General features: G+C 39.1%; 8 protein-coding genes, 2 long non-coding RNA genes and 1 pseudogene across 17 annotated transcripts; 6 read left to right on the top strand and 5 right to left on the bottom strand.

Moving 5' to 3' along the window:
• Positions 1 to 3,755: 3,755 nt before the first annotated feature.
• pax7b (paired box 7b) lies at positions 3,756 to 69,734 on the bottom strand. Of its 3 annotated transcripts, XM_063015956.1 has the most exons (10): positions 69,653 to 69,734; positions 67,783 to 68,018; positions 67,212 to 67,356; positions 65,855 to 65,983; positions 39,212 to 39,411; positions 32,143 to 32,308; positions 31,059 to 31,255; positions 9,736 to 9,985; positions 9,157 to 9,202; positions 3,756 to 3,960 (listed from the first exon to the last, which is right to left on the bottom strand). In XM_063015956.1, the coding sequence occupies exons 1-10, from the start codon at positions 69,732 to 69,734 to the stop codon at positions 3,837 to 3,839; spliced, it is 1,575 nt and encodes a 524-aa protein (XP_062872026.1). In that variant the 3' UTR covers positions 3,756 to 3,836. The 3 variants fall into 3 exon arrangements, with proteins under 3 accessions (XP_062872026.1, XP_062872027.1, XP_062872028.1); XM_063015957.1 differs by lacking the exon at positions 9,157 to 9,202; XM_063015958.1 differs by lacking the exon at positions 9,157 to 9,202 and having other exon boundaries at positions 67,227 to 67,356.
• Positions 69,735 to 91,930: 22,196 nt separating this feature from the next.
• LOC134333701 (ERBB receptor feedback inhibitor 1) lies at positions 91,931 to 96,842 on the bottom strand. The gene is made up of 3 exons (XM_063015828.1): positions 96,471 to 96,842; positions 95,057 to 95,139; positions 91,931 to 93,130 (listed from the first exon to the last, which is right to left on the bottom strand). Exons 1-3 carry the CDS (start codon positions 96,515 to 96,517, stop codon positions 92,229 to 92,231), a joined length of 1,032 nt encoding a protein of 343 aa, XP_062871898.1. The 5' UTR covers positions 96,518 to 96,842; the 3' UTR covers positions 91,931 to 92,228.
• Positions 96,843 to 118,576: 21,734 nt separating this feature from the next.
• zgc:154075 (uncharacterized protein LOC556929 homolog) lies at positions 118,577 to 123,839 on the bottom strand. The gene is made up of 13 exons (XM_063015730.1): positions 123,747 to 123,839; positions 123,265 to 123,349; positions 123,108 to 123,181; positions 122,895 to 122,954; positions 121,758 to 121,865; positions 121,619 to 121,675; positions 121,411 to 121,538; positions 121,230 to 121,284; positions 120,093 to 120,185; positions 119,699 to 119,833; positions 119,448 to 119,549; positions 119,200 to 119,361; positions 118,577 to 118,888 (listed from the first exon to the last, which is right to left on the bottom strand). Exons 1-13 carry the CDS (start codon positions 123,837 to 123,839, stop codon positions 118,769 to 118,771), a joined length of 1,272 nt encoding a protein of 423 aa, XP_062871800.1. The 3' UTR covers positions 118,577 to 118,768.
• A 6,284-nt stretch (positions 123,840 to 130,123) lies between these two features.
• Positions 130,124 to 146,703, top strand: emc1 (ER membrane protein complex subunit 1). Its single transcript, XM_063016031.1, has 21 exons — positions 130,124 to 130,134; positions 130,297 to 130,424; positions 130,893 to 130,958; positions 131,053 to 131,146; positions 131,232 to 131,360; positions 131,488 to 131,614; positions 132,283 to 132,438; positions 132,543 to 132,710; positions 133,589 to 133,660; positions 133,738 to 133,836; positions 134,219 to 134,315; positions 134,886 to 135,002; positions 136,737 to 136,936; positions 137,426 to 137,575; positions 137,959 to 138,120; positions 138,212 to 138,469; positions 139,467 to 139,640; positions 139,971 to 140,181; positions 141,073 to 141,157; positions 142,953 to 143,082; positions 145,019 to 146,703. The coding sequence occupies exons 1-21, from the start codon at positions 130,124 to 130,126 to the stop codon at positions 145,196 to 145,198; spliced, it is 2,814 nt and encodes a 937-aa protein (XP_062872101.1). The 3' UTR covers positions 145,199 to 146,703.
• A 4,651-nt stretch (positions 146,704 to 151,354) lies between these two features.
• Positions 151,355 to 210,530, top strand: ubr4 (ubiquitin protein ligase E3 component n-recognin 4). 6 transcript variants are annotated; one of them, XM_063015581.1, is made up of 105 exons: positions 151,355 to 151,479; positions 155,012 to 155,109; positions 155,203 to 155,306; positions 155,426 to 155,555; positions 155,803 to 155,942; positions 157,132 to 157,234; positions 157,338 to 157,479; positions 157,571 to 157,695; positions 158,514 to 158,641; positions 158,741 to 158,800; positions 158,885 to 159,075; positions 159,847 to 159,946; positions 160,053 to 160,190; positions 160,304 to 160,421; positions 161,731 to 161,772; positions 161,947 to 162,134; positions 162,307 to 162,463; positions 163,342 to 163,427; positions 163,513 to 163,682; positions 163,816 to 164,095; positions 164,189 to 164,327; positions 164,477 to 164,556; positions 165,577 to 165,705; positions 165,869 to 166,051; positions 166,149 to 166,271; positions 166,372 to 166,601; positions 166,982 to 167,100; positions 167,830 to 167,927; positions 168,013 to 168,170; positions 168,317 to 168,523; positions 169,428 to 169,529; positions 169,615 to 169,715; positions 169,800 to 170,187; positions 170,279 to 170,342; positions 170,425 to 170,616; positions 171,098 to 171,168; positions 171,263 to 171,410; positions 172,710 to 172,943; positions 173,590 to 173,760; positions 174,206 to 174,388; positions 174,600 to 174,758; positions 174,847 to 174,999; positions 175,085 to 175,312; positions 175,426 to 175,583; positions 176,543 to 176,714; positions 176,793 to 176,994; positions 177,101 to 177,264; positions 177,348 to 177,564; positions 178,700 to 178,916; positions 180,599 to 180,662; positions 180,752 to 180,886; positions 180,971 to 181,145; positions 181,229 to 181,360; positions 181,448 to 181,569; positions 182,309 to 182,420; positions 182,521 to 182,651; positions 182,767 to 182,944; positions 183,758 to 183,862; positions 184,233 to 184,370; positions 184,466 to 184,634; positions 184,717 to 184,921; positions 185,005 to 185,118; positions 185,893 to 186,102; positions 186,192 to 186,341; positions 186,461 to 186,688; positions 186,792 to 186,870; positions 188,077 to 188,292; positions 188,400 to 188,568; positions 188,659 to 188,803; positions 189,725 to 189,810; positions 189,898 to 189,985; positions 190,079 to 190,272; positions 190,364 to 190,603; positions 190,697 to 190,835; positions 192,196 to 192,321; positions 192,541 to 192,669; positions 192,817 to 193,160; positions 193,260 to 193,350; positions 193,601 to 193,685; positions 193,802 to 193,929; positions 194,011 to 194,140; positions 194,242 to 194,399; positions 194,802 to 194,911; positions 195,025 to 195,166; positions 195,555 to 195,636; positions 196,217 to 196,390; positions 196,471 to 196,592; positions 196,689 to 196,886; positions 198,247 to 198,327; positions 198,424 to 198,511; positions 198,789 to 198,916; positions 199,027 to 199,134; positions 199,228 to 199,347; positions 202,068 to 202,258; positions 202,341 to 202,514; positions 202,600 to 202,699; positions 203,201 to 203,419; positions 204,161 to 204,274; positions 204,361 to 204,503; positions 204,591 to 204,716; positions 205,607 to 205,801; positions 205,880 to 206,104; positions 207,297 to 207,387; positions 207,984 to 208,146; positions 209,288 to 210,530. In XM_063015581.1, exons 1-105 carry the CDS (start codon positions 151,355 to 151,357, stop codon positions 209,350 to 209,352), a joined length of 15,489 nt encoding a protein of 5,162 aa, XP_062871651.1. In that variant the 3' UTR covers positions 209,353 to 210,530. The 6 variants fall into 6 exon arrangements, with proteins under 6 accessions (XP_062871651.1, XP_062871647.1, XP_062871648.1 ...); XM_063015577.1 differs by having other exon boundaries at positions 171,263 to 171,455; positions 182,521 to 182,648; XM_063015578.1 differs by having other exon boundaries at positions 171,263 to 171,455; positions 184,239 to 184,370.
• Positions 210,531 to 217,633: 7,103 nt separating this feature from the next.
• LOC134333467 (uncharacterized) lies at positions 217,634 to 218,055 on the top strand. Its single transcript, XR_010015386.1, has 3 exons — positions 217,634 to 217,684; positions 217,786 to 217,874; positions 217,976 to 218,055. It is a non-coding gene; the product is annotated as an uncharacterized LOC134333467 (long non-coding RNA).
• Positions 218,056 to 218,408: 353 nt separating this feature from the next.
• LOC134334007 (uncharacterized) lies at positions 218,409 to 219,450 on the top strand. The gene is made up of 6 exons (XR_010015437.1): positions 218,409 to 218,444; positions 218,546 to 218,634; positions 218,736 to 218,824; positions 218,926 to 219,014; positions 219,116 to 219,204; positions 219,306 to 219,450. It is a non-coding gene; the product is annotated as an uncharacterized LOC134334007 (long non-coding RNA).
• Positions 219,451 to 219,779: 329 nt separating this feature from the next.
• iffo2a (intermediate filament family orphan 2a) lies at positions 219,780 to 256,282 on the top strand. The gene is made up of 10 exons (XM_063015763.1): positions 219,780 to 220,327; positions 242,374 to 242,434; positions 243,311 to 243,406; positions 245,638 to 245,808; positions 246,223 to 246,371; positions 249,166 to 249,170; positions 250,577 to 250,791; positions 250,929 to 251,018; positions 253,001 to 253,137; positions 253,224 to 256,282. Exons 1-10 carry the CDS (start codon positions 219,780 to 219,782, stop codon positions 253,381 to 253,383), a joined length of 1,632 nt encoding a protein of 543 aa, XP_062871833.1. The 3' UTR covers positions 253,384 to 256,282.
• A 3,770-nt stretch (positions 256,283 to 260,052) lies between these two features.
• Positions 260,053 to 266,626, top strand: LOC134333861 (taste receptor type 1 member 1). The gene is made up of 7 exons (XM_063016030.1): positions 260,053 to 260,078; positions 260,198 to 260,477; positions 261,432 to 262,181; positions 262,293 to 262,520; positions 263,284 to 263,404; positions 264,465 to 264,835; positions 265,727 to 266,626. The coding sequence occupies exons 1-7, from the start codon at positions 260,053 to 260,055 to the stop codon at positions 266,273 to 266,275; spliced, it is 2,325 nt and encodes a 774-aa protein (XP_062872100.1). The 3' UTR covers positions 266,276 to 266,626.
• Positions 266,627 to 269,205: 2,579 nt separating this feature from the next.
• Positions 269,206 to 269,789, bottom strand: her12 (hairy-related 12). The gene is made up of 2 exons (XM_063015891.1): positions 269,721 to 269,789; positions 269,206 to 269,610 (listed from the first exon to the last, which is right to left on the bottom strand). Exons 1-2 carry the CDS (start codon positions 269,787 to 269,789, stop codon positions 269,206 to 269,208), a joined length of 474 nt encoding a protein of 157 aa, XP_062871961.1.
• Positions 269,790 to 282,143: 12,354 nt separating this feature from the next.
• LOC134333860 (transcription factor HES-5-like) lies at positions 282,144 to 286,370 on the bottom strand (annotated as a pseudogene).
• Positions 286,371 to 288,358: the final 1,988 nt, after the last annotated feature.

The raw sequence follows: 288,358 nt of genomic DNA, 5'->3' as shown, positions 1-288,358 counted from the left end.
GTTAGGACCATTTTCCTTTCTAGCTACTGTGGCTAATACACATAATTGTTAGAAAGCTCACTGGCCACAGTCATAGATGAGACTGTTGACTTTTGTTCAGATTTTAAAGCTTTAATCAATAACAGTGCTACAGTAAAGACACCAATAGGCTGAACGCAGGAAAACCGATACAAGTTCCCACTATGCTATAGTTTTATACAGCAGAATAAATTATGCCATGATAATATACATACATGCTTAATAAAAAAGAAAGCAAATTACAAATGTTTAGAAAAAAAGATAGGAATGTGGTGGAACAACTACATTTACAAGGGCATCTTGGAAGGTGTTGTGTCAAATAGTGCTTTAAATATTCCAAAAGTTGATCAAAGCATGTTAGAAATGAGTGCTAGACACTAAAAACTTTGTACATTTCTTGTTTTTGTCTTTTTGTTTTATTACAAAATAGTCGCAGTGATAAAATGAAATGGTTTGAGTCTGTACTGGCACACGGTCAAGTGCCTAATATTTTTGTTGTTTTTTTATGGGGGAGGGGACTGATAGGGTGCATCCTGGATTCACTGTTTACATTTTTTGCAAACTTATATAGATGTTCACTTCCAGCTGTGTAATCTAGGAATGTAATGTATAGAACTTAGTTTTGGTCAATCAGGGAAATGGAGGTACATTTGTGATGGAATGGTTTGTAAGCAGAATGAAACTGATCAAGTCATTTACACCGACCACGCATAACATTATGACCTCTGACAAGTGAAGTGAATAACACTGATTATCCTTCATCACGACACCTGTTAGTGGGTGGGATATATGAGGCAGCAAGTGAACATTTTAAAAATGGGCGAGCGTAAGGATTTGAGTGAGTTTGACGAGGGCCAAATTGTGATTGCTAGAAGACTGGGTCAGAGCATCTCCAAAACTGCAGCTCTTGTGGGATGTTCCCGGTCTGCAGTGGTCAGTATCTATTAAAAGTGGTCCGAGGAAGGAACAATGGTAAACCGGAGACAGGGTCATGGCCGGCCAGGGCTCATTGATGCACGTGAAGAGCGAAGGCTGGCTCATGTGGTCCGATTCAACAGACCAGTCAGTTAGGAAGGTGGTCATGATGTTATGCCTGATCGGTGTATATTTCACCAAAAAAACATTTATTTTTTTAATTGGGATGACATGATTACACTGCAAAATCAGTTTTTACCAAGTGAAAGCATATTATATTTAAGCAGAGGTGCTGATATTAGTTTTTGGCTCCCTGTCAATTGATCACTTTGATCTCATCTTAAAATAAATGAACCACTGCCTTACATTTTTTGTTTTGGAATCGTTTCGTTTTTCATTTTGTCTACCAGGGGCATTTCGGGTTATTTTTGGAACCACTGCCTTAATGTTTTATGTTTTGGAATTGTTTTTGTTTTTTGTTTTGTCTATCAGGTGCATTTCAGGTCAGTCTGACTTTTCTCTTTTGATATCACCCCTGAACATAGGCAAATGTATCTTATATTTAAGTTAATTACATTTTAAATGTAATTTATTCAAATTATCAAAAGGTAAAGTCAGTGTATGAATTGATCCAGCTTCATTGGCAGATCATTTAGTTATTTTAAGCATTTATTTCTTGAGAGTGGCAGAATTATTTGCTAAAATAGTGCCCAAAATATCCGAATTAGGTAAAACCATATAATAATCATATTAATTAATTAAGAATGAAATATTAAATATAAGATACATTTGTGCTATTCATTCAGTTGGCCCAAAAACCAACAACAAATACAATATCATATATTTTTCATTATTATTTCTGGTCAGGTTATCATTACACATGAATAGATTTTTATATCATAGCCAATCCACACCGTACAATACATTTTGTACCTCACTGAGACCAGTTAAGTGCTAAGCATGTGAATCATTAAAGAGGAACAGTCACATTTGACGCGTCGATACCAGAAAAGCTGTGTAATGTAAGAGCTTTAAGAACACTGCTATATTAATAATGAAACTGAGTCTGTACCTAGTCTGCAGAGAAGAACTTCCAAGAATCAGTGTGGTAACCTAAACTGTAAGGTGCATGGTTTATTCATGAAAAAGCAGGTCTGGAGTTTCTCCTGCATCATAATATATAAACATTATGATTACTCTGGGTTTAATTAATATAATAAAAGAATAGAAGAATAGTTTTGAGGCAAATCTATGCATTGTTTTGGAGTTCTGGCATTACACAGACTGGACTGGTCTTTAACCCCCCAAAACCAGAAATGTGTTTGTACAGTGAACATGAACCACTTTTAAAAGCTGAATTCCCAAAAGTGGTGGAATGTTGAATTATAGACTGTATAAGTCCAATAAGATATTTTGAAGTTGATTACCATTTAATAATAGGGACAATATACATACTAATAAGGTAAACATACTGTCTTGATACTCTACATGACCAAAGTTTGTGTTCACCGTTTTAACCAAATGCAAAAGTAATACATTAATAAAATCAGACCATGTAATCCCACAGAAAAACATTGACAGTACTGTAGAATGAGCCATACTGAACAGTGACTGTCAAATCAGTCAATCAAATAGTCATTTTCAAGCTGCCTCTGAAAGCAACATCAGCTCAGGAATCTCCCTAGAATGGCTTTCCACAAAGCCCAAGGTCAAGAGCAAAACTGAGCGATGATGAATGGTATAAAGCACACCACCACTGGGTGGTACAATTCTCTGATAGATAAATATTGGTTTGGTGGATTCCAGAAGAATACTTAAGTTGCCCGGTTAAAATTAATAAAGAAATAATGGTCTGATGTTGTTTTTCATGGTCTTTGCAGAGCCTAGTTCACATCAACTGCAATCGTAATGTTGCAGCATTTTGAAATTGGTAGCAATAGTTTGGGGTAGGTTATTATCTGTTTGAACACTTGATAGATCTTTACAGACACCAAACATCCACAACTTTTGAAAAGAATGGCCATACCATCTAACATTATAATATAAAAGCCCATATGTATTAATTCCTTGGTTTTTTAACAGCATTATTGAGTCTTTGGTTTCCACAAACTTTTGTCCATGTAGTATTTTTGAAAGTAACAGGGTAATTCTTAATACTATGGATTTAATGCATTTAATAAATCAGTAATGTCATTGCTGTCCTGTTATATAGATTAATGATGATGATAATGATAGTGGTGATGATGCTACATTGTCTTCCATTAAACTTGGTTCTGGTGTCTCAGTAGGTAATGTAGAGACAAACAAGAAAGAACTGGAAATTCTTGGCATCCTTTTAGAACACTCACTGAGGACTTAGCTGAGCCAGACACCCCTCTGATAACCCAGAATTCCTGGAATGTTAGACTTGGGATTAAAATGGGAAGTTTGAAGAATGTGCATTATGGGCAATCTGAAACCTTTATATGTGTTTAAACGTCAAATTCAGATAAACAATGTAAACATAATGTTACCACTGCAACAGTTACAGAATCAACCACAATTAGTATGTCAAATATAACTGTAATCCCATCAGTTTCACTCATATAGACAACAAGGTCCAATGATTTAGAATGTGTAATGGCTGTAGTTGTGGATTTATCCAAGCGATACTTGTTTTCTCTTCTAAAATCCAGCAAGAGTTTGAAGAATTTAAGACTGAAGGAAAAGTGAAGATAGGAAATATTACAATGTCCATATTTTAAATGGCTTTTAAATTCAGCCATAGGTAAATAAAGGCTATGATCTTCACTACTTCTCATTTTCTTTCCTACAGCAAAAAAAAAAAAAAAAAAAAAAAAAAAAAACGCATGATGAATGAAGGAAAGCTGGTGAAATAGTGAAACTGTCTTCCAAGCCTAAGATTAGTCCATCAATAAGCTTGGCCCGTCTCCACCTGAAGCAGTCCCAGCACGGCAGAGTGATCGCCCAGCTTCATCCTTCTTTGTGTGGACAAGCTCACGTTCTTTGCCAGGTAGTCCACAGCAGCTGCACACAAATAACACAATACAAATCAATATTTCTGAGGCCTTTACCCCACTAACCATGGGTAATTCCATATTCACTCAAATCTTTTTGTTTTTCTTTTTTCATGTGGATTAAATTAAATACTTATTTTTTATTTTTTATTGTGGACAAGGGAACATTTTGCCCTTTCAAAAGTACAGATTTCATCTAGTTGTATTTTACATTAGGACACTGGGAAATATAGACACAATGTCTACTCATTGAACACTGCTGTAGTGGTATGGGTGCATCAGGGAAGAAAATAGTACTCCAACCAGATGTATGAAACCAATAGCATCCAATAATCACAATGTGTCCACTGATATAAGTAAGATAAAAAAGAAAATAGCCCTAGTCTAACTGTACACCAACACTCAGTGCTGACAGGGTTTGTGTTTCTAATAATAAGGCCAGTGAGTTTAAAAGTATTTAAATATGCAATAACACTACTGCATGTGATACACATACCAGAACATACACTGCCATGTTATTACTATGTTAGTGCCATGTTATTACCATGCTTTGGTTGAAAAATGGGGAACATGAGTGTGAATAAAGTGTACAGAACAACAAATAGGATACAGTCTGTAGGTGTATACACACAGTTCATCTGTAAGGTAGGTGTTGCTTATAAAATAATCAATAGTTGTATGTACCAGATAAGTGTACTTAATAAAGTGCTCCCTAAGTGTACATTATAGCACTCTTGAAACAAATATATAAAGAAGTTATTGTGGTTAATAAGCTTAATTGTAAACCAAAAGTAGAAGTGAAATCTTTAACTGATGGGAACAAAATGTTAAAATAATTTTTAAACAAAACATGTGACAGTTGCTGCCACCATTTAAAATTCCCATTAACTAAATATTACTATTATTGATTCGATTACTATTTTATTACTATTATATTACTATATTATTTTCTTTAAAGCAAGCTATTATGCATTTGTCCATGACGTTTTTCACTAGAATACTATTATTCATTAATAAAGACAGATACTACTGAAACTACTAAAAACTACAAAAAAAATCTCTTGATGCTCAATAATCAAGGTACACAAATCCACAAAGTTGAATCAGTTTGTCTAGACACAAAGTTTGGTATGGAGATACGTTTCATCACTCATCCAAGTGACTTCTTCAGTCTTACTCTGTAAAAACATCTACATGCATAATATGTGATGTTTAAAAGAAAAACAAAAAAAGAAAATGCAAGTGTATCTTGTGCCTATACATAGTAAAGAGGATGGTTAGAAAGGCAATCAAATCTCTTGGTAAAGGAATCTAGGGTCAATATTTAGAAAGTGTGTCTTCTTTTGTGGTGTTTTCTGATTACAAAGCTCCTGATGTATTCTAAACACTAGTAAAAAAGTGATGAAAGATCTATGAACCAAGGAACCTTGTTTAAAATCTATGGCATTATGGTGTCCCCAAAATATTAGAATATGTTCAATAAAGATTTGACTCCCTCTGAAAAAAGACTGAACTGATTATTTAGCTATGTTTAAACTAACAAACACTATTATTCTACCATTCTGGTAACTTTTTAGCTCTCTATATAACAAACCAAACCTTGCTGGTGGGGTGAATCCTAAAAATGTCATATTGTCCAAATTATTTACTAAATAGGGTCTAAATAGTTTAGTTTCATGGGTAAATATACATGCAGAAACTTAATTTCCTATTTCTCTGGTGTAAATTGATATATAATGTCATTTAACTTTTGTAGCATGGCCTCCCAGTTCATCGTTAGTAATTATGATTGACTACAGCTGGTGCTGTAGCTGCTCATGAATGTCACTTGGAGCCACAGGTCCCAAGATCAATTGTCTTTAGTCAAAACTACATGGAACATTACTAATGTTGGAATAAAAATCCAAACTGTCACCATATGCTGAAAGACAAATTGCTCATATGGTCTGATTTAAAGGAGCAACTGCCAAAAAACAGGACTGCTTTAAGTTAGAACCTGCTGGAGCACAGGTGTCTCATTGTGGATGGCGTGCAAGAGCATGGTTCAATATTCTTTTAGCATGTATGTTGCAGAACATGAACAGTTGCAAAATTCATTAAAAATGTAAAAAGTATGTGGACACCTGAGAATGAGCTTGATGGACATTTTATTCCAAAGCTAAAACTATGAGCATGTATTTTAATAATATTGGACATATTGTGGAAATGGGATTTTGGCCCCATTTAGTTCAACCTATTGGACAAGAAGGTCATACTTGCAATAAATATTGGAATCACAAGTTGTTTAAATGGCTTATAAATTGTATCTGTATGGACTCTTATTCTTTAATGTGGCTGAAAAAACACACATACACACGTTGAATCATATCCTGAAGTAATTATTCAGAGGCGCAATAGTACTTTCTAATTTCTGATTAGATGCTACAGCTGATGTTTTTGGGGGGATAAATGAACCACCTGTTCCCTCCTGTCAGTCACTCCTGTCATACAGAGTTTTCCTCCACACATTCTTCATTATCTCTGTCATCTCTGCTTTTCTGCATTCCACAATCCATCAGCTAGCATTAGATCAGGACATGCTACTCATCCAATAATCTACAGTTTTAGGAAAAAGATTGTAAACGCTGTAGAATGACCTGAATTTCAGTATTGATTCATATTTATAGAATGAAAAACTGGATTGGAAATGTATGTGAACCTGTGTATTTAAAATTAGTAGAGTCTTATTTAGCTGGTACTTAGTTTCCATTAAGGTTACAAGAAATTCAAAGCTATTCTGGGATTTATTGCAAATGATAATAATAATAAAAATGTTCAAAAAAAATTTCTAAAAAATAATATTAATTTATAATAAAAAATAATAATATTAATAATTACAAGCAAAACAGTTTTTTTTCACGTCCTTTATTTTAAATTGTGCTTTTGTGCTTTTATTTCTGAGGAAATAAGCGACAAGACTGAATTTACTCCAGCTGTAAAGTCATTGTGTTATTGTGGATTGTTGAACTACCAGGACTTTTCCAGTTTAATGCATCAGTACAATTTATTTCTTTTTTTGAGGTTTGTTTTAGATGGGAGTTGAACAGAGCTTTCTAGAGAACTGTGCTTTATGTAATAGGGCCCCTTTACAACAAATCTAATCTCTAATTTGTAAGACATGTACACTACATGAAGGTACAGTTGTTTGTGGGATTTTGGTTCAGGCAGAATGTGTTTGTCATTAATGACTTGGATAAAGATTGGACCACAGATCATCTTAGATCAACCATAGATCATCTTATTTATCATTAAAGCCAGCACAGTACTGGGTAAAAATACAGTGCCCTCCTTTTTCTATGCATATTTAAAGTATTTAAAATGTCTTGGAATTATAATGTCACACTGAGTAAGACGCAAACAGAGAGGTAAGATTACCATCAGATAGGTAGAACCTGACCTGATTCACCCAAAATGGTGTGACTAACACATCCCCAGAGGGCACCTTCACTTATAAGCTGATCCACAGTCAGGAATTGTCAGGAAACCTTTATCAGCAGCATGTTTGAGGACTAACCGGCTGGTCTATCCCAGGTCGAAGGGCACCAAGTGTCTCGCCCACTAGCAAGGACTGTAACATCTATCCGACTTACACCTCACAAGGTTTCAATTTGACGACACAAGCTAAAGACATAAAGTACAGGGTTCAGATACAATACATGGGCAGAAATTAAGGAGGTGCCAATTAAACCCCTCAAGCTATTATACTTTCCAAAAATGAAAAAAAAACTAATCTAGGCCCAGGTATCCCTGAGTGCTTAATCCACAGTAAGAGTAAACGTAGAAATAGGGGTTCGTGAATTAGAACAAGGCTAAGCTAGGCTAGTGATAAGATGTATTTTTTATTTATTAATTTTAATCAATGTATTAATGTATTATTAATCACTTGCAAAAAAAAGCCTTCTGCAAGCCACACAGCCTAAGAACATGAGACAATACAGCCTATAATTGAAGCATTTAGTGCTTTGGACAGTCATCTCCATTTGCCAATAAAACAGCACTTCCCCTACAACATCATATAAGAGAATTTAAGACCATTTACTTAACAGAATCTCTCCAGATCATCTGGGGTCCTAGGTCCTCTCATGTGCGCTCTTCTCTTTAGCTCACCCCACAGGTTTTTTTTTATGGGGCTAAGATCAGTGGACTGGCAGAAGTTTGATTTTATGTTCAGTAACCTGGAGATACATATGTTTTAGATCAGTCCTGCTGGAAGAGCCAATGACAACCCATTTTTAGTTTGTTGTACATAGCACTGATGTGGATTTGAACATACTGTATTTGAGCTTTGTATACAGAGGGGGGCAAAAAATGTATAAACACTTTCTGTCAGTAGATGTTATCTGTGGACTTTTTGAAAGTTGATTCGAATTACGGTAGCAAAGTGTAATATGATCATAGTTTATTTTAGGACTTATTTTCATCATTAAGTTTCTTTATCATTTAAATATTACAACAAACATTTATACAGGTTTTCTTTTGTGGACAAACTACTATCAGTGAATCAACCATCTTGCATGCATACATCTCTACCAGCCAGCAGAGGCCACAATAGCAATGTGGAACCCTTTTGACCATTCCCTTGTCCAAAGACAAGGTGTCTGTGTGGGTGCCTGGTCTGTTGAAAGCACAGCTGAGATTCAAACTCTCAAGCTTGAGATCTAAACAGTGCTGGGCTGCCGTATAAGAACACCGAACCACCCAAACACAGGTCTTTTTTTTTTATGTACACGCTGTCCGAAAAAAGTCTATCTGATAGCTTGCACTGACAGAGCTATTGTTGCTTTTCTATTGCCATTTTGGAGCCATCAGAGGGGTGTAAACACAATAATTTAAAATGTCAACAATGGCAAAGGTCATGTACTTGGGCTAGAAGAACAAGCCATCATGATTAGTAAGCAAAACGTTTCTAGGTATTAGTATGTTGGCATTATCGTCTGTCCAGACAACTGTGTAAGATCTATCATTGACTGGTAGGGTGGCTATTTTCACCTCTTCTACTTTCACATCTTTGGTCGTAGGCAGCACCAGGGTTGGGCTTATTAACTGTTACTGTGGACGTTGCCAGGCATCTTTCATCATGACAGTAAAAGTGAGGGTTTAAACAAGCTAGCGTGTGGAGAAAACAAGTTGTCAGGAGCAATCAGAGCAAACAGTAGCAGGCACATACCTATGGGTGGGCCAACTGTCCATACCGGAGAAGCTTAGCCTGACAGCTGGCAAAGCAATCACCTACGATTAAACTCTGTGCTCCCTCTATCTTGTCCGAAGCCTTTCTTTCCTGTCGTTCCAGGTTTACTCTTTTAATCCACCTCAGACATACACTTTGTCTCTAGTCTTCCTTCAAGAGACACTCTATCTGCTAGTCCTGATCACAGAGCATACACAGCGTACTCTGAAACTGGCCCTATTTAAGCTGCCAACGTCCCTGGTGCATTTTAATGAGCTATTAGACAAGTATGCTGAGGTATGCTATATTCTTAAAATTATGTTTTTTATAAATGCTAGACTACTTTTTTTTAAGTTCCTATGTTCTAGCTAAGAAATCTCTGTTAATGTTGGAATCTTCCACTGTCCTACAAGGTCACTGATGGGAGATTAAAGGGTGATTTTTTTTTCTTTCCTCTCCAAGTTGCTGCAGACAAAAATTCCCCCCCCCCCCCCCCCCCCCCCCCCCCCCCCCCCCCCACACACACACACACACAAGTGGTAAGGTGAAAGTGAAGTTGTGTAGAGATGCTGTACTCACTCTGGCCGTACTGGCTGTACTGGTAGCCAGCTGCAACGGGGTCCATGCTGTAACTGGTGGAGCTGTAGGTGGGGGTACAGTAGGATTGGGATGAGGCCAGGCTCTCTGCGCTCTTGATGGGCTCCGAGCGCTGGCTACAGCTGCTTGAGATTGAGTTGGAAGCCTCAAGTCCACTGTGCAGAGGCGAGATGGAGAAGTCATGCTGAGGCTGAGGGGCCATGGCGCTCGGGTTGCTCAGGATGCTCATGACCTGAATGAAAGATGGCAGAGTTGGGTCTCAATCAGCAGGACAGCAGGAAGTTGTAGACATACAATGATTAATTGGGTATCAAAACAAGATCAGACAGCTCGAGGCCGCAGAATGGTAAGGGTTAAGTGGAAGCATGAGTGCAATCTTTCATTGCATCCCAAGGGAGCATTTAACGGCTTGAAAACAGCGTTGGAGCAAATGACAAAGTGGGTTGGATGGAGGGAAGGACCATGCAAAGAATGAGAGAAGAGAGCAAGCTATGAGGGAGGGTTTGATCAGATGCCCCAAGCCATCCCACAATCTCAAACCTCATGAATGTTTAAAACATTTCCAATAATAAATGGTAGACACCCCCGGAGACCATAGTACCAGTGTTTTTTATTTACTCATTCATCTTAAATAAAGGCAGTAATGCACCCTGAACAGTAATCACAAACATTTGAGTGCATAAAACAGTTGGCAAGGAAGGAACAGTGGTAAACCAGCTACAGGGTCATGGGTGGCCAAGGCTCATGGGGAGTGAAGGCTGGCCCGTGTGGTCCGATCCAACAGACGAGCTACTGTAGTTCAAATTGCTGGTTCTGATAGAAAGGTGTCAGAATACACAGTGCATCACAGTTTGTTGCGTATTGGGCTGCATAGCCGCAGACCAGTCAGTTAGTAGTGTTAGGTAGTGGTCATAATGTTATGCTTGATCGGTGTAAATATTTTAATATACGCTCTGAGCACTTTATTTGATATACTATGCCAATGATAAGTGCTAACAGGGCATGTGTTTCTAATAAATTGGCCAACAATATTGCTTCACATGATACACACATACTATTCACTCACTCACTGTCTTAACCACTTATCCAATTAGGGTTGGGGGGGGGGGAGGGGTGCTGGAGCCTATCCCAGCTTTTCAGTGGGTGCAAGGCACTCAGTAACACCCTAGACGTGGCGCCAGTCCATCGCAGGGCAAACACACATATACACACACCCATTCACCTATAGGGCAATTCAATGTCTCCAACTTGACTGCAGGTTTTTGGACTGTGGGAAGAAACCAGAGCTACCGGAGGAAACCCCACGAAGACACAGGAAGAACATGCAAACTCAGCACAGAAAGGACCCAGACCGCCCCGCCTGGGGATCGAACCCAGGACCTCCTTGCTGTGAGGCACTCTGCCACCCCATACACAAATACTAGAAAAACCCAAACGACATTGTAGTGCTGAGAATGGTCCACTACCCAAATAACGTCTGGTCAGTGGGGTTCCTATGAGGGTCCATTTTTATTGATAAATGGTGTACCGTGGGTGACAAAGTATTATGATCAACAGCTGGGGTACAGTAATTAATTGTATGCACATAAGGTTCATCTGTATGGTACTGTAGCTTGGTGAGTGTATTTTAACACATTAACACATACATATATGGCAAACTGTACTGCAGACTTCAAAATATTAATAATAATAATAACCATTTTAATAATACATGTATGTATACTTTTACCAAATATTCAGACACAAATCAGTTCTTGTTATTGGTCTTGACTCAACCCATTTAGACTCATTGCTGACTCTTGAGATCTTGGATTTGTCTTGGACTTGAAATAAAATGGTCTTGACTGCAGCCATAGTGAATATTTGCATTGTGCCCAGCATTTCCTGAGTTGGGGTAAATAAACAGAATAAAAAGAAAGAGCTGAGCGATGAAGAAAGGGGATATAGGGTGGGGGCAGAGGTCCTACAGAGGTGAATGGCATCTGACAGAGCCAGCGAGAATGGCTACTTGCAAAAACGCCTCTGTCTGCCACATGCTCCCCATCCACAGCCTGACACAAAGCATCCCCTTGAACATCAGGTTCCCGTTGCGGCTCGCTACGCCCCGCTGGCCTTCGGCCATCCACGGTCCCAGCCTGCTAAACCAATTAGCCATTCACAGGGCTGGTGAGCACAAACCAGGCCCACATGCACATCTTCAACAACATCTATACGCTTAAAGTTCATGAACGCTTCAAATTTACTGAATTAAAAGGCAAAACTTGCTACGTCTGTATGTGGACGCCCTGAATGGCTAAGTGAATTTAGCTTAATATCCTCTGCCCTAAGGTCCTTAGGAAGTGTAATAAAGACACATGGGCTGTGCTGTATATTCTATGTTAAGTCCATATGTAGAGTAAAGCATAGGGTCGTTGTGGTGAAACTGGAGGGAAAAATGTGTGAATGTGGCGGCTTATAAAAGGTTCAGTTATTTCCTGGGATCTGGAGTGTGACCCAGGACACGGGGCTGTGGGTTGGTGCCTGCTCATCCGCTCACTCAACCTAAAGATGCAGAACGGCCAGCTGGACAGAAGACCAATTTAACAGGCATTTAATTGAGCATCAATTATGTTCTGCTGTCTTATATTCTTAAAGTTTAAACACCTACTGACTGTACTGGGCCATTTTTAGCAAGAATATAATGGTGTTAAAATATTTTTTAATGTTTATTTTTAATGTTACATTTCTGCTAAAAAAATATTATTATACTAATTTACATTTCAGATAATATTATAAGTATCATTCCTATCTATATTTTTAATTACAAGTACCATGATGCTCACTGACTATTGAAAAATTTATTTATTTATTTATATGTTCTTATTATATACCAAAAGATGCCATCCATGTACTGTAACTGTAATAATGTCATGAAAGGGCATAATCCTCTGTGATGCCTTAAACTGACATCTAGTTGTAATTGCACACAATTCTGGGTAATAGCAAAGCTGCACCGGGTGTGTCCTCAAACTCTCGGCAGGAGTGGAGTTTTAATCGAATGAGCGGGGCAGTGACACGATGGGTGTCGGGGCAGAGTGCTGGGCGAGAGCTGAGAAAGCACCGGGCGTCTGACACCTCTATTCAGTCATGCGCTTAAGCAGCCTTTACTCTTGCTAATGCTATTATGCTGCTGAAAGACGAATTATTTAAATTTTCAAGTTTTGCATAACCTTATTGACATCAATTAAAGTGGCAAATGGAAAATATTTAGGCATGGGGAGAGGTAGAGCACAGTCTGGATATAAAAAAAAAAACCAGGACCACATGGGGGAAGGAGGCTGTCTGCTCTATTCATGCCCAGTGTGTTGCAGTATAAGGCTTTATCAACCAGTAGCATTTAATAGTGCACAGTTAATAGTGAACCAGTGCGCATAGTTACAGTATTAACCACACTACCAAGTTAAATAAACTGCTGCCTACAAGGTCAATCACAGCCTAACATCAATAACATTGTGTTTTTTCGACAACCTGTATTTTTCCATATCAGTTTAGTCATTTCTAATTCCCACCCAAGTTCTACAGTCATTTTAATCAAAAGACTATTTGCAGGGGTCAAATATGCTCACTAGAACTTCTGACCATGGCAACTTCTGGCAAAATTAGCACAAATATTACACGAGTTGATGTTATTTCTTTAAGCACTAGCCTTTCCATAGGAGCACAAGACAGTGGTACTCATAGTCATAAGGTCATAAGCTCATAGTCAGGTGTCCATATAATTCTGGCCACACATTGTATGTGATGTATTTTTTATTTTATGCCTAATTATTTCATGCTATAATGATTAGACTAGATGTATGTTAGTTTTTATAATGTTTTGGTTTGTTAATGGGTTTTGATCATTACTAACTATTATTTAAGCAAATATTAGGTCTGGATGATATGATAGTTGATGCATATGAATCTATCTACTGATTAAGATTTTAATATTCTGTTTGTAGTATGCTAAAAATAGGTTGTTGGAAGGGAAATATTTGATTCTTTCAGGACTACATGATCAGAGTATAATTAAAATGCACCACAAATGTGGTAGGTACAGGTATATTTCCCATTGTTAAATGAAAGTCTCTTCCACAATTTTCGACACCCTTGGTACAAATGAGCAGCATTTAAAACAATGAGAAACATCCAACCTTTAATTGAAGTAAATTTATTTCCAGAAATATTTTGCATCAATAAATAATTATTTTTAAACCACATGAGCCACAATTATTGAAATTATAGTATTATTGTTATACTATATAGATGCGCAAGCTATAAAATGTCAAGTGAGGAAAAATAAAAGTGATTGTTGCTGAAAGATTGTCCTTTGATAGCTGCTATCAATATAAACGTATACACTTATGTAATCTTCTGCTAAGCTTATCATGCCTCCTCTCAAGGTTTCTTCCTGTAATTTTAAGGGAGTTTTTCCTTGCCACTGTCGCTCGGCTTGCTCAAAAGGGGTTTTTGGTCTGTTGGTCCTGGATTCTGTTAAGTTGCTTTGAGACAATATCCATTGTAAACAGCACTATATAAATAAATTTGACTTGATTTGACTTTACAGACAATAATACAGGTACAGACATATAATAATTACTTAATTAAAGCAGTCTAAACAGTAATAGCATCACATAACCTGGCGATGTTCACTTTTTCTATTACAGTGAATATAATATTTTGTTAAAAATAATACCTGAGGGTAAATGGAAACTTAAAAGTACAACTTGAGCTATGAGGGTGAGTGAGACTGAAAGCCTGACCAGGCTTAGGTTTGTAATCTATGATTTCCTGCCATTACTAAGTAAAAATCAATATTCCTTCCACATGTGTAACCTTTTTGTATCTGATACGGCTGGAGAGCGAAAGCGGGAACACTTGCCAATCATCCCGCTGACAAACAACATCCCCAGGCAATAGAGCCCTCATTCACACACACACACACACACACACACACACACACATACACACCGCAAAACTACCCAACCAGTCTGAAACACACTTTTATTCCTTCAAACTTCCCACCTCCACAACCCCACCCTCTCCACACCCCTCTCCCAGCAGTAGCTGGCCTTTCATTTGTTGTGTGAGAACTGCAGGAGAAGATAATGTCAGGCGGATCCAGTTTAAAGGACATAGCTCCAGGCATCCAGCCCCTCTCACCCGTCCCTATGGCTCTACAGAAAGTCTTAAAATAACAATAATAACTATTTATTTGCTTCACAATCCTCGTGGCTGTTTATTATACTTTTAAAAGTAGAAATTAATTCACTCTGCATTCTTGCAAATTAATAAAGACCAATATTTCTTCATTTTCCTGGTGAGCTGTTTGCATGTAAATTTTGATGAACTGGTTCACAAAGTGACGTCAATTTACTTAATCTCGTTTTAACACTTTGGTAATGAATTGTAACATAAATTACAAGCTAGGCCTTCTTGTCCAGCATTAGTGGGTAGCATGGTCGCCTCACAGCAAGAAGGTCCTGGGTTTGATCCCCAGGTGGGACGGTCTGGGTCCTTTCTGTGTGGAGTTTGCATGTTCTCCCCGTGTCTGCATGGGTTTTCTCTGACAGTCCAAAAACATGCAAGTGAGGTGAATTGACTGTCCATGACTGTGTTTGACATTAAACTAGTGAATCTTGTGTAATGAGTAACTACCGTTTCTGTCATGAATGTAACCACAGTGTAAAACATGACGTTAAAATCCTAATAAACAAGCAGATCTTGTCCAATGTTCTTTGGGCAGACACACGATGGGCAGATACCCCTTCAAAACATATGGATGTTAAATAATAGTCCATATAATTTTGGCCATACAGTGTGTGTGATGTATTTGCTCAGCATCAGAAAGAAAGCATAATGTAATCGGGTAATCAGATACGACTGGACTGGGGGTAAAATTGGGAAAATCTGACATTAAAAAGTGAGAAACATTTAAGCTTTAATTTAAGTAAATATTTAAGAAATTAAAAACCACATGAACTACAATTATTGATGCATCTGCTTTTAATATCTACTTAGTACAACCCTTTTCTGATTTTTATCTGATTTTTCAGTGTGATTTTAAGCTAATTCACCGAAAGTTTAATTTCTTAAAACCCTATTTACTTTACTTAAATAGGAGTGCCTATAATTGTAGAAGCAAATAATAATTAGCACTTGCCTATTTCGTTACAGTATATAGTATTCTTTACGATGCCTTAATGATAACAAAAATAGCATTAGTGTCTTCACAATAAATGCCATAATCGGACTGTACACCTGCTCTGTCTCTTTATTCCCAGGCAGAGAAAAGAAGAGACAGTAGAGAAAATAGAAAAAAGGGAGGACAAAGCCTTAAGGAGGACAGTGTGTGCCCGAGGGTCTGTCTGCCTGCAGAGCAGATAGCACTCCCCTCGGTTTAGCCTTAGCAGCACTGCAATTCAGCTTTACACACACACACACACACACATGGGAAGTATAATCCTAACTGGACTGGATTAGCTGCAGTGTAGGAGCACAGAGCAGTCTGTCTCTGAGGACGATGTTTTGAAGCTAAGCGAGGGTCATCTCAACAGCCCGAAGGTGCTAGAAGGCTATCTCTACAGCACACGACAGCATCTATTCCTTATCCACACTGCAACGCATCATACCACACCCACACAGATTAGCTACCGTCAATAAGTACGTACACCGAATGATACTGAATTTTCAGTATTTAAAAACAACACACCTCCCCGAAGATATTGGATTTGTCGGATTAACAGGCCGAGCGCAGTATGATCCTGAGAGAACGTCTCACTCACACCGCGACATTTACTGAGCATCTGATGCCATGCTGCAGTAATTAAAGCAAAACATAATGCCATTCTATAGTAGCTAGATGCATTTCAGTCAGCATCCATAATCCTCCAAATCCCAACACCCCCATCCCATCTAGCAGTAAATGATCTCTGTTGTAGGCAGACAAACAAACACATTTTATTTAAGGTCATTAGATTAAAAAACCTGAGGCAGCTTTCTGAGATTTCAATGGCCTCAAACATCATCCAATCAGCCCCAGCCAAAACATTAGGACCACCCCTATAAACGTGCATGATGATGCCTATATGCCTATATATTAAATGTTGGACTGCTGGTAGTTACATGTATTAAATGCAGCAGATATAAACATGCATAAAGACTTCAGCAATATGGGCCAAATGGGACAGTGGTAGTCTAGTGGGTAAGGCTTTAGGTTATTAACTGAAGGGTTGAGAGTTCGAATCCCACCTCTGTCATGCAGCCACTGTTGGGCCCTTGAGCAAGACCCTTAACCCTCTCTGCTCCAGCGGCGCTCTGACCCCAGCTTCCAAACAAGCCTGGACATGTGAAAACAGTATTTAATTGTACTGTCTGTCTGTATATGTATATATGACAAATAAAGGCATTCTATCATAATGGCCTGATGACTCGCCAGCCGTGCTGAATACCCACTGACAGTGGTCTGACAAGAAACAAGCCACAAACTGCTGACATGTTGATGGATGGCTGAGACTCATTGATGCCAGAGGACATAGGCTATGGCGTCTAGTACGGACCAACAGAAGGGCTACTGCAGCTTAGATTGCAGACAGTTTTAATACTGTTACAATGTGCAGTTCATCAAACCCATCTGTATATAGGGGTGCATAGTCACAGGCTACTCAAACTGTCTGTTTTTACTCAAGTCCACTGTTGAAAACACCTAGAACGGGCACTCAGACTTTGGAAATACATTTGTACATTTACGGCTTTTAGCAGACGCTTTTATCCAAAGAGACTTACAACTATGTTAAAGCAATTGAGGGTTAAGGACCTTGCTTAGGGGCCAGCGTTGAGACTTGAACCGGTGACCCTCTGATTAACAGTCCAGTATTTTAACCGCTGAGCTACCACTGCCCTCAGTGAAATAGACAATGTATTTTTCATTATTAAGACATATCCAAGTCTCATACTGCATCGTCAACCTTTGCTTTATGAACAATATTTATGTTTGGCCAGGAGGACCACAGACTAACATATACCCCCTCAGACACTGCCCTCAGTGAAATAGACATTGTAGTCATGAAAGAAGGTCGACTGGTCAAACAAATCTTGTTTTTTCAAAATAACGTGGACAAGCTAACGTGATCATCATTTACTGTGAAAGACATTGAACCAGGAGGCAATGTACAGAAAGTGAAGGAACTGCTGGTATTGTACTGGTATTGACCTATGATAGATGGTGCCCTGTCTAACCCTAACACACCCTAAAAGTGTGGATCCCTGCTCATACATGTGCCCATTATAGCTGGTTATATGTACTGGTTATATTGTGCATTTAACTGCAATCTACTTTAAAAATAATCACTTGTATACATTAAATTACCAGCTCATGACTGATGCTGGAGTTAAGTAATAATGAAATCTATCCAACGTCTCGAAGTGGCAGGGAGCAGATGACTGAGATGATTTCCCTTCCCGCCTTTATGTCACTGCCCTAATGGACCACAGCACATTAATTGAATGTGAAAAGAGGAAAAAATAAGGATGGGGGAGGGGCTAGGGGAGATGCATAGGGAAAAAAAGAACCATGATTGGTTAAATAGATGGAGGAGAAATAGAGTAGAGGGGGTGGAGAGGAGAAGAGAGGCGCTTAGGAAGCCTTTAATTGTTTCAAATTAGGTATGTGATTGACAGTGACAGAAAATGGGCACTGACAAGCTGGGTCCTGATGAGGACGATTAGCATGCCGCCAAACAAGCTGTCACTTTTTAGCAACACGTTAGCTATGGGAAATAGTGGGCATATGGATCTTTTAACCCTGTACGCTAAGCCAAAATCCTTACGGACCCTTCAATCAATGATTGATAGATAAATGACTGAATGAAGACTGGGTGGTCAGGTGGTAATACAGTGGTATGAAATTGTGAAATTATTAAAGAAAATAATTCTGACACATTTGTAATGGAATCTGCTTTATTCTGGTCAGTGTTGCAGTGAATGCAGAACAACAAGGAAACACCGGCCTTGGCAGGGATAAAGATAAAGAGTGCGCCAATCCGTTATAGAATAGCCAAGGCTGGGTGTCTGGTGTGCCATATTATGTAATAATAAATCCAGAACAAATATTTTGCAACACAATTTCAAGTATTGCTCCATTATATAAATAAAATTATATATTTTTTATAATTAAGACATATCCAAGTCTCATACTGCATTGTAAACCTCTGCTTTATGAACAATATTTATGTTGGCCAGGGGGACCACAGACACAGACAGATGTGTAATCATTAGGCTCCAGCCAGTGGCAGACAGAGAGCACTAAGGAACACACTACACTCCACGTATTTTTCCACCACTCATATTGGCACCTCGACCAGGCATTACACTGTTAACCCATCCAGCTGGATGGCAGTGATATCTCAGCGGTTAATGTTCTAGTATCTGAAGGTTGCTGGGTCAAGCCCCTTTAGCAAGGCCCTTAGCCCTCAATTGTTTGCATTGTATATGGTCACAATACATAAATGGATACAATACATAGATTAAGTGTCTGCTTAATGTTGCAAATGTAAATTGCAAATGTAAATTGCAGCTGTCCCTTGATTATATATCGTTATGCTATGTTTCGAAGATACTCCTGTGCCACCCAAGCACCCCTTCCCACTAAAAATAGTTTTTCTTAATTTTAACATTTTTATACAGTGCCACAAACAGGCAGGTGAAATACTGCACACTAAATGTCTCAAAGTGCTACCAGCCCTCTCACTAACCAAAGGTTAATGCATCTTGCTGCATGAGAGGCAGCTGCAATCCGATTACTTTTTCCAATATGTATGCACCGCTGTGGGATGAATTCAGGTACGAGGAACAAACATCCCCCTTTGACCTCTCCTCACAGCCAGCTCGGTACGCCTGCTTCGCACCACCGCCCACGTTAAATTAAACGATTGCTTAAAATGATTTCAGAAAAGTGAATCCAAGAATAATGCCAGGTGATGAAGAAGTGGTCGGGATACGGGGAGGGGTGGGGTGTTTGCTATAAACAGCAGGGAGGAGGCACAGCGAAGAATGTCAGGTCAAATTGTTCTTGACAGTGTTAATATCGGCACCTCATAGAGATAATTACATGTAAATAAACAGTGAAATAGCTCTCAGCTGGAGACTGCGGGCGAGAGCGAAACAGTTAGTGACAGCCAGATGGGACTCCAGCAGTGCTTAGTGTGGAGAACGGAAAAAAAAGAGCGAGAGAGATAGTACAGCTTGTGGATCATAAGCCCGTAGTAGCCTAAGACTGAGCTGTGGCAGTAGCAGTCTGTAAGGTTGCAATATTAATCACAGATTTAAGCCAAACAGGATGGTATGACATATGCCATAAGCCATATGAAGGTCCGTAATTGTTGAAAATGCTTTAATTAAGTGTAAACTAAAATGCACTTGTTTTTAAATATATGGTAACTAGTGTATTATAAAATACTACTCTAGACAAGAACCTTACCATGTAGGTAAGCAGTCCAGTGCTGATCCTAGGCTTTTCAGTTAGCAATAGTGTTGTTTTAGTCCACTTTTTACTTCTAATGCATGAGACCTAAGGGCCTAAAGACCATTAATCTACAGTATATGCTGGTCTGACGTTGCCCCCACTTCAAGCTGCATCATCTAGGATTTGCAAAAAACCTGTATTTACAGCTTCTTTACAGAAGCAGTCTGTAGGGTTGCAATATTGATTACAGATTCATGTCCATCAGGATGGTATCAGATATGCTAACCCATGTGAAGGTCTATAATTGTTAAAAATGCTTTCCTTGTGTTTAGATCCAGTGATTTTTGCAGGATAGGTTAGCACCACTTGGCAATGATCGTGAGGCAGGAGTACATCATAGACAGCACCCTTAGTCACACTTTGGGGCTATTAAAAGCAGACAGTCCACCTAAGTCCCAATAAATCATATACAGAATGCTGTGATATTGTTTTTATTAAAACACTGGGCTATCTTTTTTTTTCATTAATTAGGTTTTTTAATTACATTTTTAAAATATATTTATAATATCTAACAACCAAAGTTATATTTATTAATTCAAATACACAAAAAAATATTGCATGACATTTATAGGAAGACTCTTATTCCAAAACATCATTTTGAGCATTTTATATTATTTTTTTTAGCCCCTTAAATTTTGCCTCTCTTTAATTGCACTGTACTTTTGGCATATTGGTTTGATGTTTTGCATTTACCTTCCTATTAAAAGATGATCAAATGACCTATACATTTGTACATACATACTGTACATCTGATACCTTATAAACAAAACCGTAAAACTGTAAAAACTCCACTTGAAAGGTAACAACTACTCACATCACTAAAATTGATTATTACTGACAACAGTATAGTAAGTATTTTATAATTACTGCAGTATTTAAGCTCCTCTGCCTGCCACATAATGTAGCATTTAGTATCTGACCATATTGATCAATGAAGTTTGGGGGTAATACAATCTGCTAAGCAACAAAGTGCTTTTTGCCTGAATGAGTACCAATTCCGTTGGACGAAATGAGTTAGGAAAGTTTGTGGAGAGCCTTCCCAGATGAGTAGAGCCTGTAGTATCCATGAAGAAGTGGGTTCAAGTTCATATTGGCTATGATTTTGGAACTGGACGTTCAACAGGCATAACATTACGACCACTAACAGGTGAAGTGAATAACACTGATTATCTCTTCATTAAAGCACCTGTTAGTGGGTGGGATATATTAGGCAGCAAGTGAACATTTTATCCTCAAAGCTAACGTGTTAGACGCAGGAAAAATGGGCAAGTTTAAGGATTTGAATGAGTTTGACACAGGCCAAATTGTGATGGCTAGACGACTGGGTGAGAGCATCTCCAAAACTGCAGCTCTTGTGGGGTGTTCCCGGTCTGCAGTGGTCAGTATCTATCAAAAGTGGTCCAAGGAAGGAACAGTGGTAAACCAGCGACAGGGTCATGGGCAGCCAAGGATCATTGATGCAACAGACGAGCTACTGTAGCTCAAATTGCTGAAGACGTTAATGCTGGTTCTGATAGTAAGGTGTCAGAATACACAGAGCATCACAGTTTGTTGCGTATGGGGCAGCAAAAAGGATATTAGGAAGATGGTCATAATGTTATGCCTGATCAGTATATATATATATTGGTTTTGTTTTGAGTAGATCCATATTTATAGGTACTAAGTCAGAATACATTGAGTGTAAATTAATAGTGGATAACTGCACTGGAATAATACAAACTACAAAAACAGATATTGGTTGATTACTTGTTTTCCCCACAATATATACTGTAACCATTATTTAATAATGAGACCTAGGGTATTACAAAATACTAGTTAATATTACTCCACACATACTGTATGAAGAACCATACTATGTAGGTAAGCATTCCAGTGCTGATCCTGGGCTCTTCAATTAGCAATAGTGTTCTGAATCCACTTTTCACTTCTATTGCATGTAAGACCTTATAGACCTATCACTAGTTAATATTACTCCACACATACTGTATGAAGAACCATACTATGTAGGTAAGCATTCCAGTGCTGATCCTGGGCTCTTCAATTATCAATAGTGTTCTGAATCCACTTTTCACTTCTATTGCATGTAAGACCTTATAGACCTATCATCTATATGCTGGTCTGAGGTCGTCCCCACTCCAAGCTGCATCGTCTAGGATTTGCAAAAAAAAAAAAAAAAAAAGTATTCATAGCTTCTTTACAAAATGTAAATTACATTTTTCAATATTTACTATTTATCAGGACGCAACAGCTCGCTTTCTGCAGGAAATATCTCTCACTCGCACAGACACTCTTGAATTTAAATAGCATTTTATTGTCTGCCGAAGCTTTTCATCTACGCGTGGGGAATAATGTTTCCTCTCTGGGTGAGAGATGGTGAGAGAGAGGGAGGATAGAAATGAGAGTAAGGCCAGAGGACAGACCACTGAGAGAGTTTTTAAGAGAGGGAAATATAGATGGATAACAGCAATACGCTATTATTATATACGTGAAGAGGTTTGGAGTGTTGAAGTGGACTGAAAAATATATTGCTGGATTCTATTTCTCATCACATGTAGTTTTGTTAGAAATGTTGCAACTACTTTTATTATTTCAACTTTATTTTAATTAGTTTTTGCCTTTTTCACCCTGTTCTTCAATGGTTAGGACCCCCACAGGACCACCACAGAGCAGGTATTATTTAGGTGGTGGATCATTCTCAGCACTGCAGTAACACTAACATGGTGGTGGTGTGTTGTGCTGGTATGAGTGGATCAGACACAGCAGCACTGCTGGAGATTTTAAATACCGTGTCCACTCACTGTCCACTCTATTAGACGTTCCTACCTAGTTGGTCCACCTTGTAGATGTAAAGTCAGAGACGATCGCTCATCTGTCGCTCATCTTCTAGACCTTCATCAGTGGTCACAGGACACAGGCTGTTGGCTGAGAATGATCCACCACCTAAATAATACCTGCTCTGTAGTGGTCCTGGGAGAGTCCCGACCAATGAAGAACAGGGTGAAAGGGGGCTAACAAAGCATGTAGAGAAACAGATGGACTACAGTCAGTAATTGTAGAACTACAAAGTGCTTCTACATGGTAAGTAGAACTGATAACATGCACAGTGTGTGTAGAAACAAGAAGGTGGTTTTAATGTTATGGCTGATCAGTGTAAATGTATTATATAAATGTAATTATATGCCTCTAACTTTGCAGTAACAGTTTAGGGAGGGCCCTTTCCTATTCCAGCATGACTTTGCCCCTGTGTACAAAGCAAGCTCTAAAAAGACATGAAGAAACTCTGGTTTATAGAAACTCCAGTGGCCTGCACAGAGCCTAGACCTTAGCTCCTGACCGTAGAATCACCTGGAAAGACTTACTTATCAATCCACGTTCTGCGAGTTTTCCTTGGGAGACAGTGTACTTGAAAAACATGCAAAAGTTCTTACAGGCACTGACCAGGGCAAGGGATCAGGGGTCTAAACCACATCCTCAGAACCCCAACGATGAGCCTACAAGCTTTGCAACCAAAGAAAATCAAGTACTGGGCAAGTACTTGACCAGGGCAAGGGATCAGGGGTCTAAACCACATACTCAGAACCCCAACAATGAGCCTACATGTATGTGACCTGAGAAACCTACAACCTGTGATAGTGCAGGTGAGCTTCATCATGTTATTAAATCCAAGTTGGCAGAAAAAACAACACAGAATAGAAGAAGAGAAAAAAACAGATAGACTGAGAGAGAGAGGAAGAGAATAAATTTGTGCAAAACATTCTGCCAGTGGATATGATTTAAATTCTTAGATTTTTGGCAGCTTCCAAGCAGGTTGTCGTTTCATTTTTGTAAATCTTCTTACTTTTTAATTCTTGCCAAATTGAAACAGCATCCGTCTTTAAGCACGTTCTAATTAACCGGCATTTTCCTCCCCTGCTCCCAGACTACGCGAGTGATGTAAATATGTGCATCTATTAAGGATTTTGATTGTTTGATTGAAGATGGTGCCAGCTGCCTAGTGAGAAGATTAATACCCAAGCTTTTAGAAACACTCCTGACAGCACGGAGACGAACTCATGCACTGATACGGAGGTGCACAGTGTCTTGTCAGGAAGCAGTGCAAAAGAAGGAAGAAGGTGTGAGCCAAAACTCTATTTTATATACCCCTACCCCCACCACATTACAGTTTCCTTTTTGGCAACCCCTGTGCGGGCTTCTTAAATATAATTCATCCAGTTTAAAGTGGCAGCGGTGCTAATGGGAGAGGCGAGCGAGGTTTGAGTCCCCATCCCTTATCTCTAGCAGACAGTTGTCAGGAATGACTGGAGAGGCCCGGACGAGAGCGTGTGCGGCTCAGGCACCGAGGCCTGGGGATACAGATCAAAGAGAGAGGGGTGAACGCCGCTCTTCTTCTGATCCCCCAGCGCTGAAAACCAGCCTAGGCGCTCTCCCTTCCCAACATCAAATGCTAGCCAGAGTTTCTTCATTCCAAAACACAAATCTTCCAAGTGCACAATTACATTCTATTCCGCCAGTTCCCTCCCTCCTCTACACTAGTGCAAGACTGGTTCAATATTTTGTTTTTTCATTTAGATTGATTTCTAAATTTCTATTTTTTCTGAAAGCTGTCTGAATAATATTGGTCAAAGTTTTCTGCATAAAAAGTATACACCAATCAGCCATAACATTAAAACCAACTCCTTGTTTCGACACTAACTGTCCATTTTATCAGCTCCACTTACCATATAGAAGCACTTTGTAGTTCTACAATTACTGACTGTAGTCAATCTGTTTCTCTGTTCTTCAGTAGTGAGGACTCTCCCAGGACCACTATAGAGTAGTTATTATTTAGGAGGTGGATCATTCTTAGCACTGCAGTGACACTGACATGGTGGTGGTGTGTTAGTGTGTGTTGTGCTGGTATGAGTGGATAAGACACAGCAGCACTGATGGAGTTTTTAAACACCTCACTGTCACTGCTGGACTGAGAACAGTCCACCAACCAAAAATATATCCAGCCAACAGCGCCCCGTGACCACTGATGAAGGTCTAGAAGATGACCAACTCAAACAGCAGAAATAGATGAGTGATCGTCTCTGACTTTACATGTACAAGGTGGACCACCTAGGTAGGAGTGTCTAATAGAGTGGACAGTGAGTGGACACGGTATTTAAAAACTCCAGCAGCGCTGCTGTGTCTGATCCACTCATACCAGCACAACACACACGAACACACCACCACCATGTCAGTGTAACTGCAGTGCTAACAATGATCCACCACCTAAATAATACCTACTCTGTGGTGGTCTTGACCATTGAAGAACAGGGTTAAAGCAGGCTAAAAGTGTATGTCACATACAGTATATGTCAAAAATGTATTACACATGAGCATACACATTTCTATGGGCCACACATATATGTCAATATATGAAATTGTTTCAAATTCTAATAGGTTTCATATATAGTTTGCACAATATGGGCATATATTTTATATATGAAAATGTTATCTATATTGCGTTTGGGAAAATTGGGAAGAAACTGAGAATAACGCCAACATAATTAGAATTACTATTAGAATTATTATGACTTACTAGATGAGATTATCAGACATACTTAGACTTAGTTAGACTTTGCTGAAGGAAGTAACACTCAATTGCCCAACTATGGTCAGACTCATGCTAATGTGGATGAGTTAGTTACTTTTTTTAATTATAACTGTTCAGCTGTTCTGGATTCTCTTGCCCCTATGAAATTTAAACGCTTAAAACCAAAAGTTCAGCCCTGGTTAAATGCATCCACACAGGAAATTAGACAGGCTTGTAGAAGAGCGGAACGGAAATGGAGAAAGGACAGATTGCAAGTAAGTTTGGATATTTTTAAAGGTTGCCTGGAAGACTATCAGCTAGCTGTTAAGTCTGCTAGAGAGGCATACTTTTCAAGCATAATTGCCAAAAATTATAACAGACCTAAAGTACTGTTCAGTACAATAAATTCTTTACTTAAATCATCACCCGAAGTTGGAAATGTTCCTTCTTCTAGAGTATGTGAAGAGTTTTTAAACTTTTTTGTGGAAAAAACTGAAACAATTAGGTCTGGCATTACTTACTTGGGTATAGATTCTCCACTTCCACCGCCGTGCCCAGGTATGTTTGAAAAGTTTGAGGCTGTTTCAATCTCCGAATTAACAGATTTGGTGCTGAAAACAAAGCCAACAACCTCCCCACTTGATGTGATGCCCCCACAGATAGTTAGGGAGACATTTGATATATTAGGACCTTTTGTCCTGGATATCATTAATACTTCCCTTGCCACTGGTACTGTTCCAGCATGCTTTAAACATGCTGTAGTTACACCTCTGCTCAAAAAGCATAATCTTGATGCTACAGTGGTTAGTAACTATAGGCCGATTTCTAAATTACCATTCTTGGCTAAATTGCTGGAAAAGGTTGTATATTCTCAGCTTTTACCATTTTTGAGTAGAGATGGTATTTTTGAGATTTTTCAATCTGGCTTTAAGTCTATGCACAGCACTGAATCTGCTCTTCTGAAGGTGACAAATGACTTGCTACTTACTGTTGATGAGGGAAATTGTGCCATCCTCATTTTATTGGACCTTAGTTCTGCTTTTGATACTGTTGACCATGACATACTTGTTGGTCGCCTGGAAAAGTGGGTGGGGTTACAGGGAGAGGCCCTGAATTGGTTCATATCTTATTTTAAGAATAGAACCTTTTCAGTGAATATTAGCAGCTATTTCTCTTCTTCTGCTGATGTCTCTTGTGGTGTTCCACAAGGGTCCATACTAGGGCCCCTCCTTTTTTCTCTCTATATGCTGCCATTGGGTCAAATAATTAGGAAGCACAATGTCAGCTTTCACCTGTATGCTGATGACATACAGCTTTATCTTCCCATTAGACCGAATGACAATGGCTCGTTAACATCTCTTAGCAGTTGTCTTGAGGACATAAGGAGGTGGATGGCTGACAATTTTCTTCAGCTGAATGAAAGCAAGTCAGAGGTTATCGTTTTTGGGGGTCCTCATCACATCAATAGTGTCTCCAATAACCTTGGTCACTTGTCTACATGTGTCAAAACATCTGTGAGAAATCTTGGTGTTATCTTTGACTCTGACCTCCGATTTGATAAACAAATCAACTCTGTGGTAAGGAATAGCTTCTTCCAGCTCAGAAATATTGCGAAGATTAAGCCTTTTCTCTGCTATTCTGACCTGGAAAAAGTTATTCATGCATTCATTTCTGCAAGAATTGACTACTGTAATTCTCTGTATATTGGGATTAGTCAGTCTCTGTTGCGGCGCTTGCAGGTAGTCCAGAATGCAGCAGCAAGGTTACTGACTAATACCAAGAAAAGAAACCATATTACACCAGTCCTTGCCTCACTACATTGGCTGCCTGTTCAGCACAGGATTCATTTTAAAGTGCTTTTATTTGTTTTTAAAGCGCTTAATGGTCAAGCCCCGGCTTATCTCAGTGGTATGCTTTCTCCCGCAACCGCACAGCGATCTTTAAGATCAGCCACTCAGAATTTGTTGACCGTTCCTAGGGCTCGTTTGAAGCTAAAAGGTGATCGTGCATTTGCAGTTTATGCTCCGAGGCTATGGAACACTCTACCTCCTAATATTCTACAAGCACCTTCGGCCGCTGTTTTTAAATCACTCCTAAAAACATACCTTTATAAGCTGGCATTTGAACAGTGAGGAGCCGTGGTAATTTGAATTGTTTAGTCTATTTGTATTTGTTTTATTTTGTCTCTTACTCTGTATTTTTATTTGGTTCTTACTTTTTTAATATAATGTTGTGTTATGTATGCTTATTCGATGTACAGCACTTTGGTCAACGTAAGTTGTTTTAAGAGTGCTTTATAAATAAAATTTACTTACTTACTTACTTACTTACTCCTTTTAAAACACTCATGACAAGAACAACGACTGGGCCTAAAACACTCCAGTGGCCAACAAAGCATAATTATTAAGAGTGATAACAGTATGTGTTCTACCATGAGCTGAGAAAGTAAATGCTTGGCACAGGCTAAGTGCTAAGTGTGAGCAGAAAGCATGCACCTGTTGGGGTATTAAGCCCTGAAGGATTTGGTTACAGCCTGGCAAGCTGCCATGTGAGCATGTTCACCATAGCCCAGGCATTTCCCTCTATTCCAAACAGCTAACAAAGTGGTCTGTCTGCACCTCCATGAGAGAGTTTTGTCCATCTGTAAACCGGCACTGTGGCAGGAACTTTAGCACAAAAATGCTTATGATGCAAAAAGACACAGCAGTGATACTGTATGCAATGATACAGAATGCTCTTTAAAGGCAATGTAGGAAATGTATGAAATATGTAAGTAAAATAGAATAAAATTCTGTTTGAGGGATACAACTCAGTTGACTGTGGACAGTGTCTCCTATTTTTCAGCAGGTTTTAAATCAAAGCAAATGTGTATCTGATTAATTTCCAAATTAATTTCCTCTTATCGTAATTGTTTTCTTAACTTTCATACCATGTACTATTGCATGTAATTTGTAGTAGGTTTGGTCAATTTAGCCCTATTTATATGGACACAGAAAATTACTAGCTGTATCCAATCATAAAATTAAACAAAATATAATTATAACATTATACTGTTACAGTGTCAGAAAGTTGCAATGTCATTTTTTTTAATTATTTAAATAAATGTTTTATTTTATAATTATAAATTATTATTTTTTTTTACACAATTATTTTTTATTTTATATATAATATTTTTTCTTTATTTAAATAATTTTTTTATTTATTTTATTACAATTTTTTATAAGACACGGCAGTGCTATACATTGATACAGAATGCAATTTAAAGGCTAAAGTAGATGAAATTTATGAAATATTCAACTCATTCATACTTCAAATTAATTGAAGTAGTTTACACCAGCATGAATGAACCCTTGTAAGTTTATTTTTTTATGGTTTTTTTTTTTCTTTTTTTTTTCTTTTTTTTGGGATCTTGCCCAATCAAGAGGATTTTAAAATGTATTTAAGCCTTTCACAGCCTCTATTTATGTATTTATTTATTTATTTACTTAATTAATTTAGCTGGTAAATCGAACATTTTGCTATAAAATTTAGCACATTGGAAAGCAAACTTCTATATAAATATAATAATATGAAATAAATAAGCATCTGCATCATCCAAACCTACTTTATTATTTCTGGCACTGTTGGTATACATATAGTACTGTACTTATAAGTTTATGGAACATAGTAATTCACCTATATTTATATGGCTTCAACGTGTGCTTGTGTAAAAATGGATGACCCATATACAATACTCTAAACTGGTAAAACATGACTTCGTTGGATGTTTGAACTGAAAACAGGTCATTTTTATGATCTAATTAGGGTGCCCACACTATAGGCTTGCTACCTTTGTAGCACAAACTTGGGAAAAAATTTTTATTAGACTAACAGTTTTCCTAATTTCAGTTTAAATGAATAGAATGTCAAAAACATCCAATTATTCTGATAACGATATACCTCTGGCAACCTCTTTTAGTAAGAGAAGGCAAGACTATTAACTTTTAACTAGCCCTTATAATCCCTGTCAGGCTAATAGTGGGTCAAGTGGCAATGGGCACAAGGCAGAAATACACCCTGGACAAGTCACCAATCCATCTCAGAGCACCACACGCTCACCTATTTATTTATTCACCTATTCACATACTATCTTCTTCCAGTCTACCATCTGCATGTATTTTAATTATTCGGACACATTCTGTTAATGACTTAATCAGTGCTGTAAATGGGACAGGGGTCATGTTGAGCTTAAAATGAATAAAACAGAAGGGTTGAGTAGATTAGGAAATTTCATGCATACAAAACCAAGCTTGTGTGTAGTCGTTAAGTAGCCTGTGTACAGCTGAGAGGAACAAAGGCATTTTGGAGCGGGACACTGACGGGTTTTTCATGGCTGTTGACGCTCAGTGTGTCGTTTATGATACTATAGAACTATGATACTTCCGTCATTCATTTTTTCATAAGGAGATAAATAAGTCACATGTGCCATTTGGATGAGGGTACAAGGGTACAAATATTTGCAGAAATTTTTAATTTGTTGAGGACCACCAATACACATTTTTGGCCCAAAGTTAATTATTATTTTTAAAGTAATTGAATAAATACATGTATCACATTATTCTATAATAATTTCTCTATTTCTATACATTGGGCGCAAAAGTCTGAAGGAAAAAGTTCATATAAAAAAAGTTAGAGAAACTACTCTGAGAAAAAACCCAGCACGCTAGTGCTACACACAAAATACTCATCACTACTGATTAGTTTGTTATACTTAATTAAAGCATCATGACACTTTCAACACGTATTACCTCATATAAATGACATCAAACCATTATTAAGACTAAGCTAATTAGTTTTCTGTGATTATTTCTTCCATCTGTAAGCCACATCACTGGAGCACATAACATGTTTCCTGCATGATATCCGCTATTGTTTCAGACTCAATCGCTAATGCCTTTTAAATTAGAGCAGCGGGTTAAACTGAGGAATATTAATTACAAAGCCTTATCTTCAAACATCTAGCCGAGACAAAAGACAATCCATCTTTGAAACGTTGCAAATCTCTTTCACACCAGAGAGACGTATATAATCATGAAGCAGATACAGCAGCAGACAAAGCACACGCCTCTTTAGCTTCAGAGCTCCGGTAATTCCACTTGAGTAACCGCCTGACATCTGAGTGTTTAGAGAAATATTTACACATCTTGGTCAATGACCCTTACTAACCTGTGGTGAGAGGCCATTGTTGACGGGGTTCATGGGGTTGCTGGATGCTGACTGGCCCATGAAGGTGTCGGTGTAGCTTGAGAAGCCGTGTCGATTGGATGAGAGGCCGTAGGCAGAACTGCTGTCGCTAGAAAGGCCGCCCTGATGCATAGTGGATGGGGGCAAGGGCTGCGGCCGGTGCACTGTGCCACTGACATCTGCGGAAAGCAATTAAGTAGTTTGATTTTCAATTGAAGTCAAAAGTTTACATACACTTGTAAGGGAATTATACTTTATGGCATCAAATGGAGTTTAAGAACTTCAATTAGAATCTGCTGGATAAAGAGTGACGCTATCCACAGTCGAGGAGGCTGCCATGCAAAAAAAAGTCCCTGCTCCTACTACGTCCATCATCTGATTCAAGAGCAGATCCTTCTTTCTTGCACAGTAGCTTATGAGCCTGTTTCAGGGATCAAACTCAATTGACTGTGGGCAACGTCACCCATTTTTAGCAGGTTTTAAATCATAGCAAATGTGTATCTGACCATCCAAAATAATTTACTTTAATCGAAAGGTGACAGTTTTGATTGTCTTCTCAACTTTCATTCCATGTACTATTGCATATAATTTGTAGTAGGTGTGGTCAACGTATCCCTCTTTATAAGGACACAGAAAATTACTAGCTGTATCCAATCATAAAATTAAAGAAAATATAATTATAACATTTACAGTCTCTGAAAAGTTGCAATAAAATTAAAATATTCAATTATTTAAATATCTTTCTTTTCTTTTATAATTATAAATTATTTTATTTTATAGATATATAATTATTTTTTATTTATATACAATTCTTTATTTTTTATTTATTTATTTAATTAAATTATTTATTTTTATTTATTTGTTTAATTAAAATATTTATTTATTTCATTTAATTATTTAGTTTTTATTTATTTATTTATTCCAGTCCTGACATGGTGTAGTACTGTCATTAACACCCACACATTTTTTCATTTATATATTTAGCGTTTTTTTAATGTTCTAATTTTTTAGATTGTTCCAAAATCTAAAACATCTAAATCACGACAAATTCTAACGTCAGACGTACCTTGTGATAGTGTGGTAGAGGGGTAGCTGGGTTCAGAAAGCTGGTATGTGGGAAGTGTGGGCATGCCCGTTGCTGAAAACCCTCCTGGCAGTAGGTGGTTGAATGCTGCAAGCTGATTGGCTCCGGCCTGTTTACGCCACCTTGCTCGTCGATTGCTGAACCATACCTGCAAATAATAATAATAATAATAATAATATGGATCAATGGCAATTAGAATTTTCAGCATATTAAACATGTTTATTATTATATATTATACTAATGTTATATAATTTATAATATATAATTGTTATTCAGTGTTTACAGAATTTTAAATGCTCAACCAGTCATAAACTTGAAGTTATTTACCACTGTTTAATACAGTATGTGTTATAAGGTTCTCATAATTTATTGCACATTTTTATCCAACATTTAATACACACGTCAAGGTACCATCTAAGGAAAGTAAACAAACCTAAACTTGAAAGCTTTTCTCAACAGTCTGGAGAGTTTATGTGAATTTGCCTGTTCAATCAAAAAAGCATTAAATACATCAGGTGCTGTTGTTGGACGAGAAGACCAGACTTTCACTTGGCATTCCAATTCAACCCAGCGTTGTTCCTTTTGGGAAGAGTGCTTAAACAGTAAAGGGCCTTCCCCAAACTGAATCTTAACAACCAATATTGTTATGATTCATTTTTGACTGCTAACATGTGAGGTAAGGGATGAATGCACTTTGTTAAAAGTTACAAAAGGCATTTTGGACAGTATTTAATATATTATGGAGCAAAAATCTCAATACAAACGTGCAACTTCAAAGTGTCCTTCAGATTTGAGCTTTAAAAACTGGGGCACAGCTCATATTCTGCATTTGTAGCGAGGGTCAAGGCCCCTGCCCCTGTCTATGCAAAAGAGTGAATGACATTGCCTTTGAGGTCCTATTCTTTGGACTTTAATACACTGGCAGCGCAGTTAATCTACTGTTGTTTTTCAAATGGGCTCAGCCATTGGGAGAGGGAGTGAAAGAGTGGGACAATGGTCCCTCGATGAATCGGGACACAAAGAGAGGGTGTCCCTTTTAAAACAGCTCCTCTTCAAAATGACGCTTTCAACCAGGGCATTGATCAAGGGGCTCGAGCAGACGTACTGTATGTGCACACAATCTTTAACTATTTAACTCTATTACCACTATATTGCCTTTTTTACATTCTATATATTATATTGTGTCCGTTTAGGTAAAGAAAGAACATTAAGCATTCTTAAAATGACCATTAACTGGGGTGGGAGTATATTTGTAAGAATTGGTAGATTTGACCTGAACCATTAGATGGAGGAGCATGTTTACGTTGTACCATGAGCCCGAAGGCAAAGCAACACCCAGGTCCAGAGTCATCATTTACCCTTATTAACCCACCAGGGGACTAATTATTGGTTATTATTTGTGGTTAGGAATTAGCAACTTAAATGAAATACCAAGACCACAGCAGCAGCAAGGCTTTACACACCTTAAAAGAACTGAATTTCTCAAGTTTCACACAAGCATTTCTCAAATACTTCATTTATCAGTGAAGTATTGCTTCTTTTTGTTGTTGTTGTTGTTGTTGTTAGATTCACCATTTTTTTTTAGTCTAGTCTAGTCATCATACACTAGTTAGTTCTTGATATCCCATACGCAAATGTAATACATGTACATATATAACATTTTCATATATAAAATATATGCCCATATTTGTGCAAACTATATATTGTTAGGATTAGGCGCTATGTTATAGAACAATTTAATATATTGACATATACACCGATCAGCCATAACATTAAAACCACCTCCTTGTTTCTACACACATTGTCCATTTTATCGGCTTTACTTACCACATAGAAGCACTTTGTAGTTCTACAATTACTGACTGTAGTCCGTCTATTTCTCTAAATACTTTTTAGCCTGCTTTCACCCTGTTCTTCAATGGTCAGGACCACCACAGAGCAGGTATTATTTAGGTGGTGGATCATTCTCAGCACTGCAGTTACACTGACATGGTGGTGGTGTGTTAGTGTGTGTTGTGCTGGTATGAGTGGATCAGACACAGCAGCGCTGCTGTAGTTTTTGAATTCCGTGTCCACTCACTGTCCACATTATTAGACACTCCTACCTAGATGGTTCACCTTGTAGATGTAAAGTCAAAAACAATGTGTTGGATGTTTTTAGTTGGTGGACCATTCTCAATCCAGCAGTGACATCAGCATTGCTGTGTCCTATCCACTCATACCAGCACAACACACACTAACACACCACCACCATGTCAGTGTCACTGCAGTGCTGAGAATGATCCACCACCCAAATAATACCTGCTCTGTAGTGGTCCTGAGAGAGTCCTGACCATTGAAGAACAGCATGAAAGGGGGGTAACAAAGCATGCAGAGAAACAGATGGACTACAGTCAGTAATTGTAGGACTACAAAGTGAACTAAGTAAACTTAGCTCATTATTGGGATGGAGAGTTCAACTCTCTGTGACAAGATGCCCAGAGGTTCTGCTTTAAAAAAATGAGTACTGGTTTGTTTTTATTCTAAAAAATATTAATTTGACAGGAAGGTGTCAGTCCAGTGGATAAAAACTTCACTTCTCAATATACATGAGCTGCTGAGAATGGTCGATGATCTTAGTGAAGGAGATAGCCTAGGGAAATATGCCTAGATAGACATTTCTCATAAGAGGGTACTCCAGTATTCAATGCCCCTCAAAAGATACTTGGTGGTAGTAGTGCCTACTGAATGCTTTGTTTTGAAACCCAATTACAAAGGCACCTTGAGTGGGGATTTTCTCACTCGCCTTACTCTAATTCCCCCTCTACACATTGTCCTACCAGAAGAGAGACGCATTCAGTTGCCCAAATGGCAAATAGAAATATGCGTCAAATTAAAACTTACAAGAAATGCTAACAGTGGCAGAAAGTCTAGTTATCTGATGACGTTGAGTATTGAGGGGCTAGAAGTGGAAAAATTCCAGGGTGCAACCAGAAGGAGGCCAAATGGAGTACAAATCTGATTGTTCTGTGCATTTCCACTTGAGACGACAGTTGAAGCCAGCTGAGGTTCCCTGGCAACCTTCATTCTCATCCGAAATCAATCATCCAGCTCGTCCTGTCAATTCTACCCAAACTCTCACTCTGCACAGAGAGACTATATGTCTTCCTAGGATTACTCAGGCCCTGTTTCATGGGTTGGGGTGGGGGAGCAGGCAGTGGGCACTGTGGAGTAAAACCTGGCTAACGTGATTGAATTTCACAGCAAAAAAGTACAACATAGCAGTGGCTGAGAGGCGTAAAAAAGGCCCACATCAATCTCTGTGGATGTGTGTAGAGGACGCATGGCCTGGCCGGACCCGAGTCGAGCATACAAGGTCCTGAGGTCATAGTGTGATCGAGTCCAACAAAAACAGACCCCTATACAGGAGTGTCTTCTATAACCTCGATTTTACTGCACCCATATGTTACGTATGGATTGAATAAAGCTGGAGTTTTACACACACACACACACACACACACACACAAATGCTTCACCATTTACATAGGGTTTTTTTTTTAAGTCGGATGTTCCCATTCTGCATGTCTTGTTAGGATTAGGTGCAGGACTATTGGCTCCAGATTTTTCCGTGATCAGCTACAGCTCATGTGTGTCATATCATTTCCAAACTTTGGTACATACACATGTGACCTGGATGTCTTGTATCCAGACTGGATCTGGATCAAAGAGTGTCGGAACAGGAGAAGCAAAAACAGCCCAGCATGTAAAACAACAAATACTTTCTGAGTCTTCTAGTTTTTTTTTAGCTTTTTATTTCAGTTTTTTAGTTCAGTAACAGGCAGGTTGAGCATTTTCAAACTGAGTCTTTCTAATAGCAGTTTAACTCATTTCATGTGACTCATGTGAGTCAACAGTCGACTCATTTCGACTTACACAGAAAATACAACAACAGTTTTAAGTCATTATTAAATTAATTTTAAATTATTAATCAAGTCCTGGTATCCATCACAATTGATTCATTTATTGATTCATTTATTTTCATTATTTACATCATACTGATTAGGATCAATGGTTTAGATCCAATCTGCAACCTAGCCCTAAGGCAGTTATACACACTGTACAAGGTGCCAATCTATGGTTTAAAATAGGATGTATTACAAGCTCAGGGACAGGTGTCCACCTGTCCAGGCTACATACTGAATTTGGTTTCTTGTAGTAATCGTATAGTCATGTTTTAGAGCCGTAGGTAAGAAGACAGGTGGACGGGAAGACCGATCACATTTATCCAATGACTCAGTGAATGACTGGTGAGAAAAGCATTACGTACTGTATAAACACTACAAACAGTCTAACCCCTGACTCTATTACTTCCCCATGTCTGTCTGTGTGTTTTGTGAACTACATTGCCCCCCTCACATTGCCCGTTGTCTATTCCCACATATTCCTGATATTCTCCACTGCCCCTTTCTTCCACCGTCTTTCTCACTCTGACATCTGGATACTGTGTCAGCACAGCTGCGCTCAAGTGGGTTGACATCCAGGCCACGGGGTCTGCCAAAAGCCAAGAGGGTCAAACACCTTCCCCACCACAAAAGGAATCATCCCAGTAGCCTGGCATTTCCATTAGAGCCTGTTCCAGTCAAATATCTATCACACACTGAGACACACTGCATTACCTCATGTACTCAGGTATTAAGGGCTGGGTTCTGGTATTTTAGGTACATTGAGCCATCTTTCATATATTTAAAGCTGAAAAAGTGGCCACATGTGCTCGAATCTACCCTTATTTAGTACTTATACACCGATCAGCCATAACATTAAAACCACCTTCTTGTTTCTACACACATTGTCCATTTTATCAGCTCCACTTACCATATTTAAGCAGCTTGTAGTTCTAAAATTACTGACTGTAGTCCATTTGTTTCTCTGCATGCTTTGTTAGCCCCCTTTCACCCTGTTCTTCAATGGTCAGGACTCTCTCAGGACCACTAGAGAGCAAGTATTATTTGGGTGGTGGGTCATTCTCAGCACTGCAGTGATACTGACATGGTGGTGGTGTGTTAGTGTGTGTTGTGCTGGTATGAGTGGATCACACACAGCAATGCTGATGGAGTTTTTAAACACCTCACTGTCACTGCTGGATTGAGAATAGTCCACCAACCAAAAAATTATCCAGCCAACAGCGCCCCGTGGGCAGCGTCCAGTGACCACTGATGAAGGTCTAGAAGATGACCAGCAGTAATAGATGAGCTATCGTCTCTGACTTTACAAGGTGGACCAACTAGGTAGGAGTGTCTAATAGAGTGGACAGTGAGTGGACCCGATATTTAAAAACTCCAGCAGCACTGCTGCTGTGTCTGATCCACTCATGCCAGCACAACACACACTAACACACCACCACCATGTCAGTGTCACTGCAGTGCTGAGAATGATCCACCACCTAAATAATACCTGCTCTGTGGTGGTCCTGACCATTGAAGAACAGCATGAAAGGGGGCTAAAACAGTATGTAGAGAAATAGATGAACTACAGTCAGTAATTGTAGATCTACAAAGTGCTTCTATATGGTAAGTGGAGCTGATAAAATGGACAGTGAGTGTAGAAACAAGGAGGTGGTTTTAATGAAGACTGAAAGTTGGCTGGAATTTTATTATGTTTAAACCATTTAAATGGTCTATTAAATGAAAGCAACAGCTGCAGTTTAACCACAACCTTCTTCTTTCTGCAGCCTTGACATCATATAGTCTGAAATAAAATCCCTTAAACATTTTGTTTGTCTAGATAGGAAACACTTTATCAATAAACTTTGTTATCTTTATGTAACATCTAATAATGTTTTGTCGTTCTGCAAGACTGAAGCTATTCAGACAGAACAGTACAGGTGTCAGGGACGGAAAGCCAAACAGCTGATATTAGCAGCCATGTTTTTTTCTTTTCGTTTTCCTTTTTTTCACAAGCTCTTGATTGATTAATGTTGCTGGTGCAGAATCGCTTCCCAGGAGAGTGTTCGGGATCCACGATGATGTGCAGCGAATTTTACAAGGAGCAGCGGTGGGCTTGAAAGTGGTGGGAAGAAACAATTCTAGCCAAAAGCTGGAGTGAGAAATCCATCAGGAATGCACTCGTGCTCGTTTCATCCCCCTCCCCTTGTTCACCACAGCTGTTGCTATAACTCTACTGTAGTTTCCCTTAGCACTGTGTCAGCTATCTGTTCTGTGCACCCAGGAGGAAGGGTTGTAACACAGATGAGGTCAGTTCAGTGTTGGTACATTGTTGAGTTGCATTGTACTCCAGCGTTATTTAACCAGATATTCATCTATGACTTCTGTACTGTAGATGTGGCTATTATGGACTGTTCCTTGTACTGAAAAAGAGCTAGAAAGTCACTATCTAGCAAACATGCTTTATTGTAGTCAATTAAAATAGACCTTTAGCTTGTCCTTTAGCATATCTAGGCTTCTAACTTTGTTAAAACAATGAGGCAACATTCAAAGTACATACACCAATCAGCCATAACAATAAAACCACCTCCTTGTTTCTACACTCACTGTCCATTTTATCAGCTCCACTTACCATATAGAAGCACTTTGTAGTTCTACAATTACTGACTGTAGTCCATCTATTTCTCTGCATGCTTTGTTAGCCCCTTTCATGCTGTTCTTCAATGGTCAGGACTCTCCCAGGACCACCACAGAGCAGGTATTAATGTTGGTTTTAATGTTATGGTTGATCGGTATATTTGTACTGTTACAGCATTAAAAGGAAAGTCCTGTATTTGCAGCTTTAATAATGTGCAGACAGAACAGTAACTGTTGTCTTGATGTAAAGCCATCTTCATGTTCTACAGTGTCAGTAACAAAAAGTAAATCAGGGATTTCCCATGCTTCAAGTGTAACAGGGACTCTTATGCTGCCTCAAAGGATTTTTCTGCAGTAAATTCTGTAGTATTTTTTATTACTGAGATAAAGTACTTGAATGCACAGCGTATAGCTTTCACTGCAAGCAAGTGACTGAAACAGGTTCATATTGGAGCAATGTCAGATAAAATAAGAGTGAATGAACCGCGATGTACCTGTACACGGGCCTCTGTGAGTTTGATCCTCTGAGCCAGCTCCTCTCGGGTGTAGATATCAGGGTAGTGCGTCCTCTCAAAAGCTTTTTCCAGTTCCTCCAACTGCTCAGCAGTGAACGTGGTGCGACTTCGTCTCTGCTTCCTCTTCAAAGGCAGGTCCGGCTCTGACTCCACATCTGAGCCATCGTCCACCCGGCCCCCTGTTACAGGCAAATAGATCAAATAAGAACGTGTCACTATGGAATAAAGCCAAAGTCAAAATGACTGCTCAGTTTAAAACAATAGATCATATTTCATGAGCCTTAACACAAATTCATATATTCATAGATCATGTCATAATTCAGTTTTGCATCAGTGAGAGGACGACTGACAAGCAAACTAAAATAACAGCTTTTAACCACATATTATTACACCACTTGGTTATATTTAAATTATTTATTACATAAAGGCTTTTCTGAATGCACTTCTGAAGGAGTTTAGATCTCAGCTGTCCTCCAGGCAGTGATGAAGAGCTGGGGGAGTTAATCTTAGCAGACCACCTTAGCAATCCAACAAGCACTTAAACATAACAGGCCTGGCCTTAATGTTGGTAGTATGGTATTATTTTTTATTATACCAGGTCCACAATAAACCCTCATTTTAAATGTAGTCAACGGATTAGCTTTTAAAACACAGTGCTTTATGTTAATTACAGCTTTGACTCCATCACTACACTCATTGGTGTAATGCTATCAAATTGCAAGAGAAAAACAGCATGCCAATGAGAGCGGCAAAAAGTTCTGAATGTGTTCTGGATGTGTTATAATTGAATTCATTTTAGCAACTTATTTGAGGGTAGCTAGGTTAATTACTTACAGAAATGTTGAGGGAAATGCAATAAAAACAAGAATCTGTGATTTGTTCATTCTCTTTAACCTTTATTTACCTATATTAACCTTTATCTATGAGCCCTCAGCCTGCATCAGATAAGAAACCATCATGCTACATGATAAATATAGCCTCATGGGCTATAGTTCTTAGAAAAACCATTGCCACTTAACACAGCCTACCACTACATCAAGAATTTCAACCTAAAACTTACAACACAGAAAGTGGAAGCCATATGGATCCTTTGCAGAAATACTGCCTTGTTTTCTAGGCCCGATCTCATCTCAGATGGACCAAAAGACACTGAAAATGTTTGATTTTGTCAGATGAGTCCAGATTACAGCTTGTTTTTGGGAGGAAAAAACAGTCGAATGCTCTCTGCCAACAAAGACAAAAGACCATCCAGACTGTTATCAGTGACAGGTGGAAAAGCCAACATCTGTCAACAGCATGGGTGACAAAGAGGCATGTATTGTGAGTTTTGTGGGTCATATGCTGCCACCAAGGCATGGTCTTTTCCCCAGAAGGCAAGACAGTGCCAGGCCTCATGCTGTCACAACAGTGTGGATTTGTAAACAAGAAGTAGGTGTGCTTGACTGGCTTGCCTGCATACCAGATCTGTTGTCTACTGAATATGTATGCATATGCATCATGAGATTTAGAATTAGACAAGAGCAACCATATAACTGGTGAAAAGTCATGTTTCCGTTAGTATCCTTAGTTCCCAAACAATTAAAAGTGTCATTAATAGGAAAGATGAAGTACCACACTGGTAAACATGCCTCTGTCCCAGCTTTTTAAGTGTGTTGCAGGCATCACGTTCTAAATGTGGTTATATTTCCAAAATACATCTACTGTAAGTAAGAATTTATACATCTAAATCACTGGAATTCCCAACTTATTTGTAGTTTTATGTAGGAAACTAGCATACCACTAGCCAGCTTGATCATTTTAGCTGTAAATGGTAATGGTCATGGTAACGTACAAACAAATTCAATTTTATAATATTCTCTTGCATCATTGCAGTCTCAGTAATTTATTTATTAGTAACCAAATGTCAACATATTCTGTAGTAACTGTAGGTAAACTTAGTACATAGCTGTCAGGCTGGGTAAATATTTTAGGTATTACCATGTAGTAATAATGGAAATGTCAGATGTGAATGGTTCGTAAGTGAACTATTAGATAGTAATGTGACCCTCAGCATAACATGATAGTATTTGTCTGAATACATCCAGTCAGACATAGTTATATCCATTTTTACTTAGGTGCTTTACTGTAAAGTTAAAGCAGATCAGTATTTGTTTTGTACATATTGTATTGTATAGCATCCAGCCCCCAAAACAGCTTCCTTATAAAGAAAGAGAAGATTAATCTCTTTTTAATAGATAGATTATGAATCTTTCAGCATTCACAGAAAATAAAAAAAAATATCAAACAATAAAGAACCTTTTGGCTTGAGTTTATTTCTTATTTATTTCCAGTTTAGGTAGCACTAGGCTGATCTTCTGAAAATCCCCCTGGCAGCCTTGGGGGCCCAGTGCTGCAAATGCAGGCCTTAATCCAGGCCATGACTTCCCCGCAAATTTAAGCCATTCCACATTAGAAACGCCTGAACCCTGGCTCTTCATTGGCCAGTTCTGCTGGGGACTTCCTAGACTGCTTCATCTGAAAGGAGACTGATTAGGGATGAGAGAAGCAAATCGGGAACTGCTAGATAGCTAGTGAACCAGGACTGCCCCCACTCCCATGCTCGCAGACAATCAGTCCTGGGCCTAGGACTCTATTTAATGGAATCAATGACTGACTTACATTTTCTTTGTTTACTTGTTAGTTTTTACTGCACATTGTGATGCTGTTCTATAGAGAAATGCTAGAGAGAAATGGATGCTAGATTAGGGCTTAAAGTAGCTGTCTGCAGGCAAAATAATACTGTAAAATGATAGCGTTTAATGTTTTAACGTGTGACGTCACATAACACTTCTAGCTAAGCCACGCTGCCCTTGTAGAATGGGAGACTACTCCAGAGAAATGATACAAATTCAAAGTAAACATGCCTTATATTGCTTAATATGCCTAATATGTGGCATTTAGAGAAAACCCAACTCTTATTTAAATTCATATAATTAAAACTGCAGATATAATTAATGTGTATGTAATTAAATGGGTCATATTTTGCAGTGTGAGAAGTCATTTGTGAGGTATTTCAGGTAAAATACTGTTTATTCTCACTGTAGTTGATTCAGTTTTCCAGATTCAGTTTTAAACTTGACAAGACTCATGAATTCTGAGATTAATACATTACAGTGTACATCGATCAGTCATAACATTAAAACCACCTCCTTGTATCTACACACATTGTCCACTTTATCAGCTCCACTTACCATATAGAAGCACTTTGTAGTTCTACAATTACTGACTGTAGTCCATCTGTTTCTCTGCATGCTTTTTTAGCCTGCTTTCACCCTGTTCTTCAATGGCCAGGACCCCCACAGGACCACCACAGAGCAGGTATTACTTGGGTGGTGGGTCATTCTCAGCACTGCAGTGACACTGACATGGTGGTGGTGTGTTAGTGTGTGTTGTGCTGGCAAAGAAATGCTAATGGAGTTTTTAAACACCTCACTGTCACTGCTGGACTGAGAAGAGTCCATCAACCAAAAATATATCCAGCCAACGGCTCCCCGTAGGCAGCGTCCTGTGACCACTGATTAAGGTCTAGAAGATGACCAACTCAAACAGCAGCAATAGACGATCGATCGTCTCTGACTTTACCTATACAAGGTAGACCAACTAGGTAGGAGTGTCTAATAGAGTGGACAGTGAGTGGACACGGTATTTAAAAACTCCATCAGTGCTGCTGTGTCTGATCCACTCATACCAGCACAACACACTAACACAACACCACCATGTCATTGTGACTGCAGTGCTGAGAATCATCCACCACCTAAATAATACCTACTCTGTGGTGGTCCTGTGGTGGTCCTGACCATTGAAGAACAGTAATTGTAGAAGTGCTTCTATATGGTAAGTGGAGCTAATAAAATGGACAGTGAGTGTAGAACAAGGAGGTGGTTTTAATGTTATGGCTGATAGGTGTATATGTAAACAAAATTGGCTTAAAGTGGAGAGAGATTTAATTGCAGTATTTTGCAAAGCATGGATAACCTAGGTACTAACCAAAGATAATTCTACACACAACTGCCAGGTGATTTCTGTATTTCTACTCAATATGAGATCATTCGATTTATTCAGAACATTCCCTTTGTATGTTTTTCAGCTTACGACATTTGTAAAAATAGATCCAAAGAAGTTCAGAACCTTACTTGAAAGAGCAATTACAAAAAAACAGAATTAAGAGAGGAGCCTTTAAAGTGGCTCAGACTTCAGGCCAGCATCACGGTTTAATTAAACAAGGAATTACGGGATTACACCGAGACTCTTATTACAGGCCACTTGAGGAGTCTTCTGGTGGCTGTGTTTTTGTCTCCCAGAGCTCACACTCCACAGCTCTCAACGGATTACATGTGGCCGTAGGACATGAGACCGCATTAATTAAATCAGTTCCTCTGCCTTTTCTTTTTACAAAGATTCCTTTTGCCCCCGAATGCTCCATTTTCTGAAACGCTAAGGTAAAAACACACTCGTATACAAACAGAGAACCCCATATATGTGCCAGATATTCCTTTGTTGATTCGAGAAGAGATTACAACAAAGCGGTTTGCCTTTAACTCGCCATGACAACACTTGAGGCCGGCAAAGAGGTCTATAGATCACTTTCCAAAGGCACCTCTAAACCCTAGGGGTGGGTGCAGCTTTCATTTCCGAGACAGCATGGATTTTATTTATTCTCTTAAACATGCTGCTGGATTTAAAACGAAGGGAGAAAATCCACCAATATCCAGCTTTGCTTTGCCTTACCAACCCACAACAGATTTTGTTTGTGATTTCCATTCGAAGAATTTGTCCCAAATTCACTTTCGTCCCTCTGTACAGCTTCTTAATAAAAAAAACTAACTAACAAAGGAAAACAGGACAGACAAATCTAAGCAATGCATATTCAGAGGCCAGATGTATGTAAGAATGTATTCAGGACTAATGAGTATTTTTTTCTGCCTTGGTCACGATAGTTACAATATCATTTAGCTAATGTAGCACAGCACATGAGCAGCACCGTGGCTAGTTGTGAACCACATAATATAATAAAAAGTGAATTCTTGACAACACTGGACAAGCTCCTACCAAAGGTCAGTACTTCCCTCTCTTGGTATAATGAAGACAGGATTATGATAATAGAACAGACGTTGATGCAGATACACACGCAGACCTTAAACTCATCTTTGTATTAGAAGGAGATCCTGTGATCAGCATGCTAGATCCCATCATGCAAATGGGACCATAGCAAGTTCCCAGATGTAAGGAATGTGCTACAGCATTAATGGATTCTAGGTGAACATATGCTGCTCTTGGTAACTAGATGTAACAAAATAACAGACAGTCCATCTTGACGTGGAAATGACTCAATCACAATTAACATCACTGTTGCACAGGTGAGCTAAATAAGTTTGATTGCCAATTAACAGCATGTATCAAGTGTAGAATAACTCTTACCATTAGTACTTTGATGTATAAGCAGCAAAACTATCTACAATTGGGGCTTAATACCTGGTGCCCCAATTACATGAGGCCAAGGTTGTAATAGTTGTTACATTTCAAACATGGACAGGCCAATTGGCAAACAGGAACAGTAACTGCAAGCCAAGGTTTACTGACATATATAGATAGCACTACTAGATTATTGCATTGCAGATCTAAGGTTCACTTGGTGTAAATAGTATAAAACCTAAAAGCCTAAGCCATGGGAGAAAAGGGTAATATGGTTTGATAAGTCAACTTTCACCATATTTCCTATGTGGAGAAGCTCAAAATATTAATTTAACACACAATGTCTGCTGCTAACTGTTAAGTTTAGTGAGTGATCCACAATGATATGGGAAGCAATGGCAAACAAGGCCAAATTTGTGATTACTGTTACTAATAAAAAATATCATAAGTCATTGCAGCCTATGTCAAATATGGACAAGCCAACTGGCAAAAATTAACAGTAAATGCAAGCAAAAGTTCACTGACAGATATATAAAGTACTACAGGATAACTGCATTGCAGATCTAAGACTCACTTGGTGTAAATAGTATAAAACCTAGACACCTGAGCCATGGGGGGAAAGGAAATATGGTTTGAGAAGACATCTTTCACCATATTTCCTATGTGGAGAAGCTCAAAATATTCATTTAACACAATGTCTGCTGTTAACTGTTAAGTTTAGTAAGTGATTCACAATGGTATGGGAAGCAATCTTATAGAAATCAGTAGGTTCTGCTGGACCATTGCTTTTCATACACTTTTCCCCATGATGTTTTCATATTCCAGGATTATAAAGCCCCTAAACATACTGCTTTAATAGTTCATTGTTGATTTGATGAAACCCAGGATATTGTTAAGGTCAGCACCTTTTCTGCCTTTTACAATAATCAGATTGAAACATTATTGAACATTAATAAAACGTGTTATACACAGATTGCTAAGACGATTCCCATATCCACTTCATCTCCGTATTTTAGAAGAATGTACCAGCACCATGGAACGGAAATACAAAAACATAAAAGCTATTCTAGAAGCAAATGGTGGCCCTGCTCATTTTTATGAGTAAAGTTTAAGGAATGAGGATAAAATACCCAAGTATGTATCATAAAATGACAGCTTAATTATTAATCATTGCAAAAAAAATTAATTTGTAGTGTAAATTACTGAATAAGATTTTGTCATGCTTGTTAATTACTTAATTAGTTAACATATGCTTTACATTCATCAGTGATGTTTACTGTGTTTAAGGGACAAAAATTTATGTACTCTCCCAAAAGACAAAATGACTCCCATGTTGCAGTTTAGTCATTTAATTGCTATTAATTATTTAGGTTGATTGCTCCCTATGGAACTGATGCTAAGCAGCACATGGAGACACTTAATCATAGCATATTTCTACGACCTACTGCACAATCACATTAATAAACCACTTTCACTATGTAGAGCTGGAGTGCATGGCCTGAATCCAGTCTGGTGATTAACTACTATGGGTGAAGTGTGACTGGGGCCAAAGAGGAGTCATGACCACCCAACACAAGCTCCTCTCTTACATCTTCCCCATCAACAGTCAACACCAGTGAAGCAGCAGATGGGATATTCATCATCACAGCCACACTCAGACACTTTTCACCTCTCAGACCTCCTTTCATTCTCTTCTTCTACAACTCCTGTCATGCTCTCTCTAGACCTCTTCGGTAGGCTAAAAGGCCTGAGGAAATGTAGCATTTCACAGCTGTGCATTCCTAAAAGGGGCACTGCACTTAGCGTGGTGGCAAACATTTACACATTTGTCTTCATCAGGACTGGCAGTCTAAACAATATTATAGCTTGTGTGACATATAAGTCAGACTCCCCTATTGACCTCCTCACTTTCAGGGAGTGTTAATTAGCAGATCTGAGAAGTACTGTACATGTAGCTCTGGTCAGCAATGGCAGCAATGAGTCAAGACAAGAAGCCTGTACATCATACTGCATTCTTTTTACTGTGTTAGGTTATATTTAAAATGATTCTTTTGTATGCCATGACTATAGTGGTTTTAAGAAAACAGATAGTGGGTCATGACTCTGATAAGATTCTCAATTACAAATAAATAGCCTTTACACTGCTTTACAATGAATGCAACTGGTACAGTTGTTCCTTCTAATAATTCATAAACTGGGGACAGAACATTGTACAAACAGACTATTATAATCCCCAATTTCTGACATACATCTGCTACACAACAGTCTTCGTGGCTTTAAGGCTAGATTTAAGCTGACTGGTTCAGATTTTGTACGCCACATTGTTTCATTTTCCTAATGCACACAAATTTTATATTAAGTTACAAAGTCATCAATCAGATTGTAGTGCATGAAGAACAAATCAAATCAGTCAATTCCAAGTGGGGCAAATTCCCTGATATCTGGCACTTAGTACTTGAGTAAACCCTAAACTTTTAAGCTAATTTCTCACACAGAAGCTGTTGTTCTAGAATTATCCATTAGCTCCAAGAATAGTCTTTGATAGTTGATTTAAATGTTTAAATCTTGAAAGAAACTTGAAGGAACGTCACTAGTAGTTTTAAGACTGTGCTACACAACAATCTTTTTGGCTTTAAGACTGGATTTAAGCTGACTGGTCCAAATTTTGTACAATGATCTGAGATAGTACTTCTATAGAATGCAACATTAGAAAAAGATGGAGTGGCAAATTGTATGGAACATGACTGAATATCCTAACTAAACATGGTAAAGCAGTTTTACAACATAGCACCACATGTTCTTAAACTGGGTAGCTTTAAAAAAAAAGTTAACCCAGTAGCAGAGTATCTCTATAAATGTAGTGCATGAAAAACAAATCAAATCTTTGTCAATTCCAAGTGGGGGAAATTCCCTGATTCCTGGCACTGAGTGAGTACTAGAGTAAACTCTAACCTTTTAAGCACATTTCTCACACAGAAGCTGTTGTTCTTGAAGAAACCATTAGCTCCAAGAATGGTCTGTAGATTTAAATGTTCAAATCTTAAAGAAAAGTAAAGAAACACAAATACAGGGGGGTTGTTTGTGTCTCTTGGCTTTAGTTTTGACTGGACTGGATTGCGGCAGGCAGATGTTTTGTCTACAAATCATCACAAAATGTGCTTTACAGTTATATGTTCTTGGCTTGATATGTTGTAAAGCATGAGAGGATGTGGAGAACGCCGTTATCCGCAAATTTTAGACAAATGTAAAATCATCTGATCAGTTTCTTTGCTTGGTGCTTTTAACCTATAAGCCATTATTTAATACATGCCGGTAACAGAGTGGACTGGCATCAGTTATCAATCAGTTTAGGGTCAGCACAGTTTTACCAAGGATAGTCTATACTAATAGGTAAACCTATAGACTATAATAGTAGAATTAGTGGTAGTAGAATGTAATAAAAATAAATAACGTAAACAATAAGTGACATCAATTGTCTATGTACCTGAAAATGGGTTTAAAATGTAGCTAGTAGTAGTTTTCAGCTATATAATCACAAAAGAGTGGTTTTATTTTTTTGGAAACTGACTTGTAGCACTTGTAGCTACATAACCAGGGAATAAAGGGGTGCATTGGATATATTGAATATATATAGTCTGATGTGAGACTACAATATGTTGAAGGTGACAAATATAAAGACAATGCACATATTTGGGACTGACATTCCTTCTTCCCAAAGTCCATTCCTTTTATTCCATGTGATAAAAGCCTTAAAAAGAAGACACTACCAAAGAAAACAGAAAAAAGGAAGGATCGTCAGCTCCCGCAACAAACAATTAGCTCCCTTTTCTTTTTGCCGCCATACAAAAAAAAAACGTTTAGAGGAAAAAAGTGAAAAAATGTGAAGGCGAGGTGACGGGTGATGCTCTTTTATAGGTCTTGTCATGTGCTTGAAGGCTCAGTGGTCTTTTTGTTCATTGCCTGTGGGTGTGAGCGTGCTCACCTTAAACAACAGAAAGCCTCAGGGGCCTCCCTGGCCTTTCAGGACCAATAGAGGCAGCACCTTAGGGGACCATTTAGGTCTGAAAAGAGGCCTGAAAACCCTGCACAGCTCTATGGGGCATCAATAAATGCTGACATATTGACTTTCTGTGCCCAAGCGCCAGTGAAAAGTGCCGCCTGCATATTAATCCATTACGGGGCTGGGGAGAGGGCCGGCACCATGAGGAGAGGGGGTGGCCGGGGATGGCTTGTGTCTCTTAGTTTTTAACTGTTTTGGAATGTGGTAGCCGCATGTTGGTTTGCAAAATGGTTATGAAGTGAGCTGTAGAGTCATCCATGTCCCTTAAAGCTGAGACTTTTTTTCTATCGGTTTGTTAATTCTTTTGTACTTTTATTTTACTGATTGCATTTCGACCCATTTTTCTCTGCCAATTCCTCTATTGCAGTTATTTCACCACTTGCCGAGAAGAGCTAAGACTATCATGCAATCGCCAACCTCAGCTATTACCTACCAGTGATAAGATTCTCACAGAGCACTATATCTTGTACATTGAGACACGCTGTGCACCCTGCAAATAATCTATCACTAGTGCAAGCACCTCGACCAAACAGCAGAAGTCATATATGTACCACCCTCCCTCAGGCACAGCCAATTTGTGCCTGTTTGGACTTCTGGCCAGGATGATAGCAAATGGTTGGGACAGGGACAAAATAAGAGTGAAAAGTTTATAGAGTATTCAGGTTACACCATTTGGAAACATTTCACAATAAATAGGTGAGGGTTTCCAGTTTGGGTAAAAAAGGAGGATCTACCGAAGGCTTAGTCTTTGCAAGCAGGTCGTGGCTCACTTCTTTATTTCAAATTTAAGAGGATTGTCAATCAGTTCAAAAAGAGCCCTTTGCGTCTACCATAAATACATTCTGAGAAGTTTCAGTTCATGTAGGGCAAGTGACCTTAGAGCCTTCCGACAGCATTGCATGAGAAACCATTATACTACTGTAATAAACAAAGCCATATGGGCTTTGGAGTACTTTGGAAAACCATTGTCACTTAACACCTTAACACTGTCCATTGCTGCATCAAGGTCTCAGATTGACCAAAAGAACATGAAAACATGTGCTGTGGTTAGATGGGTCTATTATTCTGCCTGTTTTTGCAAGCAAAATGTGCAAAAGCCAACATCATTAAGTGTAATTACTAGGAAAGACACTGTTACACAGTGGTAAACACGCCTCTGTCCTAACTTTTTTGAGTGTGTTGCAGTCATTAAATTCTAAATTTCTTTACATTTATAAAATACAAATAAGTTGGCAAAGTTTTTGTACTTTTGTCAGTAAAATACTAAAAGTTCAGATTCTTTCATTACATTTCACAAAATGTCTCAACTTTTCTGGAAATGGAAAGTGCAGCATCTATACTTTGCCTGCTCAGACCTGTGCCATCTTCCCAACTGAATGCATTACATTTTCTAAGGCGTTTTTGCTCCCTACTTTTCAGTGATGACATTTTCTAATTTTGCTCCAAGGCATAAAGGAGATTGTAGAATTTCCTATTGCACGACACAGGAAAAGTGGACTAAATAAATTTGGATGGAAATGCTGAGACAGTCTATCGAAACTGGAGAAAGTTGTAATTTGGTTTCTACCTGGCAGCATTGTTCAGACTGCCTTAAAAAGCAAGTGTCCATTTTATTGCTGAATTCATTTACTGGGATGTATATCGTGGTAATTGAGGTCAAAAGCAATAAAAATTGTGGAGCTTAATCAAAGTTCTAAAAGGAGGAGGAGATTGTAAAATCAGCCCTTTAAACTCACATGCCTTAATTGAAATCCATTTTCAAAAATGCTTAAGCCAAGACATGCTGCAGAATCTAGATACTGTGCCACCTTAAAGAGGAAGCTACATGTACAGTATATATTACATATATACACAAAATAGTCTTTTGACCTTGTAAATATAAATATTTCCAGAGAGTATGTATTTATAAGCATAAAAATGTGATTTAAAGAACTATTTAAATATAAATCCTCCACTTTCACTGGGATGCAAGTCAGAAGATTGAGTGGGGCTAGAAACTAGTCTAGAGATATTGTGGTTGTATGGTATGTTGAGGGCTGGTGTCTTGTCAAAAGTAATTTTTTGGCCAGTAAGATTAAATTTAGCAGCCAGGTGTAATGTGCATCAGGACCTTTTTTTATTTGCAGCACTAATAACTGGAAAATAATGTACTGTATGTTGATGTAACTGTTACAGATAAACATTTAATAATTTTACTATGTACTTAACCCATGATAATTATTTTAAACATATTTTCTTTAACCATTGCTTTGTGATCTGAATGACACTGAAAGTAGCATGGTCGCTGGTGCCAGACAGACTAGTATGAATGCAGAATGGTGCAATAAGGTCTGATTTTCTGCTGTAAATCATTATTTTATTTGCCTGGTTTCTCGTGCAGTGCCGTCTGAAGGCTTGAAAGGCAAGCACAATCACCAGGGTTTCAAATTTAAATGTACAAACTGAAAATGCAGTATTAAAAATTATTATATTTAGGGTATTTATCATTCAGTAGACTGAAACAGGTCTTTGTCATTAAATATTGTGGTCAATGGGGTTACTAACAAACTGTTTAGTATGGATACGAATACCTTTATTGTCATTGTACAAGTACACCAAGATTCAGTGTGCTCTACATAGGAAATGTATAAAATGTATAAAAAGTATATTAAGGGGAAGGGAAAATACACATACTGTACATACAAGTAGTTCAGAAGTTGGGTAGTAGTACAGTATATCCATGTAAGATGTCCCGTGCAAAGTACAAGTACCAAGTCAGTATAGCAATGGCATTAGCAATGGCATTTAACCATTAGCAGCTCTGAATATTTTAAAGTGAGCATGTGCAATAGCGAGAATAATATTAACTATATATTACACTGTATTTACATATTCTGTACCAACTATCCATAATATGAAAATGCAAGGATGTAATAATGGCATGGTATACCATTATTACAAAAAATATTTTTATGAATTTATCTGTTATTTTGCTGTAATCTCTAGTCTAGTATTTACAATTTATTGAATTAAATGATGTCAATATGAGTAATTATTAATCAGGTATTTCAAGCAAAATGACCTTTAATTTGGCACTCTGGTGGCACAGCGGTCTATTACACTAGGCCACTAGTTTAATACAAATATGTCTACACAGACATGATTGGCTATGTCTTTGACATACAATGTGCAGGGAATTTTTGCCTTGTGTCCAGTGTTTCCTGATGGGACCGGACCCATCGTGACCCTGATTAGAATAAAGCAGTTGATGAAAATAACATGAGTGAAATAACATTTATGTGTCAGCTCCGGTGTTTTAGGTCTGTCTGTTAGTAACATTTTACCTTTTAACTTAAATTGAACCTTTTGAAAGTTGTCAGGAAAAGAAATGTATTGATCCAACTTACTTACTAAATACTACTTTTTAAGAAGCATGTGTGCCACAGAAAGTATGTGACTTCTATGTTACTTAGATTTTGTCCACGTCAAATATTACTCTGTCTATTAAGTAACACACAGAACCTATTTATTTACATGAATGGTTAATACACATAGCCTTAAATAAATAACCAATGCAAATACTTTCACTTTAAAGTCATTTCATCCATATAAAGTCCAATGCTTTGACAAAAAATAGCTAAACCATGCAGCAATCCTATAAAGCTTTATGAATCTCCATGTGAGGTTTTATATTTATAACACTGAGAGTAAATCTAGCACATATTATGTATATATTTATTACGTGCAAGTCTTTATTGGCACATTCTTCTAGAGTGGCATTCATCTACAGTGTCTTTCCAAGAGATAAACAAGAAGTGCTGACTGTCAGCTTTTCTGGTGATTTAGCTTTGGAAAATAGCTGCTTATACTGATGGGTGCCAAGTGGACAGCCAAAAGCTTAAATAAAAATGGTTATTTTTTTTAAATAACTTCATAATCATATTTTTAAAAAGAAGATTAATAAGCAGATGTGGATTTTGTCCTTTAAAAAGAGATTTAATAGATCTTATAGATTAAATTTTTTTAAAAACATGCGTTAAAATGTGGACTGAAAAATAAAGAGAAAACCTAGATGACTTTAAAAATAAATAAAAAAAACACTTTTAACAATCTAGTCAGTACAATAAAGCATACTCAACATCTTAAGTATTAAATAAAAAGCATCTGTCGAATGAAAATCAGTTATTCTCAGTAAAACACTGGAAAAAATCAAAGGAAATGATTTTAAAATAAACACACATGCGACCCTATTGGAAGTTGGAGCATCCAAGAACATTCTGAATATACACACAGAGTAGCCTGAGGAGTAAGAGGGTGCATAAATAAACCCATTAGTTGAATCTGTACAACAAGCACCCAGTTTTTTTTCTTCTGAAGACAGAAGTGGACCCTCTGTTCCTTTCAGCCTGTCAAGATTTTTTTTTTTTAGGTTGGTGTAAAAAATCTGTGCACATTTCTGATTCGTAACACTCTAGGAACATGTCAGCTGTGTGTGAGGGCAGGACTAATAAATAAGGTTAATGAAGAATCTCGGGGTTAAGCCGTTAAGGAGCATAAAATGGGAAATTTTATGGCCATAAGTAGCATGGACTGATGGTGATTTTTAAGGTAGCGGACTACATTGTTAACGGCTAATTATAGGACTAATGTGTGGACAAGAGCCTCTTCACTTAATTAACAGCAGACATGACATGAGCTTTGTGTCTTTTCAAATGAGTGGACAGTTCATTTTTACAATAAATTAGCAGTCTAGGCTTCTGTAAATGGACTTGGACAGTGCTGTACATAATGAAAACATTTCGTTTGCATTGCATCCTCTCTATGAATTTAGGTCACCTCTGTCATGAATTTTTTTAATCTAAATCATAATTTCAAGATAATTTTTGTTGTTTTTTTTCGCACCATCCAGCAAATCCTTTACATTTACAACATTTAGCATATACTCATATCAAAAGCAGCTTACAAAAGGGTTCCATAGTAAACTGCTCAGCTAGAGACTCAGCTAGAGAACAGCCTTGATGCCTGTTTTCCTTGAGTTCGGATGGGTTGATTCATAATTTGATTTATGTAATGTACAGACAAAATTATGAGCTTTAACATACAGTATGTGATTCTATCAAAAGTTTAGTCATCTGTATTATTTAGGGGGGCCATTGCATTTAAAAGACAGTTGTATGGGCACATCAACCAAAGCAAATTGATTTTGTGAGTAGGATGTATTTAATCATGATAAAAAGAAAAAATAATATATGTATATAATATTTATATATAATATTTTAAAGAATTTCAACAATAGGTCTAAAATCATACATTTTAATTATGAGCTGACAAATGTTAAATCATGCTACTAATATATATATATATATATATATATATATATATATATATATATATAATATATAAGAGTAGTTTCTTAGTCTTTATATTTAAAAAATATATATTGTGTATATTGTGTAAAATAAATATTTGGGTAATTAAAATTATTTTACAACATTGGAAAACAAATTGTGCTTTATTATAAAAAGGCAAATTTCCCAAAATTCTTCTGGATATTCTCAGCCTAATAGTTCTCAAATACTTTTTACATTTGATTGTCTGCTGACAGATTATGCAATGTTTGTACCTTTGAAAGGAAAACGACTGCCATTTCCCCTGTTTTGGCTCAGAGAAATGGGGACGAGAGAGGTCATAAAACACCCATTATTCTTTAGCCACAACACTCATTATTCTTCATCAACCCACACTACACATAAGGGCTCTTTTGTTTTGTTTGTTACAATTATCTTTAGTGGTCTGAACGAACCTGAAGATACTTTAGCAGGTTATAAAGATCTTGCAATTTCCGTGGTCAACATCAAATGTAAATAAATATAAGTATATAAGTATATGTTAAATATTTAACAAAAAAGCTAAATCTAGTTCTATAACATATAATTGATACCAACAGCCAAATAGAACATAAACTGCTAAACTTTTTATCCCCATCATAATTATTTAAGGTTGTTTTTTGGCCTCCATTGCATAATAAGAATATTTTTTTATTTGTCCACTTAAAAAATAAATTAAAATTCATGTTTTAGTGCAGTAAAATAACTTAAGCACAAATAACAACACAAATCATCCTGAGGTAAAAGCTTTGACAAGCAGTATACAAACATTTTTAGAATTTCAAACCTCTGGTAGTCATAGAAATGCAAATCCTGTAACTTGCATTAAGAAAACATCCAGTGGCACAAAAAGCCAATTCCAAGTCACTCACTTGGAAAACAGACTGTTTTAAATGCAAAAAAGGAGGGTGACCCCTTTCTTTTGGCTCTTGAGATTACCATACTTCTCCCAGGCCCATGACACCTGCTGCCCACTATGGGCGGGCAGAACACAGGCCTTTACTTCAACCAGTCTAAAGGCTTTGGGCTCACTGTATTGACCAAAGGGGAAAAGCGCCCAGCTTGGAGTCCTCCCACTGCAGATGTACATTAATGCAGGAAATATACAAATCCATGCTGCCAAAAGAAAAGCCTCTCCTTTTAACATGCTCTTGTCTGGCTTGATCATGTCAGTTTGATAGAGCCCATTCAAAGGTATTCATGCACCCGCCTTTAAGGAACAATGGCAGCCAGTTTATAAACTGTCTCTTTGCTTGCCTAAAAGCTTTAGGGTCTTTTGTTTAGCTCCTCTTAATAAACTTTTGGAAGAGTTCATCAACCTGCTTGAATGGCTAGTGTAGAGAGGCTAAAAGACAAGCGACAAAACACAAGAGTTTCCCCATTTTCTCTTGCTCATTTAGGGGGACTGTATTTAGGTTGAAAGAGGAGGCTGTAAGACAACAGAAGGGTCTTTGCTCAGACAAATAAGTGGACTATTGAAAGAACAAATGTGAATTAAGCAAATAAAAAAAACTGTTTACTTCCTAAAAAAACTTGAGCCCTCATTCTGAAACTACTAACAATAGATTATGCTACTTTGACATGAACAGCATACTTATGTAACAGTTTAATTAAATTTGTTGTATGTGAATTGGAAAATTGTGACTTTTAAAGTAAAATTAAGTAATAAATATGAACAGGTAGTAAAATCTGTTCTGGTGATTCTTCTGTCACAATATTAATTTTTTTTTTTATCCTCTTAGGGTTTGTCAGATTAGTCACACTTTCTAGTCAGCCAAATGACATGCAGTATTCACTGTTAACACTTCATGTGAATATATAAATATAATAAATTGAAATATGTTTTTTAACAATTTAATTGTTTGATCTTTTTAATTTACAGCAGCATAAATACACTTTTTAATCAAGTTACTTTTTTAATGTGTGGTGTTTGAATAGAAAAGGGAAAAAGCACATTTATTTCCCAGTTAATCTAGAAATGTGTAACAATTTATCTACAATTAATTATCTAGATTTTTTTTTACAATGGAAAGGTTTAACATGAGCATTTTAGACTTTAGATGTATTCTGAAGATAGATGGGTCTGATACCCAGATATCTAGAGGTCTAATCGAATTGCAAATAATTATTACTGGCTGTGCAAAAGGTTGGAAGGAGTTATAATAATCCATATCACATTCCAAAGTATAAACTATAAATTAGTGTCTTTTTGATATTAATATGATATGCAGTATTCATAAATCCCATTGCAAATTAGGTTTATTAACTATTTTGTTACTTATAATGATTATACATCATTTAAACAATACACTAACAACAATAAATTGTCATAAATTACATTTATTGATCTATGTTTTTGCAAGCTTTTGTAATCAACCGTTCTGTACTACATGAAGTGTTGTAAGTGATGGATGTTCCTTCACGAAATTCTAAGCAGCTGTTGTGATGGTAAATGAACTTCTATTGTAAATGTATAGAACAAATGCTACATTTTGCTGAGACACACTTCGGGTTTATAGCTGGCCTAAAGCAGTCCTTTGCCTGGTCAGTCTTGTGGAAGAAGAGCCTTTTGTTAGCTGATCAGCGTTCCATCGGCTCTCCACACAAGACTCTTGGCATTTTGTCGGCGAAAATGAAAGCAGGATTAACGACTGGCTACTGAACACACCATGGTAAAAAGAGAGGGCCTCGACCCACCCCCGTCTCTCACCCTCAATCTCATTAAAAACACCCTTTCCACTTTGGTAACTCCTCTTTTCGGTATATTTGTATTCCCGAAGAGACCATTAATGCTGTTAGAAAGAGTATTGAACAATAGGCTGACCCAAAAATCAACAAGTTTTTTTTTAAAGCCTTGCACAGAGCTTTAAGCTTTTACTATTATCAACAGACTCTTGGTTAATGTACTGGCTAATTAAATATTTAACACACAAAATACAATTTAAATCTACACTTGGCTTAGTGATCTTAAATTCTAAACACCATCATTTAAAAATCAATACTTTACCCTTGATTTTTAGGGTTGCACTGTTTTGACCAAAACAAGCTTGAACTTTTCAACAACTAAAAAATCAAGATATTAGTAACATATAAGGGGCAAAACATACAGGTTCCAACAACAGTGTCTATGCACACTTTATGTGTGTTTTAATTTTATAATGGCGCAAAAATGACCATTCAGTCTCTATACATTTCTTATTATTTAATATTAATTATTATTATTATTACAATTACCCAACTTTGCTGGTCTTTTTAATCATTTTATTACATGCAGTTTATTAAAAAGCACACACACAAAGACAAACACTACAGTAGGGCATTTTTACCATTTAAAAAATGCCACAATTGTAACTGGCAGGCATGTTGTTAAATATTAAATATAAAAACAAAAATACCATTGAAGTTAGGAATACTTTATGCACACTAATATATTAATAATCCAATATATATACAGTGTATTTAAAAGCTAATTTTTTTAATACATTAGATTTTTAGATTCTATTTTAAAGTTTTATATATATATATACAGTGCCTTGCAAAAGTATTCAGCCCCCTTGAACTTTTCAACCTTTTGCCACATTTCAGGCTTCAAACATAAAGATATGAAATTGTAATTTTTTGTGAAGAATCAACAACAAGTGGGACACAATCGTGAAGTAGAACGAAATTTATTGGATATTTTAAACTTTTTTTTAAAATAAAAAACTAAAAAGTCGGGCGTGCAATATTATTCAGCCCCTTTACTTTCAGTGCAGCAAACTCACTCCAGAAGTTCAGTGAGGATCTCTGAATGATCCAATGTTGACCTAAATGACTGATGGTGATAAATAGAATCCACCTGTGTGTAATCAAGTCTCCGTATAAATGCACCTGCTCTGTGACAGTCTCAGAGTTCTGTTTAAAGCGCAGAGAGCATCATGAAGACCAAGGAACACACCAGGCAGGTCCGAGATACTGTTGTGGAGAAGTTTAAAGCCGGATTTGGATACAAAAAGATTTCCCAAGCTTTAAACATCTCAAGGAGCACTGTGCAAGCGATCATATTGAAATGGAAGGAGTATCAGACCACTGCAAATCTACCAAGACCCGGCCGTCCCTCTAAACTTTCAGCTCAAACAAGGAGAAGACTGATCAGAGATGCAGCCAAGAGGCCCATGATCACTCTGAATGAACTGCAGAGATCTACAGCTGAGGTGGGAGACTCTGTCCATAGGACACAATCAGTCGTACACTGCACAAATCTGGCCTTTATGGAAGAGTGGCAAGAAGAAAGCCATTTCTCAAAGATATCTATAAAAAGTCACCTGGGAGACACACCAAACATGAAGAAGGTGCTCTGGTCAGATGAAACCAAAATCGAACTTTTTGGCCACAATGCAAAACGTTATGTTTGGCGTAAAAGCAACACAGCTCATCACCCTGAACACACCATCCCCACTGTCAAACATGGTGGTGGCAGCATCATGGTTTGGGCCTGCTTTTTTTCAGCAGGGACAGGGAAGATGGTTAAAATTGATGGGAAGATGGATGGAGCCAAATACAGGACCATTCTGGAAGAAAACCTGTTGCAGTCTGCAAAAGACCTGAGACTGAGACGGAGATTTATCTTCCAACAAGACAATGATCCAAAACATAAAGCAAAATCTACAATGGAATGGTTCACAAATAAACGTATCCAGGTGTTAGAATGGCCAAGTCAAAGTCCAGACCTGAATCCCATCGAGAATCTGTGGAAAGAGCTGAAAACTGCTGTTCACAAACGCTCTCCATCCAACCTCACTGAGCTCGAGCTGTTTTGCAAGGAAGAATGGGCAAAAATGTCTGTCTCTCGATGTGCAAAACTGATAGAGACATACCCCAAGCGACTTGCAGCTGTAATCGCAGCAAAAGGTGGCGCTACAAAGTATTAACGCAAGGGGGCTGAATAATATTGCACGCCCCACTTTTCAGTTTTTTATTTCTAAAAAAAGTTTAAAATATCCAATAAATTTCGTTCCACTTCACGATTGTGCCCCACTTGTTGTTGATTCTTCACAAAAAATTACAATTTCATATCGTTATGTTTGAAGCCTGAAATGTGGCAAAAGGTTGAAAAGTTCAAGGGGGCTGAATACTTTTGCAAGGCACTGTATATATATATATATATATAATAAAAATAAATAAATAAATAAATAAATATATACTGTATATATATTTGCTTTTAAATCCTAGTTAGACCTGCATAAACGTAACAGATATATATATAAAAAAAAAAGTGTAGCTGAATTTGTGTGGGTTTTGTGGTAAAAAAGAAGTTTACAAGTTGTTTAATATTGCTTGTTAAGATAAAAAAAAATACAAAACAAAGAAAATAACCCTTTATTAACAACAATGTATAGGGTTTAGTTGTTCAGTTGTATTCCCTTAAATTCCATTTGATTTGACCTTAAAACTGAGAAAGTTCTGGGGGCAGATAAGTTAAGGTGTTCACTTTTATTTTGTAGTCTACCCAAATATTCCAACTATTCCTGACTGCTGTATCAAAGTCTTTAAATAGTTGAAAAAAAGGCAACACATCAGCCATATGGTACAATACTTCTTTCAGCAGCAATGCCACTTGTGTGCATATAGCCTGTTTGGCTTTATTTGTGTCAGGTCACCAAGAGTTCTCTGGGATGCCAGTTTTATGATTTAGCTTCCAGCACTAAAGTGACCTGGGCTGTCAAAACCACTTTTGTGACATTACATGGGAAGCCCGAAGGCCAACACTTTTATTGCTGTATGCAGGATTTTCCTTTGTCGTTTGTTCTATTGTGTGACGATTTCCATGAAGCATTTTTGAACGGTTCTGTTCTATAGCAGATTTTTGCATGCCAGTACGTAAATAAAAAAGCTTCTTTAAGTTAAAAAGTCATTTTTTAAATGCACTTATTATCAGAAAATTACTGAACAAACAATGAAGTAAATCTAAGTATAATGATTGTCTCAACAGAATATACAAACAGGCTTGTAAATATCCCTGGCATTCTGTAATATGATGAACTCTCACGTTGTGGTGACACCACAAGTGGTTCTGATAACCAAAAGCGTCCAAAGATCAAAGGACTTTAAGCCTCTTCATTTCCCCCAGGCCTTTCCCACCTTTTCTCCAACCTGTCATCTATTTCCCTTTCTTTTTTGTGTCTTTAAATACACCAAAATTTTCTTTCATGGCAGCAGGATCTGCCGCAGGTGACCAGATCAGCTGAGATGGTGAAAATAAGACAGCATTAATATTTTACTTTATTTGTCTCTTAATTAGCAAACTGTTGGAGCTGTTTTGTTAGTTTAGCACGTTTTCAAATGTAATTTTAACCAAATTAATCATGTGTCACGTTTTGTGCACATTCTTTATGATAGTCAACTGGAGGCTTGCTCTGGTCATAAGCCTTGCCTTTTTATTGTGCCAGACAAACCAATGATCCATATGACCAATCAGTTCCAGTTTTGATTTGTCACTCCATAGAACTGTAAAGGCCTATCCAAATTCCTTCTGGCATATTCCAGCTGACCCTCCATGTGCTTCTTGGTCATGAGTGGAGTGTGTCAGGGAGTCCAGCCATGGACGCCTTGGTTTTTAGGTGATCTTTTTATGGTTTCCACTGACACATTTGCCCCAGCCTACATCAGGTCATCTTGTAAGTCTTATTCAGTAACACAGGGTTTCATTGCTAAGGTTTCTGTATGAAATGTTGGGCTTTAAGTGATATAAGTTTAGAACGCCCAAAGGGGTCTCTAGTTATGTTCAAGGTATTGGACATTATATACACGTTGCCCTTTTGGTGCAATGAAATTATCTCACCTCTCAGCTTTTGTGACAGCTACCCCCTAGAGGGTTCACATCTCAGCAGTGCTATCAGCCAGCTGAATGTCTACACAGACATGATTGCCTATATCCGTTTGTTATCTTTGGCTGGTTGACTATTTCTAAATATTTTATGTGCATCATCTGCACATCATTTATCAGCATGATAAGACTTTCTAGGCTGCTCTAAAAGCAGAGGAGAGCTGATGTGTTCTAAATACCATCTACTATACTAAAGAGTGTGCTACGTGAGATGTTGACTGTTGGCGAGGTTACTATTTCGAGCACACTGTGCAGGTTGTTGTGTGGATTGAGACACAACCCTGCACTGTCGTTTTGCTGCGTGTACAGCCTGACACTGTATATTATACCAAAATTATTACTTTTTTAAGTTATTACTTTTGAACCTCTACTGCACGGTGTTGCCATATGGCAACATACCATTTCTGTGCAACTTTCTGATATTTAAAAATAAACTTAATCACTGATTTGCCCTTACATTGAAGATAGGGCATTGTTTTAACCAGTTATGTACTTGGATGGTATCAGTTGAAATTTATACACCCCAAAATCTTACTTTTTCCCACACTTCTAATGAGTTTGAGTCAAGGGCTCCTCAAACTGGCAATTTCTACCAATCATGCATTTATTTACCTAATACCCAATTTACCTAATATGTCCACGTTGTGTCTGGTGGGTAAAAGGAACAACTTTAAAAAGCGCGCTTAACATGCTGCACAAACACATCTGTGGTCCCATGGTTCCAATTTGACTTTTTGCAGTATTTTAATAACTATTCTTAATAGTGCTTTTTGGTTTTGTGGTCCTTTTTAATTCAAGTAAAAGAATTAAAGGTGCAAGCATATTATGTCTATAATAATTTACTTAAGTAAAGTGAAAAGTGTCCATAATTAACTACCCTTAGAAGTAAAACGTTCACCAAAACTATTGCATTAATCTTAGCTTATTTAACCCTAATGTGAAATGGTCTGGTTTAACTTTTAGTAGAAGCTTATTGCATTACCAATTGTCTCTATGCTGCTAAATATATTAGGCTTTAAACTAACTTAAACCATTTTAGAACCAAAAGAAACCAAAAAGCAGCCAAATTTTACTGTTTTACTGATGTATCTTTTCTCGTATTCTTCAAAAATATAAAGCTTAGGTATACTGCAAACAAGTGGCCATGCATACAGTAAAAGCAACACCAAATAAAATTAGTAATTTATTATGTTGTTTGTTGATTGTGGTTATGCTCCAGCCCACAGACTACATGTGCACATTTTAAAATAGGTTAATATGAAAAATGTTAGGCCTGAATGTTACATCTTGAAGCCTGTAGATGTTATGTAAGGTTGACGCCAACAAATGAACACATTAATGAACATTAACATTGTGTGCTCTCTATTAATATGGACATTTAGGTATTAGATTTGCTTGCACTGGTTGCATTTCTTTACTAATGTAGTATTGAAACAGCTGGCTTAGCTTAGTTGGTCTACATGTCATTTGTGTTTGGTGTGTGTCTATATCACATTCAGTTCCTACAAGCATCTACTAAAGCAATCCGAAAATAAAGTAAATATATAAATATATATGAAACCTTAACAACTGCGAGAGGAGCTAAAATCTGAATTTGCGCCCAAGGCTTGTCGGCAAGAGGCGTTTAGAGATGAAAGTGGGAGAAATAAAAGGCTCAATTTAAGCTGCTTTAAAGCCCTTCATCGAAGCGTTTGTGTTGAGGAGTCAGGGAGTGAAGGGCTAAGTGCGGATCTAAATACACTCTGCACTGTGCCTGAGAGCTATTACACCCCAGCCCAGCACAGACACCCATTCACAACACACCTTTTTCATTACCAGCTCTAATAAGTCTTAACATTATTAAGTGCCAGATGGATGATCAAGTCAAACAAGCCTGAAGTTGAATATTTTAGGTCTTAAATTCACAGTTTGTATGGTAGCTATAAGCAAAGAGCAAATACCACTTAGGAGAGGTTGGGATTTTTTAAACAACCTATTAAATATATAATCTAGCACATCTATTTCACCTACTGAACTTTTTTTGTATTACCAAAATACACCAAACAACCAACCACACCCACTCCCACCTGTCATCTGCTGCTATTTCTGCTTTAATTAGATTCTAGAAAGGCTGAAGTGTGTTTAACAAAAAGCACTTGGAAAGTTATGCACTGATGTCTGTTGATGCATGCCCAATAATTCAGGTACACAAATCCACAAAGTTGCAATCGACGGTGCATCTCAAATGTGTTGAGTGTGGTTGAGGTCTGGGCTGTGTGCAGGCTACTGTAAGTGTGGCTGAAACTTCTCAAGTTAATAATTAGAATGGTGTGTTGTCCTTATATATTGTCAAATGTAACCATAATAACAAGAAATGATAGTCCTAATAAAGAGAATTTGTCATATTAAGAGTATATGGTTTGGTAAATAATTAATTAACCAATGTTGTGAAACCAATCATAAGCAAACAAATACTATACAATAATTTTAACGAGCATTATGAACTACTATTACCTGTAGTTGTAAATAAATATTAAAGAGTCTACATTGTGTAAGAATGATTTCATAATATTTCATACACAGGGCCAGGTTTGACCCTTTTAACCATTTTATCTACCACGAAAATTGCAATGGACGAGGCTTTTCTCCTGCCTATTTTTCCTCTGCTTTTTTGTAATCTGACACACCAAAAGCCTATTTAACTGGACGTTGGATAAAAGCCAATCACAGAGTGTCATATGTCATACTTTTTTGGGAGGAGGCATGGCAGTTAGCATGTCTGCCTGCAACACAAAGTAAAAGTAGGGGGATTTTTTATTTAAAAATTAACCATTGGTGACTGAGTAAATAAATACCCATGACACCAGATATGCTAAACTGATTAAGCCTTCAAAAAACTAATAAAGATTTTTTTTTTATTATTTTTTTTTTTTTTTTTTTTTTTTTTTTTTTTGTGAGAAAGTGTTACTGATCTTTATGATGCACTATAAAACAATTCCTGTTCACTCTTTTCCTTAAAACCAGAGCAAAATAAAAATAGTGGTCTGTATATTCGTGCCACATTATGGCAGAACGAATGGACACAATGGTTTTCAGAATTTGGAATGCCTTTAATATGTCCTATTTTAAAACATCTAACAATTAGTAGATGAATTGACAAGCAGCTGACACAATGCTTATATATTTAAATAAATGTAATGTTTTTGCCTGGAATTTTTTAAGATCAGGAAAAATAAAGACAGCTATCTTATATTACTTCTAACCTTATACACCAGTCTAAATAGGGAATACTGCTTAGAGGCCTATATGTGCATTTGAGGTTTAAGATACAGCCTAAACTGTGCATTGCAGGGAGTCCAGCACCTGGCTTAAGAGTACCTTCACAGTCTACATGTATAGCTAGAAAGACTAGGAATCATGCTGGAGATACTGTATATTCCTGTTTTGGATATATCAGAATCAGATTCAGAAATACTTTATTGATCCCAGAGGGAAATTGCAGTTCTTACAGTAGTACCCATTTATGTAGAAGAATAAACACTCTAATAATTTAAAACAAAGAAAAAATAAGAAGAAAAATTTGCAAATAGAAAGTTAAAAAGTTATTTCACACATAATTAAAATACTTACATTATTATTATTATTATTGCACATATGAACAACAAATATTGCACAGATGAACCATAGTGTCACACATTAAGGGAGGAATTATAGAGTTTGATGGCCACAGGTAGAAAAGACTTCAAGTCAGTAAGCGTAAAATAACATTTATAATTAACTGTAATAAAAGATGAGTGATAAGTAAAAAGGAAAACTAAGCATTAGCACACAAAAAACAGTAGATAATAATTTTTGTGCGGCTTTAAAAATGTCCAGCTACTCAAAGTTGCACTAAAGTATTATTCCAACACTGAGGTTCCATAAAATAAAAAAGAAAACTCACAGCAAGACAAGAACACAATACACAGCAGCCTTCAAATATGCAATACGCATTCCTAACCCAAATCAAGCATTTTGCACCCTTCAGATTGTTTTTATTATACTAAAATATTATAAAACTGTCTAACAGCAGGATGTATTGAATAATTCATTCCCTCTGAGTTCCTTTCCAGGTCTTTGTTTAAAAGTTTTCTCTTGTTCTTTACGGTGCTTTGGATGTGAATGCAGGGATCTATACTCGTTTATCCACGCTTCGCTTTTGGATCTCGTTTTTATAGGGCAATTCCTTTTCTTTTAAACATTTTTTCTTTTCTTTTAGTAAAGTAGAGCTCTTAAAATCACCAGACCATCTGAACTAATATACTAATATAATAAATAAATAATCAGAATCATCATCCATCCCAACAACTCAAATGTGACATGCGGTAGCAAAATGATTTTGCATAAATAGCAGGCAAACAGGCAAACCTCTCTACTCATAACAATCTAAATTGAAAACACACGTGGGTCACGACCTCCAGTGCGATAAGGTGAGAATGAGAGTGACACACGATGGCGCACACCAGTGCGCACTGGTGACTCTGCTCAGTCTAATTGAATTTGATTGCCACATCGGTCATCTGTCAGGCACCGGTTTTCCAGGGAGCTTTTTACGCAGCGCCGGAGGAGGCTGTTGTACAAACGCGCCAAGCCCTAAATGCCTCCCATCAGGCCCAATATAAATAATTAATAGCCCAGATCAAATTGCGGAATGACAGCTCAACAGCAAGACAAATCTGCAGCGTGGGTCAGAGACACCGCGCATTACCGCCAACGGACATGTAGTCATGCACTGCACACTTTAACACTAGAATTCAGGGGGGTTAACCATTTAACCAAGTCATTACTGCAAACTAGCTGCAAATAGGCAGATATGACCCGCATTTTGCACTCAAATAAAATAAAAAAACACAATGTTTTACCTTTTTCAGAGAGTATCCCGTCTATACTGTGTTTGGTCTTCTTTTCCCCAGTTTCATCCTTTTTATCACAATCATCATCGTCTTCTTTCTTGCCAAATCGGGCGCGAAGCACTCGGCTGATCGAGCTCACTTATAAAAGAAAATGATTTACATTTAGTAATAATAATAATAATAATAATAATAATAATAATATTTGTAATTATTTCTATTTTATATTGAATTTTATTCTTTAATTTAAACGTTTTTGAAGTGCGTAAAAATGCTTCACATTTATTGGATGACATTGGAAATAATAAAGTGCACTTAATTAGTTGTAACAGTTTATATACTTGATACTTGGTTTTTTTCTATATGAACTAAATGTAACATTGAGATGTTTTCTTTTTCTTTTCCTTCTTGCCGCATAAATTCAGTAATTTTATTCAAGTGAAGATAATTTTAGAATTTTAGAATTATTATGAAATAATAATAACAATAATAATATGTTTACTTTTATATTAGATTTTATTTTGTAAAAATTAAACATTCTTTAAACGCTTTAGTGCGTAAAAATGCTTCACATTTATTGGATGACATTGGAAATAATAAAGTGTACTTAATTAGTAACATATAGTTGATACGTTTTTTTTCCATATAACAAAATATAATATTTAGGTTTTTTTGTTTACCACCTTGTTGCATTAATTCAGTAATTTTATTCGAGTGAAAATAATTTTATTAGATATTATATTAGATTTTATTCTGTAGAAATTAAACATTCTTTAAAGTTTAAGTTTGAACATTGGTTGTAACATAATTTAAACAAGATAAGTTTTTTTCTATATGAACTAAATGTAACATTTAGATTTTTTCTTTTTGTTTTCCTCCCTGCTGCATTAATTCAGTAATTTTATTTCAGTGAAAATAATTTTATAAAATAATAATAATAGCCTTACTTTTACATTAAATTTTATTCTGTAAAAATTAAACATTCTTTAAACGCTTTAGTGCGTAAAACATGCGCTTTACATTTATTGGATGACATTGGAAATAATAAAGTGCACTTAATTAGTAACATAATTTTTATAGTTGATACGTTTTTTTTCCATATAACAAAATATAATATTTAGGTGTTTTTGTTTACCACCTTGTTGCATTAATTCAGTAATTTTATTTGAGTGAAAATAATGTTAGAATTTTATAATTATTATAAAATACTTATAATATAATATAATATAATATAATATAATATAATATAATATAATATAATATAATATAATATAATAATAATAATAATAATAATAATAATAATAAATATATGCCATCTGCTGTTACTAGGGTGTGTGAATATTTGCATGGTATAAAAAGTTTCGCTTACCAGATATGGTCTCACCTGAGGGAACTGTGCTTCGGTCACACACTCCGTCCTTCAACAGTTTGTCCCTGATCTCCCAGCTGAACATGCCTGGATTGTCGCGCTTGTACTCCTCTATTCTTTTTTCCACGTCCGCCGTTGCCACCTGCTTTTGGGGTGAATTAAGGAGGCGTAGGACGGGAAAAAAAAAAAAAAAAACAGAGGTGGGAGGAAGAGGAACATAAGTGACAGGAAGTTTAATTGTGCAGAGGACTAGTAAATTGTTTAGGTCAGTTATCTGAAAGTTAAATTTGGCATTGTGCATAGTTATAATAAACATAATAATAATAAACACAATAATAATAATAATAATAACAACATAATAATAAACAATAATAATAATAATAAACATAATAATAATAATAATACTAATAATAATAACATAATAATAATAATAACATAATAATAATAACAATAATATAATAATAAAAACAATAACAATAATAATAATTACAACAACATTAATAATAATAATAATAATAATAAAAACAATAATAATAATAACAATAGTTTTTTTTTGGAGTTGACCACTTACCCTGGGTTTACTTCCCCCTATAGCTCCGGGTCGAATAGAGCCAGTCTCCTGGTACCTGCAGAGGATTTTAGACACGCACCCGTGGGAGACGCGCAGCTGGCGTGAAATGACGCACGGCCGAATTCCATGATGCGCCATCTCCACTATTTTATGGCGGATATGATTTGGTAAAGGTCTGCCGTTAATAAACACTCCGCCGAGCTGATTCACACGACCTTGACCCAGAGGAGTGGACACTGCGGGGAATGTTACATAAACTTAGCTTGACTTTACTATCTATAAGAAAGCTTTAAAAAGGGTGCAATACAAACCCCCCTTCCTTATGAGAAAATGTATAGTTTCAATAGGTTATATATTATGATTATATTACTTGGTCTAGATTAGCTTCTTGATTCTAACGCGTATAAAATGTATGACTAAAATATATAAACATCTACACACATGTAACTTTCTTTTTTTTTTTATAATTATGTTTTAGCTAATGTCTTTGTATAATAATAATGCAAAGTTTTATCTTGTTATTATTATTATTGAACAATGTTCTATTTATGGCATAATTCCCTTTAGCTTAAAGTTTCTGTGCCATTTAGCTTTGAGAGAATTGCACAAAAATGTTCATTTACTTAAAGTTGTCATAATATCAAATTAAATAAGATACATTTTACCTAGACTTATTTTTATGGATTTCTTTTCTTGTTTTAAATATTACATTTTCACAAGCAAAGCCAGTTAATTTAATAGATATTTTTTTCTATTGTAAATTTGTTCACAATACTGTATTTTTAAGTTCAAGCCATTTAAACAAAACGTAGCCTGTCATATAAATAAAAGTATAAATATTATTACTATACTCTGATTTAAAATATATGTATATATATATAATTCCCAAATTTGATATTTTATTATAAATAGTAATTAAATTAAATAGGAATTTTAGAATTAAATAAATAATCTCTAAAATTCTTTGCTAAAACACATTTCTTTAAATTAGTATACTATCAGAAAGTTGTTTGTATTTATTATTTATAGTATCTGGATTTATTAGGCAGACCTAATATTTTTATTTTATTTTATTTATTTATTTGCACCGCTTAAATTCTATAATTAATACTCACTGACCTAAATCTGTTTATGACATTGCTATGAATATATATATATATATATATATATATATATATATATATATATATATATATATATATATATATATATATATATATATATATATATATATATATATATATATATATATATATATATATATATAAAAATAAGAAGTTTTTACAGGTCAGTTTTTACCTCACATCTATAAACAAATTATTTAAAAAATCAGATGCAATAAACCATTTAGAATTTTTTTAAAGAGGCTGCATGAAATTAACTTGAAATTTTCCATATTACTAAAATACATCAACACACTGAATGCCAAACTACTATAAAAACAAAGTTATTTTATTTTGCTTTTTAATTAAGAACCAACCTATAAACCTAAAATCCAATAAAGAATCCAGTTGTTTGGAAACGTACAATAAAATTGTCTGACATGCTTCCCAACTTATTTATTATTTTATTTGGATAATAGCTTAAATGTTTAGTAAGTCGTGGATCTTTGGGTTTTTCATAAAAATGTTTTTTTTTTTTTTTTTTTTAAGTGGTGTAATATATATATGTGGCTTAGATTTTGCACTGATGGGATAGAAATAATGGGACGCATTTTATTCAAGTGGAAAGAAACTAAATAAAACAGTGCAATAGTGTTTGTTTTTCTTTCTTTTTTAGGGAGGTGCAGATATTTTGCCATATGGTATTAATATATATATACATATATTAAAAAAATTATGCTATATGTAAAGATGTAAAGGTAACCCACCTTCTAAGGGGAATCCAGTGCAATAGTTTTGTCCTGGTGCTGGTCGCATCATGCGCGGTACTGATCCCGGTAATGCGGACATTCTGTTTTTTATAAAGAATAAAGAGGCACAGGATGGGTCCAAAGTCGTTGATCAGTGCTGACTTGCAAACCAGTAAACCAAACCAGACCCCCTGGAAAATCTTATAACCCCAATGCTGTAGAAATTGGGAGAAAAAACTCCCAGTCTGATTGAAAATGAACTCTTCTCTTGATTGTGAAAGAATCAATAACGGTAAAGAAAGCGCAAACAGGGAGCAGGGGGGAATCGACTCAAAACTCCTGAGGTGGACAAGGCTTACTTAATTCTCATCAGTGTTTTCTCCACACGTCCGGCAGGTTTGGATGATAAAGTGTGCTCAGAGCTCGAGGACTAGTTGAAGTGGACAACTTTTTGGCGCACGATGGAGGAGGGAGGATCTCGTGCACCCATAGGCTCGAGGACGCAGCTTTCTTTTATTGGCGCGGGCCGGAGGGGTGCAGACGGACCAATCAGAACTGAGTGAGTGACCCAGACTTTTCATTCATTCTGCACCAACGCTGCTAAATAGAAAGCAAACAAAATACAAAACTGCTCAGACAATGTCAACACATTTGTTTCACTTAACACAGTCATCAGATGGAGAAGGGCATCACAGATCTTGAGGGGTATAAAATATTTAAAATAAAATAAATGCCTTCAATGTTTATATATATTATCAATATATATATATATATATATATATATATATATATATATATATATATATATATATATATATATATATAATTAAAAGCATTAAAACATTCCTGAGATCTAAAACCTCAGAAAGACTTCTTGCAAACATTTAGTTAAGAGAACATAAAAAAATTAAAACAAGAAAGATAAGCAATGAAGAACATGAAAAACTAAAAGAAAATATAGTGAAATATACCCTACAATTTAGGGAATATGAAATTAAAACAAGAGAGATAAGCAATGAAGAACATGAAAACTAAAAGAAAATATAGTGAAATATACCCTACAATTTAGAGAATATGAAATTAAAACAAGAGAGATAAACGTTATTATAAGGGATTAATTATACATATTAACGGGGAAATTACAATACGAAATACTAAGACTATCCCACAGACTGACAGCAGACAAAGTAACTTATACTACCAGTCGTCACCAATAGTACAATATATATGTACTATATATATATATATATATATATATATATATATATATATACAGTATATACACACACACACATACATACATACATATATACATACATATACAGTGTATCACAAAAGTGAGTACACCCCTCACATTTCTGCAAATATTTTATTATATCTTTTCATGGGACAACACTATAGACATGAAACTTGGATATAACTTAGAGTAGTCAGTGTACAACTTGTATAGCAGTGTAGATTTACTGTCTTCTGAAAATAACTCAACACACAGCCATTAATGTCTAAATGGCTGGCAACATAAGTGAGTACACCCCACAGTGAACATGTCCAAATTGTGCCCAAAGTGTCAATATTTTGTGTGACCACCATTATTATACAGCACTGCCTTAACCCTCCTGGGCATGGAATTCACCAGAGCTGCACTGATTGCTACTGGAATCCTCTTCCACTCCTCCATGATGACATCACGGAGCTGGTGGATGTTAGACACCTTGAACTCCTCCACCTTCCACTTGAGGATGCGCCACAGGTGCTCAATTGGGTTTAGTCCATCACCTTTACCTTCAGCTTCCTCAGCAAGGCAGTTGTCATCTTGGAGGTTGTGTTTGGGGTCGTTATCCTGTTGGAAAACTGCCATGAGGCCCAGTTTTCGAAGGGAGGGGATCATGCTCTGTTTCAGAATGTCACAGTACATGTTGGAATTCATGTTTCCCTCAATGAACTGCAGCTCCCCAGTGCCAGCAACACTCATGCAGCCCAAGACCATGATGCTACCACCACCATGCTTGACTGTAGGCAAGATACAGTTGTCTTGGTACTTCTCACCAGGGCGCCGCCACACATGCTGGACACCATCTGAGCCAAACAAGTTTATCTTGGTCTCGTCAGACCACAGGGCATTCCAGTAATCCATGTTCTTGGACTGCTTGTCTTCAGCAAACTGTTTGTGGGCTTTCTTGTGCGTCAGCTTCCTTCTGGGATGACGACCATGCAGACCGAGTTGATGCAGTGTGTGGCGTATGGTCTGAGCACTGACAGGCTGACCTCCCACGTCTTCAACCTCTGCAGCAATGCTGGCAGCACTCATGTGTCTATTCTTTAAAGCCAACCTCTGGATATGACGCCGAACACGTGGACTCGACTTCTTTGGTCGACCCTGGCGAAGCCTGTTCCGAGTGGAACCTGTCCTGGAAAACCGCTGTATGACCTTGGCCACCATGCTGTAGCTCAGTTTCAGGGTGTTAGCAATCTTCTTATAGCCCAGGCCATCTTTGTGGAGAGCAACAATTCTATTTCTCACATCCTCAGAGAGTTCTTTGCCATGAGGTGCCATGTTGAATATCCAGTGGCCAGTATGAGAGAATTGTACCCAAAACACCAAATTTAACAGCCCTGCTCCCCATTTACACCTGGGACCTTGACACATGACACCAGGGAGGGACAACGACACATTTGGGCACAATTTGGACATGTTCACTGTGGGGTGTACTCACTTATGTTGCCAGCTATTTAGACATTAATGGCTGTGTGTTGAGTTATTTTCAGAAGACAGTAAATCTACACTGCTATACAAGCTGTACACTGACTACTCTAAGTTATATCCAAGTTTCATGTCTATAGTGTTGTCCCATGAAAAGATATAATGAAATATTTGCAGAAATGTGAGGGGTGTACTCACTTTTGTGATACACTGTATATACATACATATTTATATATGTACTTTATATATATATATATATATATATATATATATATATATATATATAATATACATATATATGTATGTGTGTATGTGTGTGTAAATATATATATATATATATATATATATATATATATATATATATATATATATATATATATATATATATATATATATATATATATAATGTTTATGTATATATGTATATTTTTTAAGATAATTAAATCCACCAATCATATACACTATATGACAAAAAGGTCTATGTGTATCCCACGTAATTGTGCTCAGGTGTTGAATAACATATTTATTTATTAGGATTTCAACATCATGTTTTCACACTTTGGTTACATTCATGACAGAAACGGTAGTTACTCATTATACAAGATTCATCAGTTCACAAGTCCAATGTCAGACACAGTCATGGACAATTGTTCATCTTCAGTTCACCTCACTTGCACGTCTTTGGACTGTGGGAGGAAATGGGAGCTCCTATAGAGGAAACCCACGCAGACACAGGGCAGAAAGGACCCAGACCGCCCCGCCTGGGGATGGAACCCAGGACCTTCTTGCTGTGAGGCGACAGTGCTACCCACTGAGCCACCGTGCTGCCCTGTATCAAATAAATTATGAAATAAATTACACGCTTCCAATTTTGTGGTAACAGTTTCCTGTTCCAGGTTGACTTGTCCCTGTGCACAAAATAAGGCATAGTTTGACAAGTTTGGTATTAACTCCAGTGGACTGCACAGAGCCCTCAACCCCACTGAACTCAATTGTCAGTTGTGAGCCGGGCTTCAACACATAGCAACAATGTCTTTCTTCACAAATGCTGTTTTGACTTGAATTGGCACAATTTCCTAAAGACACACAGTAAAATTACATGAAAAGCCTGTCTGGTATAGTCGCAAAGGGGGATGAGAGTCCATATTATTGCCATGGATTTGGAATAGTATTCATTGTCCACAAGATTTTTTGCCATATCGTGTAATTGTCTTTTCTGGTACATATTAACCTTATTATTTTTCAGTTGTCATATTATAAAATAGACTGTTTAGATTTATTCCACTGTGACATCAGTGCAACATCTGTATTATAATTGCTATCAAATTCATTTGCTTAAAAGGAACAGCAAAACATTACACATTAAAAATGGCAATATTTCAAACTTCCCTCAAACCAATTAAATAATAAATTGGTTTATAAATAATAAATAATAAATAATAAATAATAAATTAAATAAATAAAAATAAACCTGCACACCCATACACCATGCACCAGAAAGTTGATTCTTTTAACTATTACCAATATTGAAAAATCCAGAGAAAACTGACCAGTGAGGATATTGTGTCTGTATAAAACAGAGGCTGATAAATCAATAATTTATTGTGCAATATTTATGAACATATTGATTTTTCTGAATCCTGCAGGGAAATCTCTTGAGTTTTATTAGTGTTACAGTTAAGTTTCGCCTTTAGTGCAGAATGGACTTCCTAAAAAGGATAAATGAACATTAACATACAAGAATTTGACATAAAAGGTTTAATTTCTTCCACAGTTGAGGTCTGTGTTGAGATTGTCTGGTTGTGGGTTTGTGCACCTCAGATACATCACTCAGTTTGTGAAGAACAATAAAACTTAATACTAGAGAAAAATATATTAAACATATAGAATTTTACCTAAACAATGCGTTTTAAAATTACATTTATATTAAATACATAAAAACATCCGGTTTAAAGGAAATGTATATACACCAACCAGGCATAACATTATGACCACTGAGAGGTGAAGTGAATAACACTGATTATCTCATCACGGCACCTGTTAGTGGGTGGGATATATTACGCAGCATGATGGATGTGTTAGAAGCAGGAAAAATGAGCAAGCGTGAGGATTTGAGCCAGTTTGACAAGGGCCAAATTGTGAAGGCTAGCCGACTGGGTCAGAGCATCTCCAAAACTGGAGCTCTTGTGGGGTGTTCCCAGTCTGCAGTGATCAATATCCACAAAAGTGGTCCAAGGAAGGTACAGTGGTAAACCGGCGACAGGGTCATGGGCAGCCAAGGCTCTTTTATGCACATAGGGAGCGAAGGCTGGGCCGTGTGGTCCGATCCAACAGACGAGCTACAAGATGAGACGAAGTTCATGCTGGTTCTGATAGAAAGGTGTCAGAATACACAGTGCATCACAATTGCGGGGCTGTTTTGGTAGCAGAAGGGGGAGCAACACAATATTAGGAAGGTGGCCATAGTGTTATGCCTGATCGGTGTATACCATACTGGCCAATCACCACATTTTTGGTCTCATCCCCTTAATTTTTTTAGGTCCCAAAAATGTGGTTTGTATTTATAATAGGTCCTTTGTTAACACTCATTTTGTCTGCACTGTTTAAATTGTGTTATTTGCACTTGTGTTCTGTGTTGCACCATGGTCTATAGCTGAAATGAGAATAATTGAGTCTCTTGAACCTGTATAAGTTCCTGCATTTACATAAATATAAAAGCCAAATCAGTCACATTATAATGTAATTTTGATAACCAGTCCTATCCACATTTAACCAGCTATTAATCCCATGTTTTTACATTTTGATTGAAATACAGCATATCTCCATTCTACCCTAATTTTACATTTGATGGTTGAAAACCCTGAGGTGAATTTAACCCACCAAGGCCAATATTGTGGGATTGTGTAATTCATAAGTTTTTTTTGAGGTTTTAGTAAACAATGTGCTGAATGGCCCTAATCAAGACACAACTTTTGGAAGAACAATGATTCATAGTGCCATTAATGCAAAGCACCACTTTAATTTCAAGGTCAGACATGTAACAGAAATGTTATTATAAACTAAAAAAGCTTTCAGTCACGGTTGATAAACCAAGTTTGCTGGTGTTTTTCTAAGCAGCTTTTCTACATCGTGCCTTTTTCTCACAATGTTTTGAATGTTGATCCCTTGGATTGATTTTTACTTCATGGCGACTTTGAAAAAGCAATTTTCCTTCAGTGATAGTAGAATGATTCATGGAATCCAAAAATATTGGCACAGAAAGTATTGGGTCTATCTATTAGGTTTGTAATCATACACTAATACAAAACCTATTTCTAGAAATGCTGGAACATTTTGTAAAATGCAGTCAAGATAAATATCTGTAATTTGTTAATTGTATTTAATGTGTATTTTGTAAATACAAACAAATTTATAATTTGATGCCTGCAACACACCCCAAAACATTTGATGAAGTCACTTTGTAACATCACCTTTCCAATTAATTACACACTGTGGACACTAATTGTTTTCTATGGGAGACAGATCTAAACTGCAGGCAGGCCAGACAAGCGCACACACTCTGTGTCTACAAAGACACAGTGTTATAACTCGTGCAGGATAAGGCCTGGCATTGTCTTGCTGAAATAATTGTGGACTTAAAATTTCAATACCTGCCTTTGCATTAATGGTACCTTTACACATATGGGCACTGGTGCACCCCATATTATGACAGATTTCGCTACTGGTCCTTTTCATCTTTGGCATGGAAAACTCGATGTCTGTTTTCCACAAATCATGCTGTTAAGTACACTCATCTGACCACAGCACACATTTCATCTGTATTTCGGTCCATCTGAGAAGAGCTCAGGACCAGAGATCTTAGTGACACTGATTCCTTTTTGCATAATAGAATTTCAGGACAGACTGTGTTAATTGACAACAGTTTTCTAAAGTACTCCCAAGCCTGTGTGACTACATTTATCACAGTAGTATAATAGTTTAAAGCACATTTGACAGTGGTTTCCAGCTTTGCCCTAAAAAGTTTGTTTGTTTATTAGGATTTTAACGTCATGTTTTACACTTTGGTTACATTCATGACAGGAACGGTAGTTTCCAGTTACACAAGATTCATCAGTTCACAAGGTTATATCAAACACAGTCTTGGACAATTTTAGTGTCTCCAGTTTACCTCAATTGCATGTCTTTGGACTGTGGGAGGAAACCGGAGCACCCGGAGGAAACCCAAGCGGACAACATGCAAACTCCACACAGAAAAGACCCGGACCGCCCCACCTGGGGATCAAACCCAGGACCTTCTTGCTGTGAGGCGACAGTGCTACCCACGTAGCCACCGTGCCGCCCTCGCCCTAAAAAGGCAGAGATTTCTCAAGATTCTCTAAAATGCTTTAATAATGATCTTCCATTGAGAAATGTTCTTTATGTAAATTTTAACAAAGTGGTGGATCCTCCCTCAATACCCAATCATGATGCACTTACCTGTTATCACAATGCTTATTGTGTGATGTTTACATTTACATTTACTTTTTCGGCATTTAGCTGACGCCTTTATCCAAAGCAACTTACATTACAGTTACATTATACAGCCTGAGCAAGTGAGGGTTAAGGGCCTTGCTCAAGGGATCGACAGCAACCTTCTGATTACTAGTCCAGTACCTTAACCACTAGGATATGACTTGCCCAAAATTGTTTCACAATGCATTACAAAAATAAGTGTTTCTTTTCCCAAATAAGTTGGTGAGTCAAAGTAATTTCTTTGTACCCTTGCTATATCACACTTGCTGACTGGACTCATGAGTTGCTATATCACACCTGGACTCATGAGTTAAATCAAGACTATACTGTGTCTGTCCCTGGCCATCCAGGATTGGGAACAATACCACTGCCTCCTTTATCCAAATATGTAATTACATTACTATTACATTTATCTGTTTGTAAGACAAACGTCAGCCCTGTCACGCTGATGAAGGAAACAGACAGTGGGGTCACAAGGGGTTGCATGCAGAAACAAAAGAGCAATACCCAGCAACAAAGCAAAAAGCATGGGCAACATAAATGCAGAATCAAAACAGAGAGAGTGATAGCAGGTGCATCGGATCATACAAAGCCTGTCATCTTGATGTTTGACTTCCTCGTGACACATTTAGCATCGGAGTGCAGCTGGAAGTGGTTAAGGGTGTTAAATCATGGGTCTGGTAATGGCATCTTGTCATCATAGATCACAGCGAGCAGAGGAAGGAATGTTTGTGAGGAAGAGCCCATCACTCTCACTTTTCACTCACATACAGTATAAATACAAATGCACACTTACATTGTGTAGAGGATCCAGTTAAAACTGTAGAAACTAGAACTAGTAATTAAATCTGTCTCGAAATTATATAAAATTTAGAAGTTTTTTTTTGTTAATAAAATAGATAGTAGCATCTCTACAGCTCCTTAGAAATTTTAGGAAGATGCACACCGAATCTTTTAACGATTTGATGTATGTGTAAGAAGCATTTCAAATATACACTGATCAGCCATAACATTAAAACCACCTCCTTGTTTCTACACTCACTGTCCATTTTATCAGCTCCACTTACCATATAGAAGCACGTTGTAGTTCTACAACTACTGACTGTAGTCCATCTGTTTCTCAGCATGCTTTGTTCATGCTGTTCTTCAGTGGTCAGGACTCTCCCAGGACCACTACAGAGCAGGTATTACTTGGGTGGTGGATCATTCTCAGCACTGCAGTGACACTGACATGGTGGTGGTGTGGTAGTGTGTGTTGTGCTGGTATGAGTGGATAAGACACAGCAATGCTGATGGAGTTTTTAAACACCTCACTGTCACTGCTGGACTGAGAATAGTCCGCCAACCAAAAACATCCAGCCAACAGCGCCCAGTGGGCAGCGTCCTGTGACCACTGATGAAGGTCTGGAAGATGACCAACTCAAACAGCAGCAATAGATGAGCGATCGTCTCTGACTTTACATCTACAAGGTGGACCAACTAGGTAGGAGTGTCTAATAGAGTGGACAGTGAGTGGACACGGTATTTAAAAACTCCAGCAGCACTGCTGTGTCTGATCCACTCATACCAGCACCAGCATAATACCTGCTCTGTGGAGGTCCTGACCATTGAAGAACAGGGTGGAAGCAGGTTAAAAAAAGTATGTAGAGAAACAGATGGACTACAGTCAGTAGTTGTAGAACTACAAAGTGCTTCTATATGGTAAGTGGAGCTGATAAAATGGACAGTGAGTGTAGAAACAAGGAGGTGGTTTTAATGTTATGGCTTATCAGTGTATGTTTAAAAATGAAATTAATAGTTAAAAATATGACACCACAAATTTAAACCATCAGTTTTTGTTGCAAAGCTGTTGTTGCCAATAACAGCTATGAGATGTTAACAGTAAATAAATCATTAGCTTTTGTAGCATTGTGGTTTGATCGTGACCCATTCCTTCTAGCAAGCCTTTTTCAATTCCCCAAACTTACCAGGGTCCTTCTAAAGACCCCTAATTTTAGGATGTCAGGATTTCAGGATTTGAATACCTTATATAGTAGTCATTGAAATGAATTACTTGCAAGTCAGAAGACTGACTTGCATGCTAGCAACTAAAAAACAAAAATACAGATTAGAAGTAGCTTTATTTTAAGTCTATATGAAACCAGTAGTTCCACAGATATGCTGTCATACAACAATAAAATGATTACATTTATACCAGCGCTGGCGGTTCCACGGATCTAAAGAGGCTAAATGCCCCGTCAGGGTCTATAAAAATACTATATATTATTCCCAATCTATATCCCATTCGGTGGTAAAAATGTACCATGAAAGTACTCAAGATGCTACCATATGTGGAGCATGTGATCACAATGCTGAGGCCAGGTGGAGGGTAACAGGAACTACCATCATACCATATCATGCCTGTTGGCCTTTCACACCATACAAACCTTTTGTGTGTGCTGGACATTGAGTTTGCCTATGGTATGTGTGTAAAAGCATAATGAAGGTCTGGACCTAATAGGAGGTCATGCTGTGTTAGGCTCAGAACACGCTGCATCCTTCAACCCCAGCAGTGCTATCATGCCCCATCCTGCCTAATGGGGTTAAAGGGCATTGCACCTTTTGCTCCAGAATCAACTCTTCTTCTTCTGGCTAATTTTTTAAACAGCTGACTTTAGGAAATGAATTAGGGTAAGGTCTGAAAGATTTACCCAAGTCATCCATTTACAACCCCAAATCAGAAAAAGTTGGGACAGTATGGAAAATGCAAATAAAATAAAAATGCAGTGTTTCTTACCTTAACTTTACAAAGTGGTAAATACTTTACTGTCCCAACTTTTTTTGGAATGTGTTGCAGATCTGAAATGCAGGAATGAATGTTTATTAACAAATGAAATTAAGTTGAGCAGATAAAACATGAAATATCTCGGGTTCATCCTGTCTGCAATCAAATTAAAGTCAAAGAAACTGTGTTTTTTTGTTATTTGCTTTTTCCATGCCGTCCCAACTTTTTCTGATTTGCGGTTGTATATTTCACCTTGTTATTGTAATTGTAATATATTTTCTTTATTAAAATAGTATATAGATAGGGCTGTTCAGGTGGCGCAGCGGTAAAAACACACGCTGCAACCAGGCTGGGATCTCGAATACATCGTATCGAATCTCAGCTCTGCCTTGCCGGCTGAAGGCTGAGCCGCCACATGAACAACGACTGGCCGGTTGTTCAGGTGGGCGGGACTAAGCCGAATATGGGTCTCTCGCTGTCAGACTTGTGCAATCTGGTGCAGTTACGACCTCTGCTGGCTGATTAGAGGCGCCTGCACAGAGATGAGGAAGGAGTGCTCTTAGGGCGTGTCTCTCCATATACAACGCTAGGTGGCACAACACTCGTCAATGTGTGGGTGATGAGATGCATGTGGCTTGCTGCCCACGTGTCGGAGGGGGCATGGGTTAGCTTCGATCTCCTTGGTCAGAGCAGGGATCAGCATAGGCAGAGAGGAAGCATGATGCATTTGGGCAACTGGACGTGCTAAAGGGGGTGAAAAAGGGGAAACATTCATTCAAAAGTATATAGATAGATAGTATATTAACTAATAGCTGTTATATAATAGTTAATAGTTAATTTTAATTTGCTCTTAATTGCATATAATGAATTCTAAAATCAAAGACAAAAGCTTAATTTTGTGGTCATTTTGTGTTTTTATGGTGGGGGTATTTACATTTTCAGCATTTAGCAGATGCCTTTATCCAAAGCAACTTACAACTGAGACTGTATATATTGCAAGCAATTGAGGGTTAAGGGTCCAACAGTGGCAACCTGGCAGATGTGGGGCTTGAACCAGTGACTTTCCAGTTACTAGTCCTGTACTTTAACTGCTGAGCTACCACTGCCCTTACGGCAATTTCTAGTTTCTAGTTTGTGTACCCTTTTCTGCCAATGCAGACCTTTACCATTACCCAAGAGCGTCGCCCCCATGACATACTTAATCATCCACAGTCATCTACCCAAACAATGGACACATCTCACCACATGCTAGGACAAGACACACTCACACATGGGCCAATTTGGAGTAAGTAGCTAATTGTTTTTAGCTCCATGGTAGCTCCTCGTTTTGGGTGGTGGAGGAAACAGGTGTACTTGTAGCATATTAAACCCTTACAAGCAATGACAGGAGACAAGGCTCAAACTCAGAATCCCAAAAATCGTGTATCTATGTGCACCATGTACCAGCTATAAATATGAAGCAACACAAGGAGTCATTGGGTTGCCAGTGCTGGTATTAGAGGGTGAAACCCCTTCTAAAATACATATTTTAAATGTTATAAGCATGTAATGGGCTGCTTGCTTTGTGCCATAATCAGTTAGTAAAGCCTTTCTATAGAAAATGTCAGAAAAGAAAAAGACCTGTTTAATGGAGATGAAAGTAGCACAGAAGATTTTACAAGCTGCCTCAATTGGTTTCAGTAAATCAATCTGAAAGAAATCACACGAGCCATGTGAAGTGAATTCTTACTGTTGGACTTTACACACTGAGCATGTTGGAATAAAAGTAGCTTTGCTGATTAAAAAAATTTATTTCTCTAATTTAATTAATTTAATTAATTTATGGTCATTTGCAGTCTGCAAAGCATTAGGCTTGTAGTTTAATATTAATATTAATATTTTTAATACAGTAAGTAAGTATTCAGACACCTATTTACAACATTTAGCAGAGACATTTATCCAAAAAACGTACGATTATGACTGAATACAGTTCACATTTGATGGTTAAGGCCCTGCATTGAGGCCCAAAAGTGGCAACTTGGTAGCATTGGGGTTACGTACCTTAACCGCTGTGCTATAATCTGACATAGTGTGTCTTTATTGTGTTGTGGATTTGATCTTTAATTTATATAATTCAATATTTACTCATAATTCGACACATAGTCACCCATTATATAGTTTTTTGGAAAGCAGTCAGACCCTGTATTCAATACTTAAAACCTTAATTTATGTAGTCCTCAGGTCTGTCCACAGATGTTTAAGGGGTTTAAGTTTGGGATTTATCTGTGTATAGCGATTCCATACTAGAAAAACTATTTTACAGTCTGCCAGAACATACTCTAAGGTTTTAATAACAGCTAATCTGGTGATTTGGGAGGCCAGAACATAGATAAAATCCTCAGATTTTAGCAGTATGTATTGGTATTAATTTTGCAAAGTGTGTTTGCACCACAGGGTGCAGCTGATTTGTAAAACTGCCCCTTAAAGAACAATCGTTTATAACATATGGAACTATTGAAACCATATCTGTCCACTAGAGGGCCGCCTTACCCAAATTATAGAACCCTCTCACACACACACACACACACACACACACACACACACACACACACACACACACACACACACACATTTGCAGTCAATTGCCATGCCTGGCTTATAACAGGACTGTATGTACACCTAAACATTGCAAGTCCTGCTGTGTTCCTGATTATCTGTGTATTTTTATGCTTTTTCTGGACCTTGTTTGTTTGTTAGGATTTTGGTAACTGAACTGTAAGACTGAACTCCAATTACATTGCTCCAATTTGGGTATATTCAGTCTTTCCGGTGCATTCTGGCAACCCCTGTTACTTGCTTGACACCCTTTTTTGACATATACAAAGCTGCCAGCTGCTTCTTTACACCGACCAGCAGTGGATTCTCACTGAGAGCCATAAACCATACATAGGACCATACAGATGTTTCATTTATCACACCATGCTACTTTTACTATTACTCAGAGGTCCAGTATTTGTGGTTCTTTACTAAGAACTAAGTTATTTAATAGATCTTTAATTTAGCAAAATATTCAGCTGTCCTTTTGGGGCATTGTGAGTGATACACCTACAATTAAGGCACTTAATTAAAATGTTTTGGCTATTTTGAAACTCTGTGTTGTATTTTGTTTCTTAAAAATGTTAAACATTAAAGTGCTTACTGTCCAAGCTCTGTTTTAAGTTAATATATTCTATTAAACAATAATCAATCTAGTAAAACTCACCTGTTCAGTCGTGTTTTTGATTATTTGGTCACTTCGGTGTCTAACCCTATTTTTATTCTTTGTTCTGATTTGTTTATCACCTGTAGTGTTTAATGTTTGGAATTTCATACCACAGTGGTGAATTCCATACATGCAAAATACAGTTATTTGCTCTTAAAAACAGGCTTGGCACTTAAATGAAGGCCCAACTTTCATGGGGATACATTTTGAAGACCTTTGTAATCAGTCTAATATAATTTGAGCCTATACTACCACCTGCTGGACAATAAGGACGGTGTAACCAAAGTAAATACAATTCTTTACATCATTTACATCACAGGCTAGCTGTATTCTTTTAGAAACCTATGTTTTGGCCCAGTACTATTGAAAAATAATGATGTATTTTATTCATTTAATTCTTAATTCATTCATCCTCAACACTGGCCGCAAGGCAGAACTGCACCCTAAATAAGATTTTTAAAAATGTATTGCATGGCATGACTTGCTATTCCTGTTATTTACTCATTCACGAAGGTAAGATTTGGAGCAGCCAAGAAGGAAGGAAGGAAGAACCTTGAGAAACCCACAGAGACAATAAACAAAGGATCAAACACCCACACTACCACACTATTTTAAGTCACAAAATTAATGCTTGCCATCAAAGTCAGCAGTCCTAAGTTTCCACAGGAACACTATGTCACAATCTTAGGACATTTTTGCCAAAGCTAAAGGAAAATCTGTTGTTGAATTTTTTCAGTCTAGAAAGAGTGACAAAGCAATGTCTGAGGCCCTAGAACTCCACTGAACCCTACCATTATCTTCAAATGGCAAAAATTTGAAACAGTGATTAAACTCATCCACAACTACAACTAATAACTGAGTTTTACAGTCTTGAGTACAATCTACAGTTCATCCAAAAAGTCACACAATATCCCCCAAAATAAGTGCCTGTAATCTCCATTCATGGGAGGGTAACTAGTAGGAAAACCACTATTAAATAAACATCAGTGCTCGTCTGGCATTGGCAGAATAGCCTGTTAATGATCTCCAAACCTGTATAGTATAATGTTCTATAGACATAACCAACTAAAATGTCACATTTTGGACCCTTAATGTCCAAACAAAACCTACTGTAGTTTAAAAGGTCTAAAGCTTTCTAAAAACCTAGGACTAAACCACAATGAGCCTTAACTTTAAATATAACAAAAGATCTCAGAATGTCTCAGAAGACTGCAGATGTCTCTGGCTTTAGCTGAAGTCAGTGGTCATGATTTTAATATTCAACAGAATATACAATAATTTATTATTTAATTGACTAGGAAGAATTTGAGCAACTGCCAAGCAAAAAACATCTGCATTTATTTGACATTTGCAGAAAAGACCATAAACAATCCCCAAACCTTTGGAGTAAAGTTCTATGGGCAGACCAATCAAATTGAAGACATCATGGTCTTGGGGAAATGCTATTTTGTTTCACTATGTACTTGTGTATTGACAATAGCATATAAGTAATTGTATATAGTTCAGCGACAGTGCAGTGGTAACCTAGTGGGTAGAGCTTGTGGGTTTGAAAGGTGCTGTACAGTGGCTGCTCCTGTGGGCTGACCCCAGCTTTAAAACAAGCTGGAACATGTAGGAAAATAATTTTGTTGTACTGTACACATGTATATTTATTTATGACAAATACGGGCATTCCATCTGTCCTAGATCATAAAGCCTCTGAAACATAAAAAAGCAAGAACATAATGTTTGGAAGATTACACCAACATGGCCATTGTGTGGGGGTGCTTTGCTAGGATCTTTGCTTTTTGCTTTGGATCTGTTATTGAACTGATGACTTCCATTCTCTACAAGACAATTACATAGGGTGACTGCAAGGCATTGGTTCAAAAGCTGGGTGCCACATAGCACGAGGGTCCTGGAAACCTGGGTTCCAAACTCTTTTGTTTTGTTGCTGCTTGTACTTAGGAGATTGTAGCCATTGATTTGAATTACATTTAAAGCTTTAGCAGAGGCTTTTATTCAAAGTGACTTACAATTATGAACACAATTTGAGCAATTGAGGGTTAAAGGGCCTCTCTTAACAGTGGCAACTTGGTGGGGTTAAGGCTTGAACAGGCAACCTCCAGATTACTAGTCCAATAGCTTAACCACTCTTTTTGACTGAACAAACTCATTAAGAGGGCCGGCTCTGTCCTGGGGAGCCCCTTAGACCCAGTGCAGGTGGTGGGAGACAGAAGGATGTTAGCCAAGCTGGCATCCATGCTGGAGAACGACTCTCACCCCATGCATGAGACTCTGGCAGCACTGGGCAGCTCCTTCAGTGACAGGCTGCTTCACCCTAAATGTGGGAAGGAGCGGTATCGCAGGTCCTTCCTTCCTGCTGCTGTTAGATTATACAACCAGCACTGCTCCAGATAGATCACACACACACTTTAAATTATTATTCATTAAAATGTGCAATTTTTTCCCCATGTGTAACTATTACAATGTGCAATATTCTCACGTGCAGTTATTTGTAAATATTTGTAAATATTTTTAGAGTTTTTCTGACTTTTTATTATTATTGTTATACATTGTACTATTTTTATTTTTTATTTTTTTATCGTCTATTTTTTGTACTGAGTGCTGTACTATCCCTTTGCTGCTGCAACAATGTGAATTTCCCCATTGTGGGACTAGTAAAGGATTATCTTATCTTATCTTATCTTAGTCATTCAAATTTCTAACACTAGAAATCATATAACTGATGCATTGGAAATACAGTACTAGTAATTTATGTTTCTGATTTACTTTGATTTCTTTAACTGGTCTTTTCTATCCTAAGTCTTAGGCTGTAGACGTCACTTGTAACAAGATTTTTAATGTTCCCCTAAAAACACAGCACAGAGACCCAACCCTTTTGTTATAAGTCCCTAATTTTGGCTGCTTTTAGAGTGGCTGCAATGTTATATGATATTTAATATGGGCAACTTTAAAAATAAGGCATTATAATCAAATATCATAATAAAAAATAACAAGTTTTGAACATTTATTAAACTAAACTTCCCACATCTGATGTTAAATTTTGATGCCCAACAAACAGTGGGAATTCAAACAGAGGAGGGGGCAAAGAATACCTTTAACATTCCAATTAACTGAACTGGCACAGTAAAGTGACCACAATGTGACTGCCTGATGACTCAATACAGGCACTAGATAAAGTGGACTGAAATGAGTCCAGCTTATTAAAGACAACACATCCTTGTAACATTTGTCACTTTGGTGTGCTGGTAGTCAGAGGAAGTGAGTCAGGCAAAGTTTAACAATCTGTTCATTATGACTGCTCAGGACAAAGAACACAGATAAAGCCACACTGCATCCGTAACAGCCCATCCACGACCTCTAAATACATCCTATAAACTGATAACGTCCTGTGAGAACCAGCTTAATCCATGAACCTCAGTGGAAGGGTCAAAAACACATCAGGTGTTCGTAAAGCTTAACAACAACAAAACATGTTCTAGGAAACGATGTTCTGCAAACATGCTGAGACAGTAAGCAAGTGTGTGTTTTGTTTTTTTAACAGACTGAAGTAACACAAGTACAAAGTCCAATGTAATGTCCAAAAAACTGGAAACACTGCCATCCACTAATGTAAAAAAATAATAATAATAATTCAAACCAAATTGGGGTCCTGGATTGGTGCTAATTCAAATTCAAAGCTCTGCTATCGGCAGGCCGAGCGCCTATACGAACAATGATTGGCTGGTCTGAGGGAGGAATGCCAGAGATATTTCCGCTGCATTTCCGATCTCTGTTGGCTGATCAATGACGCCTGCACAGAGACAGGAGAAAATGGAGATCGGTGTGTGACTGTGACTCTCTGTGCGCAGTACGGTTCTCCATATGAACCCGCTTCATGTAAGTGAATTATAGGAGGAAAATGCACTAAAAAATATACAAATAAATAAATCAAATCAATTCCCATTTTATTATTAGTATTATTATATATTATATAATTATAAATTCTACATTATTAAACTGTATATTACTGTATATTATTATGTAGTTTAATAATATTATATTACTATATATTATTATTAATTTATTATTATATAATTAAACTATATTATTTTGCTCTTCCTACAAGGACAGATTTTTGAAAAGACATTTTATATATTTGCCAATGTTTGAAATGTCTAATTTTAATTGTTTGGTATGCACTTATAAGTGATTCATTCTCAACAAATATTCATTAAGTGTTGACCTAAGATTAAGTCATAACTGCAGATATGCAAGGGTGTTACTTAGAAGTACATATTGAGTACATGTGCATAGGTGGGATCCCAAGATCACCAGAGGAACATATCAACATGGGAGCATCATAATATGGATCTGTTTCATTACAAGTCCTTGAAGGCCCCACAATGAATTGGCATTTTGTCTGGGGTATGCCTAGTGTTTCCAGGTTAACCAGGTCCCACCTCAATCCTGACCAGGTCAAAGCAGTGGTAAAATATGAAAATAAACAAATTAAAGAAATGATTTTTTTTCTCTTTTTCTCCCGATTTTTGCGTCCAATTGTTACCCCTGCTTCCTCTCCACTGGAGCTAACCCCCGCCCCGATTGAGTAGAGCGAGACTGACACACGCCCGCTCCAACACATGTGCAGTACCGACTGCATCTTTTCACCTACACGAGGCGAGTTCATATGTGGATCAGCTTTGTGCACGGAGAGCCACACTTTGATCGCATTATTCCCCGACTGTGTGCAGATGCCATCAACCAGCCAGCAGAGGTCGTAATTCGCTTAATGAGTAGTCCCTGTCCGACTTTTCCAACCCTATGAACGACAAGCCAATTGCTGTTCATGCAGCCGCCCCAGCCCAGCTCAGACAGATGGCAGAGCTATGATTCGAACCGACGAGTTCGAAATGTCAGCTCTGGTGTGCTAGTGTGTTTTACCGCTGCGCCACCTGAGCGGCTTGAATCGAATAATTTTAAACTAAAAAGACTGGGTTGTTTTATATATGCCCTCCTGTCTGAAGATCGGTGTGCAGTAATATCTCTACTGCTACTTTTAATGAAAACATCTGCTAAAAATAAATGAAAAGCTTGTAAAGTGAATTTATTATTAAAAATTAAAGCTTATACTAGCTAATACTAAACTTCTACATTTTAAAAACAACTCTGTACAATAATAAGAACCACTCAATCCCATTTACTGATAAATAAGTCACTTTATTTCTTTAAATAGAACACAGTAAGGTGAAAAACTACAAATACACATAAAGACATAAAGACAAGTGCAATGCAGTGCAATAACAGCAAAACCTGTTAATGATCATGAGCCTTCGCATGTGAATAAATAAGCCACGGATAAATACAATTTCAGCTTTTGTTACACTGAAGATATGAAAAACTATCAGAGTCTGATAAAGCATGTAAACAAAAGTAGAGTCACGTGACTGGCTTAATCATTGATAATAATCAAACCAGCGAACGAAGTAAATAGCAACGGTAAATGGGTGGGTGAATACACGACATGTACGTGTTAAAGTACACGCTACTTCAGGGTCATAAAGAGCGTTGACCTTTCCTCATTCGGCTCAAATGGTTTAACAGTTTAGCAATCATTGCTTGAACTGCAAAAGCTAAGGTATATAAATCTTCAGCTATTGTAATTCTTTCATCATGATTAAAATCTTAAATGTTGTTTGTTAATAATCATTAGAACACCTGTTTAAATATTAGCTCAGTAATGAATTGTGTTATTTCAATTTACATTGCTTACTACATTACTTTTAGGTGTAACTGAATCTCTATCTTAGCAATGTAATAATCTGTACACACTCTATATGGCCAAAAGTGAGACACCTGACCATGAGCTTGTTGGACAGCCACTCTTCTGACAAGGCTTTTCACAAGACATTGACCTATGTCTGTGGTGCTGGGCACCAATGTTGGTCAATAAAGCCTCAAGTGATATTCCAGTTCATTCCAAAGCTGTTCAGTTGGGCTGAGGTCAGAGCTCTATTCAGGCCACTGGAGTTTCTTCAAACCAAGTTTTTCTTCATGTCTTTATAGACCACGTGACTATCTGCACAAGGGCACATTCATGTTGGAACAGGAAGCCTTCCTTTTATATATATATATATATTTTGTTTATGCATTTTCTCCTTTTTTTCCTCCCTTTTTACCGCGTCCAATTGCCCGATTGTGTCATGCTTCCTCTCCACCAATGCCAATCCCTGCTCTGATTGAGAACGAAGCTAACCCACGCCCTCTCCGACACGTGGGCAGCAGCCGTATGCATCTTTTGACAAGTGCAGTGCAGCTCAGCACTGTCAGCACTCTTTTCTCATCTCTGTGCAGGCGCCATCAATCAGCCAGCAGGGGTCATAATTGCATGGGTTATGAGAGAGTCCCTATCCGGCTTAATCCCACCCCTATCTGAACAACAGGCCAATCGTTGTTCACGTGGCTTCTCAGCCCAGCCGGCAGGCAGGCAGAGCTGAGATACGATACAATGTATTTGAGATCCCAGCTCTGGTTCCAGAATGTGTTTTTTTACTGCTGCGCCACCTGAGCGGCCGGCAGGAGCCTTCCTTAACAGGAAACAAAGTGGGAAGCATAGAATTTCCTTTATATAATTGATTTAATACACCTGCTGGAAACTGTTGAACTGTGGCTGAAACGCATGAATTACTTTCAATACTTTTGTCCAAATAGTGTATGACACATGTAGTGCAGACGGATTCAATGGCACTTGTAATAAGCTCAAGAAGTTCCCACCAGAGTCTTGTGTGGTCCTATTTGCAGCATTACTACTATGTATTACTTTATAATAACAAATAGAACTTGTGACTAGAAACGAGTGATTTCTGAGTGGCACTAAGCTATTTGCAGCCTGAAGCTGGGTGGCCTGATTTCTGGAAGGCATACGTGTCCCTCTCACTGATCATGTCAAGCCAGCTAATCCTTGAATTCATATATTTTGGACAGTTGGATTATTCCTCTAGTCTTTAACATGGCAGGGTATAAGATATATTTCCCGCATACATTCAAGTAAAGGGGATTGGTTTGCCCAGTTCTCTATCCGAAATACTTGCTGGCAAATGTGATATTTCTGCTATCTTCTATGGTTAAGCTGCACGGTTGCAATAATTACAAGTTTGGTGCAGAAAACCGTGGGGTTAAATCTTGCAACTGTTGCAGGGATTTGTTAAATAGGCACATGCTGATTCCTGGAGGGACTGAATAATACGACAGAGCAAGAGTGTGCAAATTCCAGTCCTAGGAAACACCCTGTTTTAACACTGGTCACCACAGCTCTTATTAATCATCACATTATCATGGTCTTGTTCTTATAGACACAATTTACAATTACTGGAATAAACCTTTATGTACAAGCACAATTCTAAATATTTATAATAAGCTTTATACGTTGGGTTTGTCCACAGATTTATGCATACAGGTTTATCTTTGAAAAGTGTCGCAAACCATGTCTGAGCACTTTCAATTCATATTCATTCCACTTCTGTAAACTGCCAACTTGGATACGTTAAGTAAACTAGGGATGTAACGATGCACCACAAGACAGTTAATAACCGATTCAAAAATTCCACGATTCAAATCGATTTGACATGTACTGTATAATGAATCGATATTCACTTTAAACAGCAGAGGGCACTGGCGCTATTCACCTCGCCTGGTTGACGTCACTGCCGCTGTACGCCTGGTTGCCAAATTGGGCTTAATTCAAAATTGTTTCGCATAATTTTTACCTACCTCAGAAATAAAAGGGCATTCATTATTTAGATAAATAAAAGATAATCACAAATACAGTATTTTATTTTCTTTTTTTAAACAGAATAAAAGGAAATTTTGTCATCATTTGTCTTCAATTTCAGTTTAAAAAAATCAGAAAAAAATCATATCGTGAACCCAGTATCGTGAATCGCATCGTATCGCGGGTCAACTGTATCGTTACATCCCTAAAGTAAAACAATATTTTTTTGACTTATTAGTATATGTCTGAGAATTTGATGACTAATAATAATACACCTATAAGAATAATCACTACGACGTCTGCTTTCTGTTTATATAAGTCTTTCTAAAGCCTGGTAAATATGACATTGTTCATAACTGAAAACCCTGACAAGTCGAACTTGTTTTTGGGTCTGTAGTGTTACTAATTAAAAATTTGTGTTTTATTATTAATAAAATATTGTTGATAATGTTTTTACTTAAAGGAGCATTTGCTTGGCTAAAGAAATGTAAACACTGAGATTTGAATAATAATAATAATAATAATAATACATACATACATACATACATATATACACCGACCAGACATAACAATATGACCATTGACAGGTGACGTGAATAACACTGATTATCTCTTCATCACGGCACCCACATTTTATCCTCAAAGTTGATGTGTTAGAAGCAAGAAAAATGGTTTTGAGTTTGACAAGGACCAATCAAATTGTGATGGCTAGACGACAGGGTCAGGATGCACTATGGGAAGAAGGCAAGCCGGCGGAGGCATTGTGATGCTTTAGGCATGTTCTGCTAGGAAACCTACTTTGACACGTACCACCTACCTAAGCATTGTTGCAGACCATGTACACCCTTTCATGGAAACGCTATTCCTCTTTCAGCAGGATGATGCGCCCTGCCACAAAGCAAAACTGGTTCTGGAATGATTCGAGGAGCACAACAACGAGTTTGAGGTGGTGACTTGGCCTCCAAATTCCCCAGATCTCGATCCAATCGAGCGTCTGTGGGATGTGCTGGACAAACAAGTCCGATCCATGGAAGCCCCACCTCACAACTTACAGGAGTAGGATCTGCTGCTAACATCTTGGTGCCAGATAACACAGTGGATCCATGCCTGTTTTGCCAGCAAAAGGGGGATCAACACAATATTAGGAAAGTGGTCATAAAGTTATGCCTCATCAGTGTATGATAAATGAATCGCCAATAGTCTAATAATATTTTTTAGAACATTAGCTTAGCAGATTTGCAACACTTCAAAAATAACCCATTTATATTATTAGATTTTGGTGCTCATTTGAAACAGAGTATAAGACCAGCTTATACTAACCAGTGTTACAAGTAAACCATCACTAAAAAGCTGTAAATCCTTCAAAAAGTTTAGTAACACTAAAGCAAGGACAATAAAATAACATGTAAATCATAATGACACTGTTCTAACACACACACACACACACACACGGCTCCACTATGTCCAGCATTTATGACCTAACTTTCTTTTAGTGCTCTAGGTGCAAGCTGAGGTGGCCCTGTGTAGTGAGTAATAAAACTAACCTGAATACTGTAAGTACTAGACAAACTTTGTCCTGCAAGTAAAGGCCGGATTGCTACCTGGGTAAACAACCCCATTAACTTAACATCCACTGTGCACAGCTTCTGAATCAGACTCCTTAAAGAATCGTTCGTACTTGTCCAAGTAGCCCGGCCGGCGAGGGAGAAGGAAGTAATGGGTTGCACTGGCCTTCTTTCCATCTTCCATGATGGGCAGTATGCATGGGGTACATGCCGCCGACAATCCCTCGCAGTTCGCAGGTCTGTGCTGAGCTTTACTGACGTATTTAGGATTAGGAGCAAAGCTTTGAGTAGGAGGCATGACTCCATTGACATAAATGGGAAGGTTTTTGGGACTAGCAGCTCGTTGGACCCTGTGGAAGATGGGCTGCCTGGGTGGAATCGCAGGAGGCTCGTCCACATCTAGACCTGTAGTCTTTCTGGTCCGGGGAGGAATGGGGACACGAGGAGGGACTTCAGGCTTCTCGTGTGCTTGGAGATTCTGGAGGTTAGGAGGCTTAAACGAGGCCGCAGGACCCGAGTTGGAACGACACAGCCTGCGCTGAGGCCTCTCCTGCTTCATTACTTTTTCCCTCTCGCATTTCAGTTTATTGGTTCTTTCCAGCTCTTGTGGTCCATCACAGTACGCGAAGTTGATCTGGCCAGACTCGCGGAGACTCCGGCGGTTTGGCAGACCATACTGAAAGGCTGAAGCTTTAGAGGAACGTTCAGGCAGAAGTAGTTGGCTTTCACTGGTGCTGGAAAAGAACTCCACTTCGATGTCCGCTGCTTCATCAGACGACAGGTCCCCCATGTCCGGGAGAGGAGGAAGAGGTTTAGAGCCTCTTCTAGAAAAATATGAAGGCACCTGTTCAGAGAAGGACAGTTTCTGGAAAGATGGAACAACCTGGTCTCCCTCGGGTTGGTTCTGCAGGGAGGAGAGTTGACTGGGGTCATGGTGAAAGCTTGAGGTATACATCCTCCCTAGGAGATAACAGAACAAAATGAGCTTAACAGTGCTTGATTTTCACAATATTTACTTTATTTATCCCTTGTAGAATTGCCCCAGTTTGGGTATATCTAGTGGCTGGCCGAGGAAGGTATCTCTTATGTGCCCAACCAGGTCAGTGGTACTGCCCAGACTCTTTGCAGTGGTGGCTTAGTGTATTAGACTTCGGCGCCACCAGAGCGCACTAACAGAAGTTTTATTGCCTGACTTGTAGTTGCATTGAATTCCAACAACATTTGACATTTGCACTACATAGACTCTACAATGCTATTCTGCTTGTCTTTTTTAAATCCCTTTAGTGTGATCAAATAAGGAAAAAAATTAAGAGGGGAAAAAAGGAAAATAGAAAAAAATAAATAAATCTTATTTTTTAAATGGTGTCTGACTATTTACAAACTCAATTCCAAAAATGTTGGGACAGTTGATAAAATAAAATAATTAAAAAAAAAACAGAAAGCAGTGATTTGAACACTTTTACAGGTATTTAACTGAAAACAGTACAATAATAAGTCATTTTTAAGTCAAGCTGGAAAAGAAAAGGTCTTTTTTTAAACTGTTGCTGCATAGTTGAAAGCACGTCTTTATTTATTATTCACTTTATATAATCGATTTATTATTTACTTATTAAACATATAGGGGTGCCCCAATTCTTTTTTTATGCCATTTCCCCCTATTTTTGCTCCAGATTTGGCACACTCAATTTGTTTTCCACTGCTGAGAGATACCCGATTGCATCCACGCGTCGCCTCTTCCGACACGTGCACAGCCCTCCTCTTCTCGCCCCTGCACTCTGCACTCTGCACAGGCATCTCTTCCGCCAATCAGAGTATGAAGATCCCACCCCACACATAGTTTGGTCACCCCCGCAGATACGGTGGCCAATTAGTATCTGCTGAAGGCACTGCCATTTGGCTAAGTTTCGAACCGAGGAGTTCAGAATCTCGGCGTTGGTGTGCTAGCGCCGCCTGGTGCCCCAATACTTTTGTCCAAATAGGGTATTTTAATTTTATCAGTACAGTACAATGCTAACTTATTTGAGAAAAAATTGTAAGTATTTATTTATTTATTTATTTATTTATTTTATTCTTTTTTTTTTGGCTGCTCCTGTATATTAGAGATCGACAGAGCAAATCATTCTGGTCAGCATTCATGAATTGGCACATAGTTCTTAATACTGGATTTAACTTTTTTAATTAAGTTAAATGTTATTTAAATAAGATTTATTTATTATTAACGTTATATAACTGATTTATTACTTATTTACAAAACATGAATTTAACTAATAAGTGTGCCCTAATATTTATACGTATTTATTTATTTACAAAACATATGAATTTAATAACTAAAATGTGTGCCCTAATATTTATACATATTTATTTATTTACAAAACATATGAGTTTAACTAAAATGTGTGCCCCAATATTTATATTTTTTTATTTTAACATTCATCAGTACAGAACAATGTTAACTTGTTTGAGAAACAATTTAAAATAGTATTTATTTATTTATTTTTTATTTTATTTATTTTTTATTTTTTTGGCTGCTCCTGTATATTAGAGTTCGACAGAGCAGATCATTCTGAGCAGCATTCCTGAATTGACGCAGTTCTTACTCCAGATATCTGATCAAATTTCTTAATACTGGATTGAACTGGATTGAACATGACTTATAAAAATGCAGCAGCAACACAACAGCGACTCCTTATCAGCCAAAAGAGTGACAATCTGTCTTCCCATAACCTTCCTAACTTCCTGAAAAACATCCGCTCTAGTCTCAGAGAACACACAGTGACCAAACTGTGCGATATGCTTCCTCCCTCCCTCCTTCCCTCCTTCCCACCTTCCCACCTTCCCACCAGTGAGTTCAGAATGTGCTGGTACAGTTTAGTACCATTCACCTACTTTCAAAGCCCACAGAGGTCGAGCTTTGCTGATGTGTTCTCAGGATGTGATCTGTGGAGTCAGCACCGAAACAGAAGTACATTCTGAAAAACACAAACAGGAGATTATCTGAATCATGTGGTACAAGATGGCAAAGACGTTCCGTACATTATCAAAATAACACAACTGTAAAACTATTATATTACCGCTGTGTGTGTTCTGAATTGCAAGTCCTATTTATTGGCCTCTATTGTACAGTCCCTGTTCCTAAAGTGTTTATGAGGCAACTGGCTTATCTAATCATGTACATTTGCATGGTCATGAACAAGGTTTTAATATCAATTCCCTGGACCCCAGCTGTACTGGGCTAGTGTAAATTACCAATGTGTCTAGTGGACATAACTGACAGTGCCTGCAGCAGACACGTCTCTGCTAGGGTGGGATGACTGGACTATGTGGGTGGAGTCTTCAAACGCTGTTTAAGGACCCTGATTAGCAGATAGAGAGGTGCCTGTGCAAAATGCATAGGTGAAAAAGGGTTCCGCTAAAGGCTGCGCGCAGGTCGGAGGAGGTGTAAGCAGCAATATATACCCTCCTCGGCTGCAATCAGGGATTCCCTAGCAGCGGGAGACAAACTGACTCAATAATGCTCAATAATTCTGATAACGTATCAGTATCTGCAGATAGTTAAGGGCAGATATGCATATCTTGGCATAATTTAAGCCAGTTTGTGATCCTGATTTTGTATTTGGTGAGGTCAAGCCAGTGGCACATTGTTGTACACCAGGATTGGCCCCCAAAACAGTTTATATTATTTTAGATAATAAAAGCTGGACCAAACAAGACCTAATAGAAAATGATGGCATAGATATAGTTTCTTTTCCAGCAAAGTGAAAGACAGGTGGAATAATAGAACTAGTCACAATAACAGCCATTGCATCATCATTAAAGCATGAGGTGTCATTATTACAAAGGTAAACGTGTAGGAAGTGCTTGAGACTAGACGCCTACACAGACACGAGTATATCTGAAGGCGGGCGGGTTAATAGAATTCGTCATTCCTCATAGCTGACGGGGAATAATGAAGATTTGTGATTCTCTGTACATGATTCCTGTGTGAACCCGCCTCGTACAGGTGAAAAGAAGCGGTTGGGTATTGCACACGAGACAGAGAGGACATGTGTTAGGTACAGTCCTCCTTGGTCAGGAGAGGGGTGTGCAGCAGTGGAGACTATTCAGCTGGGTGATCAAATATGACTAAAATTGCAAAAAACAGACTATACTCTGTGTATTTACTTAGCACAACCAATGTTATGAGATCTGTCCCTAAGTACCTAAGCTAAAATTCATCATTCAACTGTGTGAAGTGGAAAAACGCCACAGACTGCTCAGAAAAATACAACAAGCGTGTCAAACTGTGTGCATTTCCACTCACCTGTTCATCTCGTCATGCTGGTCCCAGTACGGTCGCGATGAAGCCATCCTTCGAAGATAAACGAAGAGATACTTCAGAGTATCTCAGGTCGTACTGCTCTCAGAGCCAGGCAAACCATAATCCAGCAACCCCTACACTCCATTTAGACCAAGAAGTCATTTTTCTTCACTGTAGAAAAAAAGCAAGGATTAAGGTCACTTGAGGTCACTGAATTGTCAACGTTGAAGATGTTAATAGTGTGGACTGTGGTCAAGCTATAGAGCTCTTTTTAAAAACACCATACTATGGAAAGCTTGGTTAAAGTATGATAGTTGGTCAACCTCAACCCTAAGGTACGGTTGCCGGTTGAAGTCTCACCACTGCCAGGTTGCCACTGTTGGGCCCTTGAGCAAGGCCATTAACCCTCAATTGCTTAGATTGTATACTGTAACAACTGTAAGTCAGATCACTGTTCCAAGTTCTAGCAGTGGTTTGATGGAAACAGAAGTTTACCATGGAAGTGGATCTACTTATCTATTACAGATCAATTTTTTTATTACACAAATCCAAAAGTGGGCTTATCAGGAGAGCTCTCTAAAAAATAGACTAACTGGCTTCGTCAATTACAAAGCAAAGACTCTTTGTGCCGCTTTGTGCTCCAGACTTAATGTCCAGCACTTACAACAGACTTTATCACAGACTGGACTGAACAATGAAGAACTCCAATTATTATTATTTTTTTTTTTTTGCTAGTTTTGTGTTTGTATGATTTGTTTAAATCCTATTTATTTAAATTATCCCCCAGGTCACCCAAAAAGAATGGGTCCCTGCTGAGTCTCTTTCTTCCTGTAATTTTAAGGGAGTTTTTTCCTTACCACTGTCGCCCTCGGCTTGCTCAATACGGGTTTTTGGTCCTGTCGGTCCTGGATTCTGTAAAGCTGCTTTGAAACCATGTTAATTGTAAATAAATTTTACTTGACTTGACTTAATCATATAGTCTCTGAGTCAGTCTACCAGGTCAATTACAGGTCAATCTACGCTTACTGCCACAAAAAATGCCTACCCCATCAAATGGCTCATTATGTTAGAAGCGTATAAATTCACATGACGCACAAGAAGTGTGTCCGTGGTCAATACACAGTTTTATCTGTGCCCATAGCAATACCAAACACCTTAGCCGCAAGGCATCAATGACATAAGCACTTACAAACCTTTCAAACAAAAAGTAACCTGTCCGTGTAAATAAACAAACCCATTCATGGGAGTTGGCATTTTTAGTGAAATACTGAATAGAATCAATTGAATACCAGGTACTTGTTCTACTGTGCGACTTTGTTGTGCAATGCATCACATGATTGGCTCAGTCTGAACTGGGAAAGGCTGGCGCTACAATCATTAATTCAGGCCAATATACATGAATGGAGCTAGTTTAGGGCATGAATGGTTCTTTGTGCGTTTGCGATGCTTAGAATGCCTGTTTATTTTCACCACGAAGGATTCATGCATGAGGTCAGGCCTTTGCTGAACAAGCAAGTGTGAGATATGAATGTACTAACACATGTCCATTATCACTGTTGTCCCATAGTAAAACAAACACTGGGCCTTAAGTCATCTCGACTCAAGTGTATGACACAGTAGGCGCGGGACGTACGTGCATTATTTTACAATCATGTTAACATTTAAAAACGTACATTTAAATACAAATAAAAATACTGTAACTACATACCATGGAATAAGATTACATAAGAGTAAAGCATGCCACAGATTATAATACTGATCTAATTGTACGTGAATGCGCTATTGTGAAATATCCAGATACGTGATCATCTGGTGTCATACCGTTGAGTCAAGCTGACTTAAGGGCTTGGTGTTTGCTTTACTACGAAATGGTTGTGATAATGGACAAACTGAGACCTCACCCTGGTTTAATGAGCAGGAATATGACATCATGTAGTACTTCCTGATAAAAATACATTCCACTAGCACAAACACAAAAAAATGCTATAAAATGTGGAGAATAAAATTATTACATCATTAATACATTAATACTAATCAAGAAATCTAGGTTTGCTAACAAATCACCAATAAGCCAAAATAAAATTAGAACAAATATAATTTATTTTGCGATATTTAATGGAAAAAGAGCCAAAGAAACAGTTAATGGTGTCCTGAGACAAGGTCTAATAATATAAATACACTGCAGTATCAATATAATATCACACTACATTTACCGCATTTAGCAGACGCTTTAATCCAAAGCAACTCAGTACTGTGACAGTATACAGTCTAAGCGATTGAGGGTTAATCACCTTCCTTAAGGCAAGCCGTAGCCTAGTGGTTAGGGTACTGGACTAGTAATCAAAAGGCCGCTGGTTCAACCCTCACCGCTGCCAGGTTACTGCTGTTGGGCCCTTGAGCAAGGCCCTTAACCCTCAATTGCTCAGATTGTAAACTGTGCTATAAGTCGCTTCAAATACTATCGTCTTATAGTATTGTAAACTGTACTATAAGACGATAAAAGCGTCTGCTAAATGCAGAAAATGTAAATGTAAAAGGGCCCAACAGTGGCAACCTGGCAGTAGTGGAGCTTGAACCAGCGACCTTTCGATTGCTAGATCAGTACCTTAACTGCTAGGCTACAACTGCACTACTATCTAGTCATACTAGATTAAACAATAGGTTATGGGTTTTTTTCCATTTTCAACCACTTTTCTCTGGTCAGTGTTGCAGCAGGTCCGGGTTCACTGGGAAACACTGGGCGCAAAGCAGAAATACCCTGGGTGTCATTCCATCACAGGTCTTTGGCCACTTCCCTCAGGCACCTCAGTCAATCGTGTCTGTGTAGACGCCTGGCTGGCTAATAGCAGAGCTGAGAGTAGTGGGCTGGCTTAATAAAGCGCCAAACAATAGAGATGTAATTATTGTCTCAGCCCCAGCCCGTGTTAAATGTTTTTAGAAATTCAGTTGAGGAGGGCCAATACCAGCATGACTGTGCCTCGTGCCCAAAGCAAATTCAACCCCACTTAACACATTTGGGATAAACTAGAACATCCTTTGCGAGCCATGTGTTGGAGGGAAGCTTCATGTTAATGGCCATGGGCGGCACGGTGGCTAAGTGGGTAGCACTGTCGCCTCACAGCAAGAAGGTCCTGGGTTCGATCCCCAGGTGGAGCGGTCCGGGTCCTTTCTGTGTGGAGTTTGCATGTTCTCCCGTGTCTGTGTGGGTTTCCTCCCACAGTCCAAAGACATGCAAGTGAGGTGAATTGAGACACTAAATTGTCCACTGTGTTGGATATAACCTTGTGAACTGATGAATCTTGTGTAATGAGTAACTACCGTTTCTGTCATGAATGTAACCAAAGTGTAAAACATGATGTTAAAATCCTAGTACTAATACAGTACTCTGTAAATGTATGAAAATTGTAACACAGACTCTTCATTTTAGACCACTATCAGCCATACCAGGTCTATACTAATACCAAAGCTCTAAGATATCCTTGCAGTAGCTACGCTGACATACGTTGAGCATGGTATGTGATAATGGGATTCTTTAATAGTGTTAATGTCCTATCATGCTTATCCATACTGAGACCCAGTGCACCAAGCAAGGTCCATCAAGGTCCATACATGGTCTGACATGTCCAGGTCCAGTGGTTTGCAAAAAGCCTTAACCTCAAGTCAAATCATCACACCTTTGATGAATCAGAGCATCAATTGCAAGCCAGGTCTTCTCGTCCAACATCGGTTACTGCCCCCCCCCCCCCCCCCTTTTTTTTTTACTGAATGGGCACACATTTCTACAAACACATTTCTAAATCTTGTGTAAAGCCTTATCACAAGAATGGAGCCCAAAAAAACCCAATTTTTAATGCACATGAATAATACCACAATAGCATTAACACGCTGTCCACAATAATCAGGAAATATTTTTGCCATGTTATCCACCTCTACTGTAAGTGCAGTACCAAAACTTAATATAAATCCATATTTCCATATGGTACTTTGCCAGATCATCCAGTACACACAGGTTCATATTAAGAGTACCCCCCCCCCCCCCCCCACACACACAATATCACAATAAGCAAATTAATTGGTAGTTTTTATAATGCAACAAATAGAACAATGTCAAAAGTAGATATAATTATTTACAATGTTTTCACTGATCAATTTAACTACAGTTTATAAATCTTAATCTAACAATGTGATGCCCGCAACACACTCCAAAAAGTTGGGGCAAAGCAAAATAGGCATGAACATTTTGAAACCTTCCACAATGAGCAGGTGAATTGGTAACAGGTGAGGGAATCATGACTGGACATAAAAGGAGGATCAGTCTGTACAAGCAAACCACTTCTGAATGTGTGTGACCTTCAAGCCCTCAGACGATCTGTGATAGTCCTTCAGAAAACTGTTGTTACTTAACACAGTCTACCACTGCATCAAGAAATGAATCTCTGTCACACTGAGAGAAAGCCAGACATCAATTCTTTTATGCAATGACACCAGAGCCTGAGCTCATCTCAGATGAACTGAAAAACAGTTCAAACATGTTCTGTGGTCAGATCCACGTCTTAGCTTGTTTTATGGATAAAAGGGCATCGAGTTCTGAAAAGGACCATTCAGACTGATATAATTGAAACCTTCAAAAGCCAACAACTGTTATGGTGTTATGTTATGATGCCCGCGGCATGGGTGACTCACATATGTGTGCAATGTATATTTCGGTTTTAGAGAGACGTGCTAACGAGGCATCGTCTTTTCCTGCAACGTCTGTGGTTATTTCAAAAAGACAATGCCAGGCCTCTTAGAAACAGAGTGCATGTGCTTGACTGGCCTGCCTGCAGTCTGAATCCGCTCCTATTAAAAATGTATGATGCATCTGTGGAGAATCAGATGGCGCCAACCAGGGACTGTTGAGCAGATGAATTCTCATATCAGCAAGAATGGAGAGAAATTCCACTTGCAAAACTCCAAAACAATTAAAAAGTCTCATTATTTTACTGCCTACATTAGAAATGACACAGAAACCCAAACTGTCGTGCTTGGATTCCTGAAGACAGAATCACCTAAAACAGGTCTGAAACAAACCTGAAGCTGCTGAACATTTGGTTACACTGTCGACAGTCAAGCAAGCTTCACACTGCTATGGACTTTTCTAAAATCCCAGGACAGCCTTTTGTGTGTCAACAGTGTGCCCATTCAGTCCAAACAGCATTTGTAAGGTCAGGCAATGGTGCTGAATATGAATGCCCGGCTCACAACAGACATTCCAATTCATCTCAAAGGTACTCAGTAGGGTTGAGACCAGGGATTAATTCAAACCTTGGGTCTTTTTTGACCTCGTCATGCTGGAAAAGAAAATAGCCTTTTTTATATTTTGGCCACAAATATATAAGCACATTTGAATATTATAAAATGTATACACGTGTTAGCTATTGGTGTGGCTGAAACACCCAAACTTGGTCATCAGAAGGAGTGCCCACATACATGCCCATTCAGTGTATGGACTCAAGTATTGCCAAATAATATTTAACACAATTGTGGGTTTGTTTTAGCTTTATATCACATGTAAAAGACTACTACTGTATATTAAATGTAGTTTACACTCAAATGATTTACAGCCAGCTACCCTATTACAATAGTTTCCGCCCCAGCACTGACAGCTCCCAGTATCCAGCTGTGACTCAGGCACGACTCAACCCAGTTACACTCCTTACATAAAAAACACACTATTTAAAGTAAAAAAAAGAGTAAAGACCACTCAACACATAATAATACAACTCAAACGAGTTATAGCTGTTCATAACTGACACGAATATACACAATATGAGTTAGTTCTAATCTCCTCAGAGTCTGAGAAGCCTCTATATCAGCAATACTTACGAGTTTAATTAGGTCTCCCGTCCCGTTCAGCAGTCTGAGGAAATCCGTGTGTTAAGAAAAAGTTAATTCAGAAGTTACACTAAAATATTCGTAAAATAAGTCGCACTTTTGTTGAAGAAAATTGAATTAAACACGAAGATGCGACTACTCTGACTGACGCTTTTAACACTGAATAACTGAAGTGAATAGAAGAGTGGTAGGAGATTATATGGACGGAGACGCCTCTGATTAACTCCGCCCCCTACTCTTAAAGCTACAGTGTACTATTAAATCAAATCATCTGTTCACTTTATTTATTTATTTATTTATTTATTTATTTATTTATTTATTTATTAGGATTATAACGTAATGTTTTACACTGTCGTTCCATTCATGACAGGACAGGTTGTTACAGGTTCAATGTCAAACAGCGTCACAGGCAATTATTCTCCCTCCACCAAGCTTCACAGTTAAGATCAAACAGACAGACAGACAGACAGACAGACAGACAGACAGACAGACAGACAGACAGACAGATTCAACTTTGTCATTGCTCAGTACAGGTACAAGGCAACGAAATGTAGTTAGCATCTACCAGAAGTGCAAATAGTAGCATTGTGCAAAAAAACAGAAAATATCAGTAAACATATGTCTATGATTAATATGAATACTGTATAAAGTTATAACTATAGCTATTTACATATATGGAATTATACCTAGGTACATAGTACTATATACATAATAGCAATAATAACAATAAGCATATGAATAAAAATGGGTATGTATTATAATAATAATAGTAATAATAATAAAGATTAGTTAGGTATACATTATACATATAACAGTAATAATAATAAAGATTAATTAGGTATATATTAGTAATAACAGTAATAGTAATAAAGATGTGTAAATAATAACTATACAGCTTTAACTATAACTATATAAGGATGGTGAAAAATAACTATAACTATACATATATATGTATGACAGCTGTGTAAAGTGCAGGTGCTAATGATAAATAATTACAACAGTCCAGTGTGCAGTCTGGGGTGATGGTAAAGTGCACCTTTCACACCTGTGTTAATGTGACGTGACAATAAAGTGATTTGATTTGATGATGAATCACCAATTTCTTTTGAGACTTATCTGTTTGCAATGCAATGGACACATTAATTTTCATAAAATTGAACTTTACTAAATTTGCAGAGTATGCATTAAAGAAAAAATGATGCCTATGCTGCTAAACAGGCCATTTGAGATTGGAGGCTTAAGCTAACACACACGTCTATATCAGAGCAATGAAAGATACGATTGTGTTGCATTCAGAAACCAGCCGGGTGGATGGATTAGATCAGGCAGCATTATATGCAAATATTTTACTTAAACATAACTGGATGCCTTTCAACTCTAAAGTAAAACCTGAGAAGGCTGCACGTGTTTCATTTTAGACACACCCAGTGTCTCCTTAATACTTTAATTATGGTGTTAATTGAAGTATAGGATTAAGAAAACCACTTTTATCTAAAAAAATTACAATGATAAATTGTTTAACCCTCCTGTTTCATTTCGTTTCGTTTCTCGTCAATTTGACCCAGGGCATGTTTAATTATCCAAAAGTGTCAGAAACCAAAAAATCCCTATAATCATTGTTTATATCTCATCAATAACTCCTTCTGCTTGGCTTAATAAGTGAAATCAATAAAGTTTTATACCAAAAAATACTTTTAACTATATCTTTTTAGATTTTGAAACATTAAGACATAACATAAAAGGAGGGTTAAGTTGCAAATAACTCAACCGATGTTTCACAACCCTTTCTAATCAATGTGTGTATTATAGATAAGACAAAATGTGAACATTTTAGCAAAAATATGCTATGTTTTAAGAACAAGGCACTGCACACTGTGAAGCATGGTGGAGGGAGAATTATGGATTAGGTCTGTTTTGTTGCCTCACAGCTGGAACAGCTTGCAGCGTTACATAATAAGCACCTATGTACAATGTACTTATGTACAGTTTTGCTAATATGTTATACTGTATCTACATTGTATCAATCTGGGAGGAACAATTGCAAGTGTGCATTCTGTAGGTTGCTGCCAACATAGCCAACCAACAGCATTCTGACAACCTTTCATTCTACATGGTGCCACTTCAGTTGTCTCCACCTGTCTGGTACATACCAGAGATTCTTGTTTTCACTAGGCAGAAAGGAAATATGTTCATTATATGTTCATTAGTTCATTAGGAATAGCAATAGTTTGGCAGCTTTTCTCGGGTTTTCTCAGCTATGGTGAACACATGGGCGCCAATGTGGCGCAGCGGGATATTCTGCTAGCACACCAGTGCCGAGATTCTGAACTCCTCGGTTGGACACTCTGTGTTGCCACCGGTCAGCTGGGTGCCATCTAGCGGGCATAATTGGAAGTGCCTGCAGCGGACACGTCTCTCCTAGGGTGGGATGACCGGACTATGTAGGTGGGGTCTTCAAACACAGTGTAAGGACCCTGATTAGTAGATAGAGAGGCGCCTGTGTAGAGTGCATAGGTAAAAAAGGGTTCCGCTAAGGGCTGCACGCGAGTCGGCGGAGGCGTGAGCAGCAATATACCTACCTCAACTGCAATCAGGGATCCCCCAGCAGCGGAAGACAAACTGACTACACTAAAATAACACTTGTAAGGTTAAGTATGATGGTAGACAAATGGCCTCTGCTTGCATTGTTTCAATTAAATCAAGGGTTTGTTAAATAGATTTGAGTTCAGGGCTCCTTCGCACTATATAATTGAGTTTATGCACCTGTAAGCAATGGGAATGGCTGAAACCTTTGTCCACAAACTATATATAAATATATTAGATATAATTAAAAGATATATATTTATTTACACTTATTTACACATATATAATACACTTTTGCTTATACATTAAAATATGTTGTATAATCTTTTCCTCACTTTGCATTTCGTCAGTACAGTGTACTAGCCAACAGCATGCTTGTCTTTTGGTCCCATCCCCTTCACTTTTTTAGCCTCATTATTTCATGTATTTAACATGTATTGACATGTATTTAAAAACATTGTATTTAATACATTAACTGCTCTGTGTATATTATATTGTTTGCACTTGTGTTCTGTGTTGCACCATGGTCCTGGAGGAACGAGAATCTTGAGTCTGCTATACAATACAGTGGTCATGTACCTTTTTGGGTGTTTATTTCATTATTACAAAAACATATGGTGCTCTTTCTGCTATTCTTATTTTATGGCTTTAATCAGTGCATTTTAGCAGCTGTGTGTAGCTGCAGGACATAAAGCCGAGCTGCTCTGTCACTATGTGTAGGCGTAAGTACGTGGGAGTGGAAAGGGGCAGCTCTGTGGAAGTTAACTCACTTTCACAGAATCGACAGTTCATGTCCTGTTGAGTAAGTGTGTGATGTTTTATTTTTCAGCCTGTTCATAAGTTGGTCCTTCTCCAGTGGCTGGACTTTTCATTACAGCAGAACTACTTAAACCTACTGAGGTACTCAGATCTTTATTGTAATGTTTCTAGGAGTTATCTAACGTTCTTGTGAATAAGTATATAAACTATGAATGTGACATTAAATTGTGTCCCTAATCAATTGTAGGAGCTAGAATCCAGTAAATTATCTAAAAATAAAAGACGTAAAGCCAACAATACTTTTAAAAGGAGTACATCAATTAGCCTTAACATTCAAATCAAATGTAAAACTTAAAAGTCCTGTAAGTTCTGGGGAATTTGGAGACCAAGTCAAAACTCTTTGAACTTTTTTGGATGGATGGATGGATGGATGGATGAATCCTCAAATAATTTTTGAACATTTTTGCAGTGTGGCAGGGCACATTATTCTGCTAAAAGAGGCCATTACCATTACTACCAATACCAAAAATTTTTAGAAATATGTGGTACATGTTAGAATGCATGACACTAGTGGACGTCAGTGACAGGGTCACTTTTTTTTCCATTGCTCCATGGTTCAGATGCTTATTGTAGGTGCTTTTGGCAGTGAACAAGGGTCAGCATAGGTATTCTAACAGGTCTCATCAATGTTATCCACTTCAGGTGTCAGTGGATTCAATGTTGTAGCTGATCCGCAAAGACAGTGAGTGAGTAAGGAAAAATGATAAAAGCAATGTGGTCATGAACCAGCATTATTCTACACATATGGATATCAATTATTTTGTTGGCAAATATTTGTAAAAAATTATAACTGTTTATACTATAGTCAGATATTTGTTTCCCAATTTCTATTTCTTTCCAGCACATTTTAATATTTATTTGCTCCCTTAAATAAATGAGGAAATTACATCCGTTAACCTTTTAGATGTGCACAAGTTTAAAATTCTTGATGCTGACAATCAAGCTTATTATTTCCACAAAGTTACACCAAACAGCAGTTTCACCTTAAAAATAATTAAAGAATTTATAAGTTTGTATGACTTCTGCTCACAGTGATTTATTTGATTTATTACATCAATGTGCTCTCACCTTTAAGTCAGTGCTATTCAGCATTTTAATTTATTGGAAATTTCCACCCGGTTATGCTGAGTAAATTGATAAAGCATTTTTCATTACTAATTAAATACCTGTTATATAAAAACAGTTGAGTTATTTTTGAATGCCAGAAGGAAAGTATTTATTTTGCGGATAATAATACTGATTTTTGTCTATTTATTTCACCATTTCTTGATACAGAATGTGTTATTTGGTTAAGTGGGAGCTCCTCCAACAGTAACATACACAAAAATGTTTTTCCCGGGATAAGACGAGGAAATTGCACAAAACTGTACAACATAATACGTTTTAAATCCTTAGTTGTTTTAATTGTCAAGTGATTTGAACTGTACCTTAGAACTTGTACTTAATGTAATTTGGTTACCATAGCATACCCAAGTGGGGCAAATGGGTGAAGCGAGAAAACCACAAAATGGTCAAAATTATTGGTCAGTGGTATAAGAAAATATAAGAAAATACAACAAATATATAAAAAACCCAATTGCAATAATTTCATTTACTTGAGGAAAAGCAACAAGACCTTGAGTGTAGCATTCCAATTAAACCATTTTTATTCACATAAAAAAAAAATCAAAGACCACATATCTAAATATCAAGTCAATATTATCAACTGCAAAATGAAGGTCCAGTGACATGTAAGATCATATTGTGTTCCTGTATGATGTAAAGATTTAATCTAAATCAACATACATCCTGCATCAACATATGTCCATTTAGTCATGGCTTGCCATCTCTGGGGAAAGGAACAATAGCTCAACAAGCATGGGAGCTGTGGGGGTTATGCTGTGGTGGACCAAACTCCCATGTGGAGGGTCAACTAACTTCCTGTCCATGGGTCTCAGTCCCACACACAGCTGCTAGTATCATGGATCATATATCAACAACCCCCTTCAGCCAAAGTCAAAGGCACAATATAGGCCTTATTCAACACTTCCATGAACAAAAAAACAGTTTTTACTCCTCTAACGTCAGAAATCCTGACGACTCAATTTTACATACGGCGTCTAATTACCATGTAGCGTTGTTTCACAATGAAAGTAAAACATGTCTGCTCTTTAGGTAAACTGTAAAACATACTGTATATAGGCACAGTGGGCTTGCTCTCGGACGTATCCTGCGGTCTGCAAAATTTACCACCAAATGGGATTTACAGCAAATGTAAAATCAGCAGATGACACATCATCTGGAATAGTCTGTCCTTGATGGACACGGTTCGTGGTCAGAATTAAGCGATTTAAGGTAGTAGTAGATCAACTTCACAAAACTGCAAATAGTTCTAGCAGAAAACTTTGGTTGATTGCTAGTTTATGGCATAAAACTGTGCAAACACTAAAAACATATGGCTCTGGAACAGACGTAGTTCCGCTCTTCTGAATGAGGAGCCCAGAGATCTTTTTCTCTTTGAGGAAAAATTGGAGAGTCGGTAAAAAAGAATAAAGAATTTCACCTTTGACATGCTTAACCTAAAGAAACCTTAGCAAGCAATGTTTCCAACTAAATATCTAGACACTGTGTACAGAGTAGTGTGACAGTTTTTAATGAAAGGGTGCAGGAATTCGATTGTATATCCTTCTAAAATCTATAGACACTGGGATTTCTAGGGGTAGTGATGAAACCCAATGGCTTTCTACATGCTGTCATAAGATGTAACTTTCAACATGTAATTGGGCAGTCCTTAGATGTTTGCCCTGCTTATGATTTCCAAGTGAACTTTAAGTGCTGTTAGTGTAAAGTGGAGACATCAAGCAGAGGGTTTCTGGAGGGCTGGAGGAAGTTTTCACTTCTTCCAACACACCTGGTTTGGCTCATTAGCTAATTATCAAGTCCTTCCAAGCAAATGAACCTTAAAACTCTTCAATTTAAGTGCCCTTTTAGAGGTATCGAACACTAATCTACTTTTTTTCTTTTTTAGTGGCCTTCAGCTCGATCTCGACCCATGGCAACTTGAAGAATGAACGATCTGTAGGAATATCGATTCCGTGCAAGTCTAGATAGGTCCGCCATGGTCTTCTCTTCGTCTTCTTCGCCTTGTTCCTTCTATCCTTCCGACCATGATGTCCTTCTCCAGTGATCGCTCTCTTTGTATGATGTGTCCAAAGTAGGCAATTCGTAGCTTAGTGATCCTTGATTCGAGTGACATGTCTGGCTTGATTTGTTCCAAAATTGATTTGTTCGTTCTTCTGACCATCCATGGTATTAATAACATCCTTCTCCAGCACCACATTTCGAAGGCGTTGATTCTTATTCATAATAGAACTATAGGATATAAATAGGACTGTAGTGTGCTAAAATGTATAGCGCACAAGTATTGTTTATTGATTGCTTTCTGAATTGGGTTTCCATTATTGGGCAGTCACTCACATGTCTATAATGGCCAAGTGTTGAATAGGATGGTGTAAAGAAGCAATGGATTATGAAGCAATAGAAATGCATTTTCTGACGAACTGGATCCTCTAGAAAACATGCTTCACAGTTTAACTGTCTGGTTGACTCATTTGGGTTTAGCTGATACCTGTACAGTTTGTTGGTAAAGGAAAATAAAACCGTTTTCAATGCTAAGGAGTTAAAGGAAATTAATTCTCAATGCTACAGCGTACAATACAGTATTGTTTACTGATTGCTTTCTGAATTGGGTTTCCATTACTGGGCCGTCACTCACAAGTCTATAATGGCTAAGTGTTGAATAGGATGGCGTAAAATACACCACAGTTGGATTAAGGAGTTAAAGGAAAGGAATTCTCAATGCTACAGCATACAATACAGTTATTATTATTCTTGTGTCAACAATTAGGAAAGAACGTTTGCTCCTTCCTGTACAGCAAGCTTCATATAGAAATGGTTGGCTAAGTTTGCACAGGGCACTATCAAACCATATTAAACCATTTGAATTGGAACACTTGTCAATCTTTAATGCCTTTACCTTTACTACTACCAATGCCAATTGCCAAAATGTTAATGCTTCTGTGGCTTAATAAAAGCATATTCTCATATTTATGTCTATAGCTGCAACAGTGTGGCCAACATCCTATTAATGCTCATGATTTTGGATGTGATTTTCTAGTGTTGGTGTCCATAGACTTATAGCCATATGTAGCCACCTTTTTGTTATTAAGTGTTTCAGCCCCACCTATTGCTGATAGGAGTAAAATATAGTATATTGAATAAACTGTATGCTTTTATTTGTGTGGCAAACATTTAGGGATGACCTTATCATCTACCTGCATGAAGGCAGTTGTAGCCTAGCAGTTAGAGTACTGGGCTAGTAAGCAGAAGGTTGCTGGTTCAAACCCACCACTGCCAGGTTGCCACTGTTGTGCCCTTGAGCAAGGCCCATAACCCTCAATTGCTTAGACTGTATAATGTAAGTCGCTTTGGATAAAAGCGTCTGCTAAATGCTGGAAATGAAATGAAATGAAGAGGTTCCTAAAGACATAGTTTGACTGCCAGTAGTCTACAGAAAGATCTAGACTCAGCCTCTTTGAAAATCTTTAATGTGAATAAGGACGGAGACTGCAAGGCTGGCCTTCTGGTTCAAAATCAGTGCCTGTTTTGTCTAAATGTGTACAAATTTGAATAGAAATACTTCTAGAAGGGGGTGGTTGCGGTCAACTCTATATTAATGCCCACTGATTTGGAATGGGAGGTATTACAAATAAAATTTTTGCCATATAGTGTAGTTTTGTAACTACATTATTTGACACTATGCCTCTGATATGTCCTCCATTGTATAAATATGTACTTTTATAATAAGTACATATGATACAGCCGAATTGGCGGGAATCGTCCCTCGCTCTTTCGTCGCATGCTTCTGCTGAGTTGAGTTTAGGTGGTGGAACCTGACTGGGCTGTTGAGTAGCTTTGGCTTTTATTGTTCTAATAGACTGTGATGGCTCAAGACACCCACTGCATTTTTCCACTGAGTAAGCTCCTTTGTAACCCGCAGCACCAATAAGAATTTAAGGGTGGGGTGACAGGCACATACACTGGTTGGTCCTTTCACTTCATGGCACCACTCGATGAGGAAGCCACTTACTTGGACACACACACACACACACAAAATAAATATGCAATCACATGCAAAGAGAATTGGATACTCTAGCATTTTCCTGAGCTGGAAACCAGTGAATGGACTAAAAAAGTATTTCTAAATTGTATGCACTTGCACAGAACACATTAAACACTATACATGCACTAGTATCTATTAGAGTGATATTAAAATAAATAAATATTTTGTGAGGCCAAACATATTCAACATCCAACATGAAGCATTAAACTGTCCATTTTATCAGCTCCACTTACCATATAGAAGAACTTTGTAGTTCTACAATTACTTCCTGTAGTCCATCTGTTTCTCAGCATGCTTTGTTAGCCCCCTTTCATGCTGTTCTTCAATGGCCAGGACTCTCCCAGGACCACCACAGAACAGGTATTATTTGGGTGGTGGATCATTCTCAGCACTGTAGTGACACTGACATGGTGGTGGTGTGTTAGTGTTTGTTGTGCTGGCATAAGTGGATAAGACACAGCAGCACTGCTGGAGTTTTTAAATACCTAGTTTTTAATTACCTAGGCTTGGAGTCACTAGATTAGGGTTTTTAATCATAAAACATTACCATGTGTTAGAGCTCATTTTTTCTGATTTTTGGCTTCCTGCAGTTATTTTTTAACATGCTTATTAAACACTGGTATTTTGAATGGTTATGAATTACATATAATGCTTTCCGGCCCCTCCCCAGTTCTGATCCCACAGTTACAAATCAGTTTTGCAAACGTCAAAAAGGGCGGATTAGAAGTTGTGATACAAGTGCAAGGCACCCAGATGGATATTCTGCTAACACACCAGCGCCGAGATTCTGAACTCCTCAAAATGTGGTGATGCCACCGATCGGTTGGGTGGCATCTGCCGGGCATAAAATGCAGTGCCTGCAGCAGATACTAATTGGCCACCGTATCTGCAGGGAGGGGACCGGACTATGTATGGGTGGGATCTTCATATGCTGTGTAAGGACCCTGATTGGCGGAATAGACGCCTGTGCAGAGTGCAGGGGCGAGAAGAATAGGGCTGTGCATGTGTTGTACACTGTTGTATAAAATACAGTTGTTTTATGGCCTATGTAGGGGGCATGTGCAGTAAACAGAAACACAATTGGGACAGTAGAAGAAGACTTGTAGAATACTTGTATGCTAAACTTTTTGTTTTACCTTATTAATGTGTGCCAGGCTAACACAAAAGGCTTATTAATACTGTAATAAATAAAAATGCTGTACCAGGGGTACTCAACTCCACTTCAGGGGAACCTTTGCTGTGCAGTTTCAATATTTTCATATTCTTAACCCATCTAATGCAACTTAAATTCAGCTTTTTTTTAAATTAATTTCAGTTATTGTGGGTAAAAGTTAGTAACCAATGTACTAGACCAAATTACAGGGAATTTGAACTTGCCTTGGACTGGCCTTGTCAATTATAACACTAAGTGCTAATAAATATGATGTTGTCTAGCTAACATATGCTTTCACAGTTGTGTACATTCTTTTTGATGCAATACATGTTAATATATGAGTGTATTTCACTGATTCTTGAGATAAGGGACAAAATGAATTTTATTTCTTCAATTTAAAAATAACAATTCTACATCATTTGAAACTGATATATTTATAGACAAAGGTTTTAACTAATTAACTGTGAAAGGGAACAGGTTTTTCCTAATACAATTTTTATCAAAATTGACATTATTTCACTTCATAACTTGATTAATGTCAACTCCGTCAGACACACAAAAAAGTATGCTATTTTAATTTGATCAGTACTACATGAGTGTAAAGACCTCAAGTATCTAATTATGGTGTTTTGTAACAGAGTTAGGTAATAAAATAAATTGTATACACTTTTGTTAAAATTTCACACTAATTTGAAAATCCCATTGTGAAATTCCTAAATTTTGTATATTTATTGTTAATATTAAACATATACAATTAATGTTTTTAAGCAAAAAAGACACCATTGCATGTAGTTCTGCTGGTGTTTTAATATATAAACACAATAAACTGAACAAACAGTGACATATTTCTTTGAAAAAAAGACAAAAACCTTAATCTGCTTATGTTCACAAGCAGCTGACGGTGTTGACAAGCAACTACCGGTGTTGACCAATAACTAATGGAGATGAAAACTTATAAAGTATTTTACTAACAACTGAGATAAGACTACTTTTGAAATAAAACCCTCAAGGAAATTGGAAGAGAAACCACCCAAAGAACAGCTTTCAACAGGATCTCCAGGCATACACTAGGAGACTAGGATATACCTGGCATCCAGTCACTCAGAACTCTGAATGTCTATCTTTGGCATAAATTAATTGAACTGGAAAACATGTGTCTTGGGCTCACTTATAAGTTTCTTCTCATATAGATGGAGCAGCTCAGAGAGATTCCCAATGTGCAAGTTCAGCTTCACATTGAAGTGGATCCCACTAGCTGTTTCTTCTTGAACTCGCTCCAATTGCTTCCATTCAACAGTGATTTCACCTTTCTCTGGTGCCAGAATAGTGTGTTTGTTTAAGCACCGTAAACAGGTGTGAAAAAGGAAGGCTTCACTTGCTGAAGAGCAACAAACTAACTGAAAACTGTTTTGTTATCTTCTTCATTTTTTTTTTCAAAATATGTATTTCCCTTGAATGCCTTTTCCTTGTTTTTCTTTTCTCCCTTTCATTTGCAAGAGCACGTCTGGTCATAGTTGGCTTTTCAGTCTGCTGGTCTAGTGGACTATCTGGGGGTGTGTCTACTTGCTGCAGTGCATTCTGCATAGCCCCGACATAATACCTGACGGAGTTGATGTCTGACGGAATTGACAAAATGAGATATTTTTCCATTTTAACCATGTCTTGTACACTGGAGCCATTTTGGTTTTACTTTAATTCCCAGCTGCCTCCATAATCTAAACTAACTTGTTTATTCTACAGTTCTTAGCTAAGATTATCATAATGTTAAGATAATGTTGACATGATAAAGCTGTGACTGCAGTGGTATTAACATTGTTAGTTTAATATATCAGAAAATTGAAAACTTACAAGACCACAATCACTACTGTTACATCCACCAAGAACAGGAAATGGAAAGAGGACCTCAGAGTCAAAACTGACCATGACCTTGCCTAATTTATTCTGAATTATAAAAACATCTTACGGAGTTGACTGAAAGTGAGGACACAACTTTAATAGGCAATTATTCATGGAAAATATAATATAAGGTTCACTTTATGCATTATGTTATATCTTATTAAATCATTCCTTTCATTTGATATGTATATTTATGCATTTTTATCATTTTTAATCACTTTTTTTGTCACTTTGACATTATGACCTCATGCTGAGGACAGGTGAAGTTACATATACTTTTCAAGTACAGAGCCTGCATTTTAACAAATTGTAATGAAATTATTTGAAAATATATCAAATTAATTTAATGAGCATACACAGATCCTTCATATTTAACTTTTAAAGGATTTTTATTATTTATAATTTCTTCATTTTTAACAACAAGAATACTTTTTAATGTAGGACATGTTTTGTCCCTTATCTCAAGAATCAGTGATTTAATCCTGTGTAATAAGTAACATACTATTTGACTAGTTGTCTAACTAGGTACTTCTGATTTTTACATTACTAGTAGTTTTACTTTTATTAGTAGTTGTTTAGATTTGAATTTGACTTCAATGGTTGTTCACTTCTCAGCCCCACACATGAGACACTATGTCCCAGTATTTCAGTAGTTAAGGTACTAGACTATTGATCTGAAGGTTGCTGGTTCAAGCAGAGAAGTTGTGTTCCAATAAGATTCAATCATTTAACCACAAAAATGAAAGTTGCAGAAAAACAAACTGTAGTAAACTTTCGAAGTAAACTTTAGACTTTCACCATATAAACCATATAAAATAAAATATTTTAATTTAAATAAGAAAATCTTGTTTTATATGCTTTAAACAGACCCAACAAAAAAAACCCAAGCAAGTCTATCACCAAGGCACATAGACTTTCCCAGGATGCAACAAAGAACAAGTCATTCAGCTAAATAAATGGGCTAGGAAGTAGCAGTGATTAAAGGGACTTAGGAATGAAAACAAGCGACTTAATGCTAAACAGCATTTATAAAAGAGCAGTAGGTGGGGGCCTGGAAAAGAAAGGCATAATTAACTCTGTTTGCCTGGGATACAGCAATAGAAGGGTGGGCAACTCAATTAACCATGAATCCAAGGCATAAGGTTTAGCCAGCAGGGTTCCTTCCGCAGCGGATTGTGTCTCAAAGGCCAAAACATTAATCCACTACATAAGTGGATAAAATAAAATAAAAAGGGTGAGATAAGAAGCAAAATATAGAACATACTGTAATGTGTGTGGATGATGTTAAAATGTGAATTATTACCAAATACACTGATCAGCTATAACATTAAAACCACCTCCTTGTTCCTACACTCACTGTCCATTTTATCAGCTCCACTTACCATATAGAAGCACTTTGTAGTTCTACAATTACTGACTGTAGTCCATCTGTTTCTCTGCATGCTTTGTTAGCCCACTTTCATGCTGTTCTTTAGGAAGGAATAAAAATGTACAGTTTGTTTTGAGAGACACGTCTTATTTAATCTTATATGTATTTATTTTTGCTCTTTATTAAGGCAAAAGTATTTCTTATCCGATTACTCGATTAATCGCTGAAATAATCGATAGAATACTTGATTACAAAATTAATCGATAGTTGCAGCCCTAGATCAAACACATATTATTTTAGTAATCTAAGATCAATAATGAATTAAGCCAAAAAACATAATTAAAAATGAAATCAAGTGACTTGCTCTGTGTTCCTCATGATATTAATGTTTTCATGTTTATTCATATCCAGTTCTGGCAAATGCAGCAGAGTTTAAATGAGCACAAAGACATGAGTGGATTATCTGTTATAAGTGAGGAAGTAGAGGCCAGGACACCTATGGATTTTGGAGATGCACACTTCCACCCGGATCATTGGCGAGAGTTTGTTTTGGCTCACAGTGAGGTTGCTGCTGCCCCCTCTTTTCCAGCCTGCTCTTGCCTCATGGCCTAAATCCTGTGACTCATGCTCACTTAGTCACGCTTTACAGTAATATTTCCTTCTGCCTGTGCGTAAGCTAAGCTTCTTTACAGTGTGTAGTGAGACAAAATATTTAGCTCCCATAGATTATATTATGACCAAGCCAAGGTTTAGCCAAAAGCTGATGATTTTATTTCTGGAGTATTTATTTCCTGTTTTCTTTGAGTCTTGCCCTTCCAATTAATGCTGTCAGCCTAAGAGGTGAGACGTATCGTGTGCTTCCTCTGAGACATGTGAGGCCTGTAATACTACTAACTACTACTAATAATACTAATAACACTGAACTAAACCACCTCCTTGTTTCTACACTCACTGTCCATTTTATCAGCTCCACTTACCATATAGGAGCACTTTGTAGTTCTACAATTACTGACTGTAGTCCATCTGTTTCTCAGCATGCTTTGTTAGCCTCCTGCAGTGACACTGACATGGTGGTGGTGTGTTAGTGTGTGTTGTGCTGGTATGAGTGGATAAGACGCAGCAGTGCTCATGGAGTTTTTAAACACCTCACTGTCACTGCTGGACTGAGAATAGTCCACCAACCAAAAATATCCAGCCAACAGCGCCCCATGGGCAGCGTCCTGTGACCACTGATGAAGGTCTAGAAGATGACCAACTCAAACAGCAGCAATAGATGAGTGATCGTCTCTGACTTTACATCTACAAGGTGGACCAACTAGGTAGGAGTGGACAGTAAGTGGACACGGTATTTAAAAACTCCAGCAGCACTGCTGTGTCTGATCCACTCATACCAGCACAACACACACTAACACACCACCACCATGTCAGTGTCACTGCAGTTCTGAGAATGACCCACCACCCAAATAATACCTGCACTGTGGTGGTCCTGTGGGGGTCCTGACCATTGGCGAAACAGGGTGAAAACAGGCTAAAAAAGGATGTAGATAAATAGATGGACTACAGTCAGTAATTGTAGAACTACAAAGTGCTTCTACATGATAAGTGGAGCTGATAAAATGGATACTGATCAGTGTATACCTTTAGGGTCGCTACAGGCCCAGTTTTACTGGAGACCATTAAACGCAAGGCTGGAATACCTTGGACAGGGTGTTAATCCACTGCAGGTATTCAGTCATCTCCCCCTCAGACACGTCTGTGTAGACCCCCGGCCTGGTGATAACACACAGCACCCAGTGGTAGGCTAGCATTGTTAACTGCTGCGCCACCCTAGTAACTTTATTCTAATTTCTTATATGATGGCTGTAACACATTACAAAAAAGTTTGTCCATGGATAAATTAAGACCAGGAATGACGACCGCCCCACCCGGGGGTCGCACCCAGGACCTTCTAGCTTTGAGGCAACAGTGCTACCCACTGAGCCACCGTGCTGCCCAGATACCAGTTTTAAAAAGACAATACAGTTAATTAAATCATTTACAGAACAGATTGAGTGATTCATTCATTTTAACAACTATATCCTGTATAGAGTCGTGGTGTGTCATCCAGACTGGGAATAAGGCAAGAATACACCCTGGTCAGTATGCTTGATCACTCGCATAGTACAAAGCATTTAATTTTTTTACCAGTGTATTATAAGCTGCCAAATTCCTTTCTCACTTCCCACTGGCTGTATGCATAATGAAGTCTGCCAAAAGTCTGTCACTAAGTAAGAATCGCTGAATCACATATTTATTTATTTAATTTATTGCATAATGCCCATTAGTGCTGTAGACATAGATGATGAGTAACCCATTGTTCATTCTAAAGAAGAGGAAGTTATTTATATATTTCACAAGCTAGCTTGCACTTATTTCCTTCAATCCTTTGTTTATAATAAGATGATTATTTCAGGAAACCTCCTTGTTTCTACACTCACTGATGCACTTTGTAGTTCTACAATTACTGACTGTAGTCCATCTGTTTCTCTGCATGCTTTGTTAGCCCCCTTTCATGCTGTTCTTCAATGGTCAGGACTCTCCCAGGAGCACTACATTAGGTAGGTATTATTTGGGTAGTGGATCATTCTCAACACTGCAGTGACACTGACATGGTGGTGGTGTGTTAGTGTGTGTTGTGCTGGTATGAGTGGATCAGACACAGCAGCGCTGCTGGAGTTTTGTAAATACCGTGTCCACTCACTGTCCACTCTATTAGACACTCCTACCTAGTTGGTCCACCTTGTAGATGTAAAATCAGAGACGATAGCTCATCTATTGCTGCTGGTTGAGTTGGTCATCTTCTAGACCTATATCAGTGGTCACATGATGCTGCACACGGGGCGCTGTTGGATGGATATTTTTGGTTGGTGGATTATTTTCAGTCCAGCAGTGACAGTGAGGTGTTTAAAAACTCCATCAGCACTGCTGTGTCTTGTTTATTTGTAAGTATGTTAGTTGTTTAACAAAGTAGAACAATTTGTAAAAGTGTACAGTATTGTAGCAAAGGGTCAATCCTCACATTGTAGTTTTTCCATTTGCTTAACATTTCCCTCTTAAACCTCCCACTCAACAAAAAACATGCATACCGATGGCAACCCCAAACTGCCCTTAGATGTAAGTGAATCAAATCGTGTGGTACTCTGCAATAGACTGCCACCTTGTTCTGGGTTTATTGTTAATACTATGTTTATTATTACAAAAAAATTACAAATCGGTCAGTCATTAGTCATCATACAATACATAATAATGTATAATAATTACTACATTTAGTGAGGAATCTTTTGCAGAAAAAAAAACAGACTACACTTTCACTAATCATTGGAAACAATGTCATGTCTGTATAATATCTGTATAATTTTTTATATAAAAAACTTTATTATACAGCACTCAGTCTTCCTCTCCTAGTCTCAATCAGTTGCACAGTACACAACTCTACTCTCTAAACGAGAACGTTCAGCCTCAAACACCAGCCTGTGACTCGCCAATGTTTCCTTTGGACCGGACTGGACCAGCTTCGGGTTTCCACTCTGAAAAGAAGAGAATATCCATTAATAGATTCCTGTAATTATACATTCTTTGTAGGGGACATTAATTTTCCCTCAAAATATAATTACCAGATCTCTAACTCCTCATTAAGAGCTTATGTGTAGATACAGTATGTTTACATACAGTAATTAACAAAGATTTCTTATTAGTATTACATGATCTGTACATTTGTATGTTATGTTGTAACCACCACTTCTAGGACTTATGTACACTTGATTTGAAAAAAAAATTAAATCCCAACAATAAATGCAAAAGCATAAAAAGTTCATTTGACAGACTGTATGCAACTAACCGTGACTGCTGAAATGAAGGAGTCCACAAGGTGATAATCTGCAACCCCATGACCACCTTTGTCAAAACCTTCTGGTACATTAATATCCACGGTGTGCTTTGTTGACTTCTGAGTAAGGAAGTCAAATACTTTAAGTTCATGGCCATTGTAGGACAGCTCCCCCTAAGAAACCAGTATAGGAATGTCAAATTTACCTCAACAGTAAAAAGAAGGTATTTATTCTTGCGATATAAAACAGTATGTCTTACCTTACTGCCATAAATAGTGGTTTTACGATTGCATATCTCTTCTGTAAATGCCACCATGGTAAAAGAAGCAGTGAGCCCCCCTTCAAATTCCATGTTAACAACCTGATGTGGCAGGAAAGAAGATTTTATCCAAGTAATAATGAATTCATCACAACATATATTGTCAGATCTAGTCTATATTTCTGAATACACTGAATATTTAGTATATAAAAGATACTGAGTATTTTCAAAGATTTCGAAGAATGTCTGACCTGATTGGAGCACACATCGTTGTCGCATTCATAGACACAGCGGCCATACGGACCTGTTCTTAAGGCCTCAGTTACTGACTCAATATCAGGAATTGAGGTGGAGCACACTACAGACACTGGCCATCGCACCCAACCCTAAAACACATAAAAACATAGGCAAAAGTCTCATCTGTAGTAGGATCACTCTCACAGATAAGGTGTGTTCTGTCTGGGCCAGGGGTCAAATGCATTCACTGAATTTAACAAGACAACAATTTCTCTCCTAACATATATACAGTAGGTGGCCAACAAGACTAACACACCTGTGCACTCTACTACTGGATACAGTACTTAAGTTCAGGTGATGACAGGAGGATATCAAAATGCATGATTATATTAAATGCATGATTATTACCTGCTTAACCCTGTCCAAGTAGATTTTCTTTGCAGAATACGCGCAGTCACTTTCCACAGGACAGTCCAAGCAATGGTTAGATGCCCCTGGTGGCTAAATGAGCAAAATTATTAAGACAAAGGTAAGTTACAGTGTGACAAAATATATTTATTAACTCACAATATTAAAAATACAAAAGTTTTGTATTTGTAATTAGTAAAATATGAAATATATTTAAAAAAATAGTATTCAAGAGTACAGTTACTTTGGCATTTTATCAAAACAATTCTGCTAAGCCATGTAACTACCGCTTTACTGTGATAAGGATTTATTATTAGTAGCTATGCTGTTAACTGTCAACAACACAGCCTTTTTTTAGTGTGCAAGTGAATTGATTAAACTTGAATACAAATGGAATATATTTATACAAGACTAAAGATAACTAGTTTGTAATTGTAAAGTGTACCAGCTATAACACACAAATATAGTTTGTTTTTTAAAAATCTGAAACCAGGCAACAATTTCCACCACTACTATGCTGTGATATAAACTGCTACTGTGATATTAAACATCTTATAACATGATGAAGGATTTTGGATGTATTAGCCACCTTTAAAGAATAATATACTGAAGAATTATTCTAAAAAATATAGAAAAAAACACACACTTTCCTTATATAGCATGCAAATTTCTCTGTAGCGCTTCACAAGGGTTGTCAGGTGCACTATTTTCAAGGGAAAGTGAACCCATCATGAAAAGAAAAACTTTTTTTAGGAGCAGTGCATGTCTGAATACTATTTGTCCCTTGAGCTTGTTAGGCTTGCTGTTGGCTCTTGGGCGCTTGCTTGCAGTCCTTTCGAACTCTACAAGTTCATTAGCTTAAAAAGCTAAATGCAAATTACTACACGCATAGTTTTATTTTATAATTATAAGATTGTTTTGTCTTTGTTTTAATATTTTGTCACCCCTTTAACAATAACTACGAGAGAGAATGCATTAGTGGTTATGCATAGGGATATGTGTGCCAATTTAAAGTGTATTTTACATGACATTTGTCTTTACTAAAATGTTACAACAGTGTATTGGTGTTCCATCATGAATATTTTTAAGTATTTTGCCCAACCCAAACATTTATATAATCGTTACGTTTAAACAAACCTTATTTTCTTTTTGGAAATGGCTAAGAGATCCAAAAGATGAAACCTTGATACACCTGAAACCCATTAAAAATGTCAAATGCATTGCATCATCATTATTATTCCCCCAGATTTGCACAGTCTTTGGTAAGTAAGAAACTTGTATAACTTGCACAACAAAACAGTGCATATATGCTACACACCTGCGTCCAGCCCAGTGATGAATCAGGTCCACATCATGGCAAGATTTGGCTAAAAGAGCAAACGAGCTTTCAGCCTCATTTCTCCAATTTCCTCTTACAAAGGAGTGAGCAAAGTGATAGAACCCTACCTGACAAAACAGAGTTGGTTGATTAAACATAAACATAACAGATTGTGAATATTATTTACATTAATCATAACTGATCATACTGGTTCTAGGTGCTGAATGTGAATGACATCTCCAATGGCCCCACTGTCAATCAAAACCTGAAAAATACACATGAATTCCTTATTTGTCATGGTAATTGGATATCCCATTTAGATTTAATTAAAGTGAAGACATGCTTACTTTTATTCTGCTGATGAACGGGTCATAACGGAGAACATGACACACAGTTAGCATTACACCACTTTGGATACAAGCCTCAGCAATCTCGGTGCAGTCCTCTAGAGTAACCTGCAAAGAGAGAAATTAAAACAGATCTGAAGACTTCATCTTCAGTAACTGCTTTATTCCACTAAAGCTCATTGTGGATTTAAGCCTATTTTGGGAACACTGGTTGCAAGGTGGGACTACCCCTGGTGCCAGTTTACGGCAGGGCATCATACAGCCATTTTCATGTTTTACCACTGCTTTATCCTGGGTCTTTATCAAGGTTGCAGGGGGTCCGGTTTTCCCTAAAATCACTGGTCGCAGTATAGTAACACACCAATTCATGTCTGTATGTAAATGCCTAAATGGCCGATTGCACAGCTGGGGATCCCAGTGGTAGAAGGCTAGCGTAATTTATCGCTGTCTGGAGTTAAAAAATGTACACCGATCAGCCATAACATTAAAACCAACTCCACAGTTCCACTTACCATATAAAAGCACTTTGTAGTTCTACAATTACTGACTGTAGTCCATATATTTCTCTACATACTTTTTAACCTGCTTTTACTCTGTTCTTCAATGGTCAGGACCCCCACAAGCCACCTTGAAGATGTAAAGTCAAAGATGATCACTCATCTGTTGCTGCTGTTTGAGTCATCTTCTAGACCTTCATCAGTGGTCACAGAACGCTGCACACGAGGTGCTGTTTGGCTGAATATATTTTGGTTGGTGGACTATTCTCAGTCCAGCAGGGACAGTGAGGTGTTTAAAAACTCCAGCAGCTGATCCACTTATACCAGCACAACACACTGCAGTGCTGAGAATGATCCACCACCCAAATAATACCTGCTCTGTAGTGGTCCTGTGGGGGTCCTGACCATTGAAGAACAGCATGAAAGGGGGCTAACAAAGCATGTAAAGAAACAGATGGATTACAGTCAGTAATTGTAGAACTACAAAGTGCTTCTATATGGTAAGAGCTGATAAAATGGACAATGTGTGTAGAAACAAGGAGGTGGTTTTAATGTTATGGCTGATCGGTGTATGGTGTTTAAAATGTGGAACACATAAACACATTTTTGGCTAGAGTAAAAATATATTTGAAAAACTTACAGCCATTGGTTTCTCCAGTAATATATGATAACCCTTTTTTGCCAAAGCTACTGCAGGTTCCTGTAAAACAGATGACTTTAGTCAGACAAACCCAAATGACAAAAACTTTAAAATTATAAAACAGATGGACTGAAAGTTTATTAAAGTCAATGGTGAATGCAGTTATGCTAAACATTTAGGTTAAGCATTAATTAAAGTGATCATGTCATAAACCTTATGAAGGCGATCAGGAGTGCAGATAAACACAGCATCTGCAAACTTCTCCCTCTCTGCCACACAGTGCCAATCTGTAAACACCACATATAATAAATGGTTTTAAGTTTGAACAATGTTTTTCAGGTATCACATTTGAGAAGGAGTGAACGGTTACCATCAAATACGTTTTCATTAGCTACTTTGTGGGCCTCCTGGAGCTTCTTTCGTGCAAAACCTCTTGGGTCAGCAATTCCTACTACCTACAGTAATATGCAACAATGCATATTAAAAACCATGCATTAATATAAAGTTGGTTACAGGATTTTCAGGTAGCATTTCTTGATGCAGCGGTGAACTGCGTGGAGTGACAATAGTTTTCCGAAGTACTCCAGAGCCAACGTAGCTATATTTATCCCAGTAGCATTACAGTTTTTCATGCAATGCCATCTAAAGGCTCAAAGATAAAAAAATATGCATTTTTATACCCAATAATGATACCCTCACATGTTACTAATTCACCTGCTGACTGTGGAATATTTCAAATGGGTGTAACTTAAATATTGTCTTATTATCTTTTTCTTGTACTTATGGTAGAAGTACCTATAAATAACTTCTGATTGACTATTGTACTAAAGAATTCAGACAGGAGTTACATACCTGCATGCGATCTGGATGGACAGAGGCATAATCAGAGTAGTTCTCACCACGGTTCCCAGCTCCAACCACGATGACTTTAACAGGTGACGGCATGTTAACACCAGCCTACAGATAAATACGCATATAGTAGAATATTTGCTGTATTGGTTATAAGTTAAACTACAGCAGTAGGTCACAGTTTTCACCCACAATCACAGTATTAGAACAAGGATAATGATTGACTTCCTCAGAAGACCGGACTGACTCTGTACAGTCTTGTTTTTTGAACTTTAGCAAAGAAAGGTAACCCACAAGCCCACAAGAGTCTAACCAACTGTAAATAGTAAAACACATCTTGCCAACCCAAACAAGAACACCCTAGATGGTAGGTGAACTAGCCCCCTCCCCCAAAAACAACCCCCCCCCCCCACACACACAAACTACACACATACCCATGATCACCCAAGTACCTAAATTATGGTTGTGTTTTTTTAGAGGTTTTCCCAGGATTATAATACACTCATGATATATGCTTGTATCAAATTGTTTAAACAATTTAGTTTTACTGCACTCTTCAGATATTACCACCTTATTTGCAATGAACAATAAAAATATTTTCTAAGCAATTTGTATGCCATACTACTGAACTCTTGAGAACTATTAGATTTCACATACAATTTTCACGTCGCTGTATGCTACTTGTTACATCTAAGACCATATTTTTACATCCATCAACTTTTCATTTATATAAACATTAAAATTGTAGCATGTTAAACAGTGATCAAAACAAAAGCAAACACCTCTAATGGTGATCAATTCTTATTACTCATAATACTCAGATCAATTTAAAAGGTTGCAGAATTTCAGACGTAACATTTTATTTCTATTAAGCATGCACCTGTTTCTTTATTTTACAACCAAGCTAGTCTACAAACTTACCTTCTTTCAATGAGCTGTAGCAATCAACCTGGCATTCAAAGATCAGTGCTGCCCAAGTGTGTCTTCTAGCAAATTATTAAGCTGTTACATTTTACAAGTGGCTGACTAAAGGAGGAGTGTATTTGCTGAACATATTCTATGTGATAGTTCCTGTCTAACTTTTATTAGTTTGAATACAATACACAAATTAGCACTTAAACATAAAAAGATAAATTATATGTACAGTGTATCACAAAAGTGAGTACACCCCTCACATTTCTGCAAATATTTTATTATATCTTTTCATGGGACAACACTATAGAAATAAAACTTGGATATAACTTAGAGTTGTCAGTGTACAACTTGTATAGCAGTGTAGATTTACTGTCTTCTGAAAATAACTCAACACACAGCCATTAATGTCTAAATAGCTGGCAACATAAGTGAGTACACCCCACAGTGAACATGTCCAAATTGTGCCCAAAGTGTCAATATTTTGTGTGACCACCATTATTATCCAGCACTGCCTTAACCCTCCTGGGCATGGAATTCACCAGAGCTGCACAGGTTGCTACTGGAATCCTCTTCCACTCCTCCATGATGACATCACGGAGCTGGTGGATGTTAGACACCTTGAACTCCTCCACCTTCCACTTGAGGATGCGCCACAGGTGCTCAATTGGGTTTAGTCCATCACCTTTACCTTCAGCTTCCTCAGCAAGGCAGTTGTCATCTTGGAGGTTGTGTTTGGGGTCGTTATCCTGTTGGAAAACTGCCATGCAGCCCAGTTTCCGAAGGGAGGGGATCATGCTCTGTTTCAGAATGTCACAGTACATGTTGGAATTCATGTTTCCCTCAATGAACCGCAGCTCCCCAGTGCCAGCAACACTCATGCAGCCCAAGACCATGATGCTACCACCACCATGCTTGACTGTAGGCAAGATACAGTTGTCTTTGTACTTCTCACCAGGGCGCCGCCACACATGCTGGACACCATCTGAGCCAAACAAGTTTATCTTGGTCTCGTCAGACCACAGGGCATTCCAGTAATCCATGTTCTTGGACTGCTTGTCTTCAGCAAACTGTTTGCTGGCTTTCTTGTGCGTCAGCTTCCTTCTGGGATGACGACCATGCAGACCGAGTTGATGCAGTGTGCGGCGTATGGTCTGAGCACTGACAGGCTGACCTCCCACGTCTTCAACCTCTGCAGCAATGCTGGCAGCACTCATGTGTCTATTTTTTAAAGCCAACCTCTGGATATGACGCCGAACACGTGGACTCGACTTCTTTGGTCAACCCTGGCGAAGCCTGTTCCGAGTGGAACCTGTCCTGGAAAACCGCTGTATGACCTTGGCCACCATGCTGTAGCTCAGTTTCAGGGTGTTAGCAATCTTCTTATAGCCCAGGCCATCTTTGTGGAGAGCAACAATTCTATTTCTCACATCCTCAGAGAGTTCTTTGCCATGAGGTGCCATGTTGAATATCCAGTGGCCAGTATGAGAGAATTGTACCCAAAACACCAAATTTAACAGCCCTGCTCCCCATTTACACCTGGGACCTTGACACATGACACCAGGGAGGGACAACGACACATTTGGGCACAATTTGGACATGTTCACTGTGGGGTGTACTCACTTATTTTGCCAGCTATTTAGACATTAATGGCTGTGTGTTGAGTTATTTTCAGAAGACAGTAAATCTACACTGCTATACAAGCTGTACACTGACAACTCTAAGTTATATCCAAGTTTCATGTCTATAGTGTTGTCCCATGAAAAGATATAATGAAATATTTGCAGAAATGTGAGGGGTGTACTCACTTTTGTGATACACTGTATATTTGCATGATATAGCACAATACAAAAATGTCAAAGCTTTAATTGAAAAATGTTAAATCGTTTTTGTATGGATTTTTATATGCTTTGGTATTAGATTGACCTATTTCCCTATATTCAGAGATGTGATTCTGGTATTCATCTATCAAAATTGGAAAAAATAGAATTAATGTTTTGGGCTTCCAACTATTTTAAGCAAAGCACCTGCAAACCCCAATAAATATCAAGAAACCAAAAAACCTAGTTAACAACAAAGTCATTGCTACCAAAGTTTTTTCCCTTGTGTTTGATGCTCAACAATCAATTAGTTTGGCAGTGTTTCAGATAGAGCCCTATGTTCTCTCTGAATTTTTGGAACACAACATTTCAGTTTGGTTAATATAACTTCATAAAAACATGCAGTATAAAAATATACAAATGGCAAATTTGTTCCTAATTTAATGGTAAACATACCCTATTTATATAGGCACATCGGAGTCAATGGTTACTTTAATTATATCACTTACGAGGAATGTAAAGACCACACGAGAAGTAAAATGGTATAATATTTATATAATGAAATTTAATGTGAAGTAATTCAAGTTTTGGACTTTTGTGATCTAATCAAACAGGCACAGAAAAAAATAAAATCAGTAATAAAAATGGTAATAAACGTCATATAGAAACTGCCCAAAATAATGACATTAAACATATAATAATCATGCATATATGTGCTTATGGCCTGGACTAACCCACTGATCCAGCTATATATACCAACGCAAGCCAATAATGTATCTGTAATCCAGCTGTGTAATAGAACAGGTGTAATACAGGTGTAAGACATTCTTACCTACCGGTACCTACAGCAACTCTCTTCTTTCTCGTTTCTGATTTACTAGTACTGTGCGATAACTACAACTTCACATGTCCTGTCTGTAGCTATTGTTAGTAATAAAGAAATAATTTACACTCACAGTTTACAATCTAATCTACAAAAACGAAGTTTTTCAAGCTGAACAGCTGTAACTCCAATCCTTAGGCGATGTGATTGGCTGAAGCCCAAACCGTTCGCTAGTAAATATTAGGTGAACCACAAATGTTAGTGAAATCCTTGTTTTTACGTCTATTCTAGTGCACCTAAATAGGGAGTATTGTGTGGTTTAGGATTCAACCCTAGATTTCGAGCTCACTTCCTCAATTTCGCCACACCAAACCTCACGTGATAATAGCAGATGAGGAACGAGAACCACACAGTCTTAGGTTTAAAAATATTACTTTAGAATTTTAAATGCTAAAGGATTTAGATTTTTATTTACCTAAATTATGGGGAATGGGGGGGGGGGGGGGGGGGTACAGCTGCAGACCTTTAGAGCAATTGTTCATAAACCTTTTGCATACAAGAACCTTCTTGTGCTAAAAATCTACTTATATGTATTACAATATGTTTATTAAAAAATAACAGTAGGTAATTTTAATTTCTAATTAGTTTTTTGTTTCTTATATATTCAAAGCAATGATGGTAATGGTAGCTCATTACATCCTTAGCAAAGTGCTTGCTGTGAACATAATTTACCTCTATAATTTAAAGAAATGCATCTGTCTTTCAGATTATTAAAATCCACTTTTTTTTTTCATTCATTCATTTATTTCAATTATGTTGGCCCTCTCGCAGCAGTTATTGAAGGGCCGTTCCAATTAACAGGATAAGAAAGTGTTCACTTCAGAGGGCCATTTGCCACTGTCACTTTTGAATGGAACAACTGATGTGAAACATTAAAATGAATGTTGCATTTATACTAATACATTGTTATTGTATTTAATGTTCAACAATCAATCAGTTTGGCACAACATTATAAACGTCTAAAACATGCAGTGTAAAAATATACAAGTGGCAAATTTGTTCCTAATTTAAATCTTACAGACAGTATTTTTGTTATTTTTATTTCCTTTTCTTGATGACCCCCTTCAGACTATGTACTATGTGAGAATAGGTGGTGATCTCAGAATATCACACACTATCTAGTGAATATTTAAAATGAACACAATGCACTGTAATAGTTCATTATCCAATTAATTTAGCCTAGCTGATACATAATACCTATACGTATTACACTAGACAGTGTGTAGGGGATAGGGAACACAAAGCAAATTGGAACACAGATAACTGATTCACCCGTTGTAGGGTCCTGGGAGGATTGTGGGAATTGAGCTTCTGCAGCAATGGCTTGGTTGTTAGCTCGGTTATCTGTTTCGTTATGTTTATTATGGTTTGCTGGAGCAGTGTTTGAAGACCAAGTAGGAAAATTTGATTGGTATGTACTCGTAGTTGTCTTGTACAAGTAATTGTTAATTTTGTGGATACTGTTTCTGTATTTGTAAAGACATTGCTGGTGTTTGTGAGAAGCTAAGTGCTAACTGCTATTTAGCTGATGAATGAGATTTTCTTTCACACCCATTTTCGTACAAACCCCGCCTTCTATCAAAAACGGTTCAACAGTACTGGAGCGCGATTTGATAGTTTTACTGTCAGTATGAATTACCGACCAATCCCAATGCAGGAGGCGGATATTTGTCGGAAACGGGTAGGAAATTAATTCTCATGTAAGGGCAACTGCCGGCTATAACGTAATATTGATCTTTTTATGTCAAAGTATGGCTGTTGCCACAGTCCCAAAGCTTAACACCAACACATTATTTGTGGTGCACTACAAAGTCAATATTTGTGGACACCTGGCTGACACCTGAACATCTTAGTGCAATACCCTGGGTAATAATGTGGAGTTGGTTCTCAGTTGCTACTATAACAGGTCACACTCAAAGAACATTTGCCAGATTTTGGAACATGACTGCAGAAATCCACTACCATTCACCAAGAATAGTAACAATTTGTCGGGTTAAATACTGATGGCTTATAAGACCTGGTTTTCACTTGGCATTTCAATTGATTTTATAAGCCAAGCTTTGTCCCTTGTGGCATTGTCATATAACAGTGAATCCCTTTTGTGATGCTTGTTGTTATAATTATTAACATTTCTATGATGTCATTGCAAAATTACTTTAATTTAGTAATTTGCTGAAAGGGTTGAGTCCAAACCATTATTCCTTAGTCACTCCAGGGACAGTGGTAGCCTAGTGGGTAGAGCTTTGAGCTAACACCCGAAAAGTTGGGAGTTTAAATCCCAGCTCTGCCATTCAGCCACTGTTGGACCCTTTCATTTCATTTTCAGCATTTAGCTTTTATCCAAAGCGACTTACAGTACACTCACTGTCTAAGCAATTGGGGGTTAAGGGCCTTGCTCAAGGGCCCAACAGTGGCAACCTGGCAGTGATGGGGCTTGACACAGTGACCTTTAGATTACTAGTCCAGTACCTTAACCGCTAGGCTTCAACTTGAGCAAGGCCCCTAACCCTCTCTGCTCCAGGGGTGCGCTCTGACCCCAGCTTCCAAACAAGCTGGGATATGCAAAAACAGAATTTCGTTGTATTGTACACCTGTATATGTACATATGACAAATAAAGGCATTCTATTCTATTATTCTATTAAAAGTTTCCTCTTTTGGAAAGTAAGATGTCCTTTGAGATCTCCCAAAGCCAGCAATATTTGTCAACTGCCAGGCAGTGAAATATCTAGCCTCCTGCATCAGGACTGAGCTAACAGTGGTAAACATGTTAAGCGTGTAAGTTATAACCCAAGTCTAAGGAAGCTTGGTTAAGCTCTTAGTATCTGCCTGAACAATATTCCATTATTTTTATGTTATTATGTTATTATTCAAATTAAAGCAAAACATAAAAGTTGAATTGATCTATACTCTAAATATTCTCTTTTTGTTTCATTTCAGGAGACAGCAATTTGTTGGTGAAGTGCGTTTTGCACTTTTTGATACTTATTCACAAGCATCTAAAAAGCTCCTGGTTGCGACTGATAAGAACATTTTTGCCTCTCTCAATTCTAGAACTGGAGAACTTTGTAAGTAGAACATTCAGTAAAGTATAGCAAGCAAAACAGGTTTTGCAAAAGTACTTTTATTTGTTATACCTAGAAGGGCATGCAATTAAAATCAGGGCCAAATTGTAGGACAACAGCTCGTCATGTGCGTACCTAGTGTGTGTGTGTGTGTTGTGGGTGGTGAATTTTTCGCTTAGTCAGATTTCAGCACCAAAATCTCTAATTAAAAATGGTCAAATTATGAAAGTTTTTGCATTTGTTTAAAGGCTAATCAAAATAACATTCAGTTCAATTAGGTTGCTCTACCGTTGGTGAAGTAAGAATAGCCAAGCCTAGTACATATGTAACAGTGTACCAGTTAATCAAATCAATTGTATATGTAATTTGTAATATGTCACATGATGTGAATTCTATTATGGCATGTAGGATGGTAGTGTTCTGTTAAACAAAAGCTAACTAGATCCTTTTTTATCATGCCTTTGATTGTAGTCTGGCGACATGTGGACAAGGTCGGACCCGAAGGACACATTGATACTCTTCTTTTGCATGGGCAAGGTAACTGAGCGTCAATTATGGATTTTGACCACATTTATTTATCATGGATTGATTTAAAATATCGTGTTTCCTGTCTCTATTTGCATCGCTCTAGATGCCATTGTTGTTGTGGGGAATGGGCGTATTCTTCGCTCCTGGGAGACAACTGTTGGTGGTCTGAATTGGGAGATGGTGCTCGATACGGGAAGGTAGTGTTCCACTGAGGTCTGAAATCATTGCAGTATTGTTCCATATAAGACCTATGATAACAGGTGCCATTATTTTGCTTTGTAGTTTCCAGTCCGCTGCTTTTGTTGGAGTGCAGAACCTGGTGAAGTATGTTGCGGTGCTTAAGAAATCGGCCGTCTCTCTGCATTATCTTTCCAACGGCCATCAGAAATGGGTGGAAAATCTCCCAGATAGGTGTGGATCTTTTTATTTACATTATTTTAATGATTTTATGCGAATGGAAACATGCACATGAATTTTTATGGTCAAGAATCTGAATTCTGGATCTGAAGTTACATCTCTTTTGCTTTACACCCTGCAGTGACACTGTTAACTATCAGACTGTGTATTCTGGAGGAAATGGACAGGTTTTTGTTCTTGGTGTGGTTCCCAACTCTCATATTGTTATTGTTGAGTACAACATTGAAGATGGAGAAATCATGAAGCAGGTAAAGCACACAGAGTATGAAAAAATAGTTATTAAATCTACTGTTTACCATTATAATGTAAGACATACATTTTATAGCAGCACTGTAGATATAGTATATGTTTTAAAATCAGCGTATTAGTTTGTTTTATGAAGACACCAGTTGGTTTTAAATGCTTAAAAGAAAATAATTTCCCTCGAGATAAAATAAGTATCTATCTATCTATCTGACTGTCTGTCTGTCTATCTACCGACCTACCTACCTACCTACTTTATCTGTCTATCTATCTATCTATCTATCTATCTATCTATCTATCTATCTATCTATCTATCTATCTACGTACCTACCTACTTGTCTGTTTATCTATCTATATGTCTGTCTGTCTATCTATCTATCTACCTATCTATCTATCTATCTATCTATCTATCTATCTATCTATCTATCTATCTATCTATCTATCTGTCTACCCACCTACATACCTACTTGTCTGTTTATCTACCTACCTATTTACTTATCTATCTGTCTGTCTATCTATCTGTTTGTCTACCTACCTATTAACTTTTCTGTCTGTCTGTCTATCTGTCTGTCTGTCTAATTTGGTTAATTAGTTGTAAACAGCTTGGCCAATTGTAAGACAAAATACATAAATATCACTGAATAAGCGAATACTCTTATCTTTTTGTTCTTAGAAATCAATCCCTGCACCATGGCTGACTAGCTTGCAGTCCAGTTGTGTGATTGTGGGTCCTGGTGTGCTGTTATGCGTCGACTCGACCACACAGTCCTTGTACACCCTACCACTGCAGTCTGCGGAACAGCCTGCGATGACCCAGATTCCGCTCCAGGTGCCAGTCTCTCCTCACTTGCCGGAGATGTGATCTCTGTTTTTATTACTGTATTGGCTTTCTGTTGCTGTGTGTAGATTAAAAGCCGATCTCTTTCCCTGCAGACTCTAGATCTGAAGGTAGCTTCAGGGTTTGAGCCACTTCTGATCTCCACTCAGCCCCATCCTGCCCGTCCCCCTCTGTCTGAATTCTTCCTTCAGCTTGGACCAGAGCATTACTCTCTGTTGCAGCTTAAGGATGGCATCGTGGCTTCTCTTAGAGACTTTAATCCGGTAAGCTGAATACGTTTTCATTATAGCTAAGGGGGGAACAATCATGAATGTAAGTTTTTGCCCTGTCTTATTGTATGGTTGCCGGGAAACAAACAATTATACAATCAATACGAAATACTTGTCTGTGTTTTGACCCCCTCTCCCCTCCTGCGTCCACAGAATTGGTTGGGAGTTTTCCAAACTCACTTACCTGAGTCGTGTTTTTAGCTGCTTTACACTTTGATATCTTGGACATTTTAACTATTCGATTGCTTACGTATAACATATGGAGAGTGATGATAAACTCCATGTGACCCGCCTTTCACTTACACAGGAGATCCCAGTGATGGCATATCACAGCGCCAGTGGGACGAGACCCTGTCCGACCTTCCGTCCCTCATACGCAGGCAATTGTGTTTGTGTGGATGCTCTGACAGTTTTGTTAGAATACAGGATACATGTCACATTGATTAAAGTGACAAGTAGCTAGTTGCAGGAGTTGTATAATGAACCAATACAAATGCACAGTAATTAAAATGAATCAAAATTCAGTACCATAGTGTGTACATAGATGTTCAGAGCATGAAATATAGACTCTACTTAGGTTGCAATAACATTTCTACGTCGAATGGAAAACACAATAGGTTATGTAGACCCTATGATTCAAATCCACCATCAAGCTCTGGGCTCCTTCTCCTAAGTTGCACAGTTTGATGGTGATGACCGATTTAATGTATAAATGTTTTATAAAGCAATGTATAAACCAAAACCTGGTAAGCTGGACACAAGAACTGTTTGTTTCGGTGCTTTGGACAGTTCTATTTGTCCACTCTGATAGTCTTGGAGGACAAAATAGTTACTCTTCATAGCTAATGTTTGCTGATGTCTTTTTTCCCCAGTCACACCTGGTTGCTTTTGCAACAGCTGGAGAGAAGACAGTTGCTGCTGTTATGTCACCAAAAAATGAAACTGTACGTATATAGTCAAGATGTACCTACATTTCTGTTACTGCTATATGTTTTTTTTAACAAATGTTGTATTTTTAAAGGCATGTAGCATCAACTTGTACAGTGCAGATACGGGAAGGAGGCTTCTTGATACCGCTGTCATCTATAACATGGATCCTAATGGAGGAAAGCCAACTAAGGTAATTAGTCGCTGCGTTAAGGCCTGGTCACACTTGGATTTGGATACAAAATGTAGTGGATATAGCTGATACACATACACATATGCGATGACATGATTTGCAGTTGGTTGCAGGGCTGAATTGGGGGTGGGGGTACAGGTAAACATTGCTCTGGATCATAACAGTGACTTTGGGAGGTAACGCAGATCGCCACCAAGCTCCCAATATATAAAGAATTGCATTTCCAAATTACAAGTTCGACATAGCTAAACGCTAATGTATTGCTTACTGAAACACAATGTTGGATGATTTCTTTCTGTCATTTTGACATGTTGCAAGCCGATGTAAACAGTTTTGCTATTAACTATAATAAACTCTTGATTCAGTACATTGTTCCTTTCAGTTGTATGTCCATGCCTTCTCCAAGAAAGACGATTCAGTGGGGTACAGGGTCATGGTGCAAACCGAAGACCTCGTCCTCACCTTCCTACAGCAACCAGGTATGTATCCTGAGTAACACAATAAATGTAGTTTATCCACATGGTGCTTATTTATACTTGTATCATGATTCTGGAAAATCCTGGTTTTTGATTGGCTAACAGGTGAGCTTCATTTTCTAATAGCATTGTGCTACACTACATGATCAAAATTATATTGATAGTTATTTAGTAAATGTGTTATTCTGTTTACAGTTCAAGTCAGATTTTACATACACTACTGGTTTATGTATTTCATATTTTCATGTATTTGTATTATTTTTGCATATTTTCCCCCTGTGCCTGTCCAAAGTTTTACCATATTGTGAAGAGATAACAACCTTGACATTAACTGTCTCAAAGTCAAAGTGAACTTTATTGTCATGCAGACTATACAGCTAGGAGTGCACAGCTGACCGAGATTGCGTTTCCCAAGCTCCAATGTGCAGAATATAAAACAAGATAGAAAAAGAGCATATACAAGACAAAATATACATTAAGTTTTAAAAAAGATATACATTCAGTAAAAAAATAAAAAATAAAAAAGCACTATTGCACATAAAATCTATATTGTTATGCAATTCTTTGCTGCAGGCAGGGTTTTGTGGACTCGGGAGGAGGCACTAGCTGATGTGGTGACTATGGAAATGGTGGACTTACCGCTTACTGGAACACAAGCTGAACTGGAGGGAGAGTTTGGCAAAAAAGCCGGTAATGTATAATATGAATCATTGAATCTTAATCTATGTGCTCTTCCTTTTCTCTTAATTTACCTTTTTTTATAGTTTTGCAGAGATGTATTAATTAAACTCACTATATTGCTGAAAGAATGTGGACACCTGACCATGAGCTTGTTGGACATACCATTCCAAATCTGTGGGCACTCATATGTCGTTGGTCCCTTTAAATTGGGGTTTCATTCTACTGGGAATGATTATCACTAGATTTTGGATTTTGTCTATATCAGTTTTTGTTCATTGAAATCAATTATGAAGCTGGATGAGAAGCCCTGACTGAAATTTAATAGAATAGACTAATAAATGCTTTTATTTGTCATATATACATATACAGACGTACAGTACAACGAAAATTCTTTCTTTGTATATCCCAGTTTGTTTGGATGCTGGGGTCAGAGTGCAGGGTCAGCCATTGTACAATTGCCTTGCTCAATGGCCCAACAGTGGCTGCATGGCAGGGCTGGGATTCAAACTCTCAACCTTTCAGTTGATAGCCCAAAGCTCTATCCACTAGGCTACCACTGTCTAGCATTAATAGGCTATTAGAGTGCCTGCACACACACTCAAATTTGGACCTTACTTACTATAACACCTGAGCTTAATAATTAGAAAGTGTCCACATGCTTTGTCTTGAATGCTTACGTTTCAGAATCTTTATAGTTGTGTTGGCTTTTACTAATGCTGCTTATGCTCACCGATGCGCTTCCTTCTTTTCATTGCACCCTGATTTTTTCTGGCAATGTCTCTGGATTTATTATTTTTCCTTTTACCTTTTCATTCTGCTGCGCTTGGATACAGCTATTCAAGGTAATTCTGATAATTTGCTTCTTCTCTGTTTATAACATTATATGCAATTTGTTTATTTGCTAAGTGTTGAACCAGTATTATGAAGTTATTTATGTTTAGTCCATTGTTTTTTTGTTTTATTTTAAATAATTAAATGCCTGACATGTATTACTTTAATTTACTCTGCATTGTTTATATAACCACATCCCCAGAGCATTTCAAAATACAAAAATGTCAGGTGTCGTGTCCGTTCAACCGTTTACACAGATGAGCATTTTTGTTATGTAATATTAATCATGAGCCACTGTGGCATAGTTTTAATGCCTAAAACCTTTAAAAATGCTACATACTGCAGAGTAGAGCAGCTTGTAATTCCTTTAATCACTGCAAAATGTCTTTCCTTAATGTCCTGAGCAAATCCAGACAGTATATGCCTTCTGTTAAGTTTAAGTTTCCTTAAGTATCTGGTGCAGCAACCACACTATCCATTTTACAAATATTTTTGTAAATATATGTTGGCATTTTTAGTCTAAAAAAAAAAAAAAAAGATCTTGCGAAATGGACTACCTCCTGCTGGCAAGGCAGGTAGTGTGGGTCCCTAGGACCTTGGTCTGGAACTCTCACTGGCTTTAAAAAATATGCCATGTTCTTTGTGTGTTAAAGCTTTCTTTCTGAGTCCGCCACTGTTTAGTAAATAGAAAGCTGGTTGGCTGTACATGTGCTGAATTTTAATTGAATTTGAACAAATAAGGATGGTGGTGGTACAAAAAAGTCTAAGGTGTATTTCCACTTTCATCTCAGTGTTTTCAGATAAGCTGGAATGATGATGCCTTTACTGAATGGGGATGAAGAAATTCCTTTATTATGTTCTTGTAGCACTGTATTTATTCATTTAGTTTTTTAATTGCTGTCTTCTATACAGATGGACTCTTGCCTATGGTTTTAAAGCGACTTTCGTCCCAGTTCATCCTTCTGCAGGCCTGGATCGGCCATCTCTGGAAACTTTTCTACGATGCCCGAAAGCCCCGCAGCCATGTGAAGAACGAAGTGTCTTTTGAGACCTTGTCTCGGGACGAGTTCAACCTGCAGAAAATGATGGTGATGGTGACCGCCTCAGGAAAGGTACGATCGTCAGCTTAGTCATTCATTCATTAAATAACATTATGAGGGTGGCACGGTAGCTTGATGGGTAGCACTGTTGCCTCATAGCAAAAAGGTCCTGGGTCTGTGCAGGCACCATTGACCAGCCGGTAGAAGTCATAATTGCAGCAGTTATGAGGAATTGTCTCTGCGATCCCACGGACAAGCCAAACATTGTTTGTTTAGACAGCCGGCCTGTCTGTAGGAAAGCTGAGATTATAGCTCTGATGAGCTAGCATGTTATACCGCACATGTGCGGAATCTGAACAAATAAGGAGGGTGGGGGTACAAAAAAGTCCAAGGTGCATTTGTATTTTCCTCTCAGTGTTTCCAGGTAAGCTGAAATGATTATGCTGTTACTGAGCCACACTGCTGTGCCACACAAGCTCCCAAAATTGTGTGTGTGTGTGTAAATTGTTGTTTCATTCATCATTGAACTGACATATTATTTGTGTATTTTTTTCCACCAAGCTATTTGGCATTGACAGCAAGTCTGGAACGATTTTGTGGAAGCAGTACCTGGAGAATATTAAGCCCAATTCTGTTTTCAAGCTCATGGTTCAGCGCACGACTGCTCATTTTCCTCATCCACCTCAGTGCACTTTACTCATCAAGGATAAGGTAAGAGAAGAGAATAGTGCTCCAACTACAAATAGAAAGCCACCCCTGGGGATTCAAACCCTGGATCCCAGCAGTAGCGGGCTAGTAACATTTACTGCTCCTATACCTGAGCGTCCACACTATCATCGTTAATAGAATATTTTATTTAAAATGAATGTTGTTTTCTTGTTTGGCAAAAAGCTTAAGTGCCCCCCGCCCAAGCAGTGCAAAACAGTACAGAGCAGTGAACTGAATATCATGTCAGGAAATTCTGGTTGCCACAATGGAATTTCAATGTTAAAACAATGTTTAATTAAATTAATGTTGCAATTATGACTGCACCATGTTATATTTGGTAGAGTGGTGGGGCCCAATGTGATATATTTTAATGTTTGTTCGTGTAGGACACAGGGCTGGGAAGTCTTTATGTCTTCAATCCCATCTTTGGCAAGAAAAGCCATATCGGTGTCCCAGCTCTTCCCAGACCAGTCCTTCAGTCCCTGCTGCTCCCTCTAATGGATCAGGACTATTCTAAAGTTCTCCTCCTGATAGATGATCAATACAAGGTAAGCCACACTGTGTCTACACCTAGTGTTTTCCTTTTTGATAAGTAAAAAACAGAGTTCTTTAATATTATCCTTTATGTCTCTCCTTTAGGTAACGGCTTTCCCGTCCACTAAGAACGTCCTGCAGCAACTGCAGGAGATGGCATCCTCCATTTTCTTTTATCTGGTGGACTCTAATCAGGGCAGACTGTCTGGTTTCCGCCTCCGGAAGGATCTGTCCACTGAGCTCATCTGGGAGATTATTATTCCCACTGAGGTGCAGAAGATAGTGGGGGTGAAAGGCAAGCGCGCTAACGAGCACGTTCACTCCCAGGGTCGAGTCATGGGGGATCGCAGTGTGCTTTATAAGGTAAGACCTTCAGCAGCTGTTGGAATTATAGTCACAATTTCCACTTTTTAGAACTGGGAGGCAAATTTGGCCAATTTGTTTTAACTGATTATCAACAAGTTTATAGCATCCTGTCAAAATGTAAAACGCATCACAGAGTGTCATATCAACAATGCTTTATTGATTAGGTTAATGTAAAACAGAAATAGGAAAATGAACACTGCAAGCAGAACCAGTTCAGTTCAGAATGTCTGTATTAAACAGTTTATCACCAGGACTGACTAATCATTCTAATCACAGAGTTTTGCCTTTTATACTTTGACATGATGCAAAATATCCATATCATTTTAGTATAAAAAAAGCAGGATCTGCATATTCAGAGTTTAACAGTCAGACCCCATACTGATGCTCTTTAGTTCATTGACGCTCAGATAACACGGCACTAAAAAGACATTATTGGCTATGTCTGGGCATGGGGAGTTGGGCGGGAGGGGTGGCTAAACCGCCAAGCCATTGAGAGGTGCACTTGTCAGTTCACGTTCAGTGCTGGTCATAAGCCCAAATAAAAATAAGGAGGGTTATGTTAGGATGTAGGCATCCGATGTAAAAACTGTGCTAAATTAGGTATGCAGACCAGAATTATCTGCTGTGGCGACCCCTAATACAGGAGCAACTGAAAAAATAGACATTTACATTTTCATTTTCAGCATTTAGCAGACGCTTTTATCCAAAGCGACTTACACAGTGAGCAATTGAGGGTTAAGGGCCTTGCTCAGGGACCCAACAGTGGCAACTTGGTGGTGGCGGGGCTTGAACCGGCAACCTTCTGTTTACTAGTCCAGTACCTTAACCACTGAGCTATCACTGGCCGACTTTAATTCATTATTAATAAGTGAAACAGCTGTCACGTATGCAGCACTGAGCATCAACAACGACAACCTTGTTGATTATCAGTTAACTGATTAGTATTTATCAATTTCTAATGGCTTTGGGATTTGACTTTTTCTTTTCTTTGTAGTACCTGAACCCCAACCTGCTTGCTGTAATAACTGAAAGCACAGACAGTAATCAGGATCGCAGCTTCATGGGCATTTTCCTGATCGATGGTGTAACTGGCCGTATTGTCCATGAGGCTGTTCAGAGGAAGGCCAGAGGACCCGTTCACTTTGTGCACTCTGAGAACTGGGTTGTGGTAAGTTGACATGCTTTCTTCTTATATAATAACTAGTCTGTAAGATTAGTGACTTGGGCTACTAATCATGTAGCTTTGCTAAGTAAGTTCAGCTGACCATCATTAGTCAGTGTGTCTAAAAACATCAGTGATGCACTAAAAACCACTAGTTTTATGTGGGGTTTGGAACATACCCATATGGTTGTTCTTGTATATTTCAAGCCGTGTTTATTTTTAAAATAAGAGACAGTTTGGCTGTTATGTCTTGTTTACTTGTGTTTTTGGTAACATTATGATTATTGTATGTGAATATGTTGACAGCTGAACTGATTAGAAATCATTTCTGTCTAGTATGCGTACTGGAACACTAAGTCTCGGAGGAACGAGTTCTCTGTGCTGGAGTTTTTTGAGGGAATGGAGCTGTATAACAGCACTGTGTTCAGCTCTTTGGATAGACCTCACCCACCTCAGGTGCTGCAGCAGTCCTACATCTTCCCCTCTCCTATTAGCACCCTGGAGGCCACACTCACCGAGAAGGGAATCACCAGTCGGCATTTACTTGGTGAGTTTTGAGCCTGTAGTTGCATTTAAAGCTATACTGGGTCGATACTTCAATTTACAGTGTCAAGGTAAACTTTGGCCAGATTGCAGTGATTCCATCTATATTTTTGCCACCACAGTCCCCCATTTTTTTGCAATTTAGTCATTTCCAATTCCCATGACAGTTCCCCGGTCGCTTACACTAACCCATGATGGCTGAGGAGGGCAGCAGACTAACATCTGGTCTCTCCGACATCTATATGGTCACCGGCTGCTACTTTAGACCAGCTAGCCGTAGATTCACATACAGAGAGTCACGCTATGCCCTATGTGAATCCTCCTCCACTCATGCTGGTGTATCGATCTGACTACGGATGTCGCTTTCGCAGATAAAATAAGGAGAACCCATACTCGACCTGCTCTTCCTCAAACATGGCCAGTTGTGTTAGCATATTATACCTCTGTACCACCTGAGCGTCAGTAAAGCCAGTAAAAAATTCTCATGTTGGGCATTATGCAATCAATCATCTATCAACATTTTTTCATGGGACATGGCCCAATTATGTTTGTAGACCATCCAACCAGACTAGTGGCACAACAGTATTTTGCAGGGTTTTTTGTTATAGTGAGTTACTCTTGGGGCATGTCTATGACGTGACTGACAGAAGGGGTTTAAACCATTCTTGCTCCACTGGATTTCTTAGGTGTTCTGTCCTAGCCATAAGACACGCTTGAAACGTCTTGCTTTTTTATATTTGCATTTTAATTGTTCCCCAGCTGCTGCCACAATTCGTAATACTCCATGCTAAAAAAACATTTACCAAAAATGCTACCCAGTGCAGCTTTGAACTACAGGGAAGCTGTAAAATCCTTTTCTGACACTAATGATGTATTGAAATCTGGTTTTGTTTAGTTGGACTCCCATCAGGAAACATCCTGTCTTTGCCAAAGATGTTTCTGGACCCACGGAGACCTGAAGTGGCCTCAGAACACACCCGGTGAGAAATCAGAATGACGACCATTGATCTTTCAGTGACCATTTGTACAGTTGTATGCAGTTGTACTGAGGAACTATGATCTTTGCTAGGCAGTTTTTAATTATTATTAATGTCAGTTACATACAGTGTATCACAAAAGTGAGTACACCCCTCACATTTCTGCAGATATTTAAGTATATCTTTTCATGGGACAACACTGACAAAATGACACTTTGACACAATGAAAAGTAGTCTGTGTGCAGCTTATATAACAGTGTAAATTTATTCTTCCCTCAAAATAACTCAATATACAGCCATTAATGTCTAAACCACTGGCAACAAAAGTGAGTACACCCCTTAGTGAAAGTTCCTGAAGTGTCAATATTTTGTGTGGCCACCATTATTTCCCAGAACTGCCTTAACTCTCCTGGGCATGGAGTTTACCAGAGCTTCACAGGTTGCCACTGGAATGCTTTTCCACTCCTCCATGACGACATCACGGAGCTGGCGGATATTCGAGACTTTGCGCTCCTCCACCTTCCGCTTGAGGATGCCCCAAAGATGTTCTATTGGGTTTAGGTCTGGAGACATGCTTGGCCAGTCCATCACCTTTACCCTCAGCCTCTTCAATAAAGCAGTGGTCGTCTTAGAGGTGTGTTTGGGGTCATTATCGTGCTGGAACACTGCCCTGCGACCCAGTTTCCGGAGGGAGGGGATCATGCTCTGCTTCAGTATTTCACAGTACATATTGGAGTTCATGTGTCCCTCAATGAAATGTAACTCCCCAACACCTGCTGCACTCATGCAGCCCCAGACCATGGCATTCCCACCACCATGCTTGACTGTAGGCATGACACACTTATCTTTGTACTCCTCACCTGATTGCCGCCACACATGCTTGAGACCATCTGAACCAAACAAATTAATCTTGGTCTCATCAGACCATAGGACATGGTTCCAGTAATCCATGTCCTTTGTTGACATGTCTTCAGCAAACTGTTTGCGGGCTTTCTTGTGTAGAGACTTCAGAAGAGGCTTCCTTCTGGGGTGACAGCCATGCAGACCAATTTGATGTAGTGTGCGGCGTATGGTCTGAGCACTGACAGGCTGACCCCCCACCTTTTCAATCTCTGCAGCAATGCTGACAGCACTCCTGCGCCTATCTTTCAAAGACAGCAGTTGGAGGTGACGCTGAGCACGTGCACTCAGCTTCTTTGGACGACCAACGTGAGGTCTGTTCTGAGTGGACCCTGCTCTTTTAAAACGCTGGATGATCTTGGCCACTGTGCTGCAGCTCAGTTTCAGGGTGTTGGCAATCTTATTGTAGCCTTGGCCATCTTCATGTAGCGCAACAATTCGTCTTTTAAGATCCTCAGAGAGTTCTTTGCCATGAGGTGCCATGTTGGAACTTTCAGTGACCAGTATGAGAGAGTGTGAGAGCTGTACTACTAAATTGAACACACCTGCTCCCTATGCACACCCGAGACCTAGTAACACTAGCGAGTCACATGACATTTTGGAGGGAAAATGACAAGCAGTGCTCAATTTGGACATTTAGGGGTGTAGTCTCTTAGGGGTGTACTCACTTTTGTTGCCGGTGGTTTAGACATTAATGGCTGTATATTGAGTTATTTTGAGGGAAGAATAAATTTACACTGTTATATAAGCTGCACACAGACTACTTTTCATTGTGTCAAAGTGTCATTTTGTCAGTGTTGTCCCATGAAAAGATATACTTAAATATCTGCAGAAATGTGAGGGGTGTACTCACTTTTGTGATACACTGTATATAATAACTGGATGTTTCTTTTTTCAGGGAGGAAAATCTTATACCATATTCTCCTGAAATGCCAATTCGCACTGAGTGGTTTATAAACTACAATCAGACTGTGTCTAGAGTAAAGGGTGTCTACACTGCCCCTTCTGGCCTGGAGTCCACATGTCTGGTGAGTATCTTGAGAGTATGCTATAGTACAGTATATGACAGATGCATATGGACAGTGTATACTCTTAAACCTTTAGTCATTACTGCCTCTTTGTGTGTGTTTGTGTTTTCTTATACTAAGCTTTAAGCTGTTTTGCAAAGAAACTGAATAACATAAAATATTTAGTTTGTTATTATTTTAAACATTAGTTACAATGAACAGTAGTAGAGATGCATGAGTACCGATACTGGTATCGGGTATTTGCCCGATACCGCGCTCATTAACTTGTACTCGTACTCGCAAATGAGGCTCCGATACTAAACATCCGATACCGTGTGACTAGTGCACGTTGCCGCGTTATGCTTAGTTCACACTACACGATTTCTGCCCTGATTTTCACTCGGCGACTGGTCGCCGTTAGATTTGCCGGCTCGGGAGCAACTCGGCGTTCGCTCGGCGATCAAAACTCGGCTCTCGATCACTAAGTGTGAACTATCCAACAACTCGATCCGACCGGCTCACCGAGCGCTCGAGTTTTCTAGCACGTCAGATATCTGATCTGAGGTGTGCGACTGGGAATGAGTGACATGTCGAACAGCCAATGAGAACGCAGGATACGGTGTGAGGGGAAACGCAGGAGAGGAGTGTAAACAGGTGGGACAGGGGGATAATATAGTTTATATCAGAATACATCAGCACACACACGTTTTACAGTATTTCTGACCTGATCGTTCTCTACAAAACATAACAACAAAACACCAACATTGCAAAAATATTTATTAACCTCCAACTCACTACAGAACAATCCATGCTATTCGTGTTGCCAAATCCACTCAGATTCATTTATTTTTCCTCCTTGATTTCATCACATCAGCGCACAAACACTTTGATCACTCGCTACTTGTTGACGTGCATTTTTGGACGTGGTATCATTAAACTTCTCGTCACTTCTCACGTGTGTTTTTGTTTAAAAAAAACAAACGGTATTCTAAATAAGTATTGGTATCGGTATCGGCAAGTACAAAAATACATGTACTTGTACTCGTACTCGGTTGGGAAAAAATGGTATCGATGCATCCCTAAACAGTAGTGTAATGCAAATCTTTTAATCTCAAACATTTAAGGCTGTTTTGTTTCCATCTGTGCTTAAAGCGAGATTTACCTCTGACTAGAAATAAAACGATTAATTAATCACAGCCTATGCACAGTAAAATTGTATACAATTATTAAATCTACATAGCTACGCAGGTGGCACGGTGGCTCACTGGGTAGCACTGTCGCTTCACAGCAAAAAGGTCCTGGGTTCGATTCACAGGTGGAGTGGTCCGGGTCTTTACTGTGTGGACTTTGCATGTTCTCCCCGTGTCTACATGGTTTTCGTTGGAAGCTCCTGTTTCCTCCTGTAGTCCAGACATGCAAGTCAGGTGAATTGGAGATACAAAATGGAACTTGAACTGATGAATATTGTGTAACCAGTAACTGCCTGTGTGTAACCAGAGTGTGTAAAACATGGTTAATTAGGTTAAAATCCTAATAAAATTAATAAAAGCTACGCAGAGGATTCAATGTTTTATAAATTAAGGTAATTGAAAAATCCCCTTTCCATATCAGGTTCTGGGTTATTCATAATAACTAATGGCATTATCCAGGTGGCACTATCTAATGTGCACCTGGTATTGTTTAATGTATGTAATTTAGGAATGTAATACATAATACATAATGATTTGCCAATATTGGCTGATACACAGGGTAATATGTAAAATAATGTATCTATACACTTATAAGTCAAGCAGTAGATTTAAAGTTCCTCACACATCCATTTACACACTGATCACATAGAGTAGAGATCTTAAGGCACATTTAGTATGGAAAGTGTCCTAAAGTGCTTCAATTCAGGTGCAAAAGTGTGTTATGTTTCCCAGATGTAAATGTACATCATCTATTTCCCCTCTTTCAGGTGGTTGCTTATGGCCTGGATATCTATCAGACCAGAGTCTACCCTTCCAAACAGTTTGATGTTCTTAAGGATGATTATGATTACGTGCTGATCAGCAGTGTACTTCTCGGTCTGTTCTTCGCTACCATGATCAGCAAGCGACTGGCAGAAGTGAAACTACTCAATCGTGCTTGGCGATAAAGCACAACTCTCTGACCTGACAGCTGCACCCTTCCTTTCTGCCATGTGATCGATACAGTAATTAAAGGTGTGGCAGAAGACGAGCTAATGCCAGTGAAAGACTGTAAGATCACCTACTGAATGTCTTGGAAGGCCAGCTGTTCTGGTTTGTGGCAGCTTGTTTTGTCAAGTTGGTATTTTGTTGTTGTTTTTTTTGTTTTGTTTTTTTGTAACTGAAGGCTTACAAGAATTAAAGCCGTGAACGTGTCCTGACTGACTGGAGTCCAGCACAATGTGTTGATTGTCTTGCTTTATTACACTTATCACAGTTGTATCTGTGTCTTTGAGTAGCAGAGTATTTTGGTCTCCAGTCTGTCAGGAATGGAATTTAACACCATTGGATTAATGTTTCTCCACTCTGGTTAATTAGATCATTCTTAACTTATTTATTATGACTTAAAAATCACGATTAGTTTTAGAAATAAGACTGAGGAAATTAATTTATTTTTTGTATATGCTAACACTGGTCATTTAAATGAAATAAGCCTGTTGAAATTATATCTAGGTTGGCTCTGTGTTTGTAAATTTGATAGTAATATCATCGTCTTTAATGCAAAATAAGATGCACCAAGTCTTTTAGTTACATTTCATTAATGGCACCCAAGAGTCTACCTTATGAACATGATGTTTGGATATTGGAAATTGTCTGACCCTGCGTAACAGAATATGGAACAATTTGTTAAATATGGGATTTCGGGCCGCTCACGTGGCGCAGCGGTAGAAACACACGCTTGAACCAGAGCTGGATCTCGAATACATCGTATCGAATCTCAGCTCTGCCTGCCGGCTAATGAACAACGATTGGCCTGTTGTTTAGATGCGTGGGACTAAGCCGGATGGGGTCTCTCTCTCATGACTCTACTGGCTGATTGATGGTGCCTGCTCAGAGATGAGAAAAGAGTGCTCTCAGGGTGTGTCTCTCCGTACACAACGCTGAGCTGCTCTGCACTCGTCAAAGTGTAGGTGATAAGATGCATACGGTATGCTGCCCACGTGTCGGAGGGGGCGTGGGTTAGCTTTGTTCTCCTCAATCAGAGCAGGGATCAGCATTGGTGGAGAGGAAGCATGATGCAATCGGGCAAGTGGACGTGCTAAAAGGGAGAAAATGCATAAAGAAAATATAAAAAAAATATATATGGGATTTTGGTGGAATTAATAAAGTCAAACAATTTGTTTAGTGTATAAATGAAGTGTGCTTTGTTCTGCCTCTCAAATCTCGGCATTTTGCATTTTAAATTGATTCAGGCATTAAAATGTAATATTTGTTTTGGGGAAATGTTGTTTTTAATGAATGATCTGTCTTGGCATGTATTTTATTTTTGAAACTTAAGTAACAGTTGTGCATCCACTAAACCCCAATCACCGTTTAAAATTATAATCAGAAGGAAATGCAAAGAAATGTGTTTAATGTGTCATTCAAAATCTGTTTATAATTGACTAATAATAAAAATGTGATATCTAGAAGATTTTACTTTGTGATTGTTTCTTTCATGGTTTAACGTATAGAAATAGTATATACAGTGTATCACAAAAGTGAGTACACCCCTCACATTTCTGCAGATATTTAAGTATATCTTTTCATGGGACAACACTGACAAAATGACACTTTGACACAATGAAAAGTAGTCTGTGTGCAGCTTATATAACAGTGTAAATTTATTCTTCCCTCAAAATAACTCAATATACAGCCATTAATGTCTAAACCACCGGCAACAAAAGTGAGTACACCCCTTAGTGAAAGTTCCTAAAGTGTCAATATTTTGTGTGGCCACCATTATTTCCCAGAACTGCCTTAACTCTCCTGGGCATGGAGTTTACCAGAGCTTCACAGGTTGCCACTGGAATGCTTTTCCACTCCTCCATGACGACATCACGGAGCTGGCGGATATTCGAGACTTTGCGCTCCTCCACCTTCCACTTGAGGATGCCCCAAAGATGTTCTATTGGGTTTAGGTCTGGAGACATGCTTGGCCAGTCCATCACCTTTACCCTCAGCCTCTTCAATAAAGCAGTGGTCGTCTTAGAGGTGTGTTTGGGGTCATTATCATGCTGGAACACTGCCCTGCGACCCAGTTTCCGGAGGGAGGGGATCATGCTCTGCTTCAGTATTTCACAGTACATATTGGAGTTCATGTGTCCCTCAATGAAATGTAACTCCCCAACACCTGCTGCACTCATGCAGTCCCAGACCATGGCATTCCCACCACCATGCTTGACTGTAGGCATGACACACTTATCTTTGTACTCCTCACCTGATTGCCGCCACACATGCTTGAGACCATCTGAACCAAACAAATTAATCTTGGTCTCATCAGACCATAGGACATGGTTCCAGTAATCCATGTCCTTTGTTGACATGTCTTCAGCAAAGTGTTTGCGGGCTTTCTTGAGTAGAGACTTCAGAAGAGGCTTCCTTCTGGGGTGACAGCCATGCAGACCAATTTGATGTAGTGTGCGGCGTATGGTCTGAGCACTGACAGGCTGACCCCCCACCTTTTCAATCTCTGCAGCAATGCTGACAGCACTCCTGCGCCTATCTTTCAAAGACAGCAGTTGGATGTGACGCTGAGCACGTGCACTCAGCTTCTTTGGACGACCAACGCGAGGTCTTTTGTGAGTGGACCCTGCTCTTTTAAAACGCTGGATGATCTTGGCCACTGTGCTGCAGCTCAGTTTCAGGGTGTTGGCAATCTTCTTGTAGCCTTGGCCATCTTCATGTAGCGCAACAATTCGTCTTTTAAGATCCTCAGAGAGTTCTTTGCCATGAGGTGCCATGTTGGAACTTTCAGTGACCAGTATGAGAGAGTGTGAGAGCAGTACTACTAAATTGAACACACCTGCTCCCTATGCACACCTGAGACCTAGTAACACTAACAAATCACATGACATTTTGGAGGGAAAATGACAAGCAGTGCTCAATTTGGACATTTAGGGGTGTAGTCTCTTAGGGGTGTACTCACTTTTGTTGCCGGCTGTTTAGACATTAATGGCTGTATTTTGAGTTATTTTGAGGGAAGAATAAATTTACACTGTTATATAAGCTGCACACAGACTACTTTTCATTGTGTCAAAGTGTCATTTTGTCAGTGTTGTCCCATGAAAAGATATACTTAAATATCTGCAGAAATGTGAGGGGTGTACTCACTTTTGTGATACACTGTATATTTATCTTGAGTAAATTTTTAATTCCACTACAAGGTAAATCCATTACTGTGTTATTCTAACCTATAGTGTAGCAGACATATACAACCAGTAGATCCAGTCACAGAATCTAATAGTAAAATCTTTGTTAAAATGTATTTACCACACCTGTATTACTTCACTGACCCCTGGTTTTTAAACAGGAACAGTCCTCTCCATTTTGACCAAGGGTATAACCACAGCACTTGCATTCAACTAATGCTTGTGACTGAATCATGTGCAATATTGTTTTTGGTGATGCACTGATATCATTTATTTTTATATACAATGTATTGCCATTTCAGAACACCCCTCTTAATCATGTTAAAGTATTTTAGCCACATCCTTATCCAACAGTTGTAAAACTCCAGTATATTTAATAATAAAAAAGTTTATTGGGTATAAAAATGTAAAAAAAAAAAGACCTAATTTATAAATCCCAAATTTAATGTACACCATCCCAAATATGAATTATTATCCAGTTAACTAATAACCATTAGAGATAATTGGTGTTTTTTTTTCTTCAGTCAGTTAATAAGGTTATTTACATTCATTCATTTTCAACAGCTGATATTTGATTTGCACTGAGACCGGAGCAAGTGAGCTGCCAGACTGCTGATTTCAGACTCACCATCCCTAACCCAAAGTGAATGTGCATGTGGATCTGTGTGCAACATAATGTTTTGTATTATGCAGTTATCCAGGAATCATCTCATAAACTATACTAACATTGTCAGGAAGAGCTTTCAGGGGTGTGTTAGCGTCCAGTCCAGCTCTTTTTTTTTTAGCTCCAGTCCAGGGTGTGCTATTGGATTGCGCCCAGTGATTCCAGGACAGAGACTGCCACGACCCTGACCGGAAAAAAGATCTAAAACATAAAAATGAAATTTGCAAAAATGATATAAAGTCTTAACTTCATATCAGCATGACTTTTGGCAAGAATTTTGGCAACAGTCTGGCAATAGGAATGTAAACAAGCCAGCTTAGACCTGTTTTAAGTGTTAAAGGCGTATGCTACCCTGGTTTAAATACTTTGTTTTTACAATTGTGTTTCATTGTATTATGCAGTTAAAAAACTGCACAGCCAAAAGTATTCGGACACGTGACCATGAACTTTCATCTCAGACGAAAACCAAGTACACTGCCTGGCCAAAAAAAAGGTCACACACTAATATTTTGTTGGACCGCCTTTAGCTTTGATTACGGCACGCATTCGCTGTGGCATCGTTTCCACAAGCTTCTGCAATGTCACATCATTTATTTCTGTCCAGAGTTGCATTAATTTTTCCCCAGCACATCCCAAAGATTCTCAACAGGGTTCAGGTCTGGACTCTGTGGTGGCCAATCCATGTGTGAAAATTATGTCTCATGCTCCCTGAACCACTCTTTCACAATCTGAGCCCGATGAATCCTGGCATTGACATCTTGGAATATGCCCGTGCCATCAGGGAAGAAAAAATCCATTGCTGGAATAACCTGGTCGTTCAGTATGTTCAGGTAGTCAGCTGACCTCATTCTTTGGGCACATAACGTTGCTGAACCTAGACCTGACCAACTGCAGCAACCCCAGATCATAGCACTGCCCCCACAGGCTTGTATGGTAGGCACTAGGCATGATGGGTGCATCACTTCAGCCGCCTCTCTTCTTACCCTGATGCACCCATCACTCTGGAACAGGGTAAATCTGGACTCGTCAGACCACATGACATTCTTCCATTGCTCCAGAGTCCAATCTTTATGCTCTCTAGCAAATTGAAGCTGTTTTTGCCAGTTAGCCTCACTGACAAGTGGTTTTCTTAAGGCTACACAGCTGTTTAGTCCCAATCCCTTGAGTTCCCTTCGCACTGTGTGTGTGGAAATGCTCTTACTTTCACTATTAAACATCTCCCTGAGTTGTACTGTAGTTTTTCTACCACTTGATTTCACCAAACGTTTAAGTGATCGCCGATCACGATCATTCAAGATTTTTTTTCCGACCACGTTCCTTCCTTGAAGATGATGTTTCCCCACTGTACTTCCACTTTTTAATAATGCGTTGGACAGTTCTTAACCCGATTTTAGTAGTTTCAGCAATCTCCTTAGATGTTTTCTCTGCTTGATGCATGCCAATAATTTGACCCTTCTGAAACAGATTAACAGATTATCTTTTCCACGACCACAGGATGTGTCTTTCGACATGGTTGTTTAACAAATGAGAAGCTACTCACTGCATCAGTTAGGGTTAAATAACTTGTTGCCAGCTGAAACATAATCACCCATGCAGTAATTATCCAATGGGAGGCTCTTACCTATTTGCTTAGTTAAATCCAGGTGGTGACCTTTTTTTTTGGCCAGGCAGTGTATATTGTTTTTAGTATTGCCACAAACTTATTATTAATATTATTAATAATAACATAATATTAATAATAGCATTATTAATAACATGTTATTAATACTATATAATTAATCTTATAAAATATTTAGCAATTAGTGTGACTGAAACACTTGAACATAATAAAAAAAGGAGGCGTGTCAATACTGTAGTCCACATTGTGCATTTCCACATATTTAATAACACAAAATGACTTTATAATATTTTCAAGCGCATCTTTAATGTGTACAATACAAAGATACAGAGTTCTTATAGACAAATTGTTTCTTTAATGTAATTATACAGGTAAACTGTGCGGAACACCGATACTTTACAGAACACCGGGGCATTACGTGACCTAATACTGTAATTCACTTTACTTCACAGAATTTGTTGAATGACTTATATGAAGGAAATCTAAATGTAATTCACTTATTACTCTTAAATAAAGTAATCTTTAAAACGTTAGAGCGTTTATAGTAAAACATTTGTTATTTCTACGTTAATCCGTGACGACATGTCCTGTTGTCGTGCGCCCGGCTGATTTACCTCATTTCCTCCCATACAGTCTAATAGCGGATCGCAAGATGGCGTCGAGTGGAGGAGATGGAGAAGCGGAGTGGACCGCGGCGGTGCGGCCGCTTTTATCCGCCTCTTACACGGCTTTCGAAACGAAAGAGCTACCTCAGCTTATAGGATCCATCGTAAACAGGTCAGAGCTGGGAAGACTTTTGGGTTTTGTGCTTGCTCTTGCCCAGAATTGATGCCGAAACTCGGGCTTGTTCTGTGCGCTAGCTCTTTTTAGCAGTAGCAGCAACCGAGCTCGAGCTTTACAGTGCTTTACATCAAGGTTGCGTCCCAAATCGCGTGATGTACACTTAAGTAGTAGCTCTTGGTAGTATTTGTGCCGCACTTGGTTGCCATAGCGTTTAGTAGGCTGTTTAGTAGGCTAGGATGCTATTTGAGACACGACCTGCCAGATTCTGCTTTATCATCACCCGTGTAATAGATATGTGCTCGTGTTTTAGATTAGAAAACATGTCAGCCACCAATTTGACTGATTTTATTTACTTATTCGGATGCTTGTTGTGTATTAAAACTCACAAACTTATCGGTTGAAGCTAAAGTTTTGCAATTAATGCCGTCCATAATTGGCTAGCTAGCTAACGAGCTAAGCTAGCTATCGTTTTTCTGCTTGCTAACGGTTAGCTAGCTGGCTAATGTCAGACATCCGATAGCACCGGGAATGTAAACACTGATTAAACGACGCTAATTGTTTCAGTTTTAAAAATGCGTATTTTATATTTCTTCAGAATTATTTAAAATACTCAGTTACTTAATAAAGCTGGCAAAACATGTAAATGTCAAGCTAGGGGCAAGCGGCTAAACTGGATAGCCGAGCTAACCGCAATCTACTTAATTCTTAGCCAGCTGTTGTGGACAGATATTCAACATACATGTGATTGTCAGATGTGTATAATGTTCTGCCGGAGTGTACAGTTATATGTATTAAAACAGCTACATGCACTGCTGTCAACTCAAGTTTACACCCCATGTGTGTTTCGTATTTGTAGCACTTCGATTTGTTTTGGTCTGTATGTAATTGTCTTTACGATTAGATAGAAATGTCATTAAAACTTTTGCTAAAACAATCAGATCAGGGGGCATGGGGCTTAAACAGTATCGGAGTACACAATGCCTGGTTGGCATGTTTATATGTTTGATCACATTCTAGATCTGCCACACAGAGATCTTCACTTCTTTATAATCTGTACATCTCGGACATGTAAACAAACAAGAGCAAAAAACGTGTTTAACCACTTTTGTTTTTATCTAATAATTCCATCGCATGTGTTTACTTCACACATAACATACATGTCTTGCTATTAGACTTAAATGTTTTGTTCATAAGCACAAACAAATATATTTGGGGGAAAATGAACTTGATTATAGGCTGTCAATGTTACCCCCAAAACAGTTAAAAAAAATACATTCACTTAATTTCTTTACAAACCAGAAAAAGAACAATCTAGGATGATGCCAACAATGGAAGAACTAAGCAACCCCAAAAATCAGAGAATCAAATTTTTAAACACAACAGGACTAAGTAAACTGTACATAGAAACATTTATAACTAAACCTGACAGTGTTTTAATGAGAGGCTGGCAATGTGGCTAAGTGGGTAGCACTGTTGCCTCACAGCAAGAAGGTCCTGGGTTCGATCTCCAGGTGGGGCGGTCCGGGTCCTTTCTGTGTGGAGTTTGCATGTTCTCCCCGTGTTTGTGTGGGTTTCCTCCAGGTGCTCCTGTGTCCTCCCACAGTCCAAAGACATGCAGTCATGTGAACTGGAGATACTAGTAAATTGTCCATGACTGTGTTCGATATAACCTTGTGAAGTGATGAACCTTGTGTAATGAGTAACTACCGTTTCCTGTCATGAGTGTATCCAAAGTGTAAAACATGACGTTAAAATCCTAATAAACAAACATCATTTCAATTAATACATTGTAATACAAATGTCAATTCGGGACTTGTCCGTGCACGTGTGTGTGTGTGTGTGAGGGTGGACGGCTCATATGGTTTTGCTGGGAACTCAACGCTGGCAGGTGAAAAGAAGCATCCGCAGAGTGGACATATGTTGGGTGATTAGGGGGGGAAATCTAGAAGAAAAAACTACTGAATATGGATCTTTTACTTTTGATGTGTGTGGTACTGTTCTACGTTACTGCCACATTCACTACATCACAGTTTTTTGTTCAATAAATTGTAAATTTTTATTCCGCATTGTGTGTTCAATATTAGGGTAATAAGGTAATACTGCCTGTTTGTTTTTCTTTTATGAGGACTTGCGGACTGCATGTTAATATTGTCTACAGTTTGGTTTCATTTCTTATCCTTTTTTTGCTGCAAAACATGACTGAATTGAAACTGAAACTAAACTTTGTGATCCTGGCTGGTCTGTGTGTGAATATTTCCTGCCTGGTTGTCTGTTGTTAGTTGCAGTTGAGTTCATCTCGCTTGGCACAGATAAAGCAGGATGATAATTATTATGATTATTATTTATAACACAGTTAAAAAGACCTTAATGGGCTCGTCCGTAAACTTGTGTAGACTGATTCATAGCACCAGTTATTTATTTTTACAAGTTTCCCAAATCTTGGAATCAGTGTTACTGGTTACTGAACATGGCATGAGCAGAGTTTCACATGCAGTCAGATTCCATACGGACACAAACAGCTTTACTGTTTGGGATTTCATTGAGTAATAATTTCGTCATTTATTAATCAAACAACATAAATCCATTTTAATAAGCCAGCATTTTTCAAAATGATTGTGAACACACACACACACACACACACACACACACACACACACACACACACACTCTCTCTCTGAGGGTTTGGTAGTGGTGAGTCTCAAATCAGCAGTCTAAACTCTCCCACTAGCTCCGCTCTCCATTCAAATCAACCACCAGCTATTGGAAACTCAATAACCTGTTTAACTGACATCATTAAAAGTTTAAAAATTTAAATTAAACAATGACTTCTGTCAGTAACCAGATAATCATTAATATCTCTATTTGGCATGAAATTCCCATAAAATGCTAGCATCTTAGTTATTCTCTTAGCCTTGCTGACATGGCACAAGTGTGCTAGTGTGGGTAGCATAAAAAAAAACCCCAAAGGAGTAGTGCTAGGCTTCTGAAGACTGATGCATTCCCTGTTGTAATCGTTTTACTTGTCTTGTATTTTAGCTTTTAATCCTGGATTTAGCGAGCCCATTTTTGCGAAACATGTTGCCCAATTTTTAATCTACAAGCAAAACTATGACCACCTTAAATCAAACAAACAACAAAACTAGCTTAAACTGATGTACTGATTCATGAGGCACTTGGCTTTTCCCTCATTTTTCTCTCAATCTGGCAACTTCCAATTCCCGATTGTAAATCTGCTGCTTTCAGCAAAACCCTGAGGAGATGTGTCCAATATGCAGCCACTACTTATCACCTGCAAGTGTTGGGTTCACACAGTAAGCTTTACGTGTCCGGGTGATTGCATCTTGCAGCAGGTAGATGCCCTGTCCAGTCTTTTCTCCCTCGAACACAGCTAACTGTGTTTGTGTTGGCAGCCACCCAGTTTGGGTGCTCTGCTGAGATTCGAACCCACGATTACACTGCTGTACAACCTAAGTGCTGTTTTTTTATTTAATGATCATTGAAATTAAAAGCTTTTTTTATTTTTCAGTGAATCTGAGATTCTTCATCATGATAAACAGTACGAGCCGTTCTACTCCTCCTTTGTGGCACTTTCTGCACATTACATCACCACAGTCTGCGGACAAAGTAGGTGCTTTTATAGTAGTGGATTGCTGACTGAATAAATAAATTATTAATTAATCGTCTTACTGTTAAATAATATCTTTTTTTTGTGATCAGTCCCCAGAAATCAGTTGCTGTCAGTAGCTGCAGCATGTAAAGTATTGATTGAATTCTCATTGCTGCGGCTTGAAAACCCAGATGAAGCATGCGCCGTTTCACAGGTGAGAATTGATCATTTTTCCAGCTGTAATCAGTTGTTCAGGTGTGGTAATACAACAGTCCTGCTTCTTTACTTAAACTTCCTTAATGGTTCTTCCCTTTGTTTGCTGTTTATTTCCAGAAACACTTGATTTTGTTAATAAAAGGTCTTTGCACCGGATGCAGTCGACTAGATCGAACCGAGATCATTACCTTCACTGCAATGATGAAGTCTGCCAAACTTCCACAGACTGTCAAGACCCTTTCTGATGGTGAGGGACTTTTCATTATGAGTTATTACATTTACAAGAGCTAATACATTGGACTTAATACATTGAGCCATAAGTATGTTATGTTTTAGCAAAGCAGCTGTCTAGGCAATATCTAGTCATTATTCTTCTCAGAGAAAACCAGCCTTGTTTGCAGTCGGTCACTTGAAATTTGCAGTCTCTTGTTTCTAGCTCAGCCGTCACAAAGCTTGACTTGTCTGTTTTTCTGTCGGCTTGTCTTATTGTCCAGTGGAAGACCAGAAGGAGCTGCCCTCCCCAGTGAACCCCGAGCTACGACAAAAAGAAGTACAAATGAACTTCTTCAATCAGCTGACCTCAGTCTTTAACCCTGACATCACAGTCCTAACCTCGCCCACCGCACACTTGCAGGTCAGCACACTACACTGCCTTCATGCACACTAGCGGTCAAGGATAATTCAGGTTAATCCAAAATATACACCACATGGACAATAGTTTGTGGACACCCCTGCTAATGATTGGGTTTGGGTGTTTCAGCCAGACTCATTGCTAATAGGTGTGTAACATTAATTGTATCTGATAGATCTTGTAGTTTGGTGTGGATGCACTCCACTGGCCTGCACAGAGCCATGACCTCAACCCCACTGAACATATTTGTAATTATTAAAAATGTTAATTGTAAGTTGGACATTTTCGTCCATCATTGGTACATGTTCTTGTGTTCTTTTCGGACCATTTGGGAACAAAATGGGGAAACCATTCCTAGAATTGTTAACGCTGCAAGCATGTGTGGGGGCAACTCCATATTAATGTTTACGATTTTTGAATGTGATGCCCAACAAGCCCCTGGTCAGGTGTCTACATACTTTTGACCATATAGTACGTGTGTTTTTACACTGATGAGTCAAAACATCAGGACCACCCACCTAACATGTTATCAGAACAGCTCTGAGCTGTCAGACCAGACCCCAGTATTGGGGTATCTAGTACCAGGACCTTACCAGTAGGTCATTTAAAGTCAAGTGCAGCCTGGTGCCATCTTTTCCACAGGTAAATAGTGCCCATCTTGACCTTACATCAATCTGATGTCCGGTTCTGATGCATGCGTGTGTCCAACATAGGTACTTTTGGACACTTGGACTGGTCTGGACTTTGGGTTTGATGCTCTGTATGTTGGGGGACACAGTTAATTACCAGTATTAAAATAATCTGAAATTTGAGCCACAATAGCCCTTCTGTTGCTAAGTCCCAGACGCCAGAGCAATTGTCCTTTGGTGTCTTGGAGTCTTGGTAGCCCTTGGTAGTCTGTGTTTTGTGGCGAATACTGTTGGTAGGTACTGACCTTGGCTGCCTGTGAGTTTGGAGATACTCAAACTCAGTCATTTGGCCAAAAGGATGGTCCTATGTCATAGTCACTCGGCTCTTGATGCTGTCTATATCTGCTGCAGTCAACACATGTACTTCGAGTAACTACCGTCAGCCCCGAAATTGTTCTGCTCCTGATCGTGACATGCGCTGTCATGAAAAATTAATTGTTATGCTTGTTTTTGTGGTGTGGTCCTTACTGTTTTGACCGATCTGTGTATATGTTCACTTTCAGGCCGAAGGTGAATGTGATGACCAAACGACGACAGATCAGGCCATTCAGGCCAAAATGAAGAATGCCTTCATCTCACAAAATGTGTCAAGTTTACAAGAATTAGGTGTGTCATTTATTTCCACAACATAATCTCTGTCCATTACTTTTGACACTAGTTTTGAGTTGCAGTTTAAGTTCTAACCTCATCCTGTGTTTCCTTGTATCAGGCGGCTCGGAGAAATTGCTACGCGTGTGCCTAAACCTGCCCTACTTCTTACGCTATATCAACCGCTTCCAGGATGCTGTATCAGCCAACTCTTTCTTCATCATGCCAGCCACTGTGGCAGATGCCACCGCAGTGCGAAATGGGTGAGACAGACCTGCGTTGTAGTTTTAATCAACACCTGAGTGATTTGAATGCTTTTTGGGCACTGATTTTTTTTTTGTGCTTACATTTCAGGTTCCATTCTCTTGTGATTGACGTGACGATGGCCTTGGATACTCTGTCCCTGCCTGTGCTGGAGCCTTTAACTCCTGGGAGACTTCTTGATGTGACTGTGCTAGCTCTGAGCTGCCTCTATGCAGGTTGGTTGACTAATAGCAAAGAATGTATTGGTCATCAGACCAGTGATGCAAATTCTCCCAGTTTCTTTTACCTGATAATCGTCTGTTAATTGCTGGTAAACAGTTAGTATGATGTTAGGATGAAAAGCTTATTTTAAGTTACCAGTTAGTATCAGTAATGTCAAACAGCTGCATTAACTAAGGATAAAAGCTAGCCGCTCAGGTGGCGCAGCGGTAAAAAGAAACGCGCTGCAACCAGGGCTGGATTCTGAGAAGCGTGGTATCGAATCCAGCCTTGCTTTACCGGTTCGAAGCTGAGTGGCTATATGAGCAACGATTGGCCGGTTGCTCATGTGGGGGTTGGGACAAAGAACCGGATGTGGGTCTCTCTCTGTCAGAATGCGATTGCGTTCTCTGCCGGCTGATTGGAGGCGCTTACACAGAGATGGGAGAGGGTGCCCTTGGGGTGTGTCTCTCCGCATGCAACGCTAGGTGGCGCCAAACTCGTCAATGTGTGGGTGGCAAAGATGCATCTGGCTGCTGCTCGTGTTTCGGAGGGAATACGGGTTAGCTTCAATCACCTCCGTCAGGGCAGGGTTCGGCATAGACAGAGAGGAAGCACGATGCTAATTGAACAATTGGATGCGCTAGAAGGGGAGAAAAAGGGGTTAAAAAAAAAACAAAAAAAACTAAGGATAAAAGCTGAGAAAAACTATACATACAAGAGACATACACAGGTCCTCAATGACTTGGTATTTATGGCCTTTATTTTTACTGTTGCTTTAAAAATGTCCAGAATTCTTTCAAATTAAGGAAAGCTGTGTCTTCTTTATTTGCAGGTGTAAGCGTGGCTACATGCATGGCAATTCTGCAAGTGGGCAGCGGGTTGCAACTTCGCACTGCTTCCACTGGCTCTACAAAAGAGGAGGACTATGAAAACGATGCTGCTACCATCGTACAAAAATGTGTATGTGAAAAGTATTTGTACGCTTATGCATTGGGATTCTTTTTTTTTTCCCTTTGGCTTGGTCATTTTGATAAAGTGGGGTTTTGTGTGTTTTAACAGCTAGAGATATACGACATGATTGGACAGGCAATTAGTAACTCTCGTCGAGCCGGAGGAGAGGTAAATAACGACGGAATGCCTATATGTAAACTTAAAACATAATGTAGAACACTTGTTTTGAATTGGTGTGTCTTCTTTTTACAGCATTATCAGAACTTCCAGCTCCTGGGGGCCTGGTGCTTATTAAACAGCTTGTATCTGATTCTGAACTTGAGCCCCACGGCTCTGGCGGATAAAGGAAAGGAAAAAGACCCTCTGGCAGCACTGCGAGTCAGGGACATAGCTACTCGCTCCAAGGATGGGGCAGGATCCCCTAAACTGGGTCCTGGGAAAGGGTAAGGTCTTATGACTGGGTGATGGCTAGAATTATTGCACTATTAAATATATATAATGATTTTGTTAACACATTCCTGATTGTCTAACACATTCCTTTTGATGTAACAGGTTTCAAATGTTCCAAATTGCAAAAATGAATCTGGACTCGTGTTAGAAAGGGGGGCATGTTTTAGGTACGGCTGTTCTCGGGCAGTGTAGGGGTCTGCAGCAGTTGAGGAGATCCAACTGTGTTGGGTTTGTGACTTTCTAGTGTGAAAGCAGGATTAGAGGAACGTTTATGGTGCTTTGATTTAATTGGTGGTTACGGTCATCTAAATTAGCGATTCCCAACCTTTTTTTGCACCACGGACCAGTTTCATATAAGATATAATTTAATGGACCGGAGGGGGTGGGGGGAATTTAAAATAGAATAACAATACTACTCACAAATGATGGAAAATCAGAGGGAAGCCTAAGCTTTTTTTTGCTGCAATGTGACACCTCCATTTAGGGTTGATAGGAGACAATTACACCCAAAGTGTTTTGGAAATGTAAGCAGTGATTTAATTGCTTTTGCAGCAATTTTTTAATTATTTTTTGTGCGACCCGTTATTAAATGACACACAGACCGATACCGGTCCGTGGCCCAGTGGTTGCGGACAACTGATCTAAATAATACTTACTTGGGCCTTTGTTTAAGGACGGTGTAGAGTACATGTTCATTTAGATTCATGAAAATCTTGTAAGCCTAGCCATTGTTTAACAAATAACCTTTTTCCCCCCCTATAAAGGCACCAAGGATTTGGGGTGTTATCTGTCATTCTGGCTAACCACTCGATCAAGCTGCTCACCTCACTATTTCAGGACCTTCAAGTAGAAGCTCTGCACAGGGTAAACACCTACTCTAGAAAATACATTCATCTGATTTATTTCACTCAGGTTTTTAACATTGACGAAGGGGAAGCTCAGTTTACATATATATTTCTTTCTCTTTCAGGGCTGGGCGAGTGACGGACCACCAGCAGAGCTAAACATAATGGCCCAGAGTACATCAATCCAAAGAGTACAGAGGCTGATCGACTCCGTGCCTCTCACCAATCTTCTTTTCACACTGCTCTCCACTTCCTATAAGAAGGTACAAGGCTGCACGGTCCGGAAATCCTCCTCACAAGAAATGTGAGAATTCCAGACATCTCAGTGATAATGTCTCATCTGCTTCTGTTCTCTTTTTTTCCCCCTTTCTTTCAGGCCTGTGTATTACAGAGACAAAGAAAAGGCTCTGTAAGCAGCGATGCCAGCGCCTCCACCGACTCAAACACCTACTACGAAGATGACTTCAGCAGCACAGAGGAGGACAGTAGTCAAGGTAACACATGCATTTGAGTTCTTACTGAATCAGATTTTAAAGACAGGCATAAGAGAGTCAGTTGGCGTTAGTTTGAATAAACCAGAAGTTAGAAGCACACATGCTGGAATGTTTTTAGGCAGATTTTTTGTTAGTCTTTTAATCTAAATTCATCTTGCAGTAGTAAATAGTGATCATAGTCATGTTCAGACAGCAAGTCATGTCTGATTTGGAATGCTTTTCCATTCCTCCAGTACAGCCTTTCTCGACCAGGGTGCCGGGGTCAAAAATGACTTAGTCACGTCCCATTCCATAAATCTGTCACCTTTACATATATTATGTACAAATTGACTACTGGTTAGGATTCCATCTTATCCAGTGGAAAACATTTCTTTATTTGTTATACTCCAGAAAGCCCTCTCACCCAGTCTAACCGTTAGGACACTGTTTAAAGACACAGTCCCATATATTTTCCCATATTTCCAAGCCTTGCATTTTCACATACAGACTTACTGCTCTACTGGTGTACGTTTTGGTCTCTGAGTACAGAGATTTATTATTTTGTATGCATTTTACCCCCTTTTCCTCCCATTTCAGCAGAGCCAATCTGCTTCTGGGGACCCCAACAGCATCCAAGGAGGGTGTATATTCGCCTGACGTGTGCGCGGTCCTACCAATCCCTTCTTATTCACCCATACTTTGGGTGGATTTGCGCGTGAGGTTGGCTTCGTGTACGAAGAGCCACGCCCCAATCTATACGCTTCCACTTTTTGTACAGGTGCTTTGGGCAACCAAGTTCCTTACACAGCAGTATTGACAACCACGCCCCTTAGTCCGGTCTTTCCCACCCGGCAGACTGGAAACCAATTTTGTCGCACAAGCCATACATGATGTATCTATAATAAGTTTAAAGCAATCCATTTCAGATTGTAAAATGTTTAATGTTGACAAGTGACTGTACTGAATGATGTTTAAATCCACTTAAAATCCAATGTGTATACTTGGCATAACTGAAATTTAACACTACATACAAATGTGTCTTCAGATTTCAGCTTCCTGTCTGAATCAGATTTCAGCTTCCTGTCTGAACATAATCTCTAGAGTAGGTTTTCCTAGCAATTTGATTTGCAATGTATTTTATTGGCTGCATTGTGTCAGGGCTGAGACTAGCAAGGAATTGATGCACTTCCTAAAAGCTGCACGCTATAGTAGGTGAACGAGTCAGTCGAGAGCTTAGACTTAGACAGTTTAGGAATGCTGCAGAGTGCTGTTGCACACCAAGCATGCTCGGCTTAACCTGCACGGCTAGTGACAGTGTTCGTTATTTCAGCAGAGAGAAGACAGGAGAGGACAAGAGCAACTTGTGTCTCAGGTCAGCAGATCTCTATATTAGGTCAGCCTTGTAGTGTCTCTATGAACTCTGTTGGCTTTTAAACAATAAAGACATCATATCGTTTTGTACACGGTTTGTAGAGACATCAGTTCTGTCTGTCAATACAACACTAAGAGAATTCACAAATAAACTCTGCTGTCTCTATGTTCACAGATGATGACAGTGAGCCCATTCTGGGCCTTTGGTTCGAGGAGACCATCTCTCCTAGTAAAGAGAAGGTGGCGCCACCACCTCCCCCTCCACCCCCTCCTCTAGAGGCGTCACCGAGGCTCAAGAGCCCCAGCAAACAGTCAGCAGGGGAAAATGGCAACATCCTAGCCAGTCGCAAGGACCCTGAGCTGGTAAGAACAAACTGCTGTGATGTTATAAAATGAAGTGATTGTAACGTTGATGAATGTTTTCTTTTTTTATGGACACTGATGGCCTAGACATTTAGTTCTTTAATTAAGACTTATTGACAAGGATGTATTGTAGAAAAAAATGCCCATCTTATCACTTTTCTTTTTTTTCCAGTTTTTAAGTCTGGCCTCTAGCATTCTGAACTTCATCACCACATCTATGCTGAAGTCCAGAAACAACTTCATCCGCAACTACTTGAGTGTATCCCTCACTGAACAGCACATGGCCACCCTGGCCAGTATCATCAAGGATGTGGACAAAGATGTGAAGGGTGAGTGGGTTTTTTTTGGGCGGTGTTGTACTTAATAAGACCTGTTTAATCAGTCAATCTTTAGATACGTTATTAGTTATATTAGGCAAAGTCTGGTTGGCATGAAAACCTGCAGCCCCTCTGGTTGCTTTGTGGATAGGATTGTACACAACTGGTTGAGATCTCTTTCTGAAGCTCTCTGGTGTGCTAACAATTTGTTAACAAAAAGTCAGTGGATTGTCACAATGCATGAAACCTTAGGTTGAAATAAATCTTGGGCAGATTTTTGTAAGGGTGGGGTGCTTGTCAATCATGTCCTTGTGGACATTTGGCCGTCCGATTGCACTGCTGAGATTTGGATCCAGATCGTACTGGTGCTGCCAGCCACCCAGGCATCTACATAGACATGATGATTGGCTATGTCTGCAGGAAAAAGGGCCGAAGCCCTGAGTCGATATGGCACTCTGTCGAGGGTATCCCTGTCCTGTGCCCACTGTTTCCCAGTAAAAAAGGACCTGACGCAACCCTGACCAGAATAAAGTAAAAGGTGAAAAGTAAAAACTAAATGAAATGATTACGGCGCCCAGGTGACACAACTCTCCGAGTACGAATCTCAGCTCTGCTCTCTTTCGGCTGGGTGCCCTCTAGCGGGCACAATTGGCAGTGCCTGCAGCAGACAAAATTGGTCACCAGCCTGCAGTATATAAAACTGGACTAATAAGTGAGGCACTGAAGAGTACAGTGGCTCTGTCAAATGCATAAACAAAAATGCCAATAATATTTGGTTACCCTGACTACAAACATTCAAACCGATGGTCCTAGAACTACATAGAGTTATGACTACATTCTGGCATTGCTTGGAAATTTTAAACCTTACATGACGTTATGGTTTTCTTCAGGTTCCTCTGATGAAGAGTTTGCATCAGCGTTATACCACTTTAACCATTCTCTGGTAACGTCAGACCTGCCGTCTCCAGCTCTTCAGGTGTGTAGAGCATTGTTTACAGACTTAAGTGATGAATGTTTTTGCCTTGATTTTTGAGTTACACTCTCCTGTTTGCATTTTATAGAACACGTTGTTGCAGCAGCTGGGTGTGGCGCCTTTCTCCGAAGGCCCCTGGCCTATGTATATCCACCCACAGTCTCTGTCAGTCTTCTCCCGACTGCTGCTGATATGGCAACATAAAGCCAGCCAGCAGGGCGATCCTGACGTTCCTGAGTGCATGAAGGTCTGGGAGAGGTGAGACTTCATATTACACTACTCATCACGTGTCCAATCTGTGACCGCTTCTTATCACCTGTTAACATTGGGTTCCCACACAGAGCCGTATTGTGTATTGAGATTAGCTAACTATTCTACCGGCTTCTTCTAGGTTTATCGGGACTCTGAAGCAGAACACACTCCAAGGAGCAATGCCCACTGATGAAGACCTAAACGTGGAGCACCTCCAGCTGCTTCTGCTCATCTTCCACAACCTATCGGAAAAAGGTCGGCGCACCGTCCTTACGCTCTGCACACAGGCCATTGCCGAGGTGGCCGCCCACGTGGACTCTCAGCTTCAGTCCGTGCCCCTTAATCTGGCTCGCATTCTTCTGGTTTTTGATTACCTGCTCCACCAATACTCTAAAGCCCCTGTTTACCTGTTTGAGCAGGTAAGATAGATCTCAAGGCCTTGTTTTTGTATTCCTTGTTTATTAAAGAACGTTTGTCTATGGGTCTGATTCCCGAATGTCTCTTGTGAACAGGTACAGTATAATCTTCTGACTCCACCTGTGTCTGGGGCTAGCTCCAACCAGGAGGCGGGTAAGAAAGGCACTCTGCCACTATACTATGGCTTTAAGGAAGTGGAGGAAAACTGGGCTAAGCACTGCTCATCAGATAGAAGTAAGTCCTACCCATATTTTTCAACTTTGTTGCCCTCTAAGATCCATTTTATTTAATTCATTGTGGGTACAAATGAACTAAATATTGTAAAGATTTGTACATATGTAGAAAATGTCTGGGTTGTTAATGTCATGGTTTCTTTTGGATAGATTCTTCAGCACAACCCAAGTTCTACTGTGTTCTTTCTCCTGAAGCTTCAGAAGATGAAAGGAGCCGACTTGACAGCAAGGTAAAGCCAAGTCCAAATAAATAAATCCAGGTCTGATTTATGATCAGAATTTGTTTTAACAATGGGCAGCCTGGTGGTGCACTAGATAGTTTTAAATACTCAACATCATCTGCTCTTGCCTGCATGGTGCTGCCACAAAAAAAGCCAGAACATGGATTGTCTGCAGGTATTCGCTCCTTGGTATGACTGAGTAAAATTGTGCCTAGAGACTATAAGCACTCTTCCGAATGTATAACTGGCTTGCTACCAGTTTCAGGCAGGTCCCAGACACCAGCTCATAGTGATGCAGCTGATATAGATGCCAGAATCTATGATGAATGTAAATGAATGTTACACATGAGTTCAGTCAGTAATAAGAAACTAAATCCGGTGTAGAGTCTTTAGACATCACAGCCAATGGGGATGTGGTCACTGGTGATTTTCAATTAAATCCAGCCATCCAGCTGGCTTTAAAATGCAGGTCTGAGCCATGTAATGTTATAGGGCAGTGTTCCCCAACCACTGGGTCATTTACTACCGGGCTGCACTGAAGTACAGATCACTACATCAGCAATGGAATCACTGCTTCCATTTTCAACACACTTCGGCTGTTATTTTCTCCTTTTACCCCTAGGTGGGAGCAGCGTCTCGTTGCACCGGAAAAAAAAAAGCTAATTTGTGAGCAGTATTGTTATTCTGTTATAAATCCTCTCGTACCTGCTGGTCTGTGAAATTATATCTTGTATGAAACCGGTACGTGGTGCAAAAAAGGTTTGGGACCGCTGTTATAGGGCATCTAACTTCAAAGGTAGAGAAATTTGTACCAAAAAGCTGTGTCCTAAAAAAAAGTTTGTAAAAGATATCAGCCAAAATTGAACCACAGTGGTGCAGGAAAACAACTTGTAGCTATCACTGCCAACAGCTTAAGTACTTAAGTTTTCAATTTGTGCTCTGTTTTGGAACAGATATATAAATCTGTTTGTTTATATATACATATACACATTGTGCTTTTCTTAATCAATTGTGCTGTTTGCATTATAGGTCTTCCAAGTGCTGTTCAGTGGAGCTGTCAAGTATGACAACTTGTATTCCTCTCTGATCTCCTTGCTGGCTGCAGGGTCTCGAGTTGACACATCTAGAAGGCAGGAGAGCAAACCTATCACCCCAGTTGTGAGTCACCTGGACCCTTTTATTGCTGCTTAATATTTAATATCTTTACAAATGTAGGGATGAACATTTTGGTCACTTTGACCAACAGAAATACCATCAGAATAAACAAGCATAGGAAACATCTCCTGATCTATCGTTAATGTAGCTTTTTTTTTTGCCCCAGGAGGCATGCTCTCTTCAGTACTATTTTCTGATACTTTGGAGGATTCTGGGATTGCTCCCCCCATCTAAAGCCTATGTTGAGCAACTAAAGACTGGTAACAGCGACCCCAGCGAGAGTGACATCTTGCACACCCTGAGGTGGTCGTCGCGGCTGGGAGTCAGCACGTATGTTACCTGGATCAAGGTGAGTTCCTAAACTGAAGTATGTTAGAAATAAAAGGTATGGTTAAATTTGTTTTGTTTTCAAACTAATCAGCTGATTTCTTTAACTTTTTTTTAAGGAAAACCTGGTGAAACAGGGCATGAAACCTGATGTTGCCACAGCTCTGATTGAAGTGGTCTCTTCTAAATGCAGTGCAGTGAAATATGATATAGAGCTAGCAGAGGAGTACATGGCAAGACAGGTATATCTCTTCCATTTGAATGCAATCAGTGTGTTTAGTACCCAGCATGTGCTTTACTGTGAAATCAGCTGCTAAATGACTTCTTCTTGATGGATCCTAGATCTCGTCATTCTGCTACGTGGACGCAAACAGCATCCTGCATCTCCATCAGATTCCCTCCCTGCAGACCATTTACACGCTGGATGCTGTCATTTCCAAAGTGCAGGTCTCTCGAAACGAGCATCTCTCCAAGGTTGTTGCAGAGACGGACGCACACACATCCCTGGAGATCACCAAGAATCTGCTGCCTGCTACTTTGCAGCTTATTGACGTCTACACAGCCTTTACCAGGTACGTATTTCTGTGTGTCTGGCTCTTTTTCTGACTTGGAGGGTGTTACAGTGACTCGGGGGGTAGCACTGTCGCCTCACAGCAAGACGGTCCTGGGTTTGATTCCCAGGTGGAGCGGTCCGGGTCCTTTCTGTGTTGAGTTTGCATGTTCTCCCCGTGTCTGCGTGGGCTTCCTTTCCAGTCCAAAGACATGCAAGTCCAAAATTGTCCATGACTGTGTTTGACATTTAAAGACTTAAAATGATGAATCTTGTGTAACCAGTTATCAACTGTTCTGTCATTAATGTAACCGAAGTGTATAAAGCATGATGTTAAAATCCTAATAAATAAATACATTTCTGACCTTGTGTTTTTTGCTGTTGGTCTTGTTTTTGTAATAGATCCTACCTGTTAATGAGCCTTCCTGAGGATGGAGAGAACAAACACACAGAAGCAAAACTGCAGGGCTATTCAGCCGTATTGTCTATTGGCTCCACACGCTGCAAAGCTAACCAGCTTGGTAAGGATGCTGAAAACATTTAGCTTGAATATTTTTTGTACATCTTTTTGACTCTTTACTTGTAATGGGATCAAGTACCTTTACTGTATAGGATCAATTCTTTAACTAATAATCAGTTTAGCTAAATCGGCTGTCAGCTTTTCCTGTTGCGTTCACATTGGCAATGTATAGGAGGGTCTTTACAACCGACCCATACATTCCAGCCGCTTCTTGGGGGATCCCCAGCTGTTTCCAAGCCATCTGTGAGGTATAACTTCTCCAGTGGGTCCTGGGTCTGTCCAGAAGGGCTTGTCTGCAACAGCTCTAACAAATTGGTATTAAAATTTGCATCATTACATGCAACAGGGGGGCTTGGTGGGTAGCACTGTCGCCTCACAGCAAGAAGGTCCTGGGTTTAATTCCCTTGTGTAGTGGTCGGGGTCCTTTCTGTGTTGAGTTTGCATGTTCTCCCTGTGGTAGGCTTCTTCCCACAGTCCAATAACATGCAAGTCAGTTGAGTTGGAGGTACAAAATTGTCTATGACTGTGTCTGACAGTAAATACTTGCAGTGATGAATCTTGTGTAACCAGTAATTACCTGCCCTGTCATGAATGTAACCAAAGTGTGAAAAACATGACATTTATCTTGTATGTTTCTGGCAGAGTTTAAGCGGTGAGGTTTTATTTATAGGGGTGCAGAGACATTTCTAAGAAACTAATCAGATTGGTTGTTTTCTATTTATCATTTCAGGCCAAGCCGTGATGCAGAATCTGCCATCTGCTGTTCAGACCCTATGTGAGACATGGAACAACATTCACACTAATGAGTTCCCCAACATTGGTTCATGGGTATGTGTGCTCCTGCTAGTTCCTTTTCTAACCAGCCTGCTCTGTCATCTTCTGTGGTCTGACCATTTGTATTTTTCCCCCACAGCGAAATGCCTTTGCTAATGACACCATTCCCTCAGAGAGCTACATCAGTGCTATCCAGGCAGCCCATTTGGGCACGCTCAGCAGCCTGTCTTTACCCTTGGCTTCCTCTTTGAAGCACATCCTGCTCACACTGGTGCGCCTCACTGGGGACCTTCTTGTGTAAGTGTAGGAATCTCAACCACTTGTTATTTAAATACAATATTCATTCAAGACCCAAGAATGTATATGACAATGATACTAACTTACAGGTTAAGCTGTTGACGCTTAATGCTGTGGTCATTGAATGTTCTTGCTTGCTTCTTCAGCACCGAGGAGCCGAATCATTCCCTGGTCATCCGCACTCTGCTGCCACTGTTGTTGGAAAGTAGCACAGAGAGCGTGGCTGAGATCTGCAGCACCTCTCTGGAAAGGATCCTGGGACCTGCCGAGTCGGACGCCTTTTTGGCCCGTGTGTACGAGCGCCTTGTTACCGGATGCTACAACATCATCGCCAACCACTCTGATCCCAGCAGGTAAAACGAGATACAGAATGTTTTACAATACTGAACACACAACATGGATTGGTCATTGATTTATTTGATTGATTGATTGATTAATTGATTAATTATTTTATTAATTCCCAAAGGGAAATTGCATTGTTTGATAATAGATTGGATGATGATGATAATCTTATGGAGGCTAACATCGAGCCTTGTACCTGAGAGACAAAAACAAATATATATTTTTTTTAACTTTGTGCTGTAGAAGCGCTCAGGTAGCGCAGCGGTAATACATGCTAGCACACCAGAGCTGACATCTCGAACTCGTCGGTTCAGAACTCAGCTCTGCCATCCGGCAGGCTGGGCGCCTACACAAACAACGACTGATGTTGTGACTGTTGTTCAAGGGGGGTGCCGAAGGGGAATTACAAGCTCTGATGGCTGATTGATGGCACCTGCACAGAGTCGAGGGATAATGAGGATCAGGGTGTGTCTCTCCATACACAAAGCTGATCCACATATGAACTCGCCTCGTGCAGGAAGCGTAATGCAATAGGGTGATTGGATATGACTAAATTGCAAGGAAAAATGCAAAACAAGAAAAACTTTATGGTAGTAACACTTGTTTTCAAACTCAGGTATGCACGACACACTTGCCATGTTCACTGAAGCCTAGCTAGCATTGTTTTACTTCATATTTCCTCTTTGCGATACAGAGAACATTAAAATATTGACCCATTTATTGTCCAAATGATACAAAAATGATCTGCACTGTTTGGTGAATTGTTTATTTGCTAGTACTTATGTTTAAACACTAAGTATTTTTTTAGTTTGTGTATTTCCATCACTTTAGATGCTCTGAAATAAAACTAATACAGACTCTGTAAGCTTCCAGCTTCAAGTTGCACATCTGTATTGAATTGTTTCTTTTTCTCAGCGGTCTGGATGAGTCTGTGTTGGAGGAATGTCTGCAGTACCTGGAGAAGCAGTTAGAAAGCAGTCAGGTTCGCAAAGCGATGGAGGAATTCTTTTCCTTCAGGTACGCACATACCTGTAGTAGTCATATACCCCCCCCCCTCAAAGTAATGCTATTTCATTTCCTGACATTGTTGTTTCTGGTTTAGTGGCGAATTGGTGCAAATCATGATGGCTACTGCAAATGAAAATCTGTCTGCCAAGTTCTGCAACAGGGTTCTGAAGTTCTTCACTAAGCTCTTCCAGCTTAGTAAGTAGCCCAAAACTACAAACACTTAAAGCTTTAGATTGTATATTATGTATCACACTAACGAAATGTGTGCACTGCTTATAGCCGAAAAGAGCCCCAACCCCAGCCTGCTCAGTCTCTGCGGCTCTATGGCACAGCTGGCCTGTGTGGAGCCTATGAGGCTTCAGGCCTGGCTCACCCGCATGACCGCCTCACCACCCAAAGACTCCGACCAGCTGGACACGGTGCAGGAGAATCGCCAGCTGCTGCAGCTCCTCACTACGTACATCGTGCGGGACAACAGCCAGGTGGGCGAGGGCGTTTGCACAGTACTGCTCAGCACTCTCGTCCCCATGGCGACAGAGATGCTAGCAAGCGGAGATGGAGCCGGGTTTCCAGAGCTCGTGGTCATCATGGCTACGCTGGCCAGTGCCGGCCAAGGAGCGGGGCACCTGCAGCTGCACAGGGCTGCTATTGAATGGCTGGGTAGATGGTAAGTCGTAGAGATTGGCAAGTAGTAAACAGCTAATTGGCATTTTTGTGGTGGAGACAGATCATTTAATTGCTTTTTTGGTTGGTTTCAGTAAAAAGTACTTGTATCAGAAGAACGTTGTGGAGAAAGTGACTGCTAATGTATCTCAAGGAAAGGTAAGCAGTATAGTTCTAGTTTAATTAGAGACTTTGACATGTATTAAGTACATATTTATTGACACGCTGTATTGTTTTGCAGCATGCCAGCATGCTGGAGTGTGCATGCCACATCATCTCATACCTGGCGGACGCGATGAACGCTCTGAGGCAGACCAGTGGACAAGGCTCATCCCAGTTACTTATGGAAGGAGAGGAAAAAGGCATTGAGGTGGACTCGGACTGGGTGGAGGAACTGGCTGTGGAGGACGAAGACTCACAGGCTGAAGACTCGGTCAGGAAATGCTCTGCTGTCAGGGGCTGCAAATTGAATCTTTTAATTATTGAGAGCTTTAAAAATTTAGCCTACGTCTAGAGTACAAACAATTAAACTTTAGCTATCAAACGGGGTGTTGTAGCCTAGTGGTTAAGGTACTGGACTAGGTTGCTGTCACACCCCCCATGTTCTTGTAGTGATCCAGGCTTAACCTGACATAGGGCTGTCAGATTGAAAAGTGAACACCTGGCAACCCAGTGCTACGTAACAACCTGCTTTTTTAAAGGCAGATTTTCTTTTTGATTAATGTTGATGTTTTCTGAAATGTAAATTTTTTTTAATACGATTATGTTGTAGTGAGAGTAAAATTAGCAGGAATAATAATCAGAATTAGATATAAATCCAATTCAGATCATCAATGCAAATCTGTCTTTGAGCACATTTGTTACTGGAAGCCTAACCGTCTTGCTTCTGTTGCCATCTTTGTTTTGTCTTGTAGGATGAAGATTCCCTCTGCAATAAGCTCTGTACCTTTACCATTACACAGAAGGAGTTCATGAACCAGCACTGGTAATAGAAAGAAGAATCTCCTTTATGTGCCAACTCCTGCCAATGAAACACTACACTGATTAAAAAGTCTCACCCTTCTCCTTTCCTTATCCAGGTATCATTGTCACACCTGTAAGATGGTGGATGGGGTAGGTGTGTGTACAGTGTGTGCCAAGGTCTGTCACAAAGACCATGAGATCTCCTATGCCAAATACGGCTCTTTCTTCTGTGACTGCGGGGCCAAGGAGGATGGCAGCTGCCAGGTGAGACCGAATACTTCAGGTCATCATGGGAAAAGAACAACAGCGGTAACTTTGGCTTGCAAATCAGTTATCATTGATCGTCATGAACTCATTTCATACCTCCCTCAACCCATCAGATTGCAGTCTACCAATCATGCTAGCTATTATCATGCTTATAGGTTAAACAGCTTGAGTAAAAAGTTATGAAAAGTTGAATTAGAGTTTGTGTCCATGTTAACATTAAGCCATAACATCTCATGCATGTCTCCCTAACCCCCCCCCCAGCCCACAAAAAAGAAAAGAAAAAAAACAATGCATGTATTAACACTGAGTCTATTCAGGTTAAGGAATCCAATGCAGTTTTTAAAGCTCAGAAGCATGTGTTTAGTTTTCAACAGACTTGGTGTGGAGGCAGGATTTCACGCTTTCCCCCTGCAACAGTGACGTGCACGGTCTTGTTAATGCACTGACAGAGAGAAAAGCTTGTGGCCTCACCTATTTATATAGACATCCTGACATCCTGGTCAGGCTAGTGGTCGGTCTGACTTCACCAGAATGACTTCTGCGGTAATGCAGTAACTCACCCCAGATTTGGACGCCAGTCAATCGCAGGGCCTTAGCCATCTTTTACCTCCTCTGTAGACATAGCCAATCCTGAATAGCCTAGCCATCGGCAGGTGCCATACCAGATACAAATAGAGAGTTGTGTCAACAAGGGCATCCGTTGTAAAAACGTTGCTAAATCAGGTCTGCAGACTAGAATGATCCACTGTGGTGACCCCTAATATTACAGGAAATATTAATTTGGAATAAGGATAAAAAAGATGTAGTAGGGCATGCGGGCAGCACAGCCATCAAATGCGCTAACACATAACTGTGGGAGTGTTTACATTTCTGGATAAAGGGGGAATATCTAGAAATAAAAATCTAGCTATTTATTATTATTATTGTTTACTCTCAGAGTGTGTGTTAGCTCAGCAGTTAAGGTACTGAACTATTAATCAGAAGGTTGCTGCTTCAAGCCCCACAGCTGCCAGGTTGGCTCTGTTGGGCCCTTGAGCACGACTTCTAACCCTCAGTCGTTTGGACTGTATGTCGTCACAGTTGGGAGTTGCTTTGAATAAAGGCGTCTGCAAAATGCAAATGTAAAAATTACATTGGAGACCCTTAACTGACTAATTTAAACTAATTAAAACACTTAGTCCATTATCATCCCTTGTTCTCCATGGTACCTCATTTGAAAAACATTTTCAAAGATCAGACCTGGTCAGTATTTATTGTGCTTAGTTATATATTTGTATGTACATATGTTTTAAACAGGCTCTTGTCAAGAGAAGCCCTAGCAGTGGAATGACCTCCACCGTGAAAGAGTCCTCGGCTTTTCAGAGCGAGTTACGGCTGCCCGAGAGTGCCATCCGCCACCAGAGTGCCTCACCCGCCGACAAGGGCAAAGTCACCATCTGTGATGGCAAGGCCAGTGACGAGGAAAAACCCAAGAAGAGCAGTGTGTGCAAAAACATTGAAGGCTGCAGAGAGGACCTGCTCTGCCAAGTTGTAAGTGTGGTGTCCTAATAAATAGAGGCTATTATTGTTGTGTGTTCAGTGGTGGTAGACATTAGTAAAGGGCAAATGTATATGCACGTACATTAAACAATAGGCCATGTTTGAGGGAAGGAAGGTCAAATGGGGTTTTTTCCTGCTGCTGCTGTGATATGCAATCTCCGGGACTGATCCTGGTGCCTGCGTAAGTGGACATTAGTAAAGCTCTCCGTATGCGATACAGCTCTGTGTGAGAACACAAGACTACATTGTAAAACAACGTGTTAGATAAGAAGCGTCCACAAGTTGGATATGTGTTGGAAGCAGCATGCGGAGATTCTGCTCTCCTTGATCAGAGCCAAGATTGTGAAACTGGGACTTGAAAATGACCAGATTGGGAGATGAAGAAGGCGAAATCCAGGTTTAAAAGAGTCTAAACAATCCAGACACAAATAATGTGACAAAGTGCCTGATGTCAAGAGCTCACAGCTTCAGTTTTTATGCATTTAGCTCCGTCAGTCTCTGTCACATGTAAAAATAATAATAAAACATTGAAATACATTGGAAATGTATGTTGTGTGTATATATTATTTAATACACTGTATACTTTTGGTCATTGCTCACTAGTCACTGGTATAAACATCTTTTTTCTTTCTCTTAGGCCAGCTCATCTACAGCAGTCCTAGTATTGGAGCTGCTGACCTTCCTCATGGATGCCATCCAGACTAATTTCCAGCAGGCCTCAGCTGTAGGCAGCAGCAGCCGTGCCCAGAACGCCCTCAATGAACTGCACACCCAGGACAAGACTGTAGAGATGACTGACCAGCTCATGGTATTAACATCTCTATGAACACCAGCATTAACAGTGTAGATCTTGCCAACATTATACTTTAGTTTATGTTATTCAGACAAACAAGCACTTGACAATATGGTATGGGATGGTATCACAATAAAGGCTCTGGAGTACACCCTGTCTAGGGTATTCCTGTCTACCGCCCAGTGTTTATCAGAGGAACTGGCCAAGGGAAACTGATTGCTGTATCCCAATCCCAACTGAAGGACACAACCATTATTGTTGTGAATGCATTTTGAGACTTCTAACAAACACACCAGCAGAGCACATCACTTATATATCACTTCACTTATATATTACATCACTTTAATATCTCCAGCATTCCAGCATACACTTCAGTTAATAGTTATATCCTTCCTATAGGTACAGGGTACTGTGGTGGTCTAAAATTCCAATAAATGAAAGTCCTTGGTGTTGTGTCCAGGTTCCAACTTTGGGCTCTCAGGAAGGAGCGTTTGAAAACGTAAGGATGAACTACAGCGGCGATCAGGGCCAGACCATCCGCCAGCTCATCAGTGCTCATGTGCTGCGCCGTGTGGCTATGTGTGTGCTTTCTTCTCCCCACGGTCGCCGGCAGCACCTTGCTGTCAGCCATGAAAAGGGCAAAGTAAGTGCACTGATAAATCTTACAGGTAACAGTTAGAGATACAGAGTCAAAGACTTGAACCTGATATAAATTGATGTGTTGAACGTACAGTGACGTATGCAGAGGTCAAAAGTTTACATACACTCACAGTGAACCTGTATGTTGAGACAGTCTTGTGATGTCACTTTATTTTATAGCTCAGTTAGGTGACTGTTACTTTTTTTTTTGTAAGATTACAGTCCTGCAGCTATCAGCACTCCTGAAGCAAGCTGATTCAAGCAAGAGGAAACTCACCCTCACTCGTCTGGCCTCAGCACCAGTTCCATTCACCGTGCTCAGCCTGACCGGAAACCCCTGTAACGAGGACTACCTGGCAGTGTGCGGCCTCAAGGTAAAATGATCCACAGATCTGTCTCTTGTGAATAAATTGTCCATTTGCAGTACTAGGACGTTCTGACTTATGTTTTTGTCGTTTTCAGGATTGTCACGTGCTGACGTTCAGCAGTACAGGCTCTGTGTCCGATCACCTTGTGCTGCACCCCCAACTGGCCACCGGAAACTTTATCATCAAGGCCATATGGCTTCCTGGATCTCAGACTGAACTAGCTATCATTACTGCAGACTTTGTAAAGGTGGGACTTGTACTCAGACCCATGCATTGAGTTGGTCGAAGCTTTGAACCTTTTTTTAGAACCAGTATGCTGTTTTTGTTTTCAGATCTATGATTTATCTGTGGACGCCCTGAGCCCCATGTATTACTTCCTGCTTCCGAGCTCAAAGATCAGAGACGCCACATTCCTGTTCAATGAGGAGGGCAAAAACATCATTGTCATCATGTCCTCAGCTGGTCACATGTACACTCAGGTGATGGATGAGACCAGCAGTGCACAGCATGGCCCTTTCTATGTCACCAACGTGCTGGAGATCAACCATGAAGACTTGAAGGTACTTCAACCTTGCTTGGTATCTCTCTGCAATACAAAAATCATGTATAAATTGGGTGGGATTTATTTACTGGAGTTGGATTGGAGCTGAACTGGTTTTTCTTGGCCTTACAGGACAGCAATGGGCAGGTGGCTGGAGGTGGAGTGTCTGTGTACTACTCGCATGTTCTGCAGATGCTCTTCTTCAGTTACAGCCAGGGCAAATCCTTTGCTGCCACAATCAACCGCAGCAGCTTGGAGATGCAGGGGCTGTTTCCCATAAATGTTAAAGGGTATTTCTTCTTTGTATTTTTCACATGACCTCTAATGTTAACCCTAGCAGGTTGTTTTAAATCATTTCATATATGCAGAATTATACATTCTACATGACAGGACCTCTCTACATCATTATTAATCCTAGAAACTAAGAAGTGCTCATATGACTTATGACTGGCTAGCTAACCGCTAAGGTTGTCAAGCGTTTTGCACTTCGTTGACCACAAGGCTGGGCACATATTACAGCTTACTAGAGCATTTATGCCTTTCTCTTAATGGATAACAAAACCGCTTTCTACTGACTGCGCCACTAGGTGAGCTTGAATTGATGAACACTATTGTTATCCATAGTGCTCATGTGTTGACAAGGGCTATAGACTGATATAAAAATTAATTACCATTTCCTGCCATGAATATAACCATTGTGTAAATACGGCGTAAAACATCAAAATAAATAAATAAAAGTATTGGGACCACCACAGTAGGTCATTCTGGTCTGCATACCAGACTTGGAACAGTGTTTATGCCAGATGCACTTCCAATGGCTAGGCTGTGTTTTGGTCATCCCACTTCCCTTGTACATTAGCCAATCATGTTCATGCAAGTGTCCAACCAGCCAATTGGACGCTGATATATGAACCCTGGATCTCAGTGGTAGTGGCCATGAGTGCTGTGCCATCTGAGCACCTGTTGCATGTTTGTGGGAGTGTGTATATATGTATGTGTGTGTGTATAGAAAATTGCCCATAGTCATAAGTATATACTTACTTCTGTAGCATTTCATTAATGTCCCCGTCTTATCTCACTATACCGTCAACATTGTTGTGTTGAGGATTCACTTGAACAACATGCTTAATCAATGCTTGGAGCTGTCTTTCACACATGCTCATCTATATAACAGCCAGTGCAATCTAAGCCTACCTGCTGCTAATAAACCAGTCTTCATATTTTTCAAACAATTATTCTTTTCCTGCAGCTCAAATGGGGGCAGCAAGACCTCTCCAGCTTTGTGTCAGTGGTCTGAGGTCATGAACCACCCAGGCCTGGTGTGCTGTGTGCAGCAGACCACAGGAATCCCTCTGGTCATCATGGTGAAGCCAGACACATTCATGATCCAGGAGATTAAAACTTTGCCTGCCAAAGCCAAGGTAAGTGATCGCTTAGAGCCCAGGAGCAGATTCGGTGTTTTGGGTGATATTTCTCAATGCGATCTTTCTGTTGCTCAGATCCAGGACATGGTGGCGATCCGTCACACAGCCAGCAATGAGCAGCAGCGTACCACTATGATCCTGCTGTGTGAGGATGGCAGCCTCCGCATCTACATGGCTAACGTGGAGAACACGTCCTATTGGCTACAGCCATCTCTGCAGCCCAGCGGTGTGATCAGTATCATGAAGCCTGTCCGCAAGCGCAAAGCTGCTGCAGCCAGTAAGTGCCTTGCTTAAACCACAGAAGGTTTAATATCTTCACAATGGCTTTTTCATGTACTGTGTGGTGGTAAGAAATGCACACTGTCTCATCTGCTCTTCTGCAGCTACACGTACATCCAGCCAGGTGACTTTCCCTGTAGATTTCTTTGAGCATAACCAGCAGCTCACTGAAGTGGAATTCGGAGGCAATGACTTGCTTCAGGTCTACAACGGACAGCAGATCAAACACCGCCTTAATTCCTCTGGGATGTATGTGGCCAACACCAAGGTAAACCCAGGTTATGTAAACCAGTGTAATACAGTGTTAGCCAGCGTAATATAGTGTTAAAACATATGTGATGTTTTTGTCAGCCTGGCGGCTTCACAGTGGAGGTGGTGAACAATAACAGCTCTATGGTGATGACCGGAATGAGGGTGCAGGTTGGCACTCAGGCCATCGAACGAGCTCCGTCGTACATCGAGATCTTCGGACGTACCATGCAGATGAACTTGACTCGCTCTCGTTGGTTCGATCTCCCGTTTACCCGGGAGGAGGCCCTGCAGGCTGACAAGAAACTCTCTATTTTCAGTGAGTTGATGCAATACTTAACAGTTTTGGATTACCTGTAGCTGTTCAAAGAAATCCTGACCTTATGACACTTGAGTAATGGAATTAGAGTGAATCCTGGACCTTTTAAACAATGCAAGCCCAGTACCACTGGAATCTAGATTGGCTATGGGTCTGTCTGAAAACCTAGTGAGCTGCCTTGTTGCTTCTTGCCTACCTAGACAGCTGCCTCACTAGAGAGGATTCTAATAAGACATCAAACCTGTAAGAAAGATTATTTAGATGTTCTACTTAGACAGCGATGGCCGCTCAGGTGGCGCAGCAATAAAACACACGCTAGCGCACCAGAGCTGGGATTTCGAATACATCGTATCGATGTATCGTATCAGCTGGGCTGAGCGGCCACATGAACAACGATTGGCCTGTTGTTCATATAGGGTTGGGGTATTAAGCCGGATAGGGACTCCTCATATGATGCTCTACGACCTCTGCTGGCTGATTGATGGCGCCTGCACAGAGGTGGGGAAAGAGTGCGGATCAGGTTGTGTCTCTCCGTACACAGTGCTGATTCACATATATGCACTCGCTTAGTGTGGGTGACAAAATGCATTCGGCTGCTGCCCACGTGTCGGAGGGGGTTAGCTTAGCTTCGGCATTAGTGGAGAGGAAGTGTGACGCAATCGGGCAGTTGGACGTGCTAACACGGTTAGCTTCAGGCCATTCAAACCAATGGGTTGAGGTGGCACAACCTGCTAGCATGCCAGCTATCAGCTTTATACATATTAAAAAACAAGAAAAATTTATTTACATTTGAGAAGAACTCTGTTTGCATTTGTCAACCATATTTGTAGTTTTTTTTGTGAGAGAAATTGTGCCGCACTGAATGCTGGGATTGCCTTCACTGCTAAGGAAGCATTGGATGGTCCCTCATTATTCAGTCAGATTATTGCTTCAAAATAAGGCACATCAGTAGGCAGCATTTTAAGCTATCTATGAATTTAGACAGGCTTCTTCACGAGAGCATGCGTTGGATGACCTAATATTCTGTCTATGCCGAGAGCTCACTAGGTTTTCAGACAGACGTCATCATGATGTAAAGATGTCATCATTTGCATTTCATTGCATTGTTGTTAATGTGTGTGTGTGATGTTTGCAGTCGGAGCATCAGTAGACCCGGCAGGAGTCACCATGCTAGACTCCATTAAGATCTATGGCAAAACCAAAGAGCAGTTCGGTTGGCCTGACGAACCACCCGAGGACTTCCCTTCTGCTTCGGTCAACAACGTCTGCAGCCCCAACTTGAACGCTGGCAACGGTACCGGAGACAGCGATATCGTCACGCCCACCACCACCAGTGGCACAGTACTGGAGAGGTGAGTCTGATATGTGCTCGGTTTCCTTCCCGTTTCTCAATACTCACCGTCAGTGCTCACATGATTAATAAAGTTCACCCTAATGGTTTCAATACATCTCATAACGAAGAGTTCTTGTAATGCGGTGTTAGAAGGAAGAAAGTAAGGTGCCGATTGGAGGAGAGTGTGATGTGTCCAGTGCATGGCTACATTCATAATGACCTGTTCTTGCATGCTTACATATCCTCTGTTACATAAAAATCATTGTTTACTTCTTTTTCTGTGATCCTCACACACATTTCTTTTTCTTTGCTCCCAAAAATGATTAAAAAAAGTTGCGAAACTGAGTCCTTATCAACATTGGACCGGTTAGTAACCACCCTTTTTCTGCTTGTTTGCATGGTGTGTGTGTGTGTGTGTGTGACACTTCTGGCATAGAGTAAGCAGTTCTGCTACACTTAATGCTATGGGTTTCTCTTTTTTTTGACATCTCATGCTTTTGCTTTATTTTACTTTTGATATATATATATATATATAAACTCAGTTGCTAGTTGTAGACGCTTCTCCATTTTAGCTACAATTGGGATATACCATTTACATTTGTGCACTTTGTAGGCATACAGTGACTGACCTTAGTCCATGTCTTACCATACATAACTTGTAGACCATTTTCAAAGCGAGCACTGTAGCGCTTTGGGTGTTGGGCCATTCTAAGCACAGCACTGTACACTTGCTTTATTGGTAGACATTCTGTACTCGTGATTTTTGAAACACTCATGATCAGTTCTGGTTGATAGAACTTCCACGACCCAACATTGACAGTATGGTGTTTAACACTGTCACTACTTGTTGTGCTGAATGTTTCACCACTCAGATCTGTTGTGTAGTTGTCCAAAATAAGGCCAGTTGTATCAGATTTTGGCCAAAATCACGTGAAATATTATGCATCCAATCTGCATCTATAAATGTTACACCAGTATTTTTTTAAATAAGCAGCGTGGCTCGGTGGGTAGCACAGTTGCCTTACAGCAAGAAGGTCCTGGGTTTGATCCCCAGGTAGAGCGGTCTGGGTCATTTCTATGTGGAGTTTTCCCCATGTCTGCGGTGGGTTTCCTCCGTGAGAACCGGTTTCCTCCCCGAGTCCAAAGACATGCAGCTATTTTTTAATGCACTGGCATGCAATCATTTTTATTCATTTAAAATAAAAAGGAATAATCTATGGCAGTGGTAGCTCAGTGGTTAGGGTACTGCACCAAATATAAATATGTTTTGAGATAGATATAGTTTATTTAGGCTCCTGCTGCCATTTATTAAAAACATTATTGGAAACACTGCATTCTTGTATCAGTGCAGTAGCCAATAGAGCACAGGATTTGTGTAATCCTGGTCTTGCAATCAGTATAAGTAACAATTCCCAAATTTAATCTGAGGTCCAACAAATGGCTATCAGTAATTGTGGCAAATGGGCTATCAGTAATTGTACAAACAACCGATTGCACCTGTTGGGTGGTAGAGTAGGTCTGATGAAGATTGATGTACTGAATAAACTAGCACCTGAGTGTATATGATGCACTGATGCAGTGCTTTGGTGCAAATATTTGCTCTTTATTTGCAGTGCTTTGAATTGTGTGGGTTTGAGTCACTTTTAATTACTTGATCTACTTGGGCATGGCATTTACTCTTGCGTTCTGCTCCCTGTCTAGGTTGGTGGTTAGCTCCTTGGAAGCCCTAGAGAGCTGCTACGCCATTGGTTCAGCTAGTGAAAAGGTATGTATGGCCTCGGATTCCTGCTGCTGTGTTGTAAACCATTGATAAATGTTTACATAATTGTTTACAACTTTGTTTTTTGTTTTTAGGAGAAAAGCAAAGGCCCAGCTCTAGAGTTGGCCACACTTTTGCTGTCCATGCCAACTCCTTCTGGAGTCCAGCAGCAGACCAAAGGCCTTCTGGCCAGTCTGCACACCAGCCGCACAGCCTACCACAACCACAAGGTAATAAATGACTTGTGGACCTATTTTTATCCCATTGGGGTAGATTGTTGCCAGCTTTTATACTAAGGCTTCCCTTGTCTTTAGGATCAGTCCCTACTGAGCAACGCGGTACAGTGTTTGAATAACTGTAGCAAGGAAAGCAAGGATCTGGACCCTGAAGTGTTCCAGCGACTGGTGATCACCGCCCGTTCTATCGCTGTGATGAGACCCAACAACCTTGTGCACTTTACAGAATCCAAGATGCCTCTTCCTGAAATTGGTACACCACCAAGTTCTGATGATAAGCTGACTTAGTGTGCATTACTGTAAAATAGTATTGATTTCCTACTCTTTTCTGCTCAGATCTGGGTGAGGACGGATTAAAGCAAGCAGACACTGAAGGATGTAATTTTATTATGCAACTCGTCAACAACTTTTGGAAGCTGCACGCTCTCAAACCCAAGAATGCTTTTCTAGCTCCAGCTTGCTTGCCTGGTAAATATACAAATAAATAGTGGTATTTAACACACTCATGTTCACAGATCAGCACATTTTTACTCATTTTTTCCCCCTTTTTTTCAGGTCTGACTCATATTGAAGCCACAGTAAATGCACTGGTGGACATAATTCATGGGTACTGCACTTGTGAGCTGGACTACATCAACGTGGCTTCCAAAATCTACATGCAGATGCTTCTTTGCCCTGTAAGATCTGCCATTCGGTTAATGTATAATAAAGGCCAAATGTCTGATGAGAATAGAACCTGGGGCAAATGTTTCAGATAGGTTACTGAGAATAAGTTCAGGGCGCTCAGGCGGTGCAGCGATCTCGTCGCTTCGAATCTCAGCTCTGCCACCTGGTCGACGGGGCACCTAAGCTAACAATAGTTGACTTGTTCGCAGGGAGGGTGCCGGAGTAGATTCCCTTTAACTAATGCAATTACGATTTCTGGTTGATTGATGGTGCCTGCACAGAGATGGGGGATAATGGGATCAGGGTGTGACTCTCTGTACACAATGCTGATCCACATATGAACTCACCTCGTGCGGGTGAAAAGATGCAGTTGGTACTGCACATATGTCGGAGGGGGCATGTCTCAGTTGCGGCTCTCCTCAGTCAGGAATGGAGGTTAGCATCGGTAGAGGGGAGGCATAATGCAATCAGAGTAATTGGACACGACTAGTTTAGGGAGAAAATTGTGGAAAAAAGGGGGCACGTGATAGTCTGTGACTCTTCTCGGTCAGGACAGGGGTGGTATAAGGGGTAGAGGTGTAACAATTAGGGAATTGGAAACTACTAGATTGGGAGAACATGTAAAGATACTGTTGGTATTTTACTGATATGGCTTGTAGCTCTAGTTCTGTGAGACTAGTATTCGATTTTAAATTCAGACTTTTTGCTGATGCACTTGTAATGTTTTGTTTAAATGTTCCGTTATTACAGGACACCTCTGTGAGCTTTGCTTGCAAGCAGGCCCTAATAAGAGTACTTCGACCTAGGAACAAGCGCAGACATGTGACCCTACCCTCTCCACCACGCTCCAACACTCCAATGGGTATGTGCTGAAAGAAAAAAATACATTTTTTGGTAAAAATATACATCAATGCCTTAAAGTGCTACATTCTTACATTGAGCATTTTCTGCCAACCTCTTAGGTGATAAAGACGATGACGACGACGATGATGCCGATGACAAAATGCAGCCCTCCGGTATGACCGGGGGAGAAGGTGGCAGGCAGGAAAGTCAAGAACAAAACGAGGTGGACCATGGAGATTTTGAGATGGTGGTGAGTCTCGTCCAATCATCTTGCTTTCTCAGTCATGTGAGTCCGGTGATCGCTATTGACTCAAGGCCGTTGTTATGTATAAAGCTTTACATTGTACCGTGCCTGTGTTGTGCAGTCCGAGTCCATGGTTCTGGAGACGGCAGAGAATGTGAACAATGGAAACCCTTCTCCACTGGAGGCTCTGTTGGCCGGAGCTGAGGGCTTCCCTCCCATGCTGGACATTCCTCCGGATGCTGATGATGAGACCATGGTGGAACTGGCCATTGCGCTCAGTCTTCAACAGGATCAGCAAGGTTTGATTCTCAGTATCCTAATATTTTAGATCAAACACTAGGCTACAACTGGACAGTACTGGACCAGTAATCAGAAAGTTGCCAGTTCAAACCTCACCACTGCCAGGTTGCCACTGTTGGGCCCTTGAGCAAGACCCTCAATTGCGTAGATTGTATACTGTCTCAACTGTAAGTTGCTTTGGATAAAAAGCATCTGCTAAATGCCGAAAATGTATATCGTAGGTTCAGCCGAGGTGCTGCCAAATGGGGGTAAAAAAATAACACCACCACCCTCGCCCATTTTAGGGGGTGCATCACTGCAGAATGTTCTAGCTTGCAAGTTTGAATGTCAGGGATGGGAGGCATGGTTTGACGCGGTGTCCTCCCAGTGACACTGTGATGTCCGATCTCTGGTGGTGGTGGGAGTCACATGAAGCTTAGCGTTACCTAACCCAGAGAGAGTACTCAGTCATCAGCAGAATAGAATAGAGTCGAATATTCCTTTATTATTAACTCATATATACAGATACCTGTGTACGGTACGACGCATATCCCAGCTTGTTTGGAAGCTGGGGTCAGAGAGCAGGGTCAGCCAATGTGCGGCGCCCCTCGAGCCGAGAGGGTTAAGGCCCTTACTCGAGGACCCAACAGTGGCTGCATGGAAAAGCTAGGATCCATACTCTCAACCTTTCAAATGATAGCCCAAAGCTCTACCCACTAGGCTACCACTGTCCCTAAAATTAGTAATACATAGTGGGAATGCTGTGTGTGCCACATTTGTGTCTCTGCAGCAGAATTTCTTTTTCTGAAGAATTGTTTGTTACTATGGTGCAGGTAGCAGCAGCAGTGCTCTGGGCTTACAGAGTCTGGGTCTTTCTGGTCAGGCCCCCAGCTCCTCTTCTCTGGATGCAGGCACCTTATCAGACACTACAGCATCAGGTAACTTCAGCCACATCTACACAGCTATGCTTCTAACAGGTAGTATTCTATCACTGCTGTACCTTCATATTCCTGTCTACATTATTTCATGTTTTGATTTAATAATAAATTTTTGCACATTATAAACACCAATTTATTGTCCAAAACGAATATTTTTGTCATTTAACTTAGGACTTAAACACTTTTTGTTACTGTAAGTTACAGTGCTAATAAGAACATTATCATTTAATAACGTAAAGCTGTCATTTTTCCCCCCATTTGCATGTACATTTTCATCTTTGTGTGTTTTAAATATTGCTGTGTACCTTTAGAAAGACCCTTTGCAAAGTCTGCTGTTTTTTTCCTGTAACAGCTCTGGTTATACTTTCAGCCCCAGCCTCGGATGACGAGGGGAGCACAGCGGCCACCGACGGCTCCACGCTGCGCACCTCTCCCGCCGAGCATGGTGGCAGTGTAGGCTCAGAGAGCGGAGGCAGTGCCATCGACTCGGTGGCTGGAGAACACAACGGTGAGGGCTCGCTCTCAAGTGCGTATACGACATGGATGCATAGTGTGTCTAGTAGTAGCTGAACCTCGTGTTGACTTGGTGTTTTTGTGCTGCAGTGTCTGGGCGCAGCAGTGCCTATGGGGACACGGTGGTGGAGGGCCACCATGCCGGACCGGGCAGCGTGAGTTCCAGCACTGGAGCCATCAGCACCACCACTGCCCAGCAGGAGGGAGACGGCTCTGAGGGAGAGGCAGAGAATGAGGGAGACATTCACACCAGCAATAGGTCAGTTTTTTAACTCCCACAGCATTAATAGTCATGGTGTTCGAGCTGGATCGTTACATACTCACTTACGCTCTCACTCTAGGCTCCACATGGTACGTTTGATGCTGCTGGAGCGGCTCCTGCAGCACCTGCCCCAGCTGCACAGTGTGGGCGGAGTTCGTGCCATCCCATACATGCAGGTGATCCTCATGCTGACGGCTGACCTAGATGGAGAAGATGAAAAGGACAAAGGGGCCCTGGATGACTTGCTGGCTCAGCTCATCGGCGAGCTCGGCATGCACAAGAAGGTCAGAGTGGTATCCATGGTAACACATCCAGTATTTTCAACGTAGACATGCTCTTATGTGGGAACTTTCTTTTTTCTCTTCAGGATGTCTCAAAGAAGAATGAGCGCAGCCCAGTAAATGAAGTGCACCTGGTCATCATGAGGCTCCTCAGTGTCTTTATGTCACGCACAAAGTCTGGCTCCAAGTCATCTTCTGAGGTAATATAGGATCATAGAACTTCCACAACCATGTCTTCCACATTGGGCAGTTTACAACACTTAAACAGTCTGGTTAAATCAGACCATACTGAGACCATTGAGTGGCAGTGGTCATGGTCTGATCTCAGATAAACTCTGGAGCTCTGGCATTGGTATTGATGCCCAGGTCTGAGATCTGTATTGGCCAGGTGTTTAGCAGACAGAATTGTCCATGTCTGTGGAAGGGAGGTTGGATAGGGTTTTTTCCTTATCTGCCACTGTGTACTGCCGTCCCAGTCACTGACTGGTGCACCAGCTGAGCAGTTGGGAGAAGCTTTGTGTAAGCCCTGACTACAGAGTATTGTAGTATGCATGGGGACTTTGAAATGACAAGAATTAAAACAACCTGCCATCTTCAAGATAGAGAAGGCCAATCCTAGCAGGTCTGAGCAGAGCAGAGCAAAGCAACCTGCCATTGTAACTGATTACAGTGCAAGAAATTGAGGGTTCAGAGCCTTGCTCAGGTGCCCAGCAGTTGCAACTTTGTGGTGGTGGTACTTGAACAAGCAACTTCCTGATCACTAGTCCAGTACCACTGAGCTACCACTGCCACCTGAATATGAGGAGCCTGGCATGTTTTTTTCTGTTTAAAGCTTCCACTGTTGGATGAAAACCAATGGTTAGTTGTTGGAGACCAAGAGCGGCACCCAGTGGCGAGGATTGTAAATATGGCATTGGGGCCACTAGAGTAATTAACATAATTGCACCTTGATGTTTTGTGTATTTCCTGTGCAGTCCTCCTCGCTCATCTCCAACGCAACAGCTACTGCCCTGCTCAGTCTGGGTGCCATAGACTACTGTCTCCATGTGCTCAAGTCTCTGCTAGACTTCTGGAAGACGCAGCAAGGGGAGGAAGAGCCAACAGCTGCCAGTCAGCTCCTCAAACCCCACACCTCGTCCTCTCCTCCCGACATGAGCCCCTTCTTTCTGCGCCAGTATGTCAAGGTAACAGAAATGACACCCATGCCAGTGTAAAACTGTAATATTTGCTTGATAATTCACTGACCTTCGAGCGATTTGTACGGCTTTTTCAGGGTCACGCCGCTGACGTGTTCGAAGCGTACTCTCAACTCCTGACCGAAATGGTCCTACGGCTGCCCTATCAGATCAAGAAGATCGCCGACACCAACCCTCGCATTCCACCCCCCATCTTTGATCACTCCTGGTTTTACTTCCTCTCTGAGGTGACTTTTTTTTTTTTTTTTTTTTTTTTTTATCCCCAGCCTGTACAAATACAGGAATTTATACTTGGTTTTGTACAGGGATTTATTTTTTTTGTGTTTGTCCCATGCACCACCTATAGTACCTGATGATCCAACAGACGCCGTTTGTAAGAAGGCAGGTGAGAAAGCTGCTGCTCTTTATTTGCGGTTCAAAGGAAAAGTATCGCCAGCTCAGAGACCTCCATACGCTAGACTCCCACGTACGCAGCATAAAGAAGCTTCTGGAGGAGCAGGGCATCTTCCTCAGGGGAGGCATCGTCACGGCAACGTCAGGCTCTGCGCTGCAGTATGACACACTTATCAGTCTGGTGAGTCATTACGGTCCTGAGGAGAACTTGTTCACATGTTTGTGGTTGCCATTTGGGAAAGGGTGCTGGAGTTGACTCTTGTTTTTGTTTTTTTTGTTTTTAGATGGAGCACCTGAAAGCATGTGCTGAAATAGCAACCCAGAGAACTATCAACTGGCAGAAGTTTTGTGTCAAAGATGATTGTAAGTTTGTTTGTGTCTATTGAAGACGTATTTACCTTAATTTTTAGTATTTAGTCTGTCGACGGCTTATGTTGCATACAGGCAAACATTTAGAGTGTGTTCGAAAAGCTAGTGTGCTGTCTACATAGGCAGCATTTTACGTCATCCTGTGCGCGCTCCCGAGAAGGAGGCTGTTCGAAATCCTAGATGCCTTAAAATCCACACTTTTGAGGTATCTTAATATTTCAGTTATTTTGACTCAAGAACGAGTGAGCATCGGAAGCGTCCTTAGTGATCAAGGCAATCCCAGCATTCATTGCGGGTCGGGTGCTCTTCTCTCACAGAAAAATAAACATGGCTGACGGTGCGGACAAACAAATGGAGTTATTTTCAAACGTAAATAAAATATTAGTGATTTTTAACTTGTATAAACTTGTACCGAGTGTTTTTATTTGCAAGTTCGGGCTTGTCAGGAAATGTGACCTTTATCGGTACATGAAGGAAGACGTTATATTGTCATGTTAGCGTGCTGTGCTACCTCAATCCATTGGTTTTAATGGCAAGATGCTAAATGCTAAACGCGAAACCCGATGGAATCTCTGTCTAAGTAGCGCGTTTGAATAACATCCCTTACAAGTCATTGACTTATTAGAATCCTCTCTGCTAAGGCATCTGCCTATGTAGACAGCAAGGCAGCTCTCTAGGTTTTCGAACACACCCTTAGTCTCAAACCTTTTTAACCTGTTGACTTGGAATGTACTCAGATAAGCTAAAATGCATCTGATTTTAGGGGGCACCCAGGTGGCGCAGTGGGATATACCCCTAGCGCACCAGAGCTGGGATTCACAACTCTCCAGTTCGGAGAGGCAATGCCTGCATCAGACAAAATTTGCCATCAGTCTGTTGAGTGGGAAAAGACCAGACTAATAAGTAGGTGGGGTCTTCAAAAGCTGTGCAAGGACCCTGGTTAGCAGCTCGTGTCTCTCAATGCACGATATCTAGCCTCGTGAGAATCCCCTGAAAAACAGGCAAATAAAAAGGGGTTGAGGGGCTTTGCACGTGTCAAAGGGGGTGTGGGGCAGGCAAATATACCTTACTCTAATACAATCGGGATCCCCAGCAGCGGGATCTCATTAATTACGATGTCTTTAATACACTTTGAACCTGTACATTTTGGTGTGCCGTTTCGGTAACGCTCCAGTCCTAACGTCCAGTGTCTCTTGCCAGCGGTGTTGTACTTCCTACTGCAAGTGAGTTTCCTGGTGGATGAAGGCGTATCTCCAGTGCTCCTGCAACTGCTCTCCTGTGCGCTGTGTGGTAGCAAAGTCATGGCTGCCTTCAATTCCGGAGGCTCTTCTACAGGCGCCGGGGCCTCCCAGTCCTCCCAGAGCAAGTCGTCCAGCAAGAAGAGCAAAAAGGAGGACAAGGAGAAAGAGAAAGAAGGTGACACTATTTCCCCAAATCCAGTTCTGTATGCTTTTGAAGGACTGTTTATCAATGATTGGGTGATGTTCAACTGTTGTATGTGTTTATCCTTTGTTTTGGGACAGGGGATGGAGCAGGCAGTCAGGAGGACCAGCTGTGCACTGCTCTGGTCAGTCAGCTCAACAAATTTGCAGACAAAGAGACTTTGATTCAGTTCCTGCGCTGCTTTTTGTTGGAGTCCAACTCTTCCTCTGTGCGCTGGCAAGCCCACTGTTTGGCATTGCACATCTACAGGTACAGGACAATCCCACATTATTTAGCATTTCACCTGATGTTTTCCTCGTTAAGCACATGTTCAAGTCAGGGCAACTGTTTTCTGTCCAGGAACTCCACCAAATCCCACCAGGAAATGCTGTTGGACCTGACCTGGGCCATTTGGCCTGAGCTTCCTGCGTATGGTCGGAAAGCTGCCCAGTTTGTCGACCTGCTGGGTTATTTCTCCCTCAAGACCCCTCAAACAGAAAGAAAGGTGTGGAAGCTTTATAATAAGGTTTATAATTATTCTATAAGCTACATAGTAATCATACAGGTGAACTTACTGACTTCAGCCCATCTCTTGCTCTGTACTCTTTGTCACCACCATAAGACCCCAACTAACTGGCTGTTATTTGAGTGGTGGATCGTTGGGATTTTTAAACACCTCAGTGTTTCTCTTACTGTTTAGCCATGTGATCAGAAAGTGTCCATTGATCGCCGCTCAGGTGGCACAGTGGTAAAAACACACATCGTATCAAGTCTCAGCTCTGCCTGCCAACTGGGCTGAGCGGCCACATGAACTACGATTGGCCTGTTATTCGGATAGGGGTGGGATATTAAAGCCGAATAGGGACTCTCTTATAACTCATGCAACTATGACCTCTGCTGGCTGATTGATGGCGCCTGCACGGAGACGGGAAAAGAGTCCTGTCAGAGTGTCTGTACACAGTGCTGATCTGCACTTCACTCGTCAATGTGTAGGTGACAGAATGCATTAGGCTGCTGCCCACGTGTCGGAGGGAGAAAAAGGGGAAAAATGCATAAAGAAAATATAAACAAAGAAAGTGTCCACTGATCAAAAGAGAAATAGCTCAAGTCTTTAACTCTACAGGCACCATTACGTCCAATCAATGGACTCATATGCTCATATTGGAACTCACCCTACCATGTGATTACCATGCTAGTATAATTGCAGTGCAGTTAATAATCCACCACCCAAACAACTTCTGATCAAAAGTGGTCTTGGGAATGCGGTGGTATTGCCAAAGTGTACAAAGCAACACATGCTAGAGTCAGTTATTGCATACCCATACATATAAGTTTATGTCTGTGGTAATTGTAGCTTATACTAGAGTGATGTAACTAATAAGATGCTTTCTGGGTGCATAATGGTCATTATTTGCTCTGCTTACAGCTGAAGGAATACTCACAGAAAGCTGTTGAGATTTTGAGGACACAAAACCACATACTCACCAATCATCCCAACTCAAACATTTACAAGTAAGTACTAAGAGCATATTGCCCCATCATTACCAATTACTGTTAATGTCCTCAAATGACTACAATAAATGCTTGTTCCACTTACAGTACCCTGTCTGGACTGGTGGAATTTGATGGCTTTTACCTTGAAAGCGATCCCTGCTTAGTGTGCAACAATCCCGAAGTGCCGTTCTCTGTAAGTCAGCAGCGTCTTACTTGATTCCATTCTAAAGTGCAGCATGATATCCGTCTGTGTTTATTCATTATTGACTGTGCTTTATTCGGTCAGAACATCAAACTGTCTTCGATCAAAGTGGACACTCGATATACTACCACGCAGCAAGTTGTTAAACTGATTGGCAGCCACACCATCAGCAAAGTCACTGTCAAGATAAGCGACCTCAAGAGGACCAAGATGGTGCGTACCATCAATCTGTACTACAACAACAGGACCGTTCAGGCGATTGTGGAGCTGAAAAATAAGTAAGCTTGCTTGTCTCAGATTTTTTCTTGCTGTTAATCAATTTGTATAAATAACTGTTTTAATCACACTGTTTATTCGAATTTAATTTAGACCTGCTCGCTGGCACAAAGCCAAGAGAGTGCAGTTAACACCCGGTCAGACAGAAGTCAAGATTGACCTGCCCCTTCCCATCGTGGCCTCCAATTTAATGATTGAATTCTCCGACTTCTATGAGAACTACCAAGCGTCAACGGAGACCCTGCAGTGCCCACGCTGCAGTGCCTCTGTCCCCGCCAACCCGGGAGTGTGTGGCAACTGTGGAGAGAACGTCTATCAGTGTCACAAGTGCCGGTATGGAAGCATACTACTATGCACAGGGGTAGAAATTAAAATGTACACTCTTTTTGTTCTTTTCATCATTCCGTTCATGTTATTTCTTACTAGGTCTATTAATTACGATGAGAAAGACCCCTTCCTGTGTAACGCCTGTGGTTTCTGTAAATATGCTCGTTTTGACTTCATGCTCTATGCAAAACCTTGCTGTGCTGTGGATCCTATTGAGAATGAGGAAGACAGGAAAAAGGTAAGTGGTGCATTATTTAGGAAGACCATCTTTTGCTGGTGTCCGATATAAAATATATATTTTAAAATCTATTGTCTAAAGTTTAAGGTCACCAACATTTTTTGTGTTCATTTAAATGTAGTTTAAATATATTTCACACCAGGTTATAGGGACAGTAGTGGCCTAGTGGGTAGGGCTTTGGGCTATCAAAGGAAGGTTGTGGATTTGAATCTTGGCTGTGTTGTGCAGCCACAGTTGGGTCCTTGAGCAAGGCCCTTCACCACTCGGCTCCAGAGGCACCGTTTAATGGCTAATGCTGGGTTCATGAAACTTTCCTGCTTCATTCAAATGGTGCATTACACCTTAATAAAGTGCTGCAATGCCACGGCAAATGATTTCAGGATTAGTAAAAGTAAGAGTTCTCGGTTAGAATCTCTGCTCTGCCACCGGTTGGCTGGACGCCATCTAGCGGGCACAATTGGCAGTGCATGCAGCAGACACAAATTGGCCACTGTGTGGGATGACTGGACTAAGTGGGTGTGGTCTTTAAAGTTGCGCAAGGACCCTGGTTAGCAAATAGAGGCGCCTGTGCTAAAAGCATGGCTGAAAAAAAGGGGTCCAGTAGGACTACTCAAGGGTCAGAGGAGATGTGAGCAGCAATATACATAAATAAATAGAGGAAAGTGGGACTGTTATCTAAAATGCAAACCCAGTATCTACTTTTTTAAATATGTGTAGTCAGAGTGAGAGTTTGGACTGCTGAATTGTATCACACCCACCCTCAGTGTGCATGCGTCAGTTCTGTTTGCAAACTCATTTAAAGAGTCCTTACAATTGTACTTAAACAGAAAAGCATTTGTATTTAAATATTAAACAAAACTGTACAGCAATCCCTCCTCGATCGCGGGGGTTGCGTTCCAGAACCCCCCCGCGAAAGTTGAAAATCCGCGAAGTAAAAACCATGTGTTTATATGGTTATTTTTATATATTTTAAGCCCTTATAAACCCTCCCAAACTCTTATAAACATTTCCCGCACAGTTATAGAGCATAAAGCGGAATCTAATGCTTCTCTCCTTCGCTGAACCAATCAGCACCCAGGATACTTAACCGCGTGCTCTGATTGGGTAGCTTCTCAGCCATCCGCCAATAGCGTTCCGTGTATGAAATTAACTGGGCAAACCAACTGAGGAAGCATGTATCAGAAATAAAAAGACTGCTTGTCTACAGAAATCTGCGAACCAGCGAAAAATCTGCGATTTATATTTAGACATGCTTGCATATAAAATCCGCGATAGAGTGAAGCTGCGAAAGTCGAAGCTCGATATAGCGAGGGATTACTGTAGTACCACTATACTAATCTGTCTTGCATCTTTTGTGCAGGCTGTAACCAACATCAACACTCTTCTGGATAAAGCTGACCGTGTTTATCATCAGCTCATGGGCCATCGGCCTCAGCTGGAGAGTCTGCTGTCAAAGGTGAATGAGGCAGCACCAGAAAAGCCACAGGTTAGTAATATGTTCCCCTTGCACATTAAAAGTGTAATTATTTATTTATTTAATTTACGTTGCTCCAATTTGTTATAGCCACATCTTTAGTAACCCTGGGGCTGCCACCCACATGTGTGGCAGGGCTGGAGTTGAGATGTGACGTTTAATAAAGTGCTTCAGAAGCGCAGTCACACTTTTTTTTTATATGTATTCTGCGTACTGTGTACTCATTATCAGGACGACACTGGTGCAGGAGCAGGCCTGGGAACATCTACTGCTAGTGTGAACAGGTACATTCAGCAGCTGGCACAGGAATACAGTGGAGACTGCAAAACCTCATTTGATGAGCTCTCTAAGATCATACAGGTAAAACAAAGTCATCGTACTTTATTGTAATTATCGCTTTTTTTAGCATAACCGAAAAGCTTCCCACCTTTCTAAATTCAAAATATCAACTATGCTAACAACATGAAAACGAGTGGTCTCTAATGCTTTATGTTCCACCCCGTGCAGAAAGTGCTTGCGTCTCGTAAAGAGCTGCTGGAGTACGACCTGCAGCAACGAGAGGCAGCTACCAAGTCCTCACGCACCACCACCCAACCCACCTTCACAGCCAGTCAGTACAGAGCCCTGTCTGTGCTCGGCTGCGGACACACATCCTCCACCAAGTGCTACGGCTGCGCGTCTGCGGTCACGGGTCACTGCATCACTCTGCTGCGTGCGCTGGCCACCAACACCGCCATCAGGCAGATCCTGGTACACCAAAACCTCATTCGAGAGCTGTTCGAACACAACCTCCGCCGTGGAACTGGTGCTATGAGGGAAGAGGTGCGGCAGCTCATCTGCCTGCTAACGAGGTATAATAAAGATGTTTGCACATGTTTTTTTATGGATATATACTGTATATAAAGTAGTGCCCTTTTAATGTCAGTTTGTATTGATTACTTAATTTACAGAGATCACCCAGAGGCCACTCAGCAGATGAACGACCTGATCATAGTCAAGGTGTCGGCCGCTTTGAAGGGGCACTGGGCAAACCCCGACCTGGTAGGAATTTTATTAATTCTGTGGAGTAATTCTGCAATGTTTAAATTATATAATTTCATGGTTCTATGATAGAAATCTGTTAATTTCATATTTGATTAACCTTATATTAGTGCTTCATTCACTCTGCAATTCTCCTATGCCCTAGATCTTGTCTTTTCATGAGTAAAAGCGACGTAAACAAGGGCTTAAATTGGCCACATTTGTCGTTTGCGCCCAGCTTATTCCAAGGGTTTGTGTTCTTGCTTCGTAGGTCAGCAGCCTGCAGTATGAAATGCTTCTTCTCACTGACTCCATAGCAAAAGAAGGAGGTTGCTGGGAGCTCAGACTACGTTGTGGTGAGTGCTTTCTTTCCTATTATAAAATTACTCTCAACATAGCCGTGTTTTAAAGTGTCTCAATGCTTCTATTTCATTGATTAACCAGTAACAATCTCTTATTGTGCTGTGTTCAGCCCTGAGTCTCTTCCTGATGGCTGTCAATATAAAGACCCCAGTAGTGGTGGAGAACATTACACTGATGTGCCTAAGAATCTTACAGAAACTTATCAAACCCCCTGCACCCACTAGCAAGAAAAACAAGGTACAGTGCCACACCTGTAACAATAGTAAGGAACTGTTTTAGTCCAGTGTTGTATCGTCTAATGCTTTTTCTATATTGCAGGACGCTGCTGTTGAATCCTTAACCACAGTTAAGCCATATTGCAATGAGATTCACGCTCAGGCCCAGCTCTGGCTCAAAAAGGATCCCAAGGCATCATATGAAGCCTGGAAAAAGTGCCTTCCTGCTAGATGTGAGTGTTCTTTATTTAGCCTAAAAGTTCTCAGTGCCGCTTTGACGTGTCTATGACGTGGTGTATGACGATCATTTATTGTGTGCTTGTGTCTCATCCAGGCCAAGATTCTGTCTCTAAGCCTTCAAATAAGGCTGAGCTCAGGAGACAGTACCTGATGGAGAAGTATGTGTGGAAGTGGAAGCAGTTCATGAGGGCGAAATCAGAGGGCTTGTTCCCTCGCCTGCTCAAACTGGGTCACAACAACTGGCTGAGACAGGTAAAGGATCTCTGTACTTCTGTATCCAATCTCTAGATCAATAGACCCACATTTTGTCCATGATTTCTGGCAACCCAGGCAACAAATCGAAACATATCAAATTCATCAACACATCAAAATCAAAGCAAAATATATATTTAATTAATGAAAATGGTGGCAATCTGATCTCACTGTGGTTTACAATATGTAGTGCAAAGCCTCCACAAGGGGGCGTTTGTGTACAAGTTCAATTTTCATGTGCCTGTTATAATTTGTTTATTTAATTATTATTAGTTTATACTGTGACCCACCCAAGGATCCTGACTCAGGGTTTGAAAAACCATGCTCTAGAAAATCTATTGTTGTTCAGGCGCAGGGGTTTATCAAAACCCTTATTTTAAGCAATATATTTTTTTTCCCCAGGTGCTTTTTACGCCGGCTACTCAGGCAGCAAGGCAAGCTGCCTGCACCATCGTTGAAGCCCTGACTACCATTCCCAGTCGCAAACAGCAGGTCCTGGACCTTCTCACCAGGTAGAGAAAGCATATTGCATACAGTCTGTAAACACATTTTCTATAACAAACCATCTTATAAATAGTTTAACGTTTAGCAGCATTTAATGGTTGTAAACCTTCTTGTTGCTTAGTTACCTGGACGAGCTGAGTGTTGCTGGAGAATGTGCTGCCGAGTACCTGGCTCTCTACCAGAAGCTTATTAAACCTGCTCACTGGAAGGTGTACCTGGCTGCTCGTGGAGTTCTGCCCTATATTGGCAACCTTATCACAAAGGTAACTGTATTAAAAGCTTCAGGTTTCAGTCCAGATCTGTCTCCTATTTAGAACATACGCTGCATCATGAAAAGCAATACAAAACAACAACACTTAGTATCCTCAGTTCCCAAACTATTAAATTAATTAGGAAATAATAGGTGATGACATGGTGGTGAACATGCCTCTGTCTTGATTTTTTTGGGTATGTTGCAGGAATCAAATTCAAACTTTAACCCAAACATGTCATGCTAATAAAGCTTAAAGGGAATGAACAAATCATAGATTCTTGTGTTTTATTAGCATTTTACAAAAGGCCCCACTTCATTTGGAAATGTGTTTTTGCACTTTTTATATAGTTATTAGTTATTTCCATTTCCATAACCCTTTTTTTAATTTCTCGATTCAGGAAATTGCCCATCTCCTAGCATTAGAAGAAGCAACACTGAGCACAGACCTGCAGCAAGGATATGCCCTCAAGAGTCTCACTGGTAAGAAAAAGAAAACACCCAGCATACACTGTCAATTATCATCGCATTATTATGACCACCAGCTATTACTTACCGCGGTGGGCGTGGGCAGCACGGACAGCAGCTAGACGTAGGTCCTGGTAGGTTCTCACGGGTACCTGGAGCCATGCTAACTGCAGTGCATCCCACAATCGCTGGAGGGTGTGTGGGGGAGGATCCATAGAGCGAACACAACGATCAAGGTGGTCCCACAGATGCTCATTTGGGTTCAAGTCTTGGGAATTAGGGGGTCAGGGTAGTACTTGGAAGTCTTGGTCATACTCTGGCAGTTCTAGACGTGTGATATGTCGCATTGTCTTGCTGGAAGATCCCATTCGCCCCAGGAAAGATGATCGGCATGTATGGGTGTATGTGATCTGCAAGGATGGATTCCTACCCAAATCAGTTGAGAGTGCCTTCCACATGGATGCACGGGCCCAGAGAATGCCACAAAACATTCCCCAGACCATAACACTGCCACAGCCGTCGAAAGTAAGAAGTGGTCATAATAATGTGACTTGACAGTGGATTAATACTGGAACTAAAATTCTCCTTTCTGTAGGCCTTCTGTCCTCCTTTGTGGAAGTGGAGTCAATTAAAAGGCATTTTAAGAGCCGGCTGGTAGGCACTGTACTGAACGGATACCTGTGTCTGAGGAAACTGGTGGTTCAAAGAACCAAATTAATCGACGAGACTCAGGATATGCTTCTGGAGATGCTGGAAGACATGACAACAGGTACATCACCTCACTCTCTTTGCTTCACTGAATAAGGTTGTTTTGTTCGCAGAGGCTTAATTAATATTGTGTATTTTCAGGAACGGAGACTGAAACGAAGGCGTTCATGGCAGTGTGCATCGAGACGGCGAAACGCTACAACCTGGATGATTACCGCACCCCTGTCTTCATCTTTGAGAGACTTTGCAGCATAATCTACCCTGTAAGGAAATCTTGTGCTTCTTTTTAGGAGAAAACACCCAGCTCCTGCTTACATGCTTATATGTCTTTTTTTCTGTGATATTTTGCTATTTTGTAGGAGGAGAACGAGGTAACCGAGTTCTTTGTGACATTGGAGAAGGATCCTCAGCAGGAGGACTTTCTGCAGGGCCGCATGCCAGGCAACCCGTACAGCAGTAATGAACCTGGCATCGGTCCTCTCATGAGGGACATCAAGAACAAGATCTGCCAAGATTGTGATCTGGTTGCACTGTTGGAGGATGACAGTGGGATGGAGGTATGTCATGCACACAGGAAGCTTGTCATGATTATGAATCATTTTTAGGATTAAACAAATATTGTTCTGATTATTATGCTTCTAATTAAGCATTGATACAGTTTACATAGAAACATACCGATAAGGATAGTGACTAGCCTGTTAATTTGATTAGACCAGTCCAGTCTTTCAGACACTTTCCTAATTTTGGAATGTAACAAGTGATTACAGTATCGATTTAGTATCGTAACCCATCCTGCACTGCTTTATGCTTAGGTCAAGGCTAGTTAGTACACTTTGGTTATTGATTGGTTGTCCTTATTTCTGCTCCTGAACATGCAAATGTTATTAGTGTGATTGCGGTAGGCAATTTTTGAGATATCGACCTTGTTCCAACTCTAAATCCTCTGTCCTGTTGATGACACCACGGCTTGTATATAGCTTTTGGATACACGCACCCGTTCATCTGCCACGCCTGTTTTTATACCCATTTTTTGGACCGTTCACTTTTCGAATTTTTAATATATCGATGCCATTCCAGCTTCAAATCGTCCGTCTTGCCGTCTTGCTTTTTATTGCGTCCAATTGCCCGATTGAGTCAGGCTTCCTCTCCACCAATGCCACCACGCCCCCTCCGACACGTGGGCAGCATGCCGTATGTATCTTATCACCTGCACTTTGACGAGTGCAGTGCAGCTCAGCGTGGTGTACGGCGAGGACACACCCTGAGAGCCTCTGTTCTCGTCTCTGTGCAGGCGTCATCAATCAGCCTCCAGGGGTCGTAATTGCCCCACTCATGGGAGAGAGACCCCATCCGGCTTAGTCCTGCCCATATCTGAACAAGAGGCCAATCGTTGTTTATGTGGCCACTCAGCCTTAGACGGTAGGCAGAGTCGGGATTCGATACGATGTATTCGAGATCCCAGCTCTGGTTCCAGCATGTGTTTTTACCGCTGCGCCACCTGAGCGGCGTATACAGCTGTTTGGTACTAGCACCTGTTCAACCACCAAGCCTTTTTGTATACCCAATTTTGCACCATTCACTTCCATTCATTTTTAGAAAGGCAGGTTGATCTACTAAACTTCTGCATGCATGACCAAAAAAGTATTTGAACACCACCACCTGCATAACCAAAAGTATTCGGAAGCCTACCACTGCTAAGCTGCAATCACACTCGCATTTTTTTCAGGAAATGCACCTCTCTAGTTTAACATCCCTAATGTAATGCTTTAAATGGGGTTCTGATTGGCTGCTACTTCTAGTAACAAATAGACATCAAACCACTATTAGCACGATTTATAGTCTTGGCTAAGCAATTAGCAGCTTTTTTTGTTGCTGGCACCTGTTGTATAATGCATTTATATGGTTTTGTTCCTTTAGCTGCTTGTGAACAACAAGATCATTAGTCTGGACCTGTCTGTGGCTGAGGTTTACAAGAAAGTCTGGTGCCCAACCAACGAGGTAGGATATACTGTATAACACATTTTACCATGTTCTTTGTGCATTGTAGTATTATTTAATAATATTACTCTGTTATTAAATGTTTCTTCCCATAAGGGTGAACCAATGCGAATCATCTATCGTATGAGAGGGCTTCTAGGTGATGCTACAGAGGAATTTATTGAGTCTTTGGACTCTACTACAGGTATGTAAACTTTAGAAACTGATCTATATGGCCATTATACAGTATATTATATTTTATATTATACAAAGGTGTGCTGAAGAGCTCATTCAGCTTGAACATCCTATTCCAAAACCTGGCCACTGAGAGAGTTTCAGTCTTCATGGACCTCTGTCATTTGGGGCACTGTCATGCTGAAACAGGAAAGGACCCCGAAGTGTGCCCTGAGAATTCTAAACATCTAATTTATTAGCAATGGATGTGGCTTTTGACCTGGTATATTTTGTTTTCATTCGCACAGATGAAGAGGAGGATGACGAAGAGGTGTATAAAATGGCTGGAGTCATGGCTCAGTGTGGAGGGCTGGACTGCATGCTCAACAGACTGTCTGGAATCAAGGACTTTAAACAGGGCAGACATCTACTTACAGTAAGTAATTTACCTGTTAAAATGTGCATTTTTCTGATATTAATATGCCTGATAATTCATGCTGACAAAATGGCCGGTAGTAACGCTGGAAACCTGTGCACTTTCTTTAGGTCCTGCTGAAGCTGTTTAGCTACTGTGTCAAAGTAAAGATCAATAGACAGCAGCTGGTCAAACCGGAAATGAACACGCTGAATGTTATGCTCGGCACTTTGAACCTGGTAGGTGACACTCAATCGGTGCACTTGCGTATTTCAAGAGGTGTTCGCAGGTTTCAGGCAAATGTTTAATCATGCATTGTTTGTATTCATCAGGCACTGGTCGCAGAGCAGGAGAGCAAGGATAGCGGTGGGGCATCTATAGCAGAGCAGGTCCTCAGCATCATGGAGATCATTCTAGATGAGGCCAATGCTGAAACTCTGTCTGAGGATAAGGTAATCAGTCAGATGTAGATTGATTGGTCATTTAGAAGCCAATGTGACGTATCCCAGAAATGGCACACAATTGATTTGGGTAATTTAGTGTTTAATAGTGTTGGCTGAAGACCTCAGGCTATTAGGGCACATTCACATGAGAAGCGTTTTGGGCTTGGCTTGAGCGGTGCGGTAAAATGTCATCAAAGTGCGAATATGAGATGAATGTGCATTTGTGAGGAATAACCGTCAAACACACTATGAAAGCACCCACATACATCTATTTTAGCTGTATTTTTTTACTGTTTTACTTTTAAAGCTTAGTGTGCTGAGAAATTGTGGCAGTCAGCTTTTCCGAGAGCTTAACGTGGTTTAATGTATTAAAAGAACGACATAGGAACACTTAACCTCTAATAATTATTACCGCTCATAAATTCCTCGCTCTTTTTAATACAGTGTATCACAAAAGTGAGTACACCCCTCACATTTCTGCAAATATTTTATTATATCTTTTCATGGGACAACACTATAGAAATAAAACTTGGATATAACTTAGAGTAGTCAGTGTACAGCTTGTATAGCAGTGTAGATTTACTGTCTTCTGAAAATAACTCAACACACAGCCATTAATGTCTAAATGGCTGGCAACATAAGTGAGTACACCCCACAGTGAACATGTCCAAATTGTGCCCAAAGTGTCAATATTTTGTGTGACCACCATTATTATCCAGCACTGCCTTAACCCTCCTGGGCATGGAATTCACCAGAGCTGCACAGGTTGCTACTGGAATCCTCTTCCACTCCTCCATGATGACATCACAGAGCTGGTGGATGTTAGACACCTTGAACTCCTCCACCTTCCACTTGAGGATGCGCCACAGGTGCTCAATTGGGTTTAGTCCATCACCTTTACCTTCAGCTTCCTCAGCAAGGCAGTTGTCATCTTGGAGGTTGTGTTTGGGGTCGTTATCCTGTTGGAAAACTGCCATGAGGCCCAGTTTTCGAAGGGAGGGGATCATGCTCTGTTTCAGAATGTCACAGTACATGTTGGAATTCATGTTTCCCTCAATGAACTGCAGCTCCCCAGTGCCAGCAACACTCATGCAGCCCAAGACCATGATGCTACCACCACCATGCTTGACTGTAGGCAAGATACAGTTGTCTTGGTACTTCTCACCAGGGCGCCGCCACACATGCTGGACACCATCTGAGCCAAACAAGTTTATCTTGGTCTCGTCAGACCACAGGGCATTCCAGTAAGCCATGTTCTTGGACTGCTTGTCTTCAGCAAACTGTTTGCTGGCTTTCTTGTGCGTCAGCTTCCTTCTGGGATGACGACCATGCAGACCGAGTTGATGCAGTGTGCGGCGTATGGTCTGAGCACTGACAGGCTGACCTCCCACGTCTTCAACCTCTGCAGCAATGCTGGCAGCACTCATGTGTCTTATCTTTTAAAGCCAACCTCTGGATATGACGCCGAACACGTGGACTCAACTTCTTTGGTCGACCCTGGCGAAGCCTGTTCCGAGTGGAACCTGTCCTGGAAAACCGCTGTATGACCTTGGCCACCATGCTGTAGCTCAGTTTCAGGGTGTTAGCAATCTTCTTATAGCCCAGGCCATCTTTGTGGAGAGCAACAATTCTATTTCTCACATCCTCAGAGAGTTCTTTGCCATGAGGTGCCATGTTGAATATCCAGTGGCCAGTATGAGAGAATTGTACCCAAAACACCAAATGTAACAGCCCTGCTCCCCATTTACACCTGGGACCTTGACACATGACACCGGGGAGGGACAACGACACATTTGGGCACAATTTGGACATGTTCACTGTGGGGTGTACTCACTTATGTTGCCAGCTATTTAGACATTAATGGCTGTGTGTTGAGTTATTTTCAGAAGACAGTAAATCTACACTGCTATACAAGCTGTACGCTGACTACTCTAAGTTATATTCAAGTTTCATGTCTATAGTGTTGTCCCATAAAAATATATAATGAAATATTTGCAGAAATGTGAGGGGTGTACTCACTTTTGTGATACACTGTACATTTACATTTTCGTCATTTAGCAGACGCTTTTATCCAAAGCAACTTAAAGCACTGTGCAGTATATTGTCCATTGAATTGAGGGTTAAGGGCCTTGCCTCAAGGGCCCAACAGTGGCATCCTGGCAGTAGTGTGGTTCGAACCAGTGACCTTTGATTACTAGTCCAGTACATTAAACACTAGGCTACAACTGGTACAATAAATCACGTTAAGCGTTGTTCATGTTTAGCGTTGTTTGTACTGCTTGGGTTGCTTTTACCACATCATATCAAACAGTTCATCTCATTGGATGTGCTTTGAGGTGCTTTGCGCCACCAAGGAGACAAATTAAGTCACAAAACTTAAATCCGTTAAAGTCAACCTTGAATCTAGCAAAACATTGTGAGAACATGTGACATGGCGACTTGTATGCTGGGAAATGTGGAGACTGGGACTGCAGTTAATAGCAATCCAACCTTTTCTTAAACCACCAATACTCAAGTCTCTCTGTGACTTAAATACCATGTGATAGTCGGATCACTTCATTTGCACACTACCCTGTATTATGCAATCTTCTACTTACTATAAACTGACCAGTAAACATCAAAAGTTTGCAAGGTCTCGACCTGTCTTGTCCATCTTTATGCTGACGTGTATGTACAATTGCACTCTGCTGAACTGATTGTTGATTTAATAATCACTCCCTATCGTGCAGAGTAACCTGCTGCTGACGGGAGATAAGGATCAGCTGGTGATGCTGCTGGATCAGATCAACACTACTTTTGTGCGCTCCAACCCCAGTGTCCTGCAGGGTCTTCTACGCATCATTCCCTACCTGTCCTTCGGAGAGCTGGAGAAAATGCACATCTTGGTGGAGCGCTTCAAACCTTGTTGCAGCTTTGATAAGTATGAACTTAAATTTTCTGTACAAACGGAAATGCTACAGTGAAGTGAACTTTGACTGATTGTGTTTCCTTGTTTGTTTTAGGTATGATGAGGAGCACAATGCAGATGATAAAGTTTTCCTAGACTGTTTCTGTAAAATTGCAGCAGGGATCAAGAATAACAGTAATGGTCATCAGCTCAAGGATCTAATCCTTCAGAAGGGCATCACTCAGAGTGCTCTGGACTACATGAAAAAACATATCCCAAGCGCCAAAAAGTATGACCTGGTTTTCTGTACTGCTGCTGAACGTACTGCTTTGTTTGTGTTGCTCTTTCTAACCATGCTGGGTTTCGTTCTGTAGTTTGGATGCAGATGTGTGGAAGAAGTTCCTTGCCCGGCCAGCCCTTCCCTTTATCCTCAGACTTCTGCGTGGTCTGGCAACCCAGCATCCTCCTACACAGGTACTGCACATGTCCATTTTCAATTAGAGATGATTAATAGTAATTAAAAACATGTGGAAGGGGGCATGGTGCTCACTCGATTTTGTACTACCCCACCTCTGGAATTAGAATCTGAGCAGTGCTATTGCCCTGTCTGGGTGTCTATCAGGCACAATTGGCTGTGCCTTATTGAAGGAGGTGAATGTGGTTTTTCAATGCTGCAGCAAATGTGACTTCTGCTGGCTGCACAACTGCACTAGTGGTAAATGATTAGCAGAGGGCATTGAGAGGATCTAGGGGGTGCAGTTGTATAGGGTGGGATACGTCAGGAAAGGCATCCGGCCTAAAAACTGGACCAAATCAGGTATGTGGGCCAGAATAGAACCGCCTTAATATGGTAGCAGCCAACAGAAAGAAAAATTAAATAATCTTTTGGCTCTTTCAGTGTTTACAGACTAATAATGTACTGTAGTTGTTGCTTTGTATGACATCTTACTGGTTCTTTTCTCCTGTCCTGTTTAGATGCTCATAGGAACAGACTCTATTAGCAATTTGCACAAGTTGGAGCAGGTGTCCAGTGATGAAGGCATAGGCACTTTGGCTGAGAACCTTCTGGAAGCTTTGAGGGAGCATGCAGACGTGAACCTGAAGATTGATGCAGCTAGAAGGGAGACACGAGCAGAGAAAAAGCGGATGGCCATGGCAATGAGGCAGAAAGCTCTGGGCACATTGGGCATGACTGTAAGTCTGAAAACATACAGCAATACAGTAAACATTCAGTACACATCTATACAGAGATCAATGAACCATAACATTAGGTACACCTTGCAGTACATGGGTTGACTGCATGAGATATGGGATGACATAAAGACTTAAGTGAATTTGGTATGGGCCAGATCACTTTGGCATAATGACTGGGTAGAAGACCAAGGGTGCTTGAAGGCAGCCATGGTGAATACCCACTGACAGTGATCCAAGGAGGGTGTTAGCCAGCCATGATTCATTAATGCCTAAGGACTTTGAAGGCCATGTCGTCTGGTACAGACCAACAGAAGGACTATTGTGGCTCAAATAGCAGATTATGCACATCCAACCCTTTGGTATATGGGCTGTATAGTCACAGGCCAACTAAAGTGCTCACCCAACTCATATATACCTTTGAAAGCACCTACAATGAACACACACGCATCAGAACTGGGCATCAGAGCAATGGAAGGAGGTTGACTGACCCCAAGAATGCTGTTTTCCACATAATGATGTGGACGGCAAAGTAGAGAAGTTAAAGGACATAATGGTAATATCCTGGTACCAGATACCACAGAACTACTTGAGACGACTTGTGGAGTTAATGCCTGAGCAGGGTCAGAGCTGACTCTACAGCAGATTTAGACCAGTGGTCCTAATGTTTTGGCTTATTTGTATATAATCCACATGAAAGCAGATTTACTGTTATGTCGCCTTTTATTAAACGTTTCATTCCAGACCAATGAGAAGGGACAGGTGGTGACAAAGACGTCACTGTTGAAGCAGATGGAGGAGCTTATAGAGGAGCCTGGGCTGACATGCTGCATCTGCCGAGAAGGTTACAAGTTCCAGGTATCGCTGCTTACATTTTTCTACTGCGTAGATTCAAGGTGTTTTATTCGTTCATCATGACTCAAACCTAAGGTTTCTCCACACAGCCCACAAAGGTCCTGGGGATCTACACGTTTACAAAGCGCGTGGCTCTGGAAGAGTTTGAGAACAAACCTCGCAAGCAGCAGGGCTACAGCACTGTTTCGCACTTTAACATAGTTCATTACGACTGTCACCTCGCTGCTGTCCGGTAGGTGTACTTTTCAATGTGGTTCTGAATATCACTGCTTAGTGGAATAATTGAAGCTTGATTATTCATCTGTGCTTTTTCAATCAGGCTTGCTCGAGGGCGTGAGGAGTGGGAAAGTGCCGCTCTGCAGAACGCCAACACCAAGTGCAATGGGCTCTTGCCTGTGTGGGGGCCACACGTACCTGAATCAGCCTTTGCTACTTGTCTGGCAAGGTGGGTTGACAATTTTATGAATATTTTTTTAGCTCTGGACTTTCGATCAAAGGTTGTGGAAATGAGTTTATAATAAGCTTTTATAAGCCTGTTGATCATTGTGTTTACCAGTTGAATTCAGTTCTGTGGGTCTTTCTGCTGTATAGTCCATTTATACCCTTATTGTCATATTTTGTATTCCATTTAGGGTTTAATATAGCACTAAAATAAGCACCACCTGAGGGCCTACTTTGATTAGGAACATTTAACTGTGTGTGTGTGTGTGTGTGCGTGCGTGTGCAGGTTAACCAATAACCAACAAATAAGTCATTGTTCAATTAATGCTGTCAGTTATAAAGCTCATTCACATTCATTTTAAACAGTTGATGCTTGATTTGAACTTGTTGGAAAATGGAGTGTGTGGGAGGGCAAAGTATGCAAAGCAGCTGTTAGGCTACAGTCAGTGATTGTATACCCTCAAAGTGCATCAGTAGGCACCCAGGTGGCATAGTGGGATATTCTGCTAGCACACCAATGCCGAGATTCTTAACTCCTCGGTTTGAAACTCGAAGTTGCCATCGGTGACTGCAGCAGATACGGTTCTGCTAGGGCGGGATGACCGGACTATGTGGGTGGGGTCTTCAAACGCTGTGTAAGGACCCTGATTGGCAGATAGAGAGGTGCCTGTGCAGAGTGCATGGGTGAAAAAAGGTTCAGCTTAGGGCTGCGCGTGGGTAGGAGGGGGCGTGAGCAGCAATATACCCACCTCTACTGCTGTCAGGGATCCCCCAGCAGCGGAAGATTAATTGACTACGCTAAAATGGGAGAAAATGCATAAATAAAATAGAAAAAATAACAGATTATTTTTCTTAGTCTATTCGAATGGCTAATGCAATTGTTCTCGTTCACAGACACAACACATATCTGCAAGAATGCACAGGGCAGAGGGAGCCAACGTACCAGCTCAACATCCACGACACCAAGCTGCTGTTCCTGCGCTTCGCCATGGAGCAATCCTTCAGCGTGGACACAGGAGGAGGAGGCCGTGAGAGCAACATCCACCTCATCCCCTACATCATCCACACGGTCCTCTACGTCCTCAACACGTACGTAACCCTTTGATCCCGGTTCTTCAGCCGCATCGCTTGCTTTTTAAATAACCGTCTGGCTTTGTTGGGTTCCAGCACAAGGGCCACATCACGGGAGGAGAAGAACCTGCAGGGCTTCCTGGAACAGCCGTGCGACAAGTGGGTGGAGAGCTCGTATGAGGTCGATGGGCCGCACTACTTCACCGTACTGGCTATGCACATCCTCCCTCCTGAGCGCTGGAGGACCACACGCGTCGACATCTTGCGCAGGCTGCTCGTCACCGCACACGCACGGAAGGTCTCGCCAGGGGGCGCCAACAAGTAAGAGGAAAAACAAGACTAAGCGTAAAATAGGGCTCGTTAGTCATCTTGCATTAAATCTGAACAATTAATAACAGCCCTGCTGTAAATTCAGACATGTTGGTAGGCTTTAATAGGGCTTTGATTAAATTAGGCTAGGCTTAGTAGTCAGACCGCATTAGCATTTTGATAAAGGAGAGGCTTCGGTGGCATAGCTGTCTATTATGCTAGCCCACTACCGCTAAGATCTGGGTTTAAATCTCAGCAATGCTACCAAAATGGGGTGGCCACATTCATAGTCACAAAAAGGAGGACATTACACCCAAAAGGAGGACGTCATATTAGGAACAGGGGGACATGATACTGCAACACAGAATGAAACCATAACTCAGTTAAAAAGTTTTTGATCAATTTAAGCAAGAATTCTTAATTACTAATAAAAATAATAACTAATAATAGCTAATAACTAATAACAAATTACTGTTTTACTCACTAAATGTTGTCTACTTTTCATATTTAAGTCTGTTCCTCGCTGCCTCCAAAAGTTTTTGGCATTTTCACAGCGTTCCTGAGCATGAGAGCTGATTACTTGACTCAGGTAGCGGTGTTCACAGAACAGAGCGGGCGGGCGAAATTCAACCACCCAATCACAGACTATCATTTAGAGGCCGGACCTTCTGCGATTGGCCAGTGGTAGCACTATAAGCAGTCAAATGAGGCTGTTAAACCAATGAAATACAAAGCATTTGTTTTGACATGTACCTGAGCCAATGACAGATAATATTGATCAAAAATGAAACCAGTTCACTCCAAAAGGAGGATTTTTAAGTGTCCGTCCTAGCGTTGCGTGGGCGGAGGACTGGTAGCTGAAAAACCGGACTGTCCGACCTAAAACCGGACGTCTGGCCCACCCTAGCTATCAACCAGCCAGTGTCTACACAGACAGGATTGGTGCCCTGTCCAGGGTATTCCTGCTGTGAACCCAGTGTTTCTAGGTGAAACCAGACCTGCTGTGACTCTGACCAGGATAAAGTAGTTGGTGAAAATGAAGTGAAGGGAATTTTGGGCAATTGTTGTATGATATTATCAATGCTTTATTTGACTGAAAAATGTTTTTTTATGTTTATTTTATTATTAATTCAACTTAGTTCTTATTTATTAGTTTATTTTTGTTGTAACATGATTGAAATAACCTTTTTTTTTTATGTTTTAGGCTCACAGACAAAACCGTGAAGGAGTATGCAGTTTATCGCTCCCCGCTTCTCTTCTGGGGCCTGGTGGACCTCATCTATGACATGTTTAGGGTATGAGTATATTTTTTTATCACTTTCAGTCTTAACTCCATGCTCAGCACTCTAACTGGCCAAGGAGGGCTGTCAGGTACCTCATGCTTTCCCTAGATATAACCATTTACCCAGTTTGATCCTCTCTACTGCTGCAGACCTCTACCTGACTGAGGAGGACTGTTCCTAACACACACCCTCTTTGACACATGCAGTAGCCAACAGCTTCTTTTTACCTGGCCAGAGTGGGTTCACACAGGGATAAGTGTTGCATACAGAGAGTCACACATTGATTCCTGATTCTGTGTGGGCTGCACTGACCAGCCAGCAGAGACCAATCATCTGTTTAAGCACCCGTCTGGCTGATGGCAGAACCGAGATTCGAAGTCCAGAGTCGACATCTTAGCAGTGATAGGCTAGTGGGTTAGACCGCTGTGCCACCTAACTGACCCTTAAACTGGATTAATAATCTTACAACCCAGTATGTTGGGAGTCACAAACACATACACACATACACATCCAAGTTGTGTTTATATCATGTGCCTTATTCATATGATCTATTAATCGTGAAACTCCTCACTGGTTTCTAAACAATTTTTAATTTGCAACCACTACAGAAAGTACCCACCAGTAACACAGAGGGAGGCTGGTCCTACTCACTGGCAGAGTATGTACGGCACAATGACATGCCCATGTACGAGGCTTCAGAAAGGATACTGAGGGCTTTCCAGGATGAGCTCATGCCTGCTGATTCCTTCTCAGAGTTCCTAGATGTTGTAGGTAAGTAAAAATGATGCATTTTGCATCCAGAGTTTGTTCCTGTCCACCTTGCTAGGCAACATTGCTAGACTCTCCCCTTACATGCTGAAGCCTGCCCTGCACCTGCCCAAGTCTGGTGTTAATGTTGTATTTATGTGTCGTGAATTGTTTCCATGCTTTAAAAACATGTAATTAGCCGCTCAGGTGGCGCAGCGGTAAAAAGACGCCCTGCAACCAGGACTGGATTCTGAGTACGTGGTATTGAATCCAGCTTTGCTTCACCGGTTCGAAGCTGAGTGGCTGTATGAGCAACGATTGGCCGGTTGCTCATATGGGGGGGGTGGGACAAAGAACCGGATGTGGGTCTCTCTCTGTCAGAATGCGATTACGTTCTCTGCCGGGTGATTAGAGGCGCCTGCACAAGAGATGGGAGAGGGTGCCCTTAGGGTGTGTCTCTCCGCATGCAACGCTAGGTGGCGCCAAACTCATCAATGTGTGGGTGGCAAAGATGCATCTGGCTGCTGCTCGTGTTTCGGAGGGGATACGGGTTAGCTTCGATCTCTTCGATCAGGGCAGGGTTCAACATAGGATTATTAATATTGTGTTGGCCCCCCGTTTGCTGCCTCATACACAAACTGTGATGCACTGTGTATTCTGACACCTTTCTATCAGAACCAGCATTAACCTCTTCAGCAATCTGAGCTACAGTAGCTCGTCTGTTGGATCAGACCACATGGGCCAGCCTTCACTCCCCACGTGCCTCAATGAGCCTTGGCTGCCCATGACCCTGTCGCTGGTTTACCACTGTTTCTTCCTTGGACCACTTTTGATATATACTGAGCACTGCAGACCGGGAACATCCCACAAGACATGTTTTGGAGATGCTCTGACCCAGTCGTCTAGCCATCACAATTTGGTGATAAAATCGCTTAAATTCTTACGCTTGCTCATTTTTCCTGCTTCTAACATCAACTTTGAGGATAAAATGTTCACTTGTTGCGTAATATATCCCACCCACTAACAGGTGCCTTGATACAGAGAGAATCAGAGTTATTCACTTCACCTGTCAGAGGTCGTAATGTTATGCGTAGTCCATATGTTGTGTTAATGCTGAGGCAGCTATTCTCACTTTCTAACTAGTTTGTTTTGGTTTTTTTGACAGGGCTTCTCTCAGACATCCCAGACCCTGATGGTTTTCTGCAGGACCTGTTGAACTCAGTGCCCTGATGAGATCCAGCCAACACCCCCCCTCCCCATCCAGCTCGCTCAGTCCAGGTGTTTCTCAATCAAGGGGTCTGTCCTCCACTCGGACGATGCAATTACAACTCGAAGGGACGCCTTTCAATCTGGGTCTGGGTTCCCAAATCTCTCATTCACCACCACCTTCACTCCTGATGTTCATTCTTCATTTATTTTTTTTTCTACGACAGCATCTTCAAATATAACTCACCTAAATCTGAAATTGTATTTGTATTCCAGCAAGTTAAATTCATTCATCACGATTATTTCTGTAACATCTAATTCACTGAGACGTGCCGTGCAAATCCGATTCGCTGTTGATCTCTTTAAGTAACTTTAAACGTGTGGGAATTGAATAACTGAGTAAAAAACGCATACAGTTTTGATGGTTTTTAGTTTGTTTCTGTTGTTTATTTTTGTTTGTTTGTTTTGGGGTTCTGTTCGAGTTAACTTCCAGAGTGGTGACAAGCAGCAGCTTCACAAAAAAAGTTTGGATTGATCTCTTGGTGTCATGCACTTTGTTTCTGGACATTTTGCAGTGGTGTTCAGTTGTCTGTCATTTGTAAGAAGGACAAATCCTTCTTGTTTGATTAAACATGATTGTTTGGGGTTTATCTGTTCCATTAAGTGATACAGAATGCAGGATATTTTAAGGCGTACATTAATGTAATTTGATATGCATTTGGAACGGGGTTTTATCTTCCATTGTAAAACTCAGAAACTCGAGATAATAAAAGGGCCTACATCCTTATCTTTATTTTTGGACGTTTTTTTTTTTCTTTGCCGTGGTTGGGTTCGCAACACTAGATTCTTTGTGGGCTTTTCATTTGTGATTGTTTTTCCCCCTAAACATGAACCAAAATGTCTCACAGAAAGATTTTTTCTTTTGTTTTGTTATTTTCCTTTTTTTCTGATGAGCAAGGTGCCACCGAGAAACAGTCTTGGTCTTGGTGAAAACTGAATTCATAATATATCTATATAAACAATATATACACCTCTAAAGGGTAATCTTGTACTCTGAGCTGAATGCATGGTGTGGTTAAAAAAAATTAAAGAATCCAGTTAGTGTTTAATCGCCTCTTCCCGCTGCTACAATGTTCAACTGTTGCTGAATGTCTGCTTTTTGAATTATCTCAAATGAATAAAGCTGTAAGAATCCCACACGACTCTTTGTTGAGTATTTGAGTATATAAACAAAATGAACTTATTTATTTAAATAAATAAAAAAAAGGATATTTTTATATTTTGTGCCAGTCCAGATTAATCAGGTTAACCTGCATAACTTCTTCATTTATGAAACAATTATTCACTTATCAGAAGTTTATATATGCTTTTAAGGACATCTGTCATTAATTGGGATTTCAATGATTTCTGTGACTGAATGATCAGAGCATTCGCCTCCTGTGCTGCATCAGTCTGCTGCATATACATACATAAAATCTGCATATACATACAGTGGTGTTCAAAAAAACAGCAGTCCAACACCATTAACCTGATAAATCACTGTTTTTAGTAGAAGTGATATTTCTACATAGCAAATAATTTACTTGAAAGTGAGTAGAGTAATGAAAACAAAACAAACCCAACAATTAGGACATGCATGCCGCTCATTCTGAGTAATCGAAGCATTGATTGAAAGGGGGTTGTTCAAAATAATTGCAGTGAGGAGTTCAATTGGTGAAGTCATTCATTCTGCAGAAGAATTGGTGTCAATTTTGGCCCTTATTTAAGGTAGGAGGGTGGCAAATGTTCCACAGGTTGGTCATAGCACATTTCCTTCTGAAATACTGGGTAAAATGGGTTGTTCCAGACATTGTTCTGATGAACAGTGTACTTTGATTAAAAAGTTGATTGTAGATGGAAAAAACATACAGAGAAGTGCAGCAAATTATAGCCTGCTCAGCTAAAATGATCTCAAATGCCTTGAAGTGAAAACCAAAACCTGAAAGACGCAGAAGGAAGCGTGGAACTACTGTTCGAAAGGATTGAAGAATAGCCAAAATGGCAAATACTCAGCCAATGATCACCTCCAGAAAGATCAAGGAACATCTGGAGTTACCAGTGAGTACAGAAGATGATTAAGTGAAGCCAATTTACCAGCTAAAACTCCTTGCAAAGTCCCGTTGTTAAGAAAAAGACGTGTCCTGAATGGGTTCAAGTTTGCCAAGGAACACATTGACTGGTCCAAAGAGAAATGGCTCAACATTTTGTGCACTGGTGAAAGCAAAATTGTTCTTCTTGGGTCCAATAGACGTAGACAGTATGTCAGATGACCCCCGAGCACTGAATTCAAGCCAAAGTACACTGTGAAGACAGTAAAGCATGGTGGTACAAAATGATGATATGGGGATGTTTTTCATACCATGGTGTTACGCCTATTTATGGCATACGAGGGATCATGGATCAGTTTAAATATATCAGAATACTTGAGGAGATCATGTTGCCCTATATGTCGAAGAAGAAATGTCCTTAAAATGGGTGTTTCAACATGACAGTGACCCAAAACATCTTGATTACAGACAAACAAGATTGAGGTAATAGAGTGGCCAGCCCAATCCCCTGACTTCAGTCCCATAGAGAACTTGTGGGCTGATATCTGAAATGCGTTCTTTTGAGGCAAAACCCAAAATTGCAGAAGAACTGTGGAATGTCGTCTAATCATCCTGGACTGGAATACCTGTTCAGAGGTGCCAGAAGTTGGTCGACTCCATGCAACACAGATCTTGGAAACAATTGTTATGCCACTAAATATTAGTTCAGTAATTTAAAGTAAAGTGAAACCTCAAACATTTTTTTCAGTTTATAGATACATTTTTTGAGTTTTTAAAGAAAAATGCTGGCACTGCTATTATTTTGAACAGCCTAATATTCATTTTTTCTTAACTTTCTGTAAAGGATTAACACAAACTGGCTAAATGTTGATAATGTTTTGATTTAGAATTGAAAGTGTAGTATTTTCAGTGCATTTGCATTTATGGAAATAAAAGTTATTATAATGATTTTGTGCTTTATTCTCTTTTTTAAAATCACTGCTATTTAACACTACTTTACATACTGCATACAAGCAATGGTTATTGGTCCCTTAGCTATTTTCACCTTAAACAGTAGCTGCCAGTTTACTGCTGCCATTAAGCTTTTAGCAAAACTCAGGTTAAAATGTTTGACCAATCCAAATGTGTTGATTCTTTCTGGCATGGATTTGATTTTTCAGTACAGTCATGAAGTCAGGTCTTTGCATACAGCATAAGAAGAAAAGTTATATTGTCAGTAAAGGCAGACCAACTTTATTGGCGATGGTTTTAAAATTAAACATCTGTTTCTGTATACAGGGGAATGAATGACATAGTATTATTAATATTAACCGTCACCTGACAGCAAGAAGGTCCTGGGTTCGAATTCCCAGGTGGAGTGGGTCCTGGTCCGGGTTTCTTCCCACAGTCCAAAGACATGCAAGTAAGGTGAATTGAAGATACTAAATTGTCCATGACTGTGTTTGACATTAAACTTCTGAACTGATGAACCTTGTGTGATGAGTAACTACTGTTCCTGTCATGAATGTAACCAAAGTGTAAAACATGACGTTACAATCCTAATAAACAAACAAACCCCAGGAAAAATGTACTGTAAAGTTTTACAAGTTTACAGTTGAACCATAATAGTTCATAGTTCTACTGTCAACTTTACAGTTAAACCATGAGTACAACTGTGAACTCTCATGTTACTATGAAGTTCATGATCACCTCTTCCAGTGTTGAATAGTAGTGACTGTGAAGTTTACAGTTCAACTGTAATCATGATGTTGTTGAACTGTGAAATTCAGTTTTGACAGTTCATAGTCACCTTTTCTAATGTTTGATGTTTACAGTAGTTTACAGTTCAAAGGTTTGTGTGTCCTATCATAAATAATGCATTTTACAAACTTGGTAGGCTACTTCAAAGACATGCAAGCAAAAATAATTTGTCCTTTATAATAATGTATAATTGCTGATCTGTACATTTTAAGATATGAATTTGTACGTCATGATGTTTTAACTGGTTTATTATTTGTGAAATGCTAAACATCATCTGCTTATCCTGTGTTTTGGGCGTTTTATCATGCATTTTGGCTGTCGAAATCTGGCAACCCTGCCCAGAGTAGCTCAGTGTTGTCTTTAAAAAACAAAAACAAACCAAGAATCAACAGAAGAATGTTCATTTGTACTTCTTAACATATTTAGGGTGTTTTTTTACCCACTTTTTGTCTCTCCCACAATGTTATTCCTTTTACAGCGTAAATTACACAAAGGTGGAAAGTAACGAATTACATTTACTCGTGTTACTGTAATTAAGTAGTTTTTGTGTGTACTTGTACTTTTTAATAAAGCAATAAGCCACGAGAGGCCGTGCATTACTGTGATTTTAGCACGGGGATGATGTTTTTGGCACGACGCGAAGCGGAGTGCCTAAAACTTCTTTCCCCGTGCTAAAATCATAACAGTAATGCACGTTCTCGAGTGGCTTATTGCTTTTATAAAACGGCGGTCAACATAAAATATAATAAATACAACAATGTTTAATTCATATATGTATTTATTGTGTATAAACTTACAATAAAGCATTCTTCCGCGACGCAAAACAGTTCGATTAACAGTGTTGCTAGGCAACATGAGGGCGAAAATAACATTAATTTTTTCTATTCAGTGGCGTATTAATATGGAATGATGTGAGGTGGTCATAGGTGTGCGTTTATCGGGGATTTTACAACGGCTTCGAACGCATCTCAGCCAATCAGATTTTAGGACCGGAACTATCTGTTTTATAAAGTAGATTTTACAGCCTGTAATTTTACTTTTACTTAAGTATGTTTTGTACTAAGAATTGTAATTCGCTACATTTTAAATAACATCCGTTACTGAGTAAGAAAATCGCGTCTGGGAAACTGCTGCAGTGAAGTCTGCAATAGGGAGTCGGATCTTTTGTCTCGGTTCCTTTTAAAGAGCCGTATATGTATAACGAATCCCAAAAACGCGAATCGGTTCCTTTATTTCAGTTTAAAGTGCCGTTCAATAGAATCGAATCATTCTACGACACATCACTAGTGGTTATATAGTTTAAAAAAGTTTTATGGGACTACATTTACATTTTCAGCATTTAGCAGATGCTTTTATCCAAAGCGACTTACACAATGAGCAACTGAGGGTTAAGGGCCTTGCTCAGGGACCCAACAGTGGCAACTTGGTGGTGGCGGGGCTTGAACCGGCAATCTTCTGTTTACTAGTCCAGTACCTTAACCACTGAGCTATCACTGACTAAAATTACACACTACACATCCCTAAATGTTTTAAATGTTGTATCAACATGTTTTTTTCTATTATATTTTAATTAAAAACAACTATTGTGAGATTTATATCCACTTGTCGTATTTGCATTACACGGAAGAGACACGCCCTCCTGTTAAAAAAGTAACTAAGTAACGTTTACTCTGAGTACATTTTAACTAAGTTCATTTTTACTTGAGTAGATTTTTAGACTAGTAAAAAATTCATTAAAGTAATAGTTCTTTTAACTGAGTACAATATTTTAGTACGCTTTCCACCTCTGAGAGTGCATTTCCGGAGAAAATGCGAGTGTGATTGCCGTGTGCCGGTCAAGCGGGCGCGCGTCTCCCAATGCTTTATCCAACTCAGGGAGTCATCAGTGGGCTTTACGATTTAGAATTGGAACGGCGTCGATATCTCGAACTTTCAAAAATTGAATGGAAGTGAATGGGGACAAAAACCGGGCGTGGCAGTTGGGCGTGGGTTTGAATTCCCATGCTGAATCTGAGTCTGGGTTACATCAGTGAGCTTTATGATATAGAGTTGGAACGGCGTCGATATCTCGAACTTTCAAAAAATGAATGGAAGTGAATGGGGACAAAAACCGGGCGTGGCAGGTGGGTGTGGGTTCGAATCCCCATGCTTTATCTGAGTCGGGGTTACATCAGTGAGCTTTACGATATAGAGTTGGAACGGCGACGATATCTCAAACTTTCAAAAAATGAATGGAAGTGAATGGGGACAAAAACCGGGTGTGGCAGGTGGGTGTGGGTTCGAATCCCCATGCTGTACCTGAGTCGGGGTTACATCAGTGAGCTTTACGATATAGAGTTGGAACGGCGTCGATATCTCGAACTTTCAAAAAATGAATGGAAGTGAATGGGGACAAAAACGGGCGTGGCAGTTGGGTGTGGGTTCGAATCCCCATGCTGTATCTGAGTCGGGGTTACATCAGTGAGCTTTACGATATAGAGTTGGAACGGCGTCGATATCTCGAACTTTCAAAAAATGAATGGAAGTGAATGGGGACAAAAACGGGCGTGGCAGTTGGGTGTGGGTTCGAATCCCCATGCTGTATCTGAGTCGGGGTTACATCAGTGAGCTTTACGATATAGAGTTGGAACGGCGTCATGCAAATTAACCTTATGCAAATTAGGCGATGACGTCATTTAGCGACTTCTAGGACAGCCAATAGCTACTTTCCTTACTGAGGCGTTGGCAACACTGTTGGCAGCACTGATTGCAACCAGCTGTATCTGCCTCCACACACACGCACACACACACACACTCACACACACACACACACACACACACACACACACACACACACACACACACACACACAGAGCTTGGCATCAGGTGAACCGCACCAAATACAAATTTAGTGTTTGCAGTTCTTTAATTCTCAGAAATTAGTCTGTTAAAGTACAAGCAGTGTATCTGCTTTAAGATAAACTGGCTAAACTGTTATTTATGGAACAAAAAGATAACAGAGAAGAGTGAAGAGGCGCCCTGCTGAGCTCCTGAAGTTTGATGGTAAGTCATAAACTTAAACAGTTTATAATAATAAACAGGAATCTCTATACTACAGACATCACAAGTTGCAAAAACTCATTTCAGGGAGGTACCCCCGGACCTCGACCCTGACCCCCCAGGCCCCCACCCCCCCCTTAAAAAAAAAAAAAAACCTTAAAAACCTCTCGCACACACCAAAGGATTTGATATGGGTGACTTTTAGGTGCTGCTAACTGTTAACGTCACAAACACATTAATGTGTACTACATAGTGCACTATATAATGGGAAAGATAATAGATTGATGTTCCCTACATAGTGCACTAGATTGTATATTAGAAAATAATTTGTTTCTAGGGTTAGTGTACTAGATCAGTGTTTCATTTCACCTGATTGGTACTGCGGTGTGTAGTGACAGGCAGAACAATTACATTCTCTTCCACTAGAGGGCAGTACAACCTCTTGAGATTTTTCTAACGTGAAATATGTTCCATGGCTCAAAAAGGTTGGGAAACACTACTAGATAATAGACTTATGTTTCTTACATAATGCTTTAGGTAGCGTATTAGTTAACGGATTTAGGTTCCCTACATAGTGCCGTAGATAGTGAATTAGACAATTGGTTTATGTTCCCTACACAGTGCACTAGATTGTATATCAGATCATGGATTTATGTTCCCTACCTAGTGCACTAGATAGTGTATTAGATAACACATTCATGTTCCCAACCACTGTGCCGCGGCACATAAGTGTGCCGTGAGAAATCATCAGGTGTGCCGTGGAAGATTATCCAATTTGGTACGTGCCTTGTGATTTTTCCAATGTAAAATATGTGCCACAGGTCAAAAAGGTTGGGAAACACTGTACTAGACAGTATTTTAGACAATTGATTTATGTTCCCTACATAGTGCACTAAATTATGTATTAGATAACGCATTCATGTTCACTACATAGTGCACTAGAAACGGTGCTATAGGCTTAACAATAGCAAATTGTCGTTTTTGACATTCAAGAAAAACAGCTACAAATTACTTCTCTTCACAAATGTTTGTCTTGTGAAAACCACAGAGCTTGTTATATTGTACAGGCAGCTGTGAGCACAGCAAGTGCTAAGGGACCGTCTACAAATTACAGTACACAGTATAAACACAAGTGAAGATCAGCGAGGGAAAAATCACTTCACACCTTATTTTATACATATATGACCTACTAAACCTCTTAGACGCTATTACCGTAATGTTTAGTATACGCACATCTTCACAATCAATGTGGCGGCTGAGTTGACTGAGCATTTCGAAGTGGATGCTGGCTTGACCGCAGTTATCCTTTGGTGTGTGCGAGAGTTTTTTTTAGGTTTTTTTATTTATTTATTTTGGCTTGGGGGATACCTCCCTGAAATGAGTTTTTGCAACTTGGGATGTCTGTGAATTTGTGTATGCTCTGTGATGGACTGGTGACCTTTCACCCAGTGAATCGGACCCACCGCGACCCTGAATTGGATAAAGCTGTGGTAAAACAGACTGTTAATGAATGAACTTTAATATACATCATTGTAGGGGTACGTTGAGAAGAAATTAAATGAATATTTTGGGCTTTTGTGTTTGACTGTAGTTCTCTGGATTGGTGACCTGTTCTGGGTGTTTCCAGCTTTTCACCCAGTGAATCGGACCCACCGCGACCCTGAATTGGATAAAGCTGTGGTAAAACAGACTGTTAATGAATGAACTTTAATATACATCATTGTAGGGGCACGTTGAGAAGAAATTAAATGAATATTTTGGGCTTTTGTGTTTGACTGTAGTTCTCTGGATTGGTGACCTGTTCTGGGTGTTTCCAGCTTTTCACCCAGTGAATCGGACCCACAGCGACCCTGAATTGGATAAAGCTGTGGTAAAACAGACTGTTAATGAATGAACTTTAATATACATCATTGTAGGGGCACGTTGAGAAGAAATTAAATGATTATTTTGGGCTTTTGTGTTTGACTGTAGTTCTCTGGATTGGTGACCTGTTCTGGGTGTTTCCAGCTTTTCACCCAGTGAATCGGACCCACAGCGACCCTGAATTGGATAAAGCTGTGGTAAAACAGACTGTTAATGAATGAACTTTAATATACATCATTGTAGGGGCACGTTGAGAAGAAATTAAATGAATATTTTGGGCTTTTGTGTTTGACTGTAGTTCTCTGGATTGGTGACCTGTTCTGGGTGTTTCCAGCCTTTCACCCAGTGAATCGGACCCACAGCGACCCTGAATTGGATAAAGCTGTGGTAAAACAGACTGTTAATGAATGAACTTTAATATACATCATTGTAGGGGCACGTTGAGAAGAAATTAAATGAATATTTTGGGCTTTTGTGTTTGACTGTAGTTCTCTGGATTGGTGACCTGTTCTGGGTGTTTCCAGCCTTTCACCCAGTGAATCGGACCCACAGAGACCCTGAATTGGATAAAGCTGTGGTAAAACAGACTGTTAATGAATGAACTTTAATATACATCATTGTAGGGGCACGTTGAGAAGAAATTAAATGAATATTTTGGGCTTTTGTGTTTGACTGTAGTTCTCTGGATTGGTGACCTGTTCTGGGTGTTTCCAGCTTTTCACCCAGTGAATCGGACCCACAGCGACCCTGAATTGGATAAAGCTGTGGTAAAACAGACTGTTAATGAATGAACTTTAATATACATCATTGTAGGGGCACGTTGAGAAGAAATTAAATGAATATTTTGGGCTTTTGTGTTTGACTGTAGTTCTCTGGATTGGTGACCTGTTCTGGGTGTTTCCAGCCTTTCACCCAGTGAATCGGACCCACAGAGACCCTGAATTGGATAAAGCTGTGGTAAAACAGACTGTTAATGAATGAACTTTAATATACATCATTGTAGGGGCACGTTGAGAAGAAATTAAATGAATATTTTGGGCTTTTGTGTTTGACTGTAGTTCTCTGGATTGGTGACCTGTTCTGGGTGTTTCCAGCCTTTCACCCAGTGAATCGGACCCACAGCGACCCTGAATTGGATAAAACTGTGGTAAAACAGACTGTTAATGAATGAACTTTAATATACATCATTGTAGGGGCACGTTGAGAAGAAATTAAATGAATATTTTGGACTTTTGTGTTTGACTGTAGTTCTCTGGATTGGTGACCTGTTCTGGGTGTTTCCAGCCTTTCACCCAGTGAATCGGACCCACAGCGACCCTGAATTGGATAAAACTGTGGTAAAACAGACTGTTAATGAATGAACTTTAATATACATCATTGTAGGGGCACGTTGAGAAGAAATTAAATGAATATTTTGGGCTTTTGTGTTTGACTGTAGTTCTCTCTGTACACATGCTATTGTGTGAGGAGGAGGGCGGTGTATCCAGCTTTCTCCTCCTACCATTTCCCGTTTGGAGGAGCTATTTTAGCCGAGCTGAGCTGAATGGGAGTTATAGCGGTTTCTCAGCAGCACACAAAAGAAAGAGAAACACACTAATGATACAGTTAGTCTTTAAGCCATATTGTTAGTCTATTAGTCTACATGCAGACCTCGGCTATGTTTATATCTTCTCCTGACGTTAGATAAACAAGGTGCACCCTGCGGACCTGCTGTTGTTTTGAATGAAACAGCCCAGGATGGAGGATTTTCCACGCCGTTTTCCAGACCCTCCTCTTCACTTGGAGACTCCGTTTTCTCGTCCTCTCGGTATTTCTCCAGTACCGGTACCAGGTTCTGGAGTAAGCAGCGCATTACGGAACGATTTAGGCTCCAACATCCACGTTTTAAAAACCCTAAACCTGCGCTTTCGCTCATTCCTGGCTAAAGTGCATGATCTGGAGCGCAGGAACCAAGTGCTGGAGACTCAGCTCCAGCGTGCGTTAGAGGAGTGCCGATATAGAGCCTTTTTATCCAGGGAACAAGGCGTCCAAACCGACTCCGACTGTCCGCTTTCGGGCCCGTCACGCGAGCCCAGGACACCCGGGAATATCTGGACTATCTCGCCCAGCAGGAGGGCTGGAGGCCGGCTGGAGCTGCATCGTGGACCCGGAGTTTCATGGACTCATCCGGATGGAGTAGGAGTGCAGATCGACACCATCACCCCTGAACTCAGGGCCATCTATAACGTCCTGGCTAAAGTCAGGAGAGAAAGGGATGAGTACAGGAGAAGGCAAGTTCATTCAAGTCTATAGCTGAGCTCATAAACCACCACACACTTGTACACTTTCTCTAAGCAGCTCTTTGAACATGGGGTCAGGTTTCCATCTCTGGCTGGCACAGTTACACAGGAACATGTGCGCTTAAAGGGGAACAGGTCAGGTTGGTGATTTTCTCACTGTCCATTTTACCCACTGTGCACTTACCATATAAAAGCACTTTGTAGTATTACAATTACTGACTGTAGTCCATCCGCTCCTCTACATACTTTGTTAGCCCCCTTTCATGCTGTTCTTCAATGGTCAGGACTCTCTCAGGACCACCACAAAGCAGGTATTACTTGGGTGGTGGATCATTCTCAGCACTGCAGTGACACTGACATGGTGGTGGTGTGTTAGTGTGTGTTGTTCTGGTATGATTGGATAAGACACAGCAATGTAGATGTAAAGTCAGAGACGATCGCTCATCTATTGCTGCTGTTTGAGTTGGTCATCTTCTAGACCTTCATCAGCGGTCACAGGACGCTGCCCACGGGGCACTGTTGGCTGGATATTTTTGGTTGGTGAACTATTCTGAGTCCAGCAGTGACAGTAAGGTGTTTGAAAACTCTATAAGCCTTGCTGTGTCTTATCCATTCATACCAGCACAACACACACTACCACACCACGACCATGTCAGTGGCACTGCAGTGCTGAGAATATCTGCACTGTGGGGGTCCTGATCATTGAAGAACAGAGTAAAAGCAGGTTAAAAAGTATGTAAAGAAACAGATGGGCTACAGTCAGTAATTGTAGAAAAACAAAGTGCTTCTATATGGTAAGTGGAGCTGATAAAATGGACAGTGAGTGTAGAAACAAGGACATTTTAATGGTTTTAATGTTATGCCTGACTGGTGTATATGCCACCACTGTAATAAACAGACCTGGTGACATCATTGGTCCTATTTTCTTCATCTCTTTTATTCACATTTTCAGCATTTAGCAGACGCTTTTATCCACAGTATACAGTCTAAGCAATTGAGGATTAAGGGTCTTGCTCAAGGGCACCACAGTGGCAACCTGGCAGTGGTTGGGTTTGAACCAGTGACCTTCTACTTGCTAGTCCAGTACCACTGCCTTTTTCCACACACACATAGATCTGAAATGACACCGCCTGTGAAAATAGCACTGATGGTTCCCTTTTCCAGCACATCTATTGTGGGCACCGAACTGCTCCAAGTTCCAAATTGTTTGACAAGTCTTCTATGTCCAAATGGGATTTCTTCCAGATAATCCAGTTTACTGCCTAAAGTACTGTATGTCAGTAAGTGGATTGGCTAAATTATAAGTGATCGTGTGATGCCCTGTGATAAACTGGCAAACTGTCCAGTTGTATTTCTGCCTTGTAACCAGTGTTTCCAGATTTATAAATGAATTATGCATTAATGAATGTGAGTCAATAAAGAAAATTAACACATTTCTCAGTACTGTAAAAAATAGTGATTAGGTTAAAGTTCCAGCTCCCAAAGACATGCAGCAGGTATATTAGCTTGTCATTAGGTTTGAGTAAGTCAGTTGTTGAGTCTGTTGTGGCCTGCATTGGGTTGGTGCCTGGTTTAATAGTATTCTTGCCTTGTGCCCAGTATTTCCATCATGATCCTGAGCATGATTAAATGGGTATATTGACATGATTAAATGAATAAATGATAATTAACACAATTGTCTGATTCAATTTAAGGATAGTAACAGTGTAGCACAGTTTCTCAGCTTTTTTTAGACAGTGACCTCATTTTAAAAACACACCTACTTACGTAAACCTCTTGCTTCAGTGTGTTCATTTAGAAGTGCTTATTTCACAGCATTTTAGTTAGTAATTTACTTATTGATAATGGGTATGATGCAAGCAAGGGAAGGAGTGTACCTTAAATAGGATGGCAGTCATCTGACGGGTGGTGTTCACTTATGTTAGGGGTAATTATAAAACACCACTTCACTTTTGTATTTTTTTGGGAGGTAAGAGAGTGTTTCATGATTTTGCCCACTTCAAGGCGCTTCTCCTGTTCACTGTAATTTTATCTGTGAACGTAGGGTAACATGCATTTAGGATGCTGACTCTTTACTCATAAAACAGCACTTTTTCCATTGGTCAGTCTTTTGTTTTGAAGGGTTACTGTAGGTTCAGTACTAATTGACTGACTAAGCATTGTGTCTGACTAATAACTTTGATAAAGTCTGTTATTTTTTCAGTTTTATACTTTACCAATAAGTATTTGTACATCATTTAAGCATACATACTCAAGAGAGTACTTAAGTCTGTTTTATGTTAGGAAATTATAATCAGTGACTGAGTCAGTCGCTGCTTTGTAATACGGTAGTAATGGTCTGGGTATGTGAACTATTGATAGAGCTATCAAGAGCACAATGATCCATTTCCAGGAATAGAATGTTTCCTGTTTTGTAATTAAAGTTGGCAAATAAGGGTAAATACCAAACTACCACCTCCCTCTCTGGAAAAAATTGGTACATTATGTAAAATCAAAGAAAACCAAGAATTAACTGACAGAATTACAAAGAAATTACTTTTATTGTTTTGGCTGACCCACTTGAATGTAATGCCTGTAACACACTCAGAAAAGTTGGGACAGGTGTAAAATAAGAGTGAAAAGTCTCTAGAATATTGAAGTTACAGAGATTTGAAACATTCCACAATTAGGTGAATTGGTCATTTTGGAACATGGTCATCAAGCCAACATCTATTCAGGCATGTGGATGCATGAGTGCCCACAGCATGGGTGACTTGCATGTGTGTGAAGGTACCATTGACGTGGAGGTGTATTTTTGGATTTTAGAATGACGAGGCATCATCTGTAAAGTCCACGGTTATTTCTGCAGGACCATGTCATTCAGAATAGCTTTAACAGAGTGTGTGTGCTTGACTGGCCTGCAGTCCAGATTGACCTGTTGAAAATGTATTAAAAACAGTTACGTGTTGTATTTTGTATATGCCCCATAGACTGATAACCGCTATTCCATGATATTTGGCACTTGCTAACTGCTAAAATACTGTATTAGCTTGCATTTGTCACAGCTACAAACAAACAACACAATAACTGTCTAATTGTGGACTTAATAATACTTTATATTAAATGCATTTTTATTTGGCTAATGTTAGCACATAGCTAAGAGGCCTGCTAGCCAAATGCAGCTGGTAATCTGGGATTCAGGATGCTGGCAAGATAAATTGCAATGAAACATGTTATTATTAGGTAAGGCTAGCACACAGCTAACAAACTGGTGCCACCTCATGATCTTCTTGTGATTTAAATATCAGATTAGGTTGTGGAGCTTAGATTCTGATGGAAAAGATAGAAAGAAAACTTTTATAAAGGCTGTAGAGGTGATGTTGGCAATTTTTCTGAGCTGTTATAAGCAACTGTGGAAGAGGAACTGTTGGTGAGACATCACTTTTCTTTGCCAGTTGCTTCAGCAAGCTAAATCAGGAATTAACACTGTAATCCCTGGTTGGTCATCAACTCCATGATGCTCGCAGTTTGTGTCCTGCTTATTTATAGCCCACTTTTAAATGGACTGTCTGTGCTCATGCAAAATAAATTGGCCAAAAGTATGTGGACAACTGGTCTTTAGCTTGTTGGAGATCTCATTTTAAAATTGTTATGGAATATTTTTCAATTTTGTAGCTTCCAGTTCCCGTCTGTGATTTCTCTGGCACTTCACCACCTCCATGGTGCAAGGAGAGACACACAGACTTTTAACATGCGTGCAGTTGATGGTCACTTCTTTTTACCTACCAGTGGTGGGTTCCCACACAGTCACACTATGCTTGATTCTCCTACTGCTTCCACAACCTTCCCTCCCTCCGACACTGCCTGTTGTAGCACTGCTAAGATTTAAACTTAAGTACTTTTCCATACCAGTTGATTTTGTCTTATTTTGTGAACCCACCCAATAAAAGAAAAAAGAACAGCTTTAGAAATCATCGACATTCCAAGACTGTCATGACATTTTCCTTATAAATGTACACCATGTGGGGTGGCTCGGTGGGTAGCACTGTCGCCTCACAGCGAGAAGGTCCAATTCTTTCTGTGCGGAGTTTACATGTTCTCCCTGTGTCTTTGTGGGTTTCCTCCGTGAGGTCTGGTTTCCTCCCACAGTCCAAAAACATGCAGTCAGGTTAATTGGAGACACTGAATTGCCCTATAGGAGAATGGGTGTGTTTTTGTGTATGTGTGTTTGCCCTGCGATGGACTGGCGTGCCTTCCCTCCCCCCCCTGGACCCTAATTGGATAAGCGGTTAAGACAGTGAGTGACTGAGAGTGAGTGAGTACACCATGTGGCCAAAAGTATTTAGACACACCACCCACATTGTTTTTATCCACTGGCAGCAAACATGGATTTATATTACACTATAAAATTGCAGAAGAGGGTCATGCAGGTGCACTTATAGCTATAATTTATACAGATTGCAGTGCATAGGATCAATCACTGACAGGTTGCAATCCTTACAACGCAAACATCAGCGTTTCAATAAGTTATAGAAAAACACTGAGACTGAACACTGAATTGAAGGTGGTAATGGTATGCTGGTTCTAGTTAAACATCAAGTTATTCTGCTGCATGTCATTTTAATTACATAATTGCAGTCACCTGACCATGAGCTTACTGGACAGTCAGTGTTTCCCACATTGCAAACCCAGTTAACCCAGAATATAAATATATAAAGCACAGCAGTTATTTCCAAATTAGTTTGATCTGCACCCAATTAAAAACCATACCATATATACACACAGTCATTCTAAATTAGTTGGCTGCAGATCATTCCAAAAAAGTTAGGACATGGGCGTGTTTATTACTGTGTGACATCACCTTTCCATTTCATTATTTGGGAACTAAGGACACCAGTTGCTGCAGTAGATTATAGTAGATTTTTTTCTAGCGATTTATAGTGGACTCATCAGACCCCAGCACTTGTTACCACTTTGCGTCAGGCAATATGAGATGAGTTTGAGCTGAGAGAATATTGTTAATTATATGGCTTCCAGTTTGGGTAGTAAATTTGCAGTTAATTAAACTTGAAGTTCTAGAAGCCATAGCAAAGTGTTCCCAAGCATACTGTATGAAGAATGTCCGGTCTGAACACAGTGCCATATAAGGGAACAAAGGTAACAGGCATTCAGTATTGTTTTTTGACCCTGTTGGCCCTGTATACCCAGAGATTTCCCTAAATTCTCAGATTTCTCTGGAGTCTGTTAATAGTAAAATTGTTATCCAATCATTATCTTACGTATTGTTCTCCCCCATTTAAAGGTCACGTAAAGAATGTGCAAAATGTTACCTTGATGTTAAGCTTGTGTAGGCAAGTCAGACACTTCACAAGTCAATAATATTTAAACTCTCACGTCATAACGATTAAAGAAAAACCACTCATGAGTTTTCACTTTGGCTTCCTCTACAGATTTGTTTGAAGGATATCCTTTTATTGTTTTGAGCAATGTGGTCATAAAATATACAATGACTTTGGATTAAAACTGATCCTAAAAGTCTGTAAAACGCCTTTCCTTGTTATGCCGTTAATCCAAGCTCTGGTCATATTGTGTGTGTGTGGTTCATAGTTACTTTTCTGTCCTTTTCTCACACTGCTTCAGCTATATGAAATGATTTTAATATGGGAATTAAAGATATAATTAATACCGTCATTAGTCAGGGGTATATTTATTTTTTCCATTTCCTTTTAGTTTTTGTGATGTTAATTGTCGTCACCTTTGGGCAGATGTACATGTTTTTGTCTACGCCACAGTTTTTCACACTAAACAAGAACTTACCTTCTTCCGCAAAACACCAGTGAAAAACTGGAACAGGAAGGTCTGATTATGTAAATATTTTTAAGGCAATATTTGCAGTGTTTACTTAGCTTAAGCTTCAAGTACAGGCTACTGTTTTGTTTGTTTGTTTATTGGGATTTTAATGTCATGTTTTACACTTTGGTTACATTCATGACAAGAACAGTAGTTACTCATTACACAAGATTCATCAGTTCACAAGTTTAATATCAAACACAGTCATGGACAATTTTGTATTTCCAATTCACCTCACTTGCATGTCTTTGGACTGTGGGAGGAAACCGGAGGTCCCGGAGGAAACCCACGCAGACTCTGGGAGACATGCAAACTCCTCACAGAAAGAACCCAGGACCTTCTTGCTGTGAGGCGACCCCCAAGCCCCTGTGCCGCCCGGCTACTGTATTCCCCGCATAATACTGTACCATGTCCAGAGGTACAAGTTATCTAAAACTGGTTTTATAAACATAATAAGTTCAGCTCATTTTAATGGCCTCATCAGTCACCAAATACAGTGTATCACAAAAGTGAGTACACCCCTCACATTTCTGCAAATATTTTATTATATCTTTTCATGGGACAACACTATAGAAATAAAACTTGGATATAACTTATAGTAGTCAGTGTAGAACTTGTATAGCAGTGTAGATTTACTGTCTTCTGAAAATAACTCAACACACAGCCATTAATGTCCAAATTGTGCCCAAAGTGTCAATATTTTGTGTGACCACCATTATTATCCAGCACTGCCTTAACCCTCCTGGGCATGGAATTCACCGGAGCTGCACAGGTTGCTACTGGAATCCTCTTCCACTCCTCCATGATGACATCACGGAGCTGGTGGATGTTAGACACCTTGAACTCCTCCACCTTCCACTTGAGGATGTGCCACAGGTGCTCAATTGGGTTTAGTCCATCACCTTTACCTTCAGCTTCCTCAGCAAGGCAGTTGTCATCTTGGAGGTTGTGTTTGGGGTCGTTATCCTGTTGGAAAACTGCCATGAGGCCCAGTTTTCGAAGGGAGGGGATCATGCTCTGTTTCAGAATGTCACAGTACATGTTGGAATTCATGTTTCCCTCAATGAACTGCAGCTCCCCAGTGCCAGCAACACTCATGCAGCCCAAGACCATGATGCTACCACCACCATGCTTGACTGTGGGCAAGATACAGTTGTCTTGGTACTTCTCACCAGGGCGCCGCCACACATGCTGGACACCATCTGAGCCAAACAAGTTTATCTTGGTCTCGTCAGACCACAGGGCATTCCAGTAATCCATGTTCTTGGACTGCTTGTCTTCAGCAAACTGTTTGCGGGCTTCCTTCTGGGATGACGACCATGCAGACCGAGTTGATGCAGTGTGCGGTGTATGGTCTGAGCACTGCCGGGCTGACCTCCCACATCTTCAACCTCTGCAGCAATGCTGGCAGCACTCATGTGTCTATTTTTTAAAGCCAACCTCTGGATATGACGCCGAACACGTGGACTCAACTTCTTTGGTCGACCCTGGCGAAGCCTGTTCCGAGTGGAACCTGTCCTGGAAAACCGCTGTATGACCTTGGCCACCATGCTGTAGCTCAGTTTCAGGGTGTTAGCAATCTTCTTATAGCCCAGGCCATCTTTGTGGAGAGCAACAATTCTATTTCTCACATCCTCAGAGAGTTCTTTGCCATGAGGTGCCATGTTGAATATCCAGTGGCCAGTATGAGAGAATTGTACCCAAAACACCAAATTTAACAGCCCTGCTCCCCATTTACACCTGGGACCTTGACACATGACACCAGGGAGGGACAACGACACATTTGGGCACAATTTGGACATGTTCACTGTGGGGTGTACTCACTTATGTTGCCAGCTATTTAGACATTAATGGCTGTGTGTTAAGTTATTTTCAGAAGACAGTAAATCCACACTGCTATACAAGCTGTACGCTGACTACTCTAAGTTATATCCAAGTTTCATGTCTATAGTGTTGTCCCATTAAAAGATATAATGAAATATTTGCAGAAATGTGAGGGGTGTACTCACTTTTGTGATACACTGTATAATTCCAATACAGAACAAAGCGAACAAAGCACAAATGCAAACACAAATGCTTTTTTATCATCAAGGGATGCAAATCATCACAGTCATGACGGTGCTGTCCTTTGATAAAGCTTAACCGTGTGAAGACAGAACACAGTTATCATCACATTTCTTCCAGTCATTTAATTACATACACTATATGACCAAAAGTTTGTGAACACCTGGCCATCTGATTTGCCGAAACATGTCTATATGGACCTCAGTCATGCTGGAAATGAAAAGTGATTTTGTTAAACTGTTGACACAAAGAGACGTAATTGATTTCATACATCTTGTAGCTAGCTGTGGGTGTTTCTTTAACACATAATGGATGCTAACTTTTGGCAATAATGTGTATGTCAGTGGACTTAATATGGTTGAGCTGATCTGGTTTTGAGCCAGTGTTTCAGACCAATATCAACTTGACAACTAACCAATAAAACTACTTGTCTACATTTTGCTGCTGTTTCCATATTGTTTTATTAAATATGTTGTTGTGTTGAGTGTTTTCTATTAAGCAATGCAGAAAACATTGGAAAATATTTATGGGAGTACAGGGTCACTGACCTACATCAGGGTACTTCTGGGACGAGGCGTTCTTCATTCCTCAGCTTTGACTGATTTACCATAAGCAGTAGCACTGAGAGTCAGGATTAAGCTGCAGATGTGGCCAAACATCTTGTTACCCTTCTACCTTCTTTACAAAAAGCCTAAATTTTCTTCAAGTTAAAACTTTTCAAAAAAACATTTTTTTTGAAAGTTAAAAGAAAAGATTTCCACTTTTTTACTGCCCAGCTTTGTAAATTAGAGATGTCAATAATTGATCAGTTAACCAGTAATTACAAAGCAGTCATTTTTGGTTAATTATCAGTTAAAAAATAACTTTTAATTTAGAGATCATCTTCTTTTTTCACCAAATTAAGGCACTCCTAATACAACCGTGAAGTGCTACAGTTGTAACATAAACTTTTTACAATTATTTTATATTCTTTAAATCATTTTAATTTCATTTTAGTTTCATGTTTTACCACCACTTTATCCTGATACAAATTTTTGCCAATTTCTTTTTATACAAGACTACAGCTGCTTAACAGTCCATGGTCACCATTGTCTGATTCTTCTCTTTATGACGTGCCATATATTATCAGATCTGGACAGCAGGCAGGACTGTCAAGCACATGTACCCTGTGTCTATGAAGTCATGCTGTTGTAGTGCAAGCAGAATGTGGCCTGGTCTTGTCTTGCTGAAGTAACCATAAACTTTCTGGGAAATTGATGGCAGCTAATGTCTCTCCTAACTCTGTCTATGCCTACATGTTGATGGTATATTCTCACATATGCTCGTCACCCATGCCATGACAGATCTTAGCATGGATAGTAATATTGTTACTCTTAATATTCTATAGCACAGCCTGACTGTTATCTAGTATTTTCTGTTTATATTTATAAATTATTTAATTAAAAAATATAATGAGCAGAAATAAATTAGCATTCTGAATGCTGATTTTAAATGGTAATCATTAGCAGACTGTTTATTCCAAATTCTAATTAAGCATGTTAAAGAAGCAGTCGGTATCTTAAAGCTCTTCCTGACAACATTATAATGGTGTTATTATAAGATAATAAGCATATTTTTAAAAAAAAAGAATAAATACTTACACACAGATCTGCATGTGCAGAGTTTGACACTAGGCTGAAACACTTACACACACATACAGATTCAATGCACCTAGTGCCTGAAGCAGTAAAGCAACCCCAAAACATCACGGAACCTCTTCAATGTTTCTCAGTAGGCATGGTGTTCTTTTCTTAAAAGCTTAATTGCTATTCTAAAAACATGGAGTTGGTGTGGCTTACAAAATGCTCTTATTTTACAAGAAGGTTTGTGGTTTGTCAAGATGCATTTTGGCAAAGTCCAAACTGGCCATTTTGGGTCTTGCTTGTAGATGAGGGGTTATTCCTGGTCTGTCTGGTCTGTCTGGTCTGTCTGGTCTGTCTGTCTGTCTGTCTGTCTGTCTGTCTGTCTGTCTGTCTGTCTGTCTGTCTGTGTCTATCTATCTATCTATCTATCTATCTATCTATCTATCTATCTATCTATCTATCTATCTATCTATCTATGTGATATTCACAGACTTATATACAGTGGGATGAGTAATTTTCTCCTTTTTAACCGGCTGTGAGCCTATTAAACTAATTAATTCAGAATTAGTCTGTTTAAACTATTACCACAATGCAATTATGTGTTACAACTGTGTTACCTTTCAAAAGGTAACAATAATTTTTTACCAAGCAATATATGTCTTATGTCTTCTGTTTTGTTCCAGTCTAAAGAAAAGAGACACCTCATATAACACAAGATGTTTTAATTTGGACACTTGACACCAAATAGTGTATTTAAATAAAATGCCAGGGTCACATCTGTAAAAACATCTGCAATCATCAAGCCTCAGCTTGCTGGGCCATAAGGCAGATATTTCACTCTGCCATGTGCTCGATTGCCCTATATAAATCAGCTGCCGAGGCTGTAGCTGGGCAGTGCTGGTGAGCTGTATTGTACAATATGTCGGATGGTGTGTTGTGTGGATGTGACGTGTGAATAGAACGTGAGTCGGAAGCAGCGTGAAGTCATCTCTCTGGAGAATTTCTCAATAGTCCTGCCTCAATCAAGAGGAACTGACTGGCTTAGGCCTGGTCAAGCCCATGGGAAGGTTTTATTTTTGGAGGAGACTCTGAGAAGGCTTTTGATGAGATTGATTTCGATCAGAAGGTCTGGCTTGCTCACACAGTAGCTACAGCAAAGATAAAATTGAAAACTGAATTTTTGGAATGGTGGAACTCGATATACGAGGGATCTTCAAAAAGTTTCAGCACTTTTATATTTTGGTTGGAAACAGTGAGGGTGGGAGGAGGAGTAATTGGTCGTGTCTGAGAGACTAATACCCCTTTTCCACCAAAAAAACCATGGTTCTTGAACCGGTTCTGTTCAGGTTTCTCTGAACTTTGGTGTTCTGTAGAGAACCGAGTCACGTTTTCACCAGTTTTTTGAGAACCAAGCCTGCGTCATCAACGGTGGGCGTTACTTAACGAAAGTACAGAGTAGTAATATCATGGCGGAGTGTGTAGATTATGTGCGAGCATTTGTGATGCTGTTACAGATGTTTGTTTTTTTGTAAAAAGCATTGATCTAACAATCGGTTATAAGAAGACGTGACGTGTTTGTTTCAATTGTTGTTTTCTTTAGTTCATTAACGTGAGAAGCGTTTTGCGCTTCGCTTTCACCGTGACTCTCGGCGAAAATAGCCGATTTGCTCAGTGCTTGGCTTGAGCGGTGAAAGATCACTAAAGTTCCACAACACGAACATCCATCTGTGTGAAATAACCATCAAATCTACTCTAAAATACCACATGCATCTGTGTTTAGCTGGATTTACTTCACGTGTGTTTATGCAGCTCGGGGAGTTGAAAAAGCTTCACGCTTTATTTTTCACATTAAACGTTGTTCGTTCTGTCCGGGTCACTTATCACGTTATATCACACAATTCACCTTTTTAAAGGCGCTTTGAAAATATCAGCGGCAAACTGGCTCAAAATTGTAATCAGGTGAACTTTAAAAGATAAAAATGCAGCATTAATCTCCATACGAGACCCCAGCTGACGGCATTGTTGCTGTCGCTATGCTGTACAACATGATACGCCCACATGTGACGTCACGGTTCGGGCTGAAAAACCAAGTATTCTGTGGTGCCAGATTGGCCTGCTAGTTCGCTGTCTGGAACCTCTTTTTTCCGGTGGAAACACGCGGAACCGGTTCAAAGTCAAGTTCGGGAACCGGAACGGGCTCCGTGCCGCGTCGGTGGAAAAGGGGTATCAGAGAGAGCTTATAGTCTGGATTTTGCGTCATCTGATTTTTCCTTTTTGGACGCTCAAGGAAGCTTTAAGGGAAAGAAGATTTTTATGTGAAGATGATGTGAAAGTAGTGGTGCATTAGTGGCTACACGCTCAACCATAAGCATTTTTTGCTGATTGCATTACAATGGTATGACACTGGCAAAAATGCATCGAAAAGGAAGGTGACTGTGTAGAAAAGTGATGTCATTTGATTTTGAAATTCTTAATAAATCGAGTTTAAAAAATTGCGGAATGATTCTCAGCACTGCAGCGACAATGACATGGTGATGGTGTGTTAGTGTGTGTTGTGCTGGTATGAGTGGATCAGACACAGCAGCGCTGCTGGAGTTTTTAAATACCATGTCCACTTACTGTCCACTCTATTAGACACTCCTACCTAGTTGGTCCACCTTGTAGATGTAAAGTCAGAGACAATCGCTCATCTATTGCTGCTGTTTGAGTTGGTCATCTTCTAGACCTTCATCAGTGGTCACAGGACGCTGCTTACTGGGTGCTGTTGGCTGGATGTTTTTGGTTGGTGGACTAGTCTTATCCACTCATATCAGCACAACACACACTAACACACCACCACCATGTCAGTGTCACTGCAGTGCTGAGAATGACCCACCACCCAAATAATACCTACTCTGTAGTGGTCCTGTGGGGGTCCTGACCATTGAAGAACAGCATGAAAGAAGCTAACAAAGCTGGACTACAGTTAGTAATTGTAGAACTACAAAGTGCTTCTATATGGTAAGTGGAGCTGATAAAATGGACAATGAGTGTAGAAACAAGGAGGTGGTTTTAATGTTATGTCTGATCAGTGTATATTAGAACACAAACCTGATATGTTACATTGGAACATATTCCTAATCTTTATAGGTTGTAACCGTGTGTTACAACTTGCTTGTAAAATGATGTTGATTAATTTAAGATCTGATGGTTTATTCAGCCAGTCACATTTCATCAGATACCTAGATAATGAACGTGATGTGAATAGAACTTGTCAAAAATAGTGTGGTGTGGGATGCAGGGTGTAGCCTGTCTAAATATTGATCTGAAACAACAAAGTCTAGCCTGCTGCTCTGTCTGGAAACAGATGTGCATATCTAAAAGCCCCTAGGGGTCAATCATTACTGTGTACTATCATCATAAAGGCTATTTACCCATGTTTTTTCTTGCTTTTTAGATTAGCTTAATGCTTTAATAATTCACGTTGGCATCCACATTTTTGAGACAAATCTGCAAATTTACAAAGTGTAGAAATGCTATTCTAGGCTTACAAGGCTTCCGAAAACTTTGGCTGGCCTGCCTGGCACTTCAGACACAGTGATGGAACATCCCTGATTGTGTTACACAACACATTGCAATACCATTCACATAAATATGCCCCAGCCCTCATTTGCAGCTGTAACAGCTCCTATGAAAGGCAGTGTGTCCTTAGGAATTTGTGCTCATTTAATAAAAATACCATTTTTATTCCTATAAATGCATGCTTGTAGATAGTGCTTGGCAGTATGACTGTACATTTGGTATACAGCCTTTGATTCCTTATACAGTGTGGATTTTTGAAATACTGCCATACAATTAATACAACAGCTGTAGGCTTCAGTAGTCATCAAGTTATATAATATTGTTCACTGCTAAAAGCCCTATGGAGCACAGTGCAGATTAGATACAGTTTACGAGTTAACCAGGTAGCATTAGCATGACTGCGTTAACAAATGAGAGAGGTTTTCTCAGTATGGTGAAAAAAATAAACAAAAACAGATGGAGGATGAAGAGAGGAAGACCAATTATTCACCAGAAGAACTATATACTGCACGGTTCGTCGAGCCACAGCTGTTGCAAACAACGACATTACGAACGCAGTAACAATCCACAAATGCAAGGACACGATTCCTCTATAGACAGTCGAGAAAGAAGCTTTCAAAGCAATAATTAAGACAGTGAATTCCAGGAATGTTTTACGGGGCGAAAATACTTCATGTTAGTCGCTGTTTCAACATTATAAGCAAACTGGAATCGGAAATATTTAGTCATCCACTTTTCTACAACAGACCAGTGGTAGTACAAGTTGTACAGTGGAGTTTGCAAATGTCAATTTATTTGTTAAAGGGAGAGCTAAGGGTAATTATACAATACTTACATATTATATTAATAATAAACATTGTATATATTGCACCTGTTTTACACGTACTGATTCCATCATATATTGTGTCATATTGTGGGGCCAAGCAAAGCTTATAGTACTTAAAACCTTCATTATATACATGGTGAAATTAAAATGTTTTATGTTCTATGTACTTATAACAGTAAAGCCACAGACATATAAAAAGTACCAGTCATACAAAAATACAACATACCCTGATATACCGTAAAACCACCAAAATCTTAAAAGATACAAATTTTTGGTCATACCGCCCAGCCCTACTTGTAGAGTACATGCCTCGTTCTGCTGCACTCAGGTTTAATTGCTGCTGTTATTTAACCTGGAAAACAAAACCACATCTCAGGAATGTTGCTGGTATGTACGGCCTTCCTCATAAAGAAAAAACTCAGCAACGCCCAGCAGTGTTTCTAAGAGATGACGCTCTGTTTTTGTCCTTCGTGATCATTCTATTATTCAGTGATCCTGCACATGGTTGAGTTTTCTCAATGGCCTATTCATGACATTTTGTTGTGCTGGGTCTCTTTGATGCAGACTTTATTGCTGTGATTGTGCATTAAATCGTGCAAAAAGTCTGTGGTTTGTGATCAAACAAGTTTCCAGTAAGTGACATGCAGAAAAGAATGCCAGCGCATCTGCAATGATGCACTGTTAGGCGTTTAGATTTATGTGTCTGATGCTTTTAGTGCTAATTTTGTATGTGGCATTAGGGTGGAGTCGGTCTCTTTTTTTCATGTGGTAAACTGTACATATGAACTGAAATGATCAATCAAACATCACATTCAACGTAATGGTAAACAAGCATTTTCTGTTATTGAATATACTTGTAGTTCATATCTCCACCTGTGATTCATATATATATATATATTGTTGTATATGTTATATAATACAGTATATTGAATATGAACCTTTGAATATGAACCATTAAAATCCTAATCATTAAAATGACGTTAAAATCCTAATAAATAAATGAATATGAAACACAAATGACAGCTACAGCTTTGAGATGTCTATAATAACTGGTGATTGGCTAGACCATGGCAGCATATTTATCCTGTCTGTAGAAACCATATAGTTTTGGTTTGACCAGGGATATTACTTGACCTCATAAGGTGTTCAATTATATTATTGAAGTAACATATGATCGACTTCTCTAGCCGTAGTTCCCTGAGCAATGTGAATAAGAACATGGCAGATTATTTTATGACTTGTACAGAGAATTGTATTGTATCTTGTCTTTGGAATTTCAGCTTGAAGCCATATGTTTTTGCTCTGGGTCATGGTGCTCGACCTACCTTTTTTAAACACCCTGACACATCTGGTACGTTTCTGTACACCCCGTTTTGAGACATTGTTGTGCATCAAACCCATGTTGTCTGTTTTCAAAGAACTCCTTCTGTTATTGTGTCCATCTGTTGTGTTTGTGTCCATTTGTTCCTAAGCTGCTATATTTGACCACACCTCACTATAGACAAGAAATGAAGTTAAGATACTAACAATTAAAGATAAAGGAAAAAGGCTAGAAAATGCTTCAATTATTCTTTGAATGTTGTTATAATCCTGTGGTTTGTGGTGGAATGAAGAAAATCTTAGATATTTAAAGGATGAAGCAAGTCTTGATCTAGGTAGTGGTCTGTGCTCAAGAGCATGCCATAAAGGCTAATCTGGTGTTAACAGAGGTCCAGTGTGGATGAAGGCTTTGTTATCCTGAAACATGGGATCATCAACTCGAAAGATTGTTTGCACCATAGGGTGCATCTGGAACTGTAGAATTGCTTCATATTTGTTGGCTGTAAAATACAGCATAATTTATGTTTTATTAAATTTAGGTTTAATATCTGGCTCCCATCAGTGAGAATTTAAATTAAACAATTACTGCCAATATACTTTGTATGACCGAAAGTATTTGGACAGCATGTTTCTAAAACAATTAGACCTAAATGTGATTTTTTTTTGACAACAGCTGCTCTTCAAACAAGGCCTCTCACAAGACTCACAAGACATACAAGAAGTATGTCTGTGGAATTTGGGGTTGGCCTAGAATCCTTAATTGTTGTTCCAGCTCATTCCTGAGCTGTTCAGTGGGGCTAAGTTCAGGGCTATGGAGTTTTTCCTTATGCCTTTATAGAGCTTGCTTTGTACACAGGGGTACAGTCATGTACAGGCATATAATTTCCTTTATATAATGGATTTATAACACCTGTTAGCTGTTAATGTGGCTGAAACGCATAAAAAAATAGAGGGGTGTCCCAATACTTTTGTCCACATAGTGTATTTCAATTCAATACATAAGCAGTGATTTCTGTTTTAAGGGAGAGTTTGTTGGATTTGTGAATAAGCTCGTGTTGTACAGCTGCAGACGGAACACGTTCCCAGGATCAGTGATCTCTGTCCAAAACTGTAAGAACAAAGCAAAGTTCATTCTACCACCCAAAAGCATTTAGAAGTTGAGTTGGCTGTTCTAAATTGTGTGTTACTTGCAATAGTTGTGCTCATGTATCGGCGTGGTGAGAACAAAAGGGCAGAGATGTGCCACCAAGCTAATTTTGGACACATGAAGGGGCTAAACAGAATTAGAAATAATATAGGAATGCTACAGTATAGGCCAATTGTTTAGGTTAATGGACTACAGTCAAGGGACAGTGCTAGTGGCTAGAGCTTTGGGCTATCAACTGAAAGAATGAGAGTTTAAATCCCAGCTGTGCCACGCAGGCACTGTTGGGCCCATGACCAGGACCCTCTATACTCCAAGGACACTGTACAATGGTTGACCCTGCGCTCTGACCCCTAGTATCCAAACAAGCTGGGATACGCGAAGAAAGACTTTTGTTGTACTGTACATGTGTACTGTACAAAGGCGTTCCGTCTATCAGTCTATCTATCTACATTCATATTTCATCAACTGCTTTATCAAGGTCAGGGTTATGGCATGGCCCTTCTGCACCAGGAAACACTGGTGCAATACCCTGGATGGGCACAAATCAATCTCAGGGCTTCAGCCATCCCCCCAAGCAAGCAACTCCCAAACATCAAAAAGTCAATCATGTCTTTGTAGACGCCTGGTCTTCTGATTGCTTAATTGCTTAGGTTCTGGTATCTTAAGAATAGAATGGCGTGTAAATGTTGGTGTGTAAATTTACTGTATTTACTTTGTATATCTACAGTAACTGTGTATCATTACAGTTAAGTCCTTTATATTCTTATACATTTAACAAACATGTATTGAGTGCTTTACTTCTGGGAATGAGAGACTTTTTTTGATATTGAATTTGATAAACTGCTTTAAAGTTGTTATTTAAAGTGCTTAGTCTTAGAATTTCTTTTAAATAATAAATAATGCATTATGCTGCCTTCTTGGTCGAACATCATAAAGCACCTGTGATTACTGTACATTGCTGATACTGCCATTCGTCCTGATAAATATACTAGATTAAATACAGATAAACAGAGTTTAAAGGGGCTGTGGTGATGATAAAGATGTTCCATCTGCCCTGGATTATCTATTATCACTTTAACACAATTATTTGTCATATATACATATACACGTGTATAGTACAATAAAATCTTTCTTCCGCATATTACAGCCGCTTTAGAAACTGGGGTCAGAGTGCAGGGTCAGTCGTTGTACGGCTCCCTGGGGCTGAGAGGGTTAAGGGCCTTCAAGGGCCCAACAGTGGCCGAATGGCAGAGCTGGGATTCAAACCCATAAAGTTCTACTTATTAGGCTATCACTGTCACTAATTAATAATTGCATTAAAATGTAATGCATCAAAAGGGGCAAATGTTTTACATTTCTGTGCATTCCCTCGTAAAATACGAGTTCATCAGACAGCATAGGGTTTCTATGGCGGTTGTTTAAAGCTAGCTGTAATTGTAGCTCACTAATATTGCAACAGGGCAAAGCAGTTGTAATTAATTACAGAAATGTATTTCAGGTAAGACAGAATAAGCTCCAGTTTAGATCTGTTTTAACATAGCAAAGTATAGCACAGGAGTTAAACTCAAGAGCAATGATATTGATAATGATATTGCACATTGTTTAGTAGGAATGTAACGATTCACCACAAGACAGTTAATAACCGATTTAAAAATTCACTTTAAACAGCAGAGGGGCCGCTCAGGTGGCGCAGAGGTAAAAACACAAGCAGGAACCAGAGCTGGGATCTCGAATACATCGTATCGAGTCTCAGCTCTGCCTGCAGGCTAAGGCTGAGCGGCCACATGAACAATGATTGGCTTGTTGTTCAGATATGGGCGGGACTAAGCCGGATGGGGTCTCTCTCCCATGACTGGTGCAATTATGACCTTTGCTGGCTGATTGATGGCACCTGCACAGAGATGAGAAAAGAGTGCTCTCAGGGTGTGTCTCTCCGTACACAACGCTGAGTTGCACTGCACTCGTCAAAGTGTAGGTGATAAGATGCATACGGCTGCTGCCCATGTGTTGGAGGGGGCGTGGGTTAGCTTTGTTCTCCTCAATTAGAGCAGGGATATTCTGAGCTCTTTAATACTGATATACCAAGATATGTGATGGTGCAATTAATCCCAGTGTGATTTGTGATGTTTTCTCTGAAGGAATTTGATTATGTGAGTAGTGAATAGTGATTGATGTGAGTAGGTGAAGAGCTTTGTTCTGCTTTGTTCTCTTCCCACTTAACCACTCTTCCTCGTTATATAGAAAGTATTAACAGTCCTGTAGGGAAGTATATTTCTATAGAAAAGGATTATATTCTTCTCTGCCATTATTTACACACAATGGTGGTTTTCAACAAAGAATTGCCATGTTATCTCACCTGGGCTATATAGCATGTCTGGTCTCTTTGAACCAAGCCTTTTGTGAACATCAAAAACAGAGTAAAAGGCCAGATGTATACATTTGTGTTATAAATACATTGGTTATAAATAGTAGGCGTAACACGTCTACAGTGCTAAATATGAACATATCATTGTGGTAATTTATTGAAATTTGTGCATTATTATATGGGAAACATCCAAATGTTTGGATTTTGCTTAAAGTTTAAAAGTTGTTCACTAGTTTGACATTAATTTGGTTGTACATATACACCTATACATATATACCTATTATTAAAATGTTGTGAGTTCTTAGGACCCGGGCTTGATTCTTGCACCCTGTTCCTCCTGTACCTCACAAAAACATTAAGAATTTGGTTTAGCTGTACTGAAATGACAGCTGTGAGTAGTTTGATACAACTAGATTGGGAGGAAACTTTGTGGTAAATGCATTAAAAAAGAAGATTAGACCCTTTTTGGGTTTGCTTTGGGTCATGTCAACTTTGCTTTGGGTCATGTCAACATATAGAGAAGTGACAAATTAACGGCAAAAAATAAACACCTGAATAAATGAAATATAATAAGTGCAAGTGTTGCAGACGGTGTCTCGTTGGAGTGGTTTAGGTTATTTGATGTAATTCTGAACCCAGAAGTCCCTTTGACTACTTAATTAGATTAACCTAATTTTTCTAATTAATCTGAAGTTAGCCTGTTTCTCAAATTTATTCCAGACACAGAAGTGACTTGATATTAACCAAAAATAAATACAACAACTGACACTAGGACACTACTAATCATCTTTACGAGGGATCTTCAAAAAGTTTCCACACTTTTATATTTTCTTTGGAAATGGTGAGGGAGAGAGGAGTAGTAATTGTCGTGTCTAAGGGACTGAGAGAGTTTATAGTCTGGATTTAGCTCCATCTGATTTCCACCTTTTTGGACACTCAAGCTTTAAGGGGAAGAAGATTTTTATGTGATGATGATGTGAAAGCAGCAGTGTATTAGTGGCTATAAGCTCAACCAAAAACTTTTTTGTTGATGGCATTAAAATGGTACAACGCTGGGAAAATGCATTGCAAAGGAAGGCGACTATGTAGATTAGTCATGTAATTTGTTTTGGAAATTCTTAATAAATAGAATTTTTAAAAAGTGCAGAAACTTTTTGAAGAACCCCTGTATAATCATTACCATGGAACTAATTAAATGTCAACATTAAAAATTTTTTTCTTTTCACAATATATCGTATTACAAGTAGAAATGGTGAAACTTGACTCTTGTGAGAATTCTTAAAGCAGGCTGGTGTTACAAAAAGGTTGGGTTACTGTATTAAAGTGTTGAGTACATAGTGTTCGAGCCTTTTGTCTGGCAGTGTTGTATTGCTTCCAGGCTGAATTGGCAGTTTATGTGCAGGAATGAATAAAGTCTGTTTTTCATGAGGTTTTCTGGCTCTTTTGGACACGGCTAATTGTGTCTGATGATTTTTTTTTTGCATAAAAATATTAAGCCATTTCATAAGACGTTATTTCTATATGAACTTTGATGAGTCTGAAGATCAGATGCTGTTGGGTTCTTGTTCTGGTGAGTCAGTAGTAATAGTAGTGTGGCAGTAGTGTGTAATGACTGAACTATGAGAGGAATGAAAGATTATCAGGGAGTGGGGCTAGACGATGGGGAAGGTCTTTGTGTGAAATAGTAGCCAAGTACATGCTAACCCTGATGCAAGATGAAAAATTTGCTCCCTAATAAGGAAATGTCTTTTTTGTCTGGGTTTTATGAAAGTCAAACTAATAAACAAATTCTTTATTTTATTTGGCTTTTTATTGGCTTTTTAATACTGAATGAATCCAGACTTGTTTAAACCTGGGAAAGGCAACACAAGCACACACACACACAAGTTTTGTGTCTTTATCAAATCACAATTAAGACAAATAGTGTATAAATTGAGCAAATTCATTACTGTTGCTACCACATCAAGGGTAAAATATGCACTGGTGAATAAGATAAACAATAAAACATTAAACTCTCAAAACCATGACCAGTCAGAAATGTCATCACACTAGAAATACTTCTAGATTCTGTGTCAGTAAGAACATATTACCTGCATTTAATAAAAAGTTAATTTATTTGCAGTAATAATCTAGAACCACAGAAAACGCTGCTGATTTAAAATAAAAATCTATACTGAGTCTATAAATGTGCCAAACTAAGTTTAATATTGTTAATTAATATCACTAGGGCTATCCAGTTTTACCTGACCACTTAAAGCCTCCTTCTAGATTTTACAGCCTACAATAGTGAATTATGAATGATTCATTAATGTGTTTAATAAAACTTGAAGTATCATTGTTTGTGTTATTAATTTAGGCAGAATATGTCTATTATTACATACTGGATACAGATGCAATTGTACAGGCAAAGGCAGAAACGGCAATGCCAATTTGGGTGTAGCAGGCACCAATTAATTACTGTGACTTCAGAGACTTTCACTTTTCTTAGAGACACTTCTGTGTATGTGCACACTATGACAAAGTCCACCAACTACCAAGTCTGAAGGGCTAAACAACAAGCCAGAGGTCAAAACTGTATTGCATGACACCCTGCATGACAACCCTAAACAAAACAGGTTGAATCAATGACCCTATTCAGTGGAACTGCTTTTCATGCTTGGGTTTCATGCCTGGGTTCACCATCACCATAGTGATTTTAGTAAGCATCATAGCACTTTATAGAAGGACAAACTCTTACACAGTTGCACAGTAACTAAAAATAATAATTAGGTATAATAGGATATCCACCCAAGGATCAGTTTTTACAAGCATCCAAAGCTCACAGCTTAGATAGAATTGTTGGTTTACCAATGCAAGACTGTGAATAATTTAGGTCTTTTACCATCCACTGTACATAATGTTGTGAAAACATTCAGGCAATCTTGGTCCATGTAGGGTAAGACTGGAAACCACTGTTAAATGTGCAAGGTCTCAGAGGGCATCACGTAAGAAAATTTAATGCCATTGTGACAAATATAGATACACAGGCTTGGGAGTACTTCGGAAAAATGTTGACTCTTAACAGTCTACCACTGCACCAAGTACTGCAACCTGATCTGTTAAGGTATGGTGGTGCATCAGTGCCCACAGAATGGGTTACGTGTATATGTTTGCAGGTACCACTGACACAGTGGTGTATATTGCGGTTTTACAGAGACGTATGCTGCCATCAAGGTGACACTGTACTTCTCTGTTACACCACATCTAATGAAGTCTGGGAAAAAAAATGACTTGGAACTTAAGTTTTTTTTTGCCCTGTTGCAGATGGGAGGAGGAGTGGTCCAAGTGCCAAAAAATGGAGTCCATGGTCAAGACCTTTCAAGATGTAAGAGCTCAGCACCGCCACCCACCTGTAACCTTCTCCAGTTCATTATTATTGTTGTATAGTTAAGGACTAGCATTATACATGCATTAATTTCCAAACCTATATGTTCAGATATATAATTGGCACTAACACACCCCCAGATACCATGACTGACGCTGGCTTCTGAACCTTTCTGCACTGTCAGGATGGTGCATTTCCTTTTTGAGACGAATACCTATAAAAGACAGCATTGCTTTCTGATTGTATTTGCATTTTATCTGCTGTTCTAACTTCTTTGAAATTTGGTTTGTAGAAAACATTTATAGAAATTCCAGATCAACAGCAAACCATGAAACATATTCAGGAGTAGGGATGTAACGATGCACCACAAGACAGTTAAAAATCGATTCACGTGTGTAACGATTCAAATCGGTTTACATGTATAATGAATCGATATTCATTTTAAACAGCAGAGGGAACTGGCGCTATTCACCTCGCCTGGTTGACGTCACTACAGGGTTGCCAGGTTTGGAATTTTCTAGCCAAATTTATTTATGTGAGGATACTTTCTTTATTTGTATTAATCATTCATTTATTTATTGTGGGATTTATTTCATTTCAGTTTTTTTTTACAAAAAAAGAGAAATGTGCAGCATTGTTTTGGATAGTTTGTACCTACCTCAAAAATAAAAGGGCATTAATTATTTAAATAAATAAAAGATAAGCACAAATACAGTATTTTATTTTATTGAGAAAAAATAAACAGAAACTTTGTCATCATTTGTCTTTGAGCAATAGCCATCATAGTTGATCTTTATTTCATGTTTGCTTACACCACTGTAGTTTGATTTTCATGTATCTACATCCTGACTTGCTTATCTGTTGTTTTAATAACAGAGTGCTGAGGAGTCTGATGCCATACAGAAAGAACTCAATGAGAAAGTGGAACGCCTTAAAACAGAACTCGTCGTCTTTAAAAGTCTCATGTCTGATGTAAGTATTTGACGTTGCTCATTTAGTGTTACTTTAATTTCCTTCGGGATCAATAAAGTATCTATCTATCTATCTATCTATCTATCTATCTATCTATCTATCTATCTATCTATCTATCTATCTATCTACTGAAAAAACTGTAAAAGCTGGGAGAATTGTCTGTGTTTAATACAGTACTGTTTCTATGGTAGCATGGGGTTAGGTTATTATCTGATATCAGAATTAGAATTACAAATACAAAGGTTCTTAAAGAATAAGGAACATGCTTTAAACAACAAACTGTATAGTGAAATGTGTAGTGACCTTGTTTCATGTGAGTCAGTCTAGTGAGTCATGCTGGTAACATGTTGTAGAAAAGTCAGGACAGGTGCAGTGTCACCCTTGGGTGGGGCAGAGTGCAAAAGGGGCTGCACAGTGACACACTTAGTACAACTTGGTTAAGGGACTGAACCAATAATGGGAAAGTTGCTGGTTCAAGCCCCACCACTGCCCCAAGCATTTAATGCCCTAAGGGTAAATGCTAGTGCCAGACAGCAACAGGATTCTGGGGGTAAACCTCATCTTCAGTCACAGTAAGAGGCTTGGCATGTTCCACCATGTCCACATGGCTTTTTTTGGGTACTTCGATGAAACATGCAGAAGGAGGATTAGCTGCTAGAAGTGAATGGTGAAAGTATTGTCCTGTGATGGACTGGTCCCTCGTTCAAGCTGTATTCTTGCACTGCGCCCAGTGTTTCCAAGTGGTGCCGGACCCACCTCAACTATAACAGGGTGGAATGGTTACAGAAAATGGATAGGTGGAAAAATACTAGTGTAATAAAGTTGTTTATGTTCTTAAACTGGTTGTATAATGTGTAAATTTTTAGATTTTACTGTCTACAATACAACACAAATGCTTTTTCTTTACTAGGGCTGCACTGTGTTGGTCATACAGCAATAAATAAACATTTGTTCTGTAATTCATTCAGAGATTATCTTATTGCAATCACAATCAATCAGCAAACAAAGTCAAACTTCTTAGCAAATTTCTCTAGAAGCTCAACAACAAGCTAAACAAATAGGCAGTCGATCAGTCCGTTTTCACACCCTGCACAGACGTTTATTGTTCTCACATTTACTGACTTAGCTTGTCACTCGGCCATAAACCACCCTGATGTTGTATCATCTGGACTGCATGTGTTCACTGTGATGCCCTGAACCTAAACTTAACCCCACACCTTCTGCTCCTACTGCCTGAATTACATTATCTGTGTTCATTATAAACAATTATTCAAATGTTTGTATGCACAACCTTACAAAATTAAAGTACTTTCTTTCTGTATTTATGATTAAGTGTTTATCCCTGGCTTAGGTATTTTGTTCTCCATTTAAAATGGTTTTACTTCTTCCCCCTGCTTTTCAAATAAAAATATTCAACATTTACTACATTTTCAAAACACATCTGTCAGGCAGTCCAACTTAAAGTATAAATATTGGGGAAAATATTTCCTCGTTATTAAGATATGCTTAAAATGTCTCCCTCAGTATAATGAGTATTAGAAATTATTAGGTAGTAAACATAGTTAACAAATTCCTTTCTCTAGTTTCATGCAATGTTAGGATCTGTCAGTGTTTCCATCAGTTGTTAATATGGCAGAAATGTTTTAGAATGCCCCCCATTTTTAGTAGATTTGCCCCTCCCCCCCAGTCTTCAATTTATGGGGCTACATCTTGGTCCAACTCCACCATTGTTTTATTGCCAACCACCACCTCATCTACAACCTCCACGATGGATGTGGATGATCATAGGCTCATACAGTCTGCCTCTTCTTTTCACCGAATAGCAGCGGAGTCTTACGTAAACACACGTAACATGCACAAAAAAACACTTGATACAAGTATTCCTCTGCCACTCGTGCCAGCATCTTAATCAGACAGCAGAGTTTGCTATTGTATGAGCAGGTGAGGTAACATCCCATCCAGCCTTGGGTGACACTACTGAGACCTGGGTCTCAGAGGTGGTGGACCAGTGTAATAAAACTAGTGCACCACCCAAATGCCCTTTTTATGTTTTGATCAAATGTTGTTAACCTTCTCCTTTAGACAATATACCTGAGCACATACCTTTCTTTCATCATCATTATCTCTCTTTGTCTGGCTTTTATCATGCCTGTTATACATTTTTATTATAAATTAACCCTTACTGTAAGAAATTGACCATATAATTATGTTTTTCTATGTCTGTTAAGAAGCAAATGTCAGATTTGGACTCGAAAATTCAAGAGAAAGCCATGAAGGTAGACATGGATATTTGTAGACGTATTGACATCACTGCCAAGCTCTGTGACGTGGCTCAGCAGAGAAACTCGGACGATATGATGTTTCATGTCAGTCCTTCGAGAGCTCCTGCCGACCAGAAAGGGGTATGTATACATTACTGCTGTGTGGTTGTCTTACTGGTAGAATGTTATGTAATCTATTTATAAGTTTGGCTTCGAGCTTACCATTACTTTTAATGGTTCAAACCTTTTGAATGCTTTAGATTGGTCAAATGGCCAGCTTTACAATTGTCACATGCAATATTTCAACCATTATGTGAGAATAGTGAGTTCTTAAACACCAGAGCTTTTAGCTAGCGAATTAGCTGGCCCTGCTAGCCACGTACTAACCTGTCTTTGACCTTTCCAAAAGCTAAATGCCATATGTAGCCACTGGAATCCTTAAAACCACGTGTGTTAAATGTATCTACACAAAATCAGAATGATTGTGTTTTACTAAAGATGCACATTTCTGTTTGTCTAGTTCTAAAAACATTATTAAGCACGTGTGTGTTTTAGGTGGCAGCGGTATGTAAAAAGAAGGAGCGTAAAGGAGTATCTGAAGAGGAAAATGCTGAAATGTCTGAGGCACCCAGTACAGACCACAAAGAGGAGGGTGCTGGATCTCTCAACATCACAGATGAGATGAAGCGTATGCTCAGTCAGCTGTGAGTGACTTTATAATATAAGGTCACCTTAATACAAACCGTCATGCTTTAGCCTCTCAGAGCTAGACAGACATGCTAATAAGAATACACTTGGAAAACAATTTGGGTGGGTAGAAAACCCTATCAGGAATGAGGGAAAGGGGTGTTTGAACATGAAAACCAGGACAACAGCTTGTAAATGTTAAAGTAACTGCAGAACAGTCACTGTCCCAAATAATAATACTGTCATACTAATTGTATGGCAAGTTAGTACACAAACAGTGGTATCTTTAAATAATACACAGATGAGCTAAAAAAATTGGTGACCACCCATCTAATATGCTGTCAAAATCACTGAGACATGGACTCCATAAGACATCTGAAAGAGTTCTGTGGCAGTTCCTTTAACTTCTATATGTTGAGTTGTATCATCCTACAGTGCATTCTGGTGCCATGTCTTCTACAGGTACACAATGCACACATGCCCGGCCATCCACACAATAAGAAAACAGAATGTTTTATCAGTCTACCTACTTTAATTGCTCCAATGTCCAGTTCAGATGCTAGCCCATTTTAGGTGCTTTGGACGGTGGACAAGATTTAGCATGGGCACATTGACTACCCCCATATACAGAAGGGTTTTATGCACTGTGTTGACACATTCATGTTATCGCCAGTTTTTAAGTGGTGATCAGTAGTTTGAGCCTCAGTAGCCCTTCGGTTGGTTCGTACAAAACACCTCAGCCTTCATGTCATTTGTCTTTGTTTTGGTCCTTATAAAAATTACTCAGGTTATATTATACTGCCCATATTTGCTGTACTCAGCCCAATATTTAATATATTCCTGACCGTGACATGTGCAAATGTTACATATTGGCCATTGCTGTGCACATTTTTAGGGTTTTTAGGGCTAATGCATTTTGAGAGTTCTATTTTGAGTGTGTCTGCATGACTTTTTCACATTGATTTCTAGTTCATTGAATTAGTTAAATAGTACCCTAAAACCCATTTGTGTCTTTCAGAGTAGCTATTCTTTTCATTTAGCATTGTAGTGTGATTTCTGATAGTGGTGAAAAGTAAGTGCTTCAACATATCCCACAGATTGTCAGTGTTTATGGTCCGTGTACCTTTGGTAATTCGTTTTTCACTTTAAATCCCAAAGTTGAAAAACGGGAAAACGGGGCGTTATTCGTGTTTCGTTTTAAGATCAAAAATCAAATAACAAATAAGCAGAAATTGAAAAACGGGTCGTATTTTAATTTTCCAAAATCAACATTTTTCATCAGTTCAACCAGAAATAAAAGAGCGAGCGCGTGCACGTGCTGAGGTGCGTGTACACGCTTCATATAAAGTGTAAATCAGGTACAAGTGTTGAGAAGACGGAGCACAAAGTTACAATAACATTACACCGCGTCCCCTGTTCTGACTTTTGTGTCTGCTGTACTTTTTCCTGCCTTTGTTATTCACACAAGAACTATTTATCCTATTACTATTATTATTACCGTATAGGACTCAGTTCTGTAATACAGGCATAACTAATCGTACATGTCACATAGTGGTGGTAAATTCGGTTCATTTTATGGACTCGGGTTAGTCTGAGTCACTCAGTAATGTGATTCGGTTCACTTGAGTCACTTGTACTGACATCTTGATTGCGATTGATTTACTGCATGAAAATGGATCCAAATATCACTTATCTTCCGTGCACTCAGAGCCAGTGCCAATCAGAGGACTCATAGGATCCGGGTTCATTGAGATCTCGGACTCGTGATTCCTGATTCAGTACGAAGATTCGAATCCTTAACCGAGGCGATTCAATATTTCTTGTTCTCGGCCAATAAACATCCAAAAATTTATAAAATTGCACGAACTAACTCTGCAGTGAACAAGGAGCAACAACAATCAAATATATTTCAAAAAGTTATGTGGTAAATAATAGGCAGAACACTGATTAAAAAGAAGCATTAGATGTAATAGCTTCACCGTGACATGTACGAAAATCAAATAACAAATAAGCCTGTATTACGGTAATATAACAGGGGACGCGGTGTAATGTTATTATGACTTTTTGCTCCGTCTTCTCAACACTTGTACCTGATTTACACTTTATATGAAGCGTGTACACGCACCTCAGCACGTGCACGCGCTCGCACTTTTATTTCTGGTTGAACTGATGAAAAATTTTGATTTTGGAAAATTAAAATACGACCCGTTTTTCAATTTCTGCTTATTTGTTATTTGATTTTTGATCTTAAAACGAAACACGAATAACGCCCCGTTTTCCCGTTTTTCAATATTGGTTTTTGAAACTAAAAACAAAAAACGACCCGTTTTCTTGTTTTTCAACTTTGGGATTTAAAGTGAAAAACGAATTACCAAAGGTACACGGACCGTTTATACACCTCATACTAAGTAGTTATCAATAATGCCTTTTGTGGATTGGGGGTATTGTCATTCTGTTCCATTATATTAAACAGGTGATAAGTTATATCAATAACATTTTTAGGAATTTATAGTAACATTAAAAAAAAAAAAAAAATACCAGCAAAATACCACCACAATAGCTGCGCACCAGTTTGTTTATTGTAGTGACATACTGCCACCTAGTGGTCACATTTCGATATTGCTTTGTTTTTAATAATTTATAATATTTTTAAAAAAAAATTATAATAATAATAATAATTTGCAGTTTCTTCTTTTCAAACTTGACATTCTCATTTTTTGACTTCCTTGTTTAGATATTTTAATCATGATACTGGGGGCTTTTCTGCATATTTTTTTTTTTATTAAAGTAGTACAAGGCAGTAAAAAGAAGAATCTGTGATTTGTTAATTCTCTTGAATTTTTATTTAAGTATTAAAAGAGGAATTATAAAACGGATAGTTCCGGTTCTAAAATCTGATTGGCTGAGCCGCATTCGAAGCCGTTGTAAAATCCCCGATAAACGCACACCTAGGACCACCTCACATCATTCCATATTAATACGCCACTGAAAAAAAAAGTTAATGTTATGTTCGCCTTCATGTTGCCTAGCAACACTGTTAATCGAACTATTTATGAATTTGTTGTATTTATTGTATTTTATGTTGACCGCCGTTTTATAAAAGCAATAAGCCACTCGAGACCGTGCGTTACTGCTATGATTTTAGCACGGGAAAGAAGTTTCAAAAACGTCATCCCCGTGCTAAAATCACAGTAACGCACGGCCTCTCGTGGCTTATTGCTTTATTTTGGAATCATTGACATATTTAGAATTAGATGATCAGGTTACTCTTCTATAAAGGGGGAAAACAGAGAACGCTGTGGAATACCAGAAATTTGGGAATAAAATAATTTCTTTTAAACCATCAACTGCAGAAGGAAATCCGGGCAGGTGGGACAATATAATATATAAATATTGTATTTTGTTTATGCATTTTCTCCCCCTTTTTCTCCCAACTTTTAGCGTATCCAATTACCTGATTTCATCACGCTTCCTTTCCACTAATGCCGATCCCCACTCTGATTTTGAAAGCTAACCCACGCCCCCTCAGACACGTGGGCAGCATCTGTATGCATTTTGTCACCTCCAGTAGGCGAGTGCTAATGCGGATCAGCGTTGTGTACGGAGAGACACACGCTGATCAACACACTCCTTCCCCACCCCTGTGCAGGGGCAATTAATCAGCCAGCAGAGGTCATAGTTCCATCAGTTATGAGGAGACACTATCCAGCTTATTACTACCCCACCCCTATATAAACAACAGGCCAGTCGTTCATGTGACGACTCAGCCCAGCTCTGGTGTGCTAGCGTGTGTTTTTACCGAGCGGCCCTACAAGGACAATAATTTAATCTAATTTCCCAAGCTGGCTTTTATCTATAAAGTTTGCTGCCACATTTATTCTTGTGAGTGCATTGTACAGACGCAGTGAAATTTTATTTAGCTGTTTTCTCAAAATTGTAATATCAAATTCAGTGTTTTTTGCTCCAGCATTACACATCCTTGTCTGATATTCAAAAAACACAACCTGGGATTGCACTTTTAGGCCTTAATTTCAAGATCAAACACTAATTTTATAGTTTTTGTATTTCACATTTGTCAGATGCAAAACTGGCTCTCATGGCTTTTTATTTTTCAGTTTATTCTATTATTAGGCTTCAAAATTAAACTCCTTTTGTTATGGTAGAATTTCAAATCATGCCGTAATGTTTGGGTTTTTGTAATGATGATATACTGTATGTACAGCCCCTGATGTTTTTTGTGTTGCCAGGAGGGAGACGTTTGAGTTTGATGATGATTGTGACAGTCTGGCCTGGGAGGAGACTGAGGAGACTCTGCTGCTGTGGGGAGACTTTTCTAACAGCCCTGTTGTTAACTCCTCTTCTAATGGTGCTGCAGCTACAAGCGCTCTCTCTGCGACAGCCTGTGCTGCTGAGTACAATGGAGAAACACACGAGCAGGTAAATAAGGCAGCTTCATTTTGGATGTCCTGCAGTTGTTTTAAATAAAACAGTTTGAGAGTTCTTGTGGATGTTTTTGGCTTGTTAGGGGTCAAAAAGGATTCAGCAACAAGTGAAAATTTGTTTTGTTTTGTCAGGATGGAAATCTGCGCAGTCTGATAAACGAGACTGAGTCTGTTTTTAAAACCAGAGAGCAGGAGTACCAGGCTACCATTGGCCAGATTGAGGTAAAGAGCACATGTAAAACATTGCTGTTATTAAAATTGCTATATATTAACTAGAGATGGGACAATCGATCGGCTATGAATCGGTATCGGCCGATTTTTAATCAAAATATGCTATCGGCGATCGGCCGATATCTCCTAAAAGTAGCCGATCCGATCGTGTGATATATAAAGATCATGTTAAGTTAACAGCTCAGTGGATTGATCCAGACGCCAACCATCACATCACCATTCATCAACCATCGTACAGAAACCACAGTGAAAGCTCTTCATGACCTAAAATAACATCATTAACTTTGTGCATCATACATACGATGTAATTTTGCTGATTGTAATATTTACTTTAAAAAGATAATTCAACCCGGTCACATCTGAGTCGATTCTATCAGCACGTTATATAAACTCCTGGTTCACTTTGGTAAATCGTAAGCGGTTCTTACTTGTGATGTAGATGAGAACAGAAAATGTTACAGAGCCAATCAGAGGCAAAAGTTTATTAATTACCAAATTCGTTAGTTCAGGATCATCTGCTGAACTTTTAGCTCCTTAGACGGAACGAGTCTGACGGTCGGTTACAGATCTGTGGTAATAGCAGTTTAATTAAGCTTTTTAATGTAAGAGAGTCACACAGAATGTTCTGTAGTAGCTGGTGTTTATTTAAAATCACGACATTTAATTAATAACAGTAAACACGGAGAGATAACTGAGAAGAGAAACTTACGCTTCACATAAAACGAATCGACTCATGAATCAATGAATCACTTATAGCGATACTGTGAACAAAGCGTATCTTCTAAGGGCACACACACACACACGCGCGCGCTGCTCCGGTTTATCTTCACTGTGAGGCTCTTTTTAAGTTTATTTATTTTATTTACTGCTAAACCCCCCCAACCCCCCCTCCCCCCGATCGCAATCGGCTATCGGCCGATGTCCCTGAAAGGAGATCGCAGATCGGAATCGGTGCCAAAAACCCCGATCGGCACATCTCTAATATTAACATTTGTCTTGACGCAAATATACACCATAACAAATATCAACCATAACATTAAAACCACCTCCTTGTTTGTACACACATTGTCCATTTTATCAGCTCCACTTACCATATAGAAACACTTTGTAGTTCTACAATTACTGACTGTAGTCCATCTGTTTCTCTGCATGCTTTGTTAGCCTGCTTTCACCCTGTTCTTCAATGGTCAGGACCCCCACAGAGCAGGTATTATTTAGGTGGTGGATCATTCTCAGCACTGCAGTGACACTGACATGGTGGTGGTGTGTTAGTGTGTGTTGTGCTGGTATGAGTGGATCAGACACAGCAATGCTGATGGAGTTTTTAAATAACGTGTCCACTCACTGTCCACTCTATTAGACACTCCTACCTAGTTGGTCCACCTTGTAGATGTAAAGTCAGAGACGATCGCTCATCTATTGCTGCTGTTTGAGTTGGTCATCTTTAAGATCACAGAGTCACAGGACGCTGCCTACGGGGCGCTGTTGGCTGGATGTTTTTGGTTGGTGGACTATTCTCAGTCCATCAGTGACAGTGAGATGTTTAAAAACTCCAGCAGCACTGCTGTGTCTTATCCACTCATAGCAGCACAACACACACTAACACACCACCACCATGTCAGTGTCACTGCAGTGCTGAGAATGATCTACCACCCAAATAATACCTGCTCTGTGGTGGTCCTGTGGGGGTCCTGACCATTGAAGAACAGCATGAAAGGGGCTAACAAAGCATGCAGAGAAATAGATGGACTACAGTCCATAATTGTCTAACTACAAAGTGCTTCTATATGGTAAGTGGAGCTGATAAAAATGGACAGTGATTATAGAAACAAGGAGGTGGTTTTAATGTTATGGCTGTTCTGTGTATATTGAACTTGGAGTTGTAGACATAAGTATGATCATATATCACAAGTTTAAGGTCCCCCCCAAATGCTACATACTTTAGCTTTACTAATATTTCTTCCTTCCCACAGCTGGAACTTGTCACAGCAAAGAATGACATGACCAGGCATTTGCATGAGTATATGGAGATGTGCAGTATGAAGAGGGGACTGGATGTGCAGATGGAGACTTGTCGTAGACTCATCCAGGGTTCAGAAGCCAGTGGCAGGTGTGTATTGATGAGCTTGTATAAAACCCAAACGTATCAGTTTTGAGTATCAGTGCTAATGCTAAAAGACATTGATCTATGTGCAGATACTCACCCACCTTCAGACTTGCAGCAAGCAGTGACTCCGGTAACTCGGATGACATACAAGACGGACTGGACCGAGATGGAGAGAGGAGTGTAGAGACAGACAGAGATGCAGATGTAAAAGTGGATGAACAGACAGAGGTGAACGGGGAGGTTAGTTGATGATCAGCCCCCTCACAACCCCCTTAATCTCTAGCTTTTATGCTTTCTGTGAGATTTTATAAATCTGGACGCTATATAAACTGTTGAGGTCTGGGATAAACTGAACCTGTTCATATCAGATTAAAGGATGATCTACTGACACTGTGTCTTCATCAGCACCAACGTGGTCGTCTTTCACACTGGCTTGCCGATCTACAGTATAAAGAACATAAATCAAATATGTGATTCAATCCAAAGTGTTTTTTAGAAGTTCTAATGGGTAATGCGAAAATAATATGTTCTCCTCAATCAAATCCACCTTTGACACTGTATTGTTTAACAATGATCTGTAACAGATACAGATTTCTTGTGTTCAGGTCACATTTCAAAGTCCTCTAATATACTACAGAAATGTTCACATTAAGATGCACCAGAACGTCATTTGTTATCAGTTGCAGTCAGTCTGTAGCTCAGCGGTTAAGGTACTGGACTACTGATCAGAAGGATGCAGGTTCAGGCCTCATTACTGCCATGTTGCCACTGTTGGGCAAGGCCCTTAAACTGTATTCAGTCAGAATTGTCAGTCGCTTTGGATACAAGCATCTGCTAAATGCTGAAAATGTAAATGAGTCATGTGGGGTCTGAAACCCATTTTGGAAACACTGGGCTGAAGCTTTGTCCTTAAGCTGTACACTACCATGCCTCCCAAGATACTATTAGAAAAAATATTACGCAGTTGGTTTTGTGTTTATTAATTAAGAGTGGAGCATATTAATTATCTACTGTTTATCCTTATCAGGATAAAGCAACATAAAAAGAAGCGATTAGCTGTGTGTCTGTTGGAGGGAGCGTGTGGCAGCTTCGGCCACCTTAGTTGGGGGTGGGTGTAGCAGCAGTGAGAGAGAGGCTCCAATTGGCCACAACTGAATTACGATGCAAAACAGAGCGAACAAGAAGAGAAGCATCAGACAAATGTGACCATGTACTTTTCCTATTGCTATTCGTATTGCAAAATTACTATCCTCAGTTCCAAACGATTAAAAATTGCAGTTAGCACTCAGGTGCAAGGACGGATTTAAGGATAGTCTGGGCCCCTGGGCAAAGAGCCCCTGGGCGCCCCCCCTCCAAAAACATAAATAAATGAATACATTAAACAACCTGTCAATAACTAACCCTAACACAAGAATCGATTTTATATAAGTTTCTTTCTACTCTTCTTTCTTGCAAAGTCATCCACTAATTCATAAAAATTAAGCTGTCTGACCAAATCTGATTCAATGGCCAGAAGTGACTGAGTTCAGGCGGTTTTGGCGCATCCTAATCCTGAGTTCATTCTTAACACGAGCCAGTTTGGAGAATGAACGCTCCCCTTCACAATTTGTGATGGGCACAGTCAAAAGTGCTATGTAGACATTTGGAAAGGTTGACTGTAAATTCAAATTGATCATGGTTTTGAGCATTTTACTTTATTTTATTGTATCAATTCATCTGCCAGGCTCATGTTCAGATCTGAAGGACATGCTGCAGCGAGTGAGTTAGCCTTTAAAGTGAGCTCACTGTTGGACATATTGTCAGGCATGAAAAGAACATCAAATAGCTCAGTTAAGTGTGTGTATGCATTCAAACGGTGGTTGAGACAGGACACAAGTTTGTCAATGACAACATTGAAAGTTTCGATCCGAAACTTGTCCTTTCCGTTAAATGCTACACCTGGCTCTGCACTATCATCAGACATAATTTTGCGCTTCTTTGTACGCTGGAGGTAATGCCTGTACTCTTGGGAGACAGCAGTGGTGACATTTAAAGCTGCCCCTTCAAACACCTCAAAGTTATCTCTCTGTGCTGCCAAAGTCGCCATGCTCAGGTGGCACATCAGTTCAACATGCTAGTACACCACTGTGGAGTCTCAGCACTGCTACCGACCTGACCAGGCCTCTAGCAGACACAATTGGCTGTGTCTAAGTGGAGGAAGTTTAGATGGGGTTTCTCGTTCCTGCCACTGCAATATGTGATCTCTGGGAATGGGCTGGAAGCTGGCACAAGTCATTCACTCTCTACCCACAGCCTTCACACTTAATCATCATCACCCAAATGTGATGCCACATTTGTTTTGATTATTTTAATCAGTTGTTTAACACGGGTATGAATATTCATACACTAAGAAAAGCTACTGTAGAAAAGACATACAAATAAAATACAATCAATTAGCCACACAATGTACTTTTTTAAATTAGTCTAGTTGTTTCATAATGCCCAGCAATACACACATCACTGCACTAGTAAATCAGACATGATTTTGTGCACTGACGACTATGCAATAAGCATAACATGCCATTTTTTACTATTTTTAGTCTTTAGTTCTTATTTTCCTGTTATGCAGGAGGATATTAAGCTTTAAGTGTTCACAAAGAGCTAGTGATGTCGAAATAATTGTAAATATGAACCCTTGTGCCTGCGACTATACACTATATTTTCTTTGATTTGTGGATCTTTTTTATTTTTGATCATTATGTGCTTTAAAAATGAGAACTGTATTTTTAAATACAGTTTTCAGTGCTTATGTATTCTAATCCAGGTCAAAAATAATCAGAGGATATTTAAAGTGTGCATTGTAAATCATTAAAAAAAACAAAAAAAAAACAACAACAGGGAAGCCAGACCCCTGTTGCTCCTCAGGTTTTGTCTTGAAACTGTTACTTTTTAGTTGCATTTTTTTTAACATTTACAATAAATTATGCACTTTTCACATTTTACAGCAAAAAAAGATTCACATCAAAATATTATTGTTATTGATTGAACTGTATTACATTTAAAGTGCTTTTAGTTCTTACATAATGATTATAATGCAGAGTTTTTTTTAAAATAATTTTAATAATAATTTTTATTTATGAAAAAGTCATTTAATATTTTGTATTTGATATGTGAGGATGAGACTGAATAAATAATTTATATGCTCCTTGTACATCTTTGTTGTCTTTCATTTGAGTAGCTACTGGTTCTGTTTACAGTCTGTCTGCAAGCAAGTGCATAATCAGAGCTTTTAAAAGTAAACTGATCGTTATATAAAACCAAAGCTGTTTTTAAGAAAGAAACAGGGCGGCAGAGTGGCTCAGTGGGTAGATCCCCAGGTGGGGCGGTCCGGGTCCTTCCTGTGTGGAGTTTGTATGTTCTCCCCGTGTCTGTGTGGGTTTCCTCCAGGAGCTCTGGTTTCCTCCCACAGTCCAAAGACATGCAGTCAGGTTAATTGGAGATACAAAATTGTCCATGACTGTGTTCAATATAACCTTGTGAACTGATGAATCTTGTGTAAGGAGTACATTCATTTCTGTCATGATGTAACCAAACCACTGACAAATACATGTTCTGTCAAAACCCTAGTAAAATTCTTGCCTGGCAGGATAGATGCCTTTCTAGGTTGACGGGAGGTGTAACCAAATTAGGGATAAAACTTTAAAAGCAACTATCCATTAATGGAAACTACAAAGGCAACTAGGCTGGGGAGTTAATAATGACCCAACATGGCTTTGCCAATCTGCAATGTGATTCATTTACTGTATATGCATAATACAATGTAACTATAAAGTAGGCCTGTACTCATAAGTGTTTTAAAATTTTTAAAAATCTACAATAATACTAATTTTGACCAATATGTAGCTGGTTTTGTGTTTATGAATTGTGAGTGCATATTAATTATCCACTCTGTACCCTGATCAGGATAAGGCAACATGAAAAGAAACGATTAGGTGTGTGTGTGTGTGTGTGTGTGTGTGTGTGTGTGTGTGTGTGTGTGTGTGAGTGTGTGAGTGTGTGTATGCTGGAGAGAGCGTGTGGCAGCTTCAGCCCCCTGACGTGATGGAGAGAAGCTCCAATTAACCACGACTGAATTACAATGCAAAACAGAGTGAACAAGAGAGGAGAATCAGACAACTGTGACCATCTACTCTTCAGCAACTGAACGACTTTGCCAATCTGAGTCAAATTAGCATGTGCAATGTGACTCATTTCCTGTATATGCATAATTCAATGTAACTATAAAGTAGGCCTGTACTTATAAGTGTTTTAAAATTAAAAAAATTAAGAGTACTGGGCTTTTGAGCACATTATGTTATTTTAAAAAACACTAGCGCTAAAATCTATAGTTTGAATCCCCAACGGTGCTATCAGCCAGTCTGGTCTACATACAGATCAGATTGGCTACATATCTGGGGAAGGTGGCTGAGGCTGAGTCGTCTTGTCCATGGTGTGTTACTGCATCGCATCCAGTGATTCCGGGCTGGACCCACCACAACCCTGATCAGGATAAAGCAGTGGTAAAACATGAAAATGAAAGAACTTTATGCAGCACCATAACTGTGTATGTTAAACTGATAAAGAAATCTTCTTGTATACGTATGCATATTGCAATATTGTATATTATTGTACTTAATTACAGGCACATTACTGCGGCTCTCTGTGCACATGTTCTCTTTTGCATGTATTTGCCTCACACACATACAGGCTGTTATAATGTCATGAATGGAAACAGAAAACAAAGCGAGCTTGTGGTCTGTTGTTTACCTAGCACTACTGAAGTGCTCTGGCAATCAGGCAAACTGTCCATTAATGGTCCGGATGCTGATACATTCGGCTGTAATTCAATCCTGTTCAGTCAACAACATTTGAATAGGTTAAGATTTAAATCATTGATGAATTATTGAGGTCTATAAATACAAAAGAGTTAAATTGTGTTTTTATGATCTGAATAAAGACCACATTTTATGAGTACTTTTATTGTAAATCTTTTCTCAAGAAGTTTCTAAAAAGTTGGGACAGTAGAAAAATAAATAAAAAGAGAAAATGCAAATCCATTTGACCTGTAAAACAGTACAAAAACAATGTATATAATAACTATGTTTAAGTACTTTTTTGTGTCTATCTTTTAACAACATTCTGTTTTGGTCGCTCAGGTGGCACAGTGGTAAAACACACTAGCACACCAGAACTGGGATTTTGAACTCATCGGTTGATTGATGGCGTCTGTACAGAGTTGAGGGATCAGGGTGGGACTCTCCATGCACAAAGCTGATCCGCATATGAACTCACCTTGTGCAGGTGAAAAGATGCAGTCGGCACTGATCAGCCATAACATTACAACCACCTCCTTGTTTCTACACACATTGTCCATTTTATCCGCTCCACTTACCACATAGGAGCACTTTGTAGTTCTACAGTACAATTACTGACTGTAGTCCATCTGTTTCTCTACATTCTTTTTTAGCCTGCTTTCACCCTGTTCTTTAATGGTCATGACCCCTACAGGACCACCACAGAGCAGGTAATATTTAGGTGGTGAATAATTCTCTGCACTGCAGTGACAATGACATGGTGGTGTTGTGCTGGTATGAGTGGATCAGACACAGCAGCGCTGCTGGAGTTTTCACTGTTCACTTTATTAGACACTCCTACCTAGTTGGTTCACCTTGTAGATGTAAACTCATTTATTGCTGCTGTTTGAGTTGGTCATCTTCTAGACCTTCATCAGTGGTCACAGGACGCTGCCCATGGGGTGCTGTTGGCTGGGTATTTTTGGTTGGTGGACTATTCTCAGTCCAGCAGTGACAGTGAGGTGTTTAAAAACTCCATCAGCACTGCTGTGTCTTATCCACTCATACCAGCACAACAAACACTATCACACCACCACCATGTCAGTGTCACTGCAGTGCTGAGAATGATCCACAACCTAAATAATACCTGCTCTGTGGTGGTCCTGTGGGGGTCCTGACCATTGAAGAACAGGGTGAAAGCAGGCTAACAAAGTATGTAGAGAAACAGATGGACTACAGTCAGTAATTGTAGAACTACAAAGTGCCTCTATATGGTAAGTGGAGCTGATAAAATGGACAGTGAATGTAGAAACAAGGAGGTGGTTTTAATGTTATGGCTGATCAGTGTATATATAATGGCTTGTAACTTATTTATCTGTTTACTTGTTATCGGGTGTTAATTATTATTTTACAAACGTTCATTTTACCGTGTACTTTTTCCCTGTTTTTTGGAATTTATTGCAGGCATCCAATTAAAAATCAACATTTACTTAACAGTAACAAAAACAGCATTAAATATCTTTTATATGTGCCTGATTTAAAAAGTAATAAATCATGTAAAGGGAATTTTATTACTGCTTTGTTTTTTTGGTGCATTTTACTTTCATGGAGCTGAATTTGTAAATCCAATGGATTTGTGGCCATCTGTTGATTTATAGCTTTCTTCTGTGACACAGAATGAGTTGTTAGGTGTGTCATCAGTTACTGGATAGTTTGTAGGGAAATCACTTCGGGTCTAAACCACATGTTTTGCTTAATGAGAGTTTGCCAACATTAGTTTTTAAACTGCGACAGCATTTTAAATGATTTTTAGGTAAACACAGTGGTTAGAAAGAAATGGCTTAATGCAAATCTAATGTTTCAGGCGCATTAACTTCCGATCATGCAAATCCCTAATCTCACCGGATGGTAGAAATAGAAAAGGCAGATGTTCAGACGTAGTACTATCTCTGGACTGGTGAAGTGCAGCATGAAGAAGCTCCTGTATATGATTTTGTTACTGGTATGTGTCTGGAGCTGCTATTATGGAAGTGGGTTCCAGCTTCAAGGAGACATCACCATCAATGCCATGTTTCCACTCCATAACTCAGATACCGCTATTCAAACTATGCCTTATTTGGCTGACTGTAAACGGTACTGCTTTGCACACTTTACAGAAACAATCTTTTTAAGCTCAAAATGGGAAAAATGCATTTATATACTTAATTGTGCTGCTGTTCTGTTTCTTTGTTCAACCTGTTTGCTTTCTACAGAGGAACAGCCAACAGGCATGGCTACTTCTTGGCGCAGGCTCTACGCTACACTGTGGAGGAGATCAATAATAGCAGTCAGCTCTTGCCCGGCATCAGTCTAGGCTACCAAACGTATGACACTTGTTCAGTTCCAGCTAGCATTCTGGCGACAGTTGATCTGTTAGCTCAGCAGCATAACAAAGTGAATGTGGAGTCCCGAGCTGTGGCACTTATTGGACCAGACAGCAGCAGCTATGCCTTCACTCCAGCTGCTGCACTGAGTTCTTACCTGCTACCTGTGGTAATATATTTCCTGCCAGTGTTTGTGTACTAGTAATTCAATACACTTATTAGTAATTGTGCCAGAATCTGATATATTTTATCATTATAAATATTTTAGTTTAAATTTAGTTTGGCCACTATTAAGCACACATGTAAGATACAAATTGAGAATCCCATACTCAAATCTATCAATCAACATGCTTACCAATTATTTTAGGAAAGCAAGAAAGCATTATTAATGTTTTAATTGCTAACCACTGAAGATGATTTTACAATTTACTTAATTTGGGTTTTTGTTTGTTTAATGTTATTACTGTTTTATTATCATTGTGTAGGGCACAATTACTTTCAGAATTATTTGGTAGTTCTGGTAAAATAGGAGAAAGAGTGATCTAACATTAAAATATTTCTTTGCAAGAAATTAAATTATAATTTAATTAAAATAATTACATTTAATCTTTTTTTATAGCAAAACTCACAAAAAAGGCTTTGGTTTTGTCTGAGCAGAGAACCTAGAGAATTAGGAAAACAATTATATATAGAAGTTATATTATATTATATTATATTCGAAAAATTATAATTGGTCTCAGACTTTTGTCCCCACTGTCTACATAGGGTATATATTGTGTATTATGTCACAGTGAAACTGTAAATTCTATGGTAAACAGAAAGTAAAAATAAATGGAACCATACTTTTCTTCAGAATCTTCAGAATTTTAATCATAAAAAAACGTAAAAATGTGCCAGTAATAGTAACAAATGGTTTTATTATAAATTTATTGTCATAATATACATTTTATAATTATTTTGCAGAATAAATTGACTTCATTAAAAGTTCTCAATGTCTAAATAAAAGACCTTTTAACCAATTCTTACCAAGGTTTCCAATTCAGGAGCAGACTGTATTGTAAGAAATACAAAAAAAGATTAACCTCACCTTAATATCTCCTTTTCCATTTATTTATTTTCACAGATCTCATACGAAGCTTCAAATGAAATGCTGAGTAACAAATACCTGTACCCGTCTTTCTTCCGCACCATTCCCAGTGATAAGAACCAGGTGCATGCCATGTTAGGGATTCTAGTGAAATTTAACTGGACCTGGGTAGCCGTTCTCGGCAGTGACAATTCGTATGGTCTGCAGGGAATGTTAAGCCTGTCCCAGCAGGCATCAGATTATGATGTGTGCATTGCTTATCAAGCTGTGATTCCGAGCCTTACGGCCGACACATCCCAAAGGATTCGAGACATTGTCAGAAATATAATTAAAACTAAAGTAAATACTATAATTGTGTTTTCCAGCAAGAGAATAGCTAAAGGTTTTTTTCGTTTTGTGATTGAGGAGAATGTAACAGGGAAGGTGTGGATTGGCTCAGAAGACTGGTCTGTTGCAACCCTGATATCCGATGTACCAGGAATCAGTACTATTGGCACTGTCTTGGGTATAGCAATTAAATACACAGCTTTTTCTGGATTTCAAGATTTTGTAAACCTTTCTCTAAAACTTAGAAATGTTAGTACTTCCAATGACAAAATCAGTGTCCCATGCTTGCAAAACAAAGACCCAAACATAATGGAAGGTCTGCAGTATGTAATGGGGAATTATGATATTACGTCCTCCTTCAATGTCTATCAGGCAGTGTATACTGTGGCTAACGCTTTACACCATGTCCTCGGGTGTGACTCCAAAAAATGTCAGAAAAATGAAGCTCAGCCATGGCAGGTAAGTATTTATGCCATTATATTTATATGCATTTCAATAAATTCCATAAAATTCCACCTTACAAGCAAAACATGAGCTTTTCAAAAATACTTTCATTTCTGTCTGTTTCAGGTCCTTCAGCATTTAAAACAAGTGCGTTTTTCCATCAGAAACACTTCAGTATATTTTGATAGTAATGGAGATCCACCCACAGGATATGACATTGTCTCGTGGGTATGGAAAAACACAACATGGTCACTCAGAGTGGTGGGAACATTTACTCCACATTCCATAGATATTCAGGTGGACCCTTCTCAGATTCAGTGGCAGGGAGAGATTTCAGGAATAACCAATGTAAGTGTCTGTCTTCCCTCTTTTTATTCTTGATCTAGCTACAGATACCCAAAAGTATTGGGATGCACATCTTAATCATTGAAGTCAAGTGTTTTATTCAGTCCAATTGTAACAAGTGTATAAAAAAAAGCACTTAGGCATGCAGTCTGCCAAACGTTTGTAAAAGATATGTCATTCTAAAGAGCTCACTGAATTCAATGAATGCCCATAGAATGTTACCTGTCTGATGCATTGTGCCAATTGTAAAGTTTGGTGGAGGAGTGATAATGCTGTGGCCTAAGTCCATTAGATCCAGTGAAGGAAAATCTTAATGCTTCAGCATACCCAAACTTTTTGGACAACTGTATGCTTTCAACTTTGTGCACAAAGCTAGGTCCATCATGGCATGGTTAGAGTTTGGTGTGGAGGAACTTGACTGTCTCACAGAGCCCTGACCTCAACCACTTTAAACAACTTTGGGATGAACTAGAACGGAGATTGGGAGCCAAGCCCTCTCATCCAACACATGTGTCTGACTTCATAAACTATCTGAATCAGCAAAATTTCTCATATACACACTCCAAAGTTTTCCCAGAAGAGTGGAAGCTATTATAGCTGCAAAGGAAGGACCAACTCCATGCCTATGGATTTAGAATGGGATGTCATAAAAGCTCCTATAGATGTAATGTGTAGGTGTCTCAGTGCTTTTGTAATCTTTGCAATCTTAGTTGTGTGAATCTTGAATTTGTGAGTACATGGGTTACAGTGGTGTATATATTTTCCTATTCAGGTGCCTGAGTCACGGTGCTCCCCAGAATGCACCTATGGGCACAGAAGGCTGCAGATTGGACAACATAAGTGCTGTTTCAAGTGCATAGAGTGCCCTGCTTCCACATTCCTCAACGAAACTGGTAAAACATGAAATTTTTCTGAGATATTACTACTCCAGATTTGTATTAAATCAGCATCTTTACATGTATGGCTGCCATTCCATTGCAGTGCCTGTTGAATTCCACCTTCTACACCTTCTACTTAATCGGGTATTGATTAAAAGATCACCTGAACCAAATCTTATTAAGAAAAATATAAAAACACTGTGGAATAAGTGGAATAAAAAAATAATTATTGACCACGCCAAAACAGTAAGACAGTTTTGAGTGAAGTAAATAGGGTTCAATTTTGGCTAGCAGACTAGCAAAGGGGTTCAGCATCATGTTGCTTCCATCCTTATATTTATAATATTTATATTTACTTATAATATTTTAAATTTTAAAACTAACTTTAGCTGTTGCAGTTAAAAGCTTATTAAAACTGTTTGTTGTGGTTTATTGCAGTTTTTTGTAGTTTACACACTTCTTCGAACATTATCTTAGTATCCATGCGCGATCAGGTGTAGTACGTACAATCGGTAACGTATAACCACATATTCTTCCATCTAAAAAAGTAGTCCCGTCTATGATAGATTAAAAACCCAAGAAGTTATAACTACTATTTAAAAAAAAGCTACAATAATAATGATCGTTTTACACAGTGAAAAATATTTTACTATATGACGTTGCATACACAAAAAAATGCCATGAAGTTCCCTCAGATATCCAGTATGAGTGCTTTCTTGTAAACATTGTTACTCTAATGTTTATAATACTGGGGGTTGAGATTGAGTTTCTTCCCTTCACAACTAAAATGATTAACCAAATGTAAATGTATTGTAATCTGAAACTATAATGTGATGTAGTAGAACAACTTATAACCACAAGGTGGCGCACACTGCATTCTTTGCTTATAGAAATCAGACCTTCCCCAGGGGTCTGACAGAACACTCACATAAATACCATTTTTATTTAAGCATCTGTAATATCCTTTGTTTAGTCATATTTAGATTATTCATTGACCATCAGTTTTCTTAGTCTAATGTAATCACCACAATCAAATGTATCTGACATGAATTTTCACTCTGTGTATTTTTACCAGGATCTACCAGCTGCCAGTCATGTAAACAAGACCAGTGGTCTTTACCCAAGAGTGAGGAATGTCTGAACAGAACATTACTGTACCTGCGATGGAGTGCTCCGTTAGCAATCATGCTGCTGTTCCTACTGGCACTTACTCTGCTGCTCACCCTGGTCACTGCTGTCATTTTTCTTCTAAACCTCAGCACCCCGGTGGTGAAGTCTGCTGGTGGTAGAACCTGCCTGCTGATGCTGCTTTCCCTGACTGCAGCTTCTTGCTGCACATTGTTGCACTTTGGCCTGCCTTCAAGAGGCACCTGTGTGTTTAGAAAATCCCTTTTTATCCTTAGCTTTACTGTGTGCCTGACCTGCATGACTGTCCGGTCCTTCCAGGTGAGAAAATGTTAGGTTTTTAATCTAAACTACAGCATATGTAGTGTTTTCTGTTTACTCATTTTTAAAAGTTGTATAAGAAATACCTTTATTGCTTAGTATTTACTTTGTAGTGATTTTTTAACCACATATTTCTTTATTACAGCAAATGGTCCTAGTGGTTGAAAGTACATTGCCTATAGAAAGTCATTTACATTTTTTGGCATTTAGGAGATGCTTTTATCCAAAGCGACTTACAGTACTGTGACGGTATACAATCCAAGCAACTGAGGCTTAAGGGACTTGCTCAAGGGCCCAACAGTGGCAACCTGGCAGTGGTGAGGCTTGAACCAGCAGCCTTCTGATTACTGAACCAGTACCTTAACCACTAGGCTATTACACATAATTATTTACATAGGCAAGCCGTAGCCTAGTGGTTAAGGTACTGGACTAGGTTAAGGTACTGGACTAGTAACCAGAAGGTTGCTGGTTCAAGCCCCACCACTGCCAGGTTGCTGCTTTTGGGCCCTTGAGCAAGGCCCTTAACCCTCAATTGCTTAGACTGTATACTGTAACTGTAATGTAAGTCCCTTTGGATAAAGGCGTCTGCCAAATGATGAAAATGTAAATGTACATTTATTTGGTTAAATTGGTGATTAGTGATTGAATAAGTATTCGAATTAGCCTCCTAGTATAACCATTTTAAACATGCTCAGGTACAGCTTTAATTGTCCATGGTATTTAACCTTCAGAAACATTGGCTGTTCCTTAAGTATTCTTGGAATACTTATTGTTAGTGGTAGATTAAACTATAAATTATGATAAAAAGTAAATATTTTGTTTACTCTATGTGTACAAAGCTTACTAGCTATTCTATTCTTGAGTTAACATTGTAAGCTTCTCCCCCTGCAGGTGGTCTACATATTCAAATGGTCCTCAAAATTTCCCAGATTCTACGAGACCTGGATAAAAAATCGAGGCCCAGATGTTTTCATCCTGATCACCTCCTTGGGGGAATTTCTCATCTTTGTAATTGGTGCGACTGTAAGTCCATCTGTTCCATTAAAAAACTATGATTTCTATTATGACTGTATCATACTAGAGTGCAGTAAGAATATGGCTCGAGTGCTCGTCGAGATTCTGTACGTCTTTCTTCTGAGCGTTTTCTGTTTCTGCCTAAGCTATATAGGGAAAGACCTGCCAGCCAATTACAATGAGGCCAAGTGCATTACCTTCAGCCTTATGATTTATTTCATCTCCTGGATTTCTTTCTTCACAGCCTACAGCATTAACAGAGGAACTTTATCTATGGCCTTAGAGGTGGCTGCCATACTGTTTAGTGTTCTTGGGATACTTAGTGGATACTTTTTACCTAAAGTGTACATCATTTTGCTAAAACCTCAAATGAATACCACTGCCCACTTTAAAAACTGCATTCAAATGTATACTATGAACAAATAATGTGTGCACATGTGTAATAAAGCTCAGTGGGCCAGTGATAGCTCAGTGGTTAAGGTACTGGACTAGTAAACAGAAGGTTGCCGGTTCAAGCCCCGCCACCACCAAGTTGCCACTGTTGGGTCCCTGAGCAAGGCCCTTAACCCTCAATTGCTCATTGTGTAAGTCGCTTTGGATAAAAGCGTCTGCTAAGTGCTGTAAATGTAAATGTCTACTTGAGTTAGTCACGAAATACTTTTAGTTGCATTTTTATGTGAAGCAAAGCATTAAGTCTACTTTGTAGAATAATGGTTGTAGCATTGCTGATTGTGATAATGTGAACGTTGTTGTTTTATTCACTTACACTAAATAGACATGCACTAAATGATTATTACAATAGCTTTCATTTTAGGTATATTCATCACATTTACTACCCATAAAGTTACTACAAATAAAATTTATGTGTTTTCTGTTAACATGAATATGTCATTAATTAACTTATAATTAATTTACTGGCAAAAATCTTATCTGAAGTGATAACCTATGTAAAATGTAAATGCAATTATTTTGTAGCATATTCTATCTTAACAACGAAGTGTTTTTTTTTGTTTTGTTTATTCTGCTTGGCCCATATGTAGATTAAAGAAGGGTGATTGTTAATTAATAAATAGTATGTAGTACTAAATATAATACTATTAATGTGTTGCTTTTCATTTGACATGCTAGTTAATACAAGAGTACTTGTTTAATCAGATAACTACCAAAATCAGAAATTGATCAGATTTTTACCATGCAGTAAAATGCATAATTAACCACATAATCAAACCAACCTAGTAATTTGTTTCTGGAAAAACTCTTGGTGTACCATCATTCAGTAACCGGATTATTATGAGTAGACAGACACATAAGCTGTGTGTACACTGCTGCACCGAATAGTATCTGGTGTAAGTTATAATATCAATGGTGTGATGTTCTCTATAATAATATTAACTATGATAATGATAGTGAGTGGTTAACTATTGGAATTGTGACACAGCCCAGCTAAGGGCTATGGTTTGTATGTGCTGTATAATCTGATTACTGAGCTCAAAGTTTTTGATTGGAGTACTATTGTTAGATCATACTTCAATAATGAACTAATTGCCAAAATATAATAATGATGAAGCACTTTTATCAATTTAGACAAAGAAGTAACATCATCTTAGGTTTGTGGGAGCTCGTTTTTGGATTGTTTGCTATTGGCCCATGTGTTGAAGATACAAAGTGGGTCATGTTTAAAAATTCAAGAAAAGTGGTATGTCTTAGCTTCAAACACAATAGATATTTATTTATTGGGTTTGAGTTCCAGGCGTGGGTATACATAGCCATTTTCACTGTAATAGCCTTAAAGCATGATCTTGATCTTGTTGCTGTTACAGCAGATGGTCCCACTGCCTAGTAGTAGTTCTGAAATCAACACCACGTTGATCTTGCTTCTGATCTTTTATAGTCAATAGTACTGTGGTGTGAGCATACTCTTTCATATTACCCCCACACCAACACACACACTTAGCCCCTGAAGGCAGATGACAGGAAGAAACGGGTTTTGTTGTTGGGTGGGTTGTCTCCACTGACTCTGAAGGGTGTGAGTAGCCTGATTGAGTGTCTTTCCCACACTTATCTCCTATTCAGGGTGTGATATTCTCAGGAGGCATAAACAATAGACGTGTGCCTATAGAGAACTGGCCGAACCATTTTATTAAACTGCCATCTTGCAAAATAGCATTTGTGATTTTTAGGTTGTGTTTTAGTGTGTATGACATACATTTAGGGCCTGATGAGATGTTTGGGCAATGTATTTTGTTTGAAAATCAATCCTGTGCAGTGGTCACAGAGATGTTTATAAGAAATGCCAAGCCATCAATCATTAGTGGATGTAAAGGCAGCGTATAGATTTAAGCATAGTTGTTATTAATGCGTTTCAGTATGAAAATGTTCTGAAATGTTCTGAAATTCACACTTGTTTGAGTTGTCCAAAATACCAGTGATGTATTATAAATAACTTTATGTACAACACTTAAGTGTAAATTTAGGGGCCTTGCATTTAGAATATGGCTTATTTAATTTTTATTTTCAACTAAATTGTCTAAATGTTTTACAAACTCTAATATACCCATAATAAACACACATTAGTCACTTAAATATATTTTTAAACTATGGCTTAAAGTGTTTTACGCCTCTCTTTGCCAAAACAGGTTGGGTTTTATAGATTAAGAAAAAGACTTGTGCTACAAATCAAATACATCTTTAATTTTAAATATCCTTATACCCTCTTAAACAATCAGAAAGTTACACACTGCACCTTGACTTAAATGACTTAAAAATGTAATTGAAAGCTGTGATGTATGTTTGATTTTACTGTTTAATAAAAATGCAAAACCACATTCACGTTATTTAAAAAATAAAGTTTTATTTGGATTCATAAGAGCTTGGTTTTACAATACAATATGTTAACAATACATTAAGTACAATATGCACACACAGTTGACTGGAACCTTTAATAAAAGTTTACACAATCCTAATTAAAATACTGTGCTAAATTCCTAACACAGTATGAGAAATATTCTCCAAAACATCTGGATATACAACACAAACGCATAGATCTGAACTGCATACCATATATACTCCACTGGAGTCAACTAACAAACATTACTTAAACCATGTACAAGCCATTTGCTCTAATAAGCATTAGAAAAATGTTACAGGCGGTGAACATCAAATTAAGCGCTGCTAATCTATAACTAATAAGGCAACATGAATCATTAAAGATAAATTAAGTGTTTCATCTTACACAATTAACATTTATATAAGGTTTTTTGCCAAACAATATGATGACAAAACCACTACTGGAAATAAATATTTCCTACTTCAGTGAGGCACATTATAGTTCCTCAGGTTAACTCAGTCTTGTGGTTCTACCAGGGCCTCCAGACAGGCCTGTTGGGTTGCTGTTGGTCACTGTGGCTCTGTTTGCCACTGGGTACAGATGAACCGGAGCAAATCTTCGGGCTGAATTTCTGGTCTAGGTTGACCTGCTGGATCTCCTGCGCTGATCTTTCTCCACCAGACTGGAAGTTAAGGAAGTTTAGAGACTCTCTCCAGCAGTGAGAGTAGCCTTGGTTATAGTCCCTCTGGGCCTGCACTGTAGGAATTTTCTGCTGCTCCTTCAGGAAGCTCACTGTCATCTCCAGGATGTCAGCTTTCTCCAGCTTGGAGTTTGGATCTTGCTTGTGCAGCTCTTTTTCCAACAGCTTCTTCAGCTGATCGATGCAGTTGTTGATGCGGTCTCGGCGCATCTTTTCCACAAGTGGCTTTCTCAGCTGTAATAGGAAATAAAGAGATTTGTTAGAACATGTTTCAAGCTGTAAAAAAAAGATGTAAGAAAAACAAGCAAAATAATAAAACAACAATATCGAAATTTTACACTTGCCTTGAGTCTGTCCTTTTCATTAAATCTCTGATGGTCAAAGGTAGAGAGGATAGTCGAGTGTGTCACCATGGCTTCTGTCTTGTAAACTGTTTCTCCTGATCTGCAGAGTAGGTTTTGGGACTCTCTGACTGACTCTGCCCTGTATTTATAGGCAGGCATTTCCATTACAAAGCCATGTGGCTTGTGCTGGATTGCTTTTCCCACACTCCGAGACCAGAGGGTTGGCTCATCACAACAATTGGAGATGTTCGTTTTATGGTTAACTGGCTGCTTGGCTTCTGTCGGGTGAAAGTTTCCCAGGGTATCAGAGGCATGCCCCTTTTATTGTCTGACAGCTTTCTCTTAAGTTCTGGGAAAGTATCAGACCAGCAAATATGCCAATTTAGCTTGCAAGATCAGATTATTTTAGTTTGCCACAGCTTTTTGACTTTTGTGTACATTACACAACACAACTGAATATGGCATTTGTTTTCAAGTGCAATGACACAATTTTTATTGTGCTGAATTTAAATGTAAATTAAAATTTTGCACAAAGTTTGTTTTATTTAAAGGGTGTGAGTCTAAGTGTGCACAAAACTGCTTGTCTAAAACGAATTTTAAAATGTTCTGATATAGTTAAAATCAACTCATAGCCATTAATCTAGAATAGTCCTTTCTTTTCTTGTGTACTTTTTTGTCAGTATGTTAATATAGCCACTATTATTGTTACTAATATTATACTTAATAATACTAATATTATTAAGTATTAATTTTATTAAGTTAATAATATACTAATATTGTCACATGTCATTTTACTATTTAATAATTTAATCACTATTCAATCTTTACACTGAAACTATACCTCATGCATAGTCATTACATTTACCAGTTATCCATTTTATGTAGAATACAAGAACTACTCCGTTTTTCTGTTTGCTTTTGTTTTGTTTTGTACTGTTAATTGTTTGTTGTATTATGCTACTGGGGCTTTAATTTCCTTCGGGATCAATAAAGTATCTATCTATCTATCTATCTATCTATCTATCTATCTATCTATCTATCTATCTATCTATCTATCTATCTATCTATCTATCTATCTATCTATCTATCTATCTATCTATCTATCTATCTATCTATCTATCTATCTATCTATCTATCTATCTATTTTAATATGGTCGTAAGAAAGTTACCTAATTTTCCAAATATTTTTTTATATTCTAAAACTTTTGCAGCCAGCAATGGGAAATACATTTTCTCAGACCCCACATTATGTTCCCTGGCAACACCTAACATTATTAAACATAACCACAGTGTATATACAATCAGTGGCACTTCATTAGGAACACTTGTACTGCTTAGTTAATGTAATTATATGATCAGATATTCATTTGATCAGCTCTAACCAATGGCTGGTGGCTGTTGTGTGTAAATACTTAAACCAAATTGTCTGGTATCAACTGTCATGCCACGGTCAAAGATTCATGATAGGTGCCTGTTGGGGTGCAATAATTTAATACTTTAGTTATAGTACTAATGCAATAAGTGCAACTAAGTACAATACAATGAGTGCAATACCTAATATATTTTGCATATCCGAATGTATATATTATTTTTTTTAGATATTTTTAGAGTAAATAACTACACACTATATGTACAATATTTTTCCCTTAGTTGTATTTCTTTCTGTTTTTCCTGTTTTCATACTGCTGTAACAAGTTAATTTCCCTAAGGGGATCAATAAAGTCTTATCTTATCTTATCTTATCTTAAGGTTTATCCTAAAATATGATTTAATTGTAATAAATCTATAACATTAGGATGTCTGCTTACATTTTCTTGTAAACTATAAAACAACCTTGTAAACAACCTATACCTGATCAAATTGGGGTGTTTCATGTGCTAGAGATGACATTGACAAGATAAGATTCTAGGAAGCTGGTGTATTTATTTAATAAAATGCAATCTGGTGGTGCAGCAGATAAAAGTGTTAGGACATGGGTAGTACAAGATCATTTAATCAATTAAATTACAGGGTTTTTTTATCTGTTTTACTCAGTATCACATAAAAAGGTTTAAAGAGCGAATCTCATATGACAAAGTGTTGTTTTAAGAGTTGATCTTTACTCTGCCAGGAATCGGTTGAATCAGACGCAGACATTGCCGTACAGTTCAAAAGAATCGATTCTCTAAAAAGACTCAAACTTCATTGCACTACTTTACAGGTTTGGTTAAGTTCTGCTGCGTGTAAACGTGAATTAATTTGAAGCAAACTTCTTCTCTTTACTGTTTATTGCTGGTTACTGGACCGTGTGTGAAAGAAACAGTAGTGTGAAACACGAACGTGACTAACACACGCGTGTGAGAATGGCACGTGGTTGAAGTGTGCACATCAAAGAGACGCGGGTACTGCATTTGCACGCGCGCGCACACATGCACACCTTCTGAAGGGTTTACAACACCAATGGCTTTGATAGTTTACTACAACGGTAAACGATACATTTTACAAGCCTATTACACGTGGTATGAAATAATTGCACTTTCTCTGTAAGAAAGCAATACACAGGCTGTATGAAGCACGCGTTTGAAACGAGGGGAGAACATATTCAGTCACAATAATTGGCTACAAAGGTCAGGGTCTCACTTCCACTTTACTGTTAAGGTCAGTAAAATACAGGCCTTTGCTGTGTATTCAAAAAATAACAATCAAACAAAAATGTGTGTGTGTGTGTATATATATATATATATATATATATATATATATATATATATATATATATATATGTTTGTAATTATTTATTACATTTCTATGATGATAAATTGATAAATATGTTAAAAGCTCTATTGCTGGGAGGTCACTTTAAGTTACCATGTCTTTACTCTTGCCTTTGCTGTCTCACAGTATTGAATGTAAATCTTAATATATGTTTTTACACTCTATACACTCTATAAAATCCAGGCTGTCTCTCAAAATAAAAACACAAGAACTAGTTGTCACTGCCTAAATATTGCGAAGATCTTAAGATCACTGAAAGATGTAGTTAATCTTGTTACCCATCTAATGACATGGTAAATAAAGTTAAATCTATATGCATTAATTCAAGTTAATTGCATTACTTATTTATTTCCGTAGTGCTCTTTAACAATAGTTTGTTTATTCTGTCATTTATGCTGTGTACCATAACTTTATAACATGTATGAGTTTAGCACTACACTTGCATTTTCTTTCTGTCTCCATATAATGGATGAGTTATAATGCTCCATAGTAATAATTAACATATCAGAATAATAGACCTGCAGTGCATCCAGATAAATCATGTATTGATTTAGTACATTAAAATCCAACATCATCTCACAAACATTCCACTGGATTAGTTGTAAACCAAAGGTTTCACAGTAGTTCAAATCATCTAGTGTGTGGTCAGAGACTAAACAAACCCAAAAGCACTCCAGAGCTCTGAATGGTTCATTAGAATTAGTAATTGGTTCACTGTTTGCAAACATGTGGCGTCTGTGCTGCTGTTCATTCTTCAATATGGCTGTTGATGTAATGACAGGTTATTTTTATTAAATGTACACTGTTGTAAAATGTTGTGCTGCATATCCAATTATGCATTTATAATGCATAATACATGTATTACATTCGTTTTACATTTTAGAAAGCTTGTTTAAATATTATAACTATAAACTACCTGTAGAATTGTATTGGAATTGCACTTAGCTGCAGCATTGTAGTGAATTCCCCATATAGTCTGTGTGAGAGGGCTAACTTCTCTTTCCCACAGTCTGCTCATTCACCCGCTTTAATAGGTGAACAAAAGAAGTGTGTCTTGTTACACATCACATTAGCCACGCTGTTTGATCTGTCTTTGTCCAGGGTGAAGACCGTACGCAGCTCAACCATCTGGACCTTAAGAACTGATACACTCACAAGACTTTCCCAAGATTTCTCATGTTGTAAATTCCTGAGGCTTTCTCACGGTTTACAAGGTAAGAGATTTCCTAGTACAGTACTAATATAACACATCAATAAGTTTTAAATGTAAAATGATAAGAGATGGATTAAAAGCAAGTGAATTTAGATATTTTGTTTAGATATGTAATTGTTAAAGAATATTGTCTATATTAGAGACCATCTGAACTCAAAATCATGTTTTTAAATGGTCAATTTCTCTGTAATGAATAAATTAGTGAGGGTGACAGTTTTGAGGTTGAGATTTGAAGTACTTGAAGTATCAGAACCAGTTACATCAAATATACCTGACAGTAAGTTGATGCAAGCTGTGTACTAATTGTAACTACATAAAATTGTGTGTTTTTTTACCTGACTGGCTGAAGTTTTTTTTAAGAATATAGTTCAATGCCAAAAATGTCCAAGGGCCCCAAATAACATACTTCTACTAAGTACAGTTGTATGTAGTTTGGGACACAGGAAACTTTAAAAGGTGTTCATTTCAAGCCTGTGTCTGTCTCTAAGTGTTTACAAGAAATAGTAAAATAAATGTTTAAATAATTAATTATTCTGATGATTATTGTTTATGTACCAAACAGGTAGCAGTTTCTCCTGTTTCATCCTATTAATTTATTAATCTATTTGAATTTTTTACTGAAATTAGGATCTTTAGTTTATTAGCTCATGTTAAATGCATTCTCAAGGACCTGTCCCAAAATTTCCCATGCAACAATGGTTTCACCAAAGGGTCCTGAGGGTCATTTGGATTGAAAAGGGGGGGGGTGGGTCTATTTTCTATCCAAAGGGTCAACTGACCAGATGCTGCATTTATTAAGGCACACTTCTATTCAGCATCTAATGCTGTGTGAATAGTAAGAGTGTGGGAAAGCTCTGAGGACTGAAGTCCCAGTCCTGGATTACAACTATGTTATATCAGATGGCATTCCATTGCTATAAAGGTAGATCTATATAAACTGATGCAACATAACAGATGCAACAGAAGTTAATCTAGCCATTTTATAAAAAAATATATATATTCAACTTACTTGTTTAAGTATCTTTTATGTAAAAAAAAAAGTATTTTATCTCATTTATCAAGCGGGTAACATTTAAAACATCACAGTTCCACCTTCAGGTATGAAACTCCAGCTTACAATATGCATCAAAATTTTCTCACTAGAGATTTCTCACAAGATGTTTGCACACGTGATGGCAAAGTAAAGGAATGTCCACTTTCCCACACATTTCAGACAGCTGTCCATCTGCTGTAGAGATATGCCTATTGTTTCCTAGTTAATACACGCTTCATTAGGCATGTGGCATGTGTGGTGTCATCCAAGCTTCCCTATTGGCAGCAGACCTCCAGCAATCCCAAGTCTCACATATTGATATGGAGATTGGGGGGTATAAATAGAGGAGGCAGTAGGAGACCTGAGCACTGCTCAAATCTAACAGAAGTTCCGCAGCCATGACTACAATCGCTGCTACAATGATCTATTTTAGCGACAGCCTACCACCAAATAAGGTAAACAATGATACAGGATATTTTTACTCTACATATACATATTATTTACAAAAAAAACCTAATTGTTATAGTTGTCTAACACATATTTCTCATCTGTTTCTAGCTGAAAAAGCCAATAGTGGAGAAGCTGTGGAGAAGCTGTGTAGAAAACACATTAACAGCAGCACGGAGGACATCATATCTCTGCTAAATGAGGAATTCCTGAAGCAACAGCTTGATTCTGGATAGGAGAAAACTGGCATCTTAAAGATGAGCATTTAGATCCTGTGACTGAAACAGCTTCGGTCCCACAAGAACTTGAGCTGCTACATTGCAGCCCATAAAGGCCACAGCAGGTGCAGAGGATAGCTGAGCATCTATCTCACAATACAGCCTCAGCTTTCCAGCCTTCCAGATCAGCAGAAAAAAGGAGAAGTTTACTTGCAGTTTCCTCTGAAGAAACCGGTAGAGAAATGTGGACGCTTTACTTTTGAGAAACCATGGAGACTTAATGTGAAAACGTTTTTTCCTATTTTGCATTGGCAAAATGTTCTGCTTTCATTTTGTGAAAGCATTATTATTGTGTTTCAGTATTTGAATGTTAAACCCATTTTGAATTGGAAAACCCATATTGGGTTCAAACTCTTTGAATTTGCAAAGGTTTTAATTCTGCTTTTAATTCAAAAAGCATTTTTTTTTTTTTACTGTGTAAGAAAACCATGTCAAGGTTTATTCTTATACAATGAAAATGTCTGTGACATTGTATAACTCCAATGGAGTGATATGTAGACAAGAGTGCTGATCTGATTCAGTGCCTCTGTTACCTTTCCTGATTGTGGAAAATTGCATTATTTGGCATTATATTGATTTAGCTGCATTAGCAGTGTACGCTCTTTGGTGAGTTCATTGTATTATGAAGATTATAAATCTGTCGTTTACTTTCAGTGAAAGCCATGTGTGTTATGTACTTTATTTGAAAGGACCCAAAATCCTTCTTGTCAAACATGTCCTGAAAATAAATGATATTAATACAATGACGTCTCTAAATGATTTATTCAATTCATTTTTGTTCATCCAACTTAACACACAGTGACAAAAAACTTATTTACTTAAATCAGTCTGTCTTGTGGCAATGTGACACACAGCTACCTGGATCCTGAGGACCTGGGTTTGAGCCTCATTTCTGGACTGCAAGGATTTTGGCATCTCCCAGCGACCGCATTTTTGTCTATGTTCTTTGGTTATTCCCCAATACATGCAGAGGGTGAACTAGCTACTCTCAACTAGTGAGTACATGTGTATGTGTTTCCCTGTTATAGATTAGAACCCTGTCTATGGTGTGTTTCTGCTCTGCCCCTAGTGTACATACAGTGACACAACATATAACACATAAAATAGATAATAATACATTTCCATGGTACCATCATTATAAAAAAACATTATTTTATATCTATATATACAATCTGTCATACCCTATGACCAATCTAACTATGATTTTGGCCCTATGATGACTGATAATTAAGCCTGTTTTTTTTTTAAAGAATTCAAGTAGTGGGGTAAGTAAAGAACCCTGTGGCACAACATAGAATGTGAACTTTATCTGTTATGAGCAAGTAATCAATCTGTAACTAGACCTCTAGGGTCTTATGCAGGAAGGTCAGAATAAAGTGCAATACATTTTGCATTTTAACCTATTCTCTTGGCCAGTAAGCCTGGGCCCATAAACTGGGAATCGGACTGTAGAACCTATAGAGGATAGCCGTTAGATCCTATTACTATTAAAAAAACAATAAAACATGTAAGTAATTCTTTATTCCCTGAAATTAATATTAAGGTGTTTTATTATCAATGAAGAACTCAATTGTTATAATTTAAATTAAAATAAGTATTTATTCCCTGCAATGGACTGGTGCCCTGTCCAGAGTGTTACTGTGTGCTTTGTGCCCATTGAAAAGCTGGGATAGACTCCAGCACACCATGCAACCCTAATTGGATAAGCGGTTAGGAAAGTGAGTGAGTGAGTATTTATTCCCCCTTAAAAATCCTGAACCCATGTACAATTTGTACTATTGTATAAGGTGCAAAATTAAGGGGTTTAATTTTATGATGTGATGTGTATTCAAACAAATACTAAATCTTAAAGACATAAGAAAACAGACAAGTGCTTCATATTTAAATAAAAAAATATTTAATACAGTTCAAGTGATAGGGATACCAATATGGTTTTACGGAAACATTTAAATAATATATTTCACAGAAAAGAATATAAAGACATCTTTATCATTACTGATAAACAGGAACTATGAAACATTGTTTCAAGCTTCAAGCAAATTCAATGTAGATCCACTGGATCCATTCACAATTCACATTAATTTGTTGTCAAATAGACAACAATAAACTTGTATTCAGGTGGTGCAGATCTGAGTTAATAATGTCAGATGTGCTATTGACCAACCAGGCATCTGCACAGATATGATTGGCTTTCTGTGAGCCCTGTAATGGATTGGTGCACTGTTATGCATCATCACCATCGTCAAAAGTCAATAACCTGAATCTTAGGACTTTTTTTTTTTTTAAAGTATTGCAAATGTCCCTACAAATATTGTTACGAATAAAGTAACAATTAAATCAGTGGACGCAAACGGAAGCAAAAGTTATTTCACAAGTAATGTGGTTAAACGTACACTATGTGCCTATGTAAACAACATGTATTTTCCTCAAATAGAAAAAATCCATTGAATAGTCACAGAATATAATTAGCTATAAATCACTCCACTGGAGTTGGGTAAAAACACTGTAAACGATGCCATATGCACTTTGTACCATGGGTTTGTGTTACAGTTGAAAATTCATTTGTTAACGTAACAACATTTTCTTACACAGTAAGAGAAAAAAATCAAAGGCTTTTTGATATAAAGCCAAATTCAGCTATTCTGCATATGCAGAGAGTTTAGACCCAATATGGGTTTGTTTTATACACTCACGCTTAAGATATGAATTATGTTGGTAGTAGAGTTTCCAAAAAAATTAAAATGCATTTATGCGCTTTCCCATAATGAAAGCATTTAGTCCTTATTTGTCCACAATATGTTGGACAAAATTGTCAACACATTTAGTGTTTACAAATCATGGTTCATGCCAGTATGACATGTAACCAAGTTTCAGAATGGTAAAGTGTCCATGAGGTGCTGCCAGGGTTTCCAGATTGAACAGCAGGCTAAAGTTCTTCCTTTGCTGCTAGTCTGAAAGGCTAGAGAGATGAGCTGAGCTGAGCTGAGCTGAGCTGAGGAAAGAACTTTAGCTCTTCTCAGAGGAAGGACAGGTCGACACTTGTTGTAGTCTTCATGGTCTGCAGTGGAACAGCTTTATTTCTTTTGGAACTGCTGTTACTGCTGCTGCCTCAGGAAATGAAGGCTTCTCTTCTTTGGAATCAGGCTGTTTAAGGAATTTCTGATCCATAAATCTCAGCGCTTCAGTCCTGGTGTTGCTGTTTCACAATTGACTATCTCAGCTAGAAACAAAAAAGAAATGTTTGATTAATGTCACTGATAAAGGTTATAAAAATCAGTATAAATGAGTCATGCATTTAATATAATGTTAATTAAAATATGCTGTTATTATTTAGTAAATTTACCTTATTTGTAAGTAGCAGCTGATGATTGAAGTAGATCACTGATGCAGTCAGGTACAGTCATGGCTGTGGATCTTCTGTTAGCTCTCTGCGATGAGAAGATCTGAGCTGCACTCAACGGTCTCTAGCCTCCTATATTTATACCCCCTAATCTCCATATGAATGTGTGAGTCTTGGGTTTGAGAAAGGTTCTCACAGTCTGCAGCCAGTAGGGAGCTTGAAGGATGCAGTGGATCAGGGTAGCGGCCACATGCTCAATGAAGTGTGCCAAATAATGAGCAGCAGGTGGAGGCGAGGCTAACAGAAGAGGGTCTGTGGGAAAGTGGAGACCTCGTGTGTCACTTGACTTTATGGTAATTAGTTAGGAAGCACGTGCCACTTATTAGGTTAGATTTTTCCAGTATGGATTGATATTTTAAGCATTAAATATAACATACTGTACATGTTAACATATACATTTAAAATGTACTGAAATATGTTTGGCTGTTTTAAGACTTATTAGTTGAGTAATATGTTCATGCTAAGTGCATTTAAATGCTTAATCGACACTCATTTCAACAAAATGTGGCTCCTTAAAGAAATTTGATGTCATGGTCATGCAGTGTCATTTGTACAAATTCGGATTCTTTAAAAAAAAAAGTTTAAATACAGAATTTTAGCCATTTTTGGCATGGATTTTTAAATATTAAAATATACAACCATAGAAATCTAGAAATGCCTCTGAACAAGAAAGGAAAAATAGTCTGCATTAGGCATCTTAGCAGACAAAATGTATTATTTGCTTTTCATGATAACATTGATGTCTTCATTGGGTTCTTTTGGTTTAGCTAACTCTCTTCGACTGTCTGTGCAAGCTGCCATATGGTGAGGTCTTGACAGAGTCAATTGGCCATATGCTGCATATACTGAGGCACACTTCTGTTCTCCTGATGTTGTGTGAATGGGGAGAGTGTGGGAAAGCCCTGGAGAGAGCAGTCTCATTCGTATACTGCTTAATCAGACCTGCCATCAGTTGTAACTGATCTTGAGGTAGATCTATGGACTTTAGAGTTTGAATTTAAAACAAAATGCCAACATTTTATCATTTTAAAATGTTTTGTAGAGGTAGATCATTTTTTATGTCTGAAGAGCAGATTTATTGGTTGGGCCAATAATGACAAGTTATCAGTCTAAGCAGCAATGCTTCCCCATACAGTCACACCGCTATCACCATATTTAACTGTTGGTATGATGTTCCTATTGTGGAATGTTGTGTAAGCTTCTGGCAGATGTTATGGGACCCAAAATATCATCCCAAAAGGCTTGGGCTCAATGGTTACAGTTTTTTATTCTGTCACCCCACCACCAAATATAAGTACAATATAAGGTGTTATAACATATATTTATACACACATACATGCATAATATATTACATATATTATTATATACATATATTGTATTTATATTTTTACATATATACTGTACAAGTATATATCACAATGTAATACATAAGTGCATTACTTTGTTTTAGCATTAATAACTACTCACTATGTGTGCAATTTTTTGGGTTACTGGCAACTCTTAAGTATTTATTTACTGTATTTATTTACATGTATCTTTTTTCTCTACTTATAGACTAGTAAGCAGAAGGTTGCTGGTTCAAACCCCACCAGGTTGCCACTGTTGGGCCCTTGAGCAAGGCTTAGACTGTATACTGTAAGTCGCTTTGGATAAAGGCGTCTGCTAAATGCGGAAAATGTAAATGAATCTCTTCTAATAGTGTTTGTTTGTTTATTAGGATTTTAATGTCATGTTTTTACACTTTGGTTACATTCATGACAGGAACGGTAGTTACTCATTACACAAGATTCATCAGTTCACAAGGTTATATTGAACACAGTCATGGATAATTTAGTATCTTCAATTCACCTCACTTGCACGTCTTTGGACTGTGTGGGAGGAAACCAGAGCACCCGGAGTAAACCCACGCAGACACGGGGAGAACATGCAAACTCAGCACAGAAAGGACCCGGACCGCCACACCTGGGGATCGAACCCAGGACCTTCTTGCTGTGAGGCGACAGTGCTACCCACTTAGCCACCGTGCCGCCCTTTATAATCATGTAATCAAGTAATCATGTTTAGATGTGTCTAGTGTAATTAAATTGTCTGTTTTCAATTAATTTGGTTAATTGGCTGATTAAGTAACAACCTTTAACTAGAGGAATTATTTTACACACCTTGACAATGGATAACTTTTTTGCTCTATTACAGTAAATAATTAAATATATATCACAACAGAACGTCATATACGTAGAATCACAACAGAATGTTATTTTGTATTAAAATATATTTATTCATGTAGATGCTCAACATCTTTTAGTTTATCACTTTAAGTGACAGAAATACCATTATGGTTTTACAGAGACACAATGTTACAACATTTAAACTGAATATACAGACATTCTTTATCAATGCTGATAAATACAGTACAAAGTCATTCAGAAACATAGAATTGTTTCAAACATTAAGTTCATTTAATAGCAGATCCAGTAGATCTATTCACAAATAAATGTGTTGCCAAGTAAACAAACACAATATATTCTCTCATTAGATTAAATCAGACCTAATGAGTAAAAAATACAACAAAGTACTACAAAAAAATATAATTCATAGAATTATAAAGAGCATATTGTTTATAGACGTTTTGTTTATCTCCATAGTATTACTGACAAATACAAAAAGATAAACTAAGGTAACATCCATGACCTTCACTGAAGGCAAAATAAAGTGAACCTTGGAATTAAAATTAAACCAAAAGCATTCACACGCTGCTAATACAGCTAAAAATAATATACATGCAAAAACATGTGTTTTCCACAAGAATCACTGAGAAACTTAGTATTAGTATTAGTTACAGACTCCACAGAATCCAATATCTTACTCCGTTCAGGTAGCATAAACTAAGCAATGTACAGATATTTTTGCACTTACGACTAAACAATGATAATACTTTAGATTTAAAGTAGATCATATTTTCTTATACCATACAAGATATATATATATAATCTTGAGACGATAAACATTGTCTTTAATGTTCTTTCAAAGAACAATGTACCCATTCTGCAAATGCAGAGAATTCATACCCAATATGGGTTTCTTAATAAACTCAAAAGCAAAACAAATGAAATTAAAACTCTACGTTTTCTAGCTTCTGAAAACTCAGTGTTGAAAACGTTAACAGATATTTCCACAAAATGAAAGCAGCTAGTCCGATTGTGCTAATGCATAATCGAACAGTTTAACAAACTTAGAAAACCATCATGAATGCCAATGTGACATGTGTAACTTGGTTTCCTAATGGTAAAACGTCCACATGGCTCTACCAGGGTCTCCAGAGGGAACTGCAGGCTAGAGTCTCCTCTTTGCTGTTGATCTGGAAGTCTGAAGAGCTGAGCTGAGGAAATATACTTTTCTTCTTCATGGAAGGCTCCATGCTGAGGAAGTGATTCAGCAGTCGTCTCTGAGTCTCAATGTGGATAGGACACTGAGACAGGTAGTTGATGGTGTCCTGCACACACCTGCTGTAGCTTTCATTAGCTGAAGTGGAGCAGGTTGAATTCTTGTGGGACTGCTGGTGCTCCTTCTGTCTCAGGAAATCAAATGTCATCTCCAGGATGTCGGCTTTCTCAAGTCTGGAATCAGGTTGCTGCTTCAGGAATTCTTGACCCAGCAGAGATTTAAGCTTTTCAATGCTGCTGTTGATGCGTTCTCTGCGCAGCTTCTCCACCATTGGCTTTCTCAGCTAGAAAGAGAAAACGTTTGCTTAATAACCCATATTAACAATACGAAATATTAATACAAATTCTATTTAAAAAAATAGAATATTGTTTAGTATATTTACCTTATGTTTAAGTGCTAGCTGGTGATGTGAATACATCACTGGTGCAGTGATTGTAGGAGTCATGGCTGTGGATCTTCTGTTAGATGTCTGCAAGGAAACGATCTGAGCTGTGCTGAGAGTTCTTACTGGCTCCTCTATTTATACTCCCTAATCTCCATATGAATGTGTGAGTCTTGGGTTTGCTGGAGGTTCTCACAGTCTGCAGCCAATGAGAAGCTTGAATGGTACAAAGGAACAGAAGACCGACCACATGCTCAATGAAGTGTGTATTACTCAGAAAACAATGAACCCAATTCTGAGCAGCAGGTGAGATGGTTGTTAACAGAGAAAGGGATCTGTGAGAAGGCAGAGACCTTGCATTCTGAGCAAATATGTCTCTTGACCAAAGCACGTGCCTAATAATAGTCCTGTTTGAGATAAATGCATATTTAGATAGATGCATATTTACAGCTTGCTCTCAGCTTTCCTTAATTCAAAGTACTATTTACTTATTCTGGGAATACTATTCCAGTTCATGCCAGAGATGTTTGTGGGATTGGGATTAGGGCTCTGTGCAAGGCACTGCAGTTCTTTTACACCAAATTGGTCAAACTAACTTTTTGGTCATTTTATTTGTTCACAGGGACACAGCTGAAACACAGTGTTGGAAATGTGGTTTTGAATGAATATAATAGCAATTTTAGTTTAATCAATCTATACTTGTATAAATCACACTAATTATGAAGTAAAACAGTTTTGGGAGAGAAAAGTTTGTTTGTTTATTAGGATTTTAACATCATGTTTCACACTTTGGCTACATTCATGACAGAAACGGTAGCTACTCGTTACACAAGGTTATATAAAACACAGTCATGGACAATTTAGTGTCTCCAATTCACCTCACTTGCATGTCTCTGGACTGTGGGAGGAAACTGGAGCAGCCCGAAGGAAACCCATGCGGACACTAGGAGAACATGCAAACTCCACACAGAAAGGAGCCGGACCAGGAGAGAAAAGTTTAATCAAAAAGTACAATTTGTAATTCACAAAATTATTCAAGCCCTTTGCTGTAGCAACCCAAATTGTGGTCAGGTATATCCTTTTTGCTTTATTTATGTTTGGGATATCTCTAGAACTTTTGAATTGGAGTCCACTTGATGCAGTATTGAATGCCACTTGAATTAATTGGACATAGTTTGTCATAGTTATATGATTCATGTTGAGAAGTATTGCACAGTATTTTGTTGTACTATCTACAATGACAAATTAAGTGACTATCTATCCATGTCTATGTCTAGTTTGAAAATGCACAGTGCTGATCTATAAGGGCCCAGAATTTACACTGCATTGTCAGGACAAAAAACAAGCCATGGCACTTTCTGCAGATATCTACAATTCCCAGGACAACAGCGGCCTTAATAATTTTTTAATTGAAGAAGATTGTCTGTCCAGCCAAATTTGACATCCCTGTAAGAAGGACCTAGATCAGAAAGTAAGAATAAACCCAATTGTTTCTCTAAAAGAGCTCCAAAATTGCTGTGCAAAAATGGGAGAACCTGTTGAACAGACTCTCTGTAGCACTTCATAAATCAGACCTTTATGGCAACGTGTCAAGACAGAAGCAACTGTTGAGTAAAAGAAAGCATGGTTCTGACAACAGTGTCGTCTAATGGGATGACAGTTTGGCAAGTCTGGCTAAAACAGGTACTGCACATCACCTGCCAAGTACCATCCCTGTGATAAAACATGGTGGTGGCTGCATCATGCTGTTGGTGTGCTTGGAATTGGCAGGAACAGGCAAACTAGGTAGAAATTAAGTGACGTATACATCCTGTCAAATACTACAGCACCCGTTTTTAATCAAAATGCCTAATTGGATTTAAATGATACTTTTATCATTTATTATTACTTTTATTTATAATACATTATTTAATATTGGGGTGGGTAGCACTGTCGCCTCACAGCAAGAAGGTCCTGGGTTCGATCCCCAGACGGGGCGGTCCGAGTCCTTTCTGTGCGGAGTTTGCATGTTCTCCCCGTGTCTCCCCGAGCTCCGGTTTCCTCCCACAGTCCAAAAACATGCAGCCAGGTTAACTGGAGTCACTGAATTACCCTATAAGTGAATGGGTATGTGTGTGTGTATGTGTGTCTGCCCTGCAATAGACTGGCGTCCCGTCCAAGGTGTTACGGTGTGTCTTGCGCCCATTGAAAAGCTGGGATAGGCTCCAGCACAACCCCAACGTTACTTTAATTAGATAAGCGGATAAGAAAATGAATGAATAAATATTTAGTATAGGCAATATTGTCAGTTTAATATTAATTAATACCACAATATGATGTAAGGTAAATAAAATGTAAGATTTTCTTGACTGAACAACCTTATTGAAAACCTATTTTGTAACATACTTCTAATTTTTAATTACACTAAAACCTTTTTCTTTTATTTTCACTCAATAAGAAATTTGTGTGCTGCCTTGTCTGTATGTCAAACATTTAAATATTGATTTTAAGTTTTTTAGTTGAGTTTTTTACTGCTTTCCCATGCACACAGACAGATGTGAGGCACTAGGAGTGTGCCCCTATGATTCAATTACGCTCTCGGCTAAAGGTCATAAACTATAGACACACTTCTATTCAGCTCTTGTGCTATAAATGAGCTGAGTGTGGGAAAGCTGTGGAAAGTGCAGTCTCAGTCCTAACGGACTCATTCAGTATTCAACTGCTTTAATATTCAAATATATCATATAGAACATAATTTATGTCTTTTATATTTCCTTCTGAGCATCTCTCCATTCCTGTCTAACATTAACTGTTATCATCTAACCAATTCCAAAAAATAATTTCACTTATTAGATACAGTATAATATTAACTGAATGTGAATGTGTAGATTGCTGCTGTCATCTATTGCTGCTGTTTGAGTTGGTCATCTTCTAGATCTTCATCAGTGGTCACAGGACGCTGCCCACGGGGCGCTGTTGGTTTGATATTTTTGGTTGGTGGACTATTCTCAGTCCAGCAGTGACAGTGAGGTGTTTAAAAACTCCATCAGCATTGCTGTGTCTGATCCACTCATACCAGCACAACACACACTAACACACCAGCACCATGTCAGTGTCACTGCAGTTCTGAGAATCATCCACCACCCAAATAATACCTGCTCTGTAGTGGTTCTGACCATTGACGAACAGGGTGAAAGGGGGCTAACAAAGCATGCAGAGAAACCGATAGACTACAGTCAGTAACTGTAGAACTACAAAGTGCTTCTATGTGGTAAGTGGAGCTGATAAAATGGACAGTGAGTGTAGAAACAAGGTGGTTTTAATTTTATGGCTGATCAGTGTATATCTGTAAAGTAAATTAGTATAACATTTTCTCTTTTTCAGTAGTGTATTATGCTAGTATTACGTAAAACAATTATCTTCTTAATAATGAATTTAATCAAATTTTAAACCCTGTTTTAGGTGTGCATAAACTCAGTAAAGAATGTCAAATAGTTTCATGTTTAAAAATTTTAAAATTTCTAAACAAAAGTGTGTTAAACTGCTGGTTCTATACACACAGCACCACTTACTTGATGATGATGATGATGGTAATGACTGTAGTAATGGTAAACATCAATCATATTTACTTTGCTGCCCTTATATGAACCTTATAAGGCAATAATTGTGCATATGGGCGGGGCTTACCGTTAGCAACTGACAATTATCAAAACTATAGAGCGGCATAGCGTGGGATCAAATCACGTGAGCGCCCATCACTGACTAGCAGTGGTGATTCATAAAACCACTATGGGGTGCTAATGGTAAGTCGGGTTTTTTATTTAGTCAATTTATTAATTTTATTTTATTTTATCATTATTAAAGTTTTAGTTTAGTGTTGTTTTTTAAAGACTAAGAAATGTAAATTCACAGTTTTCAGTACTGTTCTTACATAGTACAGTAATAAACTATTTTTAATCACTCAAACGACAATTAGTGATTATTAAGTCGTGTAATACTGTATAAGTAAATGCTAGTAGTAGCATTATTTATCTATCAAATTTATGTCCACATTTTCTTTAGTTTGTTTTCATTTTATTTTGAGCTTTTATTTGTCTTTTAATTTCTATATTTAACTTTAACCTTTTTATTTAATTATTTTAAAACCTTTTTATTTTATTACATTATTACATTTTAAATAAACATATACATTTATTGCTAATTAGTTATTTATTGTATTTATTTATTTACTTATTTTGCAACATATTTTGTACCATGGTTTGGTATCCAATTAAAAAAAAAGTTAAATAAGCATACCATACCTAAATAAAAGTTGTCTTGAAGCCAGCATTGCTGCAAATAGTAAATATATATTTCACTCTTAATTGGTGTAAATATGTAAATTATGTAGCTGTAGAAATAATATGAATGCTTAAACTGTTTAATCCCATTGTACAAAAAATCAGTATACTTAGCATAAATATATAGTCTCAGTATACAGAGAATTTCTTAATAAAATAATATATGCAAAATATAATGCAAAAAGGCTTCACACTATGCATGCATGTAATTCGTATATTTAAATAGACACTTTTATATTTCTGGTAGTTATTATACAATAAAACAGACAATGTGATAAATTAAACACTTTCTTTGATTTAAATAAGCCCCCCCCCCTTTTTTGTTTTACCAATTTCTACATTTAAAGGATGTTATAACCAGTCTTGCATAAAAAAAAACTTTGAAAGTTCTGAAAAGCTCAGTGCATTTATATTATATTTTCATTTAATATGTGAGCTGTTTAGTTTTGCAAGGAGTTTTATTTTACATCATATTTCAAATATGCTGGTAAAATTAAAGCTAAGATCAAGCCAATATTTTTGAATAGTTAAATACTAACTGGGTCCAGGACTGAGACTGCGCTTTTCACAGCTTTCCCACACTCTCCCTATTCACGGCATGTAAGCTGAATAGAAGTGTGTGTGACCTTTGGCTGAGATTGTAATTCAATCATTGAAACACACTCCTATTGTATTACTAATGCATCACATCTGTGTGGATGTTCTAAAAAAATATAACAAATAAAAACAGCTAATAGATAAATATAAATTAAAAACAAAAGTGTTGAAGTGCAAGTGTAAATGAAAAAAAGGAATACTTTTTGGTGTTTTTGCGTTCATCTTACTAACATGAATACAAACTAGATAAATCACCTTTTCTTCTTTGGTTCATACTGCCTTCTTGGTAGAGTAAATTCAGCTGTCCACATGGACCTAAAAGCTGTAAAACTAGCTAACTGCAGGTGATGAGCAAAGATGAGTGACAAATGTATAATAAATGCAGAATAAATAAGTGAATAAATTCAATAAGTTGCTTTCAGAAAGGTGTACTGAATAAAACAGTACAACCTACAATTACATACATAAAAATGATAATATACCTCAAGTAATACTAAAATATATCTTTTTTATGTAAGGGTGGCACACTCAATGGTTATCTGTGCTTTGGTAGGATAGTAAGTCACAGTAAGAAAGGTGCTGGTGCTACACTGGCCTGCCTGCAATACCTGACTTCTATTGAAAACATGTGGAGCATTATTAAATGAACTGATCTCTAGAACATATAGACCCCAGAGTGTTGAGTGACTAAAGTGAATTATTAACCACATCTACAAGAATTTGTGTCATCAGATCCACAATGATTAAAAATGTTAATGTAACACATGGACCCTGCAC

Source organism: Trichomycterus rosablanca, chromosome 19 (assembly GCF_030014385.1).
Source record: "Trichomycterus rosablanca isolate fTriRos1 chromosome 19, fTriRos1.hap1, whole genome shotgun sequence".
Lineage (NCBI taxonomy): Eukaryota > Metazoa > Chordata > Actinopteri > Siluriformes > Trichomycteridae > Trichomycterus > Trichomycterus rosablanca.
This window is presented reverse-complemented; position numbering and strand designations above follow the sequence as displayed.

Coding starts and splice junctions, on each gene's coding strand:
- pax7b (XM_063015956.1), bottom strand. CDS start 69,734: ATGTCCGCATTACCGGGATCAGTACCGCGCATGATGCGACCAGCACCA. Junction 68,019..69,652: donor CACTGGATTCCCCTTAGAAG/GTGGGTTACCTT, acceptor CATTCCCCGCAG/TGTCCACTCCTCTGGGTCAA. Junction 31,256..32,142: donor CTCTACCACACTATCACAAG/GTACGTCTGACG, acceptor TGCTTTCCGCAG/ATGTCAGTGGCACAGTGCAC.
- LOC134333701 (XM_063015828.1), bottom strand. CDS start 96,517: ATGGCTTCATCGCGACCGTACTGGGACCAGCATGACGAGATGAACAG. Junction 95,140..96,470: donor CAGCATGACGAGATGAACAG/GTGAGTGGAAAT, acceptor TGTGTTTTTCAG/AATGTACTTCTGTTTCGGTG. Junction 93,131..95,056: donor GACCTCTGTGGGCTTTGAAA/GTAGGTGAATGG, acceptor GTTATCTCCTAG/GGAGGATGTATACCTCAAGC.
- zgc:154075 (XM_063015730.1), bottom strand. CDS start 123,839: ATGCCGTCACCTGTTAAAGTCATCGTGGTTGGAGCTGGGAACCGTGGT. Junction 121,866..122,894: donor TACTGGAGAAACCAATGGCT/GTAAGTTTTTCA, acceptor CTCTCTTTGCAG/GTTACTCTAGAGGACTGCAC. Junction 118,889..119,199: donor CCTTCATTTCAGCAGTCACG/GTTAGTTGCATA, acceptor TCTTCTTTTCAG/AGTGGAAACCCGAAGCTGGT.
- emc1 (XM_063016031.1), top strand. Junction 132,711..133,588: donor CTCTTAGAGACTTTAATCCG/GTAAGCTGAATA, acceptor TTTTTTCCCCAG/TCACACCTGGTTGCTTTTGC. Junction 143,083..145,018: donor GCCTGGAGTCCACATGTCTG/GTGAGTATCTTG, acceptor CCCCTCTTTCAG/GTGGTTGCTTATGGCCTGGA.
- ubr4 (XM_063015576.1), top strand. CDS start 151,355: ATGGCGTCGAGTGGAGGAGATGGAGAAGCGGAGTGGACCGCGGCGGTG. Junction 177,565..178,699: donor CAAGAAACTCTCTATTTTCA/GTGAGTTGATGC, acceptor TGATGTTTGCAG/TCGGAGCATCAGTAGACCCG. Junction 207,388..207,983: donor TCATCTATGACATGTTTAGG/GTATGAGTATAT, acceptor CAACCACTACAG/AAAGTACCCACCAGTAACAC.
- iffo2a (XM_063015763.1), top strand. CDS start 219,780: ATGAAACAGCCCAGGATGGAGGATTTTCCACGCCGTTTTCCAGACCCT. Junction 250,792..250,928: donor ATGGAGAAACACACGAGCAG/GTAAATAAGGCA, acceptor TTGTTTTGTCAG/GATGGAAATCTGCGCAGTCT. Junction 253,138..253,223: donor GGTTCAGAAGCCAGTGGCAG/GTGTGTATTGAT, acceptor ATCTATGTGCAG/ATACTCACCCACCTTCAGAC.
- LOC134333861 (XM_063016030.1), top strand. CDS start 260,053: ATGCCTTATTTGGCTGACTGTAAACG. Junction 262,521..263,283: donor CAGGAATAACCAATGTAAGT/GTCTGTCTTCCC, acceptor TTTCCTATTCAG/GTGCCTGAGTCACGGTGCTC. Junction 263,405..264,464: donor CACATTCCTCAACGAAACTG/GTAAAACATGAA, acceptor TATTTTTACCAG/GATCTACCAGCTGCCAGTCA.
- her12 (XM_063015891.1), bottom strand. CDS start 269,789: ATGGTGACACACTCGACTATCCTCTCTACCTTTGACCATCAGAGATTT. Junction 269,611..269,720: donor ATGAAAAGGACAGACTCAAG/GCAAGTGTAAAA, acceptor TTCCTATTACAG/CTGAGAAAGCCACTTGTGGA.